This window comes from Pleurodeles waltl, chromosome 4_2, assembly GCF_031143425.1.
Source record: "Pleurodeles waltl isolate 20211129_DDA chromosome 4_2, aPleWal1.hap1.20221129, whole genome shotgun sequence".
Classification (NCBI taxonomy): domain Eukaryota; kingdom Metazoa; phylum Chordata; class Amphibia; order Caudata; family Salamandridae; genus Pleurodeles; species Pleurodeles waltl.
Window position 1 is genome coordinate 608,849,442 of NC_090443.1, and position 235,501 is coordinate 609,084,942.

At 42.5% G+C, this 235,501-nt stretch overlaps 1 protein-coding gene across 1 annotated transcript; it reads right to left on the minus strand.

Moving 5' to 3' along the window:
- Nucleotides 1-56,749: 56,749 nt before the first annotated feature.
- On the minus strand, nucleotides 56,750-178,930 carry DBT (dihydrolipoamide branched chain transacylase E2). The gene is made up of 11 exons (XM_069232170.1): nucleotides 178,762-178,930; nucleotides 148,319-148,436; nucleotides 148,100-148,175; nucleotides 132,146-132,327; nucleotides 103,334-103,461; nucleotides 100,898-101,141; nucleotides 92,786-92,952; nucleotides 90,877-90,954; nucleotides 88,443-88,634; nucleotides 74,562-74,633; nucleotides 56,750-59,487 (listed from the first exon to the last, which is right to left on the minus strand). Exons 1-11 carry the CDS (start codon nucleotides 178,813-178,815, stop codon nucleotides 59,320-59,322), a joined length of 1,479 nt encoding a protein of 492 aa, XP_069088271.1. The 5' UTR covers nucleotides 178,816-178,930; the 3' UTR covers nucleotides 56,750-59,319.
- Between the last annotated feature and the right edge of the window lie 56,571 nt (nucleotides 178,931-235,501).

Here is a 235,501-nt window from a genome sequence, read left to right on the forward strand (position 1 = left end):
AGCAATTATTTACAGCCTTCAATCTCACTTCCAGGATCCCTTGTCAATACTGTTAGCAGCTTGTCAAAATCGTTTTTCAAAAGTCAATTTCAGGTTCTCAATGTCTCATCCGGTAAAAATTCTCAGTCTCTTTTCTCTATCTAAATTATAGCTCAGATTATTACATCAACTCAAAATATTGACCTGGAACTTCTCGATCAAAACAAAAAGACAAAACTTTCTGTTGCCATTCAGTTGTAGTTGCATACGCCCATTCAGAACCTGCATACCTTTGATTTGCTATTCTCTTCCTCTTCAGCTTCCGATCACCCTGCAATTCTCCTTCACTTAAATCTTCTCTTCTTGTGGTGTCTACTTCTTTCTCTATGGTGTCCTCAACAACCACTTCTCTCCTCTTTGCTTGTGACTCTGGCCACTTTTCTCCTTTCAGTGTCTCTTTGGTCTTTGATCTCTCTGGTTGCAACCCTGCTCTTTCTCCTTGCTCTATGGTGTTTTCGCTTGATGGACCTGCAATCTGCTCAGGAGGAGTTTGGACACTTTGACTCTCTTCCGCCTCAACTCCTTCGTCTTCTGGGCCTGTCCAGTGCTCTTCATGGTTCTCAGAATCGTCTGCTTCTGGGAGAGCCTCCTTCTGACTAGGCTCCCCTGCTGCCTCAATTGAGATGTGCTCACCGTCACCCCTCTGGGTATCTTTTCCCTCATCTCTTACGGGAGTGACCAAGCCGTCCTCAACGGGCTCTCCTTCTGTCTCAGTTCCCCTTCGATCTTTCTCCGGCCCTGAGACTTCCTTGTCGGTTGTTGGTACTTTCAACAACTCAACTTTCTCATCAGTCGGACATGTCACTTTTTTCGTGTGACTGGCGTGGATCCAGTTCGGAACTCCCGCACACTTCACAGCTGTAGTAGTCGTTAGTATCACTTGGTAAGGTCCCTTCCAACGAGGCTCCAAGCACGTCTTCCTCACGTGCTTCTTGATGACAACCCAGTCACCAGCTTTCAGGTTGTGTCCTGGATCATGGATCGGTGGCAGGGTGGTAGCTTCCACCTGGTGAGAAAAAGAGCGGACCACACCAGCCAGACCCTTGCAGTAGTCCAACACCATTTCATCTGTGATATTCACAAGAGCATTTGCAGGCACTGCGGGCAGTCTCATAGCTCGACCCATGAGGATCTCGTGTGTTGACAGTCCTGTCTTCTTGTTAGGTGTGTTTCTCATGGACATTAACACTAAAGGTAATGCGTCGGGCCATTTCAGATTTGTAGACGCACACATTTTTGCAACTCTCGACTTCAGAGTACCATTCATTTGTTCCACTAGTCCTGATGCTTCAGGGTGGTAGCTCCAATGCAACTTCTGCTCAATGTTCAATGCTGCACACAGTAATTTAATCACCTCATTGTTGAAGTGACTTCCCCTATTTGATTCTAAAGAGACCAGAAAACCGAAACGTGGGATCAGTTCCCTAAGCAATAGTTTCGCTACTGTGAGGCTGTCATTTCTACATGTAGGGTAAGCTTCAATCCAGTGGCTAAATACACACACCTAACAATAAATTGAGTACACTGTTCCAAAAAATCTATCAACAGGGACAAGAAATGTCAGTACTATAGTAGGAGAGCCCACAAGCATTGTTTAGGACGCTGAGCATCATCATTGGGCTAACTCCTCATCAGACAGGCACTGCAATGTCTGGCGGACCACCACACATGTAGTTGGTGGCACTCAACCGAAGATGGTATCGCAGACCCAGTGGAGTCTGCAGGACGTACTGACAAGGAAAAAAAAAGGAGAGTGAAATATATGTTAAAATTAGCTCTGAACCCCCAATATCTTAATTTAATGACTCAAAATGAGGATCAGGCAAAGATTAAAAATAAACAAGAGGAGTACTTGAAGGTAATAATGTCCCCCTGTACTCCTAAAAAGGGGAAAGGAGGAGAAATACTCTGTCCTAACACTAAGTGGTCGACATGTTTTGCACCTCCACGGTCAGAAATTGATCCAATGGCGCTTCATCAGGACCGAAAACTGTTATTTCTCCTATGAAAAACAAGTGGTAAGTGCTAAAAGGTCACTTACTGAGCGTGGACTAATTTTCACTGTCAGTTGGTTGGTAGGTCGCCCTGTATAAGAGATAGAAACAAAGACATAAATTGGTGTCTAAAAAATAGAAGAAAAAAGTTAGAAACATAGCAAACGTGATAGACATCATCACCCCCATAACATAGTATGGCACATTGGACATGACATAGAAGGCTTACCATCCCATGTGGAGAAAAGGCATCATAAGGACGCGTAAACCTCAGACCAAAGGAGAGTTCACTACATGTAAAAAGATAGCAGTAAAGTGTATTGTCGAAAGGCATGATTACAGTTGGCATCTAAAAACATATATTCGTAGTCACTGGATGGTGTAACTAAACGTACTCCAAATCTGTAGGTATTGATCAAATGTCCCTATATACACAGAAAATTGTTCTCTCTTAAGCATAAAGGATTTCCAAACAACACCAAGCTACCCTAGTTACTGCAATAAAAAATATATGTTAAAAAGAGAAAATTGTAAGTATAGCAAAGAAAAAAGTGAGTACGAAATCAGGTTAATCAGAGGTCCATAAGTCTACATAATACGTGGTGAGATCTGTAAACTCTGGCTCTCATAGAAGTCACTCGGCATCTGTCCAAGTCAATCAATAGATATACGGAAGCACAGAAACCACATGTCGATGTACGTATACAAAAATACTCAAGTGACTAATAGCCTGAATAAGGACTGATAGTGTCACTTCCTCGTGAGCGCGTGTCAAAAATCAGTGACAGCGCATACACGGGAGGTGTTTAAAGATGGGGGTGTAGCTGCTAAATGAAAACACAAGGTTTAGATAAGGGAATGAAACGGCCGGCGACAGGACTTACTTGACTTTATCCAGAGGTCTTGCAGCACACCTACTCAAGGTCGCGTACCTGGAAACAAGGGCACTGTGCCCTCGGGTGTGTATAAATAGTCTGAAACAATTATCTTCGACGTGGAACAGCGGTGTCCGTGATTGGTAAAAACCAAAGACGGACTAAAAAATTAATAAGATATTCAAGAAAAAGTGGCAGCCATCTTGGAAGAGGTAAAGCCGGTCCAGGACATGTGGATCATAGTCAAAAATAAAGATTCCTGTGCCCGGATCAACTAGTAAACAAAAAAAAATGGCAAAAAATCAAGAAAATTACGTGTAGTCCTGTGACAATGTTCAACAGGATATACAATGGCTAAAAAGACCTGATGTGAACAATGGAAATGTGATACAGGGAAAATATCAAGGGCAATTGAAATATAGTCCAGTGAAAATATCAAGGGCATAATTTTGACAGTAAAAAAAGAAAGAGGATATAGTAAAAAGGGGCCTGTAATGGTGCAGATTTGCAAAAGTTAAGAGTCCCAACTCTTAATACAGAATCAGACTGTCCAAATAGACTAAGGTTATAGGGTCCACCAAGGAATATCATCATTAAGGCCCTCGCTAGATGTCTTAAGTTTAAAAATCCAACGCTGTTCAGTCCGGAACAAATATTTAGGATCGTTGTCATTATATTTGGGCACCTGTAGGACTATCCACCACAAATCATTGGGGCCATGGTTCGCTTCCAAGAAATGCGAACTCAATTTGGTGGTGATGGGGGAACATCTTCATAAATACACACACCACCACCAACACATACCTCAAGCCTCCACACACAGGCATCTCAATGAAATCCAATTGCATTCTGCTGAATGGCCCTCCAGCTCTTCCAATGTGGCTCAAATTCACCACTGTCCCTTTCCCCGCGTTCATCTGTTGGCAGATGACGCAGCGGTGGCAAATCACTTCCGCTGCCTGTCTAAACTTCGGGTTGAACCAGTCAATCTTGAACAGCCTTATCATGGCATCCCTCCCAATGTGTACTTGGCCATGATAAAACCTTGCAAACTGTGACAAAAGACTGTTTGACAAAACCATTTTTCCTTCCTCTGAAACCCACAAATCATCTAGTCTTTGTATACATTGTATCCTAACCCAAGAACGCTTCTCATCTTTGCTGAGACGGTCCTGCAACAATTTCAACTCTTCTAATGTGTCAATCACCGTCGATGTGTAACCTGTGCATGTCTTGTTTTCTTTTTCAGGTAACAATTCCCATTGGTCCTTGAACGATATTCAGTTCAATGCGCAAAACCTTGTAACTTGATCCGCATATCCGTTACCCATCGAAACAAAGTCTTATGATTTCAGATGTGCACAGCATTTTACCACGCCAATCTCCTGAGGTAACTGAATCGCATGCAACAATTCTATAATTCTCTCACCATTTTTCACTGGTGAACCAGAAGAGGTCAGGAATCCTCTCTGTGACCATAGTTGGCCAAAATCATGAACAATTCCAAATCCGTACTATCAGTATAGATAGTGACTCTCATCTGAGCAGAGACATGGCAAGCCGTGGTAAGAGCTACAAGCTCAGCTACTTGAGCGGAATACACTCCTTGAAGCCAGGATGCTTCCAGGATACCAGAAATTGTGCATACCGCATAACCAGCTCTCAGCACTCCTACTGAGTCTCTCAAACATGAGCCATCAACGAAAATAATTTGGTCATTTTCTTCCACTCAGGTGTCTCTAATATCAGGTCTCGGTTTTGTGCGCAATTCGGTCACCTCAAGACAGTCATGCTCAATGTCTTCCAAATTTTCAGTCTCTGTATTTTCACTTGGAAGTAAAGTTGCCAGGTTCAACACTGTACATCTCTTTAACATTACATTTGATAACCCCAATATAATCGTTTCATATTTGGTCAATCTTGCATTGGTCATGTGTTGCGTCTTTGTACATGTCAGGAGAATTTCAACTGAGTGAGGGACCATGACTGTTAAAGGATGTCCCATCACTAGGCCTTCACACTGTGTAAGGCTTTGTCCAACTGCTTCTACTGCACGCAGACAACCCGGTAAGGCTGCTGCAACTGGGACCAAAGTAGCTGACAAATATGCTACTGGTCAGGTTACACCTCCATGGACCTGTGTCAAGACAGGCAAAGAACATGCATCGCGTTCATGACAAAACAGAATGAAAGGCATACCTAAAGCTGGAGCCCTTCACATGCTCTCATTTCCCTCTCTCCCAACACTATAGTGTCCTGACTCTCTCTGTTCGTCAGCCTCTGCAAAGGCTTGGAGATGACTGAGAAATTTGGGGTCCATTGGCAACAGTAACCTACCATCCCCAGAAACATCCTAACATCTCTCCGTGTTGTCGGGATATTAATCTGTAGCACTGCTGTTATTCTTTCCCTGTATAATTTTCTCGACCCTTTCTCAATTTGATGACCCAAATACTTTACCTCTTTCTGACAATATTGCAATTTCTTGGGGGACACCTTGTGTCCGTTCTTTCCCAAGTGGTTCAGTAAGGCAATCTAGTCGTACTTACACTTGTCCCTTGTTTTGGATGCAATTAACAAATCGTCAATGTACTGCACTAAGGTCGATTGGAAAGGCAGCTCCAATGACTCCGTATTCTTCTTCAGTATCTGGTTGAATATGGAAGGTGATTCCGAAAACCCTTGAGGAATTCGACACCAACTGTAGACTTTGTCCAAGAATTTAAAACAGAAGAGAAATTGTCTGTCCTCATGAAGAGGCACAGAAAAGAACGCTTGGGACAGATCAACTACTGTGAACCATTTTGCGTCGCATGGAATCTGAAACATAATTACAGCTGGATTTGGTACCAGTGGGCAACATTTTACCACTATGTCATTGATCTTTCCCAAATCTTAGACAATCCGAAATTTCCCACAGGGCTTTCTCAGTCCCATTATTGGTGAATTACATGGACTGCTCAACACCTCCTTTAAGACTACCTGTTTCACAAAATCTGCAATGATTTGCGCAACCTTCATTTGGGCATCTTGTGCCATATGGTACTGTGGTATCTGGGGGAATATTGCGTTAGGCTTTACACTGACTTTAACTGGCTCTACTCCTTTTATCAGTCCTACTTCTTTCCCAGTCAAATCCCACACCTTTTCCTTAACTGTTCCCTGTAAGTCTGAGGGAAGTTCAGCCACTGTGAACATCGAAAAGAAATTAATCAGAGGGCATTCCTCGTCTGTGGTCTCAATTTCGGGTTCTGAAACCTGTTCCTCCCCTTCATCGTCACTGTTTGTCTGGACCTCAATTCCATCATTAGAACAGGTGATCAAACACCTAGTTTTGCACAAAACTTCTCTTCCCAATAGGGATACGGGACTTGAATCACAAACCACAAATTTGTGCAATCCTTGGAAAGTGCCAAGCTCAACTTGAACAGGATCTGTGATCGGATTAGTCAGGAGTTGGTTTGCTACCCCTACTACCTTAACTGTCTGTCCCGAAAGGGGCAGTTTTGGAACTTCTGCACTTCTGACTGTGGAGCGTGTAGCTCCTGTGTCAACCAAAAATGAAACCTTGTGACCCATTACCTTCCCCTGCACATAGGGTCCTCTCTGATCTACCTCTAAAGATGCTGCAAGCCTGAACTCCTTTCCGTCTGAACTTTCATCTGACCATTCATCGTTTATTCTCTTCTCACCACGAAATGGGATTTGCTGCACTGTGTTATTCTTACTCGTTCTTTGACACGTGACCTGTTGAGGAAGCATCATCTGTTGCTGTTCCACTGGGGCTAAAGGCAATTGCATTTGCTGTCTAGGTACCATGGGGACCTGCTGGTGCATTGGTTGTAACTGCATTGACTGCATATGTGGCATTTGCACTGGCTGCATGGGTTGAAAACCTTGCATCTGATTCACATTATTCTGAAAATCTGGATTTGGACCTCTCAATCTTGGTCCTCTCACATTCTGAAATGAACTGACATCGTTGCTTTGTTGAACAACACCATCATTGGGCACTCCCGCTTCCAGTGTCCAATGACCCCGCAAGCATGACAAGGTATTAGTTTCTTCATTCCCTGTGCGGCGTTTTGAACTACTACAGTGTTCAAGTCTGGAACGCGGTTCACCGTACCTCCTCGTCCTCTACCTCTCATCTGCGACTGAAAGATCCCATTTCCCTGCGGCTGCTACCACTTGCTGTGGAAAACTTCCCTGCATCCCTGTCTGCGCTGCCTTGATTTGCATCACCATAGCTTTCTCCTTCAACTTTCTCTGCTTCAACTCAATCTCATCACTACAGTACTCCGCATACTGCAACACCTCATCAATCAGTTTTGCTTGCCAGCAAATCAAATGACTCTTAATCATCTGGCCAATTTCAGGTCTCAATCCTATGAATAGTGAGCTTGTGTGTGTGTGTGTGTCTGCTAGTGAATGAGCTTGTGTGTGTGTGTGTGTCTGCTACTCAGTGAGCTTGTGTGTGTGTGTGTGTGTGTCCCTGCTAGCGAAGGAACTTGTGTGTGTGTGTGTCTGCTAGTGAGCTTTTGTGTGTGTGTGTGTGTGTGCACCTGCTAGTGAGTGAGCTTGTGCGTTACTGCTGAGCACTGACCATTTGAGTTACTGCTGAGTGCTGACATTTTTTATTTTTGTTTAGTCATCATTGCTGGTATATTGTTTTTGTAGCTGTGTATTCATTGGTATTTAACTAATAGCAATTTTCAATCCCTAGGAAATCAGTATGTCAACAAAAAGAAAAATTGACTCTGAGTGCAGAGTATTCAAAGAACAGTGGACTTACGACTACTTTTTCACGCAGTACAAAGAAAGAGCTGTTTGTCTAATATGCCAGAATTTAGTGTCTGTGTTCAAGGAATACAATTTGCGTTGACACTATGAAACTCAACATAAAGATAAATATGATTGTTTGGTCGGACAGTGAGAAAAGATAAAATATTAAAACTGAATAATGGATTGACAACTCTGCAACATACTTTTGTGAAGCAAAAGCAGCTAAATATATCATCATTGAGAGCACGTTTTCAAGTTGCCAAGCTCATAGCGCGCACCGGCAAACCATTCGTAGAGGGAGAATTTGTCAAAGAATGCCTTCTTTCTGTTGCCAAAGAGATGTGTCCAGAGAAGGCTGATTTATTTAGTACAGTGAGTCTTTCAGGACCTACAATGACATGAATGATTGAAGAAATGGGGGAAAATTTGCATCTGCATTTGCAAAACTCCTAAAAAAAACTGCTATTTTTCATTGGCACTCGACGAAAGCAATGATGTTCGTGATTCTGCACAACTTCTAATTTTCATTTGTGGGACACATGATTATTTCAAAGTCACAGAGGAGCTTGCTGCACTGAAAAGCTTCAAAGGAACAACAACAGGAGAGGATATCTATGCAAATGTTTGCCAAACTGCGAATGATTTGGAGCTGGACTGGGATAAACTAGCCAGTGTGACAACTGATGGTGCTCCTAGCATGGTGGGGTCTATGAAAGGAGTGGTTGCAAGCATTAAGAAAGAGATGGACAAACACAACCATTCACATCCAATAGCCATACAATCCACTAACAAGCACTGTGTTGTAAATCACTGAAATTGGACTCTGTCATGAAAATTGTGGTATCTTGTGTTAACTTCATTAGAGCTCCTGCACTAAACCACAGACAGTTACAGGAATTTCTGTCTGAGCTAAATGTTGCCTATGGAGATATTCTGTACCACACAGAGGTCCATTGAATGAGTTGAGAGAGAGTTTTGAAAAGTTTTAATAACTTACTTCCACAGGTTTCTGATTTTATGCTTTCAAAAAACAAAGAAGGACCAGAGCTCAAAGATGCAGAATGGAAATGGCACCTTGCCTTTCTGACAGATATAACTGAGCTACTCAACAGTTTCAATATTCAACTTCAAGGAATGGGGAAGCTCATCTGTGATATGGATTCACATGTGAAAGCATTTCAAGTAAAATTAGACCTCCTCATTAAACAAGTGAAGGAGGACAATCATCTCCCCACCACTCAAAACCTGCAGTTGCATTCCCAAACAAAATGTGTGGATTTACTAGAAATGTTGCAAAAGGAGTTTCAAATTAGATTTAAAGAGCTTCATCTCCATGAACAGGACATACAGCTTTTCCCGGACCCATTTTCTGTTGACATTGAAGTTGTTGATCCGATTTACCAAATGGAAATGGCCGAACTACAGAATTGTGACTCTCTAAAAGAAGCATTCAAATCAAGCAGCCTTACTAATTTCTATGCATCTCTCTCCTCTGAGTCATATCTTAATCTCAGGAACCATGCACTCAAAATTGCAACCATCTTTGGCAGCACCTATATCTGTGAACAGACTTTTTCCTGAATGAAACATCTGAAATCTCCAACCAGATCCAGACTAACTGATGAACACTTGCATCACTTGCTACGACTAGCAGTGACAAATACGGAACCGGATATTGACTATCTCATTAGCCAAAAGCAGGTCCATACTTCCCATTGAAATAAGTTTATGTTGATTAAAATCGTTCTTCATTGCACTGTTTCTCCTGCTTTTTGTACACTACAAATAAAATATGTGCAGTGTGCTTAGGAATTTGTTCATATTTTTTTTTTAAACTATAGTCCGGCCCCCAACAGTGTCTGAGGGACAGTGAACTGGCCCCCGTTTAAAATGTTTGAGGACCCCTGCTCTAAATCTTATGCTCGTACAAGTACTTGCAAATCCGGAGATGTACAAATAACCACTGCTGCTAAGCTCCATATCTTGTGCCCATTTCAGAAATACATAGGTTATCTTGATACCTATTTTTCACTCTACATATTTCAGCATGTGAATTGGTCTATACTCAGTACACAATGAAAAAAAATTGTACGGTGCAGCTCTGTTGTTGGTTCTGTGTACTGCAGGTTCGTGAAGAAAATACAAACCCTATTTATCCCCACAACCAAAAGGGTCTAGAGAATATAATGGTACATTGCTTTTGAATATCTGCATTGTGACGACAAGTTACAGATGAAAATATTGTCACAAATGGCTGTTTTTTTCCCTACTCGTTTTCAATATTAATTTATTTCAACAGTTAGTTTCTTTAGGAAAACCTTGAGGGATCTACACATATTACCAATTGCTGAATTCAGAATTTTGGCTACTTTTCAGAAATAAATAACTTTATGGATCGCCCATGGGTTTCACACTGGTTTCCACCACTAACTGGAAGTGTGCTGAAAGCACAAAACATAGGAAAAATGGGCCACCTGTATGAAAAATGCCAAAACTGTGGTAAAAAAATTTGTTTTTTATTCATCTCTGCGTGTCCCCGAAAGCTGGAAAGATGGTGACTTTAGCACGATACACTATTCGTTGATGCCATTTTGCCATTCTATCATAATTGCCATTATGAAAACAGCCACTTTTATTGAGAGCATGTTTTTACATTTTTCCCAAAAAACTCAACAATTAGCTACATTTTGTCTGTGTTCTCTGTCCCCTCCAGGAGGAATCCCCAGGATGTTGGAAAAAATGGATACAAATCTGGCATGGATACCTTACATAGACAAAACGTTAAAGAAACCTGATTAAAAACTACCCCAAATAGCCAAGAAAGGGCTCAGCACTAGGCATGAAAAGGCCTGGCAATTAAGGGAGTCAAATACAATTATTGCTACCTTTGGGTAAGGCTTTCACTTCTATGGTATTTTTTTTTTTTTAAGACTTCGGTCTTTATTTATCCATATTTATTTTGTATCCATCTTTTCAGTATTTATCCACATTTATTGTGAGTTTGTGACCATATAAAGTTGTAACTTGTATATTTCCATTATTTATTTAACTGATAAATGTGCACATATACTTCAACACCTTTCTGGTTTTATCATATTAAAAAGCCAAATATAATGAAAGAAAACACCCTAAATAAAAATATAAGCATTATAGCACAATACATTTTGAGATAGATTTATTTAAGGAAATCACATCCTATTTTTACACTCCCTGTGCTGTCAACCTGCCTAGCTATTGGCCTGGAGTTCGTCCATGATAAGTTAGTGAATCACGCAAAACAAAAAAAAAACATTTATTTGTAATTTTCCGCTTTTAAAAATAAAAACATTAAGTAAACACACTATTTTCTGTCTGCATTTATCCGTAAATATCAGGACAAACTGAAAAATCCGAGCCCTACCGATGAGATGAAGAATTATCTTATTGTCAACTATTTTGCCTAAGCTACCTCAAAACTAAACCTCGAGTTCAATATCTCCCATATTTATAAAAAGCATGATTCTTTTTATCAAAATTTATGGCGGAAACTCTGAAAACAAATTGAAAAGCCTGTTGCCAAAGATCTATATTAGAAGTCAAACCAAATTTTTAAAAGAACATAACAGCTGTCTGATGGTAGTGTCAGCGTTTAAAGGGAAACACTTGCCTTTTACTTTTGACAAGACTCCGAACTGGAACAAAGATGGGGGCGGAGCCAAGCGCTGCAGAAGATGGCGGCTTATTCCTAAAGCCAGACAGAACGAGGACAAAGAAGGGGACCAAACATGCTTTTTTCTCCCGTCAACCGCTTCAAAAGAACTACAAATATTTAATCGGAACCCCACCGGAAGCTATTGAAACTGGAAATTCTAAGCAAGACTCGCTTCATCGCCTATTTCACGATCGAAGTCAGGATGAGCAGCTTCCACTGCCGTGGAGTTTATTGACACTCCCTTGAAGCAAAATGAAACGAAGTTGGGACACCAAGACAAAACGGTATCTCTCTCTTTGAATTCTTCATTAATAAATACTGTTTACCTTTTGGATATCATCGGCCTCACACTCCACGTCTCCTTCATAATGCACATAATCTTAAATATACTGTGCACAATCCGCAATATAGGGAAATGTGGACTTGGACGACGCTCCCTTAGAACCGAAAGTTATGGAAAGGAGACTCGGATATGCAATGTAACTTCCTGACTCATGGCTTTTGGATAATGCGGTCACGATGCACCAGAAATCTTCTGCCAATTAAGAAACACACATTCTGAACCTTGTTTGTTTGGCAACTTAGCTCTTTTTTATAGGGGGTAAAAACAAAAGAAAAAGACATAATTCAAAGCTTATAAAAACGAAATGAATAGCTTAGATCCCTAAGCTTAAAATAGTACTGCAGACTTTCTCTTTCACCCTGGAAGGTTGCTAAAATACTCGGACATTGAATACAAGTGCTCCACTTAATACTACCTTCTGCAGATGACATTTGCATGGTTGCTTGCGTAAAAACTTCTGTTTTTTTTCATTGGTTTCTTCTTCTGAGGTAAAGTGCATTGAGACCCCACACACAACTAACAACGCTGCGTGTTCCGTTTCTACAACCTAAATAATACTACCGTAATGTAGTATTCAATAAGCCTATATGACGATTACACTTTGCCTAACATACTCCTCTCCAGACTCGCTTTCAACTAATGATATGTCTGATCTTTATTTTCTATTGTATTGCAAATACTAACTACTCAAACGTGACATAAGGCGTTGGCCAAGAAACTTCGTATTTCTCTTCACGGCAGTAGTACTCTACCAAGTGCTTGTGTTTACACACCAAAAGTACAGCTTATATTGACTCTACAAACTAGATCTTGAAATATTTTGCTCTCTTTTCATATTGTAGACATTACACAGTGGGCTCCACCTTATCAAGGCAACTTTGATACCTATCATAAATAAGTTCCTGGAACGTAATAGTTATCATACATGTCAGATCCAAAAGTTGTACTTCAATTATCATATAGCGCAGCCTTGCAATCTGTACCACAGATCGCAAACTCCCAACACACAATGGCTGAATCTGTTGCATCATCTACAACGACTATGGACACTATCTTGAACGAACTGTTAGCCATAAAATCGTCCATTTCCTCTTTAGAACACACAGTATCCACTAATATCACGGAAGTCCAAGGACTGAAGAATGAAGTTGCCAAATTTCAGATTAGTATGCAATCAACGGATGCCCATCTCTCGGCTGTTGAAAACCTCATCGACAAGATACCTGATAATAGTCAAGATATTGGGTACCTGCAACAAAAAATGGTTGAGTTAGAAGATCGAAGTAGAAGGAATAATCTTCGAAATATAGGCCGTCCAGAACAAATAGAAAAGGACAATATTTTGGACTTTCTGACCACTTTTCTTCCGACCTTAACGAAAATTACTCTCACACAGCCACTGGATCTTCAAAGAGCTCATTGTGTACGTTCGCGTGGAATCACTACATCTGCGAGACCTAGACATGTCTTGGTGTGCTGTTTACGTCATCAACAGGCCCGTCAAATCATTATGGCTGCCAAAAAACATGGGCCATACGACTATGACTCCTCCCAGATAATAATTACAGCAGATTTTTCTGCATCTACAAATTTAAAAAGGAAACAATTTTTAAACCTACGCACCAGGTTAAAGAAAAGAGAGATCAAATATGGCCTTTTGGAACCTGCCACCATGATTGTGACTTTCCAAGGGAAAACCAAGGAATATTTTTATCCCCACGACATAGAATCCTTTTTGAACGACCTTGATGACAAAGACACTGAAATGGGACATAAATCTACCTCACATACAGATACTGTAGAATCCACATCTTCTATCTCTCCAGAGGATGCAGACCAAGGTGAATGGGGGTGCGTGCATCGACAATGGACACATGGTGGCAAATTTAAGGCATGGAAAAAAAATCACCCAAGAGATAAATCTAGATCTCCCATCAAACCATGAGTAAAGATCATTATATTAATCCTGTAGGGGTTGTTTGCTCTATTTATGACGTAGGAAACTTTACACTATGTCCTAGCAATGGCTTCCCTTTCTTTTCCTCTTCTCTATCTTCCTTCCACAGCTTTTCAGCGTCTATCCCCAGATTAAAGTTTAGATGCTCAGTGTACACACTGTCTTATCTATTGAGCTGGACAGCTCAGTAATAATCGATTCCTCCGATAAGTGATACTTTCCTGTTACTATATTTTTAACAAGCCTATACTGATTTAAAGATTCAAATCTCATATAGTTACAAAGCTACAATCTTGATACTCTAATCTCCTCTTTCTTCTTTCTCTATATTTTTTCCTTTCTATTCTCCTACCTCTTTTATTCATTTTCTTAGATTGGTATGATATATCCTTTTTTCTATCTTGATATTGTTATAGTATGTCTTTTAACAAGTTAAAACCTTTGAATGTTGTATCTCTAAACGTTAATGGTTTGACGCATTTTATCAAGAGAAAGAAGATAATTAGTTATCTCGGTCAACAAAAACCAGATATTGCTTTATTACAAGAAACGCATCTTACTGAATCAGAAAGTGAGAAATTGCAGAGACTGGATAGGTCAAGTAATACATGCTAGTATAACTCATAAAAATCCTACTGATACTGTCGCACCCATCCGGAAATGTGGAGTGGCTATCCTTTTTCATAAAAACTTACCATATAAAATTTTACAAACCTGGACAGATGATGAAGGCAGATATGCATTCGTTAAAATACGTGTCAGAAATTGTCATATGATCATAGGGTCAATATATGCACCTACTGATTCCAAAACGATGTTTGTTTAAAAAATGAATAGGCTACTTTCATCTTTTGGACCCACCAAAGTACTGATTGGCGGAGATTGGAATGTTACTATAGACCCATTTATTGATAAGTCTGGTAAACCAGATACCCATCATTCCACCGATAGATATATTCTGAAAGATCTTATAGATGACTTTGCTTTACAAGAACCTTGGCGTTTACTACATCCACATGACATGGACTATACCTTTACATCCTGTGCACACTCCATTCGTTCTAGAATAGATTATGTTTTAACTTCACCAACAATGATAGAGTCAATATTGCATGCCGGAATTATTCCTTGTAGTCTATCTGATCATGATTTAATAAATTTGCATATTAATATTGGACTTACTCAACCTCCTAGAACTCATTGGAGACTTAATACTTCAATGTATAAAACACCACAAGCTAAATTAAACCTATGCCAACATGTGGATCAGTTTTTAGCTGAGAACAAAGACTCCGTTACAGATGCTAGTGCATTATGGGGGGCAGGTAAGGCTGTCATTAGACGACTGATTATGAGGGATTCTTATCTCCTTAAAAAAAACTGACTGCAGAGAGGAATTCATTGGAACAAGAAGCTCTCTCCCTTATGAAAGACTATAATAAATCCGAATCACCTATCCTTCTAAAAAAATTATTGTCAGTTAAGTTTAGACTTAATAATTTATATACTTCTCAAGCTGAAAAATGCTTATTTCTAATACGACAACGTCATTATGAAAGGGGGGAGAAAGCAGGATGTCTTTTAGCTTACCAACTACGTCAACAAGAATCGTCCAGAATGATTTCTGCTATTAGGAATTCTTCAAATGACTTACTTACTCTACCTACGGATATAATAACCCACTTTCAACAATATTATGAAACACTTTATACTTCCTTGAACTGCGACGATACATTATTGGAAGATGAATTTTTTAAAAATTTAAAGACCCCAAGATTGACTCAAGAACAGAAACAACGATTAGAAGGGCATATATCAACAGAAGAGATAGCTAAGGCCATTGATTGTCTAGCTACAAACAAAGCCCCTGGAGAAGATGGTTTCCCCATTGAATTCTATAAAATCACGAAAGTTCAAATTGTTCCAATCTTACACTCTTTCTTTAATGAATTTCTAATCAAAGGTCACTTCCCACCTGAATTTTTAAGAGCGTGCATTACTGTGCTTCTTAAACCTGAAAAAGACCCTTTGGAATGCTCTAGCTATAGACCCATATCTTTGATAAATTCCGATATAAAAATTTTAGCCAAAATACTTGCAATGAGGTTAAATTCAGTCATCACGTCTCTCATCCATTCCTCACAAGTGGGATTTGTTCCATCTCGCTCCTCCTCTAACCATCTCCGAACCATTCTACACTTGTTATGGCAAATAAACTGGATAAAAATATGCTTTTATCCCTAGACGCCGAAAAGGCATTTGATAGAGTAGAATGGGTATATTTATTCCATACTATGGATAGAATGGGTATCGGTCCAGATTTCATTGCTCTTGCTAAAGGAATGCATAAATTCCACCACAGCTGCAATTACTTGCAATGGTTTCACTTCTCCATATTTTAAAATTTTACGTGGAACTCGTCAAGGATGCCCTCTTTCTCTTCTGTTATTCCTTATAGCACTAGAACCCTTGGCTATTGCAATCCGGCAAAATATTGATATACAGGGTATTGCTACCTCATCCGGTGAGATTAAAGCTTTTTATTACGCTGACGATATTCTACTCACATTATCCAATCCAAATTCCTCATTTAATACTCTGATTAATCTGCAAACCCGCTTCTCAGCATTTTCTGGATATAAGATTAACTGGTCTAAATGTGAAGCCTTGCCAATGAATACCTGTACCACTCCAATAATTTTAGGGAATTTCCGTTTCAATTGGAAAACATCTCATTTGAAATATTTTGGGATTCTACTCAATACCGGGCTGAAGAATATCGTGATGCATAATTTAAACCTCATTATAGACAAACTTAAAAAAGATTTTGTTAGATGGTCTCAACTGAATCTTTCATTATGGGGAAGAGTGCAGATTATTAAAATGAATACAATTCCGAAATTTAATTATCTTTTTAACATGCTATCACTCCCCCTTACTTCAACCTTTTTTAGGAATACAACATCTTTAATAAATTGCTTTATTTGGGGAGGAAAAAACCCCTGTATAAGAGGTTTGAAACTACATTCGTCTTCCTTAAAAGGTGGCCTCAGACTTCCACATCTGAAAACCTACTGGATAGCACAACAATTATCCCATTCGATCTCTATGATATCCGAGAAGGATAAGGTCCCTATATGTGTCACATTGGAACAATATCTACTGAAAACTACCACTCCCATGGCGATTTATTACACTAAATGCCCTAAATTCTCACCATCCTCCAATCCAATCATTTACTCATCCCAATTAGCATGGCAAAAAGCACATAAAATTATAAACTGTAACGTCCATATACATTTAAATGCTCCGCTATGGAATAATTAGACGATTATACATAAATGCAAAGAGCTAAATTGGTTTGTTTGGAAATATTGTAAAATCAATAACATATCAGACTTATATAACCGAGATAACTCCTTGAAATCATTTTCACAACTACAAGAAACATATCGACTCCCGATCTCACAATTTCATAACTATATATTATTGACATCAATTTTGAACCTTATAACATCCTTGAATTCGGATTCTTTGACACATTCATCCATTGCACGCCATATCTATATATGGAGAAATTTTAAAGGCACGGTATCTGGCCTTTATTCTTTATTAATTGACAAATCTTTTTCAGATAATACATCCAAAGATCTGCAATCCTGGTGGTCTACACAACTTAATATTACCTATACAGATAAAGCCTGGGCTAAACTTTTAGAGAATTATAATAAAGGACTTCGAGATGTAAGGTTGAAATTTAATTATTTCAAAATTCTACATAGATGGCATTGGTCACCTTCGAAACTTTATTCTGCTAAACTTAGTAATGACTCCAATTGCTGGAGATGTGACCAGACCAACTGTGATATTGTTCATATTCTATGGGATTGTACTACACTCCAACCATTCTGGATACAAATATCACTTTACTTAAGGAAAGTGATTCCCAATATCTCCTCACACTCACCTCGCTTATTTTTATTACATGATACCCATGGTCTAGGCACGCTTTCTTCACACTTATTCAGATGGCTCTCTACTGCAATTAGTGTAGCCAAAGTTAATACACTGCGTTTTTGGAAATCTAATGTTTAACCATCTGTCCAACTTGGTTAAAGGATATGTTTGATATTGCTCAGTTTGAAAGAATGCTATATAAACTGAATGATAATTTACAACAGTTTGATCAAATATGGAATGTATTCCTGACTAACTGACAACTTCATATCTCTCTGCTTCTTTCTTTATATGTTCAATGATTCATGAGTAAGATCTCATGGCCTCATTATATTTTCTACACTATTGATAATTATTTTTTTTCAAGATATGTTTTAGATAGGTATAACTTTGTAATAACTTGCTTTATCATTTTGACTCAATATATATTTGTTTATTGCTTCTTTGTCATTAATCTCAGATATAATATAATTAACAATGTCTATTTATGGAAAGTATTTAATTGTTTCATTGTACACTGGAATTTCTTTATTGTGAATTTATGCTTTTAATGGACAATTCGTAACTATTTTGTTTTCTTATAAAAGTTTAATAAAGAATTGAAATACAAAAAATAAAAAAACGAACTGGAACAAAAGCTCAGGATATTTGGTCTCCGCAGTAGCCCAAGGAGAAGATTAATAGCCCTCTTGGAGAAGAGACATCTCCTATCTAGTCTAAGTAAGCCTTCTTTCTGCCTCAGATGTAGGCCGAGTGCTGTGGCCCACCCCTTCCACGGTGCCATATTTTCTGCGTTTGTGTCTTAATGCTACAAGTGGAAAGCAGGAAATAAAGGAAAACCAATCAGATAAGGTCTTTATTTAACCCTGTAAAAACATACGTCTCTGTGCTTTTACACATGACTAGGCATAGGTGGGGAGCTACACTGTGAGCCCGGGGTGTGGGTGCATTTGAGAGGAAGAAGCTACACGAGGGAACGAGCATGAAAACGCAGTCGCATGCATGGGGGCTCAAAGAAAAAAAAAGTAGCCATAAAAGGATATGTTATCCAATCACAAAGCATGGTAAAGAAGCTCTACTCCAGGGGAGGGACAATAACAAGTACAGGAAGGAAAGCCATCCAATAAGAAGGACAAATGAGAGCCAACTAGTGAGAAGTGGTGGCCAGGCCCAACGTCCACTGTAAGTGTTGCTGCTGTCCTGAGTAGGTCTTTGACTACAAGAAGCTAAAACCCTTCTGTGGGCGAAAATAAAAATGAGGAAACAGTTTAAAGAATGTATCATTAGAGTTTCAATAAATGGTTTTCCACAAAGTTTTATAAAACCAACATCACTGTGATAAGCAGTTGAACATATCCATTAAATTAAGTAGACGGGCGTTCTTCTTTGCGATATGTTGTATATTTACACATATTTACACATGCTCTGGGTGAATGCGACCAGACCTCCATGATAAACCGTAGGAAGGTCACCTTCGTAACCCGCTTGCTCCGACGCCACTGTCCCTAGTAAGCAGTGTCTTCTGCCCTTTAGGGGGCCTTTTCTGCTTGCACTTCCGGGGCACAGTAAATATCCAACACAGCCGTCACAATCCCACTGACTGACAACCTCCCCGCCACAGCTCGACCTCCGCCCCATATATCCAAAAACAAGCACAGCACTTGCATCATGATCTTTTACGTGTTTGCATTGTACCTACTGACGTCTGTAAAGCATTAAAATAAAAGCGCTATAATTATTGAACAGCCCGAATGTACTAGGTTTTATAAAAACAATAAAAAGTGTACGAATGAAAGCACTCGCCTAAGATTTGCTTTTAATCGCCATAACGTTACTACGAATGAAACACGAACGAAGGCTTAACAGGCCTCATAATCTTAAATACAAAACCAGTGTGACGTTTCCAAGGAGGATGGTAAAGCGTAAACTAAACCGCTGAGGTAAACACTCACCGCCCATGGTAGTTAAATTAAATACTATTGAACTGGTTAAGAGTACAACTTTTCAGTTACAGCGCTTAGAATTGGCAAAAGTGTGTTATGAAGCGCTACATACAAATAAATTATAAACACTAGAAAGATTAACAGTGGCGAATTTAAGGATTTAGGTACCCAACGCTTATTTCATTTAAGTAACAATGTCACAGACATAGGTCCGGAGATTTCGGTGTTTAGCTTTCATTACAAAATAACATTTACAAGACAAACGTATAACAATTGGTAGAAGGCATCGTTCCTTTTTTCTTTGTTTTAAAAAAACATAATTAAAACTAAATTACAAAACATGCTTTCTTTTTGCTTTATTTAACCCCTAAAACTGGTCTGAATAGCACTTTTAAAAGTCGTCGGTCCTGTGGAATTTCCTGAAAAAAGCACTCGATTCAATTTAACTTGGATTGTGTGTGTAGTGCGAGAGGATTACCATCTGAAAGAATGCAAGGCACTAAACCTTTCTAAATCTGGGCTAAGTGATTTGAGGACTTTCTTCTCCTTTCATAAATATTAAACAGAGATTTTATCCAATAATATTTAGTGCACTTTGGCGCAAGCAATGTCGGAAAAGCTATGGAAGGATTGAAGTGCCCGGGTATAAGTGTAGCAATTGTAAACAAACACGGTGGCTTTGTAGCAACGAGCAGAATAAAGGCAGAACATTACCACAACAAAATCAGTTGACCGGTCAGGAATGTTCGTCAAACGAACCAAAGCAGCTTTGCTGAGCAAAACTAATAATGAAATGTGCAAACACTGACATCAAATTAAAGCAGAATATTATATTAATCTTCAACACGTTTTTATTAGGAATTGTATTTTCTTGAACTTCATTTTAAATATATATTTAAAAATAAATTGCTCAGAATTACTTCCCGCCTGGCCTCGCTATACTCTTGTGGCCGTTCTCAACACAACAGGCACTGAGGCTCTAACAATGTCAGTTCAGAAGGCCACTGTAAAATAGATTAATTGATATATTTACTGTTTGGATAGAAAAGCTCTGGACATGGTGGTAGATGTAGACCGCTGCCCTGAGTGCCCAACTGAATTGACGCCTGGATCCCTAATGCAGATTTTTGTTGTCATTTGCAAACACAGATCATGCGTGTGTCATGATATAGGCCTGTCTCTCTTTTTGGTCAGGAAAGGGTGCCCAAAGCACCACCCTTAAAGTGGTGAAAGGCTACTGCCTTCACCAGGAGTTAAGCAGCACAAGCTCAGCGGTGGCAGCATACAGTGTAGTGATCGGTATGCGTGAATAGGTCCTTTTAAACGTGTGTCCCTTGGATGAGGCCTACAGGCTCACTCATTTTAAAGTTCGGCTGCTGTGTGCTTAATTGACCCTTGGCTCGATCAGCTTGACATGAAATGCAGCGAAGTACAGAAGTGCTGTATCTGTGCTGGATGTATGTATGCCAGGGAAGGGTACAATTCAGGGATACTGTAGTACTGAGCAGCGTATTCATGGTGAATGCATGTACTGGATGTATATATGCCTGTGAGTGGTGTAATGCCTGAAGGATGTAGTGCTGTGCAGTGTGAGCATGATAAGTGCATGTGCTTGATGTATGAGTACCAGTGAGTGGCACAGTACATGAAGGATACCATGCATGCATTTTAAATGCACATGCTGAATGTATGTGTGCCTCTGAGTGGTACAATACATAAAGGGTACAGTGCTGGGAAGTGCATGCATGTTAAAGCCATATGCTGGATGTATGTATGCCTGCAAGTGGTACAGTACATACAGGATACAGGACTGTGCAGTGTGCGTATGCTACAAACATGCACTAGTTGTATGTGTGCCTGTGGATGGTACAATACATGAAGGGCCCTTGGTTCCATTTTGGAAAATTCAGGCCTGCATGGAGAGGAGGTAGAGAGAACCCTCCAGACAGATGTGTTTTGCTGTGTTCCTGTAAACTTGGTGGGATATACACCAGGGAGGGGTGGACCAGGCCTCCTCTGTGCACTTCAAAGGGTGCTCTTTGATTCAGTGAGGGGACACAAGGAAGTCGAGTGGGAACATCTAAGGAAGGAGATGGGGCTGATAAGAGAATCATAAAGAATAGGGGGCCTGGGATTAAACTTTTGAGGTACAAATCACGGTGGCTGACATCCAGATGTGAACTTGAGATACTCCCATGGCTTGTGTTGTGGGGCTATCAGCTCTGGACATACTCCTCCTGTGGCACACTGCTTTACAAGAGGAAAAACCTCAAAAGAAGTGGAAATCCAACATAAAACTTAAAGGACTCAAACCCTAAATCACATTTGGCGTCTGGAAATGGACTATAAAAAGGGGAGTTTGAGACCCCAAAAATTGACATCTGCCAAGCAGCCCAACAGGCTGTGTGAGGAGGGGAAGCGCTGTGCAACTTCTGCCTATGACCAGGACTGTGGGCCAAGATCTGCTAGTCTCCCAGTTGGGTGAGGGGACATCTCTCAGGGAATTCAAGATCACCAGGCCTGGAGCACCAGCACCTGCCTGCTTGCCAAACCCAGTGTGCCCTGTGAGAATGAGGAGACCGTTGGAGAGAGCGAGGTCCAGTGGACTCCCTATGCAGGTCTTTGCCATGTACAGGACTGAGCCAGTGACTCCCATATGCCAGGAGAGGGCCACTGTGAAAATAGCTGTGAAAGACTGTCTAGCAGTTAGGGCCCAAAGTCTTGAGCGATAGTGGTGCAGTAACCCTGTATGCCCGGAGAGGACACCGTCTGAAAGACTGCAGCTTGGAAAGGGCCGAAGCCTTGTGCAGTAGCAGTGCAGTGCCCACTATATGCCAGGAGGTGTTTTGTGTGAAAGACTGTTGTGCAGAAAGGACTGTAGTCTTGTGCAGTAGTGTGGCAGTGACCCCGTATGGTAGGAGGGCCCCACCACCACCGGGAGCCAATGGAACACTTACCCCGCAGGAAGAGTTGCAGACAGCCTGTGGCTGCTTCAGGAGCATGGCCGAGAGTGAGAGACCCTTCACATGCTGAGTGCTGAACTGCTGGGACTATGCTATTCTAATAGTCAAGTAAACAAGGCCCAATGGCACAGAGTCCAAAGTAGGTTGGGGTCTGAAACAAGAGCATAAAGCCTCAACCTCCGTGGTTGTGCACAGTAGCCCCTGGTTGCCCTGTGGCCCTCTTAAAGGGGTTCTGACATTTACATAAATGTTTGGGCAAAGTCTAATGTAGTAAATAGATTTTTCATTATTTTTGTTGGTTACATCATAAAACATGAAGCAAAATAATTCTGCATCACTTTTTTGTTGTGCACAATGCAACTATGTTGGAGCAAAGTCAATTCACCCATTGCAGCACCTCCTGGTCTAGAAGGCATGACAGGCGTGAGGATGTGGAGTGGGAGACAGGTTGCTCAAGTTCTTAGATTGTGGCAGGAGTGCATTAGTAGGTGGTCTAAGGGGTATTCCAGTAGTGACAGAAACTCCTCTACTGTCCTTGGGATGGCGTAAAAGACATAACGAGAAAATAGAAGAAATACTGTTTCCTCTGCTGAGAGATTAGGCTAGTACCTTAAATCAGTAATTATATGAAATGTGTTACTTAATACAGCACCATATTTGTATTGATGTTGTACTGCTTTTTCCTAGAATAAACACATTCTTCATTGATTTCACATTTAAGGAGTCTCGTGTTATCTTTACGGTCATCCGAAACAGTTGGTATAAGTTTCTGTAGGATGTGTAACTTCAACATTTTAGTCCAACTGCAAGAATTGTTGTGGGTAGACAACTGTCCACAAATTCTAATGTTCTATCCTGTGATGTGCCTTATTCGGCTATTGTTTCATTCCAGTAAACCACCTGGTTTGAATTTGTTTACCGCAGTGCCTTGAGAGGTAGGGGTGAGGGGGATATAATGGTCAGTAGGGCTGATAGCCTTGCTTCAGCGTGAAAGACCTGACATCTGTATCTGCATACATACCTTGCCAAAGGGGGAGAAAGTGCTGATCTAGGTGGAAGGCTGTCTGCAGTGTTAAGGAATGACTGTGTTAGTTCATCCCAGGCTTGGGGAATGTCTGCCTTTGTGGTCTACCTTTGCTTTTCCATGTGTAGTACTATGCCCTCTGTTTAAGCCTTTGGTGTTACTTGTTGTCTCTATTTCTCTATGCTGGGTGAAGTGGTGGATTTCCAATTTATGGCAATATTGTGTTTAAAATTAGACTGATACATTTGCTCCCTCTTTCTTTCTGGACATCATCACTAAGCCTTACAGCACACCTTTGGCTGTAAAAGGTCTACTATCCCTGTGACCTCAATTATCACCTCAATTATTGAATCTTAATATGGGCTGTACAGGGCACTCCCAGGACATGTAACAGATTCCTGCTTCAGTTTCATTTTAGATTTAATAGGCAGAGGTGGAGTTTGTATATATCCTTGCTATTGTTCTTGCTATTTTTTGGAGGTGAGATTCTCTATGGAGATACTTAAATTGGTTTAACTTTAGACTAGTGTTTCTGGGTGCTTTGGCTAAGTGTCTCCCCACCTGATCCCAGCCAGTTTGCGAGGTTTCCTCCTCTATTGGTCTCCCTTAATTGTGTCAGTGGCTGTTTTAGGACATCTTGTAGTGCATTTCAGAGATGTGCTCCTAACGTCTTTCCTGACAAACTCAGTTGCCACTGATCTCAGGGCTGACCACGACTGAGTGGCCTTCCTTTTGTATTCCCCCTTTTTTTGACCAGTCTGACCTTGAAGGAAGGTATGAAAGAGTTACAAAAAGGTAACAATACATCTCTATGAATGACTACTCCATCTGAGACTCTCTGGGTGTGCTAGGGTCACCTCGAGCATTTTAAATAATTAAAAGACGGGATTGTTACGGAGTCCAATATAAATCATCCTGGAATGCTGCATCACACATGCAATATACTGGTCTCTAGAAAAGATCCAATTCAAGAGGAAACCTTTTTCTTATGAGGACTGTTTTGAGTGGAGGATTCAGGCCTACATCTGAGTAGACCCCACAACTGAAAATCCTATAATGATTAAAAAAAAAGTACCTTGAATGATTGTAGCTTGTATTATTTTTGTAGGCAAGTTAATTTGAAGAACTTCAACTATAATGACAAGGCCAGAAGCCAGTATCCCAGATTCTGTTCAAGAATGTTCTCATCAGGATGATTTTTAAAACTAAAGGGGGTCCATAAAGTTCTCCACTCAGACTTCATAAGAGAGAGGTTTCCCTTAGAGTGAGTGTAGCAACTCAGGCATGCCTTGTTAGGCAGCTAAAGATGTTAAAGAAGGACTAATAAATTAGCATGGCACTCTTACCAGCTCTCAGGGAAAATCTGAAAGTGTTATTTAGGCCGGCAGCTTATTACACTCCCAACAGCACCCTTAATGGCTAGGTTGAAAAAGTGATTCAACTTCGGTACACATGGTTTGATTCAAGTGTATAAATTCATATTTCCAATTCACACTATGCAGATTTGCACTCATAAATCAATGTTGCAAGACATAAAATTATACCAGTGTGGTATAAGTGTAAGTGCTAGCACATATGCTCCATGTGGAGCGAGTGGACATTCCAGGATGGGAGGCCGATGTAAACTTGTTCAACGTCCATGAACTTGCGAATTTAGGGATATTCACAAACCTTTATTTGACTAATTTTTATCCCCGAATACTGTTGGAGATTTAGTACTGTCATGGGCAAAACCTTCGACAGCATCGGAGACTGGGGATGAGCTACACCACAATTGGTGGTGTGAAGGAAGAGGGATTTAAATTTAGCAAGTGCACTTCCTGTAAGCGTTTACACTTGCATAATTATATACCATGTATAATTACGCACACATAACAGCTTATGCTTGCAATTACTCTCATGGAAAGTTGAAAATTTCACAGCTCCCCAAAAGTACTAGTAGAATTCTAGAAATTTGTAAATCTACACCCACATTTACATATAATACTCTAGCCACAGATGCATGAATCTCCTGGTGTTTCAAGCCCTCGAGGTTTTATTAGGCATATGGCCTTCATGTACAAAAGCGTATTTGATGCAAGACCAAAGGATACTTGTGGGTTGAGAAATTAAGCTGGTGTGTTGTGGAAGCTTCAAGTGAGAGTTCAATAGATGCTCATCAGAGTTTTTGGAAGCTTTTTCAGAAGCCTTAAATCATTATGTGTTTCATATCATCTAGGGACACTGCAGAAGATCTCTTACACTAAGTGCTACTTGGAATCATTTGCATTATCTGTGAGCTTCCTCCTTTCCACTTGAAATGCCTTGACTTCTGATTGAGGAGTCTTGTCGGATCTGAGTTTCTTTAGTGTCGTTGATAATCTTTTCTTATTTTGGGAAACTGATCGCTCAATGAAAGTGCTGTGACTTTCTCCTGGTTTCTTATCCCTGGGATTGTGCTGCACCTTTTTAAGTATGTTTTCCCATGATGACTTTAGGCCGTTCATACCAAAAGTTGCGATACAAACATGTGCTTTTCGGATCACAAAAAGCAGGACAGCATCCTTAAGGCTCTTCCAACATTTGTTTTTAATCTCAGATTTAAGGTCTTTGGCTCTGTACAATGCACAACCCGGTGTACTGTATAGGCCCACTGCTGTCTCAAGAAGGCCTGTGTGTATACCAGAGTGTGGGAAAGGCTCTTTAAGGGTAATATCTGCTTCAGTAGATGTATTTTTGTTTGCCATTACGCTATTTGCCAACCTCCGCTGTTCACCTTTTCAAAGAACTTAGGAAGCAGGGAGGTGGGTGAATTCCATGATAAAGTAACTACAAGTGCTAGGTCCTTGTGTTCTGAACTTAACCAATGTGCTGCTGATTTTACCAGGTGACTTGGGAATACTTGACGTTATTGTAGCTCTATTCTTCCTTGCAGCACACAGGAGGCTGTTTGCTGCAATTTGTGATATTTCCTTTGGCATGTTAATGTAATGGTTCCATACTAAGGGCAAAAGGAAATATATTGTGAAGTAGCCAATCATGCTGACCTTTTCTATCGTTTCTTCAGCTGTAGAGATTTTTTTTCTCCATAGTCTTTTGATTTTCAGTTCCCCTACCCCCTAACTAATTATTTTCTATTATTTATCTCAAAGGAATTCTATTTCTTGCATTTGCCCATAAGGCTCATTGGCGACTTCAGGGTGTTGGGAGTTCTTGACATGTGCAGCAGGATTTTCCATATATGTTTTTCATGTTTTATGTAACAAAGGCCTATTTATATGTGATGTATGGTGACTTAACATTGTCTTTGTATTTACATGCTGTACAAGTGAGGTGCATGTGAAAAGCCTAAAAAAGCAGGACAGCTTGTAGTATTGTTTGCAACTAATAGAAGTTTTCTTTCATTGGTATGTTTTTTCCTAACTTATGCTAACACGACCAAGTAGGGACATTTCCATTCTGTGGTGCATGTATTGTTTGAAACCAGGCACGCGGAAGAGATAGCTACGATGGAGATTACCTTGGGTGTTCCATACTGGTGAACAACAGTTGTGCCCCAGTGTTGCAGAGCTTTTGGTGACAATCATTCCCAGAACGTGGCCATTGAAAGCAGCAATTTCACTGTCTGCTACATTTCCACTTCAACAAGAAACTGCAATTCACCCAGCTTGTACTTGTAAAGCTAGTGGTCCTTTTTAGAAAGAAGTGACGAGACACAACTAACAGTCAACACACATAATGGAACTACCTTCTGAAACGAGAAACTGAAGAAAAATGTCCATGATATAGGACATTAAATAGAAAGCATTCATGATCAAATGATAAAACGCCTACAATTGAAACCACTTCTGCTACGAGCCCACTATGACTTTTTTGCATTTCCCAGTTATCAGTGCTACGAATGCCTCCTTTTTTATTTGTCTGTGGAGGCTTTGACGATCAAACAACACATGAAGGGATAATGTAGGCAAGCAAAAGGTCATGTCACAGAGTATAACTAATAATAAAGAAATTCAGGCAGATTAGTGTTTTCTGTACTTAATTGCAATAACGGCGATGATGCAATGTATCAAATGATGAGATCCTCAAACTGGCAACCAGAAGTAACTCCATAAATAGGTAATACCACGACTTTTCGGACAGCACAAACAAAGATGTCTTTAGAGTGTCGACCACTGACCAACGCCCACTCACCCTCCCTGGTGCAGGTCATGACCAGTGGCCAACGCCAGGGAGGGGTTTTAAGAATCCCCCAGTGCAATGCACCAAAGGATTTTTTAAACACGGGAGATGTGGAAGAAATTCCACATCTCCCCCCTGCCCACCTGTGACTTCAGCGCACCTCGAGGTGCACTGACTTCACATTTTTCCCCACCGGAGCAGCGGAGGAGCAGGTAAGCGTCCTTTCCCTACTACTCCGATGGGAGAAAAAATTGCCAAAACGGCCTCCCCAGATGCCAGGGTGGCATCAATGGAAAAGGGAGAGTTTCCCCTTTCCATCGATGCCTTCCTCACACCGGTTCCTGGCCATGGATCGCAGCATGGCCAGGAAACGGCCCTAGGCACCAGGGATCAGGTGGGGGCACAACTTAAATAATAAAAAAAAAAGATGTTGAAGTTCTTCTGGGGGGCGATAACGCCCCCCAGATTCTCAAATTAATGTTTAAAAAAAAAAAAAAAATGGCAGTGTCAGCCCTTCCTACTCGAGCCGACCCCTGGGGGGAAATATATGATATTTTTTTTAAAAAATGGTTTTCCCTGGGGGGACCGATCCAAGGGGGAAAAAAAAAGGAAAATGTTGGAGTCAGCGCAAAGCACTCCGTCCCTGGTGTAATCTCTCTGTCGACTTTTAACCACACCCATGTCAAGCCCTTCAGTTTGGTTGGTTCGTGGGCTTACTTTTTAAAATCAGCTTGATTTAATTGGTGGACGGCATGCCTACGTCATGCCTTTTCCGGCCTTTAGCCCGTCTCGAGCGCACCAGCCAACTACTGAAAACATACTAGGCTCCATGTTTTCTGTATGGTTTCTGCACTACTTTTTCTCTTCATTTCGTAGGCAGCGCGATCTTGCTTGGCAGTAGTAGAGCACTTTGCATGACATCAACCCTTTTACATAGATATCTGCACTATTGCCAATACGTTTCAATGCAAGCTAACCTCTGTTTCCTTTGGTGTGTTTGTTTGCGCTCATGGCAGAAGTCGGCTCGCTTGTGTGAAACTGTTTTACTGTTCAGTTTATGTGGCAAGAAAAGTCCGGTTAGGAGTGTACAACGCTAATAGCTTTAACCGAGCAAACGCAAGACCCATTACATTGCAAATGCCTGTTTTATACATGTGTGACCCCAGTGAAAGCACCCATGTATTAAACAAAAAAAGAAAGTGACGTAGAGTCAGTACCTCTCTCTATCTATATATATATATATATATATATATATTTCTTTTTTTTTTTTAATGAGAGGCCAAGCTCTCTATAGATATGTGCGTGTATATATATATATATATATTTCTTTTTTTTTTTTAATGAGAGGCCAAGCTCTCTATAGATATGTGCGTGTATATATATATATATATATATATATATATATATATATATATATATATATATAAAATAATAATATCACTTTTTTACATTTTTTTTTTTTTCGGGAGCCACAATTGGCTCCCAGGGAAACCACATATATATATATATAAAAGTGATAGATATATATATATATATATATATGGAGAGCGAGAGAGTAGAGAGAGATAGATTTTCTCTCTATATAGAAATAGATCTGTCGTTTGTCTAGTGCGTTTTTTGATGCCATAAAGTAGTGCAGATGGTTTATATACTAAAGAGAGGTGGTTGATGCTTAGCGACGCACATCTGAAACAAATAACAACAATGGTAGCATGTCATCAATGAGTCCTGTGGCGGGTGCCAGCCTGGTGCAAGAAACCCAACCACCAAGGGTTTCGAGATACACACAAACAGAGGTGGATATAAAAAAAACCACCTATGTCATGCGCTGTAAGTTACAGAATCTAGGAAAGGAGCAACCAGGGCACTCCAAACAAATGAGTCCAAAATTGGGTGGCTTTGTATGAAACGCTTTTTAATCCTTTGTGATCGGTAGTTGAATCGCAGTTCAAAGATGTTCAAGTCCAACATATGAAAAGGTATATACGAGTTACAAAAACTGTCTGGATCCTCAGAATGAACAGGTAAATACAAGTAACAAAAACAGCCAACACGTGTTTCGTCCTCACGGACTTTTTCAAGGCTGCAAACAGAGACAAATGGGAACTATTTACAATTAATGGCACTACCATCTGGTAGGTACAATTGAAGAATACAAACATCAAAGGAGATAACGCAAAAGGGTGAGTTAGCCTCAGCGTGAAGAACTATTCAAGATAGAGAAAACCCTTTAAGTTAAAACGTTGCATACATTAGAGAAGAAGAAAAAAAGGGATAGGGGGTCACCGTAAGTGCAAAAGAGAAAGTTTAAGAAAGTTCTGATTGTACTAAGGGAGTATTAGAGAAATCTTGAGGAGTGGGAGACCAGATGGTCAACACAGACGAAAAGGAAATCCTCGAGTACAGAGTGTAGATATATGTGAGACAGAACAATATTCGTGGGTATAGTAATTTACCTCAAGAAAAACTGAAATTAGAGTAGCTAATGTGCTTCTGTTTAAAATCCAAGTGGTGAGATTTTATCTGAGGTGGAGAGGCAAAAAACGGGAGAAACGTAGCGTTAATTGTAGAGTTAAACTTGACAGCACGAGTGTGACAATAAAGGATTATGAAAATTGCACATTGAGTTGGAGAAGGTAAGGAGGTAATAAACCTACCAAGAATGTATAAGGTCCAAAAAGGTAAAGGCGCGTTCCATCTATGTAAGGGACAAATATTCCTCATGCGTGACAATTCTGTATCCAATGGTATGTCCGCAGTGTAGGACATAGAATAATTGAAAGGTCTAAGTAGACCCTGCCTGTAGAGATAGACCAGAACAAAAAGGGAGAAAAGAAACGCTATGTCACGTGTACGAGATAAACGGTACAGGAAGTATAAAAAATAATAATAAGTGCTCCATGCTTGACATATTTAACAGGTGTATAAAGCCCTGTCATGACTTGTTTTTAGACATTATCATGAAGGAAAGGACTGGCGAAACAAACACGTGCGGGGAAAGGGATTTAGCTCCCCTTACCCATGCGGCACAATAGGCGGCTTGTGCGAGTAGATCCACAACATGGTATAAGTGAAACAAAACCCAATAAGTATTTCACAAATATATCGTGGAATCGACCAACATATAGAGTGGACAAATCTTTTTCAAATTAGGCTAGAATGTTTGTCAGGGGAAGACCAATTACACAAAAAAAAAAAAAAAAAAAAACTGTCCGGTCGGGGAAGTCACACCCCGTACTACTAACTGTCAGGAAAGTCTCCTGTTGGCTAATCACATACGCTAATATTTATATAAACTAAAGGAGAAAGGCTAAGGTCTTTCTCCCCTACCTGTGCCGCCCCGTAAGCTCCGGGAAAACAAGTGAAGACCGCGTGAGTAATGTCCCGCAGCGCCTGATAACGCTGCCGTGTTCTGGGAGAGGAGCGAGGCCATTTGAGTGTCCGCGTCTATATGCGTACACTCTAAAAATAAACGAAGGACAAGGAAGATTAACGGCAGACAGGGAGTTCCTGTTAACTACTTCAAAAATGGGCGCCATATTGGAGTGTGCCTGCGGCAAACGGGTGGACAAGGCTGCGTACACTTAAAAAGAGAAAGACGTGAGCCGGTGTGTTGTATTTAAAAAACCCCAAAAATTCAAGGATTTGCGTATTTAGCAAGGAGTGGTAAGGGGGAAAGCATTATTATGAGGAGAAAGCATGCATGGTAAATAAATGGAGAAGCGTGTTATTGATTTAAAGGTGAATCCAAATTAAAGGAAAAGGTGCAGGACACTGAAAACAGTCCCTATGACATAATAATACATCGAAAAAATAATTCAAATCGGCGAGGACGCCCTGGTATCTTGGGACATAGGTTTATACAATATAATCAAATGGTAATGATGGTGAATACGAATTGTGAGAACATTAAGGACAGATCAGGTAATAATGCAAAATAGCGTGGGTAACCTGTTGAATAGAAAAGACCTTCTAGAACAATACCAAACATACTACTTGGTATAGGCAGTCATGCAGTATGCATGAATAAAAAACAAACAACAAAAGGGGGAAAGGGAAAACATATTGGACAAAGTGTGTCCGCAGACTGGGATGATAATGTGGTATTTTCAGTGCATTTTTTCTATATACATTATATTATGGAAGACAATGGGAGATGACTAAGTCCCACATTTTGTTGTGGAAAATACTGTCCCTGATCAAATGGTAGGGATGCATTGTGAAAGAAGTAAAATTTATAGACACAAGCGTGCTTAGAGAAATACATGAAGGTCCTTGTGAATGTTCAGGCCCTGTTCAACCGCTCGTAGCTTGATTATCCACCTGCTCTCCAGGCGTCTTAGGGCCAAAGTACGGTTACCCCCTCGAGGCGTCTTATTAAGAGAGTCAATCCCATGTATACGGATGTCCAAGACTTCCCTGTGTCCATGGGTCTCGTTGAAGTGGATCGCAAAAGGATAGTTGATGTTGTTACTCGATGATTTCCTTTTCGTCTGTGTTGACCATCTGGTCTCCCACTCCTCAAGATTTCTCTAATACTCCTTTAGTACAATCAGAACTTTCTTAAACTTTCTCTTTTGCACTTACGGTGACCCCCTATCCCTTTTTTTCTTCTTCTCTAATGTATGCAACGTTTTAACTTAAAGGGTTTTCTCTATCTTGAATATTTCTTCACGCTGAAGCTAACTCACCCTTTTGCGTTATCTCCTTTGATGTTTGTATTCTTCAATTGTACCTACCAGATGGTAGTGCCATTAATTGTAAATAGTTCCCATTTGTCTCGGTTTGCAGCCTTGAAAAAGTCAGTGAGGACGAAACACGTGTTGGCTGTTTTTGTTACTCGTATTTACCTGTTCATTCTGAGGATCCAGACTGTTTTTGTAACTCGTATATACCTTTTCATATGTTTGACTTGAACATCTTTGAACTGCGATTCAACTACCGATCACAAAGGATTAAAAAGCGTTTCATACAAAGCCACCCAATTTTGGACTCATTTGTTTGGAGTGCCCTGGTTGCTCCTTTCCTAGATTCTGTAACTTACAGCGCATGACATAGGTGTTTTTTTTATATCCACCTCTGTTTGTGTGCATCTCGAAACCATTGGTGGTTGGGTTTCTTGCACCAGGCTGGCACCCGCCACAGGACTCATTGATGACATGCTACCATTGTTGTTATTTGTTTCAGATGTGCGTCGCTAAGCATCAACCACCTCTCTTTAGTATCTTTGACTTTCTGCAAATGGATGCTGTCTGCACTCTGTCACTTCTCTAACTCGATATACAACATTTTGAATATATATTTTGCTCGATAACTCTGTTTTTGTGTTTATATTACTCTGTATGTACTTCTCGTAATATCTTTGCAACGGCAAATAATGGCAAATTTTGATGATAATAGAGATACCCTGCTTCAAGAAGTATTCCAGACCAGTGCCCAAACGAGTGCACCTAGCACATCCAATCCCACACATGAGGGCCTTAGAACTAAGTTCATTAAACTTGAACGTCTAAAAAAACAAGAACTCTCACGCTGGTGGGATTATACGATCCTACAAAAATACATGGAAAACAACCAAATCCCTAGGGGGTTGAGGGTCATCTTATTTCCATCCTTTGATGACCTCAGCCCTGACTTACTCAAGGAGTGGGAACAACTTTTAATCACTTCATCATACGGTATGATGGATATACTTATCCGGGATGCTAAGGCCAAGCGAGATAAACTCTTGCAGGATATCACACTGCTGGAAAAAGAGATCAATGACATTGACTCAACTGACAATAAAAAAAAAAACTTTAACATACTGAAGGATGTCCTACATAAATACCAACTATACATAAAGGACAAGAAACTACGTAAACTCAAGAGAGATGACAATGACTACAAGAACGGAAGGGTTTTTACATTTGCTCGCAAATATGATAACTCTAAAATAAATAGCAACAGGGCATCCCCAACTACTAAGAAAAGTCTTCCTTCTTCCAATCTCACTACCAGTGATACAGACATATCTAGCATTTCTAGTGGGACTAGTGAAGATGCAAGGGACCAAACTCTTTTATCCCCCTCCGCACATAGGTCACCTTTTTTACTAGAGCTAGAGAGATTTTGGAGAGGCCAAAAACAACCCCAGAGGAGAGAAGAAAACACCACAAGACCATTAAACGGGGGAAACACAGGTATAAATACAAACAAACGATTGGAGGGCGTGGCCACACGTTCAATAACTCGCAATGCTCAACAATGATAGATACACATGTCTCTACGGGCGATACTCCAGACACCATCTCAATTGTTAATCTATCCTCCATAACCCTGAATCCTGACCAAACTAACATTCTCAAAAAAGGCCTGGGGTTTGTACCTACCACACTGCCAGATTTTACACAACTACATGTTCTCTTGTTTAAATTTATTCGCAGATGTAAACTCTATAAATACTTCTATGACGTTAACACCTCTGCTCGATCCACTAATGCCCTGCTTCATACTCCTAGCACAATGACCATCAAAGATGTCAAGGACATTCAAACCTTGCTATCAATTGAGCACAAAGAGGGCCCCATGCCATCACTTACAGAGATCATCACTGATCTTAATATAGACTCTAATACCAGGACTGTCAGTGGTCTGAAAACGACTTCCAGGTTCACACCCGTAATACCCAGGGACTATGCAATTGACTCATTCTGTCACAAGGTTACCAGCGATCTTTATTACATGGAGGAACAGTATGTGTTAGGACACAAGTCCATCCCTGCACACAATATCACTTCAGCCGAGAAGCAAGCGTTAGTGTCACTTGGGTCATGCAAGGACATAGTCATCAAGGAGGCGGACAAGGGTGGGAACATCGTGATCATGGACAGAATGGACTATGTTTCTGAACTGGATCGTCAACTGTCAGACTGCACTGCATACCTCAAACTCACGTATAACCCCATGCCGGTGGTCAATAGGTCCATTCTGCAGAAACTACAAGGATTTCTGAACCTTGACCTAATATCCGATATGGAGCTCAAATATCTATATAACAATATGCCTACCTCACAATGTATCTATATTCTGCCAAAGATACACAATACGGGCATTTTTCCCCCAGGCAGACCCATCATCTCTGGCATTGGCTCCACTCTATATGTTGGTCGATTCCACGACATATTTGTGAAATACTTATTGGGTTTTGTTTCACTTATACCATGTTGTGGATCTACTCGCACAAGCCGCCTATTGTGCCACATGGGTAAGGGGAGCTAAATCCCTTTCCCCGCACGTGTTTGTTTCGCCAGTCCTTTCCTTCATGATAACGTCTAAAAACAAGTCAGGACAGGGCTTTATACACCTGTTAAATATGTCAAGCACGGAGCACTTATTATTTTTTATACTTCCTGTACCGTTTACCTCGTACACGTGACATAGCGTTTCTTTTCTCCTTTTTTGTTCCGGTCTATCTCTACAGGCAGGGTCTACTTAGACCTTTCAATTATTCTATGTCCTACACTGCGGACATACCATTGGATACAGAATTGTCACGCATGAGGAATATTTGTCCCTTACATAGATGGAACGCGCCTTTACCTTTTAGGACCTTATAAATTCTTGGTAGGTTTATTACCACCTTACCTTCTCCACCTCATTGTGCAATTTTCATAATCCTGTATTGTCACACTCGTGCTGTCAAGTTTAACTCTACAATTAACGCTACGTTTCTCCCGTTTTTTGCCTCTCCACCTCAGATAAAATCTCACCACTTGGATTTTAAACAGAAGCACACTAGCTACTCTAATTTCAGTTTTTCTTGAGGTAAATTACTATACCCACGAATATTGTTCTGTCTCACATCTACACTCTGTACTCGATGATTTCCTTTTCGTCTGTGTTGACCATCTGGTCTCCCACTCCTCAAGATTTCTCTAATACTCCCTTAGTACAATCAGAACTTTCTTAAACTTTCTCTTTTGCACTTACGGTGACCCCCTATCCCTTTTTTTCTTCTTCTCTAATGCATGCAACGTTTTAACTTAAAGGGTTTTCTCTATCTTGAATATTTCTTCACGCTGAGGCTAACTCACCCTTTTGCGTTATCTCCTTTGATGTTTGTATTCTTCAATTGTACCTACCAGATGGTTTATATGCCTGCTGCAAAGGATATACATGTATTTAGCTGAGTGGATTAGTAAAGCCAGGTGTTACCTGCACTTTAAAACAAATGAAATGTATGTGGAGGAGGGTTATGAAGATATGAGGGGCACTTTTGCTGGGTAGTACTGAGGGAAGTAGAAGAGGAGGTCATGGGAGACAGGGCATCCATAATCACTGTTGCACTGGGTGCCACCAGCACTAAAGGCTGTGATGGTGGGTATGTTGTAAGGCGAAGTAACAGTGTGTCTTTTTTGTTTTTTTCAGTGTCTTCAGAGAAACTGCTGAACCAGAGAAGAAGCAAAGGTAAGGTGATTACATTTACTGTTGGACACATCACACACACACACACACACACACAAGCAATTTTGTGACTATCTGCCTTCTACGTAGACTAGTACTTTAGAGGGACAGTTTAGCCAGTAGAAGAGATCGCATCTCATTGGATGACTACTGCTCAATCCTTAACTCAGGATATGGAGGATAGCTCTGAGGCAGGATCAGAGACTGAGACAGCATCTAAGGAAGAGGACAATGGGGCAGAATCTGGGAGTGATGTTTCAGTCAGCGGAGTCCCATCCGACGACACCTCTTCCACTGATTCTGAGGGAGACGATGAGGACAGTTGTGCTGTCACTTCGCAAGCACAGTCTGTGCAGTGGGACAATAGCGGGTTAGCCCAACCCAGAGAGCAGTGGTGCGTGCGGCAGCAAGCACAGAGAGAGTTCTCTCTTGGCAGCCCCCGATTTAGTCCAGCCCCAAATTCTACCTCTTACTGGTGATGCTGGATGTAAAGTCAATATGGCCAACTTTTTGCCAGTCGACTACGTCCATCTATTTTTGGATGTTGGCTTCCTTCAGGAAATTATGCAGCAAACAAATTTGTGTACAGACCAATTTTTGAGGGAGCATGGAGGCACTCTAGTGCCCTGTCTAGGGCACGCCAGTGGAATCCCACTTTGCTGGTGGAGTTGAAGATATTTTTGGGCCTTACATTCAAAAGAGGTTAGTGCAGAAACCCACCTTGCAGTCCTACTGGACAACTTGCACGGTTTGGGTAACCCCCATCTTCGCACCATACATGAGCAGAGATTGTTTTTTGCTACTGCAGCACATGCGGCATTTCAATGACAATCCTGCTGCATTGCCCCAGGACCATCCAGACCATGACAGGTTGTTCAAAATGTAGCCTGTCATGGAACATTTGTCTGCCAGGTTTCCAGACATCTATATTCCTGGAAAAATATAGCAGTCCTTGATCCTGTACAAGGACTGCGGCTGTTGAGACAGTACATTGCAAGCAAAAGAGCTCGCTATGGCATAAAGCTGTACATGCTGTGTGAGAGCTCTTCTGGCTATGTGTACAGCTTGAGAGTATACACAGGGAAGGACTCTACCCTAAACCCTGTAGGTTGCCCTCCCGCGTTAGGGGTCAGAGGTAGGATTGTATGGGAACTTGTCCAGCCACTCCCTTACAGGTTATAACCTTTATGTGGACACTTTCTATACAGGAGTAGAGCTGCTCAGCGAGCTCTACAAAGCTGGTACTGTGGCCTGCGGTACAGTTCCTTGTAACCGCAAAGAATTCCCACAGGAGCTTGGTTGCAAGAAGCTCCAGAAATCCCAGAGTACTGCATTGCGTTCCAACGAACTGCTTGCAGTCACGTTCTTGGATAGGCGTGGTGTATACGTGCTCACTACAATTCAGGATGATGAGGAGAGCACTTACCCCATCATTAGGGTCAGATGGCCAAAATCCACAAGCCCATTTCTGTACTTATTATAATAAGTACATAGGCGGAGTGGAGAAGAACGACCAGGTTCTTCAACCATACAATGATAGTCGTAAAACTCGCACTTGGTACAAGAAACTGTTTACCCACCTGATCCAGATAGCCAAACACAATGCATATGTTGTTTTACGTCAGACAACCACAGGAAGACTCATGACTTTCCTTGACTTCCAGTTGTCCTGCAATTGAAAGCCTCACTGCTGTTACAGAAGCAGCAGCAGCCTCCACCTCATATGTTCCTGGAGAATGTGGCAAGGCTGCAGGAGCGACACTCTGCTGATCACATTCCTAAAACACCCAAAAAGGATAGTCCATTTTGTCGCTGTAAAGTGTGCTTGAAGCATGGAAAGCGGCAGGAGAGTCGGTATTACTGTGCCCAGTGCCCATCTCAACCAGGCCTCTGTGTCCCTACTTGCTTTACGTTGTATCATACTAAAGCAAAGTTCTGGGAAATCGACTGAGGTGGAGCTGCCATTGGGTAATCCTTTCAGTGGCTGTGCATGGATACCAAACATCCATGGGCCACTGCTTCGTCAGGCAAGCAGCTACAGAAATGTACTTCATCTACTTCAGGAAATCATGGACGTGGTAGGTGTTCTGTTCAATTAACGTGCGTTATAGTCCCCATACTGCACATACTATTGGACAGAACACTGTCACAGAGTACTTTGTGTGGCAAAATGTTAAAGGCATGACTGAATTTTGAATTGCTTGTTGGGGAACTTATGTATGCTACACACGGACCACCATGATTGCCAACGAGAACCAGAGTAAGTGTAATAAGTCAAACAAATGTCCTGTCTGACATATTCACCAACATTTCTACTTGTTTGAAAGTGTGCAAACTCAATTTGTAGCTTCACTTTCAAAGAAAAAGTAGAAGTGTTGGTGAATGAGTCCAGCAGGATATTTGTTTGACTCTTTACTTTAGAGACCTTAGGATTTCTTCACCAGCATGTCTGTCTTAGTTTCAACGGTAGATATGCTCACTCAGTTCGAGGAATAGGCCTCTCAAGGCATACTCAGACACCCCCAACTTGCATCCACAAACAAGTATAGGTTCACCTGGCAATTATACAGGATTAGTCAGGACTCTGATGAGGACAGAAACATGAATGGGTAAGGAAAGCTTATGATAGGTGTGCCTTCACAGGGTATTGCACAAGTAGAAGGCAGATAGTAAAGGTTCATAACGCATGCCTTCAGTAATGTTTAGGAAGGAGGAGGTGGTACAATGTGGTCAAACTTATTCCGTCATGTGGTGTATGAATGTGATGGGCCCTTGTCTGGCAGCGAAAAGTTAATGTGAGTGCAGTGATTGGTTGGATTCGGCCTGTGGCGGGCGGTATGAAAGGGTTGTTTGTTGTGCCTGAATGGTGTGTGAATGGACCATAAAGAGGTTGGTGCCTGGACAACGCTTTCTGGCCCACCTTCAGAAGGGTTGGTTTCAATATTTTTATTATCAGATCAATTTTCAATATCAAAGTATCAATATTTCAATATTTTGGTAAGTATTCATGCTTTGAAACCATAATTTCTGGATGTCCTAAAACCAACCAGTGTAAGTGGTGGATTAACTTTAACATACTAGTACCAGGGAAGTCCAAGGGTAAAGGACTTGCGTGGCTCTCACCAGTTTTCCTTCGCCCAGAATCCCCTTGAAATCACAAACTTTGCTTAAAAACACTTTTGCCTTGCCTTTCGGTGAGGGGAGGTCCTGGAATCTACAGGCAGCCACAAATTTTCTACCACTCAGCGTTCCACTATTGTATAGCTATTTTAGCCATGTCTTATACATGTTATTTTAGCTACCTAGGCCTGCAGTTGTGCACTTTCACCTAGATACATTTTCGTCAGCATGGTTTGATTTTTCTAGCAAGAGACTCCTTTGCGGTGCTGTTTTATTATTTCTATCCCATTGTCCTTTCGCCTAGGAAAACATTGCATTCTTAGCAGAGACTCTGTGTTCTTTCCAAGGCTACAGCCAGATAGGATTGCTGACAAACGTGGTATGCTGAGTCTTTAACATTCACAGAAAGGGGGGGGGCTATTTCTTAGAATGTTAGCATTTTTATTATAAGAACACCCCTTTGTCCCAGACATGTTAGAGGGAGACTCCAGACAGATGACCACAACTGTATGCTTCGCTACAGCTACCTACTTAGACGGCTGAACCCCCGATCCATATGGGGACCACGTCTTTATAGACTACAGTCCTCTTCTCCAGGTATAAGGGATGATGTTCTCCCAGGGGGAAACCCAAAGGGCAAATTGGGTTTAGTATGCTGTGCTCATACTTGGCGAAGGTAGGAGGATTATAGATCCAGCCCCTTTTTGATAGTATGGTAGGACTGCTTTTGTGTTTTACACTTCTAGTCACATGCTTGCTTTTATTGTGTTTTATCATCCTACGTATTCCTATACATATGCTTTTATCTAAGGTGCAGTTACTTCAATAAATGCTTATTGAACTATATTCCGCCTCTGTTGTCTTTGCCCGAGTGAGACTTTTGGTAACTGAGAGAAAGGGATGTGATCTGATTTACCACGATTCCATGATGAGTCTATCTTGTCATGTGCCCGGTTGCTATAATCATCTCGGTCAGAGATGAGGTGCTGCCGGTTAGCCGGAAAACCCAGATTAGGCAGACAGGCGTCACCTGGTGGGAAATTGTACTTAGTACCAGCAATCCTACAGCCCAAATCTGGTAGCCTCCTATAATGAGAACCTACGATACATGGTGTCACCAACGTTTGGTCAGGCAGTAATAATTGGATCCTCCTAAGTATCTCTGTCTTACTGAAAGCTAAAGACATCATGATACTATATACGGAGACGTCCGTGGTATTGAGGATTTCTTCCTCAGTTAGGTAGGTAGGACCTATCTTAAGCTGTAGGTTGTTCAAGCTTGAACCTTAAAAGGATTAATAACCAGTTGGTATCCTTATCTCTGAACTCCAAATACTACTAATATGGCAAACCCTCCACGGGTAGCAATTGCAGGAAATATGAGACCCCAGCCCCTTACTGCACATTTATTGGCGAATGGCCTAATGGCCCAAGGGGGTCCTGTTACATTTGTTGTTGAGGCTCAAGGAGCCTACAGAACAGACATTTTTTATTCTTGGATCACTTTTCCAGCAGCAGATGGGAATACACATACACTTCATTACTCTACATCTGCAAACACACCTGCACAATACAGAGCTTATGCATATTTAGAGATACTTTTATCTTATCAAGACCATAATAATTGGCTTGATGGTGCGCTACCCCATACAATTCTACCTTTTAGGTTTGGACCTTTAAGTAATGACCTGGCTTTTATTGGCAGCATATACACCACATCCTGATGCAGCGACCTTGGAGATAGCTTAGGTGCGCCGCTTACATGTAGAACTTACAACGATTTATAAACTGTTAGTACAATTTTTAATGCAAACATTAAATACAAACCCAGCACGTGCTGCCCCAGTGCAACCACATGCAGTAACACCAGGCATTAATCCTGATACTGTAAATTCAATCATGGGTAAAGTACTCCCGAAGCAGGAGGAAATTCCATTTTGGTTAGCTCAAAAAATAAATGCACTGGTAGCAGTCTTTCCCCCTACGGGACCTCAAGATAAACACAGAATTCTGACAATGTGTTTGCCATTTGGGATGGTTCCCACAATTAAAAACTGCAATGCATGGGGCACGGTATTTGGCACACTCTATACTACCGTACACGATGCACCAACACTTGCCAATCTTCCGGAGGTGTTTAAACAAATTCAAGACGAATATGGGGATGCCCCAGCCCTAGATTTGGGGATGCAATTAATGGGTAATTTTGCCACAGTGTCTTCAATCATATTAAGTAGCCTTTAAGGGGAAGCAGTTGCACTAACAGTGCGCATGCGGCTCCTTGACATTCCTGCACAGGTTCAAGAGCGCAAGCTGCCACAGATTATCGCTGAAACCTACTCTAGTATAGGTTCAGATAGTCTGGGAACCAGACCAACTAAACCACAACTACAAGGTAGATCCAATAAGGATGCTGCCAAGCAGACACCTGAAGGTAAAAAAAACAAAAAACGCTGGGATAAAAAAACAACAAACACTTAAAAAAGAAAGGGGAGAATATCCGAATGCGGAGCTGCAACTAAATAGATATAACCTTAGAAATAGGGATAATATAAAAACACCTGACAGATATCAGTATACTGATAAACGCAAATCTTGTTCCTTTAAGGTCTCTCCAGAAAAACGCAGTGAGAGGTGGGCGGTCAAAGCAATGAACTGGGTACGTGAAAACAAGAAAGAATTCACAACCCTCGACTGAAGTTTCAGTTAAGAAAGAAGAGAAACTTCCACAACAGAACCCTCAATTTAAAAAGAAAAAAGTGGCAGCAGTTGCAAATTCGACATGCCACTCAAGAAGAGGGCTTTACTAAAGAATAAGAAATGGACACTGGCACTGCTAGACAGTGCAGCAGAAGTCACAATAGTTCACCAGGATCTTCTAGAACATCTGGAGGTGAAAGCAACTGATGACTACCTGCAAGTAGAGGCTGCGGACATGAGTGTCTCCACACCGGATAGGGTGTATAAAGTTACTATTCAGTTAGAGGGGGGCATTGAACACATGATAGATGCCATTGTTTAGGATCCCGTCGTCTTTATTTATATCTTGCTGCCCAAAAAAGATTGACTGTCAATTTTTGTCCGTGATCTCCCATATGGAGAGGACATTATTGAAAAATCCTTCTTGCCCCTTGTTCCTAAAAAGCTAGTTGAAAAGTACGCTATTGATTGGGCAGTGGTGCAGGCACCTGCATTATATTGCAATCATGCAGGGTGCGACAAAGATTCTCACTACCACACAATACCAATAAAATGCCAACCTCAGCCTCAATACTCCATAAAATGTGATGCAAAAGCCCCAGTGAGGGAAATCCTAAATCAATTAGAGTACCAGGGTGTTATTGAACCCTCAAACTCATCAATGAATAATCCATTGCTTCCAGTTGCTACACCCAACCACTCACATAGAATAGTCTTAGACTATTGACACTTAAACAGTCACACAAAGACATATGCTATACAAAATGCACAGCACAGCACTAATGAACAACATAGTGCGAAGAAAATACAAAACAACCCTTGATATTGCCAACAGGTTTTTCTGCCAAAACATAGCGCTTCAAAGTAGGGATTTAACAAGTTTCAGCACTTTAGGCTCCCAGAAAAAATTCTGTCGACTCCCACACGGCTACAAGAACAGTCCAGGTCAGTTCGCAGCTCGTGTGATATCAATATTACACGACATAGACTAGGAGGCATTGTCCTATATGGATGGTATCTACCTCACAGATGACGACCTCATCCAACATTTAAGACGGGTCGCCCGCATTGTTGTAGGATTTGCAGAAATTGGCTACAAAGTCAACTTAAAAAAAACAAAAATAGCCTTTCTCAGTGACCTGTTTCTGGGATACGAGTAGTCGGATGAAGGCAAATGCGCTCAACTACAACCACCAAATACAATAAAAAAAGCTTCAATAAGTATTGGGCTTTCTACATTTGGGCTGAATTTACATTCCAGACTATTCACAACGCATTAAACCTTTATATGAACTGATACGTCCTGAGTTTACCAGCAAATTCTGGACAGTCGAACACACACACATTCTTAAAGCATTACAAACAGACATGCTTGAAGCAAAACATCTTTACACAAGGGACAATAAAAAACATTTGGTCATCTGAGTAATTGCTGGTGCCATTGGTTTCACCTATGTGACTTTCAATGAGGGTGAGACAGTCCCAGTTGCATATAAATCACACTTATTTTCCACAGCTGAACAACGCTTTGCTCCCACTGAGAAAATTCTCACTGCTGTTCAGATGGCGGTTCTTAAAGAGAGACCTCTGGCCCAAGGGAAAAGCATTATTGTCGTATCCCCGGTTCCAGCCCTTGAGGATGTTACCAAAGCAAGCGTTCCAAACACTAAAGCATTACATCCACGTTGGATTTAATGAGCAACGTCTATGACTGCCACTGATGTTGATTATATCTTTGCTATTTGATTCTACATTGCAGACCCAGGAATTTCTACAATATGAACTTGAGTATCCAGTCCCAGCAAATACACTACCTGTTGAAAAATATCAGACCATCTTATACTCTGATGGTTCAGCTCAACCTGCTATAGGCACCAAATCATCAATACTCAGCTGCTTGTGCAGTCGTGAGTGGATACATGAAGGATGGCAAGTTTCATCCACAAAATACTTACACACAGACTCTAGGGGACTGTACCACACAACTTTCAGAGCTCAAGGATCTGGTGATGGCAGTTGTTTGTCTGTGATTCGTACTACTGCATCCAGTCCTTGAATGAGTACCTGCATTATTGGCGACAAAATGGGTTCAGAGATTCAAATGAAAAGACCATTAAACACAGACTTCTGTGGGGGAAAGTAGCAGATCTGAAAGAAAAGCTACCTAATGTCCATGTTGAACATACACTAGGACACCAATGTGTTGGAATACACATGGAAGGCAATACTTTGGCTGATGAAGCAGCAAAGTTGGCAGTTGCAATGGCTTCTGTTGCAGTAGTAACTAGTTCTAGATCAAAAGTGGATGATAAAACACTAGCAGCTGTAAAACGTCGGCTGATGGCACACCTTTGCCCATAGCCTATCCTGCTAAATATTCCTACCGGATGGCAGGCATGTTTGACGTAGGAGTAAAAATTCCAGGCGTGGGAGTCTGATTGATTCCCAACAAAGAGCTAAGACCAAAGTTAGTGAAAGCAGCACATGAGGGAGTTACTTCTGCATATGCTGGTGTGGCGGCTACAATTTCAATATTACAATCACACTATTGGTGGCCAGGCCTTTACAAACAGACCAAGCAGTATGCCCTTTGTTGTGACATCTGCCAACAAGTTAAAGGCTTCAGCGTTAAGCGCCCATCATAGACACCCCTCTTAATTTCCAACAAACCTTTACAATGTGTGTACTTGGACCATTGTGGTCCCCTGACACCAGACAGTGCACACAAATACATTTTAGTCGCTGTTGATTCATGCTCCAGATTTCTATGGGTTTGGCCACAATGCTCCGCTGACACCTAAACAGTTATTAAAGATTTGCAAATCTTTATCAGTACATATGTAGTTGCGGCTTTTCACTCGGACCGGGCCCTGCTTTTGCCTCAAGGGCTTACAGGGACGCCATGGCTTTGTTAGGGGTCCAACTTTACTCTTCTCCATTTCATCCCGAGGGAAATAGCGTTGTGGAGCGATGAAACTGCAATTTAAAGCAATCCTTAACAGCTACAGTATTAGCCACGAGTCGTAGTTGGCTTACACACCTGTATGAAGTTCAGAGAGCACTTAATCTGCCCAGGAGGTCCCTGGGGGATATGTACTTCATACGAGTGTCTGTTTGGAACTCAAATGTATGTTCCAGATCTTGATGGCCCTGGCATGGAAGCAGCAGATACACCTTTTGACATAAATGAACGTGTCACTGTCTTACAAGAGGTATAACAATTCTGTGATGACAACGCATTTGCTAGTGCTGCCTCCTCTGGAATTACATCTACCCGCTGGATTCTTAAGTTAGGTGATCTAGTGTGTGAAAAGATTGCTGTGAAAAAGGAGTTTGGTCCTTCCAATTGTGCACTGATTCCAGTCCTGGGAATACACGGTACCAGAACTGTCATTTTACCACCGCTGCGTGGTTCGAGAGAGAATCGCTTTGTCTCAATCGACGATGTCAAACTACACCAAGTGGCCGATCCTGCACAGCAGACCTAGGGGACTCCAGGGTAGTACCCGTATCCCTCCCATTACCAACCAGGAGGTTTCCTTACAAGTCATCAACAGCAATACTGACACCTCTCCGAGTTTGGGCAGGGTGGAAAATGAGCTTTCATTGGTGCCACTGACAACTACTTCTACATTAATTTCTGCTGATATGGAGCAACATTCTACAAATTCTACACAACCAGTTGGCGTAATCTACTATGCACCACAGAGGGAATCTTCTACAACTTCTCCTCTTCAAACTACACCTCCAGCATTTGTATGTACAGATTCTGGTTATTTCGTCAATGTTGACGACTTTTCCTCAGGCTCATCTGCCTCAGCTGTAACAGAACTGTCACAGGCACGTAAGCTAATACGTTGGCTAAAAAATAACTATTTTATTCGCCCATGGAACTATCTATGGTTATCATTAACTATGTTTGCTTTTCATAGACATGGAGGGCCGATATGTGCAGCTAGCGGGCTATTAGATGGCACGCCACTCACTATAACTGGCGTGTATGCTCCCAACGTAAAACAGGGAGAATTCCTCTTGTCTCTCACTCTCAGTTGTTTCAGGACCCCACCTTGCAATACATATGGGGAGGAGACTAAAACTGCGTACCAGATATTATAGCCGATAGGTCACACCTCCCTTTAGATGGAGCCCCCTGCAGGAAGACTTCCCAGGTGTTTCAGGCCTGGATCCGGAACTTGGGATGGTAGATGCATGGCGCACATTATATCCCCTGGACAGGGAATACTCCTTTTTTTCCCCCCGGTACACCACCTTCACACACGCATAGACCTGATGCTTTGCTCGATCGTGCTGGTTAGCAACTTCACGGGAACTTCATATCTCACTAAGACACTGTCAGACCACTGCCTGCTGCTGGGCACCATCTGCTGGGGCAAAATGAGAACGTGCATCCCCGCCTGGCAGTTACAGCCCAGCCTGCTGCTCGACCCTCCATTTCGGCAGAGCACCTCTCGATGTACTTGAAGCTCAATTAAGGGACAGCGTCTTCGCGTGGAGTGGGATGCCCACAAGGTGGTTGTGAGAGGCATGTGCATGGCAGCGGCGCGTTTTATTGGATGATCTGAGGAAGGCAGAGACTGAGCTCTGACTGGCGGAGAGGAGCGCAGCGTCTGACGAGGTGGCCCCGGGAAACCTCCGTTCGCTCCAGAAACAAGTAGATGAGATCGATAGGCGTTTAGGCAATTATGACTACCGCCATCACGTAGCTAGAGCACATTCAGACGGAAACCACTCCGGTAGACTACAAGCCTGGCTGGTGCGAGGAGAACAACACAGACCAAAAAGAGCAATAACATTAGAATCGGGAACAGTGATTAACACCCAGTCGGGAATAAACACGGCTTTCCAGCAATATTACAGTACCCTTTATGCAGCGCAGCCCCCTCCATCCACACAACAATTGTCGGAATTTTTTGAAGCACTCCCTATGGCTCGATTAACAGAGAAACAGCAAGGTGTGCTAGACACACCCATCGAAACAACAGAGGTTCAACTTGCCCTGCAGCAATTGGCGGGAGGTAAGGCTCTGGGCAGTGATGGCCTCCCGGCAGAATACTACAGTGCGTGCTCAGGGCAATTGATCCAACTTTATGTTGAAATGGTACACAAAGCGCTCGAGAGAGGCAGGCTATCAAAGTCGCAGCGAGAAGCGATAATTGTAGTACTGCCGGGACGGGACCCACTGGATGTGCGCTCATACAGGCCACTCTCTCTTCTAAACCTAGATTGTAAATAGGCAAGATCCTAGCTAAACACCTACTCCCACTGATGCCACATTTGGTTCACGAGGACCAATTGGGCTTTATCCCGGGGCGCAACACATTTGTGAATATCAGGCGCTTATTGCAAACCATACATGAAACGCCCCCGTCTAGCCACGACCGGGTAGAGGTCTCTCTGGACATTGAGAAAGCATTCGATACCTTGGGCAGGCCCTTCCCGTTAGAGACGCTGTCCCGCCCGGGAATCGGGAGAGCTTTCTTGAAGTGGATAGAAATACTGTATGCAGACCCCGTCGCCCGAGTAAAAACAGGCGGAGTAATCTCAGAGAAGTTCCCGATAGGCAGAGGTACAAGGCAGGGATGCCCACTGTCCCCACTTCTATTTGCTCTAGCAATGGAACCACTTGCTGCACAATTCAGAATGAGGGCACGGGAATGGGGCATACCATATGGGGAGGGGTTCCAGATTATTTCATTATACACAGATGACGCGTTGATATATTTGCGCGACAACGCTGCCTCGCTCCCGGGTATGCTACGATTGTTGGATCAATTCGGTGACATATCAGGCTTGCGGGTCAATTGGTCCAAATCCTGCCTGTTTCCACTGGTATCGACACCGGTGGAAATGAGACTTAGTACCCCACCATATACACTGCCATGGGCGTACACAACCTTTAAGTATCTAGGCATACACATATATCATGACGCTGCCGACCAGAGGGAGGGCAACTTGGGGCGTGCACTTTGCTCTATAAAAGGATTTCTGCCATTTTGGGGATCACTATCGCTCTCGCCTATAGGCAGAGTAGCAATGGCCAAAATGATAATATTACCGCGTATGCTCTATCACTTTGCGGCTCTGCCACTACAAATACCTCAAGATTTTTTCACATCGTAGAATAACCTCACGACGGAGTTGATATGGGGCAGAGGCCGCCGGCGTGTAGTCCTAACTGCCACACAACTTCCCTTAGAGCTGGGAGGGCTGGGCACACCACACTATGAACTGTATTACGCTGCAGCGCAAGTACAGTGGGCTTGGCGTTGGTTACAGGAACCCCCGAACTCAGAGGCTCAATTAGTACAGACCGCTCTTGGACGCACAAACATAATGCAATGGTTGCTTGATGGCTGTAGCTTGGCCGCTCAAAACAATATCCTGATGCAAATAGCTCACTGGTGCTGGGGCCACTAAATACTAGATGGGAACCGTGCTCCCCCATACTCACCCAAGGTGGCTCTCCTGTCTGTCCCAGGGCTCTCTAGATTGACCAAGCAGCACAATATACAACAGTGGCCCGAGAGAGGCGTCCAAACAATCGGTGATATATACTCAGAGGGTCTCATGTTACCTTTTACGGAACTTATCATGAGGTAGATAAAAGATGGTTCCTGACATACTGCGCCTTACAACAACTCATGCGTCACACCTGGAGATGTGGAGATAGAGAACCTCAGACATCACCAGTAATGCACAAGTTGCTCTCCGGCCTAGGAGAGCAATGCAGTATTTCACAGCTATACAAAGTTCTACTAGATAAACCGGAGGTTGCCCAACCCAAGGGAAAGGCGAGGTGGGACAGTGTCCTATCTGCCCCATTAGACCAGCGAGACTGGAACATGGCTTTGGGCTTGATCCGGTCTGTGTCTCGCAACCCTAGGTTTCGCTTTACCCAGTTCAGTTACCTACACCAAACTTACCTATCCCCGCACCGGCTGCAGCACATGTTTCCTCAGTCTCCTCGAGAGTGCCCACGATGTGGCGAGACGGGTGCAACTTTTTTCAATATGACGTGGGAATGTCAGCCTCTCCTGCGCGTCTGGCAGGAAGTGACTGCTCTGACTGCCGAGCTGTCCCCCACACCTGCTTCATGCCTCCTGGGCATCCGCCCTCGCCCAAAAAAGAACAAGCAAATACAAACATGCATTGAGCTGGCGTTCATCCTATTTAAGCGCTTGATAGCAATGCATTGGAAGGCACCGGCAGCACCAGACACCCGACAATGGTTAAAAGATTTGTTGAAGTGGGCGATAGCGGAGGCACAAACGCCACATTCACTCTAAGACAGGGGAATACAAGTCAAGGGGATAGACACTAGGGACACCCTGGTTACATTACTTGAAATTATGGACGATTCCCGTCCGCCCTGATCATACGGTTGTGTCAGATCAATAGACTATAACTCACAAAACCCAAGATTTAACCAGACCTTGTGGCCTACAGACGCATGTCACAGCCTGGCCCGGCCCCAATCCACACCTCAACTACAACGCACCACGCAGTATAAGTTAAATAAGCAGATACACCCAAGATGATATGTAGCGAATGGGGAGGGCCAGACAGAGGGAGAATTGACCCAGGAGACTCTATCGGGGGCTGAGACTGAAGAGGTTTGCTGATAGCAGAGGACCGTGGGAAGTATCCTTAGAACCCTCCCATGGGGCCCCGATCACTTCGGTCCGGAACACCAGAGTCCAATGCATAATATTACCACAAGGGATTCCCCCCCCTCCCCCGCCCCCCAGGCCTCTTGTTCATGCACATTCTCTTTTAGGGAGTATTTGCCCCGGGATTGGCCATTCATGCTCGGAATCCCAGTCAGGTTAACCCACACAGTTAGTCGCATAGCCACACTTTCTCATTCTGTCTCTTCCTTCCTGCTTTCTTTTCATATGTTACCCTTAATTTGGAATTGAATACTGTGGATAATAATGAGAGCTGTGTTTACTGCTCAAATGTATACAATATAATGTTCTTTTACACAAAACTAGGTTTGCTTTTCTTCTTTGGATTGAGGTTGTCATTGTTTTCTTTCTCCTCATAAATGGTCATTAGCTTCCTGAACGCTCTACGGTTGAACTGGTGGATGAGTTTTTAAAACCACATTTTTCCATCACATAAAATTTGCAGAGACTTGTCCCTAGTGAACATTTCAGCTATACCAATCCCTGATGGGATTGTTTGGAATAAAGTCTTATTTGATATATATGGGTCTATAGAGGTCATTCAAATTCCATATGTATTCAAACTTTTACTGACTGATGTAATTACACCTGGAGTGTTTTCTGATGATTGGGATGTAAAAACAGTTGATACTATGAGGTCTGATCTACATTATACAGTTTTTTAAAATGATGATGTGTGCCAGTTTAAAGGAAATTATGGAGATATGTTCTGTTATAATCATTATGGACATCATTACATTCACAGAGCTAGTACCCCAAGGACTATTTTTAAATATGCACAATGGGAACACTGCCTGACTCCTCCTGTGGGCAGCTCTAAAACTTATACTGAAAAGTTTGCATATTTTTCTGGGCCCAAAGTTAAGAACGCTGAGTCAAATTATTTAAAATTGCCAGAAATTGAAGATTTGCATGTTTTATTGACAGATACAAAATTAATATATTCTGACTCTTGTTTCCCGATTGGCCATAGAAGGTTATGAACATTGGTTAAATTTGATTGATTTAAAAAGTGTGTGCGGAACACAAATTTGGCAAATTAGAGGAAAATAAGCTTTATTTACAGCCTGCATGATGCCTGTACACATGATATTTTTAAATGAAACAGTGCAACAAACTAGCTGTTTAGGCTAAGCAAACATCAAGGAATTGAATGCACCCAGGAGTCCCGTCCATGCAAAATTTAACAAATGCCAAAAGTATATTAATGCATCTGAAGATCAGCTCGATGAATGGGTCGGGAATGGAACATATAACATGTCATTTTCACATCCTGGTGGGTGGTTATTGTGGCCTGTAGACACCAATACGTGCCATACACGTTTTGTAAACTCGTCGGGGGTTTTAGAACCAATAGGCCGGACCCTCGCTATAGATCCTCAGAACATTCGGGTACTGTGACAACATATAGTGTAGGGAAACTATGCCAGCAATGGAAGAAGGTCTCCTCACTAGATGCTGTCAAGGAACATCTCCGTGTCCTGTCCAATAATACAGATTTACACAATTTCCTATTAGGACCCAGAACACAACACAGAAAACACTTCATATATGAAACATATAATAAAATTTGGAAACTTTCCCAAAACGAAGCGGCTGCCCGGTTAAGGCAAATAGATCAGGAAAATTTACAGAAAGCATTAGCCATTGTGGATAATGGAATTAACATCCTGTCTGACTGAATTTACACATTAAATAATATTGTCTCCTCTGCAATAGACAAAGTAGAGTGATGTGTCTATTTTGCAACATGGGCAAAGTCAGCTAAGATCCATAATGCAAATAGGTTGGACATTACAAACACTTAAGGCAGATCGCATTCCCTGGCAACATGTGAGCACAAGGGAGATTTTTTCAACATTTAATTTAACGTGACAGCAACAAATGATGGCTAAGAAGGAAGCAACATATAATGTTGAGAATAGAAAAATTAGAAAAGTTGCCTTTTTTACTGTGGCTGAAGTACCATCTGCTGAATGGTTAATACATTGGGTTATAAATCAGCCTATTTCAACACTTCAATTTACATCTTGCTTGAAACACATTCCAGTAGGCAGTGAGCTTCCCTTTTCCTACAAATGTTTCAATGGCATGAAAGAGGTCTTTCTTAGCGGCAGTGAATGTGAGACTTCTGTGAGCCATTCAATGGTTTGTAAACAGCTGTCCTTGCATGGGGCATGCAATGCCTCCGTGGCAAATTTGGCTTCTTATCTGAAGGGAGTCCCAGTCCTCTTGATCAGGCCTGTGTTCCAGGTGCTCTCAAATGGCAGCTATGTGCTCCTTAACAATGAGGGCTGTTGTGGAATGTGAGCTGGAATTCCTTATGTTGTTTCAGTCTCCAAAATTGTTACATGATGCAGGAATGTCCTTCCTCCCCCCACCACACACACAATTCAAAGGAGTAGCGGACATCTGACCCCATATTGCTACTTCTTATGTGAATTTTGACAAGTTGAGCAGACTAAAGGCTTTATTGTTCCAAAAACATGTGGTGCCTACATCAGCCCGTGAGACCTATCAGCTTCAGGTTGTGAGGTCACCAGTGGAGATTCAGTCCCTTTTAAGTACAAATTTTCCACTACACTTTGGTGAACTAGTGGGCGAATATTTAATGCGTCCAGTACTACTGGAATCACCCACTTATTTAAGGCTGTTGGTTCTGGTTTCGTTCACACCTTCTCCTCCATATTCGGTTTAATACCTACAGCCATACACTCCATTTTAGTTTTGTGTTTTCAGGGGATTTCCAATTACTTTGGCTATAATTGGTGGCATTTTGCTTTGCCACTTTTTCTGTGCAATGGCTGTCCCTTTACAACAGGGAGGACAGAGCGCTGCTGCCAGCACAACTGTGTCGTGAACGCATGATGCAGTATTTCGGAGCACCACTCCTGTAATACTTGCAGTGTGACTGGTCTTTGACATTCCAACCGGTTTTGGATTGGGTGCAGCCCGTGTTTCAATGCCTTTGGTGCCTCCTTGAATGTGCACTGGATGGCTGTCTTACAACGCAGCACCTACTTTCATTGGACGCTAATCTGTTGATGTTATCAAGGAGGGCTCATTCTCAGACATGAGCGTTGAGAGGACGTCTGTTGCGGAGGCTGCCTATGAGCTGCCCCTTGTTGATACCGTGACTCTGGGCTCACTGATGGGCAATGCATGGAATGCTGCTGCCTCAGCTGAAGCTCAGGCTCTGGAACACAAGCGCTCTGTGGTCTTCCTTGGCCATGATGTGGATATTTTACCATCTGCCGAAGTGGAACGCCTCCTGGCTTCAATTGTCCTGGAAATGATTGGCGATCTCGAAAATGATTGACTTTTGAAATTTGGTTCCTTGTGCCACTCCGTGGTACTTGAAATTCTTTCCCATGGCTTGTGTTTCTTAACTTGTCATGATTAACGTCTTAGTTATTGCCTTAGTTTAAGGTTTATATGCCTCATTTTAGCTTTAGCTTTGAACCACCTTTGACTGGTAATTACATTAGTAATTCACACAAAACAAGCCTATATTTAGGTACTTTGTGGCTATATGGAGTAAGGAGAAGATTGACTGTTTTAGTACAACATCAATAAAAACAAGAATTAAGGGTCAATTTCAGATCCCATCAGTCCTGCAATGGGACTTCAAATCGTGAACCTGCAGCTCAGCTGTCTCTTGGTCTGAGGATGCATTTTAGTAACAAGTGCGATCAAACTAAAGGATTATTAAACAAAGGAATACAGTTTTGATTGAGTAAGCAACAATATTCTGTGGGGGTGGGTGTTCATAATTGTCAGAAAGCGGTACAAGTTCTCATCCTGGCAGGAGAAAAAGTCAGCCGAAACCTACACAGCAATGCTGGTCAACTGTGACCTGAGTGTCAACCTCATATAAGTAGTCCACTAAAGAATGAATTTGAAGGAATCCAAATGTCAAGGGACTATTAACTGAAAATGTTATCAATCATTGGGAAACACATTTATATTTGTAAGCAAAGCGCAAATTCAAAAAGTGTGTATGCGTCTGTGTGTTGAAAATGGCCCTTTTTGGATGGTTATCACCAAACTTTTTGCCTTCTTCCTCCTAGTTCCTCAGGTCTGTTTTTGCTGGCTTATTGTCTCTACGCACTTAACATCTGCCAATCAGTGCTAAAGTGCAAATGCTCCCTAAGTAAATTGTACTGTTGATTGGTTTATCCATGATTAGCATATTTTATTTACTGGTAGTAAATTGCACTGGAGCTGCCCAGGGCATGTAAATCAAATGCTACTAGTGGGCCTGCAGCACTGGTTGTGCCACCCACATTAGTAGCCCTGTAAACATGACTCAGACCTGCCACTGCAGAGTCTGTGTGTGCAGTTTTAAACTGCCAATTCGACTTGGCAAGTGTACCGACTTGCCAGGCCTAAACCTTCAGATTTACTACATGTCAGGCACCCATAGGTTAGGCCCTAGGTAGCCCCAGGGGCAGGGTGCAGTGTATGTTTAAGGTAGGACATATACTAGTCTGTTTTATATGTCCTAACAGTGAAATATTGCCAAATTCGGTTTTCACTGTGCAAGGCCGATCTTTCTCATAGATTAATAGGTTAAGACGGGGACTGCCTTTAAATATCCTTAAAGCGCAGATTCCATTTGAGAGCAGATACAAATTAGGAATTTAGGGTCTCTGAACTCAAAATGTAAAAATACATCCTTTAGTGAAGTTGGATTTTAAATTGTCCGTTTGAAAATAGCACTTTTAGAAAGTAGGCATTTTCTTGCTTAAACCATTCTGTGACTCTGCCTGTTTGTGGATTGACTGTCTGGATCAGTCTGACAGTAAGGCTGTTTTGCACCTCTCTAGACAGTGACCCAAAAGTGGGCGGTGGTGTAGCCTGCATAGCCTGATGAGCCATCTGAGCTGGGGGGGGTTATCATTCACACCTGAAAGGACTGTGCCTGTCCTCACACAATGCAGTCTCCGACCCCCTGGTGTGTGTCTGGGGCCTGGCCTGGACAAGGAAGGATCTGTCAAACACTTGAGACTTTCCTTTGAAGTTTGCCAATTTCAAAGGCAGAAAGGGGTGCAAGAGGAAGAACAAAAACCCCAGACTTTTAGAATCTTTCTGGAATCAAGAGGAACCGCTGCCAAGGAGATGAGCTGAAGAGCTGGATGAGGAGTACTGTCCCTTTGCTGCGTTGCTTTGCTGGACTGGCCTGCAATTGCTGCTTCTGCCTGAAATGAGTGCAAAGGGTGAACTTTGCTGTGTGTCCTTCTTGAGAAAGTTCTCCAAGGACTTGGAGTAGAGCTTGACTCCTGTTGGAAGTCTCAGGGACACCAAAGACTTCACTTTATTGGACCTGCAGCACTGGGAGCTGTGTGTATTTGTGCTGTTTGAGAGGAGAAACCACCGCAACGCCAGCAATGACGCCGCAGGCCTGCACCCTGACCTGCCGATGCCGCACGGAGTTGCACTGCCCTGCTTTCCACTGCGACCCTGGTCTCACCGACGCAGTCACCGGATGACTTCACTGAGCTGCTGCTCGCACTAGGACTTGCTGGCCCCACGCTCCGGCATCTCCTGCTCATACCGCAGCCTGGGCATCCCAGACGAGGACGCTCCTGCTGACACTGGTGACGCTGCCTGCACCGTGGCCTGTGGATACCGCTCGTGAGGTACACAAAGCACCGTCCCATCCGATACCGCAGCCCTGGTCCACCAACACCAGCATCATCGACTCCAGTGTCGTCACCAGGCATCCTGCTGCACCTTGGCCTGTGGACACTGCTCTTGAGGGTCACGTAGCACTGATTCGTCCCGCTCCGCTGGCTTGCGCCTACCCATGACAGCGTTTCAGCAACAACGCCACTTCCTGCACCGTGACCTGGTGATACTACACGGCGCACCGCCCTGCTTCACACTGAGCCCTGGTCTCACAGACGCCGCTGGACGCGGTCACTAAGCCGCTGCCTGCACCGTGACCTGTGGGCTCCACACCAGCGTTCCTGACTTCATCAGCCCGGAGTTCGATCCGCACGCATGAGTTCAAGGGCCCGATAACTCCTGCACCGACTCTGGAACCGACACAAGAGACGCCACTCTCCAGAGCTCACCACAAGGATCACAACGCACTGCAAATCCAAGGTACTGTTTGCGGGTCTTCCAGACACCATAGCTGGTCCGCAGCCGGCCGGACCTGTTGGTTTTGTTGATCACGACACCGTAATAGTCCAAGGTGGAGCTATCGACTTCAAGGAACTATATTTTTCAGTTAACTCTTACAAAATTCATATCTTTAACACTGTATGTTGGATTTTTATCATTTTGGTCTTATTTTACACAGATAAATATTGGCTATTTTTCTAAAACTGGTGTGGTGTCCTTTTGTAGAGTTTTCACTTATTACTGTATGTTATGTACAAATGCGCTACACATTGCTTCTGAGATAAGCCTGACTGCTCGTGCCAAACTATCAAGGGGATAAGCCGAGGTTATCTGAGCAGATATCTCCCTTATCCTGACAAGAATGAGGGTCCCCATTTGGACAGGGTTCAAACCGACTGCCAACTAGAGACCCCATTTCTAACACTGTGCAAAATCTGTCCCGGAACTATTAAAACATGTAGGGCCTAAACTCCTTCTTGTGACTAAAGACCACTATACAACTCTACAAAGAAGAGGCTTGGCAGGAAATATAAGACCGCCACCAAGGCTATTTCTGCAATTCCCCTCCCCTAAAGAGACACGTAATAACATATTTCAGCTGAAAAACAGGACTAAGGGAGCTTTTGGTCTCTTTCTTGGAATGAGAAATAAACGGCTTTTGGTCTCTTTCTTGGAATGAGAAATAAACGTAAGAAGGGGTAGAAGACACACAGAAGATGCACTCGGGAGGTAAATAAAGGTCAGTGAAGCACATACCCGACATTGCTAAAAAAATGGTTGCACACTTCGGTAACAGAGGGAGCAAGTTGTAAGAGTACAGTTCCTAAGTGAATAGGAAGAAATATAAAGAAAGGATAGTTAAGCAAGGGTCGGACTGTTTATGTGGAAAAGAATACAACTAAATCTAAAAGTAATGGTTTCTTCTTCAAAACCTTTATTAAGGCGCATTTGCAAGTACATTTCAAGTGCATAGCACTTTGAGTGTCAGTTGAACATCTGTAAAAAGAGGCCTCTTCATATTCCTAGGAGTAAACAGTTTTTTCAATTTCATCCCCTAAACACAATTTCCCCCTTGTTCATATTAGTGTTCTACAGTGGGACCTGCTATAGTTGCACTGATGGTTAATATTTGTCACGAAATCTAACAATAGAAAAACCAAGTACATTTGAGATGTCAATGATGAAACCACTGGTAGAGGTGTAATATTACTAATAAGTCGCCTTGAGGTCCCCTGGCACAGTCATAATACTCAATTGGATTATAAAATGAAATTGTCTATTGTATTTAATCCAAATGTGGTGAAACAAATCAATAACATTGAACTGGTTATTTTATACATGTACGCCGGACTATCACATACCCATAAACCTAGTTTACTTTAATATGGCCTCTAGAGCTAATTTGAAACAGCACGGAAATTGTATAATCAGAGGTATCTCTGCACTCTCTGTAGAGCAAATAAATCGCAAACATTCTTCCTAACATAAGGTATACGAGTTGGAAGAGGCTGTAATACTACTAACAACACTCACTGGCATTTCATTGGTCAGACCTTGCATGACATAACAAAAACAAGTTGCCAGACAAAAAAGATATAGTGATGTAGAGAATAATAACGAAAAGTGAATTTTCAGCAAAGCAGTCATACCGGCAGACAAACGTTTAACTTCGTATTTTTCCACTGCAATGAATTTTAAATGTAGCAGAATGAAATATATGCACACATTGATCCCTTACATATACACACACACACACAAACCTAAATGCCCTGATCTAGAAATTCACAACTTTCTAATAATGTTGCCCATGAATAGATATCTGAGCACTTGGATAAAGAGCCACAGACATCTTCAACCCTTTGTTTTTATCTTAACAATGTTAATGCAAGGAAAATGTTTCATATTTGTGTAGAATCTAAGTCAATATATGGCTTCTGATGTAAAATAAAGATTCACTGCATACAGAACAAACCGGGAATTGGGCAAGCTTGTTACCTTTAGACTGACAAAGTGTTGCTTTTCCACCACACTGTGGGCATGAAAAGCAAAAAACAATCTTTTTAGCACTATTAAAAGAAATCTACAGTGTCAGAAACACAGGAGAAAACACCCACAAAGGTCAATAGTGGCAAAGGTAGGGAATGTTTAAAGGAAATGGTCTGCGCAGCACATACCATCGGCAACAAGCAATTCTAACACCATTTTAGGCTAGGCCTACTGTGGAACGAGCTGCAGTGCTAGGAAACATTTTGGTATACTTAGCAAAGATGTTTTGAATTGCTGATCCACAAGACTAAAATGTTCTAAGACCAAGGCAATATAATGTTTTACAAAATTCTTAAGGGGTACGAATAATACTTTCACCTCAAAACAGTCCCAGAGACGACTGGGTATGCCGACTGGGCGAGTTTCCTGGTTAAGCCATGGGGTTAGGCCTCCGAGACAGAACCAGTTTAGTTTGCAATGAGGATAATAAAATAAAACTCGTAGGCAATGTGATAAAAAAAAAATTGCACTGTAGCTCCTAAAAGTTGTAGATGCATCTCTTAGTAACTCTTTATAAAAAATACTGCAGCATATTGCTTAACATTTAGGTATTAGTCATTTTACATGCTGCAGATATTTCACGTGGTAAGTGATTTTTATCTGAAGCACAAATAGTCTAAGAGGATACTTACTTTTTAAAAAAAAGTCGGAGAATTAAATTTAAAAAAACTGTTTAAACAGTGGATCACCTAATAGCATCAACATTACAGTATTTAGAGAAAAACAACGCTGCAGCACTGTCACTTTCTTAGCTAGCTGGGTTTGCTTTTTGTATAAACATTTTCGGGTCAACTTTGGGAGTTGCTTTGCAAGACCAGAGGCAAGTCAAAATAAACATAAACATGAAAGAATTATCTCAGATTGTCTGGATTCTAATGTCCATTTTAGCCTACCAGGCCTCATAAAAGTCGTAAATTTACTGATAATGTACATCATCATACAAAACTATTGTCTAAAAATAAACCATGAGAATGACAAGCAGTGAATGTGTAAGAAAGAAAAAAGCATATTTAATTGCACATGGTATTCATTTAATCACACTTAGGAGGGGAAACACTGTTTTATTAATAAAAACAACTTATTTCCAATTAGAAATCTGAGTGATAAAAATACCCCTAAAAACAGAGTCAGCAGTCCAATTGTAACATTCATCTGTTCCGCAGGTTTTGATCATTCCACATGATTAGTATTGTTCCAGCCCGCTCCATCAACTTATCAACGTTCCCAGCAAGACAGTGAGAAACGGTAACCAAACCATGACCTATAAAGTATGACAGCCCTACACAGAATAAATTAGGCAACATCTATACAATATCATTGAAAGATTATTGACATGTTTCACCAGGTCCCGCTAACTTCAGCAGGGCAGGACAACAATGGAGATGCTAGCTTTGTCAGCTTTGAAGAGGTTTGCTTGTGGATGTGACAGCCTTCTTTATTTGAGGTCCAGAAGCATGGAAGCAGGGTTTTCCAAGTAGGATTTCCACAAATTGGAGAAGCGGGCCATGGTGGCTCCATCAATAATCCTATGATCGGCTGACCAGCTCACATTTAAGATCTGTGCCTGAATTACTTCACCCTTAGCATTAAATCGAGGCAAAACCTGGTGAAAAGGGGAAACACAGTAAGTAAATGGAAATAGAATAGAATAACCTCAACATTAAGAATTATTTTTTAATTTAAACTTTTGTTTTAGTTACTTCACCCAAGATACAGGATTACATTTTTTAAAGCAGATTTGGATGAACACTACCTGTAATGATGAGTTGGGGTGACACAAACAGTAGAAGGTTAGGGAAATAATCTGAACTGTCCATTATGGTTAGGACAGTGCTCACTTCTTCAGAGCGTGATTGGTCAGAGTTACATAGCCTCAGAGATCAGTGTCAATGTCCTTCCTCTATAGTTTCAATTGAATGTGGTGCAGGTGTACATAAACCTAACCAGTAGCATGTTTGAAAGAACGTTGAACAACCACTGGAACTCCATGGAGCAGTCGACCAAATTTTGAACTTCTTTACAAATGTATTTGTAAAAGACCCAGTAAGACCCAATGAAGTGAAAGAAGGAAAATGTTTACGTTGGCTTGGCCAAAACGTGATTCCCCTGTTACTTCTTTCAAGAGCAGAGTGCAGGAACACCTTATGTTCATTAACAAGCATTTGCAATGCAATAGGTCTTGCATTTGCTTGCGTTAGAGCTATTGGCATTGTAAATTCATAACTGGACTTTTCTTGCCACATAAATTGGTCAACCCTACCTCATAATTTCGTTTTTTTTCCCCTGCCATTTAAGTCCAGTGGCCATGTATATAACTAAAGCACTTCCATTTACCTTCTTTCTCTATCTGGAGTTAAAAATGAAAACGTTACCATTTAGCATCTTAATTATAATCTGCCATGCTAATTCCAATCCCTTCCCCCCCAAAAAAGTCACAAGACAGACACAGAGCAGAAATAAACTAGAAGGGTCACCCAAACACATAAAGAGTGCTTAGAAAGTCATAGTGTAATATGAATGTTAAATTGACTTAAATTATGGTCATAATTGTAATAGGGAGAGATTATTAAAACATATACAATTATGTAAACCTATATCAGAAATAAACTTTTGGCATTAGACTAATGCTCAAAACAGCCCCTACAGGACAGCATAACAAAAATACCATTTATAATAAACATGGTCATGTAGCTATATTGTTAGCCCCTAGGAAGGACTACCCCATGAAAAAAACAAGTGAAAGTAATGCAGTGTAACCATATACCTAGCCCCTAGAAGGCAGTTTTAGGGCTAGAGAGACTACTGCAATATTATTACAAACAAGGCTTTTAAAACAAAACTTCTCCCAGCTGTAAAACAAAGGCTGTAGCCATGAGGAGGCGTAAAGGATACTGAAAGGTGGGAGGAGTTATTATTCTAGGGTCCCCACTACCTTAGTGTGGGGACCCAGAGATGATGTAGACAGAAAGAGTTCTAAAAGTGGCCTTCTAGTCCTAGGACCACCACAGGCTGAGTGTTGAGCAAACATGTTTTGTAAAAGAAATGCCCTGCAAAGCATTATATGGTGAATCTCCATGCGGCAAATATTATAGTATGTTGACTGCAATGCTCAGAACATCCTTAGAGGATAACACGATGAAAATAGCATTTGGAAAAAACATGGTCATGTAACCACACAGTCAGCCTTGGAGAGAATAACCACATGAAAAAAGAATGGGAGAAAGGAATGCAGTGTACCCATATATTTAGCTCCTAGGTCCCATAGATGATTACACATTTTTAAGGCTAGCAGGACTATTGTAATGATATTACAAACAAGGCCCATAAAACATATCTTCTCTCAGCTATAAAACAAACGTTCCAGCCATGAGAAACCTTAAAAAAATAATTATTGGTGTTAAGGGTTATTATTTTGGAGTGGCCACTAACAATGTGGGGACCCATGGATGATTTAGGCAGAAAGGGCACATTGTGGTCAATGTTTTGCAGGTGGTACCACTGTCCTAGGTCAACCACAGGCTGAGTTATAAGAAAAATGTTTTGTAAAAGTAATACCCTGCAAAGCATTATGGGACATGTTTCCGTGCCACTAATATTTTAATATGTTGATATGACTGTAATGCTTAGAACAGTCCCTAGAGGACACCACAATGAAAATAACATTTGTAATAAACATGGTCATGTCAATATATAGTTAGTTCCTAGCGTGCATAACCACAGAAAAAGAAAATTACAATAAATAATGCAGTGTAACCATAAATTTAGCACCTAGAGGGCATTGTGCATTACATATATTCAGTGGTAGCAGGCCTACAACAATGATTTTACAAACAAGGCCCTTAAAACACAAGCAATGCCCAGCTGTAAAACAAAAGTTCCAGCCATGAGACAGCTTAAACAGATACTGAATGGTGGTAGGGGTTATTATTTTGCTGTCCTCACTAAAATAACGTGGGGACCCGAAGATAATGTAGATTGAAAGAGCACATTGTGTGAACAGATTAGTGTGGTTCTATTATCCTAAGGACACCACTGCTTGAGTTATAAGCAAAAATGTTTTGTAAAAGTAATGCCCTGCCAAGCATTATGGGTCGAGTTTTCCCAAGTGCAGTGAATATTGCAGTAGCGCCTCTCCTGCTATGCCGGGAGAGCCCCTTTCACTTTGAGGATTTCTGTTTTAGGTAAAGCACTATAGTACTTTTGCCTAGTACTGATGCCAACTTTGATTTAAGGTGTGCTGGGATACTGCTAACCAGGCCCCAGCACCAGTGGTCTTTCCCAAAAACTGTACCTTGGGTTCCACAATTGGCACAGCCCTGACACACGGTTAAGTCCCTTGTAAAAGGTACCTATGGTATCAAGGGTCCTGTGGCCAGGGAAGGTCTCTAAGGGGTGCAGCATGTATTATGCCACCCTAGGAGACACGTCACCAAGTACATGTACACTGCCTTGCAGCTTGTGTGTGCTGGTGGGGAGAAAAAGGCCAAGTCGACATGACACCCCTTCGCAGGGTGCCATGCCCACAAACCACTGCCAGTGGCATAGTTAAGTCACCCCTCTAGCAAGCCTTACAGCCCTAAGGCAGGGTGGACTATACCACAGTTGACGGCATAGCTGCATGAGCAATACGCCCCTACAGTGTCAAAGTCCATTCTTAGACATTATAAGCACAGTGTAGCCATATTGAGTACATGGGTCTGGGAGTTTGTCATTACGAACTCCACAGCGCCATAATGGCTTCACTGAATACCGGGAAGTTTAGTATCAAACTTCTCAGAATAATAAAGCCACACTGATGCCAGGTTGGGATTTATTAAAAAATGCACACTGAGGGCATCTTAGAGATGGCCCCTGGGTGTTAGCTAAACTGCTAGTGTAGGACTGACTGGTCTGTGCTAGCCTGTCACTTTCAGACAAGTTTCTGGCCACATGGGTTGAGTGCCTTTGTGCACTCTGTAGTCGGAAACAAAGCCTGTACTGTGTGGAGGTGCTTCACACCTCCTCCCTACAGGAACTGTAACACCTGGTGGTGAGCCTCAAAGGCTCAATCCTCAGATTACAGTGCCCCAGGGCACTCCAGCTTGTGAAGCTGCCTGCCCCTGGTCAAAGCCCCACTTTTGCCAGCAAGTCCGGCAGGAAAATTAGGGAAAACAGGGAGAAGTGACCACCCCAGCCAGAACCACCCCTAAGGTGTCGAGAGCTGAGGTGACCCTCCTCCCTGCAGAATCCTGCTTGTTGGTTTGGAGGACAGGGACCAAGAGGATTAGGTTTGTGGCCCCCTCCCCAAAGGGAGTTGGCGCAAAGAGAGTGAGCCACCCTCAGGGAGAGTAGCCATTGGCTACTACCCTCAGACCCCTAAAAAGCCCCTAAATCTAGGATTTAAGGTCCTCCCTGAACCCAGCTCACCAGATTCCTGGTGACCTGACAAGAAGACTAAGGACTGCTTAGCTGAAACCCCCAACAGAGAAGAAGGAAGACAACAACTTATTTGGCCCCAGCCCTACCGGCCTGTCTCCTGCTTCAAAGAGCCTGCAAAGGACCAGCGACCTCTTCCCAACTCCAGAGGACTACCCTGCACCCAAAGGGACCAAGAACTCCTGAGAACAGCGGCTCTGGCTAAGAAAAAACAACAACCAAGGACTCCCACCTCACTCCAGATGTGCGAGTCCTGACCCTGTGCACCAGACACCCATGGCACTTGTCCAGGTGGTCCACCCAGCAAAAGAGGGTCCCCAGTCGATTGCGAGCAAGTGCTCACCCTGTGTTGACCTCTCCACCCCTCCACGATGTCGCCTGCAGAGGGAATCCCGAGGACCCCCCTGACTACAAAGTTCCGGACGGAGATATCCAACACCTAAAAATACACTGCACCCGCAACCCCCAGGCCGTGGAGAAACAGACACCCAGTGCAGCTACGATCAGCAGGCAGCCCTCCTCCCTGTCCGATCAGTGGTGTGCCCGAGACCACCCCAGAGACCTTGCCTGCAGCCTGAGTGACTCCGGGGTCTCCTCGAAGACCCGTGTTGGAAACCAGACGTCCTGTTTACACCCTACACCCAGCCACCCCCTGTGCCACTGAGGGTGTGTGATTGGTGCCTAATTGTGGCCCCTCCAGTGCTCCTTCAATCACCCCTGGTCTGCCCTCCGAGGTGTGGGTACTTACCTGCTGGCAGGCCTGATTCCGAGTACCCCCTGTCTCCATAAGAGCCCACGTTAGAATTGCTCATCTTTGACCTCTGCACCCGGCCGGTCCTGTGTTGCTGGTGGTTAACTTGAACCCCAACTAGTGGACTTTCTAAAACCCAGAGACTGAAACTGTAAGTGTTGTACTTACCGGTAAAACAATCTAACTTTTATTCCCCCCAGGAACTGTTTCTCAAAATTGCAGTGTCCATTTTTGCCAATATTTCAAGATCTGTATATCGTACCGATTTCAAACAAAGTATTTTTGATACATACGTGAAAAACAAATCTATTGAAGTACTTACCTGCAACTTGAACCTTGTGGTTCTAAAAATAAAAAAAATATATAATTTTGCTATATAAAAACCATTGGTCTGGAGTTAAGTCATTGAGAGTGTGCTTCTTCTATTGTCTCTAGTGTGTGTACAACAAATGCTTGGCACTACCCTCTGATAAGCCTAACATCTCGACTACACTACCACAAAAGAGAACATTATTATCTACTTTAGCCTCTGTTAAGCCTCTGGGGAACCCCTGGACTCTATCAAAATGAGATATAGTGTGCACAAAGTATATACAGAGCCAGCTTCCTACAGAGATCAATTGATTTTTGAAAGCCAAGCCCACAAACGTGTGAAAGGGATGGGTCAGACATAGGCATGGTTAAAAGCCGACAATACTTACAACAGCTCAAAGCCCTTGATTGCTTGACCTCAAAATTACAAACCTACAAAACTCTTAAATCATAGTCATTACTGAACCACATACAGGATTATACAGCAGTTTGCAATCAACTGAGCAAATTCCCAATTGTGTTCTGATTCAGTAGTAACCCTTCAGGTCATACATTTTCAAACTCACTACACACTGAAGTCTGATTCCTCAATATCGCAAAGAGCAGCAGCCAAAACTCCCAAAGTACGGGAAAGGCAGACATGGCCATGGACCAACAGTACAGAAGTAGTCACAGATTGTTTGGCTACTATTAAGAACAAGCATTGGCAAAGCCAATAGCTCTCACCTATCAGATTGTATTTTAGCCATGTTGTACACCAGTGTGGCTGCTGTTCAGCATGGCTAAAGGTTAGTGGTGTGGAGTGGGTTGGGGTAGACTGGAGTGGAGTGGGGTAGAGTGGATTACAATAGAGTGGGGTGGATTGGGGCAGATTGGTGTAGGGGAGTTGGGCAGAATAGCATGGTAGATTGGAGTTGAGAGATCAGGGTGGAGTGGGTTAGATTGAAGTGGAGTAGATTCAGGTAGATTAGCGTGGGGTAGACTGAAGTGGAGTGGGGTAGACTGTAGTGGAGTGGGGTATATTGGGGTGGAGTGGGGTAGACTGGCAAAGAGGTGAGCGCAGTAGATTTGGGTAGATTGTAGGAGAGAAAGGTAGAGTGGAGTTGAGTGGTGTTAGACCTGACTCTGCGTACTTTACCACTGCTAACCGGTGCTAAAGTGCATATGCTCTCTCATTCAAAGACATGATGACATTGGATCATACACAATTGGCTTATTTGTTTTACTTATAAGTCCCTGGCAAAGTGCACTATATGTGCTCAGGGCCTGTAGATTAAATGCTACTAGTGGGCCTGCAGCACTGATTGTGCTACCCACTTAAAAAGCCCCTTAACCATGTCTCAGGCCTGCCTATGTGTGCAGTTTCACTGCCAATTCGACTTGGCAGTTAAAAGAACTTGCCAAGCCTAAAACTCCCCTTTTTCTACATTTAAGTTACTCCTAAGGTATGCCCTAGGTAACCCATACGGCAAGGTGCTATGTAGGTAAAAGGCAGGACATGTACCTGTGTAGTTTACATGTCCTGGTAGTGTAAAACTCCTAAATTCGTTTTGCACTGCTTTGAGGCCTGCTCCTTTCATAGACTAACATTAGGGATACCCTCATATACTGTTTGAGGGGTAGCTTCTGATCTGAAAGGAGTAACAAGGTCATATTTAGTATGGCCAGAATGGTAATACTAAATCCTGCTGACTGGTGAAGTTGGATTTAATATTACGATTTTAGAAATGCCACTTTTAGAAAGTGAGCATTTCTCTGCACTTAAATCCTTCTGTGCCTTACAATTCACATATGGCTAGGTTTAGTTGACAGCTCCCTTGTGCATTCACTCAGACAAACCCCAAACACAGGATGCTCAGCCTCACTTGCATACATCTGCATGTTGAATGGGTCTTCCTGGGCTGGGGAGGGGAGTGGAGGGCCTGACACTTACATGTCAAAGGACAGTAGCCTGCCCTCACACAAAGGACTGCCACATCCCCTACTGGAACCCTGGCAGACAGGATTGAAATGAAAGGGGACCTCGTGCACTTCTAAGCCACTCTTTGAAGTCTCCCCCACTTCAAAGGCACATTTGGGTATATGAACTGGGTCCCTGACCCTACCAACTCAGACACTTCCTGGAGAAGTACCTGAACCAGAACCTGCAATTTGCCAAGAAGAACTGCCTGGCTGCCCAAAGGACTCACCTGACTGGTTTTCTGAGAGGGACTGCTGCCTTCTTGCTATCTGGCTGTGCTGAAGAAGTGCTCTCAAAGGGCTTGGATAGAGCTTGCCTCCTGTTCCCTGAAGTCTCAGGACCAAAAAGACTTCATTCCTGCAAGAACTCCTCCCCGAGCGGTGAAAATTGACGCACAGCCTGCAGAAAACGATGCACAGCCTGTATTGCGGTGAGAAAATCACTGAATGCCGAACCGAAACGACGCAGCCCGACTTCGCAAAGAGAAGATCACTGCAGCGGCAGCGTACCAGAAATTCGATGCACGGCCCACTGGATCGACACAAAGCAGAGCCGGAAAGACACAGCCCGACTTCCTGAGAGGAATCGTCGCAGCGCGTGCAGTGCAGTAGAAATTTCCACGCAACGCCCACCAGATCGACGCAGCCCCTGTGACTTCATCATGCAAGCACCGGATTTCAACGCATCGTCCCCGGGGCATCCGAAAACCCCACAACCCAAAGAGGATCCAAGTCCGTGCGCCAGAAATCAACGCAAAGCCTTCCCTGCGTGTAAAATAAACGATGCATCGCTGTCTGCGGCCCCAGAAATTGACGCACACCTCCCGGTTTTCCACACATCTCCTTCACTGCGGTTCCTTGCAGAGATTTTGTACACAAACCAGGTACTTTGTGCTTGCAAGAGACATTTGTTGCTTTTAAGAGACTAAAGACACTTTATATCATTTTTACAGTGATATTTCCAAATATACTTACTGCATCTGAATTGTTTTGACCTGCATCTTATTAGATAAATATTATATATTTTTCTAAACACTGTGTGGTGTAGTTTTGGGGTGTTCTACAGTGTTAGTGTATGATTTATTGCACAAATACTTTACACATTGCCTTCTAAGTTAAGCCTGACTGCTCAGTGCCAAGCTACCAGAGGGTGGGCACAGGGTAATTTGTATTGTGTGAGACTTACCCTAACTACAGTGAGGGTCCTTGCTTGGACAGGGGGAACCTTAGTGCCAACCAAAGACCCCATTTCTAACAAGAGGAATAGAATGGAGTGGAGTAGAATACACTGGAGTGGGGTAGACTGGAGAAGGATAGATTAGGGTGGAGTAGGGTAGACTGGAGTGAGACGGATATAAGTGGGGTAGACTGTGGTAGATCGGAGTGGGGAAGAATGAGTGGAGTTGGGCAGTGTGATGTGGGGTAGATTTGGATGGAGTGGAGTAGACTGAGTTTGGGTAGGGTAGATTGGGTGAGGGTGGGATAGAGTAGAGTAAGTAGATTGGAAAGGAGTAGAATGGGGAAGATTGGAGTTGGGTTGCTTGGGGTAGAGTGGAGTAGGTTGGAGTGGGATGGAGTTGGGTGGGTGTGGGTGAAGTACGTTAGACTGGACTGGAGTGGTTAAATTTGAGTAGCATGTGGTAGTATGGAGTGATGTGGGTTGGGGTAGATTGGGTAGAGTAGAATGGAGTGTAATACATTGGGGTAGAGAGGAGTAGGGTAGACTGGGTGGTCTGAGAGGGTGGGGTAGATTGGGGTAGAGAGGAGAGGAGTAGATTGAAGCCTAGTTAGTGGATTGGGGAAGCGTAGGGTGCAGTGGATTGAGGTATATTGGAGCGGCATGCAGTTGATTGGAGTGGGGTACATTAGAGTGGAGTTGGATACAGTGGTGTGGGGTAGATTGGAGTGCAGCGGGGTAGACTTGCGTGGATTGGGGCAAACTGGAGTGTGATGGACTGGAGTGCAGAGAGGTGGCGTTCAGTAGATAGTGGTGGAGTGGGGTAAACTGGAGAGCGAAGTGGAGTATAATTGGGGTAGATTGGAGTGGAGCAGTCTAGATAGGTAGACTGGATTTTGGTAATTTGGGATTGAGGTGGGGTAAATTGGAGTGGGTTAGACTGAACTGGGGTAGATTTAAGTGGCATGTGGTAGATTAGAGTGAAGTGGAGTGCGGTAGAGTGGAATGGAGTGTGGTAGATTGATGTAGACTGGAGAGGGTTAGATTGGAGTGAAGTAAAATAGATTGGGGAAGAGTGGAATGGGGTAGACTGGAGTGGATTGGGGCGGCATGAGGTAGATTTGGTGGATTACAGTGGAGTAAACAGGGATGGGTGAGGTAGATTAGAGTGAGTAGACTGGAGTGGGGTAGAATGGAATGGAGTAGAACTAAGTGGAGTAGATTGGAATAGGGTAGAATAGGGTGGATTGGGGGTAAATTGGAGTGGGTTAGACAGAGGAGTGGGGCAGATTTGAGTGCAGTAGAATGGAGCTGACTGGAGTGGAATGGGGCAAAATAAGTGGAGTAATGTAGAATAGAGTGGAGAGGAATTGGAGTGGAGTAGGACATTGTGGGGTAAATTTGGATGGGGTGGGTTAGGATGGGGTGGGTAGGGTGGACTGGGTGAGGGTGGGATGACTGGAGCGGTGTAGATTAGAGCGAGGTAGACTGTTTTGGAGTGAATTTGGTAGACTGGGTTATAGTGGGGTAGAATGGGTTAGGGGGTAGATTGGGTTACAAAGGGTTAGTATGGTATAGACTGAAGTAGGGTAGATTAGTGGTGTGGGGTACTCTGGCGTGGGTAAATTGGGGTGGGGTAGGTTGTAGTGAAGTGGACTGGAGTGGGGTAGCTTGAGTGGAGTAGATTGTAGGAAAGTGGAGTAGGGTGGGGAAGATTGGGGTACACTGGGGTGGGATAGATTGGAGTGGAATAGGGTAAATAATATGGAGTGGAGGGGCATGTTGTGTCGTCGAGTAAGTGGGGTAGATTGGAATGGCGTGGAGTTGAGTGGTGTGGTGTGTCGCAGTGTATTACAGAGGAGGGGCATAGAGTGGAATGGAATGTCAGAGTGGAGCACTGTAGAATGCAGTGGCATGAAAGAAGATACAGTGGAGTGGCGCAGCGTGGAATATGCATGGTGTGGTACCGCACTGCCATTACAGAAACACATTTTAATTGAATGGCCATTACATTTACACTGAAATATGGTTTTATTTCACACAAACAATGTGTGGAAATGTCATCACCTAGTGTATGGATATGTTTTGATCATATTCAAATATTTGTTTCCTCCACACAATTACAAAAAAATGCTTCATTTGTATTAATTCTGATATATTCTGAAACATCAGCACAGTTCCTTTTTTTCTTGTGTGGTAGATAAAAAGAAACATTCTTTCTTGCTTACATGGGTACTCAGCAGGAGTGTCACATAAATTCTCTCACTTTGAAGTCAGAGAAAGAAAAATAAACACCAAGTTTCTTGGCAGAGAGAGCCTGATATCTGACCTCTGTCTTTAAATGCACAGAAAATGTGACAAGATAAGAACGAGACTTAAAAGCTTGTTTACAGAAAGCACTTTTGTGGAAGAATTCAGTAAACAAGATTTTGATAACGAGAGGGACGAACTCAAGCTGGACAGCCTAAAGCAAATAAAGCCAGCACATAAAAAGCCAGAAAATTTGAGTTACAGACCACAAAGTCAATGGTATGCAACTGACAGAATGCATTCCTAGGTCAGTTTTCTGAATGTCCCCAAGATGTCTATAGCAAGTGAGACAACTACACTGTCGGTTAGGCTTCAACTAAAAGGGAGCCTCTCCTTAATTCTATCATCTTCCCTCACATAAATAGTCCTACTCATCACGAAAAGGCGCTCCCAAACCCTCCCCCTACAATCATCTCATAATTGTCAAACAAGACACATTTGAACAGTTTATTGTTGTGGGCAAGGATCTGCACTCAACTCCACATGAAAAGACATCATTTGTTCTGGCAATCCACTCTGGGTTCAGCAGGGTGCTGCACGATAGCTTTAAACTCCTAAAGTGCCTAACGCTCTCTGTGCGCTGGAGGACACTTCCTGGACGGTGTGCTTGAGTTTAATTTGAAAATACAGGAGCCTCATCCTTCCGCCACATTGCTTTAAAGGTAAGACAGACCCTCAAGTCAGCAGACTGCAGACTACTATCACACCCTCTTCACCTCCAAGTTTAAACCTTCTAACAGGGACTGTGTAGCACTGGAACACCAAGGGAGAGTATGATATGACATTATTAGTAAGCAGAATTACCTCCTCCATTTCTTCATTTACCACATATGTTGGGAGGATTAGGGGGCAACCAGAAGGCTCAGCTGGGTTACACTCCTTATGTTACAGAGCATCCAATTGTAGCACACTTCTCTGGAGGGAGCCGAACTTCCAAGATAAAAAAACTATATATTTTCTTTACTCTCATAGACCCACCTGTAACGGTGGTGCTTATCAAAATAATTCTTCCGTCTAGCTGCCCTGATGGCAATTATGAAATAAATGCATACAAATGGATGTTGTTTATTACCGTGTAGCTTTATCAGAGATCAAATTAGGAGAACGGGTTTCCAAGACTACAGTTATTTGAATGTTAGAAAATCAAATGTGGTCTCCAAGTTTAAGACCATATGTACCCATGATAAGAGGGTCTTAATATTAGAGTACAGAGACTTCGTGGAAATGAGCTAAACAATTAAGACGGGGGAGGGGAAGGTCCGAAGGGCAAGAAGTAATCTTTCAAGGCACAGCGAATCAATCCTTAAAACAGTAAGTCACAGGACCAAACATGTACAAAGAGGAATGTTGTAAAATACCCTGATCTAAGCTCCAGGGCAATGGATGTGCAACTTGATTAAAGGGGCGTGGGGTGAGTAATCACTCCTCGAGTCCGAGATCTAGGCCACATTTTTGGCAGCCTCTCAAGAAAAGGGCAAACATATTTAGCAAGACCTTCCTTTTTCTAAAATAAATGGAGATAATTAATTTCTGGCAAGGATCTGACCTAAGAAAACAAACACACCTGAAAGTTAAGACCACGTTCAGTGAAGCTGCATTCCTAAACACTACCAAATGTTTGTGCGAGGCCGAAATACTGTGTTCTAACCTAGTTATATATTACATGAGCACATGCCATCCGAGGAAACCACACCAGAAGCATTAATCGATCTTCATATTCTGACTTTTATTTCATTTATTTGTGACAAAATGTCATCCTGAACTCCCCTCACATCCTACTGGGGACTATAACAGCAGTGAATTTTTGTAAATGTTTTGTTAAGATGATGCCAGAGGGAGATACATTACTTTTCACTGCTTTTGGTAAGATAATTAGTACTGAAAAAGTGTATGAAGAATCGAATAAAAAAAAAACAAACACGATTAGATTAATATAAATGGATGCAGAGTACATGGGCTACATTTATAATTTTTACACTCTCCTTAAAACCTGTTAAAAGTCACGTAGGTAGCGAAGCTGAAATAAGCAATTTTTTTCAGTTAATAAAAATACGAATATGAAATGTGAACAGGCATCACATAAATTATAGAATAAAAGTTAGAAAAGTAAATTTATAAAAATCAAATCAGAGCATTGTGTGTTACAAAACTAGTAGTATTCACTATAAAATACACTTTTCTTGGGAAGAAAGAGAACGTTAGTTATTTAAGAAAAAAGAGACTATTTGCATAGTTGGTGATATTATTATACCAATAAACTGAACCACAATTCAGTGACATAAGTTACTCCTTTCTGCTTAATTTCGTCCCTCCTGAAAGAGCTCAGTTAGACATTTCTGCTGGTTCTTTGCAGCTTTGACCTAGATTACACTTCAAATTCTATTTACTCAGTGAAGCTTGGAAGCAAAGAAAGGTTGGTTCAGGAGCGTCTCGCGGGGTGTGGAGGGGCGATGCGTGGGGTGGGAGAGGAGGGGGAATGGGGTAAGAAAAATGAATTTTAAAAAAAGTGCCTGAATCGTCGTCTCCACCACCACGCCACTCCTCTTGCCTTCGCTGCAGCGCAGGCACAGTCTCCCAGCCTGCAGCTCATCTGAACACTGCTGGCATGCATTTGGATTGGTTGGAGCGCCCACAGTCAGTGCGCTCCAAGGCAGACTGGGAATATTTGCCTGCTGTCTCCAACCCGGCAACACAGTGCTGGGTTGGAGACAGCCTAGTGCGCGTGTGTGTCTGGCCAGCCAGAGACAGTGGGCCAAACATACATGCACACTGACTGGGGAGTGCTGTGTACTCCCCCTTAGTGCTCGTCACAGCTCGTGGCCATGCCCTTTTACAATAAAACGATAATAAACCTAGTTTGTTATCGTTTTATTGTAAAAGTTTGGCAGCTGCTGCTGCTCCTTTGTCCCCGTGGGGGTTGGGTGGGGGAGGGGGACACTCCTCCATCCTAGCGGAAAAGCCGCGCTTGGGTTGGTTGCAATAATCTGACTTTTGTGAGGTTGCTTCTTATTGGTCTTCCTTTTATAGTCTTGTGCTTTAGCTGACGGTTCATTTCTAAGTTAGTAAAAGGTATGCAGAGCTCAGCTTAGTTATTTGATTCTACCTAACATCATCTTTCTTTGGTGAAAGGGAGGTAAGCAGGGATAGGTGCCTTGGTCAGGTTTGTGTCTAGTTGAGTTACTGCCTCCTGCTGTCTCTACAGCAGCCTTAGCAGATCTTTCTCCAGTAGTTTAAGGTTATGATGTTTAATTTTAAATGCATTCTTCTTATGGTTTGAGATTCTTTTCAGATTCCAATTTCGGTAATCTGCTCCTGACATTTCCCTTAGTTCACATCAGTTTTTCTGGGCTAGCCTATGAAGGTGTATCGATTTTGCTAACATATTACATCCACACACATTGCTTTATATTGTTTAGTTTTACTCTAGGTCTCTATAATATTTTTTAGTAGGTGAGCTCACTCATCTACATGCACATGGTGTGTATCTCCAGGATTAATCACAGATTGCTTCCAATCTCCTTTGCTCCTGAGACTCTAGACAGGTTCCTCTTCTTCCCTGCTAAGAAACTGCAGTTATTCAGTGTATCTACATGCACATGCTTTGAAACAGTTTTTTCACCGTTTTGCTACTTGCTCCTCTGATGTTTTATGTTCAGATCATTCCTAGTGCTCTTAACTTTCTTTTTCAGTCTTCTATTTAGATCTGGACGGAATACAGACAGCTTTAGTTGTCTCGCTATCATCTGAAGAAAATAAATGGACAGAACATAATATGTATAACAACGTTGAGAGGCGTTGGGTCAGCCTTCTTCCTCATCTGGATGGATGAACTGTCATTCACCTTTTTCTCATGTTCACTGCAGCATACAGAACAGGGCAATACTCTCTCTTGCACTACGAGTGATGGAATTTTGGCTGACCACATTTACATTCCCACCTAAAAAGAAATGCAGTTCAGTGCCAGGGTTTGCGGGCCAAAGCTTTTTTCCTTTCCATTCTTTATTCCTTTAAATTTAGTCATTCAAAGTTAATACTATATTTTCTTTGCACCAATGAGAATCCTGTGGTGTGCACAGAAATAAAAATATTCATGCTTGCTAGGAAGCACCCGTGTGGTTGTATTAAAATTGTATGAAATTGCTAATTAATTTTTTAATTTATATATCTTATTGCAAGCATCTTGCAGCAACATTTGTGCAATGTAATATTCTCTTTTTAATTTTACTTTTGTGGCATATGGTTATAACAAAAGTATTTTTAATAAATAACCTATCATCAGCCCACGAAGGCCAGGTCTATTGCCTTTGCCAATGTTGTTTTCTATTCCAAGTGGTATGAAGCAGTGAAATGTTGCATCTTTTCTCCAACCTCTTTGGCCTGGCTTTCCATTTTGCCTTCCTAGATAGGGACTAAAGGACTCCTGTTACCACCATGCTCCTGTTGCACGTCCTTCAACCATATAAGAAGTTGCACATAACACCAATTGCATCTTATGAGACCAATTTCAACTCCTAAATGTTTAATATCTTAAGATACATGAGTGTAAAAAGCTTAGCTGTTAAGTACTATGCCAAGAAAAGACAACAGTCTATTTGAACTTAATGATAGGCTACAACACTTGTCAGATTGATTTTAATGTTATGCTAAGAAAAGACATTTGCCTACTTGACGATATCACTGCATAAAAAAGAAACAGAGACCATCTATGGTGAATTTGATCTGTTGCATGCATTTCATTATTTCACCAACCAACCTGCATCTTTCCAAGGGCTCCGATTGCTACTTCAGGGGGAAGTATCACTGGTTTTGTGTAGGTACCACCAATCTGTGAAAAAAACAGGCTTGGGTTAATTACAATTACTTTAGCCTTAGATTATAAATCCCTTTATGAAGGTGGTGAGCCAAACATCTGGCATATCTGAACAAGGTATAGTGCACCACATCTATTTATGTTCATACTGCCCCTGTAACCATGCTTCAATCAATTGCAGCCAAATACTGAAATAGCAGTAAAATACTCAATTAACATCAACATAACTTCATCCATTTGCACAATTGTGCTGCAAATAAGAAAATATAGAAAAGGGACTACAATAAATGTAGTCACAACTGACTGGAAGAAGTAAAACCTTATCCAACTGAGTCCCATTTTGAAAAGCCTGACATGGGTTGTCATGGGGCTCTTAATGATCACCAACATTTAGAAGCAATCTAAAATCTTTAGCGAAGATCATCAGGAATTTCGAAATTTGATTTAACTGCTATGCAGACTGTAAGAAAGGATATAATTTTGTTGTGGTACTGCCAGACAGTAGTAAATTACCTGGAGGTTCTCCCTAAATCATGTACTTTACATTAGGGTTACCACACTGGCTTATTTATCTTTCCTACAAGGCCTTGTTACATGACTCAGAAAATGCACCAATGGCATAGGAGTTAAATGTCATTGGTGGATTTCAATACTCATTTACACCACGCACATGTAACAAAAATACACGGCTGCCAAGAGAACCACTGTGCTCTTACCGATCCACAAAATAAAAGAACTTCAGTGCTGCAGGAAAACAAAATATTTTTATATATATTAATAAGCTGCCTTAAAGTGTGCCTTTTAAGCCCACATGGCTTAATACATTTGTATAAATGTAGCACAACACATAATGGAAATAATGTGACCTTACAATGACAATACCCAAAAGCTGTTTTTGTGGTGTAGGCTGAACTATTGCTTCCATTATTCACCATAGGTATAATTAAAACCATTTTTCTATATCTCCACTTGAGAAAATGCTAGCAAAGTAATTCAAAGTTATTTTTCGCTCAATTTTAATATTCTACTTTCACAGTGAAAGGAATTTCTTAATATAAGTGGAAAAATAACTTGAATAAAAATGTACTTTGGGCTCCATGCTTAATACGAGCGATTTCACTTATCTTACATAAGGAAATCCAACATACTAGGGGTGGGTGAAATTTGAGTAATTGGCTTCCCCATGATTACGCAAAGGTTTGGGAAATTACATGTAATTATACAAAATGCTAACCCATCATGTAGCACTAGTTAATGTGAAAAGCGTCCTCGTCTCATTTTTTGTGAAACGAGGATGCATTTTTTGGGTAAAAATATAGAGCTGCTTGCGTGAGACCATTCAAGGAATTCATGTGCATTCACAGTAAAATTGTACTGCGACTGGTCCGTTATGTGATGTGGCATAAAGATGGAATTTTGCATTACGTAAACTTCTCAAAATTACACAAATTACATCAATATAATTTCACTTTTGCCTTAGCCTACAACACAGGTTCCTAGCTGGAGTGAACAACCCCACTCCCTAAAGGCCAAAGGTCTGGCCGCTAGCTCCAGGAAGGCACAGGTGTTTTAAACAACTTGCTGGTTAACACAGATTTGAAATTAATTAGTCGCTGCAGATTCACATGCTGTGCACATCCCGCCGTCTGGTGTTGGGCTCGGAGTGTTACAAGTTGTTTTTCTTCGAAGAAGTCTTTTCGAGTCACGAGACCGAGGGACTCCTCCCATTTCGACTCCATTGCGCATGGGCGTCGACTCCATCTTAGATTGTTTTCCCCGCAGAGGGTGAGGTAGGAGTTGTGTATGCTAGTAATAGTGCCCATGCAATGGAGTGAATGTGTATGTACATAATGAAGTTTAAAGTAATATATTTACAAAGGTACAAATGTTTAAGCTCTACTTCTAAACGGCTACAGGCTCCCGGGGAGGCGGGTGGGCGCATGTGAATCTGCAGCGACTAATGCCACGAACAGATGTACACTGGGTAAGTGACATTTTCCGTTCGATGGCATGTGTAGCTGCAGATACACATGCTGTGCATAGACTAGTAAGCAGTTATCTCCCCAAAAGCGGTGGTTCAGCCTGTAGGAGTTGAAGTAGTTTGAAATAATGTTCTTAGTACAGCTTGACCTACTGTTGCTTGTTGTGCGGTTAACACATCTACACAGTAGTGCTTGGTAAATGTATGAGGCGTAGACCATGTTGCTGCCTTACATATTTCGTTCATTGGAATATTTCCTAGAAAGGCCATGGTAGCACCTTTCTTTCTGGTTGAGTGTGCCTTTGGTGTAATAGGCAGTTGTATTTTAGCTTTAAGATAGCAGGTTTGAATGCACTTAACTATCCATCTAGCAATGCCTTGTTTTGAAATTGGATTTCCTGTATGAGGTTTTTGAAAGGCAATAAATAGTTGTTTTGTCTTTCGAATTAGTTTTGTTCTGTCAATGTAGTACATTAGTGCTCTTTTGATGTCTAATGTATGTAGTGCTCTTTCAGCTACAGAATCTGGCTGTGGGAAGAACACTGGTAATTCTACCGTTTGATTCAAGTGGAACGGTGAGATTACTTTTGGTAAAAATTTAGGATTTGTCCGTAGAACCACTTTATTTTTGTGTATTTGAATAAATGGTTCTTGAATGGTAAATGCTTGAATTTCACTCACTCTTCTTAGAGATGTGATGGCAATTAAAAACTCAACTTTCCACGTTAAGTATTGCATTTCACAAGAGTGCATGGGCTCAAAAGGTGGACCCATGAGTCGTGTTAAGACAATGTTGAGGTTCCATGAAGGAACTGGTGGTGTCCTTGGTGGTATAATTCTCTTTAGGCCTTCCATAAACGCTTTTATGACTGGTATCCTAAATAATGAAGTTGAGTGCGTAATTTGCAGGTAAGCTGAAATTGCAGTAAGATGTATTTTAATGGAAGAGAAAGCTAGTTTTGATTTTTGCAAATGTAGTAAGTATCCTACTATATCTTTTGCAGATGCGTGTAAAGGTTGAATTTGATTATTATGGCAGTAATAAACAAATCTTTTCCACTTATTTGCATAGCAGTGTCTAGTGGTAGGTTTCCTAGCTTGTCTTATGACCTCCATACATTCTTGTGTGAGGTTTAAGTGTCAGAATTCTAGGATTTCAGGAGCCAAATTGCTAGATTCAGCCATGCTGGGTTTGGATGTCTGATCTGTTGTTTGTGTTGTGTTAACAGATCTGGTCTGTTTGGTAGTTTGACATGAGGTACTACTGAGAGGTCTAGTAGTGTTGTGTACCAAGGTTGTCTTGCCCATGTTGGTGCTATTAGTATGAGTTTGAGTTTGTTTTGACTCAATTTGTTTACCAGATATGGAAGGAGTGGGAGAGGGGGAAAAGTTTAAGCAAATATCACTGACCAGCTCATCCATAAAGCATTACCCTGAGACTGATCTTGTGGGTACCTGGATGCGAAGTTTTGGCATTTTGAGTTTTCTTTTGTTGCAAATAGATCTATTTGTGGTGTTCCCCACATTTGGAAGTAAGTGTTTAGTATTTGGGGGTGAATCTCCAATTCGTGGATCTGTTGGTGATCCCGAGAGAGATTGTCTGCTAACTGGTTCTGAATTCCTGGAATAAATTGTGCTATTAGGTGAATGTGGTTGTGAATCGCCCAATGCCATATTATCTGTGTTAGGAGGCACAACTGTGTCGAGTGTGTGCCTCCCTGTCTGTTTAGGTAATACATTGTTGTCATGTTGTCTGTTTTGACAAGAATGTGTTTGTGTCTTATTATAGGTTGAAATGCTTTGAGCGCTAGAAATACCGCTAACAGTTCTAGGTGATTTATGTGAAACTGTTTTTGCTGTATGTCCCATTGTCCTTGGATGCTGTGTTGATTGAGGTGTGCTCCCCACCCTATCATGGAAGCATCTGTTGTTATTACGTATTGTGGCACTGGGTCTTGAAAAGGCCGCCCTTGGTTTAAATTTATACTGTTCCACCATTGAAGCGAGATGTATGTTTGGCGGTCTATCAACACCAGATCTAGAAGCTGACCCTGTGCTTGTGACCATTGTGATGCTAGGCACTGTTGTAAGGGCCGCATGTGCAACTTTGCATTCGGGACAATGGCTATGCATGAAGACATCATGCCTAGTAGTTTCATCACCAGTTTGACTTGTATCTTTTGATTTGGATACATGGTCTGTATCACATTGTGAAATGTGTGAACTCTTTGTGGACTTGGAGTGGCAATCCCTTTTGCTGTGTTGATTGTTGCTCCTAAGTATTGCTGTGTTTGACACGGCAGAAGGTGTGACTTTGTGTAATTGATTGAGAAACCTAGTTTGTGGAGGATTTCTATGACATATTTTGTGTGTTGTAAACACTGTCTTAGCGTGTTGGTTTTGATTAACCAATCGTCTAGGTACGGGAACACATGTATTTGCTGCCTTCTGATATGTGCAGCAACTACTGCTAGGCATTTTGTAAAAACTCTTGGTGCAGTTGTTATTCCGAATGGCAACACATTGAATTGGTAATGTATCCCTTGGAATACAAACCTTAAGTACTTTCTGTGTGAAGGATGTATTGGTATATGGAAATATGCATCCTTTAGGTCTAGTGTTGTCATGTAGTCTTGTTGTTTGAGCAGTGGGATTATGTCTTGTAATGTAACCATGTGAAAGTGATCTGATTTGATGTAGGTATTTAATATTCTGAGATCTAGTATAGGTCTCAGACTTTTGTCTTTTTTGGGTATTAGAAAGTACAGGGAGTAAACTCCTGTGTTTTTTTGTTGTTTTGGTACTAACTCTATTGCTTCTTTTTGTAGCAATGCCTGAACTTCTAGTCCTAGAATATCTATATGTTGTTTTGACATATTGTGTGTTTTCGGTGGGATGTTTGGAGGGAATTTGTGAAATTCTATGCAATAACCATGCTGGATAATTGCTAAGACCCAAGTGTCTGTTGTTATTTCCTCCCAATGTTTGTAAAACTTGGTTAGTCTCCCCCCCACAGGTGTTATGCGTTGGGGATTTGTGACCTTGAAGTCACTGCTTGTTTGGAGGAGGTTTGGGACTTTGGAACTTTCCTCTACTCCTTTGAAATTGTCCCCCTCTATATTGTCCCCAAAAACCTCCCCGCTGATACTGGCTCTGGTAAGTGGGCTTTGTTTGTGAGGTTGTGGCTTCTGTGGTTTGCCCTCGAAACCCCCCTCGAAATTGTGTCTTTCGAAATGTGCCTCTGCTCTGTGGGGAGTAGAGTGCGCCCATGGCTTTGGCCGTGTCAGTGTCTTTCTTAAGTTTTTCGACTGCAGTGTCCACCTCCGGCCCAAACAACTGCTGTCCGTTGAATGGCATATTCAGCACAGCTTGCTGTATCTCTGGTTTAAATCCTGATGTACGCAGCCATGCATGTCTCCTTATTGTTACAGCTGTGTTGACAGTTCTAGCAGCTGTGTCTGCAGCATCCATTGCTGACCGTATCTGATTATTAGAGATACCCTGTCCTTCTTCTATTACTTGCTGCGCTCTTTTTTGGAACTCCTTGGGTAAATGTTCAATAAGGTGTTGCATCTCATCCCAATGGGCCCTATCATATCTGGCAAGCAAAGCTTGGGAATTTGCAATACGCCACTGGTTTGCCGCCTGTGCCGCCACCCTTTTGCCTGCAGCATCGAATTTTTGACTTTCTTTATCTGGAGGTGGTGCATCTGCTGAAGTATGAGAGTTGGCTCTTTTGCGCGCTGCACCCACTACAACAGAGTCTGGTGTTAGCTGTTGTGTAATGTACACTGGGTCTGTTGGTGGCGGTTTATATTTTTTATCTACTCTTGGAGTAATGGCTCTCCCTTTAACAGGCTCCTCAAACACTTGTTTGGAGTGTTTTAGCATTCCGGGTAGCATAGGAAGACTCTGATATTGGCTGTGTGTGGACGACAGTGTATTAAAAAGAAAGTCGTCTTCAATGGGCTCTGAATGAAGGCTGACATTATGAAATGCAGCTGCTCTTGACACCACCTGTGCGTAACCCGTACTATCCTCTGGTGGCGATGGTTTAGCTGGATAGCAGTCTGGACTATTATCTGACACTGGTGGGTCGTAAAGGTCCCATGCGTCAGGGTCATCTTGACTCATTCCTGTATGAGTTGGTGATTGCATCATTGATGGAGTGGCTACCGGTGATGGTTGCGGAGAGTGATGTGGGGATGGTGGCGGTGTTACTTGTTTAGCCACTTTTGCGTGTGGCTGTTTGTCCTCGTCTTGGAAGGCAAGTTTGCGTTTCATTTTGACTGGAGGAAGAGTGCTGATCTTCCCTGTATCTTTTTGAATAAAGAGCCATCTTTGTGTGTGATCTGGCTCTATTGCCTGTAATTCCTGTCCAAATCTATGTGTCTTCATTTGTGTGGACAGTCCTTGTTCCTCAGTGTAGGAACTTGTTTTCGGTTCAGAGGCTGCATATTTCGGTACCGAAACCTTTTCAGCTGCTTTTTTCGGCTCCGAGGAAACCTTTTTTACTTTCGGCGTCGTGCTCTCTCGGTGCCGACCCGTTTCGGTGGCGCTGTCTCGGTGCCGAATCTTCTCAGAGCTACTATCTCGGGCCCGAGATTGCTGTGTGCCGGTATCTCGACCGGAGTCGGATGACTTCGACACCAGCTCGCCCTTTTCGGTGCCGATGAACGGTCACCTACTTTTCGGGTTAAGCCATGGCCTGTTGGCGGTGGCGTCCCCTGGGCTTTAGCGCTTTTCTCGTGAGTTCTTGGTTTCGACGTCTTACTCACGGTTTTCGGCGTTTCCTCGGGATCGATCTCTTCAGAGTCCGACTCCGGTGTGGAGAATGTTTCTTCCTCCTCCTCGTAACGCTCTTGTCCTGTTGGCGCCGATGCCATTTGCAGTCTTCTTGCTCTTCGGTCCCTGAGTGTCTTCCTGGACCGAAACGCTCGACAGGCCTCACAAGTATCCTCCTTGTGTTCTGGTGACAAACACAAGTTACAGACCAGATGTTGATCTGTATATGGATACTTGTTATGGCATTTTGGACAGAAGCGGAATGGGGTCCGTTCCATCAGCCTTGAAGAGACACGTGGACGGGCCTACCAGGCCCCGACAGGGATGGAAGAAAACCCCGAAGGGCCACCGGAGCTCTTCTAAATTCGGTGTCGATCTGTTGTAACTAACCCGATACCGAACGCAAACAATACCGAAGTTTTTTCCGAGATTCTAACTAACTTTCCGACCCGAAACACGGAGCGAAAAGGAACACGTCCGAACCCGATGGCGGAAAAAAAACAATCTAAGATGGAGTCGACGCCCATGCGCAATGGAGTCAAAATGGGAGGAGTCCCTCAGTCTCGTGACTCGAAAAGACTTCTTCGAAGAAAAACAACTTGTAACACTCCGAGCCCAACACCAGATGGCGGGATGTGCACAGCATGTGTATCTGCAGCTACACATGCCATCGAACATATATATATATATATAGACTTACAGATACCAAACAGGACTGACATCAACTGCTCACATTCATTCTTTGGGCCCTCATACACTGTCTGGCAGGGGCAAAACAGGCCTTGGCCATGACAGATGACCACATCTATATAGTGGATTGGTTTAGGGAGAGCCAGAGTCCTCAAGAAGGGAATGATAATTATGGATTTAGACTTTGGGGGACTTTTTACAGTAAAGCAAAGAGGACAGTGTGCTTGGGATGAGAATGGAGACAATTGTGTAGGACAGTGGCTGAGGCACAGGATAAGACTGGCACCTTTACTGTCACCTCCTCAGTGCACTCCTTGATCTGGAAACAAAACACAAGAGAAAAGAATGCCCTGCTGGAAGAAAAGGACTGTCGTGGTCCAGACTAATGAAAGGACTGAATCTGTTCTCCACAGTAAAGACAGCTGCCATCCTGTATGCCTGCTCAAGGGACACAAAAAGCAGAAGGGCATCTGACTCCAAGACATGCCAGGTGACCACAGGACCGAACACTGCAGGCGACCTGGCTAAAGAGAGATTTGGAACCTAGAAGGCCACTGGGGACTGCAGGAATGACCAGATTTTTTGCCAACACCGGTTAACCAGGACAAGGTGCCGAGGAGTGAGTAGGGAGGATACTTTCTAGGTAGACAGGAGAACTCAGTTTGGTCAGCTTGCAGTTTTTTACTGCGCTGATTAGGACCTCACATTAAAGGTATCTCACCTTGTGGAGCTCTGCCTTGCTACAACTTCTGGTCTTGCCCTTCTGGATGATTCTGAGGACCAAAAAAGGTGCTAAGTCCGAAGGTAAAAATTTCAACTGGCGCGAGCATTGAGTCTATCCCAGTGGTGAAGCAACTCTGGCAGCCACAAAATCAAGCTTTGTCCCATGCTGAACTTTTGGCGCCAAAACCAATGGCTCTTGAGGGAGCTCGATGATGATGTATCAGACTTTAACCGACCCATAACTGGTTTCAATCTTGGCCCTTACCCTGCTGGAAGACGTTAGGAATCAAAAAGTAGACCAAGTCCCAAGATATGACATACTCGGTGTGCCCAGCTTGACTTACCTACTTCTGTTTAACAGTGAAGTGAAATTCTTCCAGGAGAGTTTTTTTTTTTAACCATAAAACTTTTAAAGAAAAATCAGTTCTCCAGTTTTCCTTCCCTTATTTTACTCACTTTCATGTCTTTTTGCTTATTAATTTGACCCCTTTTGATAATTTTATTGTTTACACAGCTTTACATTTGTTTTTAATTCTTCACCGTAAGAAACATTCCTCTGGGAAACTGCCTTCTATTTGTGCCATAGATACTAGCCTAACCAGAGTGTGTTTTTGAAGCTGGAAAGGATTACCCATGCCCAAATAAATAACCCACTTCCTGACACAGAGGACTCTTGGGTCATTACTCAAGTACATTGAGACGTGGCTTTCTTTTAAAAATGCATGACGACTATTGTAGAATGGATGATTCAGAATGTGTTGAAACCAAATCCACATTGAATGTCTTGATTTCCTGCCAATAATAGAACAGCAAGTAAATTATGTGTGGAGACTAATTGATACCACGTCAACACAAAAAAAGCATTCCAGTCCATCATTCTTTAAATCATCAATGCAATTAAAGATAGAGGGGCCAGCCACAGGCAAATCAGCCTCCTTACTCTTTGCCTGGAGTGGCACAGTGAGCAAAAATATAAGATGGACTGGAATGTAACTCGGAGAAAATGACAGTGGATTGAAACGATTTCAAGCATTCCACCCATCCTTTTTGTCAAACATAGGTACTGTACCATTGTTATATATTGAGGTATGCATGGCCAACACTTGCACAGTATGAAAACATTCATAGTATTGCAAACCACATAGGGCCTCATTAACATCCCAAATGTGTAGGGTGTTAACAATACGGGTAAGAACTAGGTTGCTATGGATAGTGTCACCAGTTTTAGAATGTATTTATTTTAAGAAACAGGTCCTCAATGTCACTGTGTTATTGTGCATGACTGGCAGCAACAGGAGGAGCGTGGCATCGTTGTTCAACTCATTCTCTCGCTGTCAGGAGGCCACTCCACCACCAGCAGCAATTTCCACTGATATATGATGAACATCGCCTACTGGATTAAGAACAACTGTCACAGACACACACACACCTACAACCTCACCATCATCTTGGGCAGCAAGATATCTATGAAGAAACAGATAAAGGCAGTCTCATCTGCCTGTTTCGACACCCTTTGCATGCTTGGCAAGATTTTCAGGTGGCTCCTAGTCGACACCAGAAGGACGTCACACAGCCCCTCATTATCAGCAGGCTGGACTATAGGAACAAGCTCTACATAGGAGTCACAGCGTGCCTCCTGAAGAGACTATACAAAACTCTATCCTCGACCTCCCCAGATGGACCCACATCACACCCCACCTCAAAAAGCTACACTGGCTCACGATCCAGAAGAAATGCCAGTTCAAGATGTTGACCCGCGCATACAAAGCCCTGCACGAAGAAGGACCAGCATACATCAACAAATGTATGACTTTCCACCAACTAACCAGATACATACGATCCTCCCTCTTTCTCGCAAACACCCCCGATCTGCCAATGCAACAGCAGATGATGCTCCTTCTCGCACCCGGCAGCCAAATCCTGGGACGACCTTGCCCTGCACCACAGGACTGCCCCATCGTTCAAGCAATTCAGGAAAGGACTGAAGACCTGGCTGTTAGAATGAACAGATCACCATAAAGTAGTTAGCAACCCCAGTGCCTTGAAACCCTCACAGGTAAAACAGTGCACTATATAAATGATTGATTGAATGGGTCTCCAAGGTAAAAGGTATGCCTTCACCTCTTAGATGGGTGTTATGACAACCCTATTACTCATTTTGCCAGAAATAAAACTGATTTTAACTCTTGGAAATATACGTAGAAGTGTGCAACAGTGTCAAGTTTCCAGCAAGAAATTACAAGTAACCCACAGAATGGTGGATCTCATGATTCCCAGTCCCCTCTGAATCAGGCTGGGTAGGATAATAAGATTCTATCCAAAATATCTGTTAATGAGGTGAGATGGCTGATGTGTACTGACCTACAAACAGCACAGGGGAAAATTCTGAGCAGCTATACTGGAGAGGTAAGCTACAGACGTGACTACAGGTTGCGAGGAGCCTCCAAGATAGTCTACTTGGCTGCATATCTCGATGCAACAGGGGCAGGATGTGCCAAGCTGCTTCCACAGCTTCAACTCTTCATCATGACACCAGCCGCCATTTAACAATAGACACTGAAGGCATTTTGTAGTGATCACGAAAAAGGAGGCCTCCATCTATGGTGTGACTAAACTGCTGATGATTGCTGTTCAGTAAATGCATCAGCCGTTATTATCTCAATTTTAATGGGATCATCACGAACATTGTTTTTCCACCTTGGCAGGAGAGGGTATCTCGGGGGCCACCTCAGTACTCCTTCATAGAAGAAAAACAAAAAATGAAATATTTTGTTGCTAATCAAAGCACCGACGAGCAATCAGGAGGGTCCAGCAGGCAATCAGCAACAGGTTGTAATGGTGCCTTTTTTCCATTCATCCAAAAATGCATAGGTGATGGATGCATTTCTAGCTCAGCAATGGCTAAACACTTATGGGTGGAGTACGATAATCAGCACAGCATATACTTGTGAAGGCTAACATACTATTCGAGCTCCAGTCTACCGAGAATGTTTCATATTCACCAAACGTAAACTAGTGTGCAAAAATTGTCATTTATGGCCTCAGTGCAATTCCAGAGGCATCAGACTAGAGGGTGTACCTAAATTAAAAAAAATCTAGGAACACTCAGTTTGGCTTAATATGAAAGAAAAAAAAAAAACCTTTGTCTTGCAGTAGGCATTTCATGCGTCTCACTGACAGCTGCAAGAGGGATTAAAGAGTTAGAGGGATTTTTTTTTGTTTTCTGTGATTTTTGACAACACTCTGAGCTCTAGTACTTCCAGACAGCACCCTGACATGTTCATCAAAGTGCCTTAACTTCCTTCACTACTTGATGATATTTTATGTTTAATTTATGCTTTTAGAAAAAAAATATGATCCGCTGACCAACAGGTACATTTTCATGCCCTTGCTACCAAAAACACATGAAACATACAAATAAAGCATGCGTATAGCTCCAGTATTTTTAACTATTAGATAATGCAGAGGTATCCCTATCCAATTCAGCTCCAAAATAAAAAGGTGGAATGCAGAGGAAACAAATGGAGGGCAAGGCACAGCAAAAAAAATGGGCAAAAAAAAAGGGACAAAATGAAGATTATGCATTGAGATAGGAAGGACCACAACCCTATCCAATAAATCAAAACAAATAATAATTCCCATCATGCCTATGCCACGTCATTCTTAACTATGTGGGGGAATCAAAGGAAATCTCAACTTCCAAGCAATTTAAACGACAAAACCACTAAAAGCAAAGAGTGAATTAGAAAAAGTCCCATGACTCCAGGCCGATGCCCTCTAGTAAAGCTCTTGCCACCATTACACGAGATGAAGCATGTTGCTGCTGCACCATATTTTGGGTTTGGGAGGGTTCCACATTGGTGCTGCAACACCAGCGACCATCAGTTACTCATGCAAAACTTGGACTTCTCTGCCCCCACTTGTTATGTGTACTTGCTGTAATCTGGAAAGAGTAGTATTCTCCTACCTTCTGCCTGAAAAGACCCTTTTAAAAAGGGTGAATTATGAAGCATAGGTTCCCAGAGATCTGGATCGCTCAAAACTAACACTATGTTGCCACCGCCTGAATCCTCAGCAAGCTACTCGGATTTGGAAGTGTGTACGCATTGCACTTCAACTCTCCACTTCTACTTTCCTCTAGAGACAAGTATTGGCTGATAAAGAATGCATTGCTTCCCACACGGTTATTCTAGATTCAGCACATGGGAATCCCAGGACCCGCAGGCTAGCCACTCAACACACACTTTGTCCAAAGCCTCTAACCAGATGGTCCAAAATTACTACTGCCCTGAAATCCGAGTCCTTTAAACTTTTCATGCTTCTTTGCCTGCTTCTCCAACCTTCCTCCTATGTTCTCCAGACTGCACATCTCCGTATCCACAGCCCTTGTTTTCGCCTCCACCTCCCTAACCTTGGGCTCAATTTTTCCAACCCTGCTTTCAATTTAGGTTTTTTTTTTAATTTAATTTCCTTTTTAAGGAGTCTATCATTTCCTTCAGGCCCTAGTCAAAACATCTATTTCAGATTCACTCTTTTCACTCTCATTTCTAGCAGGTGTTGTCCCTGCTGTAGGCAGAAAGGAATCCCTGGCTGGTCTTTCTTTGTCTGCCATGTTTCTTAAACGTTTTGAGGTGCCACCTTTGGCTGCAATAAGGCCTATTCAGAGGCCCACTGACATATGGTCCCTGTGGGTCTCTATCCCACCAAGCCCACTCTGGTCCACAAATCCTCCTGAGCTGCCATATTTTTTTCTAACTCAAGTCAATCTGAGGTTTCACAATCAGAAGTATGCATTTGTGCCATCTGGAAATGTAGTCAGCACCCAACACTGAAGAGAGTTGCATAAAGTGACGGTTTGCTCTCTAACAGAGACAGTATGGTAGGCAGAGGTCATGCTCAGCACCCAGGGTGAGCTGTGGTGCTGGGTGCTGAGCATGACCTCTGCCTACCACACGGTCTCAGTTAGAGAGCATAGTGTCACTTTCTGCAACTATCTTCAGTGTTGCCATAGGTTCCCCCTGTGCTCCAACCACACCACCCTTTCCAAAACAGTTCTGCCAGCTCACACTGTCAATCCACCGCACACCTCACAACTCGAGCTTTGCCCAGGCACCACCGACAAACCTGGTGCTCTGAGCCTCAGCAGAATGTGGCCAGCACCCCCACCAAGCTCTGAACCATTTGATTTTGTGAAGACTGCTGCTTTACATTTTTGTAGTTTCCCTTCCCCACCTCTTCTCTTCTTGCTGTGTGCATCTTTACAGCAGCCAATCTCCCTAACTCAACAGATTACTTCAAAAACATTGCCCACAAAAGCCCATCATTCACAATTTGAACACAGTGCATGCAACCGGGATCAGCAGCTGACAAAGTCCGAGCAAGCACACGTACGGGCAAGCGCAGACTCACCATTTCCCCTAATTCCTACACACAAATAGAAAACAGCTATAAGTACAAAGTTAAGATAGAGTTCCTATCTCAGAAGAAAGAGTGAAACAACTGCTGAAAAACACAATCGAATTTTAAACAGATTCTGCAACTGCATTCCGTAGCAGAGTTTACTAAATGTTCTTTACTATATCTATTTTGTTGGAATTACATTTGATGCACATTTTTTTTCTGCCGCACACGACTGCCATACTCACTGTCCCTATGTTGGAAAGAGTGAATGTCCCACCAGTGAGGTCCTTTGTACCCAGCTGGCCAGTAGAGCCCAACGTCTGCAAGCGATTTATTTCAGCAGCAATCTCAAAAATACTGCAGGCTTGAACATTCTTCACATTGGGTACAATTAAACCACCTTGCGTGTCCATAGCAAGTCCAATGTTATGAGCAGCCTGAAAAAAACAATGTAAAAGAATTAGGCTTTGTAACACAATTGTATTTCACCTTGGGGTAAAGAAAGATAACTGAAGGTTGTACTGGCCAAAGTTTATGCTCAGGAGGACCTGAACTATAATTGATGTCTAACTCCCCTTGTCTTGGTTCCTGCTTTGTCTCTCTAACACCCAAATTAACCTCCGCGTTTTCGTTGGAAGTTATGTGGCCTATCCACAGGTTCTGAAGAGTGTTTTGACTTTTCTTGGCAAATTCTCCTCTCGTATAAAATCTGTATCAATTTGGTGAGTCTGTCCTCTCATGCATTCTAAAAGTGAGGCAGAAAACCAGATCTTCTTTTCTAAAGTTCACAGCCATAGTTTCCTTATCAGCATGCATAACTTAAGGACAAGCCAACATTCCTGCTTGTCAATGACAAACAATTGCAGCATGATCACTGGTTCCCCCGGTGGAATCTCTTTTCCTGTCCCTTTCACGGTAAGAAGAAGTGAATACCCCAGGACCTTCACTTGAAACAGGAGAAATGCTACAGTAAAAGCATGATTCAGCTTTGGAAGAAAATGGCCTTAATAAATCTACGCATACTGGGATATCTGGGTCTGGGTGAAGGGGCTTTATGCCAATATGTTCAGAGCAGGCCACTAGGTCCCTGAAACTGAATTGGTGAGGCACCGTGTTGCTTAAAGAAGAACGCCCATGTCATAAGCAAACAACTGGGAATGAATGCATGGAATACAGTGGTGAAAACATGGGAACGACGTTCTAAAGTGGAAAACTGAGTAGTGCAAAATGTGAAAAATGTTTACGCCTCTGGAGCAAGCAGAAAAGACTGGCATCAGTGGAAGACATCAGGAGCACATAAAGAGGAGCACTTGCAGATCAAGCATGCACCTCGGATCTCAAATTATGATTTTATTTCTGGCAAACTTTATAGGAAAGTACGTTTTCCCGATTAGAGAAATGTGGGAAGGGAAAACTGTTGCTAAGGAGCATTTGTTTTAGCCGTGAACATGCAGATTTTCCACACTGTGGACAATGACAGTACCTTGGTTGAGAAAGAGGATTAGATGTTAAAATCTATCAAGTCGTACCAAGTCTATCAAGTTTATACCTTGCAAACAAATGACTGTATTTGTGAATGATTTAAAAAACGTAATTCTCTCTGCACTATGTATGCCGAAATATATAGTCCAGTGATTTACAACATTTCTATTACAACTGGCCACCTATGGTGAAACTGAACATTTGGGAATTTGATAAAATCTTTTGAAGGTGTTTTGTATTTTGTTTCATCGTTTATAATGTTAAATTGTATAGCACAGCACTGCCTCATAAGACCACTGCCGTTAATTAGTATTCATCCATGTAATATTTAGTAACAAGTAAATAAATCAAATGAATATTTTCTTACTAAAACCACAAATGGTGCAGGAACATCTTTTAACGCAAACGCAAATAAACGCAGATCATCAACACCTATTCTAGTCCGTAATGATTACACTACGGCCACAGTCAATCGGCTAAAAAAGTTGCCTAAAGCAGCACAGAGGTCATATTGCTGAGTAGCAGAGTACAGGTGGGCCAACAACGAATCACTCAACTTTCTCAACTCCGCCCAACACCAGTTGTGTTTCTAAAGTCAAATTTGCACTTGTGACTGAATGCTTCTTCTGCTACTTCACCAAACTCACTATTGAGGGACTATCACGAAGAATCCACATACTGCATATTAGGAAAATTCAGACAGATCCATCATCCTTAGACTCAGAAACTGGACATAGCTACCCTCGTATTACAGCCTTTCAAGCTGAGGGTAGTGTCTTAAATTGCAAGAATCATATGAGTAATCATAGACAGATCTCGTATAACCTAGGCACACAGGCAATTACAATTAATTATTTGGATAATACTGCTCTTAACCACTAGTCTAGTATTAGATATCAAGAGTTCCAACACATAAAAAGCAGTATAAAATACGTAAAGAAACTTAAAACATTTTATTCCAACAGTTGAATGTACTCGTACTGACATCACAGCATAAAATACGTAGAGGTTTACTAACGCCAATTAATTCCAACAGTTGAATATACTCATAGTTGCAACTCAGCATATTTAAAGGGCTACTAATGTCATCATTTAATTCCAAAAGTTGAATTTATGCGTAGTGACTTTATTTACACAAGGATGCTACAGTACAAATTATTTTTATACATTCCTTTATACATTCCTTATTGTACAAACCTTGTATGTGATATTCTGACAGTTTTCATCCACCGATGAATTAAGCACCGGGTAATGTAACAGCCCCAGCGATGCTGCCTAGAAACAGGACACAGAAAATGAAATTACTACATTTTTTGTCATGTGTAGTGCAAAACACAAGTACAACAGATTTCCACACATACAGCTGAGCAGGCGTGAATTATCGCTAAAGTTTAATAAGTGCATTTCCCACCAATTAAATGGCACTGTGAACACAGTTTAAACATAAAGACAGCTGTAAGAAGAACTGAATTGTCAGCTTTGCTACTAACCTTTCTGATCGTAAGCCAGCGAAGCTCATGGTCCGAAGTTAAAACGCAATAAGATTCTACACTAGTTTCAACCACAACTATCTACTTAGCTTGTCCCCTCTGCGCTTTGCTAGTCAGCCAGAAACGGTGAGAGGCTTGAATAGACCTAATTTAAAGATCGCACTCTAAGGCCGATTCTCCGAGCGGTTGTAATCCTTATATGTGCATCAAATGGAGTTTGCACATAAATCTGGTATACAGGATCCCTCATTTCAAATTTGTAAACCAAATCTGGGTGCAAACTTCATTTTAAAACCTAGCTAAATTTGTGTAGGGGAAAATACTAATGGTTTGAGTTCCAGGTGCAGCCCGTCCTTTAGGGCGGAGTGGCCACGCCCCCGCACCTTTTGCCCCCGCATGTAGAGTGTCTGTCAGGCTGAACAAAGGTCAGTCTGACAGACACTCTTCATGTTCAGGTCAGGCAGCCAGGAGCAGACATGCGCATCAGCAAAGGTGCCTCGAGGCCCTCCCCTGGGTGACGAGGAAAGCGTCACCCAATGACTTCGACCTGGGTGCTTCAGGTTTAAGCCCTGAAGCGCCCAGGGCGAGTGTCAATCAGTGACACTTTGTCACAGAGTGGGGTGGGGTCAGCAGTCTCACTGACCCCATCCCACTCTGTGACAAGGCTGGGACTGCTGCCTTCAACTCCTGGGACCTCGAGGCTGAAGGTAAGTGTGTGTGTGTGTGTGTGTGTGATGTTTTAAAATGAATGTTTGGTGCGTGCGTGCATGTTTGAATGTTATGAGTGTTGTTAATGGATGTGTGTGTGTGAAACAATGAGTGTGTGAAAATGAATGTTTGGTGCGTGGTTGCATGTTTGAATGTTAGGAGTGTTAATGGATGTGCGTGTGTGTGTAAAAGAATGAGTGTGTGTGATGTTTTAAAATGAATGTTTGGTGCGTGCGTGCATGTTTGCATGTTATGAGTGTTGTTAATGGATGTGCGTGCGTGTCTGCGTGTGAAAGAATGAGTGTGTGTGAGCGTGTGTACTTTCCGCCCACCCCCTCCCTCATAAAGCTGCCGGCCACCACTGTTGAGTTCTGCATCTCGGAGCAATGGAAGTGATTTGTCATTACCACATTATTCTCCACTCTGCGATACAGAACTCCCAATGGTGAGGGAATACCACACCATGTGATATCCGCATTTACTGAATGCAATTTTACTGTGCCAAAGTTTGGTTTGAATAGAACAAAGGGGTAAATGCACTGTTTCCGACACTTCCTAATAACGTATTTTATACTGCTCTCAATACCAGAGTTTAGCCTACAGCAGCACTGTTACTAATATGTTCCTATTTTCCATGCTAATGTTACTCAAATAATGAACCCTGGAGGAACAAATACTCCAAGTCATGTCCATTCACTACATGCTATGGAAGGGAAGGAGTTATCACTAAAGTGACAATCAGCACTAATTTTCACCAGTTTGAATCTCAAATTCCTATTCCCAACAAGACGGAGAAAAGGATGTTCTGCGAAAGCAGGTGGGTGAAGTAATGCGAGGGGAGAAACTGAAAATGTCTTAGCACATTTGGCAAACCGTGGTGTGTATTACTGGCACAGGGATGCACTCACCTTTATAAAGAATGGCATAAAAGAGAGTTTAATGCCACGGGTTTCCGCCACAGGTTTCAGTTCATTTCTTAGCTGGACCAGCTGCGACAAGTCAATCTCATCACAATAACCAAAATGTGGAATCTTCAAAGCAGCACTCATTGTCTTGACCATTGCCTTATGGAAGCCTAAAATATGCACACAAAATGTTTCAGCCAATCATCCATCATGTTTGCATGTGGCTAAGCTATCCTGCTTTAGGTTTAAAGCTATAATAGCTGATAAAATTCAACTAAAAGGGAAACAGCCCTCCTAAGTGTCCCCACTGATAACACCTGCACAACCACATATTAATATGGCATTTAAAGAAAGGAAAGTGGGAGAGAAGGACTCATTTTTATTTCTTTCTGAAGGGGCCAACACAATGAAACTTTGTTACACATTTAGCAGCAAGAAAGACTGGTCTAGGATAATCTGCTACTGTTTTGTTGTTTAGGGCTGTCACAGAAATATCCTGTCTGCCTTTAGTTTCTTCCAGCTTTTTGCGCTTGGATTAAAGGGGCAGGGTTTAGAAGCAAATTTTAGGTGCGAGCAATGACTTGTAGAGAACCTGGAAATACTAAAATCATATTTGATTTTCTGGCTGTTATTAATACTTCTACTGACTGGTGAAATGACTGCCTTGTATGGATCTTGGCCAATATCTACCATCACATTTAACCACAGAATGGGTAAAACCCTTTGACACATCAGCCCCCTTTTCAAACACAACAGTATTGATAGCAGGTCACCTGCCAAACATCCTAGGATTTAAACATTCATGGTGTAACAGGCAGCTGTCAAAAGGGTAATGTCACCATGAACTTAAGATAGAGGTGAAAACAAGACAAGTCTTTCCACATGCCAACAACATTAATAGCTGCAAGGTATCCTGTTATGTGGGATACCTTCGGCTAAACCTGGCTTTTTACCCAAATGCGCTTTACTGCAGGGGCTTTTGAGCCTACTGTTACAATGTTAACAGCGAAAATGTAAGTCACACAATACATAGTGATGTCTGTTAAAAGATAAGGAATGATTTAAGTGAGACATCTGCCATGGGTATATTTGAAAGTTATGAATGTCCAGAGAACAGTAGCACCACCTTAATTTAGTCAAGCAAAGTGTGCAGAAAAGCAGTAGCGAACATTATTAAAGCATTAAGTTTCAGGTGGCTTAGAATACAGGGCTACTAATTATTCTGGTGTTATTCGAACTTTTAAAAGATTCACAAGGTATTATGAGGTTAGCAGGGTTCACCACCACTACAATGTCATAAGAAGCAGGTGTATGACACCCTACTGTGTCTAGGAATTGGTATATTAACACATTTGAATACAGCACTCTTACTTACTCATATTAATCATACATAGTTCTGATAGAGTACATGTGAGAGGTAATGAGATGGGAGAGAGGGTAATAAGATGAGAGTGTGAGTGAAAGTCCAATCCACAGACATACCATGCTTACAACTGTTTAACATAAGTCTAACGGGCATATTAACACGCATTACTGCTTTATAAGAATAATTGCAAAAAACGAAATATTTTGTAAACACAGTAAAACATTTTTCTTTTTATCTATTTTCGAGGTTAGGCTTTTAAATAATCACAGATAAGCACTAATTTCAAAAAGATTGGAACACACACACACGAACACACACACACACACACACGAACACACACGAACACACACACACACACACACACACACACACCCCCCTCCCTACCTGTGACTCATCAAATCCCTTCCATTCTGGCTTACATTCTACTCCCTCCCCTCTCCAAACTCGTCTAGCTTCCATCATCAAACAAAGAAAAAAGTATGAAACATATCGAGTATGAGTGCCAACTATTTATGACAGGCAATTTATTTTTTTTGAACCACACTGTTATGATCTCCGGCTCGCTTGGCTATCTTTGATGTTCTTTGAGAGCAGTAGTCTGAGTCATCACGAGTGCAATGTTGATTTCACAGGCTTTAATCGCAGCTTGGCCTAGGAATGAGCATTAGCCAGTTTTCATGGCATCAGCATGTTTGTGTCTTAGGTTTGAACACATATGTTGCAGGCATTTGAGGCTTCTACTATGCCCTTAGAGGAGTATATGTTGCTCCGTTATGACAGCAGATATTAGACTTAACTTTCAAGCCAACACTTTTGTCAAAAGCATTTTCAACATATTTGCTTCCTTAGGTGTATTTGTCCCCTTTGAGTCACCACAACACATTGCAATTGCCTTAAGGTGGCATTATTTCAGATCATCTGTAAAGTCACCTACACCACTATTCAAGCTAGGAATTTTGGCAGGTTTGAAAAGGCTCATAATTATGTTTTTATGGCTAATCCTGGACATGTGCAGCTGTAGCTACCAATGGTGAGGCTCTTCCACGGAGCCCAGTGCAGGAGAGCTACAGTCCACCGAACCAGGAATCCGGAAGTAGTAGCTGAACAGGTGCTTTAGGCCGAGCTTCCCTTGACCTATTTATTGGTCATCCAACCTGTCAAACTGAAACGGTTCAAATAAAGATTAATTAATTACTAGAATGGTCCTACCCTTTGGGTTCCCAGACCTTAGACAGAAAACGATTTCCTAATATTCAGAAAAGGATAATAAACCTACTTCTTTCATGAAGTCATTTGGTGACAACACACCTCAACATGTTTTAGACTACGCCTTCATTATCTGGTTGCTTGATTTGAAAAATAATTTACTGCATCTGTTCATACTTTATCAACAGTGACCAACCGTCCCAACCTTATTAGAGCTTTGAAACAACTGCACAGAGCGCTATGCAAAATAAATAGAGCAGAAAGGGAGTAAGGAATATAATGAACTAGAAATGGCAAAAAAATATAAATATCCACTGCACCCATCTTTTTAACAGTACAGTCCCTTGAACAGACCTTTATTTTGGTTTAAAGAATGTGCTTTTCAAAGATGCCGAAAATGACAGCCCTGCAACAAGAGGGAGCCTTCTGAGCTTTTCCCTAAAGATCTTGAAACTTTCGCCTATACACAGTTCCAGACTTCCTCACTAGTGACCTTTAAGACTTCTAAAACGACTCAAATTAACCTGCCACCTCTGCTCAATTACCTAATATTGCTTTGAGTCTGTATTACGGCTGTATTTACACACCTTGTGCCCCTTCTGCCTTCCTTCCTTATGCCACAATAAAATGTAATAATCTGCTACATTTGTGTTCTCTCACGGTACTTTACGTAGATATCTGGTCTTTAAAAGTCCATATGACTTCTGGGTTTTTGCTGCTTATGTCTTTCACCATAGCCCTCATGTTTTAATTTTACACAGTTTCATCCATCGTCCCAGCCCACTAGACTTATCTTTCCATTCTTTTTGTAAAGCGCTCTGCAGCTCTTTTGGCCTGGTCCACACATAATAGAAACTGAATTAAGTAAAGGTATGATTTGTAGCCCACCAGCTTCTTTCAAAGCAAATCATTCAGATTAACCATAAAAATGAAATAAGCAATGAAAAGCCTGCAGGACACTGAGAGCTGAGATAAACATCACAATCTAAAAAAGAAAGATTGAAGTACTTTTCTGCTTATTTGAGCAGAATCTTTTTCATCAATCTCCAAACACTAAGGCTTGGTGAAAGAACGCAGAGGGGAATCAACCAGACTCCTCTAAGACCATCTGAAGTGGAACACTGCATATATGAGCACAAACAAGCCTGTTTGACACTTGGCAGCTAACATGTACAAGTGTTACAAGTCAGCAATATATATTTCAAATGTTTCCAAGTCGATAAAAAAATAAGTTGTTGTTTACTCTTAAAGAGTTTTAAAGGCCATCAGCCCTTTTAGATTCCACCTTGGATGGTTGAGGAAGAGGAGGAAAGAATAAAAGGTAGAGAAACCACCTGGTTAGCATGGAGTTCTGAATAAACCTTTCAGAAGGAAGGTGAACTCTGAGCATAACTTTATCACGGCAGGAAAAGCTAAATTATGATAGTTGTTCATTAGCACTTATGTGGTGCATAATCTGGAAGGACTCATTGACCCTTCTAACACAAGTCGTTTCTTACAGGAAGGCCAATTTACAAGAAAACATTTTAAGTGAAAAGGAATGCAATTATTCAAGTAGAGGACCCATAAATAATTGAAGAAATAGGCTTAAATACCAAGGGGGAGGACAAAAAGGGGAGTTGATGGAATATCTTTTGCCACATCCGGAATTGTTGCCAAACAGCCATTTACAGAGTTTATGTGCCACCCCTTCTCTACTAAGGGGTCTGAATACTGAAGTATTTGATTTGTCTCTTTTTGAAGTGAAGTGGCTGAAGCACAACATCACAAATATTACAGACCTGTTCGAATAAACAACCCTGGTAGAAGGGCACCTTGCAGTCAGCAATACCATAATCACCTCTGCAAAAAACATGTAAAAAGCCTAGCCTTTCAAGTCAAGTCATGCAAATTTAGCGTCAGAAAGTTTGAGCTGAACAACAGGTGTTTTGATTCAGAAGATATTTCACGAACAATGGAATGTGGAGGAGTGCACCTTCAGTGTGGAATGCCGGGGTACAAAGGTAATCTCACCCAATCTGTGGTGATCAGAAAGTAGAAGCAGATCTTTCTGATTAACGTATGAAGGAGAGGGGCTGACAGAAATGCATATGCAAAGGAAATGTCCAGGGTACAAACAGATTGCACCCAAAGGTCCCTCTTGGGGAATTCCAGTGAAAAACGAGGCTGCATTTCCTTGGTTAAAAACAGATTGATCGCTGTGCGTTCAAAGAGATTAACTGTTGGCCTGCCACTTTATGCTGGAACACCATTTATTGACTGGTGCAGTAGTATAGTTTATCTTCCCTACCACATGAGCCACTGACAGACCAATTCCACCATCTACAGCCCAGCCCCAAAGCTTGATTGTTTTCATGCAGGGTTGAGCTGAATCTATTCAGTCTTGTTTGTTCAGGTTAAACAATCGAGCATAGTGTTGTGAATCAAAATCTAGACCACAGCATTCCTCACTTGTGGTAGGAATACACACAAAGCATTTTCTGCTGAGCCAAAAATGATCAAAGCTGGATTGTCTCTAGACTTACTCCTATAAACTGATGGTGCTCGCATGGATAAAGACATGATTTTATCTTGTTAAATGGTTACCTAAGCTCATGTAACTCTATGTTTGTAGCTGAAAAGCTTCTTTGCTATTGCACTGGAGAAGAAGCTCTGGCTAGCTAATTGTAAAGTAGAAAAACACAAAGCAGGCCTTACCATGCAAACAGGTTTTTACTGTGACTGCCAGTTTGGTGAAGACTTTGGGGCCTGAGACAAATTCAAAAGGCAAGTCTGCAACAAATCACAAATATTGGGGACTTATTGCAAATCTTGGAGCTCTTGTTGTCAACATTTTAAACTCCACTTTCTTGAGATACTAATTTCGTAGCCCAAGGGCTAGAATCGATCTTAAGCCTCCTTCTTTGAGGTAATAAAAAAATATCTTGACCAATAGCCCTTTCCATCTCCGAGGAGGGAGTAATTTGAATCAGTGGTTCCCAACCTGTGGCCCGGGGACCTCAAGGGTCCGCGAAGCATCCTCAGGGCGGGGGGTCTGCTACTACTTAGAAAATTAAATAATATTAACAGATTAAAAAAGCGTATTTAAATAAAGTGGATAAATGTACAACTGAACATTTTAAAACGTACTGTGAATGTTAGGGAACTTGAAATTGGAGGCTAAAAATTAAATTAGCATCCTCAGATTGATTCGTGGGAGCAGTGCAGGTGCATCAAACAGAATAAAGTATGGCGATGTGTGGCTTCAATTTAATTTATAAAAGCTCCAACCTTCTCATTAAAAATAGTTTTTCATTTTTTATTCATTTATATTTGTTTGAAAATTAAATCAAATGTGTTGTCATGTGTATGTGTTTGACGAATGCTTACTTCTATGTTTTATGTATATTGTTTTGCAGTTCAACTCATTGACAATGGTTAGGCCGGGGTCCCCACCTTCCAGTAATGATTCTGTGGGGAGTCTCCAGATTCCAATAATGATTCAGTAGGGGTCGCTGGGTTCCAGTAGTGATACAGTGGGGGTCCCCTGGTTTGAATGCTTCATTTGCTAAAGATGTAAACACTTTCATCAAGATATTTGTGTGGTGAGAAGGGAGATTTCCTCTGGAAAATTAGAGACAAATGTAATTCAGAAACAGCATTCACTTTTTCAAAGTTATCTATGGCCACCTGCAAAGACGTCTGTCACCCATTCGCCAACAAAAGAGGCATGAGTTGGAAGCTCGAGGACAAAGAGGTTTTTGACGTGGCTGAAGCAGACAACAAGGAAGAATTTAGCAAAGCCCATCTCCCACCATCTCTGAGGGGTTGAAATATCTGCTATCACAATAAGGAACTTCATCAATTTCTACCAACGGAAAAAACATACCCTCTATCAATACGCATGCAACAACCTCGTAATCAGTTACATTCAATGGCATGAACGAGGGCTTACGAAACTGATATTTTTGAAGAAATTCACTTCATTTATTCAGGTCATGGTATCACATTAAAAAAAAACATGTTTCATGACTACCATGTTGCTTACCTCTTTAGGGACAATATATTTTAAAAATGTAATCACAATCAAATTAGCAATGTGAATTATTCAGTCCTCATTTCCAAAGCGTGGGTGTGTGCTATTGGGCACTATGCCACATACAGTATACATTACTTAGAGACTGAAGGAATCACTGCTACTTTACCTCAAATGAGAGTGTGTATAATTGAATAAGTCAGATTGCTAATTGAGTAATCTGTAGTGTATGGTGTTGCTTCCATACTCTCATGCTGTCCCCAATGTTGCATCAGTGTCCCATGTTGTTTCCAGATTCACTGCCCATCCCTTGTTTCTTCAGTGTCCTATCGCCCCCCCATACTGCTTCTTTGTTCCCCCGCCATCCCCTGTGTTGCTTTGACTCCCTCGGTTTCATCTCCTGTTGTTTCAGCTCAGGCCTATCTGCTTTAAAAATATTAAAAAACACTTTTGCACATTTTTGTTTTATTGTTAGTTACTGATCCTACCAGGATCGGTAACAAAAACAAAATGTGATCAGTGATGTTGTGCAGCGTGGCCACAAACCTCTGACAAAGCCAATAGGACTCACATGTAAGACAGATTGGCTTTGCCAACGCTTTTTGATGCAGGCCCCTTTTAAAGGACCAAAGAGGGATTAATGTCCTCGTCTTTGCTAAGGTATGGCCTGAATAGAAAGGTTAGTAGGTGCAGTAAACAATACATGAGATTGGTTAAAATAATCTCTGTGGCAGAATTAGAGCATGTAGGTTGTTACTGAGCGTGAGCTACCTACCTTTAAAGAGGCCCCAGTGTGCTGTAAAATTAAATAGTCATTAAAGTTAAATGTTAGGAAGATGAAAGAAAGCGGCCAGATTGAAGCTGGTCTTGGTATCACAGACAGCTTGCTCGTACCTCGTGTTTCTCATGCACATAGCATGACCTGGCTCTGATCTTTGTGGCTGTCCCATAGATTTAGAAGTTCAATTGGAACAGAAAATAGTTCATGGCAAGCACTGCAGACACCCGATAAAATATGCTACACCCAATGCAGCAACATAGGATACATTAGTCCTTGATGTTCGGGAATTAGTTTTGATTAAATAAGACACCCTAATCAAAACACCATGCTTTTACTGTATTTAAGGACGAAAAGGGAACAACAGAAAAAAAGTTTAAATTACTGTAGCGGTGATGTAGTTGTGTAAACTATTTTGCGGTTATGTAATCCTCTACATGGTAAATGGAAAACATTTTTATGGTTTAAGGCTTCCCTGTTAACATTTGGGTGGGCAGTTAATCCTGACAAAATAATGCTCAAAACAGATAGAAATTTTAAAAGCATATAATCCCTAATCCGGTGTGAAGCTATTTGAGGTCAGAACAGACTAAATTATGCAGTGGCTATCAACAGTAATGCTATTTTTTAACATTTTTTATCTGTTTATTCACTCAAACGTATGTCACGCTGAAACAGAATTAAATTATAAACACTATTATGAGCCCTGTTATTTATTAAGAGTAGTAAGAGTAGATAAATAATATTTACCTTTTAAGGGCTCAGTTCGGTCTTTCTCTGTGACTTGGACAGGTCTGGATAGGGGCATGGAGATAACAGGCACCTTTCCCTTTGTTACTGCAGGAACGATGTCTGACTTTGGTGCAGGAGGGATGATCTCCGCCTGAGGAGATGGAGGTAAAATGGCGCCAGTCTGTTTGGCTATGAAGTTCAAGATGTCTTCTTTGAGGATTCGGCCATCTTTTCCAGTTGCCACAATTTCACTAAGCTTGATCTGAAAAATATAAACACGATGCCAAAGTCAATCAGAAGGAAGCAGACACAATCCTCACCTATTACAATATATTCGAATCAACTTGTTATGAAGGCAGGACTTCAGAATCTTCTATAAAAGTCAGATTAGTCCAGACAGAATGAGAAATCACGACACCTTATACGTCCTGGGGAACTCGTTCGCTTTTAAATGCTGCTTTGAAGTAAGTGAAAGTGTTAAGTGCTAACAAAGGGGAGCAATCTGTACCAGAAATTAGGGCTGTCAGTGGCAAATACTCAGCGCTTTAAGGGGTTCACATAAACCCTGTAATGTTCTAAATTTTAGAAAAGATGGTGCATCTAGTGCTTCTATCATCTAGTTACGCAAACCAAGATAACTGCACAATCAGAAATGGTCACCACCGTTTCAAACTGTATTCAACTTTCAACAGAGGGAGAGAAGGTGCTTCTGTATGATGAGGTAAGGCATCAATCTTAGGGTACCCGATAATGGTGCTGCCAAATTATTGAGGAAATGTCCCTAAATGTATTTTTTCTATGCATGAGGAGGCCTCCGGCTAGCAATATATTATTTTGCCTCTGAATCACGATCACTGTTTCTGATCAGAGGAGGCACTGTAATAAGATGGTGGCAAAAATCAGACATGCAACGTTATTCTAGCACACCTGAATTTTATACACAACGCTCAAGCAGACATAATGCACTGAGGTCATTCGGTCTAGAGAAATGAAACCATGAACCACCATCTCAAAATTCTTGAAAGAAAGTAATGGAACATAAAATCATTTCCATAGGTATTGCCATATACGGTGTCCTACTCGACCATTAAAGTGGGCACTGAGGCAAGCATACCAATAGTTAATTCAACTATATATACATGTCCCTCTCTTAAATGCATCTCCCATCCTTGGTTTCTGAACAACCAGTTATGCGCCAGGAATGTCTTCACTACATTGAAACCGAGAGTTGGGCCCAAGTCATCTTAAATGGATGGGGGTAAGGTCTTAGAGTGCATAATATTGCACAAGCGTGAATAACTTTTTTTTATTACAGCAGACCCTTCAATTTCAAACTTTGTAATGGCTACAATGCAGGGGAGAAATGTAAAAAGTCAAAGCCAGTGTAAATGCAACAAAACGAATTCAAAGGACTACTCATTTTAGCCTGATACCTTTGTAATGGCATGCGAAGTAGGTCAAGTGGCTAACTGGGGGATGTTACAATAACTGTTACGGCTGTCGCAGAACTTCAACTTTTTAACCACATACATATCCTGAGTTAAATTGTTTTTATTTTGCACATCTAATACATACATCTTGAAATTCAATTATTGTTACTTCCTTGTTGAGGACATTTCTATTTTTACAAATAATGATATAAATTCGGACAAAAAGAGTCTTCTTAAATATGAAAATACAAATATTCCACATATTCGCCTTTTTTGCTATCGCCCCCACTGCACTTTTGGGAACTATCTGATTGATTCAGTTTATTTTTCAACCTTCCAAACTACTTACAATGGCCCATGTTGCTGAGTAAGCACAATTGAATTAGCATGGAACAATCTTTGAGAGAATTTGCATTCTGGTCTAAATGCGCACCTCCGGACCCAAAAACATCATCATGCTGAGCACGAGATAGGCAAGGCACGGAAGGTTTAAACAGTTAAAAACCTATTTCAGACTGTGAACTCCTTAAAGTAGTGGAGATTTTTTTTTTTTTTTTAAATGGCCACTGTCTGGCGTTTAGCCTCAAGCAAAACACCCGTTTTAAAGGTCTTGTAAATGAGCTTCCAGCAGAGAGAACAAAAATGTAATGAGCAGCTCGAACGACATTCCGCAGCTGACTGCCTGGTGCCTTCCTGTAACTAGGGGTCTCTTCAAACACTGGCAGAGCTGCTGCCCAGGCCTCCAGTGACCACAGAAACGCTTAGGGCTGAGTAATGACTTTTTCTGAGGCAATAATTCTTCGTCCATTGAAACAGGTCCACTTTCAACAATGAAAGACCAGTATTGACTGGCCAGCACCTATTCATCATCATGGTTATCCATTGTCGGTCCTCTACAAGGAGGCGCCATTCCCTCACACCGCGCTACAATGTCCTTCCACATGCAGTCTAGCTCTCTGTGGAAAAGGAACAGGTGACAGGGTCAGAGTTCTAGGCATCAGGCCTGTTCAATCTACCAACCCACATTGTTCTCCATGGCGAGTCGCCGCACAGCCGGGGTGGCCAGTGTTTTGTGGCCCTTAATCTCTTGGTGAGTGTGCTCGTCATGAGCCATGGCAGGCGTTTCAACAATATCCTCTTCTGCAGACACACCTGAAAATTATAAGAAACGGGAAAAAAAATAATCAGCGGCAGGAGAGAACATCTCGAAGTACTACTTAGAAAGCATGTCTTTTACTTTTTTTAAAAACTTTATTTCTCCATTTTCAAACAAACACTGGCGTATGATACATCATACAGCAGAGATGTGAGGCTTCGATACAATTTTCATACATGGTTACAGGAATACAGTAGCAACAGTAATGTAGGCTAGAAATAAACTTTCAGTGACCTATGACATTGCGATCATTACTAACACATTGGACCGTCAGCAGCGACAGAAAAGGAATGTCCTGTTGTTGTAAAAAACAAATACGTAGGAGGCCAAGAAAGCATGTCCACACTTTCTTTCTCAATTCAAACATAGCTTGACCTTTCTGTGGGCTAAAATGCATGCAAGCTTGGAGCATGTAAGTGGATGTCAATAAGGGGCAGACGGAGGAAACATCTACCACCCTTGGTTGTCGCCCGTTAGCCCTGGCACCGGTGTTCATACTCAGGGGCCTTTATTCTCAGGGGACTCTGCAGAATGTAAGCGGGGCGCTAAACCCCGGTTATAGTATGTTTACATTACCTCCCTTTTCCAAAGCGAGTCCGTAGTGAATAAAATACTTTTGGGGGCAAAGCGTGGGGCAAAGTGCCGTCTGAGGCCCAAGGGGTGTGAGGTCACTACTGCTGCAGCAAGGCGTTGTGGTCACTTGAGAAGTGGGGCGCGGGCTCGGAATTTGAACTGGAGCTGCATTTACAACTTTGCTGGTTTCAAGCCTGGTTGTTCAAACGTTAATGACAAACGCCCACCATTACATTTACCCTGCAAGGCAGACGATCCTCAACGTAATGGGAAAGGCTATGGATTCAAAGAACAGTGTATTTATTCATCCGATACTGCCGGATATTACGTATAGCACTCTGTTGCCCTCACAGCAAGGTCAGCACCAATAGTAATACCAGGAGCAAAGGCAACAGTTCCAGCTATTTTTTACGTGATCTATTAAGCGGTTTGACTTAACTGGTAGGGGTTATAGCCTCATGTGCACGACAAAACATGAAATACCTTTTCCTACAGAGGACACCAGACAAATGTCACGTCAACTCGGACAATATGATTGTAAATTGCAATTCCTTATGCTCTTGAAACTTAAAAAAAAAAAAAAAAAAAGTAAAAGCAGGCCAAACATAACTAAGGAATTAGTTTTTTGTTGAAATGTTAAAACATCTTTAAATTTATAAAACTGGTGAGAATGGTCAGAGTTTTGTACAGAATGTTATGTATTGGCAGGGCTGCTACAGCATACAACACGCTAACACAAAGACAATTTGCAGCAAGCTCATAGACAACGCATCTGTCCCTATAAGTACCTGATAATTCACAAAAACAAAGTATATATGTATTAATTTATCATCTTCTTGGACCTGGTTCGAACCCCTGATTTTCCCATATCTTTGTTTCCATCGTTTCCCACCCCTTCTGGTCTTGTTTCTTTTCGAATTGTTTTTGTGCCTAGATGTAGTCGCTCCATTTCCACTAAAAAAATTGGAGGCATCACAAGAAATCTGTTTGGAAGAGCAACTATCTTTTGAGGTACAGCTATCAATTGAGGATATTGAACTACCACTAGACGGATCCGTATTAGCCAGGTCTCCAGCCCTAGGTGTTACAAATGTGGAGGTTTTCACATTATCATATTTGCGGGCAAAGGTGTAAATTCGACCCAGTTTGTAATCCAAATCATCACGTTTGACTTTACGTAGTTTTTTTTATCCCTCAGGTACATTTGATAATCATCAATTATTCTGCCCAAAATTTCATAATTTTTCTTAACCAGATCATTTAGGGTGATTTCATCGATCTCTTTTTCTAGTACCTCTATGTCACCCTTAAGCTTGGTGACATTTTTGTCAGTGTGCTTAATCAATATGCGCATCATGTTAAAAGATGCATTTTGCAAGTTAGCCTCCCAATCTTTAAGGGATTCCTCATCTAAATCCTCATATGTGGGAAAGATCAAAATCCTGAGACATCTAGGTATCTTGTTGTTGTCTAGATATTTCTGTAAAGTGACCCCGTCCCACCACCTTGCCAATTCTTGTTTCTTAAGTTTTTCCAAATTTTGAAATTTCACTTTCAAACTGTCGGTCTTTGGTGTTGGTATTTCAGTAGTGGTGATACTGGTTTGGGTTGTAAAGAGATTCCTGGCCAATTATTCTCGATTATCTTTAAAGTGTGACATCATACCCTGGTTAGGGAGTGCGCAAGAGCCTTAAAAACAACACGCTAACACAAAGACAATTTTCAGCAAGCTCATAGACAACGCACCTGTCCCTATAAGTACCTGATAATTCACAAAGACAAAGTATATATGTGTTAATTTATCATCAGCATGCAACTTAAGACCTTTGCATATTCTTATTCGGTTTCACTGTGCTTTTTCATTTGTGTTGGTACGCAATATTCTCTCCAGTGGACCTTTCCATTTTGAATCATGTTTTTTCTGTACCCAAATGGGCTCTTGTTATGTAGTGTATATTGTACATATTGTTCTCATGTTACATTACAGCCCTGAAGAAGGCCAGACAGTGGGCGAAACGCATTGGCTGTCCATCCATTGTCATACATACCTCATTTACGGAGTTTGAAGTCTGTCCATCCATTGTCTTACGTACCTCATTTACGGAGTTTGAAAATACAAAGCACTGGACTTGTAAAGAAATATTAAAAAGAAAGAAATATTCTTCTGCATTATTGGAGCACTGGACTTTTCTTTCAATTTACATTACATGTGCACTTGTGTGGCGGTGCACCACCTTTTTTGTTTTCTGCTTCTGCATACAAGTCGAATGTGCATGGGGAGCTGGAAAATAGGACCAGGTGGTGCATCATCACTTCAGCATCAGGTGATCATTTTCTTATTTTCTGTAGACTGTTGTAGACCTGACCTTTGTGGATGTGTGGATGGAAATGAAAAAGTAAGTGTTACACTGTGTGAAATTCACACAACAATTACATTAGAAACGTGGCTGCACTTATTACTCGGCTAAGCTGCAGGACACAGTTTTGGGGGAAAAATTTATATATATATATATATATATATATATATATACATACACACACACACACACACACACACACACACACACATACATACATACATATGCACACACACACACAACATGACATACCTATAATTATGAGGATCGGGCATTGATCGTAATGAAGAGTGTATTTAGTATTCTAGCTACACGCAAGCTTTTATAGTTGGGAAGGTTATAAAGCGGACCGAGGCAAATGTAACTGCACTTTTAGTTTTTTGATGCACTTGCACGAAAGTACCTAAACATACTACAAGTTTCCATAGTCGTCAAGCACTCTCAGAGTAAAATATTTTATCCAGAATCGGTATAATTTATAATGCTGATTTCTCGGATTAGTTGATATTCACCTGCACCTCTATTTGGGGCAATTGCTTCTCTTCCGTTTTCCCCCTCCGAGCGGTCTGATTCAACCTTAGATTCTGAGGTGCCTTTACTGGGTAACTCCTGTTGGTTTCTCCTCCATCAAATTAAGCTTTTTCCTTGGTATATCGAATTTTCTTGCAAATGTTAACACTCGACCCTGCTCATAATCACGCTCAGGTCTCACAAACTTGCTTTGTTTCCACTGCTTGATTGGGTTTCATAAGCAATCAAACATGTTTACATTTGCTGCCTTAAATCCTCTGTTTGCGTAGCCTCGTGATCAAGAGCTATTATCTACTCCAATTTCTAAATCTCCTCCAACAACTTGGCCCTATCGCGAATGGTGTATTTTATCAAAAATGTTGATAATTCCTAATGCCGAGGATGTAGTAAATTCAGCCCCTTCTTGTAATAACTGGGCATCCGGATTCTCACAGGCAGGCACCGTATAGAGACCCAGTCCAAGTGGCACCCGCTCAATCTCCAAATATCGCTGCAATGAAGTGTATTTTATCAAAATGTTGATAATTCCTAACGCCGAGGCTGTAGTAAATTCAGCCCCTTCTTGTAATAACTGGGCATCTGGATTCTCACAGGCAGGCACCGTATAGACACCCAGTCCAAGTGGCACCAGCTCAATCTCCAAATATCGCTGCAATGATGTGGCTTCCCATCACTTCCTCTCGTGGTGTACGTCCAAACACCACAGCTGCTGCTTCTACGCGTTCTGCGTCAAAAAACATACTTTCTATAGCTGGCCTGACCAATACTCTTCCACTTCAACAACTGTCTCTCAGCCCATATCGTGCTCGAAACCTCACTCCTTCCCACCAAGGTAAATGTAGAAAGATCAGGGGAACTGGCACTCACCGCCATTGTCCGTTCTCCGTAACGAAGACCTCGGACTAGGTTCTCAGAGCGTCCCTGAGGGCTCGAGATTGTCGTCCCACTCCAATTATGGAACTACAGAGCTCGCTCTCCTTAGAGATAATGAGCACGCGGAGCTGACAGCATGCAATCAGCTCCTTATAAACCGTCCTGCTCTCAACAAGCAGGACTCGTGAAGTAAGGAACAGTGGAAAGCTATCTTGTCACTCAAGAATGATGCCTCTATACAGATTAGGTCTTCGGACAAAGACGGGAATATCGCTCTGGAGGAAAGAGGAATCATAACAGATGAGGAATATCACTTTTTGAAAGTGGAATAGCCCCCCATTCCTACATTTGATCATAAACCGAAAATCCACTGGAATGACAAAGCTCCACCAGAGCGGCCGATAGTTTCCTCCAAAGGAAGCCTATTAGAGAATGTGTCTGTTTTCATTGATCATTTTCTGTTCCCATTTGTAGAAAATCTTAGTTCTTATGTGAGTGACTCCACAGACTGCATAAGGATTATTCAACGCGTCTGTTTTTTTGTTGGCCGATTTGTACATAAATTATACAAATTTTGGACAAATTATTTTACTCTGTGGGAGTGCTTGACAACTACGGAAATTTGAATATATTGTGAAGCCGCCTTCACGAGTCCTGCACCCGCCATGTTGAGATTGGCACAGCACTGGGCGGGACGGTATAATATATATATGCACATACATATATACATACATACATACACACACACACACACACACACACACACACACACACACACACACACATTACATATAACGCAGTCGGCGTCAAATGCAGTCAACACACAGATCTATCTACAGAATCAACCTGGGTTCAAGCACTTGGCTGAAACAGAAGTAGGCTCCTACAAACAAGCTTTAAACTTCTATGGATCCCAACGCTGAAAACTGAGATTTGCCCTAACAGAGAACTGATATCCTCGGACCTTGCCTCCCTGACTGTGTAGATCTCTTGATGGGAGTGTGTGTGGCGGGATTCACTTCTCCACTCAGTGCTCTGGTGATTCTGCAACCACGCACTACTCAAATACCATCCTTACTGGTGACACATCTATCCCAGGTACTGCTAGAGGCCCATCTGACATCATGTTTAGCCGCTACTTGCATCAAAGATGCGCTTTTTCACAATGGTCATTGGGTGTCCCAAAGGGAATGACATACTAGATAACTGAACAAGCATTCCCAGATCCAACAAGCCACGTTATTTTATGAGTGAAAGCGCTTCTTCGTTTGAGGGGTGTGTGCTTTTGTGGCTGTGTGAGTGGGAAAATGCGAATAAGGCATTTGATGGATGAATGAGTGAGTGCATAATTCAATCCTGCCAACTTAATAAAATAAAATCACTGTGATTAGAGGGAAGAGCCTTGGAGTAACTAGGCACGTCTTCACGTTGAGAACTGCCTGACTGACTTCTGTCTCCTCCTTCCACCAGCCTCCCTGCAGGAAAATACCATCTTGCCTGGCATGTTACCCCCATTTTTACATGTATGCTTTTGATTCGATTAGGTGGGACTACCTGAGGTCGGTGATGGTGAGGATGGGCCTGGGTGAGAACTGGGCGAGGTGGGTGGACCTACTGTACTCGTCCCCACTGGCAAGAGTGAAGACGGGTAGAACTATATCCAGAACATACCCAGTGTTTCGCGGAACCAGACAGGGGTGCCCCCTTTCCCTGCTATTGTTTGCCCTGGCGATTGAGCCCCTCGCGACCCGACTGCGGGAGGAAGGAGCGGGAAGGGGGTTGTATGTGGACCAACTAAACATATTGTATCCCTATATGCTGACGACATACTAATATACCTCGGGGACGGCACCAGCGGCCTCCCCTGGGCCCTTAGTGTTTTGGAGAACTTTGGTGAGGTTTCCGGACTTCACCTAAACTGCAGCAAAACTTATGTGTTCCCTCTGACTCCTGGTAGTGAGCGTCCAGCAACATGCCCAATAGACGTGAACTGGGCCCCACGAACCTTCAAGTATCTGGGTATTCAGATATTCCACGAGTTGGGAGATCTCAGGGAGGGTAATCTGGACAGGGCGCTGCGATCCCTGAGGTCCTCGGTAGGGTTCTGGCGTTCTCTGAAGCTAACAGTAATGGCCAGAGTGGCACTGTCCAAGATAATTATGCTTCCCCGACTCCTCTATTACTTCGCTAACCTACCGTTGCTGATCCCCCCCATCATGGTTTCGTGACCTGAACATGCTGCTAAGAGAACTAATTTGGGACGATGGTCGCAGACGCACCGCACTTACAACCCTCTGCAGGCCGACTCATATGGGAGGACTGGGCACCCCCGACTTTGAGGCTTATTACCTGGCATCCCAACTACAATGGGTGTCTGGCTGGCTGACGGGCAGAGGACTACAGGACTTGTGCACACCCCAGGGGATAATAGAAGCAACATGAATTGTGGCACGCATGATAGGCAGGAAGATAGCCCTACCTGGTAGCAACATAATGACGAGTGTCGCATTGGCATGCTGGAAGAGGTGCATGAAAAGAGTGGGAGTGGGCCCCCCCCTATTCTCCGGCTCTGCCGCTTTCGGCGCTGGCCCTGGGAGCTGGGGGGGAAGGGCCCGGGAAGCCTCGGACTTGGCCCATGGACAAGAGCAGGGATCGAGACTGTGAGTGGGCTCTTTAACAGGGGAGTACTGAGGGAATTCTCTGCTCTAACAGAAGTGGGTGTTCCCCGGGGCCAGTTCCTACTCTTCGGGAGGCTGGTTCACACCCTGAAAGACCATTGGTGCACAATAAATGCAGAGCCCGCAGTCCATGGGGTGCTGCACCTCCTGTTGACATTGGGGGAGGAACCCCATCTGATAGCTAAAATTTACCGGGCCCAGGCCCAGGCTGTATTAGACCCCTTGCAATCCATGAGGGAGCGATGGGGAGGCACTATTGGGCGGGAATTGACTGTCTTAGAATGGAACAAAGCACTGGCATACCCCCGGGTGGTCTCTCGTAACATGCGATTACGATACATCCAATATAATTATCTACACAGAACGTACCTCACACCACACCGACTATTCTGAATATACGGAGGGACCCCCAGGACATGCCCAAGGTGCCGGGGGGGTGAAGCAGATTTTGACCATATGGTGTGGGGGTGCTCAGTGCTTCAAATCGGTTGGAAGGAGGCACTGGCTGCCCTCTCTCCGGACCTGTGCTTGTTGGGTCTCAGGCCGACTGAGTTAAAGAGGAAAGTAAGAGGGCGTTTCCTAGACCTAACCCTGGCCCTTTATAAAAGGCTGATCTCAAAGGGCTGGAAGGCCTCGGTCCACCCCCCGCTAGCTGACTGGAAAAGGGATGTTACGAAATGGTCCAGGGCCGAACTGCAGGTCCTGAAGGCCGAGGAGACCAAGGGCATCCGACAGGTTCTTATCGCCCAGACCTGGGAAGAACTGGTGACGACATGGGATGAGCTATCCAAGAGAACAACAAACGCCGAAGTAGGAGTGGGAGAGGGTTAGCATACCTCAGGGGGTGGTCCCGAGCAGGAAGTTACCCAAGAGGTGCCTTGAGATCCCGTACTGACACCCGGTCCGCATGGAGAAATGGGTAAAAGAGACATACGAGTCGCCACAATGCCACAAGAGCCGGGGGGTGGAAGGGGTGGAAAGAGTGGACTCCTGCCCCATTCACACACTGGTGCGCCCCGGGCATGGCCCTTACATTTATGTTACTGTGCCCCAGCTTCTTAAAGATTATTAACCACAAGTCCCACCCACGCAATGCTGTAAAGTTGATCTTCTGTTTAGTTTACTTACCCTTCCTATCCCCCCCTAGTTTCCCTTTTCTTCCTTCTTCTTCCTTTACCTCCCCTTATTCTCGATCTTCTTTCCTTATGGTCTCTCCTCCAAGTTGTAAATAGAAACGGGCTTTTTCTTCTTAAACTTGTTACTTATAAAAATGACACAAATCAATACTATAGATCAACGGTGAGCTCGGCACAGATGGTCAAGGGGCTTAGAGACAAACGCATAAATACTACTATGGGCGCCACAGGAATATACAATGAAGCACGAGTAATGTATGCTACAAGGGTGGCCAGTTTATATGCTCATGTATAACGAGTGCAAGTGATTACTTTGAATAGACATACAAATGTATAATAACAAAATGTTAATAAAATATATTTAAAAAAAAAATAAAAAAAAATAAAAGATGTAGAGGAATTGTGGTCTGTTCTTGAAGAGAAGGCAAATGCTTCGTACATTTAGAAGAATATCAACCTTTCATATAGCACATTCAGATTCCGTGAACCTCCCTTAAAACGTATGGCAACATTGTTTAAATATGCAGAATAAGGCTCCACTTTCCCAGCTTTCATTTTTGGCAGGAAAACATTTTGCAGTGTGATATTTGGCCAGGGTATTTACACAACAACAGTTTGAAAGCTCACCAGAGGATACTGATTCCGAAACATTCTTTACATGCAAAGCACAATTATGCGCTTTACACTTTCTACATTGACCTTTCCCCACACGTCCCCTGTGGCTTTCCATAACCCCATCTTCCTTTTCTTCAATTTGGGTATCTTGATGAATGGCTACCCTAGGGCTACAGTTAGAAGATTATATAACTATTTGTAGTGAGCAAGACTCCGCCATCACCAGCCCCATATTCATCAGATAAAATGTGAGGAGGGACTTCAGAAAACAGAAGCTTTAAATTGATAATAGTGAAAGCGTTTTAATAACTGTTTTGTAATGGTTCCAAAAGTGAACTCATCAACATCTTCAGGTCACCTTGTTATTTGTCTCAAAATTTTTATCAAAGCACAATCCGAAGTAGACTGTTTACCTTTTATCAAGCAAATATTTTATACAATTAGAAAGCAGGGTGCTGCAGATGACTTTCTGGCCTGTTACAACAGCCAGAGAAATGTTTGTGAAAAACATAGGTTTGCCTGAAATAAGGCACAAGCTAAACTGGACTGACTTTACACTTTTTTCCTAAATGGTTCCGCCTACCATTCCAAGGAAATTATAACACTTAAAATAACAGAGGAAGCACATAACGTACCTAAAGTGTTCATCAATAAAATAAATGTCAAAGGGAATGCAACATAATTGTAAGGGAAAATAAAGCCTTTATAAAAAAAGTTGCCATCATTTATTAACTTATTGTTCTAACTGATAATCAGTCCTACAGATTTCTCATTGTGACTCCCAAAATAGCATTACACAAAGACGAGGGACTGAGGACACACAAAACAATTATTACACCAGTTCTCAAAACTGCTTCGCCATATTGCGTTTCATGCTTTATGTTGGAATAAAGTGGTAGTACTTGGTGAATAGAGGTGATAGAATCAAGACACACCTTGGCAGATGTTTACTCTTATTATCCCTCTCTCCCTGAAAAACGCTACTTTACCACTCAGTGAATGAGCTCAATTGAACTCTGAAGTCACGAAGGAGGGTCTATTTGTGTCAACAACAAATTCTTTAATGCATAACATCCCCCAACCAGAAATATTCTTATAGCAAGGTTGTAGTATTATACGGTATGACTTGGGAGTCTTACCACGTAATACTAGCACATTACCCAATAGTAGACCTCGGGGTCACACTAGTAAACCTTAGCTCAGTCCTGGTAGTGCGGCAAAGAGCATTCAGGCTACTTAGAGGAACATGTGTAAAGCATTTCACAATGCCAATGTGGACAATAAGTAAATGACAACTCCAAAGAAATCGAAATTCGAAAAATAAAAGCTTATTTGTTATTTAAATTTAGACACCAAGACAAACTTTTTAAGTTACACACAACCAGAGTTGTGAATTTTAGAAGCTTTAAAAAAATAGGGTATTTTCACAGTTTAAATGATTCCTTTTATGGTCAATGGAGGAAATGAAAGTGAGCACTCGGGCACTTGCAAGGTGAACTCCGGGGAACCCACTTGGACTTAAGGTTCTGTGGGGCCCTAGACCAAGAGTCAGTCAGTTTCCTATTACCTTGCACAGGCTGCCTTCAGAAGGAAGCAATCAGACTGTACCAAGCAATTCCAGTATACTCTCTGAAGCAAAAGAACAGCCCAAAATGAACATTTTTATTTTACTCCAAGAATAAACCAAAATTCGAAAGGATGATTGACTCCACTTGTTTCCTTAATCTACAGGTTTAACATATCCTCTAAAGCAACTTGTTGGCCAAACCACTGCAAACGTTGCTCCAGAGAAGGATAAATTCACTCTCTTCCAATATGCTGCAACACAAACTGGTTCAACTGCAGTCTTAGATGCAAACAAGGAGGCATGCCCAAGTACCAAAACAAGCATTTGCAATGCAACGGGTCTCGCGTTTGCTCATGTTAGAGCTGATAGCGTTGTAAACCCCTAACCCGACTTTTCACCCATCGGCAAAAGTGCATTTATGTACTTAACCCGAAAAAGTGCAATTAACTGTGGAAAGCGCTCGACTTCTGCCAAGCGAAATCGCGCTAGTAAAAAGTAGTCCACGAGCCGGACAGAAAACAGCGAGCCTCGCATGTTTTCTGTACTTGGTCGATGCGCTGGAGGAGGGCTAGCCACCGGAAAAGGCATGACGTATGCATGCATTTGACTAATGAAAGCAATCAGATTTAAATATGCAAGCCCACGAACCAATGAAAAACACTGATGTGACGTCCACAGGGCTCCGAGCCCTTTTTCTAAACTCTAAAGCGTCTCGCTGCGATACGCATGCGCGACCCTAAAAATGCATAGGATTCTAGCATAATGCTCAAACGCTTTATTGTAGGGGTTTCACTGGAACTGGTGATGTCATAAGAGCGGAAGATGCTGGCTAGAGGAATCATGAATGTGTTGAAGAGGGTCGGGCTCAGGTATGATTCTTACAGAACTCTACAGATGATGTGTAGGTACAAGGTGTATAGTGCAAAGCTGAATGACTGGTTTCTTCCAGTCAGGAAGGAGCAGATCCAGTGGAGTGTGTGTCTTTGAATTCCGATTCAGTTATGTAGGCGTTGAATGAAGATGGGGCGGGAGTCTGTCAAACGCTAAGGAGAGACACAGAAGGATAAGGCCTGTCATTTCTCCTCGGAGTGTCATGCAGAGGTCTTCTGTGGCAGCGATGATGGTAATTTCCTTGCTGTGATTGGGTCTGAAAGCATGTTGAGTGGTGTCAAGGAGTTTGTGGTTGTTGAGGTATTCGGTGGGGTGTCTGGTGATGATTTTCCTCTAAGATCATGGCTGGAAATGATAGCAGGGAGATCAGTCTGTAATTGGTAGGCATTGAAGGGGCCACAGAGGGTTTCTTCAGTAATGAGAGGTCAGGTGCGTGTTTCCAAGCATCTGGGAAGGTCACTGAAGAGGCAGAGGCATTTAGAATGGGGGTAAGCATGGCACTGATGGGCTCTGAAGTAGGCGTGGTGGGCCAAGGGGGGCAATGGGACCCCTGAATGGATGGACTTCATGGTGATGGCATTTCCTTCTGGGGAGATGAGCCATGTGGTTAGCACTGGTTCTTTGGATGAGATAAGGAAGTATTTAGCAAGGTCTGTCAAGTCTGGTTGTGGATTGGAGTTGCTGTAAATGGTAGGGATTTTGTTGCTGAATTACAGTGATATTGTTGCAGAGTTCCTGTGGAGAGGTGCTTGAGTTGGATGAAGCGGATAGTGAGGTGAAATCTTTCACAGCAGCAAAGATGTATTTGCTTCTGTTGAAATAAAATCCAAGTTTAGTGAAAGGGTGAGTTCCACACATAAATGCCAGACTACTGTTTCTAGGAAACAGGCTTCAATCAGTCAATTGTCCAAGCAGATGGACATATGCGCCATCTGGGGAGGTGGACCAATACAACTGCCATTACTCTCATGAACCCTCAGAGCTGAAAAGATGCCAAAAGGAAGGTCATCAAATTAGTATTGTTGCCTCCTAATGACTCACCTAAGGTACTTCCTATTGCAAATGGAAATCAGGACGTGGAAATACATGTAATGAAAATCTAAGGAATCTATCCAGGATAAACTCTGAAATACTTGAAGGCTTTGCTGAGTGACATCCATTTTTATTTTACTGTTTAAGAACCAAAAGTTAAGAAGACTGCAATCTTCCCTCAGGAAATATAATATTTTGAGTAGCATCCTTTTCCACTCTTGCTAAGGATCCTGCTCTATCCTCTAAGTGTGCACTATTAAATCTACCCCTTTCATTAAGCCGTTAGAGTAAGAATAGGGAGAAGTGGTGGTTTTCAGCACAGTGAGAGGAAGTACTCCATTGATAATTCTCAATGATCCCCTTACTCTAGACATGAAAGCAGCCTCTTGATAACTTGAAGTGCGAGGATGTAAGGAGTGGATAAGAAAAATATGGTAAGAAACCGAGGGAGAAATAAGAAAAGGAACAGAGGACAGGGGCATTAAAACCTCATCTCTACACCTGTAGGAACATAAATAGTATTGCTGTGGATGTTGAGACTGTCAGTCTGTTGGCAGACTGATTATATGCTTAACATTTAGGATTTTCTATGAAACAATTTTTAACTATCAAAAGTAAAATGTTATAGTCTTGCCTGGGTGCATCCAAGCATATGCCCACAACACAGCTCTTCTAACACCTCCCACACTTTTGAGATCTATACGGATTAACTGCTTGGCAGCATTTTTCCTTCCTTCAAAACCTGAAAGCAGGGAACACAATGTTGAGAAATACTAGAGACGAACAAATTCCTAGATCCTAGTGCAACTAGTTTATTGGGCTATTAAGCAATGGGTTAGGTTTCTGCTTGGCTGAGGAAGCCTTCAATTGCAAGTATCAGTCAGTGACAGTTGGCTTATGTTTCCAATCTGCTCACAGAAAGTCAATATGGCTTCTCCCACACCTTTTTAATCTTATTCAGCAAAGCTTTATTGAATGAGAGAAAAGGCTACAACTCTTGTGAAACTGTCTGAAACTAGTAATATTTCAAGACTGAATTTAGCCTGAGAATAGTGCAAGGGTAACTCCGAAGTCTGCTGCTCTTATTCACTACCATCACTAAAGAGGCATTCTTGTGAGATGAAGCTCTCCTCAGAGACAGATAAAAAAAAACTTTGTGCAGGTGCACATAGTACTGATGTTTCTGCAAATGAGGGCATAAGCACATATCTAAGTAGCTTGTTAGAAGAAAGTTACCAGCATTTCCATTATATTCCTGGTTGTGTTTGAACTGGTTTTGAATAAATCTAGCGGGGCTTTTGGTTTCATTCTATTTGGTATTTCTTCCTCAGTAAGACATTAAGCCTAACTTTTACAAAATATATGTAGGATTTGTTATATCAAAGGTTTTGGGACATCCCCAAAGACAATCCTGCTGGTTCTGGAACAATTATGATGTCTGAGGTGATGAGTGCTAAACCCAACATAGGTGATTTTGTACATCTTGATGCAACACACACCTTTGTAGTCCATACTGACACAAAAAGTAATGCGGTAAAGCAGCTATACTAGCCTATGGCCAGAGCAAGCAGCACTGCAACAGATTCAGAGCCTGCCAAGAAACGTTCAGTTGTCCTGCAAGATACATAAAGAGGTTCTAGCCTTGAGCTGGAGGTTTAAGAAAGTAGTTGTGGCTGTGATGGAATGGACAACCTTCCTAATATTGCTGCAATCCTTGCCAAATGTGGGAAGAGCCTTCTCTGACATCTTTTTGTGCTTACAATGTCTTCTCGTCGCTGGTCACAAGATGCAATGACTCTTCCCTCAAAGACGATTGGCCCAGCAAAGGAGAAAATCTGCTTCTAGAAGCATTCCTAAATTAATCTTTTTGGGTGGAACCATAAAAAACTGTCTTGCTCCAATCGCTTTATGATGAATGACGCCACAGGATGCCACTAAAGCTACAGCACGGCAAAGCATTCTTACTCCATATATCTTGTAGTGTTCCCGCCGGGAGACCGAAGATCCTAAGGCACCCTGCAGATATAGATGTGCCCCAACATCGTTACACCGCCTGCAGGAGTGGAGCACTGCTATTGCACCCCTAGGTCTGTTTTAGGGCATGATGGAATTCACAGATGACCTCAGAGGCACCTATTAGCTACACAGTTTTGTAAAGCAAACACCGGTCCTTCGGGCCCCAGTACAATACAGGGGCCAGTTGTGTTCACTATATAAAATAGCTCAGGGGAGTTCAAGCAAGTCTTGGGTAAGCCATAATTGGGCCGTCAGCATGGGCCTAGCAGTGAGCAATTAGGTCCTTGAATGTGGTGAACTGCTTGGCGTCCTGAAGCACAGAAGATGGCAGGAAGGTGCCTTTCATACTTTGGGCCCTGCTTTGGAGAGATTCATGGTGCCACTGTTGCCCTCCACCACCCAAAAGCTCAATGCTCTTTCCTGCTTCTGACAACATGGCTCTCAAGAGTCCCCACGAGGACCTCTCCTTTTTCTCAACCACCACAGGGACTCATACGCTCCCCTTAGGTTACTGCTGAATGTGGCACTGTAATGCTGATGTGGGGGCCAACAAGATGAAAGCGGATTGCAGCATGAGTGTCAGCGCCGTGCCCATCCATGGAGGCAGGGTTCAAATCCTGCACTGCTTCTGCCACGTTCCAACTAAAGGAGTGCAGCACGCCTCATAGGCCGATTGGGGACCTACAGTGAATGACGCTGTGCTTGGGGCCAGTGGTGTGCAGTGGGCCCCCAATACGATCATCCTCTTGGGCTTTATATGAGGTGTGCTCACCGACCCCTCTAGGGTCTGCAAGGTGAAACGCTGCCATGGACTGCATGCCCCGCAACCCTTCTGCCCTGTCGAGTGGGATTGCAGAATTGGAGCAGGATTTTCAAGGACCTAATTGCTCACTGCTGGGCCCATGCTGACGACCCAATGATGGCTTACCCAAGACTTGCTCGAACTCCCTTAAGCTATTTTATATAGTGAACACAATTGGCCTCCTATTGTACTGGAGGTTAAAGGACCAGTGTTTGCTTTACTAAACTGTGTAACTTGGAACCTTCAGCGTCTCATGTGGCACTTATGAAGCTTATATGAGAATACTGCAACCAATCCATTGGCGTGACCCCCTGCTGCTATGCATGGTCTGCAGGGTAATTTCCGGCACAGCTCCTGCTTTCATGGATTCCATTTCTACCAGCGAGCAATGGGGCACAGCCATAGCTGCACTCCTCAGCAACCATACGAATGCGCTGTGAGCCTACCTAGTCTCTTCTCACTTACCTTACTCTGGTATCAGTATTATTACTGGGCCCCTACTCCTGAACATTAACTGGTAGGGACTCCATTGTTGCCTATCCCCGGTGATCTTCATGGTATAGGCGTATTGTAGGTGTGCGTGGCTTGCCCTGGAAGCCCTATCTTCCATAACCGGTAATCTTCTCCGTGCTCCTCTTCAGAGCCCGTCATGGGCTGCACTAAATCCATTAAGGGGTCCGCACAATCTGAAAAAGTAACTTCTCATCATGGCGACTCTGTAGACTCATCCACTCAGACCACAGGAAACTGCATCCCATCCACTATTTCACCTCCCTCACTCGACCAAGTGGAAATTACCCTTCAGAAAATCCGAGACTCTCACACCGCCACTGAATATTACATTGGCAGCGGCCTTCGGCCTACTACGTGATGATCATTATAAGCTAGCTAACAAGGTAAAAACAAATGAAACTACAATATCCTTGTTGGTCCCCCAGCAGACATCGCAAGCAGCCACAATTGCAGATCTTTCAAAGGCAGATTACAGACTTATGGGACAGAGTAAAGGACGCTGAGGCTGCGCGCGCCGTAATAATGTGTGCATAGTTGGGAGGTAAGAAGGTAAGAAGGGCACCAACCTGATCCAGTTTATTGAACAATGGTTCTGTCGGGTTGGTTCTCATTATCCTAATGAGACTACTGGATTTGGGCGGCAGAATCACCTGTGCTGCGGGGACTGAGTCTGATCCCGCACTATGTGACACCTGTCAGCCTAATCCGGGTTTTGTTCCGGCCAACTAGCAGTGCCTCATCTCCACCACCCAAGAGCAGGGATGCTTTGGCAACCGGGCGCATTACATAAATGACTCCTCCGGGGAATCGTGGTCATTCAGCTCTCATCCGTTTCTCTCGGTTATATGAGTCTCACATATGCAGGGACAATCCGAGGCAGAGTATAGTTCAATAGGGTTTTTATTGAAGGAACTGCACCTTAGATAATGCATGTATTGCAATAACTAGGACGATGAAGCACAAGATTAAAATTATGACAAGGAGAGTAAAACACAAAAATAACGCTACCATCTCGTCACTAGAGTTTGTAGAGATAATTCCTACCTAAGCTATGTTAAAGCACAGCATGTTAAGATCTAATTCCTGCCCTTGAGGTTTTCCCAAGGAAGACATCATCCCTCATACCTGAGCAAGAGGCCTGTAGTCTACATAAGCAGCTGCACAGAAGCAATCAGCGTACAGTCGTGGTCATCTGGCTAGAATCTCCCTCTAACATACATAGGTCAAAGTAATGTTTTTATAATACAACAGCTGATGCTCCAAGAAAGGATCCCCACATAAGAGTGTCTATGTTTCTGTGAACATTGGAGACAAAGCGTACCACTTTTGCCGGCAATTTATCTTACTGCAGCCTGGAGAAAAGCACAGAGCGAAAGAAATGTCTTGTTTAAGAACATAGTGCTGACCTAGGCGAAGAACAGCTAGATAGAGGAAAATAAAACAAGACTGCAAATGTGGTTACTGTTAAGATAATATAACAAAGCTAAAATAAAACATATCTAGGTTAAAGTACACAGCAGCAGGCCTAGTTGGCTAAAATAATATGTATAAAACTATAACTAGAATGGCTACACAACAGTTCCAAACAGTGGTAGCTCCACAAGAGCTTTCAGCCATATTCACTGTAGAGTATGTGCACAAGGTGCTGAAGCGCTGCCTACCGCCTGGAACTCCGCTGCACCTCCTAGTAGCACATATCCTTAACTACAGAGACAACAATGTTCTGCTGAGGAAGGCCAGGAAGAATGCCCCCATAGTGGTGGACAATGTTGAAGTATCCTTATTTCTTTACTATACACCCTGGAGGTTCAGCCATCATGCTTCCATTTTGACAGCAAAAAGAAACCTAAGAGCAGAGGGACTCTCTTACACACTGACATTCCCTGCACGTCTGTGTGTGGTCCACGACCAATGCTCATCGTTCTTCTTTGACATCTAGAAGCTGTATGCGACTGGCCTGAACAGCAATACCCTAATGCTTGTTATCCTCCCTCATCGGAGCTGTCCTCCAGTGGGATGCACAGATGCAGGCGATGTCAATGTGGACCCTCGAAGGCCTACCTCCAGAGCAGAGACTTTCCCTCAGAATGCCCTGGAAGGTAAATGTGCTGTGATAGAAACAATGTCCAGTTTTAAGGCACAACAGGATCAGCCTGCATCTAACTCATCCACAAGTGCAGACTCTGACTCTGATTCCACTTGAGGCATGGCACGGTTTAAGTCTGTGACAATGCGATTTAATACTTGAATGTGGTATCAACCAAATTGTTCTCTGTACCACCTTGCTCCTAATGCACAGTACAGATAAGTCTGCCCGAGCCTGCCTCCCCCTCAATATTCCATCTCTTTCCCTTCCCCCATATCCTCTTGGAGTCCCAGGTTGGGATTGAAACAAGGCTTGATGCTGCCATTTCTTACTGGGAGGATTTTCTAACATTTCATGCAATGTTTATTATTTCCTCATGTTGACTGTCATATTGGAAATTTATACGACATGTGCACCCAGACTACGCCGGCTTCTTAATGCATTCTTATTCTTCTCCCCTGACATGGTACCTATTGGTTTTCTTGTGGCACCCAAGCAGGGTATCTGCATTCCAGTATCCTAGGGCAGTTGCCCCATCTAAAGTGCTGACTAGTTTCCCACAAATCAATTGCACAATTTATCTTTTAGTTTTAAGGAGTTTGTTTTAGAGTGGTCAAACAGGCGTTCAACAGACTGAGTATTTGGGAAATGTTTTGTTTTCCACCACACGTCTACTACATGCTCATCACTAAGGTGTGGGACCCCCCCCCCCCCCACTTTTATATGCTTACAGTTGTTTAACATGCTATCAGTCTTAGAATACTATGCAATACTAAATTGAAATGTCAGAGACATGGGGTCTATTTGTAAACTCCATTAAACATTGGCACAATTTCATCGCCACAAGGTGAACATAGCCTACTTGCAGGAAACATCTCTCCACCTTCAAATTCCTCAAACTGCAGACAAAGTAGAGAGGTCAGTTGTTTGCAACTACTTACTATGGATTTGCCCGCCGCCAGATGGCCACCTGAGAGCCAGGGTACAGTTTGATGCTAAATCCACTAAAATCAACGCCAACAGTCGGTATGTTTTTGTCCAGGGACTGCTAGATAGGGAAATGCTGGTACTGGGTAGAGTGTATGTACCGAACATAGATAAAGACACCTTCCTACAGAACTTACCAGCAGTAACAGCATTGTGGTCACATCTCCCATACCTGATAATGGGTGAATTCAATTCTGTCTTAGACAATAGCCTTGATCGATCCTACCCCCGTTCCCCTACCAAGTGTTGGTTTGTTGGTTCCATTAGGCAGGCATAGGCCATCGTTTTATTCTGCTCCACATCACCTACACGCCCATTCGGGCCGTTTCATCTCTGCCCCAGGCATATGTTATAGAAGTTCACCTGGGCGACATACCTGGGTAAAACATTCTCTGACCATAATTCTTTTGAAATAGTGATGGCCTAGAGTAGAGTTCCAGCGCTGATCCCAACATGGGGCATGCAACATATATTACTAGAAGTTTTCAAGGATACTTTAGCTACCGCAATAGACACATATTTTACAAACAATGCCGGCACAGCATCCAACCTCTTATTGAATGGAAAGCATTGAAAGTGGTGATCAGGGGAGTGTTGATTGCCATGGTCAAAGGCATTAGGCAGTCAGTTCTCCAAGGCTTACAACAAGTAGAAACATGTCTGGGGATCCTTTAACAGGAGGCAACACATGAACCCACAAGTATACATGAACTGCAAAAACAAAATCCAACATGTTGAGTTAATTGAACATCTGCAGGTCATTGATCACAGATCGTATTTGCAGAGAATATACTCAGAGGGTGATAAGGCGGCACCTTCCTTGCCCGCATGATACGTCCCTGGTTATGTCCATGACACATCCCCCAACACCAATTCTAGCCCTTGTAACACCCTCAAACGCACATTGTAATATGCAAATAGAGATAAATGAGGCTTGAGTGTTATATCCGGCTGTACATGGTTGGCCCCTTTCCGTCCTCTGCTGAGACGGACACTTTCCTGTATGATTTGGGAGTATCATAGTTATCAGCAGTATCATATGCTGAACTGGAAGCCCACCCATTGAAATACGCTAGGGTATTGCAGACACAGCACGTAACAAAACGCCGGGAATAGACGGGATACCCATTGAATTCTACTCGACGTTTGCCTCCGGCTTGGTCCCCCACCTGGAAAAAATATAGAAAGCCTCAGTAGACGCAGGCTAATTGTCACCCTCCACTAGCCAGGCCCTAATCACCTACCTTCTTACAGGCCAAGTCCCCACTGACCTTTTTTCCTACAAACCGCTCTCCCTCCTGACCTTAGAGTATAAAATGCTGAATAAGGTACTGGTGCACCCTTTACTCCATCCCCACCAGACTTAATTTACATTGAACAAAGCGGCTTTATCCCAGGCATAAGTTCCTCCCTAAATATAGGTAGACTGAATCAAGCAATGGAAATAGCTCACAACCCTTACCCAAATGCAGGCTGCCTCTCTCTAGGCCTCCAACAAGCATTTGACTCACTAAGGTAGGATTATATCTAGTCAATAATACATTCCAAATTTAACATTTTCATTACTGGTACTGCCTACGTTAAACTCACCTATGCTAATCCCAAAGCAAGAGCCAAAACTGGGGCACATATCTCTTCACAATATCAGATTTCTCAGTGACAAAACAGGAGTGCCCACTCTCCCCCTCCTGGCCACAGGTTGGGATTTTCTACTAGGAACCCCAGCTCCATGCTGTTTCATTATTAATCCTGGTCCCCAGATATACCTCTGTAAAAAAAAAAAAAAAAAAAAAAATGTTGTCCAGACATTTTCAGTATTAAATTGTATTTTTCAATCACTAGAAAAGTAATTTAGCTTGGGTAGACATTGCTGATCCAGGCCGAATTGTTCTGGATGACATTTTTTTAAATGGCGGATGTGTTGCAGTGATGATGTAATATTTCAGGAACCATGAGATCTATGTACTTCATTTTGGTGTCAAAACAAAGGTTTTGGGTATCAAGTAGTCTTATATAGAGACAGACAATAACTCCTCAGAGCAGCCCTTCCAACATTTTTCAAAACGCCAGCTCTATAATGATGCCTTTTAGCCATCATATTGGTAATTTATTTTACTATTGGTTTTGTTTCAGGTTTTCTGTTGATTCAAATTTGTAAACATGAGCAAAGCAAGTGGCAGCAGAGGGTCTTTACCTCCTGACAGAGTGTTGCTAACTACAAACTCCGAGGGCTCCTTTGACAAAGAAAAATGTGCCATATGCCAAACTAATCCGAAAGAAAAGCTAACATCAACCGCGGGTGGACATTTCAAGATGCTGCAGAAATACAGCAAGACAAAGTTCACAAAAGATTAAAACTGCTGGGTGAAGAGGATACAAAATATAATAGTAACAAGTGCTACAATTTGTATACAATGGAAAAAAAGCCTGGAAAAATTGACAAAAAATAGCAGAAACCAGTGAATCACAACAAGAAAGCAACGACAACCAAACTCAATGCCCATCCACTTAGAAGATCGGTATCTACCCCCTCATCCACCTCCAACAACTGATCAGAAAGCAGAGGATCTTCAATGTGTTATCTGTAATTTTGCCAGAACAAGGGCAAAGGTATATACGAAGGAACAAAGTACAGAATATGTGAATCTCAAAGGGCAAACATGTTTTTATCTGCTGCTTGTTTCTTCCAGGATGCAGTTTTCAGCTGAGAAGTTGATTTAGACAGCGAAGTGAATACATTTGCAGTGGATTTGTATGTCCACCCAAACTGTATGTGTGCATACATTCAAAAATGTGAATGTACAATGAGCTTCCAGCAGCAAACGTAAGCATCAGTTTTCAGTTAAGTGTGCACTCTTTCAAAAAGCAAATTAAGTTTTCAAGCCACTCTTGAGTGCTGGCCACGGCTTCACACTTAGTGAGATTAAAGAAATAATGGTGAACACTGATGAAACTGTATTGATCCAAAATAATGAAATTAAGATTTTTCTGATGAGAATGTAGGATGACAGAATTCGTTTTTGTCAGTCTAGCAAAAAGAATGAGCCACTTATGGTGCTCTCAGCTGATTTGACTCCTGAGGAGCTTGCTGCCAAAACAAGATCTCAGAATGCAGTAAACTCAACAGGAACCATTTTAAGAAATGTCCTGAGAAATTTAGGTTTTGGACTTAATGACAAATTGTGTGATGCCCCAGAGCTCCGCAAATCATGGGAGTCAACAAGAATGCCTGATGTTGTCTTAATATTTTTTACATCATTGTTTACTATCAGCAAAGTGAAACTGTTGCAAACTAAAGTTCTTGAGTTTGGGAACAGAAGCCGACAACATTGATGATACTTTGAAGATATAAGCGAAGAATTGGATGACAATCTCATGAACTGACAAGGCTTCTGCTGTGCAAATGTACTGTCATTTCCAAATCATGTTTTATATTTTACATCTGGACAAAGAGAAAACTCCGCTACCCATGATGACTGCCCACGAAATCTATGACAAGTGTGAAAGTAGAGAGCTAATCATTTCAATGAATAGGATTGGTGCATCAATAAGTTATGACATAGTATGGAGAAGGAACTTGATAGCAGCTCAAGCTGTAAAATCCTGTGAATCTGACAGCACACCACGTCCAAGTCACTTTACCAGGAACAAATTTACCATTGATGCTCTAGATGATTTTGAAGACATATCTTCATCTGGAACATCCAGCACACCTAATACTGCCATGGTGCTTTTTCAACACTGTACCAATGAAGTAGCTGCTGAAAAACAAGCTGTGACAGATGTAAGCATGATCAAACAAAGTTGCAAACTTATAACCCAGCTGCCTTGCCAATGTGTGCAAAATCATTACAAGCCATCAACATGTCCCATTCTACTAGAAAGTTTCAAAGTGACTGAGGACATGGATCTTCTTTATACTGCGGTCAGCAAAGCTGATTTAACTGAAATTATCATATTGCTTATTCGGTGTGGACTGAAAGATGAAGAAAAGCCAGTTCCTCCATGCGCTGGAATTCATGCTGTGATCTCCCACAATACTGTCCCACTGAACAAGGGTGGGGTTTTACCAGTAATACCATCTCAAGTCACAAACTATGCAACAGTATACACAGCTCTAAAAATGTTTTTAAAAACGTGCATGCTCAACTTGAAGACCAACCTATCCTGCCAATTTTCTGCGATGAAGGTGTTTTCCGTATTTTAGCTGACATTTTTATGAGCAATCCAGTAGAATTTGATTGTCTTTATCCAATGATGGATGTTTTCCACATGACAAAAGTGAGAGGTTCACAGTGGATGTGTGTTATAGACAATGCAGTTATTGAGGCTAAAACCTTTGGGAGCAAAACTGTCCAGTTAGTATTGAGCGGAACTGTTAATTTGTTACAAGGTATGCACATCATATCTGAGGCTTTAGAAACATGGTGTGGAATGGCTAATTAGGTTTTGCACATCTTATCTCAGAACTGAACAAAGCACAGGGTGCACTTCATTCAAAAACATAATGCTGAGCCAGACAATGTTCAATACACTCAGTTTAAGATCAGAAAACCAAGTTTGTAAAGTTGTCAAAGAATGTGAAGAAATGTTTTACACATGATAACTCTACTGAAAAACAAATTGGTACATGCTGATCTGTAAGGTGATTGGGAGCTGCATGTGAAGACTGTGGAGTCAGTGATTACCGTGTTTCGCAAATTCGAATGCATAAACTACTTGAGATATGGGTCCTGATATTTGGAAAGAGTGAAGAAGCCAGAGGTGAAAAAAACAATACCTCTACAGAAAATGTATCCAAATAAATTTTGTGGTGAAAGAGAGGAAAGGTTCAATACTGTGGCTGCAGATATGAAAGTTTGTCAGGCAATCCAGAGATCACAGAAAAGCTCCAAGGGTGTTGTTGGTCAGACACGTAAAAGTTAATATGTTGATCAAGGGCAGCTAGTTTTCCATGAAGTCCTTTCTATTTTCAATGTTTTCAGAGAGATGACAAATTCAAAACTAATGGACCATCGTAAACGGTTCCTCACCTCGAACTTGTGGGAAAGAGAGGGGAACGTTTTAATAAACATAATGACAGTCTTCTTCGTTTCATGCAGCAGCAAGGAAACCCCTTTGGAATGACTGAGCCTGTGCGACTACACGACTTTGTGACCAAACGATGTGGATAACAATATAAAGACATTTCTACTAGATGTCCTGGAACATGGATCAAAACTATATGCAGAACTGAAGCAGGAGAGATTCATATTGAAAGAGAAAAAGCTGTATGACATAATCACTTAAGCTAAGCTTCTACGCTTTAATTGCTGTACTAAAAGTTTCGTCCAACCAGCCACTACAAACAGGTCACAAAAGATCAACTTTCTCAAGGACATAGAGAGATGGATGTAGCAAAAGAAAGGGGTGAATTTATCAAGGACATTCTGTCACATGTTCTTCTTCCAACAAACACATTATTTGATGGAGGCGCTGCAACCAAAGCAGTGAAGCACAAGCTCTTACAAGAGCTCGAAAAAATAAGTTCACCTGAAGAATTTCAGTTTGAAAAGGTGTCCTCATTGAAAACTGCTGTTGTTGTGGACTATATGTCACAATTGTGAATGGTCAACATTTACCCCATGCAAAACGTCGGAGAGGTAATTCAGACTGTTCTACAGATATCAAAGTCAGTGTGCACCTTGCAAAAACTCCACATTGTCCGACAGTTATCTTGAACACTTAAAGAATGTGAGAGAATCAGAAAATGACTACAAGTGGAACAATTGACCATGCCTGCATCAAAAATTCGACACACATACCTGTGCAACTTGATCAACTTTGAGATGTTAACTCTCCAAAACATTGCTGATGCTTCAGTTAACACTGAATAAGCAATTATTGCAAGTGAAATGACTGGCAGTGGGGAGTTGGTGCCTGCAGGGAGATATTCAAAAAGTACGGGCTATATTGTTCAAGAACTAATCAGCAAATTGGAGGAAGCTGACCTTCGTGTTGTGCCACATGTTGACTGGGCCGCTGTAAATGGTTCCAATCGAGTCACTGTACTGTCAGATGACACAGATGTTAGAACTGTGCTGCGTCGATTTGTTGCAATGTTCATAAGTCAAGAATTGTCAGAGTTATGGAACAGGCGACAAAATCCCACTTCATATTCTGTACAAGAAATTTGTCCCAGAGATGCCCAGTGTTCTTATCAAGGTACATATTCTTACAAGTGATAACACTATGAGCAAAATTGGAACAAAGCTTGGAGCTTTAACTACTGAACCTGTGAAGCCTCTAAAAGGATTTGCTGGGACAGAAGAAGGAGGACTTTAAAGACAGAAAAATACCTTGTGCGTGCGTAGAAAACGAGTTACGACCGTCACACATTTGACGATCTTCGGTACATTTGAGTTCAGGAGATCAGTCCTGCTAAGTGACCTTCCACCAACATCATATTCTGTGTGTGGACACATTAAAAGAGCATTCTACTTGATCAGAAGATTGTAAATGTTTTGGATCATGCATATGTAGAGAAAGATCCAGGTGAATTTGGTTGGGAAGGTATTGATGGGGTGCTAAAACCTACGAAATCTCTAAAGCCTCTACTCACCGAACTTACACGCACATGTACTTTCAAAACCTGTGCCACATAAAGATATCCCAGTCGATATGCTCTTCTGCAGATGTTCCATGAGTGAATGACCAAACAAATAAATGATGTGAACTATGAAAATGTGTCTAAAATAGGGGTGCTAAACATTTTTTTCATATTCAGATCATAAACATTGCTTGGTCTATTCATAAAAGGATTGAAAAAAAAAACCACTATTATTTGCTTCATTTCTATATATGTCTCTTGTTCCTCTATTATAGTCACCATTTTTGGATGCCCCTGTATGGGCGACTTGGCCCATACAGGGGCAAAAATAAAAGCAAGAGAGGGAGACTGCGCTTGCATGTTGCTTTTTAAAATCATGGTAAAATTTGGGGATCTGCTGCTTTTTTTTGCCGGGATTTAAAAAATATATATATACTTTTAAGCCTTGGGGCATGGAGGGTCCCTGGGGGACCCCTGCACCAAGGCTAGAGTGGTAGGGTAACAGTACCCTACCCCATTTTCATTTGTAGCAGTCTCAAAATGGCTGCCAACACTTCCTGGTTGTAGTGTTGGAAGCAAATCAAATCTCAGTATGACATCTGGAGTATTTCTGAAGTTTTCGCGCTTCCAGATATACATATTTAGTTTTCTTTTAATATCTCAAAAACTACAGAATGGATTTACACCAAACAACAAAAAGGCTTCTTTCTGTACCAAAGGCTGCCTTGGTGCTAAATTTGGAGCAATTCTGTCCAGCAGTTTGGGCTGTAATCGTGTTCAAAATTCAAATGGGGATTATAATGGGAATCACACTTCCTTTTGACCGCCTCTTCTTCTCAGTCCCCACTTGACAGATCAACCCGAAGCTTCACCTGTACAACAAGATTTTTAGGAACATTTTTTTTTTTTTAATTTCATGAAAATTCGTTAAATGGTGCCAATGATATAAGCAAGTCAAACAACTTTTTATATGGCAACATGATGATAGATAGATAAAATGTCCTGCAGAATTTCCCATTTGAGATGCAGACTAAATTTTTTCACACATTCTGCACCTAATTTCGGAACTTCCTGTTGGTGGGCAAGCAGCTTATAGTATTTCTCATCACATTCACCTTATCCACCTATGAGGGTAGCCTGGTTGTCACCAATATTCAGTTTTATTATTGGGCAGCCCACCTGATCGCCATCAATATTTCGATGACAGAGAAGAGGGCACCCACTTGCTCTACAGCATCAAGATCCATTCTCCGCTAAAATGAAGTCACACAAATGACACTACAGGCTTGGCCTAGAGCCTCCACTGTGGTTGGGAAATTGGCTTCCCTGCCCAACCTGATCCTTAATTTCAGGGGTGTGGGCTACATTAGCATTTCTAAGCTAGCAGATGTCTGGGATGATTGCCACATGAGACCCTTTGGGGAGTTTAGGGATGAAATTGTATTGCACAATTTCCTATTTTAATAGTTCCTGCAACTGAGACATGTACTCAAGTTCCACAGTGGCACTTCTGGAGTTCCAAACAATAGCAGCCAAATTGATATTCAAGCCCATTGGCAACATGGAATATCAAGAACCTACCGTTCTCTCACAATCAACATGGTTGATACTCTAGATCCCCGACGAGACAAATGGGAGGAGGAGCTAGGAACCTTAGATGATGATGATGATGATGATGATGATGAAGATTATGATGATAAATGGCCAGAATAGCCCCAAATGAATGGGTCATTTCTACCCGTCTTCATCTCATTCAGTTCAGCTACCTTCAAAGGATTACTGCACACTTGGCTCTGGAAAACGGGCACTAACTGACGCTACATGCACTTGTGTGCTTACATACAGTGGGCACATTCTTTCACATGACCTGGGGCTGCGTGATTATTGAACAATATTGTTCCCTCAACAAGTACTCACTTCTGTAATAATGAGCAGGTCCTTTGATCTTACACCAAAGATGGCTATTTAGTCCCACCTGAAGGAATGGAGGGTGTCCTAGAAGCAGCCACTTGTCGCAACGCCTGGGCTGTAGGATTGCTAAGAAGGACATATCTCACAAGTGGAGGTCCACAAAAGCTCCTTCTCTTCAGGCAGCAGAATATGGACTGTTGGCCTCCAATGGAGAAGGAAGATTACAGGGCTAGGTATTGCCCCTATAAAATTTACAAGAAAGGAGGTGCCTGTTGGAACGGCAACAAAACACTAGAGTCCTGATTTACAAATACACCCAATTCTGCCAGACGTTTGCAGATGGGACATGGGATACCCTTGTCCCCATCTTCCCCACCTTCCCCTCTGAACAGACTCCCCAACCCCCTTCTCCTGCTTAGCCTCCCTAAGGCGGATGAATGAGGCCATACCGAATGACATTATAATGAAGGGCATTAACAACAATATTTCATATATCGAATATGCCTTTACAACAAAAAGTCTTCACCACAGAAATATTTAACAAGTATAAACCTTTTTTTACACACACATATATATATACTAAATAAATATAAATATATATTTAAATAATGGGTTTATTTTTACTTGTAAATCCTTACATTTTTGTAGAAATGCATCCGTGGTAAAGGTATATACCTATCTTTCAACAATATAAATATATTACCTAATGGCGGTCGCCACTAGGTAGTTATAGTTAGATTCCTTAGAAAAAGCGTTTTTTGACTTGCCTATATCTTTGGCACCATCTGATGAATCTTCACAAAATGTTCCAAAATAAGTGCTGAAAGTTTTTGGATGATCCGCTAAGTGGGGGCCGAGAAAAATAGGGGGGAGGGGGGTTAAAAAAAGGTTGCGTTTCCCATGTTAATTCCGGTAGGACATTTAGACATGTCTACAGCCCGAACCACTGGACGGAATTACACCAAATTTGGCACAAAGCTAGCTTTCTGTACGCAGATTAAACTTTCGCTTTTTTGGGGGAAATCTGTTCAGTAGTTTTTGAAAAAAATAGGGAAATTCACATATATATACATATATATATATATATATATATACACATAACGCAAAGTATTTGTGAACAAAGAGGAGGTTGTGCAGGGAAATTCACAGCTTTGATTGGCTGCCAACACTTCAAACTAGGAAGTTTTCGCAGCAAAAGTAAAAAAAAAAAAAAAAAAAAAAAAAAGGAGAACTGGGCCCAGGGTATGGACACCACAAACCCTTAGCTCTTGAAAGAACTGTACCTATAACTGCTGAATTTCTATGGTTTTATACGAGTAAATTCAGAACCTAACTATAACGTCCCAGTAACCTTTGTTTTTTTCAGTGAATAGGAGAGCAGAATCTATACAACTTCTGTACTACATGCCAACACACCTGTGTGCAATGTTAAGCCATAAGTGTGATCTGCATATTTACTTGCTGCAAGATACCTTAAGAAACTGGATTAGTACAAACAATGAACGATGGGAAACAGAACTTACCTTTTATTGCATCTGTTTCTATGTCCACAAGTGGTTTGCCCACATAAGCAGTGTCATCTAGACTGTAGTACAGCTTTTTAATAACTCCATCGTAACGACTGGTGATGGTAACAGAAGCTTTATCACTCTGGACTTCACAAATGCTGTCAAATTGCGCTACAGAGTCTCCTTCTTTTACATACCTTATAGCAGAATGACAAAAATGTCAATAAATGGACTGGACATAAGTACATGTAGAAGCACATGAAACAATTAAAAATGTGTAAATGTAGGTTTATTAGAAAAGGCAAAACAATTTTAACCATTGTTAACAGTGTTTTGCTCATACATTATGCATATTTACTTATTACACATTTTCATTTTTACTTTTGTTTTCTAAATGGAAACTCCATTCAGCTATATACAGGGGTCCATTTAATCCACTGACAGTACATACATTTTAGGCTAAATTATTTGTTTCACATTTATTTTGCATATTTACAGCCCAGGCCTCACCAGAGGAGGAGCAGACAGCTCTAAAGAGAATCAATGACCAAATACATCAAATACACCACCCCCCCTAAAAAAACAGGGGTACCATACAATTTACAACTGCAGCAATAACAATGTGATGGATGAAAAACTTGAATTATTCTCAGCCACTGGCAATTGCCTACGGGCCGCATCCAGTTCCATGGTTTTTCACCTACATGCAACCTCAGTTTGGACTCAGCCATATGCAAATCAGCCTTTACCCTGCTCCAGAGGGAACAGTCCAGCCCAAACTGCCAAGCCAGATCCTCTCTGAACTGGAATACAAGCAACCTAGTACTAGTCTCACCCTGATAATGGCTCATCAGCCAGGTGTAGCTTGATTCCGGTGGAACTGTGAACACAGGAACCACATCTGTTATTGTCCTACGTATGGACAGATGCAGCAGATGTGTGCTGTCATTTCATCAGAGAATTATTTTGGCATCTGGTAGTATATATTTACACGTCATGCTCCCAGGAAAACCAGCGGCTCTGCTGGACTACATATGCAGGACCATGCTTTTTTGGTGGTGACGTCATGTCACGAGCTGCACTGCACCCAAGAAATCTCACTAATGCAAGTGCACATTGCTTCACAGTGAATATTGTTTTGACACATTTCCAGAAGTTTTCTGCACCAGATGTCACCTGGTTACTATTTAACCATCTATGGTTCCTAAAGTACCTCCGTTTTGCTTTTTCTAGTTCGACTCTTCCTTCAGACTTGGTATTTAGAGTTTATTCAGGGATTTTGTTCTCTTCTGAGATCAGGCTTACAGTGGGTAATTAGCTTTCTCAGGACTTCCGGCTGGATGTTATGTTATATTTTGCTATACAAAAAAGTGATGGATGGAATGCTTGAATTAATCTCTCACTGGTAATTCACAGGGCCGCAACCTAATCCATCGTTGTTTTGCACACCTTGCCACTTCAGCTGGGAACCAGCTATAACCAAATCAGCCATTTTTTTTTTATAATTCTTGTTATTGGTAACTAGGTAAGAGTACATCTTACATTCGCAGATCTGTATTTATGAGATATAGCACAGAAGGCACACACTACTCAAACTTTCCACTGCCAATCAGATGTCCCACTCCCAATTCCAGTCTACTGAGTCATTACCAGAGCAGTTTCTACAAGGGAGTGTGGTTAAGTGGCAGGGTCTCATAGGTGGGCAGAGCATAGACCGCATCTATAGTCGTTCCATTTCCCCAGATATTCCCACACTTCTGTGGGTACCCTCATACGTTACCCTCTCAGTCAGCCTGCACCAATCCATGTCTCGCTTCCAGTCTTGCAGAACCGGTGCCTGGGGTGAAGCCCATAGCCTGGCGATATTTCTCTTAGCAATCACCATGCCCAAAGTCATCAGAAGAATCTCCGGTCTTCCGAGATACGAAGAGTCCCAGATATTTAGCAGGCAGCACTTAATCGAAGTTGACCTCTTACTACTACAGGTCTCATTTAGACATGGAATCATGGTGGTCCAGTAGTTACTTATCTCCGGACATTCCCAAAACATGTGCAGAAATGACCCCTCCAATCCACAACTCCTGAGACAGAGCATGAGGTGCCCTGCCCATCTTGGCTCTGACTGAGCATGATAGATATTCCGGTGGAGGATTATCAGCTGCATCAAACAAAACCTTGATTGAATCCCTCGACGAGGCCAGCACCTCACCTCTCTCCCCATCATCAAGATGTCCCATATCTTGTTCCCATGGCAGTTTTCGGTGTTTTATGGGGACTGCAGAATTGTTAATTAGTGTCTTATAAGTGAAGGAGATGGCTTTGTTATTTAAGTGTTTCTCCAGCAATCGTCTCTCCAGTGAGGAGGATTCTGGCAGCACGGACCCCTTTGAGATTACAGATGACAGCGTGTGCAGTATTTGGAGGTAACAGTAGTGTTCAGAAGCCGAAAATGTATACTCCTCTTGCAGGTTGTGAAATGTAAGAACACCGACACCTGGCCAAAGGTCTCCCACCCTGGAGATACCAATAAGGTCCTACTTCTCGAAGCCAGGGATGTTGTTTAATGTGCCTAGCACCTTGGAGACCTAGAGGGAGGTGGTCTGCGTTATCTTTCCCTTTCCAGCACTAGGAACGGAGTAAAGCGTGCCATTAACCAATTGTCACCAATGTTGGTCCCGTGGTGATTGTCAGCTCGGGGGGGGGGGGGATGTGGGGGTAGGTTAAGGGGGATGTGTAGATGGCCCTCAGGTATCGGCCCGGATGCATTAGTCTTCTGTCCATGTGGTATGCTGAATCATCTCGGGGGGCATATATCCAGTTATTTATGGTTGGATATCTTGCTTGAGACGATCAAGGAGGGGAAGCAGTTTGAAGGAGTAGTAACGGGCTGCATCAGTAGTCACGTAGATGCCCAAGTACTTAAATTCGTCTGTCACTATTTTGGGGGCACAGCCTCAGGGTAGCAGGGGTGTTTCGCCCCTAAGGATGTAGACGATTGACTTTGTCCAGCTTATTGTGTAAGCAAACTATTGCGCAAATTGGGCCATTATGTGTATTATCTGGTCAAGGGGAGTAGGGGGCTCCACAACAGGGCAGAATGTCATCCGCATAGAGTGATATTCTGTCCTTCCACTGCTCAGTCCAAGTTAATCCTCTAATCAGGGGATCCACCCTTACCCACGCCGCCAGCAGCTCGAGTGCCAGAGCAAACAGCAAGGGGGGGGGAGTGGGCACCCCTGCCTAGTACCACGTCAAAGCGCAAATGTCTTCGATATGTTCCTGTTCACCACCACCTGTACGAAAGGGTAAGAGTAGAGGAGCACCCATGTGACAAATAATGGTCAAAAACCCAGCCTCTCAGGCACAGCAAATAGGTACGGCCATACCACCATGTTGAAGGCCATACAAGTATCGAATGAGAGGACCACTGCATCTTCTCACAGTGTTGCAGCCTGGCCGAGTGCTCCATGCAATCTGAGGAGGTTCAGTGCCATATTCCAGCCAGGCATAAAGCCAGACTGGTCAGGGCATACCAGCATATGTATAATTGGGATTGAGTCAGGAGGCGAATATTTTGCAAACTATTTTCACCCCCTGCATTAAGCCGAGAGATCCCGAGAAATCCTCGATGGTCCCTACCATTTCCTCTGGTGAGAGCTCCTTCTCTAGTGCATCTCCGTCTTCCATGGGCAAGGTTGGGAGATTAATATCCGCCAGGAGTTCACAGGAGTCCTCTCTCGTTAGCTGTTACTCCCTGAGAGTATAGTCTCGTATAGTATGCCGCAAAGGTCTCCCCAATACCCTTTGTGTCGCTGATCAGATCTTCGGTCGCAGTCCGGATCCCCCCACCCATCTATTTGCTGCTTCTATTCTATCTAGCCAGGCTAGGAGTTTCCCAGACTTGTCTAAAGCCTCATAAAGACAGTGCTGTACTGCTCTGCGGTAAGCCTTGGTTGCTTCCTGTGAAACATCTCGGTACTCTTGTTGCTTGAGAGTCAATATACGGGCTGTGACTGTTTCCTCTTGCGCCAAGAGGCTAATTTCAGGAGCCATAATGTCCTGTTCAAGAGTCTCTATTTGTACCCACTTTTTCTTCTTGTGCCCTATTATTGTGGAGAGACCAACTCCCTTGATTACCGCCTTATATGATCCCACACCATCTGTGCAGAGTCCACAGAGGAGGCGTTTTCCTCAAAGTAGTGCTCAATCGCTTCTGTCAGCGTTGCTCGGACCTTCGGCACCTTGCGGTACCAGGGGTTTAGTACAATGCATCTGGAGCTGCTACTATCCCCTGAGCCATAGGCCAGCCACAAGAGGGAATGGTCCGAGATGCCCGTGTCATGTGGTAGACTTCTTGTGTTAGTTGGCAGGCCAACATAATGAAGTAGTCGATGCAGGAGAAAGCATTGTGTGCTGTGGAGTGAAATATAAAGTGTTTCTCAGTGGGGTGAAAGGCTCGCCACACATCCATTTGCCCCTGGAAAGCAAAGAGGTCACAGAAGGGTTGTCATGCTGGGTTTGTCGGTCGTGGGGGCTGCCTGTCTTTAACATCATATAGTGTTGCATTAAAATACAACTCCCATTATTAATTCCCCTTTGGGGAGGTCCAGCAGGAGTGTTTTCAGCGCTGGAAGTGTTATTTCGTGAAGTTGTGGAGGGATGGCCACAGAGTATATTCACGGTGGCCCCTTCCCAGCTCCCAGAGATGGTCACGTATTGTCAATGCCCATCGGATCAAATGGGTTGGATGGTGAGTGGGAGCGTTTTCTTCACTACAATGCCCCCACTAACCTCCCCATAGCCAGAGCAACCAGCCATTTTGTACCCCCATCTGTCTAATGTGCAACATTTATTCCCAAGTAGGTGAGTCTCCTGCAAGAGGACCACGTCGGGGGACTGTCTCTTGAGACACTGCAGGACTAATCCCTGTTTTATCTCATCTCTGAGACCATTGATATTCCAGGATAGAAGACAGTGTTGGTGTGTTCATATGTGCATGTATGCTATAGAGTATGTGGTTGATTGCAGCTTACTGCGACTGGGGGGGGCTGCGGGGGGACTGGGGGGCGGCCTCCAATGGGCAGTGCCAACAATGTCTTTGAGGTGATAGGATCATAAATGCATTTTGCCTTTACAGCCTCCACAACATACAAACAAAAATCCCTGCCAACTGCCTCCCCTCCTCACTGCAATACAGGTTTTGAAATAACTTCCACCCCAACCATGCAGAGTGCCTATACCCGCAATTGCACTTAGACTAATAAGGAGTTGTGGCTAGCACCCTTTAATCCCCCTTCCAGTCCCCAGAACAAGTCTGGATGTACCACGATTAGGTCCTTAGTCAGACAGACTTACTACTTCTGTCTTGTCCAGTGCAAGGTAGCCAAGAAAGTTCCACTGAATCACCAGTTTATGCAGAAGGAACTTGTTTAGTTTTGGTGGTCACTCTGCGGGTTCAAACCAATCTTGTTGTTTTCCCTGGATCTGCTCCTGTTGGGACGGGCGATAGTCCAAGATTGGTGGTGTGGGGCTCTTGTGCAGCCCTTCTTCTGGAGGTTGCTGATGTCCCAACAGGAACCACACCCCTTTGATGTTTCCTGGGTCGGTCTTATCTTCCTGTTTCTGGAATAACATCAAGTATATGAGATCCCAATCCAGGAGGGCCTCTTGGACTTCGAGAAAGCTGTGGCATACATGTCGAGTGAAATCCGTAACGAAAGGAAAGTAATGTTGGCATTTCCATTTCGCAAAGGTGGAGCACTACGCACCATCTGAAGTATTACATCCCGGTCTCGGAAGTTAAAAATCTGCGCTATGATGGGACGAGGTGGTGTGCCAGGATTGGGCAGTGTGCCTGGCACTCGATGTGCTCTTTCTAGAGAGCCCATGTGGCTGCAGTTGTTTAAAGATAAGATCTTTCATAAATAAATCTACTGTTGGTCCTTCTGCTTTTTTCAGGTGCATCAATTATTCAAATATTATTCTAGCAGGAGTGTCCCTTAAAGTACTCAATTTTTGTCTCAAGTGTCGCAGTGGTGGCTTTGAGCATACCGACTAGCTCTGTGAGGGTTGTAGTCATCCCTAAGGGTCTTCAAGGAGTCCCCAGTATCTTTCACCCTGGCTCCCAGGTTGCGATAATCCGTTCAATTGATTGCAATTTCTATTGAGACCGTGTCGATCTTTATTTTATGAGTGCCGCGGACGCCATGTATAGTCGCCATTATGTCTAAGGTAAAATTGTCTCCAAGTTTCTAAAAACTCGGCCACTGGTTGAGGTTCCTCTGGCCCCAAAGTCCCTGTATTGTCTCTTGGCTCAATTAATTTGACCAATTTTGTTTGGTGCCCACTTTTGGCACTTTTGCCCCCTGCCATGTTTGCTGTGAGGTCATGGATAGTTGGTAGGCTAGAGTAAAGAATGGAGGGGGCCACTAGTACTCATTGCCAAGTTAAGCCACAAAGAGGTTTTTGAGAGGGGGCAGAATGCTTCACTTCTACAAAGACATGACAATTAGTGCGATATTAGTATTGGAAGTCCATGCTCACTACGTCCTTGTCATCTGCCTGCAGTTGACTGTGGGGCCAACACCGAGTAGTATACAGGGCTGTGTAATTCCTATCTCCTGACGCCCGAGACATATTGTTTCGTGTTAAGGGCAACAAGTTCTCAAGTTTATTTTGTCTTTAGTACAAGCAAGCCCAACCGCCTGCAGCACAAACCCTTTGGCTGCCAGTTTACAGAGAAGGGAACGGTCTGCAGTTGAGGTAATATGTGTGTCCATATGTTAATGCTGTTCGAACTTGTATTTATGGTTACACCTCATTATTAGGGCGAGTGCTGTAAATAAAAGTTTTAAAATCACACTGCACGACTGACAGTGGTTCCAGTTTAAAAAAATAAAATAAAAATGTGCACGTATGAAAGGTTTAACAGAAGCTTGTGAACAAGTTCAGAAAAAAATGCAAGTACGAGAAAAAACGTTTCACTAGTATGAAATTGTAGGTGCTATTTCTTTGAAGCGTCATTTAGTAAAATGTGTTGATGCATGGTAGTATTTCCCCAAAAAATATTCCTAATGGAAAATCAGTGTAACCATTTTCATCAAGATTATGGGAAGAATGAAAATAAACAAGCTGTGGCAAAGCCAACCAATCCAACATTTTTTGTGAGCCTTATTGTTTCATCAATGCATGTCTTGTTTTGACAAGGCTTTTGTAACACTTTATTGTTGTGGGAGCTGCCAGGCCCTCACCATTGTAACAAACACTGAAAAGAAAAAGAACGTTTTTGGTCTCACAAAAAGCACACATTGCCACCAGTGGCGTAACAAAGGCCCCGCAGCACCCCTCCATGGGGCCCTGTGAGCACAGCACCTGCCCTGAGTGAGTCTTGGGCCTCCATGTTCTTTGCCGGGCGTGGGGGCCTCCAGGTTTGTTACGCCACTGATAGCCACAGTAGTTCCTGGCACTGAACAAAACTACTTTGTGTGCCAATATGCTCCTTGTGGAAGAGCAGAATGTGATCACTCACAATAAAAGCAGCCGATACAGAGAGAAATAGAAGTTTAATAAAAACAAAATGTCTTTGTTAACGCAGGACCTAATGAGGCACCAAATTCTTAAAGAAACTCACAAAAGTGCATCCATGGTATATTCTTGTGAATTAGTGGTTTTCATGAATTCACAAGAACTTACAGAAGTAGACCAGGAAATCGTACTCCTAGAAAATATTTGTGAACTGCATTTTAGCACGCGCAAATATGCATGTGTAGATTTGCTCATGTGAAAATCTACTGAGCGTTTACAAGTTCACTTTCCCTCCAACCACTTTCCCCAACCCTGGAAGAACTTCTACTTCTGCCTTTGTCAGGAGTAAATTTCCAACCTTTCTGATTATTTGAAAAGATTAGAGAAGAACTGGTGAAACTCCTTAAAACAAGCAAGTTTTGCAGACTCCAAGGCATTCCAGCCCTGGAACTATTGTTTAATGCTTTGTCCAGCCCCACTCCCCCGTCCACCCTGCAGCTCCAGTCGGTCACCTCTGTGGCACATAATGCAGGTGGAAGTATAAGTGCCCACCCAGCTCCTCCCTTATATGTAAACTCCTCACTCGCAGGACCACTGAATCATCTCTGGCTGCCCAGGTGTCTATTTACAGGGCCTCTTAAGGAGAGGTGTGTGGTATGGTGTTAGCACGGCACACCATAACAGATTTTGCACCCTGGCGTCTGAGTCCAAGTCACCACTCCCCTGGTGTCCCCCAAGCATTGTTGTAGTCACCTCCGCAGGGACCAGAGACCAGATTCACTTCCCATCGATGTCTGTGGTAGAGCTTAAGTGGCCCCCGGGCTATGGTATCTTGGGGAAGGGGGGGGGGGGAGGAAGAGGAGGTCCCCACATCAGCGCCTGCAGACATCTGCCACCAGGTTGGCCGTCCATCCTTAAGTACTGCGACCTGTCGGGATGCGTTCCTCTTCACTCACCCAGCTCATTCCTGAGTCACCGCAGGTGTCCGCTTGGGCACTTGCCGCCACAGTGGGAGACCTGGGGCAGCGACATGTCGAGTCCCGCTCTCCACTCTCCAGCAGTCCTGAGCCGCAGCAGTCACTCGAGGCCCGGATTTCACATGCGGCAGTCGGCCCTGTCTTCAGATGCTGTACCAGTGGGCCCCCGGACTCCGGAAACAAAGCTTTGGCTCCCTCAGGGCTGGCCCGCCCTGTTCAACGTTTTACCCGTTCTGGGGCCAGATATTTTTGGTGGATTGATGAGGACTATGCTGATAGGCTGCAGGAGCTCTGCTAAAGTGCAGCCATTACACTCTGCAGCTGGCCATGCCATATCAAAGCTTACTTTTGATACAACCTCATGGTTCCAGTTGGATGATGGATTAAGTGAAGAGCTACATCTCTTTGTTCTTACATTGACTGCACATTAAAAAATGGAGTGTGTATATAAATAATTTATGTATTTATTCTGAGTGCTGCTTTCCTGTTAGTAGGGATGATGACGTTGCCTTCCGAGACAAAAACAGTTCAAAGTTCAACCTAATAATAAAAGGTGTTTATTTACTCAGTAACTCTTTACCAGGTAGTGCCATATGATATTCTGTTAGCTGAGCTCAACATAAGGTGATTTTTTCCCCCACAAATCACAGTAAATAAAGGAGTTTCTTGCAGACAGTCTTCAGAAATCATACTTTCCCGGGACTAATGGGAAAGAATGGACAGAGATATACATTGTTTATCCACATAAAAGACTGTAGTTAAGATGGAAGGGAGGATCCACTTTGTGAACATTAGCTTTCATTTCAGTGTGTCATGTGCTTCTTTGTGTATCACCAAAATGATTGAAACTAATGATTGTAAGCATGCTCTCTATGAGGGTATGTCAAAATGGTGGACTTGATTGCCTTGTCCATGCAAGTGGGTTTTTTCCCACCAAGGTGTCCAAAATCTCTACAACGCCAGGTCCTACATCAGTTACTTTATCATCTTTATGACAGTACTTCATTCTTAGCAGAAATTACACATTCAAACTAGCATTTCAGTGGTGGTTGGATAACAAGAAGGACTGAAATAAATGATAAAAATATTCAAAACATCACTAGAAGAACGAGATCCAAACCACTGAACCAAGATTGGTACTAAAGCCTCAATTAAAGGATGCTTCATTGAGGCAGGCTTCTGTCTTGATCTGGCAAATGTAGTAGCTATTTGAGGTTCAACAGCCCTCATGTATGTGAGCAACTGGGAGCCAGGACGCATGTGTTCCCATATTCTCTTACAAACAAATTGGGAATGTTTCACACAGATCAACGTGCTTCCCAGCTCAATGTGTAGACCATCAAAGTTCTGCTTTTTTGCAGGACATGAGAAAGGCACCACACTATGCTCTCCTGGCCTCCAAATGGTTCCTCATGTCTGGGGAGTAGGAGCTATCCTGTTATTAGTAATACTCATAAGTGTTGCTCTGTAAAGTGGAAAGCTTACATACAAAGGACAATCCTTTCCCCAAACCACTATATTTTAATTCCTCAACTGATTAATCCCATGCAATAGGAGTCACCCATGAGACGGTCAGACATCTTGAACAAACAGCAATGCTCTCTTATACCTTGATCACACACCAGACTGTCAACAACCCATCTTCATTTTGCAAAATAAAGATTGCAGGAATCTGCATTTAAATTAGAAGGTTCTGCCTTAGCTTGTGACACCATTGACACTGTCACAAGCACCACATCTCGGATGATTATGGCCCCAGTAATGTACTTGCAATTATCTCTTGGAAAAGCTATTTTAATTCAGGCCAATCGCCTAAGATGAAATACGTGTAGATATCCCATGTCCACGCTTATCACTGAGGAGCTTGTAACCATTACATGTAACCATTACTATCTTATTAAGAAACTCCACTTTCAGAGTGCCCCAAAAATATTGAAAAGGGCATGAATTATTCCTTTAGTGATAATTACCCTGCACCCCTTTCAACTTGCTAGTTATTCTGCTCTTTCCAACAGAGGTTTTCTTCTAAAGATCATGGAAAAGGTACCCTCTTACAAATCTGGCCTCTTTTACACATCTGTTATGACCAACAGTCTTAGCCTCTTTTACACATCTGTTATGACCAACAGTCTGGCTTACTTTCTGGTCCCTGCACAGTTACTGTTACCTAATGTTCACAGAAGCACTTGAGTACCAGAAGAAGAAGATTATTCAGCTTCTCAAGGCAGCCTTTGGTGTAATTTATTATTCAGCCGTTCTTGTTTGATTGGAGAAAGTGGTGGGGTGGCAAGGCCTCAACTGGTTTGCTTACTTTCTTGCCACTATTTGCACTGCGTTGAAAGCAAGTCTCCACTGGCCCCTTTATCCCATGTTTAACAAATATAGGGAGCCACTGCACAAACTACATTTCCTCCAGCTCCTGCAACTGCATGTACACAATGAAAACATATAAGCGACTCCTCAAATATTCTAACAACCATTTTGACTGCATGAAATTTAAGGGATTAGAACATCCCATTTGTAGATGAACTTGCTCAATTTCAACAGGGCCAAAATCTAGATTATCTATTTTCTTTTTTTTAACAATACACACAATATCGGGTTGAATGGTAATACTATAGGCCCATTCACATTTACCTTTATTAGAGCTTTAGAGCTCTACTGCACCCTATGAGCATAACTAAACTGCAACATATATATACACACACACACACACTATTTCTATATAAAAAGCTTTTTTTTTTATTTTATTTTTACTTGCTTACATCTTTGGCGCCGCTTGAAGAATCTTTACTAAACTTTCAAAACAAATATGCCCGTTCCGTCAGCTGCCACCTGAAAATTTTTGGGGTCATCTGTCCGGGCCCCCTGTCCCCTTAGCACTGGTGGTGGTGACCCACACAGAACACCCCTCCAACCCAGATAAGAAGCATTTAAAAAAAAATGTACGCCCAGCGATGCGGTCGATCCGCAACTCTGCTCGTAAAAAAAAGAAAAAGGAAGCACAGTCTCCAGCGCTTCGTTAGCCTAATGGCCCGCATGGGCTAAGTCCCGGGGTTTTAAATAAAAAAGCAGGGAGGAGGGGCTCTTGGACTCTTCCCAATGCCCTGGGGACCGCCACCTCCCGGGGCTTGTTTTTTTTTTTTTTTTTTTTTTTTTAATGTGGGGGGCCTGTGGACCGCCATCTCCCCAGGGCTCTTGTAGTATGCAGGAGGGGGCTTCCTTGCCGCCTCCTGCGGCCCCGGGGACCACAACCCCCGGGGTGATCTTGTAATTAATGCAGGGGGCCCTGTGGGCCTCCCCACTGGCCCAGGGACCACCACCCCGGGTCACAATATATTTGGACTGGGGTGCTGCAAGGCCCCCTGCTGCCCCAGGGACAACAATCATGGGACAAATGTTTACAAAAACATACTTCAGGGACCATCACCCCCCCAGGCTAAGTTCTTGTTGAAGCAACAGATGGCCCTGGGGACCGCCAGCTCCTGCTATGTCATGAGGGTGCCCACCCCGGGCCTTAGCTGTTTGCTGTGGCTTGGCTGCAGCGGGACATTAAAATCAGGTCCTGCTGTCAAAATACTAAGTTTCATCTGTCACCTGCATGCATGCAGAGGACAGAGATGAAATGCTTCAGCAAGCAGGGAGCTGCAGTCAAAGAAGCTCAGTGCTTGCTGATTCAATGGCACTGCAGGTAGTCCGTAAGGGCTTTTATTAAAAAAACGGAATACATTTTTGAAAAGTAGGGACCGTGGAGGGCTGCCTCGCGGTCCCACATAGCCCACAAAGAGCTAAAAAAAAAAGAGAAAATCCCCATAGCTCAGTGTGAGTTAGTGAGCTATCCCCATAGCTCAGTGTGAGTTAGTGAGCTATGGGGGTACGAGTCCAGCAGGACTCAGTTCCTTTTTTTTTTTTTTTTAAATAAAAAATTATATTTAAAAAAAAATTGTTTTTAAATCCAACAAAAATCTCATTTTAAGTATATGAGATATTAAAGACTTAAAAAAAAAAAATACTAAATTTTTCTCTCTGTCTTTCAATCAATTTCTCCCACTCACACGCCCACTTAGACACTTACGAACCCACTCACTGACCCACATCCTCATGCATCCACTCACAGACCTGCGCACATACTGATGCACCCACTAAAACACTGATGTGCGCACTCTCACACCCAGACAGATACTGTGACAGTCACCCTCACCCTCAGATACACCCTCCCACACCTATTCCCACACCGAGAGAAGCTGCGGCTAACTCCTGCCGTGCACAGCGAAATGGCTGTGCACAGCGTAGTGTTGGGTGGTTAGGGGGTGTTTTGCCGCAGAGTCTGGCTGCTGGCCTGCGCATGGGTGAAGGACGTGCACAGTGGGTGCTTAAAGGGGGTTGGCCTCAGCCAACCCCAGCCATGCACAGCCTAAGGCTGTTGGATTAACATATAGTCATTAAAATTACTAGACGTTTAAAAAACAGAAATTCACTGAAAAAAAAAAAAAAAAAAAAAGATTACAGGGACAATATAGTTAAGGAAACAGATTTTTTTTTTAAACACAGAAAGTCACGTAAAAAACCCAAGGTTACAGTTTATATTTTTTGGGGTGGGAGGGGTCGGTGTAGTTTTTTTTTTTTTTTTGAAAGGCGGGGAATGTTTAAGGAAGGGCGGGAAAAGGGCAGAAAGGAGAGGTGGAAGGATTGGGAGAGGACGCTGTGAGGTAAGTTGGGCTGGGGCAATTTTTAGCAGTGGGGTGGATTTAGGGCTTAGGGTGGGTTGCCGATTCGGTGTAGTTTATTCTTTAGGGGTGGGGTTGGGTAGTTTATTCTTTAGGGCTTAAATTTATTTTTTAGTGTTTATGGTGGGTTGGGCGGTGTGGGTCTTTTTTTTTGGGGTGGGGTTTCTCGAGTAGTTTATTTTTTTAGGGCTTAGCATTGGTGGGGGTCAGGGTAGTTTAGCTTTTAGGGCTCGGTGGGTGTGGGGGTCAGAGAAGTATTTTTTTTTTTTTGAGGCAAGGAAGGTTTAAGGAAGGGCGGGAGAAGGGCAGAAAGGAGAGGTAGAATGATCGGGAGAGGAGAGGTAAGATGGGCTGAGGCAGGGTAATTTTTAGCAGTGGGGGTGGAGGTATGGTTTAGGGTAGGTGGCCGGGTCAGGGTAGTTTTTTTGTTTTATAGGATTGAGGAAGGGTCAGGGTAGTTTATTTTTAGGGCGTATGGCGGGGTGGGGGGTAGTTTAGTTATTAGGGCTGTGGGAAGGTTTGAGAGCTCAGGACCGGCGGAGGTGTTGGTGTAGTTTAGAGTTTAGGGGTGGGGAAGTTTTAGGGCTGAGGACAAGTGGGGGGGTTAGGTAGGTTTTTTTATGTAAATAGGGGCCAGGGTTTTTTTTTGGGGGGGGGGGGGGAGCGCTGGGGTCGTTTTTTTAGGTTAGAGGGGTTTGTATAACACAACCACGCAGGCCGTTTCCACATATTTCTTTACTAAGCATACTTTTACAATGAAATTCTTGTGAAGGCAGGCATAGTAAAGGCATGCTTGGAAAAGATGCGGTTGTGATTCTGACAACATTGTTAAGGCATGCATGGTTCCAGCATGCGTGGTTGGGTCCTACAACCCCCTAGCCATCTCTGTGACAGGCTACTTATGTGCAGATACCAAGCTGTGCATGAAGGTAGCCTTACATGTGCAGCTTGCACATTTGTGTGTTCATATGTATGCAGCCACAAGCCTTTTACCCTATCTCGACAGCAGCAGACTCAGCTTAAAAGGCAGACTCTGGTGGTTGGCACACTCAGTTTAATTACTGTGAATTTTCTGCGAGAGAGACTCGCTAACAGCATAAGTCACAAAAATGGATAGTCAGTTGGGAAAAATCCTGGGGGACTAAATAGGCAGAACCAATTTGCTGCTAACATCCAGCTTGCCGTCCCATATATAAGGCACATACTGCCCAACACCAGTCCCATGCTGAATATGTGACCTTATTCACTGTGGATTATTTTTAACTGATGAAGACGTAGCCCAGATCGGACTGCAGCCATTTTAGGGTGCATTAGTATTGATTCCCAATCCATAGCCTCCAACGTTCTCAAATCTCTCTCCCATCTATTTCTAAAGCAGAGTAAACAATAACCAACGATTTATATATGTAGGAAAAGCAGCTCCTTAGGTCAACTCTTCAGGTAGAATCCCAAATTTCAATGAGATAGCTTCAGGCACTTCTACTCATTCCAGAAAGTAGGTCATCAGTGTGCGGCAGAGATATCTGTATCTATAGTGTTGTGGATGATTACTCTTCCTCACTTAACTGGCAAATTGTTTTCAGACCCTCCCTCCCGTGTCTTCTATTTTCATTATGCAGTGAGGTCCCACTATTTAAAGTCTTTCAGTGCTACCACCTCTCTCCAAACGCACCCACATCTTTTGTAATTTCCCCCATCCATTCTTTTGATGCTGTGGCACCTTTCCACACCCTGATCACCTCTCCAGCAGTCGCTCCGAGAATAGATTCACCCCTCCCACCATAGAGGTTCCTAGGCTATGTTTTGTCTCAAAATTCGTGTCTGTTTTGCCCAGTAGAGAATATACCTACTAAGCAATGTAACTACCCTTTCAGCATCAATAGCTGTGCAGTCCAGTAGTACTGTCTGACATTAAGGAACTATTCAGGGAGGCTAGCACATTGCAGGTAGTACCCCATCCCACTACAGTGACTGCAATTCGCCCTTCAGTTATTAAAGGTGTCCAGTGCTACATATGAGGTAAGCTGTAAGATATAAAAATTGAGGAGGGTGATCATCTTAAATATGGCTGCCTTTCCCATTAAGGAAAGTGGCAATTTCCAGCACTATCCAGCTTCTTGGAACTCAGCTAATGTTAATCAGAGGTTGCAGTTAAGAAAGGTCTCTTATTCAAGAGTTATTTTGAAAGCTAGTTACTGAAATCCAACTGTCCTGTTCGTGAAATACTTATATCGTTAATCAGAGCAAAAGCAAAACACACAAGTACACGCAGGTTATGCTCTGACCTGCAGGAACGTTACTCCTTCCAAAGACTTTGTCCAGGTTGTCCTGCAATTCAGACCGGAGTTGATCCCCTTACCCTCTAGTTAACTTGGATAGGCGCTTTATGACCCTGGAAACTTTTTAATAAGGGATATTTTACTGGCATGAGGAACCATCCGTCCATAAATGTACTCGAAATGTGACACTATCTGAATATGTCCTGAAGAATTCAGATACAAAATTGGCTCAAAACCCTTCCAGGTTTGTAAACCTGTTTAGATCTCACATTTAGCACTCAGTTACAACACCCACCCCCATAAAATACAATGAATGCATAGCTCATCTTCTGGCAGCATTTTAATATTACACAAAATCAAATGCCTGGATACTCTCTCGAAGCGCCTAGATACTCTCTCGGGAATTAGCTGCGCTAGACAAATAGACTGATTAATTAACTGAAAAGAAAATAAACAACTTACCATTCTTTCACGGTAACCTCTCTAATCCCTTCTCCAATATCCGAAAGTTTGAATTGAACAATCTGTCCACTGTGAACTGGAAAGACAGTGGAAATAAGAGGATGCATTGGTGAAATGTTGGCTTAGAAGACAGAAAATCAAATATCCAGCACAGATCTGACTCACAAATTTGCAGATCACACAATATCAATAAATTTAAAAAAACAAAGATGAATTCACCTGCAGTTGTCCTAAATAATCGATGCCGATGATTGAGCTTGAAGGTTGAGCTGTTTATTGGATATACTGATCTCACCAAATTAACTCTGCTACAAGATCGCAAGTGGCGAACACATATCTGGGGAAAAACAGAACATTGTGTGAATGGACAAACATATAAATAGTGGGGGGAAAAGTCAAACTATTCTATTGTTCACGAGGTGCATATCTACATGCAGATGTAACAGTCAGTGGACTATTAGAAGCTTTGAATCATTTTCAATTACTTTTTTGTCACACTTTTTAGAATAATTAAGTACTGAAAGTTGAGGCATTACAAATCTTTTTATAAAGTATTTCTCATTAACACCCTTTACATATTATATACATACCAAGTTGCATCTTTGAAACACAATCCAGTGCAACCAATTCGGACACAAACATATCCAAAATCCATCAGAAGAATGTAGGGCAGAAGTCCATTACAACAGTTTAGTTAAGCTTGCCTACTCGGTGTTAGCATATTTTCTAGACTATCCTGTGCTTTTTCACCTGGTGAGCTTGACTAACACACACACGTCCACTGGGGGTGCACCATAATGTTTTATAGTTTTAGTCCATTTTCTAAGCAAGAGTGGCTACTCCTCTCTGAATGGAGGTAATGTGATAGGGTGTTTTATAGATCAGGAGCTCAGCTATTTTGTACGCTTTCAACTTTAGAGAGATTACGTATGCACACTCTGGAGTAAAATGGTTCATCCAGTCCCAAAAACTGGAGGACCCACACCTCCATAATTTAGCAAGCAAGAACAATATACTTGTATAAATGTTCCGGGGTTCACATGTTAACTGGGGACTGGGGGTGCAGATGAACCCAGTGTCTAGGCTACACAAAATAGTAGACCCTTTATGTAAGCTGACAATGCTAATCCCAAATACACAAGCCTGCACCTACACTAGTCCTGCCCAGTCCTCAAAACCTGTATTAGCTGGAGGACGGTAATCAACTATTTCTTCTGTCGAGGGTGTGCTTCCGCTCACTTGAATGAAACCCACCCATCATCTATTTTTCTGTATCTTGACCTTCTCCATTAAGAGCAGATTCTGTGTAAGCCGAATACACGTGCTGACTGACTGAAGACTACAAGTGCAGAAGCCTGCAATATCCAGCCAGCAGCAAGAGCAAGACGATACTCCAGAATTAAAGGAGCCCCAGACATTCCAATGCAGCAGACCATGTGCTAGGAAATGGAGTCCTGCCTTGGCCATCAGAAGGATACAAGTGCTTGCCCCCTCATCTAGAAATGGGTTTATGGTCATTAGCACACCAGAACTTAATACATACATGTTCAGGAGAAAAGGACAACCTGCTCACATGCCTAGGAACTGGGTCACACCAGCCTGGAATCACCCAGGGACAAGGTCACCAGTGCCCAGCTGCCCATGAGAACAGTCAGAATCAAGAGCATCCTCTAGATCGAGAAGATGCACTAACACCGTCTAATATTGAATTAGGTGACCATGCGCAGTTCCAGGCATATCGTTCAGGGGTCCCTTTATCCATATTCCCTAGCTTTTGATCCCAAGAATGTTGTGGAGTGGGGGAGCAGGGGGTGTTGGCAGGGGGTCCTGGATGGGGGCAGAGGGTGTCGGGTGGGTCATGACCCTCCACTGTCCGTTTGCCCCTAAAACACACTCTCATTCCTTTAGTGTTCCCACCAGAAGAATAAAAAAATAAAAATAAAAAAAACACAAAATTGCCTTTTTTAATATTTCAAATTTTTACTTTCAGACATTGAGAAAGCAAAGTTCTCGCAGGCAAGACCTAGTGGATTTACTAGTGCTTGTTTCACTAAGCTTCCATAACATGCAAAACAGATGGAAAATAACAGAGACAGGACATATAGAATTCTCAGATATAACCAAGTATTGCAAGTAGCAGGGTTGGGCCTCCCTAGATATTAATCACAACAGGGATTTCAGAGAAAATTTCACCCCTACAGCTCTAAACCATGGGCACAGCCAAGTTGGATGTTATGTTATGTTGATATGTAAGTATAGAACTATTGTATTAGCGCGTGGTTTATGCGAATTAGAACTTATGTATTAGCGCGTGGTGGTTGCATGTGGGATTCCGATTCGAGGGAGGTTGGAGATCGGAATCGGAGAGATACACGCAGCTACCACGATCGTTTTGGCAAGCCTCTATTAATTTGTAACCTACAATAAAACAAGATTTTAAAACGTGAAGTCTCCGACGTTACAATACTGGCGACGAACCTACGGAGGAAAAGGTGTGCGCGGTACCGGTAAGATTTGTTTTTCTCAACATGGAATTTGAGCGCAAGATCTTACCCTATGCTGAAATTTAAGCACACCGCACCATTAAGGCTTGCCGAGACGAGTACTTTATGTATGGATTATATAAGTGATCGGACGTATTCACGTCAATTAAAGGAATGAACCTTGGCAACACCTTGTTCATCTGGAAGAGTGTTTAAGCTGGGAAACTGATTTTTATTTTATTTTATTATTTTCACAGAAGCAGTGCAGGGGAAACAGCGTGTCACCTGATACGCAACAGAAGAACTAGGACAGTTATTCACCTACAATTCACAGATGGGTTCTGAATAAAAGAACATTTTCATTATTTGTGACATTTTCAAACGGTACTGCGTATTCTTCATTGAATAAATTATTTTATACACATCTTTTGCATAATAATATTTTCAGATGGCCACACAATTTTCTCTTCAACCCCCACAAGCATTTTGGCCAGCAGGAGCGAGTCCATGTATGAAATGGACAGAATGGAAATCGTACGTTCTAAATTTCTTGGAGATTATCGACGAGGAAGGAAAAATGAGTCCGGAGAGGAAGAAAAATATTTTTCTACATTCTGTGGGACCTGAAGGACTAAAAGTATTTGAATCTATGACAAAAATTAGTAGCAGCGGGGACACCAATGTATTTGAGAACGTGTTTAAGGGATTCGATAATTATTTCGCTCCTAACGTGTGTAAAGGCATTCTAAGATACAAATCTTTTCAAAGGAAACAAGAGTGTGGTGAGACTGTGGATGAATATGTAGCTGCGCTCAGAGTATTGGCTAATGATAGTAAATTTGATAATTTGCAAAGTCAGTTAATTAGAGACCAAGTAGTAATGCATATCCGTGATCCTGCAATTCAAGAAAGATTGTGGATAAATGGAGATGCTGAATTGGATGATATTTTAGCGATTGTTAGGAAAGCTGAATTGTCTAGTCGTAGTGCGAAAGCAGTTAAAACAGAGTATAATGATATTAAGGAAGATACAGTTAACAAAGCAAAGTATAAAGGAATAGGCAGAACAAAGAATGAAAGTGAGAAGAACCAACAAGCAATTAAGTATAATGGTCAAAGGTGTTACCGTTGTGATAGCACTTCACATTTAGCTTATCACAAATTTTGACCTGCTTTAAAGCAGAAGTGTGCGGCGTGTGGGGTTATAGGGCATTTTGCTAGGGTGTGTAAAAAGAAAAATTATAATAATAATGTGAAGTAGGTGGATGGAGTAAGTGATAATTCAAGCGAGGATGAGAGTAAGGTCAATAAAATTAAGCAGGACAGCAAGAGTTTAAGTAAAGATCAAATGTTCGTATTTAATGTTCAGGAAGAGTCTGTCGGTAATAAGAAGAAACCAGTATGTTTAATGCACATAGGAGGGGTTGAGATTCAAGTTTATGTTGACTCAGGTTCGCCTTTTACTATCATTAATGAGGGAGTGTGGAAGTCAAAATTTGTGGGAAAACTAGGTAGTAATTTACAAAAACCTGATGTTAGCCCAGAAGGATTTTCTGGAGAGAAGATAGAGTTGTTGGGTTTCAGGGAACTTACATTTGTTTTTTAAAAACAGAAAATCTGTAGGAAAGTTATATGTAGCAAAGAAGGGACCTTCAGTCTTAGGTTGGAAGAATCAGGGAGATTTGCATATAACCCTTGATCCGAATAGTCCTGAACCAGTTATGGTAGTGGACGAGGGAGAATGCATTGCAAATGAAATGTTTAAGAATTTTCCTAAACTTTTTAGTGGGAAAATTGGTGTTTTGGAAGGTTTTGAACGCAGTATTGTTCTTAAAACTAATGCCAGTCCAAAGATACATAAAGTAAGGAACATTTCCATTCTAGTTAGGAGTGAAGTGGAGAGAGAATCAGATAAATTAGTGGAAGCCGATATCATCGAACCAATTGAGTCTTCCGAATGGATTTCTCGTGTAGTAGTAGCTAAACGCGCGAATGGAAAGATTCGGTTATGCATAGATTTGCGCCATCTGAACAAAAATATTGTAGTGGATAAATTTCCTCTACCTAGAATTTCAGAGATGTTAACAGTAATTAAGGGAGCAAAATGGTTTTCCACCATAGATTTATCTGCAGCATACCACCAGATCAAATTAAGTGAAGCAAGTAAGAAATATACTGCTTTTATTACTCCTGTGGGATGTTTTCAATATAAAAGACTACCATTCGGTTTAGCTTCAGCAGCTGCCATCTTCCAGAGTTTAATGTATCAGTTATGTGGGAAACATTCTAATGTGAGGTGTTTTCAAGACGATATTTTACTATTTGGCAAAGATAGGAAGGAACATGATACAGTTTTGAGGGAGGTTTTAAGTATTTTGGAAAAAAAAGGTTTGACTGTAGAACATTCAAAGCGTAAGTTTGGGGTACAATCTGTAACTTATCTGGGACATGTGTTATGTGGGGATGGTGTAACCATGAAACCTAAGCTGGTGGATGCCATTCTGAATTCTCCACATCCTACGTGTAAAGAGGATATTAAGTCATTTTTAGGAATGGTGGAGTTCTGTGCGAAATTTGTGAAGGGATTTTCTGGCATGGTGTACAACATCAGACAATTGCTGAAAAAACATGTCAAATTAGTTTGGTCATGTGAATGTGAAACGGAGTTTAATGATGTAAAAAAAGCAATTGCACAGGCCCCTATTTTGAGTAGCTTTGATCCTGAATGTACAAATGTAGTAACTGTAGATGGCAGCAATAAAGGTTTAGGTGGTGTGCGGACACAAATCGATGCTTCTGGAAAGGAAGTTATAATTGCTTTTGCTTCTCGTGCATTATCACCGAATGAAGAAAAATTTTCGGTAATAGAGAAGGAGACACTTGCATGTATTTGGGCACTGGAGCATTATAGACCTTTTGTGTGGGGTAAGGAATGTATATTACGAACTGATCATAAACCGCTAGTGAATTTAATGACCACTGAAGGAATGTGTAAAGCATCAGCGAGGATTGCTAGAATGTCTATGCGTTTGCAAGATTTTATTTATGTAATCGAATATGTTCCTGGAAGAAGTAAAGTGTTGGCAGATTACTTGTCCAGAATGCCTACTGAGATTGTAGAATGTGATGTTGGTGAAGGAGAGGAGTTACAAGTGGCATTAGTTCATGATGACTATGGCATAAGCATAAAGGAGGAGGTGTGGAAAGAAGAATATTCTGAGGATCAGGATTTACAATTATTGTCGGAGTGTGTGATCAAAGGTTGGCCTAACAAGTCCAAAATTTCCAAGGTGCTTAAATAGTTTTGGGAGGTGAGGTGTGAGCTTTCATTTGTTCAGGGAACTATTTTTAGAGGTGATAGAGCTATACCACCGAAAGTACTTAGGAGTACGATTTTAAAGTTATGTCATGAAACTCACTGTGGTATAGTTAAAACTAAACAAAGGGTGAAGAGATGGTATTGGTGGCCTGGAATAGATGTTCAAGCTGAAAGGGTTGTAAGGGAATGTATCATTTGTGCTAATTCAGATAAGACTTTGAATACTTTCAAACCAAATATGTGTGAACCTATTATTCCGAGTAAGCCTTGGCACACTATTGCTATTGACATCATGGGTCCCATTGGGAATCCTGGAAGGTATATTATTGCCATGATTGATATTTTTTCCAGGTGGCCGGTTGTGAAAATTGTGGACAAGGTGGACTCTTCGGAGGTTTTAACATTTATGGACAATACTTTTGTGGAGGAAGGTTTACCTGTACAGATTATTAGTGACTATGGGGTGCAATTTACGTCTGCTTTGATGAAAAAGTATTTTGAAAGAATTGGGATTAAGCATAGAACTACATCCTTATACAATCCAAGTGGCAATGGAATGATCGAAAGATTTAATAGAGTTATGAAGAATGCTATTCAGATTGCATGTAGGAATGGGGACGATTGGTCGGTTCAAATTTATAAAACATTGTGGTCTTATAGAACTTGTTATCATGAGGCTCTGGGTTTATCTCCTTTTGAGTTAATGAGAGGCAGGGTACCAAGGACTAAATGCAACCCAGAGTGGTTGTTGGAGGTTTATGAATGTAAAGTGCCTTTTGGGAAAGTGAGAGATCAAATCATGAAGAAACATATGGTTTATAAACAGACTTTTGACAAGAGTAGAGGTTCAAAAAGAGATGTAGAAATTTGTGTAGGCAGCTGGGTCAAAGTGAAGAAACCATGGAGAGTAAGAAAGGGTGAGAGTCAATATTCAGAACCTATTCAAGTAAGCAAAGTCTTACATAATGCGGTCCTTCTGAGTGATGGAAAGGTATGGAACCTTAAAAGGATTGCGGTGTTTAAGGGTCAGCCTACAAAAGGAGTAAATATAAGTGATTCTCTAGATGATATTGGAGTGGGGAAGAATAAATTGAATGACAATTTGGAAAAGGAGTTGTGTATGAGTGACAATGTTGAGAATGATGTGTATAGAAGGAATCTGGAGCAAGTTGTGGAGGAAGAAGTTTCGGAAGGTGTTCCAACTTGTAATACTAGTGATGTGGGAGATTGAGCTGAATCTATGGAAATAGGCAGTACTTCCAACGCTGATAGTAACAATGAAGGGACAACTTGTATTGGCAAAAGAATTGTTTCAAAACCGAAATGGTTGGATGATTATATTGTGTAATATTATTATTGGATGATTATATCGTGTAATATTATTATGTTTCCTTTACTTGTTATTAATTGTTTTTTTATTTGTGCTCCTATTGTTTTTTTTTTTTTCATTTTGTTTTAAGGGAGATGTGTTATGTTGATATTTAAGTATAGAACTATTGTATTAGCGCGTGGTTTATGCGAATTAGAACTATTGTATTAGCGCTTGGTGGTTGCGTGTGGGATTCCGATTCGAGGGAGGTTGGAGATCGGAATCGGAGAGATACATGCACCTACCACGATCGTTTTGGCAAGTCTTTATTAATTTGTAACCTACAATAGATCGGAATCGGAGAGATACACGCAGCTACCACGATAGTTTTGGCAAGTCTTTATTAATTTGTAACCTACAATAAAACAAGATTTTAAAACGCGAAGTCTCCGATGTTACATTGGAGGCATACAAACTGACGCAAGGTATTTGCAGCTTGGACATTCAGTGTCCACATCCAGGCAAAACCCCAGAGACCGAACTAAGAACAAATTCATAGTGAACCAGTTTTTTTCTATTATTCAGAGAGGCTTTACTTATCTGATGGCAGAACAGCGAACATCGATCATAGTGAAAAGAAGTGCACTATCAAGTAGCGTTTAGCTAATGCACCCCTATCTGCTCGTTAAAAAATTTAGTGTACATATGGAAAACCAGTCAGTATAGCAGAGTTCCATTAATCAATATTTTAACTGTGGTGTTGGCTCTGTCTGGAATACAGGACAGTATGTGTTTCATTTGCTGCACAATCTGAAGTAAGCAGTAAGTCTTAAAGAGAGTTCTTTCCATACTCTTAGCTAGTTACATCACAGGTGACCAACCAGTTGTCAACACAGGAAATCATGTTGTGAACCAAGCAACAAAAAGATAAATTCACGGACACCAGGATGCCTATGTTGCCAGATATTAGTTAGACATTTTGCTCAAAAATTGCCAATACTGCTCTGGCCACAGCTGGAGGTGGACTACTGGTTAACCTATATCTGATCAAAATACTAAAAAGATAACCCTTGGCCCTACACATCCCACAGGAGGAGGGACAGTTGGTGCATCACAGCATACAAGATCATATCATTAAACTGTGGGTCATTTAGATTGAGGCCATGTGTATTTGTGAGAGTTATCTACTTACAATATAAGAAATCCTGTACAATCAACATCAGAGCATATACCACAGTATAGTACACCTGCACTCCAACTCCGTACATGTCAAAAAGGCAGCTTCGTTGGAGTGTTACATAGAGCAAAGTACCTTTGTGTGCCCTATTTATGGTCAACTCGAGTGTTGGAGGCAGGAGAGTGAAAATTCTGCAGAAATAATGCAATGTTTAAATAAAAATCTTTTTATTAAACAAGTGCTTAGCTTACACATCTTTGCATCATCATGAATAGGGTGAAGCATTATATTGACGATAAATCTTCCCACACAGTGCTAACTAGTAATTAAGCAAAACTAGGTTATAAAAAAAACTAATTTGATCTATTATTACCCCATGGAGGCCTCCACAGGGGTACATCTTTACCTCAGGCATTCACCCGACCCATCCCCAATACCTTGTATTAACCTTTGTACTCAACCAAGGGAGTCAAAAGAATGCAATATCGACCTTTTATCAGTTAAGGATCTCTCGAAAATCATGGCCTATTGTGCATTATCCAATCTGAGGATATTATAAGGTTACTACATGTTTCAAATGCAGTAACCTGTCTGTCTGACACACGCCTGTGCATCTTCAATTGTTCCTGCTATTCAGATTGTATTCATGAAAGAACGGAGGAAAAGGAAATAGAGAAAGAAATAGAGAGGTGCAGAGGACCAAGATTCTCTTCATACCATATAAAGGGGTGTGGTTGATGTGAGAGCAGAGCTCGTGCTGCAGCAAGAACCCAAAAACAATCATTAATCCGTACCGAGTTTCTAACTTATATTTACAATTAGAAAATTAGAAAAACATGTAATGCATGTGTAAATAGAAATGCCAGCCAATGACCATCTCATGGCCAGAATTTGTACAATCTATTGTAAATAGGTATAATTGGGGTTCGCAGCATTATTGAACTTCCTTCTTCTATCTGTAGAGTGTTGTAGAAAAAGTTTAGTTCTTTGCACTAAAGCTAAACAAAATTGGATCAGATCAAAACATAAAATATTTTAAAGCAAAAGCAGCTGCTGTAATCTTTGAATCAGTTATTATTTAGCTGTTTCATTTGCACATTAAAGTGAACTCTTGATAAGGTTCAAGATAATCTTGAGCACCGAATTGAAGAATCTTTACCAGAATAGAGCTGGAACATTGCTCCACTAAAATCTTTAAGGGGATTGGGCTATATATTAGCCATACTGTTAACCAAATTACCGAACAATATCTTCTTGCAATGAGATACCATTTGTGAGCATGGTGTTTCTCTGTATTGTTTGTAGCCTTGAGATCTGAGGCCTGAACCACAGCTTCTGGTACTATCCAACAGGTTATGATAGTCTCACCAGAGGCTACCAAAATATGAAATAAGGGTGTTTTGGGGCCACAAAACTATTTGTCGGGACTGCAGATCTAAGCTTCAATTCTTATGATGATTATGTCTCCTTATGGAATGCTATCCAGGAAGAAGGTGGTTAGGGAAATCCCCTTATAGGTGTAAGGCATAAAAACTATGCACTTGCCTTAAGAATCCTTCATGTTCCCTTCCCTGTCACCACTGAAGTCAGGGAAGAGGAGAAGTCATCACATATCAGTTTTCTCAGTCCAGGATGGAGGATTAATCAGATTCCTATGACAGCTTCTCAGTCCAAGATGGCCTTTGCATTTCCTCTACTATTTATTTCTGTTTCTAAAAGGTGAACATAGCCAATAATAGTTTTTGTTGTGTTCTTTAGCTCTTGCTCTAGTTTTGAATGTTTTCCTTTGTTTGTACTTTGAATCGAAAATGCATCTGCAGGGCTTTTGGATCTTTCTCTACTTTCCTCTGGGTACTTCTATGTCCATGGTTCTTGTTCAGAGGTTCAGCACATTCTTCTGAAATGGCTCTCTACCTCCCCAGTTCACCTGTATTCTTCAACAGTTTTTTTTAGCAATCTGGTTTATTCCTGCCTGATATCTTTCTCCGAGGCACCATCTGACCATGCATTACTCATTATTTATAGATGGGCTACAGGAAGGAGTTGACCTTACCTCTGGAAGCCTCAATATAAAATATATAAAAAATATAAAGAAAGAGCACCTGCGACGTCTACTCACTGATGTGGGCACTGAAACTTTACTAATAAAGCGCTACCACATCATGCTTCAGTAATGTATTTATTAAAAGTGAGTGTTTAGACATAAACTGAGAAACACTACTGCCCTGATGGCAAAGCTATTAGTAAACTAAGAGGCAAGTCATGCTATGATCATGTGTACCCTATATGTGGGCTAGATTTATAATGCATGGAGCAAATGTTTAGTGTATTTATTCAAACAAAAGAGGATTTATTTTTACAGCAGAAATGCTTAAAAACACATCTGAAAGTGCACTAGTATATTAGAATGAAGAAAAAGGCGATATTTTTCCGGGGATCACACAATATGAGACCTGTTTCCGGGTCAAGTACATTACAACAGTCAGGTCGCGTGGATTATTGAAGCTACATCTGCCGATGAGGGAACCAGCAAGAGATCCAGCGACAGGTGCATCATCTCCTGAAGTAATGAAATATTACTATTAAATTATTGAATTTCTGAAGATGAGGATTTCGCCTAAGAATATTGATTGGCAGAGCATAGACAGGACAGCCCAGAAAGAGAAAGAGTCAATTCATGCATACTATGGAAGATTGTGGCAGGCATTTAAGCATTACAGTGGTACAGAAACAATTTAGCCGAAAGACAAGATTCATTTTGTGGTTAGATTGGTCGAGGGACTGAAACCTGAAATTAGCCAGGTGATTAGGAGTCATTTGATTTGCTGGCAAGCGAAGCCAATTGATGAGGTGTGGCAGTATGCAAAATACTGTAGTGATGAGATTTAATTGAAACCGAGAAACCTGAAGGAAAAGGCAATGGTGATGCAGATGAGAGCAGCACAGATCAAGGAAGTTTTCCACCGCTGCCCCAACAGGGAAACATGTTGTTTCAAAATCAAGGCAGAGGTAGCGGCCGTGGACGAATGGGAAGTGTGAAAAACGGTCCGGATTTGAAAACAGTGGTGGTGCAGGGTGGAGCACAAGGAATGAAAGGAATGTTGCCATGTCACAATTGTGGAGGCCTCGGGCACTGGAAACAGGAGTGCCCGATGATGAATCACAGAGGTGTTGTTCAGTAAATGAGTCAATTCTTTACAAAACACGAGAGGGCCAAGAATGAGGGGTCCAAATCCAAATATCCAGAATAATGTGAACCCGATGTAAGGTTTTCAGCCTATGCAGCCCATGCATCCTCAGCAATTACAGATGCCCCAAGCACAGCAGATGTAACCACATGTACAAATGGTGCCTAGACAACAAATCCAAATACCTCAAGCACCAATGGAACAGCAGCAAGTGATGTTTTCTCAGACAGTCAAAGGCTTAATCAGAGTAATAATACTGTACACCAATTCCCCTACACAGTGAGAATGGAATGAATGATAATTGGGTGAATGGAAGTTCAGATGAGGAAGAATGCATGCTGGCTGCTTTACTAGAGTTAGATCAGAAAGGTCCCTATGTTGAAGGAAAGATGAGCGGTCATAAAGTCTCATTTTTGGTCGACACTGGAGGTACATGCTTTACAGTTAGAACTGCAGAAGTTCTAAACCTGCACCTTTCAAGGAGAACAGTCTAAGTTGTGGGAGTCACAAATCAATATTTGACTAACCCAATTACTGAACTAGACCCAGTTAAAATTGGCAATTTTAGGGGATTACACAAATTTGTGGTTTGTGACTCGAGACATGTGTCCCTATTGGGAAGAGATTTGTTGTGCAAAACAAAATGCTGAATTACATGCTCAAATGATGGAATTGAGATTCAGACAACCAGTGATGATGAAGATGATTTACTTACAGAAACAAACATTAACACCGTGACTGAAGAATATCCTCTGATTAGTTTCTTTCCAGTTTTCAATGTGAGAGATCTTCCTTCCGATTTATAGGGATCTGTTGTGACGAAGGTGTGGGATTTTTCAGGAAAAGACACTGGTCTGATAAAAGGGGTTGAACCTATCAAAGTTACAATTAAATCGAATGCAGTTTTTCCCCCAACTTCCGCAATATCACATGACAAAGGTAACGATTGACAGTGTAGCACCCATAATTGAAGAGTTCGCAGACAAAGGGGTGCTTAAAGAAGTGCTGAGCAGTCCATGTAATTCACCAGTAAAGGGACTGTGAAAGCCATGTGGAAAGGTCCACACTGTTCAAGATCTGAGAAAAGTGAATCACATTGTGGTTAACTGTTGCCCAGTGGTGCCTCATCCCGCAGTAATCATGTTCCAAATTCCATGCGACTCTAAATGGTTCAAAGTAGTGGACCTGTCACAAGCATTCTTTTCTGTTCCTCTTCATGGGAATAGCCAATTTCTCTTCTGTTTCAAATTCTTAAAATTGAGACTATTGTTGGTGTGGAATTCCACAAGGGTTTTCACGGTCACCTTCCATTTTTAATCAGATTTTGAAAAAGGACTTAGAGTCATTGGAGATGCCTTACCAGTCAACATTGGTACAGTACATTGATGATCTATTGATTGCTTCCAAAACGAAGGAAGAATGCAAACATGATACAACTGTCTTGATGAATCATTTAGAGAACAATGGCCATAAAGTGTCCCCCAGCTAAATTACAATACCGTCAGGAAAAAGTGTAATATTTGGGTCACCTGATTGAGAAGGGAATTTGAAAAATATCCACAGAGAGAGTTGCAGCTATACTGCAGATGAATCCTCCAACTACTTAGAGAGATGATAGGATGTCTTTGGGAATGGTGGGATACTGCCACCAATGAATTCCAAATTTTTCAGTAATTTCAAAACCTGACTCACAAGGAGGTTACTGATCCACTAGTGTTAGACCACGCCTATATAAAAAGCCTTTACAGAATTGAGAGAGTCTGTGTCAAACACCAGTTTAGGTATGTTTGATTACCCAAAACCCATCATGTTGTTCTGTCATAAAAGTGATGCTTGTTCATTGTCTGTCTTGACTCAAACGCATGGCAGTGTAAATCGCCCGGTAGCCTATTTTTCAGCCACCTTGGACCCAGTTGCAGCAGCCTTACCAGATTGTTTGAGGTCCGTTGCAGCAGTTGAACAGAGTCTCAATCAGAGTGGTAGCATTGTGATGAGACATCCCCTTACGGTACTGGTCCCTCACTCGACTGAAGTTTTGCTCACTAGATCCAACACCCAGTCCTTAACAAGTGCCCGTTTAACCAAGTGCGAATATATTATCTTGGGATCCCCAAATGTGTCAATCAAAAGATGTACAGTGCTAAACCCGGCAACTTTACTTCCGAACGAAAATGTTGAAATTGACAAAATTGATGACATTTAACATGATTGCCTAGAGGTAACTAAATTGTGCACAAAACCAAGACCGGACATTAGAGATACTAATTTTGAAGATAATGACCAGATAATCTTTGTTGATGGCTCCTGCCTGAGAATCAACATGGGCGCATTGAGAGCAGGATATGCCATATGTACTATTTCTGAAATACTGGAAGCGTCCTGGCTTCAAGGTGTATATTCTGCGCAAGTGGCAGAACTGGTAGCTCTTACTAGAGAGTGCTATGTTTACGCACAGTTTAAAGTCACAATTGTTAGAGACAGCCAGTATGGATTCGGAATAGTCCACGACTTTGTCCAATTGAGGTCACAGAGAGGTTTCCTCACCTCTTCTGGTTCACCGGCGAGAAATGGTGAGAGAACCTTTGAATTATTACAAGCTATTCAGTGGGTTAAGATGAAATGCTTTCAGAGGGAAGATGATGTTTGGGTGTCAGAGGAAGGAAAAGTAGTCTTGCCTAACAGCCTACTAACACAAATGGCAAGATATTACCATGGCAAGGCACATATTAGAAGGGATGTGATGGTGCGCACCTTTAAACAAAGCTGGTTTAATCCAAACTTTAGATAGGTTGCCGAAGCAACTGAACGTGTGAAAAGGAACAATTGTCAAAATGGGCCACATTGGAAAAGCCAGAGGTCCATTCAGCAGAATGCTGATGGATTTAATAGAGATACTTGTATGTGGAGGTCTGAGATATGTGTTGGTTATTGCGTGCATCTTTAGCTATTGGATTGAGACTTACCCTACACGAAGAAATGACAGCCTTACAGTAGCAATGTTACTGCTTAGAGAACTGATACCATGGTTTGGGTTTCCGATCTCTTCAGAATCAGAGAGAGGCAGTCACTTCAACAATGAAGTAATCAAATTGCTATGTTCAGCCTTAAACATTGAGCAGAAACTGCACTGTAGTTACCGCCCTGAAGCATCAGGACTTGTGGAACAAGTGAATGGTACTTTGAAATCAAGAATGCCAAAAATGTGTGCGGCCACAAATCTGAAATGGCCTGACGCACTACTGTTAGTCTTACTGTCAATGAGAAGTACACCTGACAAGAAAAACAGACTGTCTCCTCACAAGATAATCATGGGCAAACCAATGAGGCTGCCAGCGGTCCCTGCAAATGCTCTTGTGAACATTACAGATATGTTGTTGGACTACTGCAAAGACCTGGCTGGTGTGGTTTGCTCTTTCTCTCATTGGGTGGAATCTACCACACTGCAACCATCTCAAGATCAAGGACACAGCCTGAAAGCAGGTGCCTGGGTTGTGGTCCGAAAGCATATGAGGAAGTTGTGCTTGGATCCTTAGTGGAAAGGTAGTGCTGATCACAAATACTGATGTAAAGTGCAGTGTCCTTCCAAACTGGATTCATGCCAGCCACACTCTGAAAGTGCATAACCCTTCTGATGAGGACGCAGAGTTGTTGAGATTACCAACAATGAGAAGACAACCTCCAGGCTTGAGAAAGCGAGCTGGAGACTGTACTAGTGCAAGCCACATCCAACGTGAACACTCCTGAGAGAGTCAAAGTGTAAGGAATACAGGACGACAATGAACCAACCTCTAGTGAAACATTAGGAGAACCTGACCAGAGGAGGGTTTTCCCAGAAACAAACAGTCTTGAAGGGCAACCAGGACACACGACTGACATCCGTGGCGAAGGAGCGGAGGCGGATCAAAGCAACATAGATCTGACTCCTCCTGAACCGGGTGCGGGAAAGTCAAAAGAAGATGTTGCCTGTCCAATAGTAAAAAGAGCTCCGACAGGGAAACCATTGAAAGGAGAAAGGTGCCCAGAATTGCAGCCGAAAGCAAAGAAAGCGATCAAAGTGTCAGCAATTGAGGAAGAAGTCGATACAACTAGAAAAGAAGACCTAAGTGAAGGAGAACTAGGTGGTGATCAAAGGCTGAAAAGAAAAAGAATCGCACACCGAAGGTAATCACGTCCTGAGTGGGCGTATGTAGCTACCAGTGAGAGGCAGAAATATTTTTTGTCTTTTTGTTTTGATCGAGATATTCCAGGGCAATACTTTGGCACGTAAAGAGAACTGATGAACTGAACCTGTTGAAATTCTGAAATTTAGAAGGTGCCAAGAAAAGAGACGTTTATACTTTACCGGAAGAGACATTTTTGATAACCTGATGTGACAAGCTTCTAAATTGATTTTGACAGTTACCCATTTTGACAAGGGCCCCAAATGAAAGACTGAAAGCTGTAAATAACTGCTGAAGAAGATTGAAGATTTTTGTTTTTGATTTTTTTGCTGCGTAGCTATAAATGTTATTACTTCTGCTTTCTGATCCTTTACAGACCATGGGTAATCCTAACCAGCAGGGTAGGATGAATAGATGCTGTAAGTACTTAGGTATTGGTTTGGCGAATGTATGTGTGATTGTGAATGTAAGAATCTGTTCTGGATATGGATGAAGCCAACCATACCACAGCTGTAGAGATTTCTACACTCTCAAAAGGTAGATAACTTTAGGTTAGATGAGAAATATCTACACGTACATAATGCACAGGGAGAACTTTCTTCTAATGTCTTCTATTGCGTATTGCACGAGTATGTTGATACAATGGATGAGAAAGAGTGTTATGTTTGTACCCATATTCCGGCCTCAATCGAGGAAGAAATAACGTATCATAATCTGTCTCTAACCTATGGGATAAGTTGTAGTCTTTTACTAACAAGATTTTATAACCAGGAGTATATCCAATATTTCTATTCTAACTACGACATGGTGTTTTCATTTGTCCCTATAATAAAATACCCGAGTAGAGTAGCTGAAGAAAATAACACAGAAATAGTGAGAGGATTCTTTGAGCCTACATTAACATTTGGAATGACATACACGCAGAGGAATAACCTGACATGTTTGCTTAGACCAGTAGAAGAGAGCTTATTAGATCACAAAGAAGATAGAAGAAGAGCATTAAAGGCACAGAGAGAACAAGCATTTACAATGCAACGGGTCTCGTGTTTGCTCATGTTTGAGCTGATCGCGTTGTAAACTCTTAACCCGACTTTTCACCTATCGGGCAAAAGTGCATTTATGTACATAACCCGAAAAAGTGAAATCAAGTATGTAAAGCACTCGACTTCTGCCAAGCGAGATTGTGCTCGTAAATTAGAGAAAAAAAGAGTCCATGAATGGAAAACAGCGAGCCTCGCATGTTTTCTGTACTTAGTCACTGCGCTCGAGGAGGGCTAGCCACCGGAAAAGGCATGACATATGCAGCCTTCGACTAATGAAAGCAAGCAGATTTTATTAGGGAAGCCCATGAACCAATACAAAACACTGACGTGAAGTTGACAGGGCTCCGAGCCCTTTTCTAAAAACAAAAGAGTCTCGCTGCGATACGCATGCGCGAGCCCATGCAACGCAGGCTCGACACCAGGAAATGGTCATGCATTTAGTGAAACAACAACGCATGGGAAATAGCTTTAGATGCACTACATGTAGGGAAGCTTTTGTATATAAAGGCAGTAAACTAGAGCTGATGAGATGTTTGTGGGATCGATTGAATGCAGATGTGTTTTTGTTTCAGTATAAGTGGACATTTATGTTGAATGGACAGGACCAGGCAGTTCCAGGTGTTTACATCTGTGGACAAAATGCATATTACAGTCTTCCTATAGGATGGTATGGCACATGTTACTTAGGGATAGTTTTCCGAAAGATGTATCATTTAAAAGACAAACAAATTACTGAAAATAACTGAATAACAGAAAGTCAAAAGCGAGAATCAGTTTCTGGCATTGTTGGAGACATATTTGGAGCAATAATTCCTTCAATAGGAGTTGTTCTCAATTCTATTATAATACAAACGTTGTCTACTATTGTGGATAACGTGCTGACAGATTTTTCAGGGGCCATTATTCTAGTAGATACTGAAAAGGCTGCGTTAAGAGCTATGACTCTTCAGAACCGCCTTGCGTTAGGCATCCTTTTAGCAAAAGAGGGCAGAGTTTGTAAACTGATGAGTCTGCAATATTGTTGCTCATATATACCGGACAATAGTAGAGAGATTAGAGGCTTTATTAACAATCTAACCAAAGATAACATTGATTTGAAAGAACTAACTGAAGCTAATGCGTGGGGAAAATGCTGGCAAAGGCATTGCTTCTGTGGGGAATTGGCTTGGCAACCTAGGTAAGGCGATAATACTAAAAATAATGCAAGTGATTTTGGATAATGTGATTTGCTTAATTCTAATATGGGGAATGAGAAAATTGTCTAATGCGATTAAATTGAAAAGATTGAAAAAGGATCAGAGGAGGGAGGAAATTGAAATGGAAAATTGGTTTAGGGAAAATTCAAATTGAAAAGAACAAATAAGAAAATAAAATAAACTAAATTTTGAAAGAAAATTTGTGAGGTTAAAATTTGTGAGATGACATTTAGTCATCAGAGGAGGGATTGTGAGCGCAGAAACTTTACTAATAAATATTTTATGTATTTGTATTCTGAATATGCATAGAAAATGACATAATATAGAACATAACATGTCATTCGTAAAATGTGCCCACTTGACTGGCCTCCACCTAATATGAAATGGTGTATTAATAAAATAATAGTGTGTATTTAGAGTCTATATTAATAGTAAAATGCAGTAATATGTCATACTTACGATCAAATGCTATGTATTAGCTTAAATTAGCTGAAGACCACAAGTTAGCAAGGCCTAGACTTAAAAATGAATGTCTGACAAATATTGAAATTGCAATGTTAGAATAAAATAGGATATCATGCTTGCTGAATAAAAGCTAACTTTGTATCCAGGGCTCGAAAAATCATAAAAATGTTACTAGACCTGCAGCTCGAGTAACTTAAATAACCTACTCAACCTAACTGTAATGTACTTGACCCGTAAACGGGTCTCAAATTGTGTGATCCTAGGCAAATAATTTACAGAGTGCCTTTTTCTTAATTTTCTCATTTGATTGCACCTTTTAAAGACGTGAGCTCAGCATTTCTGCAGTACAAAAAAAAAAAACTCTTTTGTTTGATTATGGGCCATATGTACGAACACTTTTTCCCATAGACACAGAATGGGTAAAAACCTTTGCTACATCGGCCCTAAGTAGACTAAAGTTTGCTGCATACATCACAAGAATCTAGCCCACATACCCATGAAGTTTAGCCCACATAACCTAGGACTTCTTTTAGTTTACTACCAACATTGCCATCAGAGCAGGAGTTGTTCTCAGTTTGTTTAAACACTCAATTTTAATACATATATTACTAAACCAGGATGTGGTAACATATTGTCATCTACACACAGTAAGCTTCCAAGTAATGTCCAAAAACCTCTCCACTAGCTTGCATCTTTACTGATAAAACTATATAGTGTATTAACAATCTGTGAAAATTGGGTTTCACAAAACATATCCTTTGCACATCAACATGTAAAGTATTCTGATTTGTTTTCATCCTATTAAAATATTTTTTCTTCACGCAGAAATATAAAAAAAGGGCTTTCACAACTACTGAAATATATTTTGAAATGTTTGCACAGTTGACTTACTCATTTAAATGTTGTGTGTTAGGAAAAACCTGGCACACTATATCCTTTTATTCTACATTCTAAGCAGCAGGTCACACAGTTCACCTTACAAAGTCCTGTAACTCTGCAGTCAGAAGGAAAACTAATTGTAAGAAAAACTGACTTTTGACCTCTGTCTGTGAACACAGAGAAAATGTGACATAAGAACATGATTTAAAGGCATCTTTTATTGTTCCGCCACTTTTCAACTGAACAGAACACCTGTTAAGAGTCAACTGGCCAGAAGGGATGAGTACAAGTAAGTATTAAAAATAGCTCGACTTGATCAAATAAGACTCGCCAGTGTGAGTGGTCATGTGGATTTTTCAAGCCCTGGTATTACTCTTGCAGACTGACCAAATCCTGCAAATAAGCAAATGTTTTTCCTGTCTACATGAGCTACTGTGTATTAGGTAATGTGTGTAGAAATGTCAATATACAACAATTGCTACAATTTGATAGTTTAGATGTATGAGAAACTAATGCACCCAGGAACTAACAATGGAAGTACTGACAGAAGGAGCAGAAGAAACATTAAATGTTGCATCTTAACAACTCAACAACATGCGTAAAGAGAGAAGAACCAATCATTGAAGTGTGAAAGACTGTCTAGTTATAGCTCTGATTTGAAATATTTTTCTCATTGGATTGATAAGCTCTCGTATGATTTTCTGACCAATGACAATGTGGGACAACTTTAATGTAACCACACTGCACTAAGAACTTGTGTGGCCACTTTCCTGAACTCTTTCTCGAAGCCACTTCTTTGATGCCTCTCTGATGAAACCATACTATACTACTTAAATGCTGGTGTTCACTCTTGAGCTCGGTGCTTAGAGCTCGATGTGTCTTTGCTATTCTGCCTTAGAAATGTCTCTTAATGGTTTGGAGAACTTAGAGTCCCCGATTCTGAACAATTACCCCTGTCATGTCATGTCCTGTTGCTGATGTTTTCCTGAATTGATGTCCCCCAGATGAAGAATAATTAACGTTTGCTGATCCATAACTAGGAAAGGTATACAAACTGTAAATGTCTTTAATAATCTGTCTTTTGTTTCTAGGTACCAACTGCTGCTTTGATGGTGCCATAGTTAGATGTTTTCCAAATTAATGTTGACTAAAACATTTTGCATGAAGCCCAACATGCTAATGCTGATCTGATGACAGAGAGACTATTCCAACTGACTAGGGTACTGACTTGATGTTGCTCAATTGCTGACTATCTTAATGTATGTTAGTTCCATTGCGCAATTACTCTTATTGTTGCTTTGTACGCTGATCTTAGAGAGTCTGATCGTAAATGCTTTAGTTAAGTTGAGATTCTTCAGAAGGTTTGGTCAACCTGTGTTGTTTCTGTACTTATACAATGTGGTTCTGAGACTAATATATGTGATATCAGCATTGCTAATATAGGGAAATACACTTTCTAATTGATACCAAAGGTGTGGTTATTCATGGAAACCTAGGTCATGGTGTGTGAAATTCGCTGTCTCTAAAGATTTTCATTATTTGTTCTGTTAATATTCATGATATGTGTAGACTCGAGGGTGTGAACGTCTTAAACAAGTCCAAAGGTTAATTCGACCTCATATACGCATCCCCTCATCAACTTTTTGCAATAAATGAATAAGGCCTGAGGTGCTAATACTGACAATGGCAGAAAAAAGCAGATTATGGAAATGCAACTCTTTAGCTAGCCATTTTTTATCCTGAGTGATGGATTACTTGAACTGCTGTTCAGTTTTATCAATTACTGCCCTGCACCAAAAGCAGTGATGTCTGACCAAGTCTGTTTTGCAATTAACTATTCATACTGTGAGAAAGACACTGGACTAGATTTGGTCATTTGTGAATGGCTACTCCCAAAACATTTTTTTGTCTTTTTATCTACACATTGAATTTTTCATCAAGACCTTCTCTTCTTCAAGGTTTAACTCATTGCTTCTCACTACTGTCAAATGTGTTTGTCTATCCCATGGACTGCTTCAACAGGTAATATAGCTTCCAGATAAGGACTTCCACAGATGTTTTGCAGCACCTGCTCTTTTAGGATCAGGTTTTAGGAAAATAAGTCCTTTGGTTCCAGAAAACAATATGGGGCAAAAATAACAGTGCTACTGATTCACCATGAGAGAGTTCTCTTCCTAGAGTAGCTCCTGGTACTTACTACAATCCAGGTAAGAAGCTTATTAGGGGACGTGGCATATTCCTAGTTAAGAATGCATCCAGGTTCTTTAAGTATGATGGAACTGATGTGACTGAGCAGTGTTAATTCTTTCCATTGTGCAGGCACTAGAACCCCAATACAGACTCCAACTATATTCATTAGACATTAAAGGCAGAATGAATCTGAGCTACCTTTATTGGGTTGTTAAAGAATGCTAAAGGTGGCATAAAACACCATACAAGACTGTTCTTGACATTCCAACCATTGCCACATTCAATAATTAACTATAATAAATTTGTACATTTGGCACACTTAAGAACTGTGAAATCTGCAACATAAAGAGGAAAGAGGCATTGAGACAACTCAATCACCAACATAATGAAAACTATAGTCGTTAGAATCACAAAGGGGAACTAGGACTCTCCAAATCGTGTCACTCTTATGAATGACTAGGTAATGGATTCAAGTTATACCTTTATAAACCAGCCTAAGTGGCAAATGACAGCAGGGAATACATCATTTTGCCCAACTGAGCGTCACTCTATATTTTATCCTATATCAGCCCTACCACCTTTACAAGACAGTTAAACATATCATCTCACTGTGGAGAATCCTCAGTTTTCTGCACTTAACACTGAGGCTGGGAAGTTCCTAGTTGTAAATCTCTTTTGAACCTACATCAACGTTGTCCCCTTGTTTTGAATTTCCGCCTTTCCATCTGGAAACTGAAGAGTTTCCTTGGCACAAAGGGCCAGCTTCAGCAATGCGGCATATCTAGATCTTTAAGCAGCACCAGGGCGGCATCACTATCAGGTGGTTTGACAAATTTTGTAACTATGGAGGACAGCTTATGAGTTTTCCTCAAATGAAGAGGTTCCAAAGGGGAATTAGGTGTTCTGCACATAAATCCTGCCTTACTTTGATAAGAAGGAAACCCACAGAACAATAAATCTTACTTCACTCAGTACATTCTCCAATAACTCTAATTTGCTGCTAAAATGTAACATAACACTGCCCCCCAAAGTGAGGAGGCAGAAAAGCAACCGATTTACCTAGCATTCATTCGCTTTTCACTTTCCTACAACTTAATCAGTCTTATTTTAGCCTTCACATCGGCCACAAATATTTCAATATCTTTCAGCTGCATTTGCATCATTATAGCAGTATTTTCTACCTTGTTGAGATTCTTTAGTGAAGTTTTTAGAGTGAAGTTAATGCACTGAATCAACCCATATCATTACCTGGAATTATCTAAAAAACATGGTAGACCAGAACAGGGTTGGTGCCCTTCTTCTCCTGGACCTTTCTGCAGCCTTTGACACAGCTGATCACAACACACTAATCCAAAGAGTTGAGGAAATAAGAATAGTGGAAACAGATCTTGTTTGGATCACATCATACCTGTACAATAAGACACATATAATGCATACTTCTCTTTTAAACCATGCAGCACTGAAGCAGGAGTCTCTTAAGTCTCAATCATCACATCCATGCTTTTCAACATTTATATAAAATCATCAGCAGATATGATCAACAGAGTTGACTTCATTTGCTATAACTACGCAGATGCCACACAAGTACTTCTGAAATTGGAAAACCCAAAGGACACTGGAACATCAAAAAAACTAGATTTCCTCTGGATTATTGATCAATGGATGACATGGAGCCACCTAAAATTGAATGTCTCCAAAACCGAAACACTCACTTTTGGTGACTGAAAAACCTATGAATATCTCTATGCTTAGCCTGATGATCTAGGACGACCATCTAAAATATCTAAGGAGGCAAGAAACCTTGGAATTACCATAGACGCCAAGCTGAAATGAATGTACAAGTGGACAAGGTCGCCAAATCGAGCTTTCTCACAATGAAAATACAGCAAAGTATCTTCCCGCACTGAGGATTCCCTCACAAAGTCCAAGCTACCCTCTCTTTGGTCCTATCAAAATTGAATTACATGAATGGTCTTTATCAAAGCTTACCCTTGTCAACTATCAAAAGATTAGAAATAATTTATAATGCTGTAGCTAGACTATTCCTACATGTAAAGCCCCAAACATACATCTCCCCTGCCTTGAGGATCCTACACTGTCTACCGCTTACCAAAAGATCCATCTTCAAGCTGCTGTGTAACACACACAAAGCAAAACATGGCAAAGGACCATTCTTCCTCTGGAAGAAAATTAACTAATACATACAACAAAGGAACCTATGTTTGAGAATGCCTCTCCTACCTTAAAGAACAAAAACAGGCAGAATTTCTTGCTCATTTCAAGCAGTCAAACTATGTAATTCACTACCCACGCACACATAAGACGCATTGACAACCATCTTAGCTTCACAAGATTACCCACATGACAACTATACACACTACAGAACAGTGCGCCACAACAGTATACTCAGATGACCAACTATGCTTCTTATGGTTTAGAGATGAACTTGTTTTAACATGTATGTCATTGTACAGTGAATTATGCCACATGTTATAAGCAGATACTCTTCCTATAAGAAGACAAATGGATATTACACCACAAGATATATGTCTAGATGAGACAATGTCAAAATTGCTGATTCTGTATACATGTATAGAAGAGTTTATGCCTGCCACTAAAATTTTTAGAAATATCATGAAAAAATGCATTCTTCACAGCAAGAAAACGTGCACACCAGACCATGTAAATATTACTGCTTCTGTGCACTGGGGAATTTATAAGGAGGGATTTTATCCAGTCAATAATTTTAATTTACTTTTTTGACATAAAAAAATTCTTCTTTCAACCTTTGTCCTATCCTTCCTCTCTCGGGCTCGTTCCAAACCTTTCTGACTACTATGATTTCCCCAAACATCCTTCTCAAACTTTTCCCCACTTTTTTAGCCATGTCACCCAACTAAAAAGCACATACGACCATAACTTACAAAACCAACTTACCACTTCCCTTTTCAAATCCATTCTCATCATTCTATCCCTACTCTAAACTCTATAAAACACACAAGAAAGCAAGAGCACTAAACTAACGCAACTAATGCACAAAAAAAGAAAACCAAAATGCACTAATCTCCTATTAACCTTTGAGTTTGGGTTCCATAGTATCGTGCTACTCATTGGAATGCGCTTCAGTGAGTCATCAGGGGACGTAAGCACTATATAAATCCAATGTATAATTAATATTACAAGTTCAGCATTGCCACAAATACCCTAGCCTTTCACAAGATCTTTGGTCAGTAAGTCACCACACTTTCCTTCACCAGTTCCTTTCTTCCAGCATGAGTGGGGCAAAAAAAAACGCCCTCCTGGGTTCTCTGTCAGGCATCTTTCAGTACATAATCTCATATTCAAATAGCCGCTTGCCCAGCAAAGGTATCACTTTATGGCCAAATGGAATGCCACCTTTCCAGCTGACTGCTCCTTAATTCTGAAGACATTCCATTCCTTTGCTTGCTTTTCATCAGAGGGTCTCAATGATTCACTTTAAGCAAGTTGGCCCTGATCAAGCACACCCATCCCTCTGAGACACCATTCAGGGTCGAAGTTCCTCCTCCTTTCTGCACAAACCATCTTTCCCTCTCTTTTGTGAATGGAAAAAAACAGTTTGTCATCTTGCCCTCTTTCATTTAAGAATTGTCACCTTAAATGGAACCTCACCAAACCATAAGAGGCTGATAAAGCCCACCGCATTCTCTCCAAGATACAACATTGTCAGAAAATGCTGATCTTCCAAGCTCTGTGTTATGAATACATTACTGCCAGCAGGAAAGAACCCCCCTACTGTTACATCTTTTAAGGTCCAACATTTCCATTTGCAATTAATTTGCTAAAAAAGAATTCCAACTACCAAGCTTTCCTCACGTGTTTAGGATAGCAGTGTGGGCTATTTTATTTCGCCACAATAGATATCACTTCAGATGCTGCCACATCAGCTTTCGTCAACCAGATGAACCTTTTTTTTTTTTTACGTTTCTTCATTGGGTTTACAAAAAGAACAATAACAATGGTCAATCTGGCACCCAGCCGGCTCACGAAGCATACACAGTGGAGGTACAATAAGGCATTTGGCTCACAACTTTAGCCCGATAATTAGCAATATAGTTAGATTACAGATCACCGTCTCACTAGTGTCCAGTTTATGGTACTGGGACAGCAAGGCAGCAAAGAGAGACGTTATATATATATTTTTTTTACAAACTTTCATGGGATAGTGTTGTGTGTAGCAGTAATGCTATGGGTGGTTCAGTGCAACCCTACTCCCCCCGTATGTGGCACTAAACATCAAAAAATGTCATATCAGTATACTGTAGATATCCATGAGCTCCTGCAAGGTCTGCCATGTACCCTTCTCATAAAAATCCCCCATGTGCTACATTCTCGCGTTTCTCCAGCTCAGGATATTGTGATGACGGCCAACTCCCTGCAGAGCGGTCAAGTGCCAAACGGGAATCAATGGCTTTACTATTGTGTATATATTATTGCCAGCATTGTTGGGCTATGGTCATCTGGTGTGTCTTGTGTGGGAAGTGTAGCCGGAGGGTTGACAACCATATATATATATATATATATGTGACTCTTGGAGGAGATGCTCGATGTCCGCCCATTCCGAGCAGGAGGCCGACCATAGGGGAATCTAGTTCACCGTCATGCACTAGACAGTAATTTATCTGGGGGAAATTGCTGCCTTGCCCATATCAGCTCCAACAAGAGTTTGTTCAAGTTAGGGAAGAAGCGTTGGGGAAGTGTGAGTTGTAAGGCTGCAAAAAGTACAATAGTCATGGGAGGATGAGCATCTTGGATGTCGCCAAAAGGCCCACAGGTGAGAACAGGACCAATGCTCAAAACGGGATAAACCTACGAACCAGCTCAGCGCCTTATATAAGTTCCTTTCCATGAGTCATTGTCAAAGTGATTAATCTGTACACCCAAGTATTTGAACATATCAAATTGCCACAAGAGCTTAGAGTGAGGTATTGCCTTCTATTTTGCTGTGGGATCGGGTGTAAGAGAGAACAGGCAGGACTTGGTCCAGTTGACTGAGGCTTGACAGTACCCCTAAGTCATCCAGCAGTTCCATCAGAGTCGGGAGGGAAGCTCTGATGTCTCGCAGATAGACAAGTGTGTCATCGGCATATAAGGAAACCATATGATGGGTTCCATGCGCCTCAATCCCCTACACATGCAGTTTACGAGACAGTGGTTCCATGCCAAGGACGAAGATCATTGGGGACATAGGACAGCCCTTTCTGTCTCATGTCCATGATTATATCGAAACGGTCAGAAATCAGCTGCCCCGTTGTAACTCTCGCTCCTGGCCGCCCATATAAAGGCACACACCCATCTGAGGTATCCCAGGCCAATAGGCATCTCTTTCAATGTTGCAAATAAGTTGATCCATCCCTGTGTAACGAAGGCTTTTTCTATATTGAGCGATACTGCCATCTGCACCATCCAGGTTCGCTCCCAGCAGGCAGAGAAGCCAACGCATAGTGAGGAATGTATTACATACAGGGATGAACCTGTTATGCTTGGTGTCCACCAAAGTACCAATAAAGGGGAGCAGTCTATTCGCTAGAACCTTCCCTAAGATCTTGCAGCCTAGATTTAATAGCAAAAGCAGCCTGTAGGAGCAAACAACTAGTGGGTCTTGGCCTGGTTGGGGAACCACCACTATTAGTTCACCGCGAAGTGTGCCCGGGTGCTGCCCTGTTCCCATGCCTCACTGTAAAATTCCAATAGCCTTAGGGAGAGTGATGCAACAAAGGTGGCATACTATTCTTTAGGGATGCCATTTGTGCCGGGGGTCTTATTATGAACAATTTGAGAAATGGCCAAAGGGTCTCCTCGATTTGAAGAGGAGTGTCTAGTTCCACTTGGTGGACTGGATTCAGGTGGGGGAGGGAGGACCCTCTTAAGTAACCGCACAGTTGTCCATGGAGGGGCACTCCACCTCCACGAAGGTATCAGTTATGTCCCCTTGAGTATGGAGGGCATCACTCCTATTTATCTGAATCGCCCCTATTGGTGGGAGCGACGTGTTAGCACAGATCAACCATGCCAGCATCCTACACCCGTTGTCTTCATCGCCATGGAGTCAGGCGAGAGACTGAGTATAACCAAGCCTATTGAGGTGTGTATCGAGGTCCCTGTGGTAATTCCGCAGCTGTCCTTGTCGATTAGCCTTTGTGGCTTTCCAACCTGATTAACTTACCATCCTTTCTCTGCACTAATCATTGTGCGCTACAGACCTCCCAAGCTGACTGCTGATCAGGTCTACGTGCAAGGGCAGGTTATTGTGGCCTGTTTTAATAGCTTTGAATTGTTATGTAGGCAGGTAGTTAGAAGGGCTAGAAGTGTTTAAAAGTTGCAAAGACTGTATTTTACTACTAGCCCCCATGTGCCTTGAGCATCTTTGATTGCATCTTGAGCCTGTCCTTTTGACTTGCTTCGTTTCCCTTATTCTGTGCCCTTGCTCCCTACTTTGTTACCTTTTTCACTGGAGCAGTGGGTTTGTTAATCACTTGAAAATTGTAGTAAATGTTCCCTTTTCTAAGGGAAAACAAAAGGATAACAGTGACCGCTGTATTGAAAATATCATACCTGAATTATGGTAGCACACTATCCCCCATAGGAATCTGCATATTTAATTTGACAATTATAGTTAGCAGAAATCAGTGTGGCAAAACTGCTAAACAGGACACTGAATAGACTAGCTGACTCCAAAATAGCAAGCTACAACTTACTGATAGAATAAGAAATTAAAATAAAAATTGTTTACACTCCTTTCCAACAGTTCAAGTAATTAACTTTGTAAGAACTCTTCTCCCTTAAAAAGGAAAAGATGGGCGTCTGGGTTTTTATATGCTCGAGTCATCTTTCACGTAACAATATAAACCATGCAAATTTAACAGGTGTTTAAGAATGTAAAAGTGACCTTGTGTTTTGCCAAATACGAGTACATTATTACAATATAGCAATTACACACTGTGCTGAAGAGTCAGCATACTTCCCAGTGTGACTGGGGATTATACAAGTGACTAACAATAATCATAACTGTGGAAACTTGTTCAATGTGATTAGTTCTGAAACAAAGTAAGAAAATAGAGAATGATAAAAGGGTCAGATTTGCCATTGGAGGATTTAAATCCTATTCATTCTAAATTATCACAGTAGGAGCACATAAATTGATGAGGATCAAAATTCTTAAAAATTCACAACACAATATGCGGTTGCCAAAATACTAATAAATTAAGGTTCTATGAACATTAGTAAGTTATTGAATGCTATTATTGATGAATGGACTATATTCAGCAAGAAGTATTGGTGAAAAAGAAGTTGCAAACAACTATAGGCAACCTCGTCCAAGACTGATTTATACTTCACTTAAAAGAAAAAAACATAATCAATGAACGAAAACTAAAAAGTCAGACAAACTAACTTGAAACTAAGTATGATTTACTATTTACCATTAGGTGGGTAAATTCTGGTGGCATGAGGGCGCTTTATGGTTGTCAAGTTAGAAAATGACAAGTATCAAAAAGGTAAAGAAAATAACGCACACAATTTAATACATTTACCATTAAAATGTATGGAACAAGTACAATCCTGGTTTTCCAACACATTCTGTAAGAGGCAGGGCAACGATGGTTGTTGAAGAGGTGTAATTAAACACGAAACAAAGACCCTATCAATGTACTATATTAGTATGCGACTGAACCCACTCAAACATACAGAACAAAGTACAGGGTGAAAACTGGTTACAGACAGAAGAGTGCGAGTATGTGACTAAAAGGATAAACTCTTGAGGCTGTTCCATTTCAAACGAAAATACTGCTCAGAGGCTTCTTAGTGCAGCTCTTTAATACACACATACTTAAAAGCTAAACTGAAGGCTCAATGGGATGTGGTACTTTAGGATCCCCCATCTAACACACTTCAACAGTTACCCCTCATAAATGGTCTAACCGCCAGTTAGTTACTAACACTGATAGTCCTCAGGATTTAGTGGTGCAATCAAGTCATGTTCGTGCAAAGTGGGGAAGTAATCTGCTTTCGGATACACAGCGGAGGCACATATGTAGCCAATGGAGAGAGGTGTCGATCAGTGTCCATTTTCACACGATTCAATACAGTTTCCTTAGTAGCTTCTAACACCACAAACTATCCACTAATTCTTCCTTCAGAATCTTTAATGTTAGGCTCTTTAGAGCTCTAGAAGTGTGTTCTCTGAACAACGCTTAGTTGTGTTGTTGACTGTTTCTGTACTCTCATCATTGACAATGTGATACCAAAAACCGGGGCACAAATAACTGGAGCCTCAGTTATAAAGTAATAATTTAAAAAAATCATGAGTGCAAATATATTTAGCGTTGCTTTTTGCCACTCACACATAACCTCCTGCAGGATGAGACATGTGCTTCCTAGCTACAGCACATAGGTTAAAAATCTTGCTGTTTGCATTGAATGAAAACAAGAACTGTAAGAGGAAACCAATACATCCAACTTAAAGATCTAAAGACATTTGGGCGTGTTACGAAGCTATCTATCCCGACTGACTCCGATTGAGCTTATTTGAAGATGAGGCAGCAGCTGCCCAGAAAATTCTCAATGAGGCCACAGTAGTTGTTGTATGTCTTCCCTCGTATAAATTATGTTCGACACAACGCATGTACAACTATCAGACATGTTCGGACTCAGTGGTTTCATTATGGAAAGCGCTCACCATGGAATGAGATCTTTGCCAGTTCTAAGGCACAAAACTGGGACTTCTGCACCAACAAACCATACACGAGGACAGCTAAACGTTAGAGGCGTCTTTAACCGTAGCCCTTCGCTTGTAGAGACTGAAGTGCCTGGTCTCTCACCACACGAAGACACAGTTCAGACTTTAACTTCAGATGGATATGCGCTAAAGCACATAAACTGTATGAAGAGTCTGCAGAAAATGAACTTTTCTTTACTAAAAGACGAAGAACGGTACGGGGCACCCAAATAACGTTTTTGTCATACAATGTGCTTACAACACACGCTGCAAGAGGTGGCGGGTATGTCACGGAGCAAGGTGTTGCTTTACATTCTGCAAGGGTGACTGCAGTCAGCACTGGTGTGTTTAAGCATCAGACACCGGTATAAAGTAGCTTTCACTTCCTCTCCCACTATAAACAACTCTGACGTGCGTGGCGCTGCACATTTCCCGGGCGGAGGCGAGTCTGCAGCTGCTGCTGCATGAACAAGCAACAGTAAAAGCAAACAACCTTACCAGGCGCCCCACGGACCTGTACCCATTCCTCCAAGCTGTCACCGCTGCCGCCATCTTAACCCGGAACTCAAATGAGCCAACATGAGCAGCGAGAGACGGGCGAGCTCCTCCTGCAGCTCAGCCAATCGGAGGCGGGAAAATGGGAAAACCCACCAAATGTACAAGGACACAGACAAGAGCAAGCAGGTGAGGCGGGGTCTCAGGCTTTCCACGCGCCAGGAACCAAAAGGAGCCCAACCAATCAAGCGAGAGTATATTGCCGCCGGAAGCAATACTGTAAAATAGTTTCTAACAATCTGTGAAACGTAGAAGTTGCAGCTGGTGATATCAGAAGGCACCTGGCACACCTGTGTAAATGGACACCTTCAAATTTTGGTTTGTCTCTGGCAAGGAAACGAGAAAGAAGGACAATCTTTTCAAGGTTAGGGTAGGCATAGCTACTGAATTGATCAGCTCGGGGAAAACCACTGTCATTAATACACAGGTGCGGAAGAGGTAGTTGTGAACGTGGCAAATTCCAGCCTTGAAATATTTCTCAAACCAGCTCTGAAATAGACAAAGGGGCAATCGTTCATAAACAGGCTAGATACTTTCTCCCCCTCCCTGGTTTGACCCCATACTCCCTTCATCCTGTCCCCCTTACAAAACCAGGGGAGACATTGCTGGGATTCAGACAGAAGCATTTTTTTTAGTTGTACGTCACAAACATCAACATCTCAATCTGGTTTTGACCTCTTAGCTGCTAGGCCCTGCTCTCTGCCCCCCAACCCCCCTCCTCCCACCACCCCCCTCCCCCAGGGCTGAGCCCTTTTTTGGCTATTTGGGGTAGTTTGCGCTTAGGCCTTCATAACTTTTTGTCCACTTAAGCTATCTACGCCAAATTTGCGTCCTTTTTTTCCAACATCCTAGGGATTCTAAAGGTACCCAGAGTTTCTGGGTTCCCCTGGAGGAGACCAAGAAATTAGCTAAAATACACTTGTGTTTTTTTCCCTGAAAATGGCATCAACAAAAGGTTTGTGGTGCTAAAATCACCATCTTCCCAGCTTTCAGGAACAGGCAGACTTGAATCAGAAAACCTAATTTTCAACACAATTTTGGCATTTTACTGGGACATACCCCATTTTTACTATTTTTGGTGCTTTCAGCCTCCTTCCAGTTAGTGACAGGAATGGGTGTGAAACCAATACTGGATCCCGGAAAGCTAAACATTTCTGAAAAGTAGACAATATTCTGAATTCAGCAAGGGGTCATTTGTGTAGATCCTACCAGGTTTTCCTACAGAAAATAACAACTGAAAAAAAAAATATTGAAATTGAGCTGAAAAAAACAGCCATTTTTGTCAGCGTTTTACTCTGATACTTTTTCCTGTAATGTCAGATTTTTTAAAGCAATATACCGTTACGTGTGCTGGACTCTTCTGGTTGCAGGGATTTATATGGCTTGTAGGTTCATCAAGATCTATAGGTACCCAGGCCAATAAATGAGCTGCACCTTGCAATGGGTTTTCATTCTATACCGGGTATACAGCAATTCATTTGCTGAAGTATAAAGAGTGAAAAATAGGTATCAAGAAAACCTTTGTATTTAAAAAATGGGCATAAGATAAGGTATTGAGCAGCAGTGGTTATTTGCCCATCTCTGAATTCCGGGGTACCCATACTAGCATGTGTATTATAGGCCATTTCTCAAAAAGACGTCTTTTTTACACACTGTCTTACATTTGGAAGGAAACAATGTAGAGAAAGACAAGGTGCAATAACACTTGTTGTGCTATTCTGTATTCCCCCAAGTCTCCCGATAAAAATGGTACCTCACTTGCGTGGGTAGGCCTAATGCACGCAACAGGAAAGGCAACATGGACACATCACATTTTTACATTGAAATCTGAAGTGTTTTTTGGAAAGTGCCTAGCTGTAGATTTTGGCCTCTAGCTCAGCCGGCACCTAGGGAAACCTACAAAACCTGCACATTTTTGAAGACTAGACACCTAGGGGAATCCAGGATGGGCTGACTTGTGGGGCTCTGATCAGGTTCTGTTACCCAGAATCCTTTGCAAACCTCAAAATGTGGCCAAAAAAACACTTTTTCCTCACATTTCGGTGACAGAAAGTTTTGGAATCTGGGAGGAGCCACAAATTTCCTTCCACCCAGCGTTCCCCCAAGTCTCCAGATAAAAATTATACCTCACTTGAGGGGCAGGCCTAGTGCCCGCGACAGGAAATGCACCAAAACACAACATGGACACATCACATTTTGACAAAGAAAACAGCTGTTTTTTGCAAAGTACCTAGCTGTGGATTTTGGCCTCTAGCTCAGCAGGCACCTAGGGAAACCTAGCAAAACTGCACAGTTTTTAAAACTAGACACCCTGGGGAATCCAAGATGGGGTGACTTGTGGGGCTCTGATAAGGTTCGATTACCCAGAATCCTTTGAAAACCTCAAAATGTGGCCAAAAAAACACTTCTTCCTCAAATTTCGGTGACAGAAAGTTTTGGAATCTGAGAGGAGCCACAAATTTCCTTCCACTCAGCGTTCCCCCAAGTCTCCCGATAAAAATGATACCTCACTTGTGGGGGTAGGCCTAGTGCCCGCAACAGGATATGCCCCAAAACACAACGTGGACACATCACATTTTGACAAAGAAAACAGAGCTGTTTTTTGCAAAGTGCCTAGCTGTGGATTTTGGCCTCTAGGTCAGCAGGCACCTAGGGAAACCGACAAAACCTGCACATTTTTGAAGACTAGACACCTAGGGGAATCCAGGATGGGCTGACTTGTGGGGCTCTGATCAGGTTCTGTTATCCAGAATCCTTTGCAAACCTCAAAATGTGGCCAAAAAAACACTTTTTCCTCACATTTCGGTGACAGAAAGTTTTGGAATCTGGGAGGAGCCACAAATTTCCTTCCACCCAGCGTTCCCCCAAGTCTCCAGATAAAAATGATACCTCACTTGAGGGGCAGGCCTAGTGCCCGCGACAGGAAAAGCCCCAAAACACAACATGGACACATCACATTTTGACAAAGAAAACAGAGCTGTTTTTTGCAAAGTACCTAGCTGTGGATTTTGGCCTCTAGCTCAGCAGGCACCTAGGGAAACCTAGCAAACCTGCACAGTTTTTAAAACTAGACACCCTGGGGAATCCAAGATGGGGTGACTTGTGGGGCTCTGATAAGGTTCGATTACCCAGAATCCTTTGCAAACCTCAAAATGTGGCCAAAAAAACACTTCTTCCTCAAATTTCGGTGACAAAAAGTTTTGGAATATGAGAGGAGCCACAAATTTCCTTCCACTCAGCGTTCCCCCAAGTCTCCCGATAAAAATGATACCTCACTTGTGGGGGTAGGCCTAGTGCCCGCAACAGGATATGCCCCAAAACACAACTTGGACACATCACATTTTGACAAAGAAAACAGAGCTGTTTTTTGCAAAGTGCCTAGCTGTGGATTTTGGCCTCTAGGTCAGCAGGCACCTAGGGAAACCTAGCAAACCTGCACAGTTTTGAAAACTAGACACCTAGGGGAATCCAAGATGGGGGGACTTGTGGGGCTCTGATCAGGTTCTGTTACCCAGAATCCTTTGCAAACCTCAAAATGTGGCAAAAAAAAACACTTTTTCCTCACATTTCGGTGACAGAAAGTTCTGGAATCTGAGAGGAGCCACAAATGTCCTTCCACCCAGCATTCCCCCAAGTCTCCCGATAAAAATGGTACCTCACTTGTGTGGGTAGGCATAGTGCCCGCGACCGGAATAGATCACACAACGGTCAATGTTGGTACTTACATGAGGCAACTGTTGACCCTGGGCTGATCCATTCCTTACGCAGGCACTAGGTATAGGCACTCAAGTGGGGATGTGTTTTTATCAGGACAGGTGAGGAATCACTGGGTGGTAGGAATTTTGTGGATCACAGCATATTCCTGTAGTTTGTGTGACAGAAATGCAAGAAAAATAGAGTTTTTATTCAACATTTCAGCTTTGCAGGGTATTCTGGGTAAGAAAACCTTGGGGAATCCACACAAGTCCCACCTCTGTGGACTCCCCTGGATGTCTAGTTTCCAGAAATGTTTGGGTTTAGTATGTTTCCCTATATAGCCGCCGAACCCATGACCAAAAACACAAGTGCCTGCCTTACAAAACCAGTTTGTTTTGTGATATATAATTTTGATGTAGGGCCGCTTCCTGCTCCGAGCCCACAGGAGTTGGCCCTACAGACCCTGGCCATGGATATGTTCAGCTTTCTCCTGGATCTTTCTACCACACTGTGATCCTTGGCCCCTTTCCACTTTGGACTCGCTATTATTTCAGATCACAAGATGTCCGCGGGGCGCAGCAGTCACGCCAACGCTGTGAGACCCAACACCATTGCTCCCAAATGGTCCCTCGTGCTGGGGCAAGTTAGATCATTCCCCAATAGGTGTATTACCACGTCATCCATCCTGCCAACCCACTGCAGGGCGTTCTGCAGGAAGGGGAGGAGTTGGGCCAATTTCATTCCTGGCCGACCCAGCCATGAGACTGCTATGTCCGCAACCCCAGTCCACTGTAGTTCTTCCATGCTGCCCACCGTTGTGCCTGTGAAACATAGGAGTGGTCCATAATCCATATTCTGCGCTTATCACCGGTCGGGCATGTTGTAGAAAGGAGAGAGAGGGGAGGGAGGTTAGGATTTAGGGGCCCGCTGGTCATATGTTACCTTTAATTGCACCTGGTGCCCAGCGGACCACCTTTTTTATCTGGTCCCCGCTGAGCCCTCTCGCTGCCGCCGTCGTGGCTGCGCCGATACAGAATGAGTGTGATTCAAACCTGTCAGGGGGGAGCCGGGCTTCGATAATGGTCATCTTCCTTACTGCTGTGAATTGAAAAGGGCTGAGGAACGAGCTGTCCTCATGCCAGAAGAGCAGCAGACATTTTAGATGGCACGCCCCATGTAGTCCTGCATACAGCATACCTGGCAAATTGTGTCCTCGTCCATGCAGTAAAGGTGAGAATACTTCCCGTCATCCCCTTGGTCCATCTTTGATCTGTGCAAATGGATTGTTATATGTCAGTTCCCCATCAGGACGTCCTGCCCCTGTAGGCATGCTACCCCAGGATGTCACCACAAGCTCACTGACACAATAGGCCCAAAGAACGCCAGTGTGAAGGCAGCTTTGAATAGCGCATTCTCCTGTTCTGTTCTGCATACTTTTGGCAGGGCCGCTAGTAGCTCCCCTAACATTGACAGGTCACCGTGTACGGGTAAACCCTAACTCTAAAAATTTGTCCCTATAGCGTACGTCTAGGAAAGAAGTATTGTATGAAGCAAAGTTGTGGATATCAAGAGAAAAGATATATAAAAACCTTACAATGTATGGGTAGTATCAAAAGGTTAACACATACATAAGGTGTGTGTACTTATAGTATAAAAAACCCTGGACAAGGGTAATGAGTATAGTGTGGGACAATAGAGAAAAATAATCAAAATATGGCTGCCGGGAGCAAAAAAAGTAAGTAATCGGTCAGTGTCCAAATTGGAAATTGGAAAATTGAAACACACCGAAAGTTCAGTTTTACTACGTATAGTAAAAAACAACAATAAAAGACTTACCGGGACAATTTGGAATTGTGTTGGTGGGTGTGCGGGCCCCGCCATTTTGATTTATTTATATGCAAGTAACATGCAATAGAGAGAGGACTAGACAAAACGTGTGGGATAGGCAACCAGGAGCAGAGGTACCATATAGAAACACGAAAGAACATGCAAAGCTGTAGGAACAAAATGTCACGGCACTCGTGTATCAATACTCAGTATTTAAGTAAATATTTCATGGTCCATATTAAATATTTGGTGCCAAAATACTATGATAAATTTCGCTGACGCACAGGAACTCATGAGTCCAATCCTTATATTATAATAAATATCTCGTTGTATCCATAGTGTATATCATAACGTGTAATGAAGTATTGTACAAGTAATCCTATCAGATAGACTATTCATTAATCGTAATCCGCGTTCATATCCTTGCGCGGAGTTACGGAGTATCAGCAGGTAAGAATAAAGGTTTATTCTTACCTGCTGATACTCCGTAACTCTATGGATACAACGAGATATTTATTATAATATAAGGATTGGACTTTCCGGCTATATAAATACTTTGAATAAGCCCTGATGAAGTCTTTAAGATTATTATTTTATTGGACGAAACACGTGTTGGCGTTTGGCTGTTGTTGATTCATGAATATTGAATCGATGAACGTTTTCATTTTCCGAAATGATCTGCTCTTCTGAAAGAATAAATTGAGTTCTACTCACTCATGAGTTCCTGTGCGTCAGCGAAATTTATCATAGTATTTTGGCACCAAATATTTAATATGGACCATGAAATATTTACTTAATACTGAGTATTGATACACGAGTGCTGTGACATTTTGTTCTTATTGTTATTAGTTTCCTAGGAAACACCAGAGGAGATAGGAAGATCCTCTTGCCACGAGCACCGTGCCTGCAATGTTTGTTATTTAATAATGTGGAGATTTCCTGTGAGCGCTTTTTCCTATGTGATTCTTCCTAGTTTGTGTATGTCTCTCATAATGCAAAGCTGTAGTACAGAAATCTGGTCAATTGAATAAGACAAGTGCTCAAAGGATGAAGCATAAGCAAAAGCAAGATACAACAAGCAAGGTTCCATATCAACAACTACATTTTCAGCACAAAACTGTTAAAGAAATATAGAAATATTCACAGAACGATCCCAGGAACAGGAAGCAAAATATAAACGTACACAGCGGCATTTAACATGAAGGAGTAATCCCATCTTAAAGGACAACTATAGAAGGCCTTGTCTATATAATAAAGCACCAGGTACATGAATGATATTGAAGACGCCCTATAGGTAGCAGAGCAGGGACAGAAAAAGCAAGGGATAAGATATACACATGACCACACATCTATATACGAAATAATGTGGCACAGGTTGGAAACCAAAGGTAATACGAACAAAACCATAGTCACATAGGAATACACAATATACCATTTGGAAAGAGAACAAAGAAGCTAACAAAATTACTAGTGGGGTCATATTACTGTGTAAAGTAACTTAAAGTCCATTAAGGAGGGGTCATCTCCAGGTACTACCAGCACCTTAGAATAGAGAAGTTAATGCAGGAGGCTTGTAGCTGGTTCACCTTAAAACAGGAAAATAAAGTCAAGAGGCTTCATGTGTTTACATATTAATACACTGTCCTGTACACTACATTACAAATAATGTAGAACTGTAAAACACAGAAAAAGCATATAAAATACATGCATGACTATAGTATACAATGTGAATTACCTTATAGGAAGACATGTAGGTCTTTCTCTATGTTCAATCCCTCTTCAACCACTCTGAGTTTAGCAATCCACTTACTCTCCATACACCTTAACATCAAGTTCCTATCCCCACCTCGTGGACAGCCACCTATTGTGTCAATGCCATGAGTGGTGATCCCCAGAATTTCTCTATGACCATGTGCAGAATTGTAATGTACTGCAAAGGGGTAGCCTGTGTTATTGTGTCTAATAATCCTTATATGCTCTTGAATTCTTTCCTTGAAAGGCCTGATGATACTACCAACATAAATTGGTTCACAAACACAAATTAGACAATACACCACATATCTGGTATTACAGTTCATAAATCTGGAAATACTGAAAGGTACGTTGATGTTATATTGAAAGGTAACTATTTTGTCCTTAACATACCAGCAGATATTGCAACGCCCGCATTTGTGGAAACCACCGGGTGGGTTGGGTAACCACATTTTGTTAGTTACAGAGGGTAAGAAACTGCGGCATAGTATATTTCGTAATGTGCGACCTCTACTGTGTGTAATCCTAAATCTAGAGGTGATTCCTTTTCTTAGGATATTCTCGGCTAGTAGAAAGGACCAATTTTTAAAAATAATCTTATAAATCTGAGAGCTAAGGGTAGTGTAGGGGATAGTGAGTGACAAATTATTATGTTCCTTATGTTTACCCTTGATGGGGGGTAGTAAGAAGAGCCACCCGATTTGTTTTTCTGATTCTCCTGTTAGTGTCCCTTAAAAGGTGTTTGGGATAGTCACGTGTAAGGAAACGCTGTTCCATCAGTTATAGTTCACTCAGAAATTCCTCATCAAGACTGCAATTGCGTTTAATTCTGGTGGCTTCGCCATGGTCAATGGGCTTAATCTGAGATTGGGGATGAAAACTCTTAGCACGTAATATCGAATTGCAGGCTGTAGGTTTTCTGTACATCTTGGAACATATTCTATCACCATCAATGTAATGAGTAACATCCAGGAAATCAACACTGGTCTGGCTTTAATGATGAGAACTCTTAGCACGTAATACCGAATTGCAGGCTGTAGGTTTTCTGTACATCTTGGAACATATTCTATCGCCTTCAATGTAATGAGTTACATCCAGGAAATCAACACTGGTCTGGCTTTAATGACTAGAAAATTTGATGTTAAAAACATTGTTGTTCAGATGTTGAATAAATAGACATAAAGAATCGGAATCCCCAGACCAAAACATAAGTACATCATCTATATATCTGCCCCAGTATATGACATGTTGGGTTAATTCTGGGGGATACTTCTGCCATAAATGCTCTTTCTCAAAGAAACCCATGTACAGATTTGGAAAGGATGGAGAAAATTTAGCCCCCATAGTCACTCCTTGTATTTGACGGTACCAAGAGCCATTATGCAAAAATACATTGCTGTTAAGAACAGTTTCAATAAGATCCATCACCCCTGATTCTGGCCCTGTTTGCTTGCCTGCCCCTGAGGCCTGCTCGCTGGTGTCTTCCCCCGCAGCCTGGTCTTGCCAGGGAACCATACCAGGCCAGAAAAAGGGGAATTAAAGGTCCTGGGCCTGGCCAAGCCCACCCCTGGTTGCCTGGGCGGGAGGGAGTGCGACATAGGGTGGGGTTGGTGGGGTCACAAACCCTTGCCACTCAGCCTTGGGCCTGGTTGACCCTGATAACTGTGACTATTGTCATCCTGGTGCCCAGGTGGGTGCTGCTGAACGTTGTTCACCAACCCAACTTGTGTGCCAAGATTCGCTATGCTCCCATTGGCCACCCCTTCATTGTAATGTATAAAAGCTTTGCTCCGTCCAGGTTGCTCACTCTCCTGTGCTATACAAGGTGCGTGAGCTGCTCCAGAGGCTGCCGCCGTACTGGCACAAGGCGCCCTGCTCTGCTCCTCTTCCTGGTCGTCCTTGCTTTCCTCGTTGCTTGGCCCCTGCTTTCCTTGAGTAGGTGGGATGGCCCCTGTCCCGCCTTGTCGTGTAGGTCCCCTGGGGTGGAGGTGTGGGCCGCCGTTGTGTTAGGTCCCCCTTTGTGTGCCCGGTTTGCTGTGCACTTTGTAGGAGCACCATACTGGCTTCAGCCACCATGCGCCCGAGCTTGTGCTGGGGAGGCACCATTCTCATTTTCCCCTACTTTACTGCTTCTCTGCACTTTTGCCTGGCCCTGTCTTCTGACTCTTAGACAAGCCCCGCTCTGGTAGGCTCGAGTCTCCTTTGTTAATCCCATCTCAGCATTGTCTGGCCAGCAGCTCCCTTGGTGTGCTTCATAATTCCTCGAGGTACTTGTCCAGTTCTGGCTTTGAGTGGTGTCCCAGCCATGTGCCCTTGTCACAGGCTCACAGACCTCTCTGTAACAGACAAGGGACTTCCTAACATGCCCTGTGGTTGATGTTTTCTTCCTGTGATCCATTTGTGGGTCTGCTTGCCACTGATGGTGCACCTCGGAATTGCCCTTGATGCAGTTTCTACTCTGACTGTGTAGTGCCCACTAACGTTATGCAGCTGCTATCCGCACTCCAAAACCAGCACTAATCCATAAATCTGATTGTTAACTCAATTTAAGTCAAGTGTTACATAATCCACTCATTTTCTAATCGCACTGGGTGGCCACCTCAATGGTTTTGGACCGTTAATCCTTGTTACAAGCACCCAGTCTCATAAGCACTGCTTTGCAAAAAACGTGTTGCACCAAACGTGTTGCCCCTTTAAGTCGGCGCTGCTACTCCCAGACTGCAAGTTAGATAAAGTGTTTCCCTTTTAAGGAGCTGGTGGTCCTTTAAGCTGCAGTGGAACCACAAGTCAGAAACACACTGCCCTTTTAAGAAGCTGGTGCTCCTTTGAGACATGGAAGACGTCGCCCTAGTGCCCTGCCCACGCCCTCTGAAAGTGACTATGGAACAGGCTGCTGATACTCTGCCCCTCCCTAAGTGGCTCCCATTGGCACCGCCGCTCTTTCCTTCCGCTCGCAGCCTCTGGGTAGAGGGGCGACAGGCAGGTAAAGGGCTGCAAGTGAGCCAATTCCTGGCAGGCACAGGTGTTGCAAACCCTCTGACTCCTTCACTGCTCCCTCCATCAAAGGCGGCGCAGTCCTTCTCGCAGTAGGTGATGTTGGTGATTCCTTATGCTGCACTACAATGCTGGCGGTTGATGCTCCTCAGTGCTGGCAGTCCCTCAATGATAGCGGCCACTCAATATTCCAGGGTGTCGTCCTGCACCCCTTTATGCACATCGATGCATTTTGCTCTCACGCATGATTGGCTGGTTTAAAGCACATGGGTAAATCAGCGCACCTTGATTTCATGGGTGGGCTCCTGCCGCGGCCAGCTGGTCATGCCCTCTGCAGGCGTTTGTCGCCGGCCCATAACTGGTCCGCTGTGCGGACCAACCCGCAAACCATCTCTCAAATCACAGTCAATCTGCGTCAAATAGTGGCTTGTCTCTGTCAATGAAACAAGAAACAAGGATCATCTTATAAAGGATAAGAATAATTACTTAATTGAGCAACAAGGGGAACGCTTTTATAATTAAAACACAACAGAGCACATGGCCACCCTAGGAACCAAAATCAGCCCTTTAATATTTTTCAAACTAGTTCTGCACTAAACAAAGCAATACCTCTGGAATAGCAATCATTTGAAACGTGTCACCTGACTTGTTATGGTTTGTGTTGTTTTACAATGAATAATTTTCACCCCCCTGAATGTCAAATGCTTCCCATAGACTAAGGCGGTTCACGCATCTTATAAATTGAACCAGCCTTCACCTAAATCACTGTCCACCTAAGTGTTCAGTTCCTTTGGTTTGAAAGGGATCATTTAACCAAACACCTCAACTGGTTTATTCATTGACATGCACATCTGCAAATGAAAGCATTACTCTGGGAACTATTGTGCAGGTGTTGATTAATGGAGAACACAAACTACTATTAGAAGACCTGTGTAAAATGAACTTATGCAAACCATCATGTTAAAGCGTTTTATAGAGATCAGACTTTCTGCATGACTGAATTTTACTGCTTTTGAACATCGAGTGCCATAGACAGGGCACAAGTCCTAAAAAAAGAAGTGGGGCGGACTAACCAACTTAGTTGCAGTATGCAAGTGGCCCTTGACATGACACACATGGCACAGTGTGGGACATCGCAGGAAGTGATATCGCAGGAAGTGACATCACAAGAAGTGACATCAGATCTTAAGACCTCACGCACATGATTAGCAGGTCTATCATGAGTACATTTAACTCAATTTTCGAGATTTAACAATTGAGATTATGTTGCAGATATTTGTGTGCCCAGTAAATCTTTGGGAATAATAATGATGAGACAACTTTGTTGGAGAGATCTGTGTTTTGTCTAGTCCCAGATTTGTGCAAATAGTAGTATAGAAGGTTAATCTCCTGCAAAGCACATGTAACACACAGATGATGGATTTTTAGTTTATGTAGATATTATGTGGGATACTCTTTTTAAAACAAAGATCCCTTTGTTACTTGCAGTTCATAAATTCTAATCCTTCTTTTAGAAAACAGTGAACTATGAAGGATATGTGACTACTACACCTTGTAACCCTAACTGTATTATGTAGCATGATTTGCACATTGATTTACACATTCCTATGATTTATTGTCAATGTATAATGTATATGTTACGTAAAGCACTCTGACACCCTCCACTGGGATAAGTAGCTCTTTAAAAGATATAAAGTAGTATTATTTAAACTGTTATTTGTGTAAATACTGGGACAGACCAACACATCTTACATTCTTGCATTCGTGCATATCTATTATCTAGAGGGACTTAACAAGTCAAAAGCATGCCTCTCTTACGTACGTGTGAAGAAATAAGCTGGGTGCCTATGTTTCTCTTCCTTTTCATTTCCATCTACTTGTGAGGCTACAGAATATGCTCAGCCAGTAACATATTGCAACAAAAGGAGACCAAATGGCCTCTTAACTAATGCCTTTATCTTTGGCCTAGCTGGAGGTGAAAATAAAAGAAGCCCCTGCCCTGCCTGCACATTGCTGCTGGGAATAGAAAACAGATAGCCTGCAGGCACTGCTGAACGTGTCACGGTGTCTGAAAATTACACTGAAACATGTTCAGTATTTTTCAATGAGGCCCAAATACTTAGCAAGGTGGACACATCCCCCTATGAAAATAGTGAGTGGACATCGTCTACCTGCGTGTACCCCTAACTTGTGCCCTGGCCATAGATGTAAGGGCCCAGTCCTTCACGCATGAGTTTACAGGTGATCCCAGAGTCAAATTTGTAGCTAGAGAATGCTCGTTGAATAGTCTCATCTTTTCAGAGCTTTATTGAAGGCTAACAGGATAGACAGGTTGTTCATGTTAATGGTGGTTTTATATCATCAGACAGGTTTTGGAAGGAGTGTTACATGATGCACAATTCAGTGTCATTTGCCCTTCTGGTGAGCCACATAAGGACTTGCAGAGTCCCACTGTTGTACTGTACTTTGGTAGATTTATCTAATGCCCTTGATGGTATGTCAAGAGAAGGGCTGCGGTCCATTTTATTATCATTGGGCCCAAAGAATAATTTGATTTATATTATTTCATAATTATGCTTTAACACCTGGGATTACGCAGCTGGGGAGGACCGAGTTATGCAGCATTGTTGATTACATTAGGGGGCAATAAAAGGCATAATATGTGGCATAATGCACCACATTTTGTGGCGGTATTACTTCACTAGTCTGCTATTTTCTTTGATATAAGGGACACTGAATCATAGTAGTCATGGTACCCAACCAGAGGCCTTCACCATATCAGTGCAGGGTGCCTCCCTTCCATCCCCCACTGGAGATGAAGATGACAGCTGAGGGGAGGGAATAGATGCCTAGTGCGCCGCAAGGGCAGTGACTGACATGTAGCACCTAGGAAGAGACACTTGTTTGGCAAACAGAATAACATTCAGCACTTGTCACTGCGAGTTTTGAATATTGCAGGGGAGAGTTGGATAGACTCCCCCAGCACATTCTAGGGGAGCAGCATTGCTTTGAGAAAGTGGAAGAATGCAAGCAGGTCACTGAACTCCTACATGACTGCTGACCTCTCTAGTCATAGGGAAAGTCAAAGACGCTAAGCCAAAACTCCAACCTAAGGTGGACCATTCTTCAGGGTGCCCCTCCTCAAATCGGCTTAGCTGCCACAAACAGAAGAGTCAACAAGGGACAGAGCGACTTTGACTGATTCATCCTACAAGCCATCCAGGCAACACACTTGTAATTGGAGAGCAAGACCAGGACGGTGGCAGTGGATGTCCCCCGTCGCATCAAGATCTCCACAATGTTGTAGACCAGGTCCCAGCAGTAGATGTCCAGATCTCAGAGCCAGAACACATAGAGCAGGTGCGGAACGGTGGCCTACCTGGTGAGTCGACTAGACAACTGGAAGCGAGAGTAGAAATGCAGTGGCACAGGCATGCAGCAATTACCTATGCATAGTATGGATTCTAAAAAAGGATTGTGAGGCCCTGCCCAAACAGTTCCTGCACATATAGCCTCAATTATTGGTGCTGGGGAGCTTTAAACACCACCTTCACTGCCACCTCCACAGGCATCTTAGGAAGTTGCTTAGTTACTTTGACTGAGTCAAGGCAGCCAGCAACAAGGGGAACATCTTCTATGATATAACCAAAGTGATGCTGTTCTGAACTAACTAAACAAGTGAAAAAGCTTAGGAAGTATTTTATGATAGTCATACTTAGAGCAATGCACTTAGAATACCATCTATATTATTCAGCCAAGCTGAAGGTGAACCTAAATGGCAAGTTCCACTTCTTTGAGACAACAGAATTCCTGTCTGATTGGGTGTAAGGGCAAAAAGGTCTATGCGCCATGGAAGGCTCAAGGACAGGCAGACACATGTGGCCCACCCAGGGGCGAAGCTTGGTCAGTATGATTGGGGGGTGAGCTTCGGATTTCCCAACAATCACGCTGGGACATTGTGTTAAAACACATTACATAAGAAGCAGAGGGGGCATAAGGGCAGCGGAAAGTGAGGACTGCAATTGTTAGGGGTACTTAAAACTCAATATTTTTTAAATTAATCAACAGTCTTTAAGGCCTTCAAAACACAGACATGTGTGTGTGTTTTTGGCAGTGTGGGCATGTAAAAATCCCAGGTGAAATCCGACAGACATTTCACATTACGCAACTGAAAGCACTTGTAGCTAGCAATTTACTGCAGAATACATTGTTTAGGGAGGTGTAACACCCTACAACCCCCCATGTAGCTACGCCCCTGCCGAGACCAAGAGAGAGAAGACATCAAGGGCAACAAAGAACCTGGTTGACGAAAAACACCAGGATACAGCAGAGTAACAAGAGATCAAGCCTGTCGGAAACTGATGAGAGAGAGACAGGCAATGAGCATGCCAACAGTTGCCAGCTGATTCAGTCAAGGAAGGTCAACTGTGCAGTGCAAGCGACACTATCATGGTTTGCACTTGTAACTCCTTCCGCTATCCAGAAGCTTACCTGTATGCAGTCTTCTTGCACTACTTATTCTTTTTCTGCAGTGGGAGGAGTGCGCCCCAGCCTGGTCTGAGAAATTAAGGAATTCGTCTGTAAAGAGGCATGGGGACACCAGTCTGAATCTGAGGCAGAGAAGTACAGGGTTCTTTTGTGAATTCACTGGGGTGGGAGAGGGTGTTACCTTAAAATGTGAGCAACAGTATGGAAATAAAAGATGGGTGCATTGAGGGTGGTGAGTTCAGTTGCATAGTTTGTATGTTGTTCACTTTACCTGTTTCACATATATGGCAACGCATGGCAAATCAGTAATTTTCATGGCACACTGCACAACAGACTCGCGTGCGAGTAATTTACACGTGTCGCACATCCAGGCAAATCGTAATGGGACTTTCTTATAATGTTAATTGTTAATCCTTCATGCATTGCGTCCTCAAGACGATATGGCTGATTAACTGTCCATGACATTAAATCTCAATAGGGTGAAATGACAGGATCAAGAGGGGGGCAGTCCTGCCGTTTGTCAGGCAACATGCCCCTGACATCTTGCTCCTGCCGTAAAAACACATTGGCACGGAGTGGAGTTTTCTATGGGGATTCGGCTATTACAGGGTATATCACTCTGGATTCACAAGATAATAGATAAGAAGTTTCTCCTTCTGCTGGTTAACTAGATGGCGACATGTTCCGCCAAATAAAGAAAGCTGACACCTGTTCAGGTACATGTAAATGAAGTGTATTTAAGTCGTGGAAGCCAAGCCCCGTACAGGTGGTGTGCCAGTTTCCTACCCAGTTTCAGCTTTCAACTGTCAGGGACCGGTTCCGGAATCTCCACACACACATGCTTCAAATAGGAATACAGAGATAACGTGCCAAATAAGAACACAAAGGTAGAATACAATAACCCTCCCTTATTATTATTACATAAAGAAAAACATTTCTAATACCTATGCCATAAATATACTGCAAAAAAGGCACCTCTGTGACTATTAAAATATAAGAAACATAACAAAAATTAGGCTGTACATAATAATAAAATACAAAATAGGTAAGGATAATAAATTAGTAAACAAATGTCTTGCACAAAAAAATATCTAATGCACAAAATCATGCAAGTAGAAAGGTTTAACAATTCTCCTTCCTGATCTAGCGAACACTTCTTTGTTGTTGTCCATTTTGATGACTCGAGACGAAGCAAACCTGGTACTGACATATGGTGCATCTGGTGAGACTTTTCTCTCAGTATCGTTCTCCTGAGAAGTATTAGGCTGCTTCCAGTAACATTCTGTTGGAAAGTGGATTATTGGTAAGGGCAGGTAAGTACCTACACTTAGCAATAGGCCACTAACCTCCATTTAGGTCCAGTTAGGTTTATATAAATTAAACCCAGCTCAACTCTTGGTAGCTTGGCAACAAGGCTTAACTTAGGAGACAGGTGTGTGAATCATTTAAATATCATAAAACAGTAAATGAGTAAAACACAAAAAATAATAAAAATCCAACACCAATTTATGAAAATAGATTATATTTTGATCTTTAAAATGACACCAAAATGATGGAGAGATGAATTTTTAAAGGATTACTGTTTTCTAGCGCATAGAAATGAAAAGTGCCAATCTGGTCATCTGGTCGCACCTCGACCGGGACAAAGTCAAAGTTTAAGCCCAACCACGATGGAGCCCCACTCAGCTACAGCAAGCGGGAGGCCTCAGTCAAAAGTTTACCTTCGGACTTAGTCGTTTTCTTAAAGATTTTCTTCAGCGTGACAAAGTCGCCAGTCTGATCTGACCTCCCTGGAGCCCTTCGTCAGTTACGCGTCGCAGGAGACCTCAGTGAAGATTTCTACATTCGGACTTATATGATTTTTTTAGATGAAAATCCTCAACTGGTCCAATCCTGAATGTTGATCAGACGTTACTGGAGCCCTCTTCGGATACGCTGCACAGGAAGTCCTGGTCGACTTTCTGCGTTCAGACTTAGCCACTTTTTGGGAGATTTTCTTCAGCGGGACGAATCTGCAAGTCAGGCCGGGTCACGGTTGAGGCAAGCCGGCTAGACTCACTGTGGCGGGTCGGTCCCTCTATGGAGCTTTTTCCAAAAAGTTCACCAATTGTCTCCAAACTTCTGGATCTTCTTCCAGAAGGTCTTTGAAGGTCCTTTAGGAGTCGACAGCTCACCCCAAGGTTCCAGAAACTCTGAGTTGCTCCTTGAGGGTGCGGACTTCAATTCCCAGAATGCACCTGGCTCGAACTCCAAAATGGCTACTGTTCAGTGGTCGCCTGGTCAGTTTCTTCAGGATTTGATGCAGGGGTCTCTGGTTAGCTATTTTTCACCTGTAACAAACAGGGAGTTCTTCTTGTGGTGAAACCCAAGTGTGCAGCTGGTGGGGTCCGTAAGAGTTCATTGTCCAGGTGCAGGTCAGGGATTCAGCAGGGCAGTCCTTCTTCTGATGTTCTTCCTTGTAGGGATCTGAGGTGTGGGTACAGCTCTGCCATATTTATCCCTGCTCCTGGGTGAAAAACGGGGGTCCTGGGTATCCAATCACAAGCAGGCTCCTTCCCCATTTGATGACTACTTCCTGGGAAGTGTGGCAAAAATCAATCCCAGTGAGAAAAATTCTTCAAAAATCCAACATGGCTGAAAGTGATTTTTAGAGGTTAGAGCTTGCTGAGCCCACCCACTGGTGTGGCAAAAAATCCTAAACACACCCCTCTCCTAATCTAATCAAGAGGGCACCTAATTGTCTGGGGTTGAAGGATGCGAGGGAGGTGGTGGGCTGTTCCAAATCTCCTTCCCTGCCTTTGAAGACCAGTTGGGCCGCCCTCTCCCCTTCCTGCTTCACCATCTGCTGAGGCAGATCTCCTCCCCCAGGCACATCCTTTGTGTTCAGCCCAGGCCACTTCACACCTCATCAAGGCAGACTGGCCAAGCTGCCAGAGGCTGGCCAATCAGAGAAGGGCACTACAGAGCATAAGTTGGCAACTTTCAAGTAGAGTTTTAAAACTCCTTACCTGAACTAATCATATTAAATCCAACAATTGTAACTTGTGGGGTTTATTATAACAATCACTTTGATACCAAACTGAACGTATCTGACACTTAAGGGGACTTTGTTAATTAAAATAAAGTATCCCCATTTTAGCCTATGGAGGCCATTCACTAGAGAGAGGGAAAAACAAACTTGGCTGTTTTACCTCACCAGAGCTTATAAAACTACTTTTATTAGGTTCCTGCTTATAGTTACATGGCACCCAACCCTAGGGGCACATAGAGCACACCTTTGGGGTGACATATGTAAAAATAAGGTAGTTTAGGACTTTCAAAATACTTTTAATTCCAAAGTCGAATTTGCATATAACTTTAATTTAAAAGCAGCAAGCAAGGCAGGCCTGCCTTTAAAATGACCCTGGGCACCTCAGCAGTGCACTCATGGGTGCACTACCTATGCTGGGGTCCCTCATACTACATGCCCTACCATATACTAGGGACCTATAGGTAGGTTGACATAGCTAATTATAATTAGCCTAATTTGCATACTCATTTTACACAGAGCACAGGCCCTGGGACTGGTTAGCAGTCCCCAAGGCACAATCAGAGTCAGGAAAACACCAGCAAAAAGTGAAAAATGGGGGCAAAAAGTTAGGGGGCCTTTGCAATGAGCCATGTTTTCTCACACATTCTCATTATCCATTTGCCTTTTTTCCCTCCCCACATCTTTTTGTAACTAAACAAACTTATTACATATATGAACAGCCCTGTACAAAGTCCTTCTTTTGGCCTTTCTCTTGCATAAAGCCACTCTACTGGCATGCCAAACTTTACCATCGCCCAGTAAGGTTGCATAGCATAAAATCTTCTCTACTTCCAAAGGTTCCATAAATGTGGTTCTTCCCATCCTTACCAATTTTTCTTTTTTTACTCTTACTAAATCACTCACACAGAGCTCATATCTTTTAGTCCCATGTGTTTTGTTATATTAGGAATTGCATATTACCTTTCCCTCATTTAGTTTGTTCCTTACCTCTTCCACTGATACTGTTATTTCCTTAATTTTACATAACCATCCCAAATTGTCTTTAGAACGTGGATTACCTCCCCTCATGAGATGGAAGGGTACATACCTAGAGGAACTGTATTCTGTGATCCTATATACCCACACTGTTTCTTTTACTTATTTCTCCCAATTAAGGTTGTTACAATTAGACAGTTAACTGATCCCTTTAATCACATGATTAAAGCAATCTACACAGCCATTCCCTCCAGAATGATAAATGGATGTGGTTCTGTGTGTGACACCTAAATTCTTTGCAAATTCCTTAAACATATCAGACACGAATTGACCACCATTATCACTGATAATAGTCTTGAGCAACCCTTCCCTGTAAAATATTTCTTCTAAAACTTTTATTCTATCACTTTCGTATCTGCTACATCCACAACCTTTAACTCCGGCCTTTGGGGAATATATCAACCACTACTATGACACATTTTGTCTTTTCCTCTGCATTCTGTACTGGTCCAAAATTATCAAGCCTAATATTTTCCCATGGTGTCTCTGGGACTTTGATGGGATGTAGAGGGGGTTTTAAGGTCACTGGAGCTTTATCTGAGTTGAGTTGATATACTTTGAGCATTCCCTCACAACTTTTTCTACTTCTCTGTCAATCTGTAGCTACTGGTATGAGCAGTTAATTCTACTTTTTGTTTTAACTATACCTAGGTGGCAGTCATGACACCAAATAATAATCTTTTGACGTAATAAGCATGGTGGCACCATATGTCCATTCCTGAATATAGGTTGTTTTCAATGGAAATTTAATTCTTGATGTCCCAATATATGGCTAACTCGCCTCCTAGTGTTCTTCTCTCTGGCCAGCCTTCCTTGATCATATCTATAATAATGTTGGCCAAATTAACATCAGATCTAGGAGCTGATTAGGAGTTTGGCAGATGGTTTTCCCATTCGCCGAACTTTCGACAATGAAGTTGCCACCACACTGGCTACCTCCCCGCCACACCCATTAAGAGTTTCCAGCTAGGTCACCAGCCGGAAATCTGAGTTTTTGCCCACTGGCTTAGCAGGAAACAGCCTACAGCATTGTCTCCGGCTCGTAATCGAGCTGGCGACAATACTGTAGGGCACAGGGTGCACCAGCGCCCTCGCAATGTTCACTGTCTACAAAGAAGACCATGAACATTGCAAGGGTGCTGGCCGGGGGGGGGCCTGCACTGCCCATGCCAAGTATATGGGCATTGCAGGGGCCCCCCTGGAGCCCTCTGCACCCGTTCTCCGCCAGCATTTTCATGGCAGTGGTACCCCCATAAAACCCCTGGCGGAGAATGAGGTTGTAATCCCCAGGGCAGCGCTGGAAGGCAGATTAGGACCGCCACCACCTCCAGACCACCGGGATCTCCGATCATGGTAGCCCAACAACCATGCACTGGCGGCGATCCGACCGCCATCTGCGAGTCTGACCACAAATAGTGACTGCCAAACTCGTAATGAGGGCCCTAGTCTCTGTTATCCAGGCTTCAGTGTTCTCTTCTTCAAGATCATTTGTTCCCAATGCTGCCACTGGACACTCATTCCATTCATCAGGAGGCTCACACATAAATGGCAATGGAAGTTTACTCAAACAATTTGCGATCTTGTTACGTGCCTCTGGTACATATTGTATTTCATAGTGGTAATCTAATAATTGCATAGACAACCTAGCAATCCATGGTGAAGCATTGTTGAGCCCCTGGGTTGGAAGTACCTTGCACAAACGTTTGTGATCAGTGCGAAGAACTACTTTAGATCCCCAAAAGAATTGCCGTAAATGTCGGAATCCCCAAACACACACTAGAGTCTCTCTTTCTCTCTCTATAATTTTTCTTCTGTGGGTGTTAATGCTCTGGGTGCAAATGCTACGACATAGTCCTTTCCTACTGCGTCAACCTGGGACAATACCTCCCAATAACTTTTCCACTAGCATAGGTGGTTATGATTTTTTTCTCCCACGCTGAAGAGTCGACTTGCTCAATCATGCCACAATTTTACAGTCTGTCCAATTCTGTGGTGACCTCATCTCTTAGGGTCAGTGGAATATTGTGGACCTTATGAATTTTTAGTTGGGCATCCTGCTTTAGTATAACCTAATGTACAGCAAATACTTTGGGGTATTCTTTGACAATTTTGTCTAATAGATTGGATTCATACTCTATGACCAATCCTTGGGACTCTTAGGATACAGAAATATAACGAATTCACTTTGGTCCCACCATCCAAGGATGGAAGGACCCTGTTCAGCTACATACATTTTGGTGACCCTCCCTTAAATTCGAACTCCAATACTCAAATCCTAACAATTGTATGGGTTCCCTTCAGAAACTTAGTGGTTTGTTGTCAGGTTGGTGTAATGCAGGATACACCTTGTCATGAGCTAGATGGTTGGGACTACCACAACAATAACATTTCCCTTTAAAATCTTCAATACGTCGTCCACTGGTCCTTCTCAAATTGGCATCTTTGTATTTGCTGGTGTCTTGGTCGAGTTTCCCATCAGCTTTTTTTTAGTAACATACTAATTCACCACTCCTACACTTTCTGCCTTGTTTGGTTTGCATCTGGTGGTAAGTTCAACTTTAACTACAACTGCAACAACCTTTTTGAGTTAGAATTACCCATGACCCATAATGTATCTTGAAGGGGGGATTATTGCAATGCATGATGACTTGACTTCTTACTAGATCGTCATGTAAGTTGCTGAATTTAAATGTTAGAGCCAGTTTCTTTAGAGCTGAAACATAGTCCTCAATGTTCTCCTTTTATATGGTAGATGAAAAACATGTATTCAGATCATCCAATGCATTGCTGAATATATGTCCTTCATCCCTTGATCTAGTTTTTGTTTGTCTATGTGATTGTATACTTTCAGACCGCCTGGGCTAGACAGTGTAATAGAATCTTCTTGTTGCTTCACAGGAGAGAAATCTTCATCATCAAAATTAGATAAATAGTTGTTAAAATATTCTTTCCATTCCTCCCATTTCTTGTTTTGTTCATCTTCTTTTATCATGAAAGGCTGTGGAGCAGGCAGGTTCAATGTGCTCATCATGATACGTAATAAAAATCAATTTTGATATTCCAAATTAAAGGAAGACGTTTTTCCCCAAAACAATAAACAGTATGGAAAACCAGGGCAATTCAAAATGGCTGCTGAAAATTGTTGCCAAAATCAATAAACGTGGCCTAATCCAAAATCAAGGAACGTGGCCCAATCCAAGATGGCAGTCAGATATTGTGTGCCTTGGCACTTAGAGGAGCTCTGGCAGATAATTGACAATTATTGCTGCAGGCCTGCCGATGTGCACACATGCATGTGGAACGTTCTCAGGTATAAAAGTGGCAGGCCAGGAGCTACGCGGTGCGTATTCTAGTCCTTCTGTGGCTGAACAATGGGGAGGTGTGCACACTCTGACGAAGGCAGGCTCGCGCACAGAATAAGTCACCCAAAAAATATTTCTTTATCTTAGTGGCCGCTGCTAGACAAAGTGACAACAAGGAAAGAGCGGCTCCAATATATCCCTGTTAGTCTTGCAGTTCTGGAAACGATGCGGCAAAATGACTGCAGCATGTCACTACTCGTCACCAACTTGTTCCATCACATAAAGAAAGCTAACAGCTGTTGAGGTAAATGTAAATGAAGTTTATTTAAGTTGTGGAGGTCAAGCCCCATACAGGCGGTGTGTCCAGTTTCCTCTCCAGCCTCATCTATCAACAGTTGGGTCTGGTTTTGGAATGTCGGTACACACGCATTCACCAAATAAGAATACAGAGATAACGCTCCAAATAAGAACACAAAGATAAAAAACAAAATGGTATACAACCAGGGGTGTTATGCTTTGGTATCCAATACAGTGGAAGGCCAGCATTTGTACTTTGTCAGTGTGTATGTCCTGCCTTAGACCCAAAAGGTCCTCGACAAACTTAGACCCCTGGTAGTTGAAGTTCCACAATGGGTGACAGTGATCCTGGGCAACTTTAATGCCACAATGAATGGACTCATGGCTACCCACATGATTAGTTCATGAGGAGCAAAGATATACTGTGTACCCTAACTGGGTGATTTCCTTGGGAATGTGTGGTGCACCTGGCACCCAGGAGAGAGCATTCAGATAATTTTCCTCATCACATCAATCCATCTCCAGATTAGATTACTTTTTTCCTACCTGCTTCTGAATTAACTTGGGTATGGGGTCACATTCCTCCTCAGGGGGCTATCAAGCTAAACTCAGGCGATAATGCACCTTGGTTGTGGGAAAGAGGGGAGCACAGTAAATGGCACCTGAGGGTTTTACCTCTACCTGAGGACTGTAAGCAATTGGGTTATTTTTTGAGGGAGTAAATGTGCACCTCAACTAATAATGACAGTCTTTGTCAGGGTGGACCACTAAAGTCACTAAATAATCCTGAGCTCAAAAGTCTCGTAGCCATGGCACACAGCAGACAGCTTTAACTGAAATGAGATGTGTAAAATATGTATATATTAGTAAAACATTTTATTACTAATAAAGTTGAAATGTAATGCAATAAACATTCCCAAATTAATTAGAAAAATAGCATAACGTTTAATGACCAAAACAGCACAAAAATCCAATATGGACAATCAGAGATAGTATTTTTTATAGTTTTAAGTAAAAATAGCCCCAAAAAGCACAAACTGTCAATGATAATCAGTGGTCATTGTAGAACAATTTGACGCTGACAGCGATGAAGTGCCTTTGGGATACACTAACCAGTTTCATTAAGGTCAAAAAGTTTAAGTTCTGACTTTAGTTCTTGAAGCCCCAATCCACCACAGGGGTACACTTCCAAAGCACCCGCGGGCCCCAGGGGAGGCACTTAGAGACTCACAGGGTGGCAGGCAGAGGCCAACAGAAGAGTCCAGTCCAGGTTGAGTTGCCGCTGGTCAGTTGATGGAAAAGGCCGTTTGTAGCATGTTGTATCCCTGCACCTTTAAAAGAAGTTTAGCCTTATGCCCCTTGGAGTCCACTTCTTTTTCCTGGACACAAAAGGGAGGATCTTCTCGAGTATCAGACAGCAGTTCAGGCCTTTTCTGAATATCTGCAGGTCCAGTAGTGTTCTGAAATGGGTGCCTGGAGCTGACATATTAGTTGGTGGTTGGGAATGGCCCAAGGTGATGCCTTAACCAATGGAAGTAAAAGCTCCCGGAGCTGACTCTATCCACTTTAAGCATTTTCTTTAATGTTTCTAATTATTTGTATTGCAGATGTGTATATAAAAAAATACTCAACGGGAGAATACCACTGATAAATACCCAGAATTATAGTAAAAAAACAGTACAAGTTAAGGAAATAAAAAATTGAAGTTCAGCATACAGAAAACCGCAATCCAGTCCAAAAAGCGATACACAGTACCATCAAACCATAAAGTGCATACAATGCATACCCATAATAATACTCCTGGGTGACTAAGGACCCCGAGTAAGCAGCTAGGCCATATACTTTACAGACAGTAAAGTGGATAAGTGCATCCTTCGTTATCAGCTTTTTTATTATTCTATTCCATCATACCCAGCTGTAAGAATGCAAATAATGCCAATACAGAGCATACTGGTATTTCTTCAGTACCAAATATTGAGTCCTAAAAGTGAAACATCAATCCGACCAAATCTTAGTCAATAGAAGACACATTGGACAGGACTCATGCTATAACAGGAAATCTAAATCAAGGAAAAAGAAGATGCATACAAAGTTTACTCCTTATTTCAATGAGCGGAATTCAAGCCCCCATCAGCCTGGAAGAAAAATATTAAACTTTTAAGCTTTTCTAACGTTATTCCCTGCTCCTGAACACACCATGTAAAAGACACTAAGCAACAGTGGAAGTGAGCTAGGGGGTTAGTGCAGCCCAGTGGGCTACCTCATATTCAGATGCCATGAAGGCCAGTCTTTCCTGATCAACCTAGTCCAACAAATGCACCCAGACTTATTTCCCCTTCTTGCTAGCCTTCTTGCCTTTGCGTAAATACAGAGACATTTCCAGGTTATACATCGCTAGCAAGCGCACAAGCCATTGGTGAAAACTCAGTTGGGTGGGGAGAATAGTCGAGCCAGGCAGATGCAATGCACAAGCAAACCACAGCAATAGCTACAAATGTAAACAACTGAGATAACCCAGAGACCATGTCTCTACGCACCCCCAACAAGATAAACTGGTGGGTAAAGTGATAAAACCCTTTAACATAGTGTCAAAATGTAGACAGCAAATATCCACTGACCCTCCCCCACCACCACTTAGCAATTTTTCCAGGCGTTTAATATAGGTTGAAGATAGTTTAATAATGTTGTGCCTTCAACCTAGCTGAGAGCAAAAGATTTCGGGCTAGCTCGAGGGATTCTAAAAAGGAGCAGTCTGAGGACCCCAGCTTCTTTTGCCATATCTCTCAGACTGCCTCTCAAGATCGTCTTGCGAGAAGGAATTCAGTGATCCATAAATCTAGCTAATTGTGCTACGTGAGCCCTCCACTAGTAAGTCTACCAGTTCCACTTTTGTGAAGCCCTGTGGGCCTCCACCTTTCCAAGCTAGGAAGTCCCTAATTTGCAGATACTTAAAGAATTCCTTTTGTGTGACCTCAAAATTGTCCCGCAGTCTCTCAAAGGATGCTATTCCATCACAGGAGAAAAAAACCTCCTAATTTCTTTAGCCCTCAACCATCCCAGCAAAGCACACGAAAGTCCCAGAAAATATTGGGGGGTATAGAGTTTCTCTGCAGCAGGGTATACAAATTAACCCACCCTAGCCCCAACTTCTTTCAAAGTGCTATCCAGATCTTAAAGGTTCCCTGAAGAGTCTTTAATCGAGCCTTCTTAAAAAAGCTGGGCTCTACCTGCAGCACAAAAACAATTTGTAGCTTCTTTCCCCAGCAATAATTCAAAGATAGGGGATATTTCCCCACCCATTGATCGATCTTCCCTGTTCCCCAATCAAATAACACATGTATTGGAGTGCACCACCTAATAAAGTTTGAAGTTCGGAGCGTCCCAGTCCCCTCTAGCTCTACCATTTTCACAACGTTACTACGACCAACTATAGAGAAATGCAGGTTGTCCATTCTCAATAGATCCCTTTTTGCTTTCCCCATGACTGGGGCTAAATTAGTTTCTACTATCTGGTCTACTTCAGTGACCATATTGATTCCCAGATACACGGCTTTCTCAACTATTCGATTATCACTCATTTGTGTGCATCTATTGATGACTATTTGGGTTTTATTTTGATTCAAAGAATATCCCAAAAATGTCCCCAAAATCTGGGCTTCCTTTTCAATCTCCCCTAGTGCACCCCCAGGACTAGGTGTAACCACATCAACGTCATCGGTGTAGGCAAGGACTTTAATGTCCCAGCCATGATATTGCATGGGTACTATTGAGTAGTGGTATCAAGCTTCCAAAGGGTCCCCAGAGACAACAGCAGGAGCATCAAAAAGCATAATAACCCGGTGAGCCCTGGTCCCCCTCCCAGGTATAAAAAAACGTGATGTCTGGGGAAAACAACCTTGCCAATAATTTGGCTCAAACGCCTGGCCACTACTTTAGAATATGGGGGTTATTACAACTTTGAAGGAGGTGTTAATCCGTCCCAAAAGTGACGGTAAAGTGACGGATATACCACCAGCCGTATTACGAGTCCATTATATCCTATGGAACTCGTAATACGGCTTTTTCCTGACTGCAGGCTTTTTATAGCAGCCAGGATTTTCTCCCAAGAGAGGGAAGCATCCAAGAACTTCCGGTTTTCGGCACTCATCTTCCTCACTGAGATTGACTCCAGGTACTGCAATATATTCCCATCTTCCTGCCCCTCTTCCTCTCTACAGGGCCTCTCTTAATATCCCCTAAAAACCTCTTGTGTTCCCTCGAGGTCAGTGACAGGGCCACCACAGGAATCCCTCAATTTGGTTATCTCGCCTTGCACCACCTTTTTCCTAGTACGGACAGCTAACAGATGACCCACCCGTTCGCTATACTTGTAACACTCCTGCTTCCAGACGAGATATTTATCTGCCACTTTTGTTGTTGATATATCATTAATCACAGCTTGAGCAAGTGCCACTTTGTATTGCACCCTCTCAAAGCCCACCCCCTCAGAAGCAGACAGAGTTAATTGTGACTCAGCTTTCACCAGCACCCTATACAACTCCATCAACTGCAGCTTCTCTTTTTTTGCCGATTCAGGCTACAGCTAAGCATCTCCCCCTTATGCCAGCTTTGAAAACATCCCACACTACCACAAGTGGGGCACTCCCTCTGTTATGCTCCATGAATTCCAGGATCCAATTGCCAATATGCTGAATATAATCTTTGCCATTAAGAAGTGCCCGCTCAAAAGACCAATTCTACCTAATCCCACCCAGTCCTGTCACTACAATCTCTAGACCAGTGGGTTATGATCGGCCATGACCCTGGGGAATTTTTCAATTTTTAATCCTCAGAGCAGGCTGTGAGAAGTTAAAAAAACAATCCAGGTGAACATGTGACCTATGTGGGACAGAAAAATAAGTGAAACCAAGATCTGACCTTTTAATCTTGTGCCTGTGTTGACTGGCCCATGATCCTTCCCCAGGTAGAGCAATGATCTAAATACTTTGGACTGCCGACCGGCATAGGAGTACACACCAGCTCCAGCAGCCCTTCCGAATATATTGATATGAAAGTTAGCACAAACTATGATGGGAGTAGGCCAGAGCGCCTTTTTGGTATCCAGCCTCATCAAAGACTGCAGGGTCATCAATGATCGAGCCATACACAGAACATAGAGTGAATGCCCCTCTGGAGTAGTGACATTCAGTGATCACCCACCTACCAAATTTCCCGGCCAAGGACAGGTTAAAGCTACATGCATTTCTCCGTGCCATAATGGCTAACCACTCCACCCCCCGGGTCCTTGTCCCTTGGGTTGTATACCCAACCAATTAGAAGCCTAGAGATTCTAATAAGTGCCTCCCTGTCCCCTCTATGTGCATCACCTGTTGGCACAGTATATCGGCCCATAATACCTTTAGGTCTTGGGTCACCTTCCGCTTCTTGCAACTGTCATTCAGCCCACAAATATTCAGCGTTGCGATGCAGGCCTGAAATGTGAGAAAAAGTAACAACCAAAGGTGCCCTGCTCCTTTTAGCAAGTGAAACTCCCCGACTCCTACTGTCACCAAACATGCACAAATCTTGATTCTTCTCTTGTGTTGAACCCCCCCTCTAACCCCATGACTTCCCCTAGAGCCCCCCAACCAAAACCAATCCCCTACAAATGCCACAGTCCCTCCTGCCCACCCCCAACCAAAAATATGAAGCAGTCAGGCTACCCATGACCTGAATGATGGTTTCCAAGACCACCCTCTGCGCGCTCCCCCAGCTCAAAATAATAAGTAAAAGACAAAAAGAAGAAGAAAAAAGAATACCCCTAAGAGAGAGTAAAATATGGAGGCCCCCCTGCTCCTGAGAGACTACTAGACCCCACAGAGAGATTTCATTCTAAACACTTGTACAGTCAAGATTAAGTAAAAGACACATCATGACAAAAGAAACCCTCCCAATTAAAAGAACTTTTAGGTACCAGAAGAGAGGTAATTCAAATACTCTTTAACCATAACCTCAGAAGTGAATGTCCAAGTCTTGCATTAAAATTAACCTTCAGGTGGGCAGGGTTCATCCAAAATGAGATCTTGAAAGGCCTTAATCAGCTGTCTGAGTCGCCATCTCCTATCCACCGTAGTGTGACAAAAATCAGGATGCCCAAAAAAAGTATGCCCGTTATCACTCTGTTAGGCTCTAGGATGAGCCTTTTCAAAAATTGCTTGCCTGAGTAAATAACTCCCAAAGTACACCAAAATAGCTCTGGGTCTGTTGCCTGCTCATCATGTTGTTTTTTAAGCATCAGCTGGTAGCAATGAACCCGCTGAGCCTCGAAGTCCCAGTTCCATGTTGTTAGCTCAGGAAAGGCCCTCTTTAGGAGACTGAGCATGAAAGCCCTGATATCACTACCTTACACACCTTCTGAAAGCCCCAGGAAAATCTCAGATTGTTCCTCCGCAGTCTAGTCTCAAAATCTTTCATTTTCCAGAGTATGTACGTCATCTGGGATTCATACGCCTCAGTCTAACCTTTAAGTGCTCCTACATCAAAATCCAATGCTGCAGAGCGCTCTTTCACTGTGGAAATCCTATCACCTATTTCTACACAAGTTTTGCTGACGTTCCTGATCGCCCCTTGCAGCTTTTTTGTAGCGAGCTGGGCCCTGTGGCTGTCATTGGGAGTTTCCTCCTGGAGTTGTTTTATGGAGTTATTAATAAACCTAAGTGAGGATTGTTCTGACCCAACTTCAGAGATCGGATGCTTTCCCTCCAGAGAAGGTGACATCGTTTGCTGGGTTTGGTCATCAGGGTAAACCTGTTGAGTTGCAGAACAGTCCCACTTCAAGGCCAAAGAAACATGGAATTTGTTTTGCAGTTCGACTCACCCCTCCCCCAGTTTGGCTGCCCTCTTTCCCCTTTTTCCAGTGTTTCACTCGGCTGGCTGTAGCGCATAGTCCATCAAATGCACTACTCAAGCTAGCCCCTGAAGCCCCTGAGGCAGAAGAGTGCAAGTCATCATCAGAATCGCTAAGAGTCGGATTGGAGGATTCTGAACCATCGGTGAGTGAAGAGAATGTGTCCTCGTCATCTGAGGGTGTCCTCCATAGCTTTTGACCTCCCAACACAATCTTCACAGGAGCGCAGATTGATATCTGAGGGGGCAGATATTGAAGGCCCCCAGGGTACCATTCTCAACTCAGCACTCCGTTTCTCCTTGTCAGGCTCAGGCTCCAGAGGGACACAACATGTAGTAGTGGGCTTAAATGGTGAGTTACAGGAGTGTGGGTTCCCCTGAGCCTCCCCCCATACTCAGAGACACTGTCCCCCTGAGCTGCATACTCAACTCCATCAAACAGTACCACATTCAGGTCTGTCCTTTCAGAGTTCAGGGAGTGCCCTTCCACCACCAAGTTCCCCACAATGACCTGCATAGTGGCCAATAGCTTTTTCTCCCGAAGCCAGTCTGACACCTCAGCAGGGAATCTATGTGCCTGTTCACCACCACCACAGGAATGAATAATTGAATTAGGAATATGACAAAGGGGCTGTATTCCGTGAAATTGCTTCTGCAACCATTCCAGGAGTAGCCCTGTGAGAGTCCACACTTCCAGACGCTGGTTCTTTCTCTGTGATAGACACCAGCTCTACCACCAGCCGAGTATCCCCAGGTGCTGGGACAAAAAAGTCTGCAGTTGAGGGTTGTGGCTGAACGGTTGAGCTCCGCTGCCTCTGCTGATGGGCCCCCTGGTTAAGTGCCTTATTTAATGCTGCGGCTTGAGTGTGAGTTTCTGGGTCCTTATGGCCACTTGCCTCCGTTCTCCTCGTTCTGCTCTGCTGCGGTCTGCTTTCGGACAGGCTTGTCTGGCTGCATGCTGTGGAGGCACTAAGGCCTGTGCCCGATCCCGGTCCAGTCTCGAGCCCTTAGGAGGAATGCTCCACACTGCAAGACGCTGTAACAATATGCAGCCAAGAGCTGCATCTGCCTGGTGTGCGGACCAAGAAACAACAGTGGCTGACAAGAGCATCTGCTGAGTTGCTCACCATCTCCAAGAGGGATAACAAGGTAACTCCGCATGCCTTGCTGCCCTAACCGCCTTTCCTTTCGCCACCATTTTCAAGATGTGTGTGTGTGTGTATGTGTGTTTTTTTCTGCCCACATCTAACACTAAAATCCAGTTTTAGGCAGTCCATGTACCCTCAACAAACACAATATTTGTTTTGGCAACTTGTTTCCCTCTTTTGATGTGAACCCTAAATGTCACACCCCAGCAGGATATGACACTGTGGTGTCAATAGGAGACCTACTATGATGGAGCCAGTGTGTCTGGGGGAACCAAAGAAGGGTAAAGGCCTTGGGTCCAAGGGCACTTGTGGCTGGGGGGACAAAAGAAGGGCACAGGCTTTGGGTCCAGCCCACAGGCCATTCTGTCAGGGGCACAACACCACTTTCCCACACCCAAGGCCGTTTGTCCTTGTCCTTGGGGCAAGTTCACACCTCATTTACACAAATTGCAGGCTGGCAGATGGGAGAGAGTAAAATGTAGATTTAGCTTTCAGTGACTTCAGACCTAGACCTGTCAGCCTACGGGTGGTCCTCCCCAAAATGTTTTGCCTTCACCCCTCCTATTTTTGTTGATCTTGTTTTTGTAGGCCTTAAAACTCTGTGTGCTTTACAACTGCTAACCAGTGCTAACATGCCTGTGCTTTCTCGTTTTAAACATGGTAGAATTAGCTTGCACCCAGTTGGTATATGTAATTTACTCGTGTGTCCCTAGTAAAGAGGTACCAGGTACCCAGAAACTATAAATGAAATGCCACTAGTGGGCCTATAGCACTTATTATGCCGCCCTCTTAAGTAGCCTCTGTAAACATATCTCAGGCCTGCCATTGCAGCCTGTGTGTGCATTGCCATTTCAGCCTGGCAAAAATAACCCTTTTGCCAGGAATAAACCTTCCTTTTTAATACATGTAAGGTACCCCTGGGGTAGACCCCGAACAACCCAGAAGGCAGGGTGCAGTGTATTTAAAATGCTGGACATGCATTTTTAAGTTTTTCATATCCTGCTAGTGAAAAAATCCTAAATTCATTTTTCAGTATTGCAAGGCCTGCTTCTCCCTTAGGATAACATTAGGTTGAGTTTGGTGTCTAAGGCTTTTGATTCCTCAGGACCCCCACTGAATCACTACTGGAAGCCGGGGACCCCCAAGCAATATGCATGAGTTAAATGTCGAACATTAAAACAGTAGTTCGCAAAAAATACACCAACAAGTACACACCAAGCAAATACTCAAATCACTAAAGATATAATTATTTTATATTGAAAAAATATGCTAAAATAAAAAAATAATTAATGGGAAGGTTGGTGCTGCATTTTGGTGACTAACATTTCAATGTTTGGTTATATTTAGGAAAGCTGAATCCTCAGGTCAGATTCTACATTTCCCAAGCAAATTCTGTTTTTATTTTTTATATACATAAGATCTGGGAAAGCTTTTTCACATAAATATGTGGTGGGGAAGAGAAGTAAAACCAGAAGGTCCTCTCATCTGTAATAGCCTCTCTGTCACATGTTCTTTTATAGCACCTCTCATACCAGTGTAGGGTGTCGGAGCTCTTTACAGGGGACTATAAGGTGTAGGATTCACATGTCATCCACACTGGGAGGCATTTTCTTAGGGTGCCAGGTCTGGAGAAGCACAAACTCAGGATTCAAAACATAAAGCAGTGGTTAGCATTGACTTTAGTAATAAGAATGTGTTTCTACGCAAGCAAACCTTTTTTAGCAGCATAAGGAAAATCAAAGACTGGTGGGGGGACAACATAACTTTTTAATTTGTGCCATGCACTTTGCATGCAGCTCTTTGATGGGAGTTTATAGATCACTGTGCTAGATTAGGATTGTAATTTATGAACTGCACAGTAACATAAGACTCTCTGTGACAAAAGCAGTAACCGACTATGCTTTGCACACATAATACTTTTCTTTGCATGATAACCGTTCTTTGCAGCAGGCATATTAACCGTCTGCGCTATCTTAGATGAGTTACAACTATCACTAGACAAAACTCCAATCTCTCTCCAGCAGGTACATTAATCACCAGAGTTATCTTGACACGTTTAATTTTGCCCGAAAGATGCAGGATGTACAAGGAACTGTGCAGTGCTTTTAAAACTGCTGCACTAAGGAAGGAATACATATTAAAATCCCACGTGTTTCTTTCAGAGTCCCCAACTGGAGAAGTGCCTTCCTTCCAGCCTAGGCCTGCGGACCCCTAGGAATGTGACACAGACCCCTGGGATGCTATGGACCACAGGTTGGGAACGGCTGGTCTAAGGAATTGTAATTAAAAGCCCTCTTTAATAGTATAGTTGGATTTTTAATTACTATTCTGAAATTGTCACTTTTAGAAAGTTGGTGGAGTAGGGACCTTAGATTAAATATTTGGTTTACGGTGTAATCTTACCAACTCATAAAATCAGCAGTCCCGCTTCATTTCGGGGCCCAGGTAGATAGACCTTGGGAGATAAGTGAGAATCAGGGGCTGCAGACCAAATCAACTCATCACAGTTCCAATTTCAATCTCCTGGGAGTCAATGATTTGATTTGGTGTGAGTTTCAAAGCTTTATTCAAGTCTCAAAATCTTAAATGTTTATTAGCAGAATCAATATTAAGGGCCTGATTTGCATGTTGGTGGTAACTGTCCCGCTGTCAACTTTTCGACTGGAAACCTGCCTGCCACTGCAACAGTCCACCTGCCATATTTAGATATTGATGGTCCCATGGATGAAAAACCGCATTCGAACCGGCGTTGCTGCCAAGAAACTGCCTGTGTCGATGACAGGAAAGGGAAAAGGGGATGCTGTCAGGACCGCTGCCAGCCTTCCCGCCGTGCAGATTTAGTTGTGCCTTACCACCAAGGGAGAAGGGGTGGTCCGACCTCCATGTCTGAGTTGGCAGAATGGGTGGGAAAATGAGTGAAAACTCACCTTTTCTCCACTCCCCCGTCTCCTAATTGACAACACCTACCATCGCTGCTGCCAACGACCCACAACCATCACTGTCGACCGACTGCAAGGTAGGGACACTGCATTGTCAGGGTACGTTGGGTGAGCGCTGCACAGGAGGTGGGGACCTGTAGAGGCGTATATATATATATATATCTCACAGTATTTTTTTTATCACAGTGACATTCATATGTTGACATGGATGGGGACACACGGGTACAAAACACATACATAACTGTCGCTATGGTGCCAGTATTCATTGGGAAATGAATGCTGGCACCACAATGATGGTACATTCGCACCTGCCAACTGTGTCCATGCGGGCACATTGCCATGGGACCTGTAAAGTTGTGCTGCGAGTTGTGTGTGTGAGTCAGTACGTTTATGTGTGTATGCAATCTGAGTGGTTAATTGAGGTGTGGGAGCAAGTGTGTGTGAGTGTGTTTGTGTAGCTGACTGTGTCTGTTGTGGTTGTGTCATGTGTGGGTGCAGTGTCAATAGTGTGTTGTGTGTGGGTGCAGTGTCAATGGTGTGTGAATGTTGTGTCATGATTTATGTCAATGTGTGTTTTCGGCATGTACGGGCTTTGTTGTGTCGGAATGGCAATGGGTAATTGTGTGTATGTGTTGTGTAGTATATAATGCTGGGTACAGCTATAGCTAAGGGACAGTGTGTTTCACTTACCTCTCTTCCATAGCCCCTGTCTTTGTACGAAGTCCATGGGGTCTTACCACTGTCTCCCGCTGTCAGCTAACTGCCGCCATTCAGACCGCCAGCAGAACTGTAACATCTAAATACGGCGGGCGAAGACTGCCGATGTGACAGTCTTTTTAGGCCCACGTCCGATGCGGCTTGGCTGTGCAACATCCAACATCTAAATCAGGCCCTACGTCTCAACAGTTCGATTAGATCAAGCAAGGTAATCATAAATGATCAATAAAAGAGCAATAACATTTATTTAAGCACCTTCCATAAAGGAAAAATCCCTATTCCAGGTATGGAGAGGGAGAAAAAAGTATCAGTGAGAACCCGTAACAAGCTCTAAATCGAGAGGTGAGAGCATGAAGCTTTTAGCATCAAATCTCAAATACTGATCAAGGCAAAACTTCCCATAAAGAGAGGTTCAAGGAACTCAGAAGTGTCTCAAAGAAGCATTGTTTCAGGCAGGGAAAAATAAAAGGTATCTCAGAATGAATCTGAGAAGTATCAGCAAAGGGTCTTGCAGAGAAGCCTTCAAAAGAGTGCCCTGTCTTTCTCTTTGAACACACACTTTTATAATATTTTCATACCATCATTGGAAACAAGTTGTTGCTATCTGCAGTCAGCCCATCCAATCAGGTTGCGGTGTCTTCATGGAAACAGGAAAGCTTCCGTCATCCAAGCAGTCAGTAAGAAGACAATAGCTTACAATTATTAACATTAGAATGAAACATTGTATGAAACATTGGGTATGTCACAGAAGAGTTCTCACCATTTACTTACTATAAAACAACTACAGTTCATGGTTAGGCCTCTACATCACTCTCTAAGCTAATGGGTTTCTCACCCATTCTAACTAACAGTACCATTGTTTATACAGAAACATTCTGCAGAAATTGAACTAAACATTTTAATAAATGATTATATTATATGAAATCTATGCCTATAGGAAGGTCATAATTTAACATTTCCTATTGAGTATTCCTTCTCTGCAAATTTGTGTCATTGAAAGTTTAACATTTCACATTGCTGACCTAAGTCAGGTTTTGGAAAAAGAAAAGAAAAATGCATTCTAAGTATTTCAAACTTAACACGTGTAAATATAAAAGTCAAAGGGGGTCATTAAGACCCTGGCGAACGGCGGTAAGTTGGCGGTAACACCGCCAAGAGGCTGGCGGTATTCCACCAGCAATTGTGACCGTGGTGGAAAAGCCACGGCCATACCGCCGGCCCCTCCACTTTCCCGCCAGGATTCCGCCTGGCAGTCATAATCCCCAGGGCAGCGGTGCATGCACCGCTGCCCTGGGGATTATGAGTCCCTGACCGCCAGCCTGTCCGTGGCCGTACACACCGCCATTGAAAGGCTGGCGGTAAGGGGACTTGGGGTGCCCCTGGGGGCCCCTGCACTGCCCATGCACTTGGCATGGGCAATGCAGGGGCTCCCAGGCATAGCCCCGTCGCTCAAATGCGCAATGGGTGCTACTGCACCCGCTGCACATCAGCATTGCCGCCGGCTCTATTATGAGCCGGCAGCAATGTTGATGTGACATTTCCGCTGGGCCAGCGGACGGTAACACTGTTACTGTCCGCTGGCCCAGCGGAAATGTCATCATAGGGAGCCAGGAATACCGCCGGCAATGGCGGTATTCTGTCTCCCGCGGCCTCGACGGTCTTTTGAAAAGACCGCCGAGGTCGTAATGACCCCCAAAGTGTTCTCACTTGCTTTTAAAATATGGCTTTTCCTTTAAGGCCTACAAGTTATTTCTACATGTTAATTGCATTCATTTTCATTACTTTAAAAAAACATTTGCAAACTTGTTCTTCCATTTTGGTGCCTGCAACCTGTTCCTGGATCACATGTCTTGGTGTAGCTGGACGTTGGTCTTTGTGCATTACTCCCTGCCAGTGAGACAAAGGTAAGCTAGGTGTTGGCAGGATGGGCCACTCTGACTTAACAAGGGAGTGGAGGTTGTGTCCTACCACACTTGCACATCACAAAGGCTCTGCCGGAGCACTCTCACAAAGGGTTTGCCACTAGTCTTTAGTGTCTCCAGACAGGCTGGGGCCAGGGCCGGGAAGAAGGGAATGCCTGACACCTCGGATGGAGTGAAGAGTGAGGGAAGCCTCTAGACACACCTCCTACTTAAAAGTGGGGACAAGGTATAAATATTGGATCTCAGAGCTCAACTCTTCAATACACCTCTGGATGGACTTATGGAAGACTCAGAAGAAGGACTGCTGTGCTGCTTCGCTGCAAAAAGAACTGCTGTTCGACAATCACCTCCCAGAAACTCTGCATCGAGGCTGACGCATACCCAACACAGGACCTTGCATCGCCACCCACAGCCTCCAAGGAACCGCCAATGCCTGATGCATCCTCAATGCAAGCCTTTGTATTGCAAGCAACTTAATGACGATGCAGGACCTTGCATCGTAGCCTCTCAGTTCCTATGAGCCACAGCTGCACAACGTATTCTTGGCTCAGGAGCTCTCTGCAACCAGGATTTCAGGCACTCTCATTCAGCGGTCTATGTAGTTGGTCCGTGGCCTATCATGGTTGGTCTGTACTTGTGACTTTGTCCCAGTCTGGTGCGAATAGATGACCACTGTAGGCACTTTGTGCTTTTGGCACTATTTTCACTTGAATCTTTAATGTTGCATATCTCAGGTTCTACAGAATGTTTTTCTGTAGTTTTAGTCTTACATTTTTTAATTTATTGCATTTTCTCTTTTTTCTAAAATGGTGTGTTGTTTTTCTTGTGTTGTGTTTTCACTTCATTACTATTTGAAATGCAGCAAAATTACTATACACATTACCTCTAAGTTAGCCTGGCTGCTCTGTGCCAAAGTACCAGAGGATTGAGCACAATTTAATTTGGGGTTTTCTTGTGACTTCACCCTGAAGAGGATTGTGGTTGCTGCTTGAATAGGATTTCACCCACCTCAACCTGTAACCCAATTTTGCACACAGGGCAAAGGTGATTTTTTTAAAAGTCATCTTTCCAAAATATTTATTACAACTCTGACTTCACCAGTGAATTGGGCTTATAATAAATATTTCAAAAAGGTCCACCAATTAAATTTGTAGGTGCTTCCCAGGCGGACATAACATTTATTAAACTTAATATTGTATCCCAGTCCTTTCTATGAAACAGCCCCCCACCCTGCTACACTAAAAATAGGTATTAGGGGCTTTTCAATGCAAAAAGGTGTTTAACATTAAACCTTTACATGTCCTACTTTTAAATACAGTGCATCATGCCTTATGGACAATAAACCTACTTTAGAATAACTTATAAATACTTAAAAGAAAGGTTTAGGACTGTCGTGAGGGGTTGACGGGTCAAAGTCACAGTTAAAATCTGCAAAGCCAGGCTACTGTTGGCAGGCCTACAGTCATGTGTACACTGTCATTGTGGTAGATGGCACAATGGGTGCTGTAGTCCATTTGTGGACTTACAGGCCATGTGTACGTACTGCTTAGTACCATACATTAGGGCCTTATGGGTAAATTAAATATGCAAATCATGACTTCACCAATTCTTCCATGTTAAAAGTAGCAGCACAAGCGCTTTACTACTTGTCATCATAGGCCAAGTGCACAGAGTTCTATAGCAAGCACAAAGGTCCACATTTATCCTGCAGAAAGGGCAGATTTCCAACAAGGACTGACGTAAAAACTCACCAGGGGCTAATTAACCACTGCCTGTACACTATGGGATGTCAAGAAGGCAGTAATTTGGGGAAAGTGATGACATACCTTTGAAACAATGGGAGGGAGAGCAAGCTGTTCATAATCAAACTTATAGCCAAAATCTTTAAGTTGATGTGAGAATTCATTGTGATGAAAGATGACAAGCTACTGCATCAGCTAGAGGTATGTTGGCACGGAAGCAATGGTTCTTGACCAGCTCAGGCTGATTTGGATGGTTTTACAGTGCCAGATATATAAACCTGGTGACAAAGATGGGAAAATGCTATAATGTTTCACTAGTAACAAGTTACAGCATAATACCAGAAAGCTAATCCCGTCTGGTGAACGAGTGTTTGCTGCCTGTCCATTGACTCTACTTTCACGCTTTGCTACTGCACTTTATACAGCGCTCATCCTTTGTCAGAGACTTCAAGGCCCACTTAAAAAACAATCTGCCATTATTAACCCTGATGGTCAAAAAAGCTGTAGGCACTAGGATTCCTATTACTATTAGACGTAACTATGGGCCTCATTAGGAATATGGCGGTCGAAACGCCATATCAGGACCATGGCAGTCAGGCCGTGGTGGGACCGCCAGCTCGGCCAGGATCAGAGATCTAAGCCGGCTGGTGGTTGTGGCAGTTCTAATCCACCAGCGATTTTATGGCAGTAGCACCGCCATGAAAAGGCTGGCGGAGAACGGGGGCAGGGGGCCCCAGTGGCTGCCCAGCTGCCCATGCACTTGGCATGGGCAGTGCAGGGGGGCCCCTGGACAGCACCATCCCAATGTTCACTCTCTGCTTTGCAAACATAAACATTGTGAGGGTGCGGTGCACCCTGCATCCTACATGATTGGCGCCGGCTCAGTTCCGAGCCAGAGACAATGCAGTAGGCTGTTCCCGCTAGGCCAGCGGGTGGAATCTCAGGTTTCAGCCCGCTGACCTAGCGGGAAATTCTTAATTGGCCGGTGGGGAGGTAGCCACTATGGTGGCAACCACCCCGTTGGAAGTTCAGCGGATGGCCTAAACCGTACAGATGGTACAAGGCCACCATTGTTTCAGTCTGGGGTGGCCACGGGGCAATGGGCTGGTCATTTAATATACATCTCACAACAGAGAGCTTTCAATATCTCAGTATTCACATTACCCCAGATTCCTGGGGTCTTAATATGGCTTCCCTACTGACAGCACTCCAGAGAGATTTGGGAGGGAAGAATCTGCTACCATTTTAAGCAGAGTGTCATTATATAAAACGTTCGCACTTCTCAAACATCTCGACACCCTACAGAATTTTCCATTTGAAATGCCAGAGTTGGTTTTACAAATTGGGCGCAAACAAATACACACATTTCTTTCAGAGATATAAGTTTGTATTATTGGCCCTCGTAGCTGGTCAACTTAAATGACTGACTCTTGGGAGACAGAGAAGACCTACCAATTCATCTTGAGCTTAACATGTTGGACAAAGTGGGGTTCCTGGGTCTCATGTATGGCTTCCACTTCTCAAAATCTCTCCTGGACTTGACAAACGTTGTGGCTGGCGTAAGAAAGGCCCTTAGATTAATAGATTGGTGGGGTAGACAGACCCAAGAGATGCCTATGCAGAATTGCTGCTACATTTGGCTAGATTGACAAGATTCAATGTCAGTTCACTTTGGAATATCAAAGCTGGGTGGCATATTGTTGGGAGAACCATATGAAATCATTTATAACTCCACAGGATAACTTTGAGGTGCATAAATTACAGTTTTCCAAGAATCTGCAAGTCAGACAAGTGCTTGAGGCCCATCGAGCAGACACTATTGATTTCACTGAATACAGTCCTGTGGAAGCAAAAATAGTGCTTGTCCTGTTAGCCAGGGGAGGTATCTTGAGACTCCACCGCTCCTATACACCAGATATTTTTATGGTGTTGAAGACAAAGTTGGAAGAGAATGACCTGTTGAAGGACTGTGACTGGAGGGATACTAGAACACCCTTGAAAATTAGCTATGTCAGCAAAACTAGGGCTGATCCCACTAAATTATGTTGTACAAGACATACTACACCAAGTACGCCTGTGGTCTCTGGTAAGAACCCACTTGCACAAGGTGTCACTCAGCAATGGGAGGTTTCTTCCACATGGTTTGGGATTGCAATGTAATAAAAGCATACTGGTACACAGTTCTTCAGCCACTGTCAGATGTCCTAGGGTGACATATCAATCCCTCTCCTAAACTAGTACTCTTAGAGATATTGGAAGGTCTTAAGGGTAGCTTAGGGGAACGAACTCTAGAGGAAATGGATACACTTCGGCCCAAAGGAGACATTGTTAAATACTGGAGATGAGAAATTGCAGGACTGGCTGAAGCGGCTGGAAAAATCCTCCAAGACAGAGGAATCCATTTACCTGTCCAGAGGCTACCCTGTAAACATGGGAACATCTGGGGGCTGTGGTGGGATTGCTACTTTAATATTGCTACCGCTTAACATGATAATTTACTGGAATTTCTCTGACAGTTTAATGTGCTGCACTGTGCCGCCTTATTATTGTTATAGGAAAGGGTATGGCTTGTCAGGTATTTTATGCTAGCTTTTGTTTGCAAAACTAAAAATTGCTTTATTGAAGAAAATTGGTTCAAGGCAATTCATCAAAGCCCGAGGAGGGTCTTATGCATGCAAACAACATTATCCTTTTCCACCCTTTTCTGGACTACTGATGGGCTATGCTCTGTCTCTCCTGTTGACTAAGACCCCAATGACCAAGGTATGTTCTTTGCATCAGGAATTTGGATGGATCCTGAATCAGATGAAATCTCACCTGATTCTGTTCAAAACCAATGTGAGGTAAAATGTTTCCTTCTCAGAAGAGAGCTCTCTGATTGTCATGTCATTTGTAGGTTGTGTTGGGGAGTAAAGAAGCCTCTGCTCACCTTTGGTTAAAACCACTGGGTGACTTGTTACTTTATCGCAGTCCAGGCACTATAGCACTCTAATCCCTGTGGTGACCGAAGTATGTTTAAAAGACATTATTTACCTTGTGGGGTACTCCTTCATCCTGTACCCCACTGAAATTGAGAAAGGATGCCAGCTACTGGGGTTTGGGAGTGACTCTGAGTCTCTCAAGAGTAGAGGATATGGGAGGAGCTCATGGAAATTTTGAAAATACTTCAATTATTTGCATCTTAATGCAAGAATCAGGAGCTGGTTGTCAGTTCAGAAAATCAGGTGATTAAGTGCTACATCAACTACCAGAGGCAAATGACGTCTCTTCTCTTAGTTTACTTGGCCCCCTCACTGTTGTCTCGGGCAGAGATTTAGGTGGTCTTTATCAGAGTGGTTTACATTCCAGGGGTGGAGAACATTTAAGTAGATATTCCCAGCAGTGTTCTGCTAATCCATGGACTCCAAGCTTCATCCATAGAGCTTATAAAGACTGATTATTACAAGTGGTGTCAGCTTTGGCTGGACCTATTTACAGCAAAAGAGAACTCCAAGCTTCCTGCCTTTTGTTAGATTGCCAGGTTGAATGATGCATGGGGCGAATGTTAAGTCCTTCCTCTGGCTGATGGCTCTATTAGATGCCTTCTCTCCTCTTTCTCCACTGAAGGCTTCTTTTTTTCATAAATTCATTTTTTATTTTATTCGCACAAGTAAAAGTGCAGTAATAGGCCTTGAAAAACTATGATACATTTTGCATTTGTCCACAGCTCCATGGCACAAAAGCATCATAATAATATTATAAGTGCAAGTATCTTCTGAATCTCTATATTTAACAGAATGTTTGTTTTTGCAGAGTTATTTGTAATTTTACTTATATATCGCTTATCATCCCTGATGAGGCATTGAAACGCTTTTCAACAAGTGGCATGCTACTCCGGAGCTCAAGGTGAATCAGTGGTGGTTTAGTAGAAGGAAATAAAAATTGATATTGGGAGTGGTGGCCATGTTACCCTGTTAGCTGGATGAATAGAATAAAGAATTGCTAGAGGAGGAACAAGTTTAGAAATGGTTATTTGGGAGTTCGTAGTAGTAAGAGAGGATTGTGATGAGTCAGAGAGCCTGTTAGTTGGATAAATAGGATAAAGGATGGGTGATGAGTCAGAGAGCCTGTTTGTTGGATGAATAGGATAAAGGATGGGTAGAGAAAATTATTCAGGAGTTCATAGTAGAAAAAGAGGTTTGGGATGAGTCAGAGAGTGGAGATAGAGGGTATTTTGAAAAAAGGAATAGAATGAGTCTTACAGTAGTGGTTTGGGAAGATTATTATTATTTTCCTCTGCAGTGAGAAAAAATATATAAATATGTAGATACACAACCACACCTAAAAAGTATACATACATAGAGAGTTTAACATGATGCGCATATGCAAAATAATTAAGAAATATAACATTGCCCTAGATAAAGTCTTATGTTTACATTCATGGATAGACACTTACAAACTCAGGCTTTCCATTTTTGCTAATAATTAAGGTTTTTTTTAACCATTTTTTTTAATTTCTGTTTGTCCCCTAATATTTCAATAGTGAAGCACATGTAGATACAATTGCTATTATCATATTTACACATTGTGACAGATATGTGTTATTGTATAGGAAAGGAAACTAAACGCATAAGCTTACACTGATCACCTTATATGTTATTGGTGTATTATGTGGCTTTATGTATAGGAGTAGTCTGGCAGTAGATTTTTGAATTCATTTTAGTCTTTTTATAGTTGATAGAGGTGATCTGTGTTAGAGATCACTGCCCTAATCAAGATTAGACAGTACAAGAGAGATAGTAGTTTGGACCTTGAATGGAAATCCTAGGTGTGGGAAGATATGTTGCAGAATTTCCATACTAACAGAGTTTTCTTGCTAACTTATCCACTTGGCCATTCATTGATAGTTTGGAGTCCATGGTAATTCTGAGGTTTCTTAATTTCATGGATACTTTAGGTGATGGTCCCAGATCATCAGGTGGAGAGTGAGTCATAATTCTCCAATCACCAAAGGAGAGTATTTCACTTTTGAATGAATTCAATTTGAGAAGCTTCCATGTCATCCACTAATCAATGGCTCGAGGCAACTGACAATTTTTGAGTTTCCAATGTCTTTGGGGTTATCCTTTAGGTTTTCTCTAATAAATGGGCGGGAAGCGCTGATCCGTGCACCATACAGTCTCTCCATAAATTTAATCTTTGATTCTATCGTTTGCCATCTGGATAAGGATACTTTGTCAGGATCTGTGTTTGTGAGGAATGCATTCATTGTGCCCCCCGAAAACCTCTAGTTCTTCCATGACCCATTCATCTCTCCTAGACATTTTGAAATGAACCTCTACAGCTAGTGGCCACTCCATACTTTCACATATCTGGCCTTCTCTCCCAGGAGTCCGCATTTTTGGTGAGCCCACTTAGCCTTCCCCACCAAGTCAGAATCCTGTGTCACCACTTCTGCCTCTAAGATTTTGGTTTGTCGTCTGTAAAGGAATTAAACCATTGTTCTAGTGAGTCGCTGGGACAATGGGCATCCACATGATATACAGTGACGGTACTTTGCTCTAGCATTTCCCAAATTTCTTGCCACAATTCTTTTCCCCACACCACCTTAGAATGTATTTGCCAGTTATGTGCATGCCATGGGGGAGCCAGGGAGCTAGCCCATTGGCAGTAGACCAAGAATCAGTATAAATGTGACATTTTCCAGGTAATTCTTGTTTTAGAGCTTGATATACAGCATTAAATTTTGCATAATGACTACTCTTCCCTTCTCCCGTAGTGGAAAGCAGCTTTTTGGTTACAGGATTATATGACACTGCCTTTCAATGTCTCCGTGTCCCCACATACTTGGCTGAACCATCAGTGAACCATACATGCTTCCTATCCTCAGAGGACAAGGACTCAAATTTCTCAGCCCACCTCACGGGTGACTCCTACCTCTGGCACTTCCTATAACACGTCTTCATTCTGCATGGGGGTCTGTGCCACCTTTTCATGCAGGGCTGAAATTCCTACTGGTCCCACTCGAGCCCTGTCTTGTGTGTACCATTTCCACTTAATGACACTTGCTTCCTGTGCATGTCCTATTCAGTGAGTTTTGGGTGAACTCATCACCCACTGCTTTATCTGGATCCCGAGTCTCAGAGTCACATTATGCCCTATTGTAATTTGCTCAGTATCCACTAAAGCCCAATACCACGCCAGTAATTGCTTTTCAAAGAGAGAATATCGCTCTTGAGTGTCTGGTAACTTTTTGGTCCAGAAACCAAGGGGCATCTTCTTTCTTCCCTGTTTTTGCCACATAATCCAATTTGCATATTGCCCCTGAACGGTTACATGTAACTCAATGTCTCCTTCCTGTACTTGCCATAAGTCTAAAGCATGTTGAATCTCCTCCTTTTCCAATTCAAACACACACTGCTGCTGCTCTCCCCATTCAAACTCATGTTTCTTTTGAGTCACCTTGTACAAAGGGGCCAAAATTTGACTCAAGTGAGGGATATGCTGTCTCCAAAAACCAAACAGTCCAATGAAACGCTGAGTTTCATGCTTATTATGGGGTGTGGCAAATTCTAGTACCTTTTGTCTTATCTGCAGCAACACTTCCTTATGTCCCTGTTTCCAATGAATTCTTAGAAACTTCACATTTTGCGAGGGTCCTTGCATCTTACCTGGATTTATCATCCACCCTTTGCTTTGCAAATGTTCCACAACCCTGCACAACTGAGTCTGCACCTGTTTGTGTTTCTCCCTGAATTATCACAGCTGCAGCCCTTGAATGACAGGTACTTCCTCCAGGTGCTCTGCCACCAGCTGGTGACAGATGGTTGGGCTGTGTACATACCCCATTGGCAATCTTAACAGCTTTAATTGTCTTTTAAGGTAAGAGAAAGCAAATTGCTCCTGGTTCTCAGGGGCCAATGGTATGGAAAAGAAAGCATTAGCAATACCAATGGTTGCATACCAGGTCCCTTTAAGTTTTTGTATCCTTTCAATCAAAATGATGGTGTTGGGGACTGCGGCAGTCAAAGGGGGTGTATATTTGTTCAATTCTCAATCAGTAATCAATGGTCATTCTCTAGCTCCCATCCAGTATACACACAGGACACAAAGGATTGTCACACGCAGTGGTGACCAGGGCCACCACACCTGCCTCTACCAAATCCTGTATAGTGTTGCTTATCTCCTCATGGCCTCCAGGGATTCGTACTATTTAAAATTAACCATCTTGGTGGCTGGGGGCATCTTCAGTGGGGGTATCTTTAGATAACCCACCCTCACTGCTGCTGCAGAAATGTTTCTCTTCAATCCAAATTGATAAAACCCATCCTCCAAATATAAAGCCATTCCCTTCAGAATGTCAATTTCAAAAATATACTCTTAGAGAAGCACTATCAAGACAGTGTATTCTCTTTTTGGTGTTCTCCCCATTTTCATTTGAACATTAGTCAGCACAGTGATGGCGTAGTGCTGACCAGTGAACTTTTTCGGATTTCCATATTTTAAAGAGGCCTCCGCTCCAGTGTCTACCAAGGACAGAGCCTTTTGAACATTTCTATTTTTCCAGTAAATTTCTAAATCAAGATTGGATCTATTATCCTTGCGAGCCCATCCCTGCACCAGAGTTTGGCCTATTTCCTAATCTGATTTAAAGCTGTCAACTTTTGCCCAAGTCAAGTCAGGATATATGCTCTCATACCTGCTAGAATATTCCTCTCCTTCACTGTTCGCAGCAGACAACTAATCAGTGTTCATTTCTTTCTCCTCATCCCCCTTTGGAGAAACATTTTTCTCCCTCTCCTTTCCTTCCTCCTGCATCTCTGACTTGCCCTGATTCACTTGTTTGTTATATCGCTCCTGCTCCCCTCCTTTCTGTCCAGATCTCGCTTGCGCTACATCTCCTGCACTCTTGGTATCTATCCCATCCATCTCTTCTTTTTTGACACCATCCTTCAGTAATGCCATAAACATTTCTCTCCTAGATACTCTTTATTATCTGTACGGCCCTCAGACCTTGAGGCTCTCTCGGGTTTTACCCAGTCTCCCAGCTCTCCCAACTCAAGCACTGCCTCAAGTACATCCTTTAATGCTTGCCCTTTCTGGTTAATTAAGAGTGCCATTGTTACCTGCTTGTAAGCTGGGGGAGCTAACTGAATTGTTTTGTTTCGTACTGACACCGTCAGTGGTGCATCTAACAAATTGTGAGCCTCATCCAAGAGAGTAGCGGTTTTCATACTTTCTTCCTTAATTCTCTGCATAGCATCTCTCAATGTGAACCAGGGCTTATCATTTGGTGGCAAGTCTGACTCTGTACGATATTTTTGACTACACCCCAAAACTGCCAAGTGTAACAGATTAGTTGCTCCTTCATCCCCATACCACTAAGTTGGTCCTGGATAATGGGGTCAATGCTAAGTGTACAGAACTTCCGTGAGTCACCCACATCCAGCTCCACTCCAGAAGCTCCTGTGTCAAAATCGCACCATCCATGTAAGCAACGCTTCCCCTGGTTTTCGACTAAACCTATCTGTAATATCATTGATGATCTGTTGAGAATAATCTTCTAGGGAATGCATCTCAACACCCCCCACCTGGGGGGTGCCCTGTATTTTACGTCTAAATATAGGCTGTGCGCAAACCACTGTTCGTCTGCCCACACTGACCACCACTGTTTTGAAAAGACTCTTTGCCAGAGTCAGAAAAGTTAGAGGAATCCCAAATATTAGAATCCCAGTTGTCCAGATTCCAGTCTACCCCTGCTTTAGCAATGGCTAAATGAACCTTCTTTTTGTTAACTCTTCCCCGTCATCTTTTGTATTGATATTGAGCTACACACACTGTAGCCCACTCAGCCACGGTCTTGTAAGTATCAACTTTATCTTGTAGTAATTTATTTTTGACACATAACAATGTTGAGGTATTTTTGGCTTCCATTAGCTGCCTTTCTAATTGGTCAAGTTCCTTTCTCTAACTGAACACATTTCTCATGCGTTTTTTCTGATAGGCACATAAAAGGATCCAGCCCCTATGGCCCAAGATAAATAATTCTCTTCCTTTTTCTACTAGAACTTTTTGCAACTTTTTTATACCTTTGATGGTTCAGCGCAGTCATACACACGTTCCAATTCTCACTCAATCGGGCACTGCAAACATACTCATTCGCAAGTACATCATAAGGAGCTTTTTCCCAACCCAGTACTTCACTTGGCATCTGGGAAATTGCCGTTGTTTTTTTGCCAAACATTTTTCACTTTTTAATCTTTTTACTTCAAATCCTGCAAGTGACGCCATTTTGTGTTGCTCTTGTTTAAACTAAGAGCAAACGATGCCAAAGAGTGCAGCACTCTTAGTGAATATATATATATGTGTATGCTAAATAATTAGAAGTTAAAATGCATCACCATGAGGGGTAAATCTATCATCCTAGCCAGCACCATGAGCAGGAAAATGTCTGACGGCCAAGGAAGGAAACCACATATGGGATAAAAATTCCCCTAGGCAGCGTGTCCGCTCCATAGGTGAGTCCCTATCTTAGCACCAAGTCCCCCCGTCTGTTATACCTTAAACAAGCTAGGAGAGCATTCCAGAACACCCTCCCCTCTGTTACGAAATCAAGCGCTGGCTGTACTTGGTCTCTTTCGAAAACATGCAAAGAACTGGCCAGGCCCCCATGTGCATTCCAGAGACAGAGCTGTACCTTTCTCTGATGAAAAAATTCCCAGCCTGGTACTCTTTTATCATATCTGCATCCCCCATAATATGTTCCAACACAGTATTACGCTGTTCTGGTGAGAAAAGCAAAAAAACACGTTATGTGAGAAAAACAAGCTCTGTTTGGGAAAACCCTGCGCCGCTGCTGTGACTGCGACTAAACCTGAGCACAAAATAGAGTAAATGGTCAAGAAAGAGTTGGTGGTTAAATACACATAGCATTATAGCACTGTACAGCTCGACGGACCTCTCGACGCGATCTCATGCCAAAGACTTCCTTCATCTGCTCACTCTTCAGTGCCTAGACCCATAACAAGTCCCTATATAGTCCAATCATAGAACGAGAAATCCGCAACGCCATCTGTAAAATGCTGGGCCTAAACGGGCTGCCCATTGAGTTCTAGAAGGTTTATGGGGACCTACTGGTCCCGAAGCTGGTAGAGGCGTGTAACTCCACCCTAGATGTGGGAATGTTCCCTCAATCCATGCATGAAGCCCTCCTGGTCTCCAAAGCCAGGGTGCAACCATCCTCGAGGTCACATCTTATCGCACATTGGCCAAGCTGGGCAGCAACTACTAAATCCTCAGCAAAATAATAGCGATGAGACTGGCGAAGGCAATGCCAGACTTAATATATCCTGACCAAAACAGATTTATGCCTGGTAGATCTAGATATCTCAACAGTTGCAGACTGCACAAACTAATGGAAGAGGGCCCAGGGTGCTGGCCTTAATCTGCCTGCTTGGTACTGGACTTGGCAAAAGGCCTTCAACAAGGTTGACTGGGTTTTCATGTTCATTGTGTTATGTAAGATGGGGGTTCAGAGACAAAATTATTTGACTGATTAAACTTCTTTACACTAAGCCAGCTGCAAGTGTAAAGATAGATTGACTAATCTCAGATCCATTCCTGGTAGGTCGCGGCACATGTCAGGGATGCTCAATATCTCCACTCTTTATTTGCATTAGTGATTGAGCCCCTGGCGCAACACCTCCAACGGTCAGGGATGGACTCAGACATTCCAATTAGTGACAAAATACATGATAATGTTTGCTCTACATATGGGATAGCAATATGGAAGTAGCTGACATAGAACATATACTGGAGATGTTAGAACAGACTCAGGGTCAACTGGACCAAAACCTGCCTGTTTCCTATGAGTATCCCCGATTGCACCTTGTGTCATATAATGGTACATGACCACAAGATCAAATGAGAACCTACCACATTCCAATACCTAAGAGCATATAAACTACGTCAACCGAGATTTACTGGATGGTAACCTGATGAGGATGATATCTTGCTTGAAAACACTAACTGGGGTTTGGAGCACTCTCCCCCCTGACGGTGGAGGGCTGAGTTCCCTCTCCAGGATGATCATGCTGCCAAGACGCCTGTACTATTTTGCCAGCTTATCAATTCAGGTCCATCATGGCATTTTCGCACATTGTACACCACGTTCCATGGTGGGTGACTTACCTTGGAATAATGGATGGTATACAGCACTGTCAGACTGCCCCTGTTGCCACACCTCTCAAGTGGATATTCTGCACATTTTAGACGTGCACCTTCTGGACAGAAGTCTGCAGTAACCTTTCTGCTATTACTGGCTGGCACCAACTAAACACCATAGAGTGCTGCATACTGGGACTTTACTAGCATAGAAAAAATCAAGGAGGGATGAACCGCTTCTTCGATCTAACCCCATTATTAGCCAAATGTTCAATAAAAATGCACTGGAAAGCACCGTCCTTACCCAGGACCATTCAATGGCAAGATTTGGTTATCAGGTGGGTAAAATCAGAATCAGCTGCACTGCACTGTGAAGGCCTATGTGGTCTGCGCAAAAACAACATCACAACTGACGGTGACAATCTGGTCCTCACACTCAAAAAGAACATCAAAGATGATGCCAGGCTTCTGTAGTCCAGCCCACACATTATCTCTTCCTCTGTATTAGACTTTTTGTTGCATGGTGCTATTCCACTCAAATTCAGACCCTCCTTACCATCATGGAAACATGCCCCTTAACCTATACCCTGTGTGGCATTCTTATCAGAGGAAAGTAAAGATTTGGTCTCTCACCCATCTTATTTGCAATGTGATCAGGCGAATTACTGTTATGGTTATTAGGTTTCGCCTGTGCTGAGCGAGCTGTGCTTGCAAAGCCTTTTGTTAATGAAAAAAATCTTGAAAGGGAGTTAGATCCCGCCCATTACTTACCTGATCTTACCAATGGTCTATTCCAATGTCACTTCTCTCTTCCCTGCTTTGCTTGCCTGTCCATGCCATTGCACAAAGCTTGGCCCAAGTACAATTTCTGGTCACTGGCCAGTGTCCCTCTGCTAGCTACGCACTTCTGGAAGTACTTTTTATTTTGCTAGCAGGCTGTCTTCCTTCCTCCCTGGCGTTCGCCGCCAGCTGCCAGAGGACCAACAGAGAGTTTTAAGATGTGGCTTTTTCACACAAAGCCGTGAACAAAAGAGTGTGACAGAAGAGAATTCCGTCTGCTGCAAAGAGCGCACTCACCTCTTTACTTCAGACACCCGGCTCCAAACCAGTCTAGGCTAGCAGCAGCTTAAGTCACCAGGTCGCGAACTAACGACACCATGTGTAGCATGCGCACTCATTCAGTGCTGCTTTCAGGTCGGGAGAAAAAATTCAAAACTAGACCAATACACCTTGAATAGAAAACTAAACAAGCGCAACCGAAGAAGTTCACAGTAAAAGTTTTTGAGGAAAAAATACCTTATTTATGATAGTTGCCATCTTGAAATGGATCAGAGGTTCCTTGACAAAGGAATAGTGATTTTAATCGCACATTAACCACCCACACTATATGATTTTAATGAATTGTCTTGTTGTGAAGAGTTAGAGGCTTTAATAAAATTAGGGATGAAGGTTTTAGTCTTGAATATTTCTTACTCGTGTTTCTTTCGGAATATCACTTGTATGAGCTTGTTTTCTAGAATTTTGCTGCACAACATTAGCACAATGTAGTCTTCTGTAAGAAACCATAGGTTTATGTACTACTGATAGCAAACTAAGAAACGCTGGACTTTTACCAAGGTTGGTCTTTAGTTTCTATTATCTCTGCCACACACTTAAGCCATAAGCTCCGTGGATTTCGTATCTGCCAAATAAATGCTCAAGTGCTTGCAGATGTTCACAGTTGTCGCCATCTTAAGGTCAGCTAAGTCATGTTCGCTCTAAATAAGACGCTCAGATTAACATCTGCGAAATTAGGCAAATGCCTGGCTCTGAGGTGGCCACCTCTGAACGCTTTAGCCCCGCCCCTGCGCAACTGCTTGTAATGGTCCAATACCACTGGCTCCATGTGTAAATTTGCTCCAATAAACCGGCCTTCATAACTTTGACTGAAAAGAAACTATTTGGATACAATTTTTTCGTGAAAATCTGCTAAATTAGGATGGGGTTTTAAATTACGTTTTTGTTCAATGTTGAACAAAAACCATTTCAAAAACATATATCAGCATAATACACTAATTAGAAATTTAGGATTTGAAACAAGAAACACACAAATTTCAAATTGCATGACCTCATATGGTCAACCTTTCAATGGGAGGTAAAGCTGTAGGCACTAAAGAGATCCAGTTTCAACGTATGGTGTGGTATATGCAGGTAAGGCCATATATTCTACAAACACAGCGGTTAGGGTTTCATAGCTGCCAAGTTTTCAGTTTACTTATGGATGACATCTGCATAATTTCGTTGTGGTTATGTGCACATAGCTTCCCTACCAAGTTTCCCAGGTACCTGTGTGACTAGCTGTCCACCTGTGCAATATTACTCAAAGTGAAAAAAAGTGCTGTGACACAGACAATGCTGGCTGTGTCATAGTCCTATTTTTTTTAACATGTTGCACAGCTCAACTGCTGTGCGGCACGTCAAAAAACATTGACATAGAGCATTGAGCATAGATTGACATAGAGCATTGAGCATAGATTTTGCGTAAATGAAATCTATTGGCTTTGCCAATGCTTGTTTTCCTAAGTGCACTCCTATAAGCAACATTCTGCTACACATGTAGTGTACTGCCTGTTATACCACTTGTAATTGCAGTAATATACTATACATGTGCGACTAAAAACCAATAAAAATAAGTTTTAAAAAACTCCAAATATGCGGTGGCTCATTAAGTTGACTGATAAAGGCACATTCAGCTAAAATTATACTTGAAAACTTACATAGGTGTCACGTATGGTTCCGGTCACTTACAGATTAACTGAGTACGTTTACGTAGTATCAATGTCTTTGTATGAGACAAGGATCCCTGCACAGATGCTATAACGCTAGAACTTGGCAGGAACGCTGCAGCTGTTTTAAACATGGAATTTTGCTCTCTACCACCTTTGATAGGTTTGCAGGATGGATTTCTGAAGAACTGATTAATTTCAAATCAGGTACTTGGAAGGAACATACTTTGTTCTGTGAAAAACTATTAAATACATTTTGGAGTAAATTAAGCATTTTATCATTAGTTATGTAACTAATTTATAAAGGAGCTTTGGTTGATTACTAACATTATTGGTAGAAGTACAAAATAACCTTTACAGATTCACTGATGGAATTGCTTTTGCTCAGAATAAATCATCACTTCTACTTTACAAAATAACACCAAAGAAATCACTATTTTCATAGTAATTTAATTTTCTGCTCAGACAGTTAATGGAGGCTTGTTTAAATCAAATTTCAGGAGAACGATTAATGTGTGATTTTAGCAAGCAGACAGCTTACCCATCAAACAATCCTACAACCCATAATTCACACCGAATTGTACAGGCCACTCCATATTTGTGCAGATGAGATATGGTTCTGCATCCACCTTCGATGTAATGGGAAGACGGGTAGGAATCCCTAAAGATAGGCATGCACGCTGTACTTAAGGCAACTTATCAGAATATTTATTTTGCATTATGTTTATTGTAAAGGTTTATTATGTCATCAAATTAAGCACTTTAAAATGAGCGTCCTGCCAACAGCCACCTGAGAAGGTTATCTGAAAATGCATACTGGACAAGTAAACGTAATAGGGGAAACTTAGACCTAGCGGGAAACTCTTAAAAATTCCGGCAGGCGGCGGCCACCCTGTCGGGAGTTTGGTGGACTGAGTTTTCTGTTCACCAAACTCTAAATCGGCCCCTATATTTCAACAGAGTGGCAGACATTGTCCATGACTACGTTATGCTCGGACATGAACACCTATTATCTGATCTGAGCCTTACTTCATCCCTGGATGACTTTTTTATTCAGTTTATTCTCAGCAAGAGAAGAATACTACCTGGCTCTTCATCTCCCACTGCCAATGTTTTTGTAGACTATTTTCACACCACTACGTTTAGTCATACACTGCAATTCTGTTTTTTCTGATGAAATTCAGCAGTTGTACAGGCTCATGGCTGCCATACTTCTGTTACATTATCAACATGTCTCAGTGGGGCTGTTGTATTTGTATTGGGGTGTTCCAGCTCTTTAGCAAAGCTACTATACTAGTGGTACTGTCCTGCTACTGTTATCCTTTCACTAAAACAGTGCAGGCCTGCTTGGGCAGCCTGAAATGCTAGAAACCATCATGTCAAAAGAACAGCTGTGTTAGAATTGGACAGTATAGGTACTTCTCTGTCTGGTACTATGCTTGCAATGGGTATGTCTCTGCACTTTTAGCCAACTGCTATACTCGTAAAGGACAGCACCAGCACTTCTCAGCACAACTTTTATACTTATAGTGGGGGAAACCCAGCACTTCTCTGTGTGACAGCCACATTTGTAGTGTGACGGTACCAGCACTGCCATGTTTTGGTGGCAGAGTAAAACTGATTCTGGTCCGGACTGGTATATATTTAATGGGACTGAAGTAGTACCATTCAGCATATCTACCATACTTTTAATGTGGCAGTTACAGCACTTCTCTACAGGACTACCACATGGTAAATGGAGAAGTGCCTGCACTTCTATACAGAACAAAGACATTTGGTGACTGAGAGCCTTATGTTCGTACACAGTGCATATGGTAGAAGTGGTCGCCATTTGCACACCACTATTTACGAAATGCATTTTTTTTGCAAACCTATTTATGTTGAAATGTTGGTTTGCAAAATTCTGATTTGTAGGTGGCCGTACTTTGACCTACCTCGTTAATATGTATGAGATTGGTCGTAGATTGCACCCCACTAAAAATTACTGCCATCACAGAGATGGTGGCCTGTTGGGGTTAACAGACCACCATGTCTGTGACTGCTTTTAAAGGAATTATTTATTTTCCTTTTACAAACACAGCCCATTTTCCTTAAAGGAAAATGTAATGGTTAAAAAAAGAAAAAAAAAAGAAAAGGGGGCAGCTGCCAAAAGCCAGGCACTATGGGTGTTCTCTTGTGCAACACCCTGCTGAAGGCAGTGCAAATTGGGGTTGGCTCACCACGGCAATTTGAATGCACAGCCAGCCAATGTGGTAAGCCCATGCTGCACATGAAGGGGGGTTGGTCACTTGCTGAAGGTTAGGAGCTTGGCCTGTCCAAACACTAGCACAGCAAGGCTGGCCAGCTGCTGTGGGTTAGGGACAGGACCTGTCATGAGACTAGACAAAGCCACGAACTGCACTTTGCACTTCGCACTTCCAATATTTGTGGGCAGTATGGTTGCGAAATAAATGCATGATAAAAAAAAAAGATATTTACTGGGGAAAACAACTGTTAAAAATCTAAGGGCCTCATTTAGATATTGGTGGATGGGTTACTCTGTCACAACTGTGACAGCTATCCTGTCCGATAAATTCTAAATCCCATACGAAATAATGTGATTTAGATTTTGGCAGAAGGGGTATCTGTCACTGTTGTGACGGAATAACCCACATCTCAATCAGGCCCTAAATTATGGGTCTAGCAAACATCTAAAACAATCGAAGTTTAGAAGTTAAGGTTTACAATGCAGACAGCAAACACAACTTGTGCAGCCTGCCACGCTCTAAACATCAAGTAAAAACAAAAAGCAACATGGTGGACAGTTCAAATTATAGCTTTGGCTGTGTACATTGGAAACATAACTGGCGAATATTCCAAATATTTTATGTGTTAGAGTCAAAACCATAATTACGGTTTTTACTGTGTTTTTTCTGTGATTTCAGGCAAAAACGGGATATTGAGATTAAGGGACTTCGTTTGCTATACATTTTTAAAGTGTAACGTCAACTTGAAAAATTTCAGTTATTTGGATGATTGCATCGGGCACGATTAAGAAAAAGAGAAATTATTTTCAGCGTCTTTGTAGACTTCAGTAGTCTTTTATTTACTTTTAACAGGGATTAGTGATTATTTATGCTCTGGGGAGTTCAGTATAGCACTCCTATCTTCAACTCCACATTGTATTTCTATTCACTTGCCTGACAAACAAAATGCCTCTATAGACTTCTAGGAGTCATCCGCTTTTCAAACCTATTTCACCCTTCAAAAAATTTACAAGTGAGCGTAATGAGATCACCCTTTTAAACACTTGACTCCACCTGCATTTCTAGGGCAGGGTTGACCGCTCTGAGCAGATGTTAGTGTTCATAATGGGGACTTGGGGGGAGCACAGGGCTTGCCCGTCTCCCCCCGGGTTTATCGGGCTGTGGTGGAACGTTCCACAGACTCGACTGGGGATTGGTTTTGGGGAGGGAACTGGGTGGTGACGTTGGGGGAGGTATAAAGGACAGGGGCTGGGTGTGGGCGGCCTCTTTGGCCGTTGTCACACCCAGTGGGCGTTTTGGTCTTCGTGCCAGGGATTATTCTGTGAGTTTGTGATTTTAGAGGAGGGCCTTACTGTTTTTGGGGAGGAGTTAGTGTGTTTTGGTAGCCTTTGTTTTGGGTAACATGGAACCTAATAGGGTAGTTCAGGCGCTTAAGGTGCTGCATGATGAGGGTAGAGAGGACTTACTGAGGGAAGGAGTTTTGGAGCAAGCGTGGGTTGGGATTAAACATCCTAAGAGATTGTCAGCTGAGGGTGTGTCAGCTGCAGTGGCGGCGTGTACTACGCCAGTTAAGCACAGTAAAAAGTTTAAGTCGAAAAGCGTGGGGGGAAGGAAAGTGGCGCGCTCACCTCAGAGCGACGAGGAGCCGCTTTCTGTGATGCCGTGTCCAGTTGCAGGTGTTGCGGGGAAGCGGCGAGGTGGTTGCCGATTTCCCCGTAGGCAGGGAGCGTCGTTATCCAGGCGCGTGGCTGCTGGGGGTAGGGGGGCGGCCCCAGCAGGTGCGGTGCGCATTCCTGGGCGCCTGGGGGCGCGGGCCGTTTTCGCGCATGAGCGATCGGCTCGGAAGCTCCAGAGGGCCCTACCGCCTGTAGAAACAGGCGGGGAACGCAAGAGCAGTTCATTAGAGGAAAGAGCCTTGGGAGGCGCGCCCAAAATGGCCGCCCCCTTGGTGTCTGATTGGTCAAATGACCAAGCTTTAGAGGAAAAGCAGTTAGGAACGGCCGACAAGATGGCCGCGCCCGTTTTGATCGAAGAAGATGAGGTGGTAGTTATATCGGATGAGGAGGAAGGTGAATTGAGGTGTCAGGAAGGGGTTGGGGACCAACTTTTTGGTGTTTTTGTTGGTAATGGAAGTGAAGGGGTGGGTAGAGTGAGGCAAGGTGTTCCTAGGGTGTTTAGTCCTATGTTACATAAGGTCCAGGCATGGCATTTTGATAATGAAGTGTTTAATTTGGGAGAGCAGGTTGGAATTGTGGATACTAGTGGGCGTGTATTGAGTGGTAAGGTCTGTGGTGAGACCTCCGGGTCTGGGTCAAGAAACAGGGCATTTGTTCAGCCAGATTTTTTGCAGCCGAATTTTGGTGAGGGACCCTCTGGGTGTGACACGCCTCCTGCTTCGGGCGGCAGGGGGTGAAGGCGGTTTATCGGCCATCTGGGCGGATGGTTGGTGACCGGAGCACACCGGTGAAGGTCCGAGCGCCTTCAGCACACCGGCCGGAAGGGAAGGCGCGATCCGGAGCGGTCCGTCTGACTTCGAGGGATGCAGCTAGAGTTTGCGACGCTTAGCCATCTACTAGCCAGGGCGCTGGGGATGGTTGGGATGATTGGTGCGACGATCTGCTTGATTATGATGAAGATTTGGAATTCCAAGTTCCTTCCAAGCAGTGTGATAGAATTCAGAGAGAAGCGCCTGGTGTGGTCCAGGGCGGCCAGGTGCCAGAGCGGTCACATGTATTGTCAGCAAGCGGTTTTCCAA

Bases quoted from the DNA above. Each gene is read 5' to 3' on its own strand.
- DBT (XM_069232170.1), bottom strand. From the start codon at position 178,815: ATGGCGGCAGCGGTGACAGCTTGGAGGAATGGGTACAGGTCCGTGGGG. The intron at 101,142-103,333 runs GTGGGTTGGTAG...TATATTTTTCAG, and splicing joins GACTCGCCATGGAGAACAAT to ATCAAGCTTAGTGAAATTGT. The intron at 59,488-74,561 runs GTTGGTTGGTGA...CCTTTTCACCAG, and splicing joins GAGCCCTTGGAAAGATGCAG to GTTTTGCCTCGATTTAATGC.